Here is a 288358-nt window from a genome sequence, read left to right as displayed (position 1 = left end):
ATAAATGATTGAAAATTATTTTGTTATGTTGGTAACACATTTGAAATCTTTAGTTGGCAACATCGTTGGCATGACACACTTAATTTTTAAAATTGAAACAAACGTCAAAAAAATCTAAATCGACAATGTACTTCGTGACTTAACCTAACCTAAATAGAAATGATGCACGAGAAGACTTGCACTACCAACTGCATCAGTGTTGCCAATCCACTATTTTCCTTCAATCATTTATAGTCACCCGGTACTATCGCGGCCATCCAAAGGTGAACGTTTTTTTTTATAGTTTGATTTTTACTTTAAATCATTGGCGTCCTAAAATGTCAAAGTTTGACACTAGCGATAAAAAAATTATTGAAACTATTTTTTTTAAATGCCACATCTCACTCCGATGCAGACAGCTAGTGCTATTGCAAAGCTAGAAGAAAATTGGTCGTTGGCTGCTGTGGCGAGAGAATTACATTGCAGTCAGACTTGCATCTTCAATATAAAGAGGGGTTGGCAAAAAAACAGGCTTGAGAGGCCAATGCCAATAGGTGTTGGAAAGGTTTCTTTACTAAAGTTTACTTTCACTTTAATAATGTATCAATTACTTCTCAGTCTCATTTTTAGTAAAAATTATTTACTACAACTTTTTATTATTAAAATAGTAACGCCTGCTGCACGAACGCCAATGAATACAGCCTGATTTAATCTAACGAAAAATACGGAAATTTTCGCAAGCTATCGTTCACTTTTGGATGGCCGCGATTGTACATTCATTTTTCAAAAATAGAAAATATTGGCAAGAATCAGAATACTGCAGCGGAAATACTTGCAGAAATTGAAAAAGCGACTTCAGAGTCATTACCGAGAAAATCGAAGGAAGCCAACGAAAATTTGCAAACTTTATTAATGGAAAGAAAAAAAGAAGTGTAACATCAGTGATAACCGAAGAGCTCCTATCGGCGTAATTCAATGTCAGTAAAAAGTACCTATGTATCTTCATCGTCTCTATGTTAAAGGCAACTTTGAAAGTGCACCGAAACTTCTGATGAGACTACAGTTCCATCTACTATTGCAGTTAATCTGTCTTCGCCAATGAAACAAAAAAAAGACCGATAATATTTTCTTTTTTGAAGTGAAACTTTTTATGGGAGGGTCTTGAAATTCTGATCGGCAACCTTTTTGTGTGACGAAAAGTGGTGGGGATAAACACTATTGGGTCGAGTGGGAGCAGTGTCTCTGTCTTTGTCACACTCACGGCATTTATCGATAATGTCGTCTCTTTGATTTGGAGGCTTAAAAATAAACAATGAGTTACGCATTCGATATTGTTTAGTGTTATCCTTGTTTATAATTTATTTTCTTCATTAAAATATACAATTTTGTTGTGAATATGCTATTTAAAAGTGATTGATGAATAATTACAATGTTTCCCTGTAATACAAAAGTTTCACTTCTATCGTGCGTCTTTACGACACATTCTGTTTTTTTAAAAGGAAACAACGCCAATGTTTTGTCTGTTACTGTGAATATTAATGTAAATCTTAAGTAGATAGATCTAAATAAAGTTATTCTGACTTTAGCGCTATAGTGTCTTATTACTTATAAGACACTAGTGTCTTATAATATATGACATTAGTGTTTTATTAATCCCATAAGACGTCTCAAAACAGTAGAATTATGATCTCATAATGTATCGGTTGTGGATAAAAATAGTTATTTAGATTACAAGCTGAGAACATTTATTTTTATGTGCGAGGTGTTTTTAAATGGCCGAGGCGAAGCTTAAGCGTAGCCGAGGTTATTTAAAATTCAGAGCACGTGAAAGAGCTTTCGCAGTGTGTAATGTATTAAACTTTTCATTCTCCCATCGACATTTAATAAAATATTCAGTGATTATAATAAAATTACTATCAGCTAGCTTGTAGTTAACGTTACTTTAGTAACAATACAAAATTATTTTCCACGATTCCACGATTTCTTGATTGCTCTAAAGTGGAAACTTCATATGAAACGTAAATTTGAATTTGGAAGTTGAAACCTATGGAAGAAGATTTGATGTGAAACATAAAAGAGAAATTTTCGAATATGTTTTATTGGTTTAAAATTATTATACGTACATTACAAGAGAAATAACACGTGTATTACCTTCAATAATATTGAAATAAAAATATTATTTAAACCAAAAATTATTTCTTACCTATATCCAAAGCTCTGTCATGGCTTAGTTCCTAGTACAGGGTTATTCTAAATGATTGTAGTCGAAGTAGGCCTGAAAACCGAATGTAAAATTTATGGTTGCCGCTCCGCATAAAAAAAACATCAAAAGGATGTGAATAAGTGAGTATACACGGGAGTTAAATTGGGTGCAAAACAACTCAATATTTCTAAATTCAATCGGTAATTTAACCAAAATAAATAAAATTCTCAACACCGCACTTTTCATCTAAAAAATGACAGTGACAGCGGCAAAACTGACAGTTCACATGAAAGCGGCAAAAATGTAATAACACGGGCATGGCCTACTTCGACTACAGTCATTTAGAATAACCCTGTATAATTCAATGATAAAATATGACGACTCAAAAAAAGCACATTCGTACTTATAATCAACGGAAAAATATACAATATTAACAACCAAAAAAGAGATAAAGGGCAGCTACATTTTTGAAAATGTATAAATTATCACTTGTCAATTTTATTTAAGAAAAGGTTTTTGCTCGAAAATACAAATTATTCATAACAGAATCCTGTTGTCGAAATGGAAACGAAGAAAATGGTGAATGGATTTATCATACACAATACGTCATACGTCATACGTTTTGAAAAGTTTTGTTTTCCATGGCAGCCCCTTATCTCTTTTTTTTGCTGATCAATGATCACATTGTATGTAGGATAAAAGGTAAAAATGTATTGATTGACTGATCAGACGAAATATCGAATTTCTCTCTCAAATGAAATATTCTTTATCATAAGGGAGCCAACATTTCATAAATATTGCCAACATGTTTTTGAAAAGTGTATTTTGTCATAAGTATTTCTAATCTACTCACTGAATTTTTTTTCTTTTTGTAACCACTTTAAAATATCAATCAAAGAACCAAATACGTATGTATGGCCTTCCATATTGTTATACATATGTACAAAATACACAGTGCGGACGCAAATAGACCCGCTCCCATTCTTATCTTATCTAGTTTACTAGTTTTTGACGTAAAACTGACAAAACATCTGCGAAGATACCACTGAGGGCTGTCTGTCAGCTGTGAAATTTTAAATAATAAGGGAAATCATGTGATACATCTTTGCCGATTCACGCTTTAGTTGTACTGTCGCGAGCAAAAAATTCTGGTCGTCAATGTCATTTCAAAATTTGGTTAGATTGTCATAAATTAAAAAAAATTCCCTGCCTAATTATGCCCATGTCAACAAAGTGTCAAAAAAATGAGAAAAAAATGACGATTAATGTCATACAACATGATGATAGGTTACGATATTTACAACCGTTTTACAATGGAGCATTTTCCATTATGCCAAAACATCATTTTGACGACCAGTTTTTTTTGCTCGCGACAGTACGTCAAAAAATAACAAACTCGATACAATTTGAATTAGTTTTTGTCTGATGTCTCTAATTTGCCTGATTGGAAAGTTTCAAGTATGCGAAATTGGGCATATTTCTAAATAAACTCATTAGATTGGTATCAAAATCATGAGCCTTGAGTTTTCACTGTGGCGAACACTTCTCAGAAAAAAAAATATAATAAGAAGTTATACTAGACGAAGGAAAAAAATTATTTCCAAACGTACTGGACTGGAATGAAAATCAATAAGCCTGGAGTCTTTACCAGGGCAAACATATTTTTGTGAAAAGAAAATTTCAAATCGGTGCATTTTTGCAATATAGTGAAATTTTTTTAATAAACAATTGTCAGTGTCAAAATGAAGTAAAAAACCATACTGTACCACCCTAAAATTTGGACATATGGACCAGCTGTATAACAATTTGACACCAAATCATGGTTAAGGTTATGTTCACTTCACTTCCCGTACCTTTCTTCCGTGAATTCATTTTCAAAACAAATTTAATGAGAAATCAGGAGAAACCTTTTCGAATTTGAAATAAACGCTCGCTCGTTAGGGCGCAGGCTCAGTTACATAAAAAAATGTTGACACTCAATGTGACCAATCGTATTATCATGAAAATCACAGTTTGGCTCATACCAACAAGACAACGTTTTGACAATTGTTTATTAAAAAAATTCAACTATAGGTAGTTGTAAACGAATATTTTGTTTCATTTTTCTACGTTTTAGTGATAATCTGATCTCATCTCGCACACGACTATTTGATCCCAACACCGTACTTCCACTTCTTCTGCGGTTTTTCTTTTGGATACTTAAGCGTGATTAAAAAATATGTCTAATTTTGACAGAAACCTATGAAATCTCACACTATACATCTCACTTCTGGCTCCGAACACAGAATCAAATATTGAAAGGTTCAGTTTTAGGAAATATTTTTCATATTAAAAATGTTCCTTCTAAATATTTACATAAACAATTATCTGTATTCGATTCTAGATAATGAAATCTAACGTTCTACAGGAATTTTCCTGAAAACTTGCCACAAATCGTATATAAATCCCTGCAGATACCACGAAGTGTACACAAAGCCTGTTTTATCCGCTGTGGTATGTACGTCATTTATACATTTTTTTGTGCAACCGTACGCGAAACGAGCACTTTGCGACCTAAAACAGGCCACGAAATCCAATTTCGCGGCCGTTGCTTTTAACGACGGCTGTTAAAGTAAATGTCAGTTTAATATTTGATACAAATCAGAGTTGCCATGTAAGACTGGCGTTTAAATTTTTCGGGTATGAAATTAGAAACTGCAGAATTTATAACACGTACGTACGTACTCTGGAGGAATACCTACACGAAACTGAAACATCACTTTCACTACAATTCTCTTCCGACATTTTTACGATTATTTACAAGATTAATGGTTTTATTTATGTCATTTACATAGCGACGTGTAAGCAGAATTTATATGTATTTATTGACAGTGAAGTAAATCTTGCTTGTTGGTTTTATAACATTATAACATTTATTACAAATTTTCGATTGCACAAAAAATGTTATGTACACCTTGGCCGCGAAATCCTTTAACATCCTCGAGATTGTCTTGTCTCGGCCGCAAGTGGCCTCGGCGACAATTTTTCTCTTAGTACGTTAAAGAATGATTTCGCGGCCTTGATATACAATAGTAATTTATTATACGAGTTTTATAAGACACCATTTTGTCGCACGCGTTTTTTAGAGCACGAGGAGCGCAGCGACGAGTGCTATAAAGTAAACAAGTGCGACAAAATGGCTTATAAAACGAGTATAATACAATATTTTTTCTATTTTGCCCCCTACATTTAAAAAAAGTTCAAAACATAATGCTAGGAAAATTATATTTGTCAAATATGAGGGTTGGTAACGCTGGTAAATAGACGAACAATTGTAAGGTTTGAATTTAAAGTGTCGTGAAATGCAGTGATCACATAGCAAGAACACACTATGGGTCACTGCCAACATTAAAAATTTAAGTAAATGTTCTTGAAACGCGTATCGAAAAGAGCTCCCTTTCGAAACCCGTTTGAGTGTTATACTGACTATGTTATAGGTGCAAAATAGAAAAATAACCATTATAGTCTTTATTTAGGGATAATAACAGAAGAATAATTTTTTGACGTTATTTTAAAGTACACAACAAACACAAGTGTATTTTAGAAGTTCGACATCATTAAAAAATCTTTTGGCCATTATTATCACTAAACTAAATCAAAGAACCAGAAAAATAAGTCGATCTAGGGTATTTACTTTGTGATAACTCACTTAAAAATAATTTTAGGCAGACACATTAATTTGTTAATATCTACTACTCCCAAACTGTAAAGATTGATAAAAATTAAAGATCTTGTTTTATTTTATTTTTTTCATAAATTATGATTAATTGGCTAAACTGAACATCGAGAAATAAAATTTAGCAAACAAACAATGTTGCACAATACACTAAACTTATTATTTTGAAAGTTTTCACCAATTGCCTGTCCTGATAATAATAGATTTTTATCAAAAGTCGAATTAATAAATACGCATGCCTGTAGGCAGATAAGATTATTTTCAATTTATTTAATGCAATATGCCTTTGTTGTAATAAGCTTTGTCTAGCGCTGTGAGACTTTTAAAACGACCAAGTCCAACCGAGCTTTGCGTTTCAGTGCGAATCATTCCCAGCCTAGGAAAATAAACGAAACAGAAATGTCTGTAGAAGAAGACGCATCACGAATTGTCCGGGAGGCCAGAAAAACCAGCACCCATCTGAGCCCAGATTACGAGATTAAGCACCGAGAGGAAATTACCATTGGTAAGTAGTTACACACGAATATTATTACATTACATACATCATACATGAAATCTCTACATTCTATCGTAATTTACTAAAATAGAAGTCGCACTTATGTGTCACAGAGATTGTAGGTACTCGGTCCTCCGGTAGCTCAAAAAATATCACGCTTTCTCGTGCGATAAGCTTGCACCAATCACTCGTTAATTTAATTTAGATTTAGAACAAAGTCGATCAGATTTGAGTTCTATAAACAATTAAATAGCGACAATAACCTTGCAGTTAAACAAAACAACGACGAACTAGAGAAATTTGTTGAACGAGAAGAGTTCCTTCTTACCAAATTCGAGTATCCGAGAAACGGAAAGGAGCCCGGATTGGTGCTAATTTTCAATCAAGAGTGGTTCGAAAAAATAAATTATCGACTAGGGAGCAGAAGAGATGTTAATGAACTTATCACGTGTATGAGTCGCATAGGTTTCAATATTCATGAGAATCACATCTTCACAAACTACACGAAGGGCGACATTTTGGACTCAATTAAAAAAAGTAATATATGCATGTTCGAACTTGCACGATAATAAGCACTTTTTGTAGTCGCTCAATCGGATCTTTCGCAAGTAAATAGTCTAATAGTGTTTTTCTTAACCCATGGAGACGAGCTCAACAGGCTGCATGCATCCGATGCAATTGTGGCCACCCACGAACTTTGGGAAGTGTTTGATAAGTGCGAAGATTTAAAGAACAAACCAAAAATGTTCGTCTTTCAGGTGGGACACCACAAACTAGAATTTTGCAAATCTACTTTTATTTCTTTCTAGGCCTGCAAAGGCAAGAACTACTCTACTATTTCCAAACACACCAACAAAACTATACAACTAGTTCCTGATGCAACTTTCAATACGAATCATATTGGACCTGATATGCTGATAGTTTACTCTACTACAGAAGGTAAATTGTACTTTTATTTATTTTGGCATATTTACAAACTGATAGGATTTGTAAAATTTCGCAAAAATCGCTAGACCTTCAGATATAAATAAAACGTGATGCAGCCACTAAAGGTGTAAGAGTGATAGATATCAATATTTACGTCATTTCTATAGATGGTTTGGAATTTCCAGATCATTCGCGTGCAATATTCGTTACTAAGTTGCGTTGCACTATGCACAACCACCATAGATAAGAATTTATTGTGCCATGATAAATTTGGGAGCGTACTTAACTATTGCGATAAATTGGATTTTATTTTAATGAATCCGTTTTCCAGGAAACGTATCGTTCAGACACACAAAAACGGGAAGTTGGTTCATACAGGAGCTGTGCAAGAACTTTTCTGCTTACGGACGAAGAGACGACGTCATTTCTTTGATCACTAGAACGACGAAATGTTTATGCAGAAACTACTACCATAACGATCAAGACGCGATTAAAAAGCAAATGCCCGTTTTCGTGTCAACCTTGAAGAAGAAGTTTTATCTGAACAGGAGCAAGGATAGAAACATTTTGATCAAGCTTATAGAAAATCAGGAAGCTATGCAAGAAAGCATCGATGAGTTACATCAGAAGGTGAATGAATTGTTGCAAGATAAGGAAAAGCGGAATAAGTAACTGTAAAAGGCGAAAATGTGAATGTCAATATGAAATAAATAATTATACATTTTTTTTTTTTTTTTGAGTCCGGCCCTGGCCTGTGTTATGATAAGAAGTGAATATCGAAATTGCACGATTAAACAGAAAATAAGTGAATATCAATCCAAAAAAAGACTGGAGACAATCCAGGAAGGAAGTTGGGTATAAAATACAGAAATTTTGGTGCCTATATAGAGTGACAGATATAAATCAACATTTGTCGAAATATTATTAAGGTTAGCTGATAGTGCAAAGTCCGAGAAGTCGATTCGCTGTGCTGCTATCTCGCGCCACGTAGATAGACAACCCAAAATACTGTATTATCACACATGGACGTTACGGAACAAGAAAGGAAGAAGAAAGGAAATAAAAGAGACAAGCCGGCACACGACTCGCCAACAAACGAAGAACGAGTATTCCAAAGGAGTAAAGTAATAGATCGTACGCCGACTAAAACAGAGATAAACAGACAACAACAGAACACGAAGATGGAAGAAATCAAAACGATGATTCAACAACTGAGTCAAGACTTTAAGGAGGAGATGACCAAATTCAAAAGGGAGATTAAAGAGGACATCCAGGAAATAAAAGATGATATAAATATTTTGAAAACGGAAGCGAGACAAAATAGGAAAAAGGTAGAAGATTTAAATGGGTAGATTTGTAAAGTGGAAAGAGAATGGACCAGAGAAAAAAATGAAATGAATAAAAAATTAGCAGAAACCGAAGATAAAATTGAAAGGATGGAGAAGACTAGGATCCGCAATAACATAATAGTCACTGGAATAGAAATAAACACGAAAGAAAGTAAGCAATTAAAAGAGGCTGTTGCTCGCATACTAAATGAAGAACTAAATGTAAAAGCTGGCGTGAATAAGGCCTACAGAATTGGGGTCAAAAAATATGTAGTAGAACTCACAGACTGGGAAAGTAAAATCCAAATACTAAAAACAAAAAAGGTACTGAAAGGAAAAGACATGTACATTGAATCGGAGCTGACTAGAGAGGAGATGGCAATACAAAAGCAAATCAGGGATATAGCCCGAGAAGAACGGAAAAAGGGCGCTGCAGCCAAAGTGAGATACCAAAAGGCTGAAATAAATGGACAGATTATGGAATGGGACAAAAAGAACCACAAACTCGTTTCAAAAAACTAAGAGAACTCCCAGATGGATTCGATATGATAACGACCCGGCTACGTAAAAGGTATAGAAAAGGAAAAGTAACAAGAAAAACTGAAAACACACATACGGAAGAAAACTTAATAGATACAGGTCAGGAAGACTCTCGGGTGCAGAAGAGTGATTACCTCCTCACCTTAAACCAGCAAATCAATGAAACCGAAACAAAGCTAAAACACAGGAAGCATAAGGTAATTCTAGTAGCGACGTGGAACGTAAGAACCCTGTACCAGGCTGGAAAACTCAGGCAAGCTCTACATGAGATGGAAAACTATGGGGTGGAAATAATGGGAATAAGCGAGCCAAGATGGAAAGGTGTGGGTGAAATTTCAGTGGACAGATACAAGATAATATATTCAGGCCAAGACGAGACAACTGGGGAACATATGAATGGAGTTGCAATAATTCTGAATAACAAAGTTCGAGACTCACTGATATCTTGGGAACCAGTTAATGATAGAATTATCACAGCGAGGATAAATATGAAAAATAACAATTTTACAGTTGTACAGTGTTATGCCCCTACAAATGTTGCCGATATTGAAGATAAAGAGGTCTTTTATAGCACACTGAATCGCACAATGGGATCTATTCCTAAAGAAGATATCGTCCTGCTGATGGATGACTTTAATGCTAAAGTTGGTACAGACAACAATGGACTAGAAGATATAATGGGCAAAAATGGTATAGGAGAAAAAAATGAGAATGGTGAAATGATGGTGGAGCTCTGTGGACTGCATCAGCTCAAGATTGGAGGAACACTATTTAAACATAAAAACTGTCATAAAATAACTTGGGTATCTCCCGATAAGAAAGTCCAAAACCAAATTGATCACATATGCATAAGTGAAGCTTGGTGTAATAACCTACTTGATACACGTAATAAAAGGGGTGCTGATATTGAAACAGATCACTACTTAGTAGTTGCAAAAATTAGAGCTGAGCTACAAGTCATGAAGAAGAAATATAAACCTAGAGTGACGAAGATTTTTGATATACAAAAATTAAAGAAAGAGAAGTTCAAAGAGAGATTTATAGACATGTTGAGGGAGAAAGAGGCATCCATAGACTATGACAACAAAGGAATACAAGATGTTTGGCAGCATTGCAAGGACGCATTCTTGGAAACTAGCAAGCAAGTACTCAGGTATAAATCAAGCAAGAAAAGAAAATGGATGAGCCAAGACACTTGGAATAAAATTAAAGAGAGAAGAGAATTAAAGAAAAGAGGACTATCAGCAAAAACGAGAGAGAACTACGACCAGATACAAAAAGAATATTCAAAAGTGGCAGCTGATATTAAAAAGAAGATAAAAAGAGACAAGAGAGCACACATGGAGAGCATAGCACAAGAAGCACAAAAGGCAGCTGAGAGGGGAGACACAAGAACACTATTTAATAATGTCCGAAGAATAAGTGGAACCAAAAGATCACAAAAATTAATTAAGGATAAAAATGGTAAAGTTTTAACTACAACCGAAGAACAATTACAAAGGTGGACAGAATATTTTAAAGAAACTTTGAACATGGCGAGAACTAATAGAGACGCTCTAACAACAGCGAAACAACCAGAGCTGCAAATAAATACAGAACCACCAACTATTGAGGAATTAAAGGAAGCAATACAAAGCTGTAAGAATGGAAAGGCACCAGGGATTGACCAAATCAGAAGTGAAATGCTTAAAGTCGACACAGACACCACTGCAAAAATGTTGTTACCACTGTTTAGAAGAGTATGGATAGAGGAAGTATTCCCTGACGAATGGAAGACCGGAGTGGTTGTAAAACTACCAAAGAAAGGTGATTTAAAACTCTGCAGCAGTTGGAGAGGTATAACACTACTCAGCATTGTTAGCAAGACCTTCAACAAGATAATATTAAATAGAATAGTAAAATTATTAGATAAAGAATTACGGAAAGAACAGAGTGGTTTCAGGTCGGGAAAAGCATGTAGACATATGATTGTTTCGTTGAGGATAATAGTAGAACAATCGATGGAGTATCAATCTCCCCTATACCTTCTCTTTGTAGACTATGAAAGGGCCTTCGATTCCATAGACCGAAAATGTATGTGGGCAGCACTTACGAATAAAGGCCTTCCCCAGAAGTTTGTCAATCTTATTAAAGAGGGATATAATGGCTACAAATGTAGGATATTGCATGAGGGTACACTATCCGAAGAGTTCGAGACCAGTACAGGGGTCCGCCAGGGCTGCATCCTTTCGCCACTTTTGTTTTTAGTGGTTATTGACGAAGTCCTAAAAACAACAGTCCAAGATAAGAAAAGGGGATTAATGTGGACCTTTGAGGAGAACCTAGAAGATCTCGATTTTGCCGACGACATATGCCTACTCTCCCAGAATGGGAAACAACTACAAGAAAAAATTGATCACCTAAGTAGAACGTCTGAAAAAGCGGGTCTAAAAATTAATAAAATCAAGACGAAGATCATGCGCTTGAACACAAAGGCAGCAACAAGTATAGAAGTAGGCTCTGAAATCATAGAAGAGGTGGAGGATTTCACATATCTTGGAAGTATAATATCAGGGGAGGAAGGAGTCCTGAAGGATGTAACTTCACGTGTTTCAAAAGCACGTAGTGTATTTGTAAGACTAAGCAAAATTTGGCGATCCAGCAGTACTACTACAGAAACAAAGCTCAAAATTTTCTCGTCAATGGTGAAACCTGTTCTATTATATGGATGTGAGTCCTGGACAGTGACAGAAGGCATAAGACATAAACTCCAAGTATTCATAAACAGATGCTTAAGAACTATATTGAAAATTTGGTGGCCCCGCACTATAACCAATGAAGAATTATGGATGAAGACCGGACAAGTAGAAATAGCACACGAAATTAGGAAAAGGAAACTGGGATGGATGGGGCACACGTTAAGAAAAGACGACAAAGAGATATGTAAAAGAGCACTCTACTGGAACCCAATAGGGAGAAGGAAGATCGGACGACCAAAAGAAACTTGGAAGAGATCCACGCTGAGGGAGACCAATAAATCTGTGGCAGAGATGGGGTATATTGCGAGAGACAGAAACGAATGGAGAAAATTTGTTTCTTCCCTATGTCCCAGCCGGGAATAAAGGGCTTAATATCGTGTGTTCCACAAAAAACTCACTCGCAGCAAGCCATGACGAAAGTGAAGTATGTCTTAGTACCAGATGTGAAATGAACTACTAAAGTAAATTTATAGGTTATCTGTCACTCACAATATGATGAAAATTTGTAAGTAACAAATGAACTACTTCCAGTGATCCTAAAATCGACATGACCAGTCTATCTATCTCTATAGTCATGGCTTACTGCGAGTGAGTTTTTATTGGAACACACGATATATATATATATATATATAATATATAATATATAATATATAATATATAATATATAATATATAATAATAATATATATATATATTTTTTTTTAAATTATAAATAATTAATGATGACAATTACAATTGTAATAACATTTTAATTAAATTTTTACGTGCTGCCAACTGAAGTTTTATTAATCATCTCGATCTCGATGATTTTTTTTATTTTCGATCGCAGGGTACTATTGCGGGCAAAAAAAGTGGAACATCAACATCATTGTCTTGACTTTTAATGTAAAATAACCCTTTCCTGATTCTAACCTTATTTTGAATTGATTAACGTTGTCATTAAGTATTGTAGGTTCTAGGGAATGATTGTAAGTAAGCACGTAGTGAATATTTATTTAATGCAAAGTCCCAATCAAAATCTACCTTTATCAAAAGAAGAGGGCATTTGGAAAAGGAACATAGGAGTATAAAATACCTAAATTTTTAAACTGTCAGCTGGAATAGTGTCAAAAAAAAATGACAATAAAGCTTGAACCACAGTATACCTTCTAAGCCTTAGAAGGTATACTGTGCTTGAACTACCTACATCGAATTTTTCAAAACTGACAGAAATTTGATGTCCCACTTTTTTTGCCCGCAATAGTACTATGGCGGACAATAAATTTAGGCCGGCATATTTCTGACATTTCAAAAAAGTCAATGCAAGCGACCATTTATTGTCATTATGACTGATGTGTCAGTTTGTCAAACTGAAGGTTTTCAAGCTGTTTGGCGTTTCCTTCACCTTTTTCATAACTTACAGATCATGACGCATAGCATAACTGATTTGTAGTAGCACTTCTCTCTGGTGCACGCTTCTTTTCCCAATTTAATTTTGATTATCGCTGTCACGATGACAAGAATGACAAAAATCGAAAATGGGGTTAGTTGAACATAATGCCAGCTTCACATTTTGATGTCAACTCAATGACAGGCCGGCCTAAATTTATTGTCCGCCATAGTACAGTTAATTTCAAAATTATAGAGTACACCTAATTTTCTCCAGTGTGAATGGCACTTATATTTTTTGTCACTGATCAATGTCAATTTTGACAAACAAAATGCCTAATCTAACCGAAAACGCGAAAGTGCTCATTCTTCCCAAATTAAAAGAAGAGTGGTCGATCTGGAGGGTAGCCCAGTATTTAACATCGCGAAAAGCACCGTGCAGAGCGTAAAAGAGACAATATTATGGTCCTTGATTATGGTGTTCTAAAATATCAGCGACATTTTATGTTGTCAAACTTACCTATATAAAAAATATGACGCTAAAATTTCAAAAAGGCATTTTTACATGTGGAAAAAACTGTAATAAATCGACTTCTTGATTTTTGAGGTGTACTCTATAATTTTGAAATTAACTGTACCTATGCTACCTACATGATATAAACATTTTCGTTATTATCTATGCTACCCTTACTAATGTGGAAAAAAATAAAATCTCTATTGTAGATTAAAACGATGAGAACCGAATGACCGAACCACCGACTGAATATCTCATAATCGAATGGTCGGGTCGAGTCGTAACGAGTGATCATTCGTTTCACCGTCCAGTTATCGAGATATAGGCCCATACTAATATAAAGAGGTAGCATTTGCTAGCAATTTTTGTAGCTTTTGCTATATAGCACACATACAGGGTGGTCCCGATATAACCTGCCAAAAAGATTCTGGGTCATTAGAAGGATCTAACAAGTCCAAAAAAACCCCTTTCATTAGGTCCAAAATAATGGGGATAAATTAACCCCTATCCACACCCATTCGACGCTGCTGACCACAAAAATACGTACCTCCTCAGGAATTAATTGTTGGTGTTTGTAAGGATGACAGTATCTAAGCAACATAGGTACCTGAATCGTTTATGACAAATCTCAAATCTGACAAACTAAATCAAATTAATGACATTTATTGAAAAAAACGCTGTACACTGTGTGCGTTAATTCACCAGCTTATTTAGGTACAAAAGCTGATTTTGTAGACTGAGATGAATGAGTAATAAATAAAGTGGTGTTCCTCAATGTGTAAATTAATGTAGAGGTGGTGTGTGCAAAATTGTGGAGGAACTGTGTAATAAGAGTATCGTCTTAATTGTGGTTAAATAGTCAAAATAATGTATTGAATAAATTTATTTACACTTTTCATATTCGTACTTTCAACTCTAACTGAGAATATCAACTAACGACTGAAAGGTAAACTAGACTAGAAAAATTATTTTATAATAAATGTTCTGTGTGCCTTCCGTTTCATTTAAGCACATTTGAGTACGCCGGTACCAATTCTCATAAACAGAATTCAGCATTTCTGGGTTTTTACGAATCTGGTTCGCGGCGTCTGTTACGCGTTTCTGGAGTTGGCCTTTCGTATACCAAATCTTTCGTGTGGCCTCAAAAATTAAAATCCAGAGGGGTTAAATGGAGGATCGGGGACGCCATCGTATTGGAATTAGTCAGAACCAACCTCACATAAATGCAAATGTAGCTCCACAAAAGTACAATGGGACGGAAGGACTCCTTCAGGAAAACGCTCGCCGTTTGGTCGCCTTGCCGGTCTTGAATTACCACGTGTTTCGCCATAGAGTAAATGCAAATCGGCGTATTCTTGTTTTGTGAATTTCTTAACTTTTTGAAGTATTTGCAAATTTAAAATTAAACTTGACAAATGTCATAGGTGTTACAGGTACTGTTGCTAAAGAAATTGCAGCCAAGTAACCAGAATTACCTTTTTAAAACCGATTAACTCATTAGCGTACAGCAAATTTTGACCAAATTTTCAATTATTTTTATCTCGAAAAAGAAAAGACTTTTATTAGAAACATTTTTTATGTATGAGTTCTACTCATCGTCGCCTATTACTGGATTTCTTCTGGCAGGTTATATCGGGACCACCCTGTATAAACAAAAGCATAGCATATATGAGCAAAGGCTAGAAAAATTGCTAGCAAAAGCAAATGCTACCTCTTTATTAATATTAGCCATAGTAACGAATGATTTTAACGAATGATAATCGAAGAGCATAATCGAATGATCGATTATTCGGCTATAATCGATATACAGTATGAGTTAATTGTGACTTATTTCTGAAATGGTCTTTGATGCAACCAAAAATACTAAGTTCAGCATTCACTAGATCCGTAATAAAAAAAAAATAAAACATTAATCCAAGATTGCAATGTTCTGAGAATTGTCAACTTTGTCTGGACAGTTTTGTTAAAACTTGGTTATGAACTATTATGACTCAAACGATGAGAAAGTGGACATGGTTCCAATGTATGGGGTACCTATGTCGTGGTCTCTGCGGATCTGTATCTACAGAGATATCCAAATCGCAACCATTTTTAAATTTTTTGTCTATTTATGTTTTTTACAAAATTACCCTTATTGTTGGAAGAGTTGGAACCGAATACACGAACAAGACAACAACGTATGTGGTTCCAGCAAGATAGGGCCCTACCTCATTTTCAAACAATATTTATAACTATATCTGCTCCTTGTCGCGGGTTTAAATAATAATTTTACAAACATTTGTATAGGGTTCACGTTCCAATAACCTTTGGCCACCCTGAAGTCCGGACTTGACGCATTTAGATTTTTTTCTTGTGGTGGAGCTTATTAAAAGAGTCTACCAAACACCTGTACTTACGATTGAAGAACTCAAAGAATTCGTGAAGAGTATATGGCCATAACGCCAGAGACATTAAACCACATTCAAAGGTCTTTTTTAAACGTTTTTTTACGTTAGTTTTTTTTTACTTTGTCATTTTGCTGATTATTTCCATAAGTATAGCAACACAGACAATGGTCCAATGAGAATTTGACTTTTGAACCAATCATTTTTGTTTATTTCGGATAAAAATTCGCTTCCTCTTGTCGGTGATTAAAATTTTTATTTCCTCTTGTCACATTTGACACTTAATTTTATAATTCAATGAAAATGACTTCTTCGTCGATTAATAATAAGATACTGTTGTTGTTTGTTGTTTTTTTTTTATTCTGGAAATAATCTCAACAAATATAACTCGACCTTGTTTTTTCTATCGGATAAATTTTATAATTTATCTAGTCAAACTTTTTGTGTTTGATAAATTTACTCATAGAATTGGACATTTTTCTTCTCTAATTAGAAGAAAAATGTCCAATTCAAATTCGTAAATTTATCACCAAAAAGTTTTCGTGAAATAAAAAAATTTATTCGATTAAAAAACAAGTGTGGAATAAAATGATTTACATCTAGTTACCTTTGCATTACCTTTGTAAAAATACGAAATGCCGCTCTTCAAAAAAAAGAAAGCCTAACCTCAAAATATTCCAAAATTCCAAATGTGATTTATTGCGAAGGGATGATACGAATGCAAAGTAGAGATTGAAATTAAAAAGGAGTTGTAGTGTTGAAAGTGGCCACCAATGTTTGTTAATTCAATTTAGTAAATTGTAACAATTGTCAATTCGATTGATGACACTGGGCGCGTTCAGCAAACGAAACAGTTTCAAAACTGTTTCACAATTGTCTGATGAACGTACCGCTCCATCTTTCGCTCCAAACGTAGCGCTACGGAGCGGACCGTACTTGCAACACCGCTCCATCCAAGCTCCAGTGTTGCCAGATGATATTTTTAAAATACCCCAACTGGAAGCACGAAATCCCCCAAAAATAATGGTATTTTGCAGAAAAACCCCCAAAATTTCAAATAAATAAAACATTTATTTATTATACTCATCAACTTTTGAAAAAACAAAAAAAAATCAAATACATATACTTAACACAGGAAAAAAACGAATATACCCCTTCAGGCACGCACAGAAGTCCCAAAAATGTAAAAGATTGATGGTAGTAACCGGAATGCAGTTTTGGAAATCTACAATAGTCAAATGCAAAATATTTTGATCGTCAATGTCGTTTTTTGACAAACTTTGACGTTAATTGTGACATTGGCGCTGCGATGTCAGGCCCATAATGCTATCGTCCGTTCATTTAAATTTATCCTCAAAGTTGGCGTTGAAGAGTCGATTGTGATCGCATCACTTCACTCGTGTAAAAACGTAAGATTTAAACAGCTGATCCGTGAACCGTAATACGTATAGTGCGTCTTCAACTCTAACTTTGAGGATAAATTTAAATGAACGCAGGATACTAATTGACGTTTAAATTATTTTTAATTTTTTGATGACAATAAGGTTTGATTACACAGTGTAAATTACAAAATTCTGACATAAACGAATACATAATTTTTTAGTGACATTGACGACCAAAACGTTTTGCATTCGACTGTTCACCTGAATTTAGGGAATTCCTGAAAAAAGTTCTAAAATTGTTACATTTTCTGCTCGTAGATACATATGAAAATAAATTTGAAAACATTTTTTTAAAATAGTGTTTTTATCTTGAATATTGATAATATGATCCTCACCCCACAAATACCACCAAAAATTATTGTCCCCCCAAAAAAAACCCCAAACATTTATACCCCCCAAAATTTACCCCATCTCTCTAAAAAACCCCCATTTTTGGGGGGAAAACCCCCAATCTGGCAACACTGCCAAGCTCCATCGCTGCGCTACCAATGGAGCGATGTTTACGTTTGCGCAGTACTCTTCTGAAATACCGTAAACGGTGCCAACACTTCAATATTCATTCAGCTGTTTCGAGATAATTACCGGTATACGCTATTGCAGATTTTTTTTGGTTGTACATAATACAATAAATTATGGAGATTTTCAAACGCTACAAAGTGGGTAATGAAGAAATTTCGGTTCGGCAAGTTCTAATGCATTATTAAAGGCAATATTTTGAACAATGAGGTCAGCTTCCTCATTAAAAATTATGTTTGCAACGATATTACGGCTTTGTGGATCCATTTCACACACTATGCACTATTCAAACACACCACTTTAATAAAGCCTGATCAGAGATAACGTCTCTGCCCTGTACATCGCACAAAAAGTGGGGTTATGTTATCGCAGTATTTGACAGCTCAGAGCTCAGGGTAGCAAAACATAGCGTAACCGTTCAGCAGAATCCAGAATAAATTTGGAGCGGGTAGCATGGAGCGGAAAACAATTACCGCTCAACGCTCCAACCTGCTGAACTTTATTGACTAATACGTTATACTGTGCTAATACGCTTGCCCGATATCGTTTTGCGACGACTGTCGCGCCGCCTCGCGGAGGCAGTGCGCAGCTTTCAGTTCGTGTTTTGAAAATTCCGCCTGTCTTGATATGTAATATCACTCATTAAAACACAGAAATTTTCGCATTCAAGTGTACAATAAATCATGCAAATAATAATAACTTACGGCTTTCAGTCGATTGATAAGAGCTGTTTACGGAAAAAAAATTATCTAAAGGTAAAGGATTCGGAAATTGTTGCTATATTTTATATAGGTACCTACAAATGAGCAAGTTCAACGACAGAATTTCGATTCGGGATGTTTTTAGTGTGATTTTTGAGATTTAGCAATATAAAAACATATTTAAAGAGGAACAAGCGCGATTTTAATAGTATCTGGAACATTCTCATTGCCAAAGAGCAATTTCATGCACAAAATTGCGATTTTTTGTCTATTCTCCTAAAGATCAAGTGTATATTAAGATGCAACGAAATAAAAATGTTTTGATGACAACAATTCCTAACATTCAATGGTTTTACTTTACGTACTTTGTCCAGTAAATTTAACGTACTACATTAATCATGTAAATTATTAATCCAATTGAAATTAACTGCGTTATGCGTCTATTGTTTATTTATTGTATAAAAAGTAACAATTAATTGTTGTTTTTTAATTCTCACGAATAAGAGGTTCTTTGTTGTTGGCAAGTACGCATGCCAAATACATTATTAAAATTTCAGTTACCCATTCTTTTTTTCGGTATTTTTGAAACCCGGAACACAGCAAACACCTCCCCGATTGATCACTCTGGTTTTTTTTTCTAAATAATTTGAATTTCTTACTTTCAAAAAGCCGATTTTACAAATACGTCAAATACGAAACTGTTTGTTTACAAACTGAAAAATGCCGCGCTTCGCCGCTTGGCGAAGTCAATCGATATCGGGCAAGCCTATAGTTCGGCACTTCAAAAAAAAAGTAAAGCGGTACAGGAAAATTTACATGTGCAAAAATTCCAAAGGTAACTAGATGTAAATCATTTTATTCCACACTGTATTATTATCGATTAAATTTCCTACATTGTCATTTTGAAGTTTGTAGCCAAAAACGCAATTTTGATTCAATGTATTATTTAAATTAAACACAGTATCAAGTGGTAAGTGCAATTAGTATTTTGGGTTGCATTTAAGAAAATTTCAGAAATTTCAAATGATTCATACTGTATTTCAATTATATCATTCATAATTGCCCAACACTAGTGTTAACCTAAAAAAACAACTTTTCAATTTCGGCAAAGTTAACACAGACGTTTCCTGTATGTAATTGTAAGCATTAATTATTAATAGAGTGTGAATTTTATGCAAAATGCATATCGCTTATATTATAATTCAGAATAAGTGGCATCGCGGTAGGTGTTGGAAATTCAAATTTACGTTGGCAGCAAGACCCTTGCCAATAATACCCTAGTTTCGATGCTGTTGGTAACCTTCGCTTTTAATTTGGCATTGATATTATCATTGGAATCGTTTTGTGTTTATTTTCTTGTTATAGGTATTTGGAATTTCCTTGTTTTATTTATGAAAAGTGTATTATTTGTCTGGGGGTTATCTCTGCTGTGGGTGAAAACCATGTCAAAATTATGTAACGCATAACCTCAGAATAAAGTAATGACGGTTTCACATGTTTACTAAATTTCTTGACATAACATAGAGCTCGCTTTAGAGAATCAACGCCTACCGCGATGCCACTTATTCTGAATTATACTATACCTATTTTTAATAGTTAAGCAGTTTCCTTTAGTTTTCACACAAATGGCACTAAAAATGATAATTAAGGGCTCCCACGCACTAGCAACTTTTGTTATAGGCAACTAAATAGTTTAGTCACCGAAAAGAACGAGCACCGCTCACTGGCAACTTAATAGTTGCTTATACAGATCAGTTTTAACACAGGGATTTTGTAGAAAAAGCAACTAAATAATCGCCGGGTCCGCCGCGCTACGTTAGAACAAACCTGGTTCATTTACCGCCAACAATTTCCTTGTAAAATAGGACAAGTTTTTAGTTGCTTCGATTTAAAAATCGCCCGTGTGCGAGGTTACATTTAATTATGTGTGTTCAATTTTTGTGATTAAATAGTTGCTTCCCAAAAGTTGCTAGTGCGCAGGGGGTCTTAGTGTTAATTAATTTTTGCATATTTTGCATATTTAATGAAATAAAGCATGTTTTGATTTTTCATGCATACGAGTATTTCGCCTTTTTTCTGCATATTTTAGCATATGATATCAGATTTTTTCCACGGGATCTATTTTAGTAAAAAGCAAACATGCGTTTTTCACCTTGGCGCAAATCTGAGTCATAGGTAAAAACCTGTTTAGGACCCCAATATCTAGCCACCACACGGAAATAACGACACAAACTCTGCAATAAACAATTTATGCATCGGCATTTTTTAACTATCCACTTCCACTTTTTAATTTCTGGAAAAATTTTTCGTAATTCATAAGCAAAATGTTCTTGCACAAAATTTAAGCTTTTATTCGAAAACAATCATCTGAACAAGAAGTGAAAAACAATTTGGTTGCTGTGTGGATCAAAGATATTCCTAAACGAGCTCCCTTGGACGACGAAAGGGTGTTTTGTACAACATATGGAAAAATGGTATGTTACGTTATTGTTTTTAGTGGTTTTTATAAAAATTTGAAATCATAATGAAGTCATTCATTTAATTAGTGTTGATTATTGTTTTGTGTTTGAATATTTTAATCTAAGCTTTTACAAAATATCATGAAAAGTTCTAAATGTAATACTGCTTGACCAGAATAGCTTGGCGGATGAGATGCGCACAAGAGGAAACAAGCGAGTCTCTGTAAGACAAGGATATGGCTATGGCTGTAGGTACGGTACACTCAACGAAGCAAATCTGCTCAAAACAGCCTGGACATGCTGTTCACTTGAAGCTTGAAGTGCTGATTTTCGCCCGTTTGTACACGATCTAAACACTTCCAGACCCAACAAACAAGTACGCTCCGCTAGTGGGAGGGATTTCACTCCACTGTACATACGAGTATTATGAAATTAATTTGATTTAGAATTTTTTTTTTGATGTTTAATTTTTTTATGTCATATGTGGACGAAAATCTCAAATCACGCAGCACGTAACGAAAATTAGAAACCTTGAAAAAAACCAAACTTTCTCAAATATATTTACAAGAATCGTTATTTAAGGAAACCTCTAGAAAAAATGAACAAGAAGAATTCAATACCGTGTGAGCAACAATTACAGATTGAGTTGGGAGTAAATTCTGATGACTTTTGGTGACTTTTATGTCATGTTCCAACGAGAAAACTATTTTATTTTTCACTTTAGTATAATTGCATGATAACTCCTAGGATACGAAATACGTAAACATATCCATAACAACCGGGGAATAATACAGGGTGTAATAAGAATAAGCGGGCGTAATGAATTCATAACGCCCTCATCAATCAAAATTGCTAAGATGCCAATTTTTTATATATTTTTTTAAGAACACGTATAGTGAAAAATAAAATCTTGTATGCACCACGGCGTCACCGAATGATTACGCCCATCGAACGATATCCATCTCTCGGGCTAAAGCCCTCGAGCTGGATACATCGTTCTCCGGGCATTACGCGTTGTAACGCCCTTGGTGCATAAATAGCTATTATTAATAAAAGATTACATAAACCAAGACGTTTAAATTTGAAATGTGTGCAGCTGTCAATAATGTCAATAAAACAAACTAAAATACAGTGTGGAATAAAATGATTTACATCTAGTTACCTTTGCATTACCCTTGTAAAAATACGAAATGCCGCTCTACAAAAAAAAAGAAAGCCTAACCTCAAAATATATATCCGAATTCCAAATGTGATTTATTGCGAAGGGATGATATGAATGCAAAGTTGAGATTGAAATTAAAAAGGAGCTAACAAAAGCAAGTCACAGCTAGTGTTGAAAGTGGCCACCAACACTTGTTAATTCAATTTAGTAAATTGTAACAATTGTCAATTCGATTGAGACATTTATTGACAGAACTAATAGTTCGGTACTTCGAAAAAAAAAGTAGAGAGGTGCAGGAAAATTTACGTGTGCAAAAATTCCAAAGGTAACTAGATGTAAATCATTTTATTCCATACTGTAGATATAATTCACAGTTTTGAAAATTTCATGTAAAATTTGTTATTGCCAACTGAAACAGTTATTGTTGCTCACCCTGTATTTCATTATGTAATGCTCTTGTCAAAGCCAATATTCCGCTACAAAACTTCAAAATCCTAAAACTAGGTCATTCGATATACCTAACTTGCATATTATTTTGGATTAATAGTGCATATTGTTGCATATTTCAAAGGATTCGACTGCATATTTTGATATTTTATACTGTATACAACACGTTCTCTAATTATTAATAACTGATTAATTATTTAATAATAGATTTTTCGATAGGTAGGCAACCGATAAAGCGACTGTGTATAGCAAGTATACATATGCATACGATCAAGCTAAGAAAAACGTTTCGATCAAACAAACCATGAGGTGCACTCTTGATTTGTTTTCTTTTTGATCACTCGGTATATGGACTAATCTTATCCAAATGGTGGGACTCGCAAAGCTAAGGGGACCAAAAAAGATTGAAGATGACTTGCTTAAAGCAAGTTCCTGTGTCTTTCACCATCTACACCTTCTGCTGATGGTATATTTAAAAACGTCACATAATAAAAAATAATAATCCAAGAAAAAATATCTGCACAATTGAATTAGACGTTAGTTACTTGGTTGATCTGAAATTCGGAAATGTTAATTTATAGTCAATTTCGGCTCGGAAATTAGACTGATAAATCAAGGTTATTATGGTGCCCATTGGTTATTTACCAATATTGAAAGGAAAGCAACATTGGATATTAAAATATTTCAATAATTAAAATATTCCCTAGTCCACATTGGTAACGCTTAAGTAACCTCGGTAAATTTCAGATGTTGGATAGAAACACGATATGAAGTTGCTTTCTCCAGTGTCTTCAACCTAAAGAATCAGGCAATATTTTTAGGGATTTACGATTTTATTTGACATGAATGAGATGTCAATGTCATGCTAGAATAAAAAATACAATTTGATCAGAAAAAACAGGGCGGCCATGAAAAGCAAAATTTCTGAAAACATGCAGCTTAACTTAATAAACTGTCACTTGTCAATGGTGACATTTGCCTCATTTTATTTAAAAATAGTAGTGTAGCGACCCAAAGTTGCAGTGCGCCGAGCGGCCACCAGAGTAGCGCCCTCGTCGCCTCCCCAACCTTGATCATTTCCGCGATTTCCCTTCTACCTATCTCACCCATCGTCGGACTCTATAAATTGCAGAACATCACGCAGAAGAGCTAAGAGTGTTAAGACTATTCTTCTGGTCCGATCGGACAGCGCCCTAGGGACGGACGGACGATCACTCTCGGCTCCACCTAGACAGCGCCTTCGGGACATTTAACCGGACCTTGAGTAGCTCCGCTCCGGAAACGGTCCCCAGGTGGACGATTCGGACGAAAGTCCTTCCCTCAATCCATCCTTGTTGTTTGTTTACTTTTTTACTGAATAAAGCCTGTGTTTTCTCCACCGTGTTGCATCGGAATCGAACCCTTCCCAAACTTGGGGTACCGATACACGAAGAAGTGTTATAAGTGACACCAAACGTAAGGCCCGAACCCGGGAGGTGCTGCAGCTGTCGACCCACGACGGTACCGATACCCAAAGGATTGTTACAAGTGGCACCCAACTTGGGCCGGCGACCCAAAGGGATTGTTACAGTAGTTTATTTAACGAGTTCGTGCGTAAATTGGGCCTTTTTTGGCACGAGTGGGCCATTTTAAAACGCGAGTGAAACAAGTGTTTTAAAGGACCACGAGTGCCAAAAAAGGCCCAATTTACACACGAACGAGTTAAATACAATGTTTTTTTGTTCGACGAGCGCCTTAAAGGCTCCAAATCGCTTAAAATCCTTAAAATCAGCTTGACGTTTCGCTTTGACAAGTTGTGACATTTATCAAAATCCGTTCACACGGGAGAAAATTCTCAAATTCCGACAGTGTCGAACAAAAAATGTTTTTACTGAAGAATGCAGTATTTATGAAAATAGAATCTTATTTTCCAAACGAGAAGGACGAAAATGGTAAATAGATTTACCACACACAACTTTGTTTGTTGGAGTTTCGGCAAAATGTCTCATCATCCTGGTTATAATAACTTAAGCTTCGACTCATATTTTCAGAAGTTTTATTTTATCTTTTTTTTTGTTGACCATTTGTCTAACATTTGACGTCTTTTAAACGTCATTTAAATGTTTTTAGTTGCTCCCCCTGGATGAAATAAAAAAGCATAGTCTGTGCCAAGAAACGGCAATTATAGTCGATTGCAAAAAAATCGAGTATCTGGGTACATCAAGTTTTCTACACTTTAATTCATCCTTCTTGTTGTCAATTTTGATGTTACCAAAACAAACAAAATGTCAAAAATTTTCATTTCTTACGTCAGACCAAGTCAGACATAACAAATATACATCCATTTTCACTTTTAGATATACCTACAATACGAAATAACCAACAGTAATAAGACCACCCCAGATCGTTCTTAAATTTTCCAATATCAAACATTGGATCTTGTTGGGTGTTGTAAATAGTTAATTTTAGTTGTGTCATTTTTGTTTGGTTTTGTTCGGTTTAGTTTTAGCTCGTAGTTTAAGTTAGTTTTAAAAATTCAATTCAAAAATAGTTTTCTTTCATTGGTTATTGCACGTTAACCGATTCACAATGTCGTGCAAAATCGGGGTTGACGAAACCTCCCCCGCCGGTGAGGGACATTTTTGGAAGAAAGAGAGACTTCGAATTTGACCGTCTTAGTGAAAACATCTAGTTTCGTAACCATCGTCTCGTGTCGTCAAACCCACTTAATTGAAGTGGCACCGAAGTCCAAAATTATCGTTGAATTCCACCTACATGCCAATCGGTCCATGGTCTCTTCGCGACCCTCATTAAAAGGTAAGTCAATTTTGATTTAACGAATTGTGGATCACGGGGAAAATCGAACAAAGCTCTTCGTTTAGGTAGGCTTAAGTCAACTAAAACTGACTTAAGTGCCCTGGAGACAAACAGATCTCGTAACCTCTTTTGTCACAGTAATACCCAAAACATGTAAAATTGGTTATTTTACAATAATCTGAAAACTTCCATCATAACGATTCAAGAACAGATAACCAATATGCCACCATAAACAGACTTCGAATTTTATTAGTTATTTTCTGTTTATCTATTAATAAACAATATTCAAGAGTCACCGTAGTAACCCTGATTGGAGCCGACACTGTCAAGACGTCTGATAAGATATTTAATAGCTAGATTTTATTGTTTTTTTGCCTAGTTGACCATGAATTTTTTTTATGTCATCTTGTCACAGTGACGTTTCATAAGTTTTTTATCATCATCAATATTGTGAATGTACCATTAACTAAATTATTTGTGCGTATGGCCGTTGGTCTAAATTATGAAGAAATGGTTGAAATTTGATGAATTAAAACTTCTTCGAAAATTCAAAAGTACTAAAATTTTTCCGTATATACAAAAAATTGGTATCTTTACTACCACATTTTTAACTTCATGTGCCATAGCCTCGTATTTCTTTTCTAAAAATGAAAAACAAATTTGTACGACGAATTCGCTTATTCAAATACAACATCGTAACAATTTAAATGCCATATGGAACTATAAAGAAGACTTCAGTAAGATTGTGCCCACACAGTTCAAAATAAATAGTGAAAAAGGAAGCAATCGAGACAAATTTAATTTTATTAATAACGTGGTGAAAAAATGTGCACCTGCTGTTCTTTATATAATCATTAGCGATCCAACTCAAATGGATTATGACACTAAAAGTCCATTAATTACATCCACTGGTTCAGGTTTCTTAATCAAAGAAGATGGTTGGGCTTTGACAAATGCTCATGTAGTACTGGAACAACCTCAGAGCATTATAAACGTCATTACTTATGATGGTTTAGCTTACACAGCAACTGTTGAACATATTGATATTTCCAAGGATTTAGCTCTTATTAAAATTAATACTGACAAAAAATTACCAATTTTAGAATTTGGTTCAAGCAAAGACGCCATAGTGGGGGAATGGGTGGTTGCTTTGGGCAGTCCGCTATCGCTCACTAATTCCGTCTCAGTTGGAATTGTAAAAATAAATTCAATACAATTCGATTTTATTGAAAAAATTATAACATTTGTTTAAAGGTTAGCTCTGTAAACCGATCTGCAGAAGATATTGGATTGAGAAATTATCCAATGACTTATATTCAAACAGATGCTTCGATTACATTTGGAAATTCTGGAGGACCCCTGGTTAATTTAGATGGACATGTGATTGGTATTAACAATTTACGGTTAACTGCTGGCATTTGTTTTGCAATTCCTGTTGGTAAGTGTATTTATAAATTTTTAAAATAAACGCTAAGAAAATATAATTATACCTACATAATATTGCCTTACAAGTATTAACAACTTTTCAAAATTACCTACTTGGCAATTAATTGGCATTAATCAGTCTTTTATAATATAAAAAAAAAATTTAATAAAGTTACTAGAAGTGTGTGAACAACATTATAAAAAGAATATTTGTAAAAAAATATAATTTAATGGTTATGCCAATTGCTAATGCAACGAGCTAATGTCAAATGATTATTGTGTTTTCAGATTATGCCAAGACATTTTTAGATAATATACAATTTAAAACTGACAAAATTAATTCGCAAGAAGAATAGCATGAATTATATAAAATTGTTCATCGAAAATGAAAGAGTAAAATTTTCTTTATAATATCACTTCAACATTAGTGAGCAACAATTAATTTGTTTTTAAAAAAGGAATAGATACACTATTTACTAATGGAACTGCAAGACAAAAATAAATAAGTAATTAAAGTTACATTGAGCTACACTGAATAGGTAAGTAATTAAACCTTCCTTCTTTACTTAGGTACTTACGAAAACAGATAGGTATAAAATTTGAAATAAAAAATAAACTTCAAATTTGTTGAATATTTACACATTCAAGCTTTATACCGGGTGTAGAATTGGTTACGAGACATAGGATTTTACATGTAAAAATAAGGAGATCCAATTATTGGCTCCCCTAATAATTTTATGGCAAAATTGTTTAAATGAAAGTTAGAGAGAATTAAAAGTACTGTGTAATTCCACTCTTTGTTTTTTTCTAACATCTTGTATTACTGAAAGAAAAGCAAGAAAGGAGTTAAGACAAAAATACTAAAAAGCAGTACTAGCAATGAAATTTGACTTCTAAAATTATTTGTCGGGTGGTTTCACTATTATTTAATTATCTTTTGATCTGCCCTTCAAATGAACTCGTACAGGACTACAGGACGAATGATAAGGTATCTTCCATTAAATGTTCAAACTTCTCTCCAATTCTTCGAATTGTTTCTACGGCTGAAATTGGTCGGTCTGGGAAACCTGAAGCAAATGTTGCTTGGAAGTTTCTTAAAGAAGATCCATTTAAAGAAAGAAAGAAAATTTCATGCCTAGTAGTACTTTTTAGTATTTTTGTGTTAGCTTTTTTCTTGCCTTTCTTTCAGTACCACAAGATGTTAGAATAAAACTAAGATTGAAATTAGACAGTAATTTTAATTCTCTCTAACTTTCATTTTAACTATTTTGCCATAAAATTGTTAGGAGAGCCAATAATTGAAACTCTTTATTTTTACATGTAAAATCCTATGTCTCGTAAACCAATCCTACACCCGGTATATATTTATACAGGGTGATTTACGAGGAATAATGAGCCCGACGGAATAGAAAATGCAACCCACAATACATTGCAACAAAAAGCCGGACATCGAAGCGGTAAATGTCCGGGGTTTTCTCCTGATGAATTGCGGGTTGCATTTTCTATTCCGTCGGGCTCATTATTCCTCGTAAATCACTTTGTATCGTGTGTTCCACAAAAAAACTCACTCGCAGCAAGCCATGACAAAAGTGAAGTATGTCTTAGTACCAGATGTAAAATGAACTACTAAAGTAAATTTATAGGTTATCTGTCACTCACAATATGATGAAAATTTGTAAGTAACAAATGAAGTACTTCCAGTGATCCTAAAATCGACATGACCAGTCTATCTATCTCTATAGTCATGGCTTACTGCGAGTGAGTTTTTATTGGAACACACGATATATACAGGGCAAGTCACATAAGGCTTATTTCTGAATTTATTTTGTACGCAACCAAAAATACTAATGACGCTGACTACTTGATACCGTTTATAATGTGATTTAATTTAGTAATCAATGTAGGTAAAGTCCATTCAAAAATCAAAAAACCACCAACGTCGCATTTTCCTCGATAATTACTATCGGCAACGCTGTTTAGTGTAAAATTTGGTGAGAATTGTAATTTTGAGGTTAAGTGTTTATTAAATGTCTTGTTTTTCTGGGCATGTTTAAGGAAGAATAATAAGAATCAATAAATAAATGAAATGTGCTGCTAATAAAACAATATGAACGGAATTCAAAGCAATTGAATTTTATTTTGAATCAAATAAATGTCATAATTTATAGTTACCAACATAGTATGGAAAAATATCTACCTAGGGTTTTTTAAATTTTACCAACCTAAAGCAACAGGTAGTGGTTTTTTATTTTTGAATGGACTTTAGGTATGTAATTTGGCTAAAAATGTCGAAATGACAGTTGATGAATTTAATTTTTGATATCATTAATCAGAACAGGATAACGTCATTTTGACATTTTTAGCCAAACGTTGATTACTAAATTAAATCACATTATAAACGGTATCAAGTGGTCAGCGTCATTAGTATTTTTGGTTGCGTACAAAATAAATTCAAAAATAAGCCTTACATGACCTGCCCTGTATATGACAATTTTTGTTCTCCATAAAAAATCCAAAACATTAAAGTTTACCTAATAATGTAATTATTTTTCTTCTTTTAGGAAAAACAAGATTTACACCAAAAAAATGTTCTCACAAATATTCCAAGAACTTTGTAAAAATATATAATGGTACCTACCTAACACTATTGTACTGTTTTTAATGAAAACAACAAAAATGTACCTATTTTATAACACCAGATTAAAATCCAATCTTCATAAACTCTAGAATTGTTGGTATTTATAATGTTTAAGAATGTCTGTAATCCATTACCCAAAATCCCAAATACTAAATTTTTGAAGTAAAATTTGACATTTTCTCAAAAAAATTATTATGTAAGGTATCAATTTTTTTTATTCATCATTTAGCTGGTACGAAGGCCTATCAGAAAAAGAAGAAAAAAGAGGGGGTTGTCATTTAAAAAAATATATTGATGATGTCATAATTCGGAGATGAAAAGCTGGCAACATAACTAAAGTACTGAAGATATGCACTTTTTAAAACAAAATTGACCTCATTGAGGATTTTCCTCAGAAATTAAGACTTACAGTTTTATCGAATTTATTTCGAACTTTACGAACGCACTATACTGAGTGCCCCAAAATTCGGGGAACAACTCAATGGGGCAATGTCAACTCAACTCTGTCTATACTGTAGGGAAATTCAAATACTACTCGTTACGCCGAATTGGTAGTACAAATGCGCCCCGCTACTACCCTCGTGGTGTCGGTAGTAGTACCTGGCGGCACTACGCTCTCTCACATCCCCCATTGGTCAAACGCTCCCCCCCGACGGACGCCACATCACCGAGGGGACACCAACCGTCGTCAAAACGGCGCCAATCGACGCCTATACAAGATTGACACCTAGCCGGAATCCACAAGAAGTTTTGCTTTCGCGGAGACTCAACTTCTCCAACCTCTCTCCCAGATACACTGCTTACTTTTTGTGACTTGTATTTAGTTCCTTTGTTAAATAAACAACAGCGATCACATTAAAGGATTAAACCCCACAATACCTTTTAATTTGAAAATATGGGGGCTTAAAATATTATATTAAAAAAGATTTTGACTATTTATCTTTTACTAGCCAGTGGCATAATAATTCTGAACGATTGTGATCAGGTTTGCAATTATTTTCTTTATTACTTCCAGCATTTCTAAATAGTAATTTTACTAATTTTATGTCCATTTTACCTCAACATGGCTTTGATTTTTCTCTCTCATTTCCATGAACACAACAAAAATGAAATATGTATTGGGAACTATTGGGATATTATGTACAGTTGCGGCCAAATAAAAGCGACCACTAAATTGACATTTTATGTCATCTTTATAAATTTTGGTAATTCAGGGTCTTAAAATGAAAGTTTCTCTGGTAACCAGATACCCATACCTGTGGGACAACATAACAGTGACGGATGATGTCAATTTGAAAAATAGATTTTTATGTTATCTCCTAGGAGATGATTTTTCAGGTGATTTAATATTTAATTCCGATTTACAATAGAAAAAATTGCTTGCCCAGTTTTATTTGGACGCAACTGTACAGGGTTATTCTAAATAATTGTAGTCGAAGTAGACCATGCCCATGGTATTACATTTTTGCCGCTTTCATGTGAACTGTCAGTTTTGTCGCTGTCACTGTCATTTTTTAGGTGAAAAGTGCGGTGATGAGGTTTTTATTTATTTTTGTTAAATTAACGATTGAATCCAGAAATATTCAGTTGTTTTGCAATCAATTTGGTATAAACTTGGAATGGGCAATTCATACTACACAAACCTTTATGAATAACGACCAAAACCGTGGCCAAGTTCTTCTTAAATTAGATTTCAAAAACGCATTTAACTCAGTCGAATGAGATTGTATTCAAAAAGAAGTCTAATGTCATACCCCACTTCTTTACCCTTATCTTTATCAATGCTACTGCTCGTCAAATGTTAGATGGCCGCTGAGATTCGGATGCGCAACGGTAACGGTAGGAGTTGGGACGTCACTTGTTCGAGCGTCGCAGCAGTGGAAACACTGGTACACTCCAAACCATGGCTTTTAAAAGCACAGTGAAGCGGAGTTAGAACAAGTCGATTTCTGTATCTGAGTGTACTCTTCGGAATTATACCCCACTTTACCGCTTCACCTTGTCGCATCTCGGTTCCACATCTTGCATCGCACTCCCTCTTCTGCGCATCCTTAGCGGCCATCTAAGATTTGACGAGCAGTATAAGAATCCTTCAACTTTATTTTTCGGTGATCATTTAATTTCTTCTTCTGTTAGAGCCCAACAAGGAGATCCTTGTGGTCCTATGATTTTTAGTCTTGCCATTCAACCAATTATTTAACTTTGGATTATGAACTGAATATTTGGTATTTAGATGATGGAACCTTAGCTGATTACCCAGAAGTAGTTTTGTCCGACTTTAAGAAAGTTATCAATTTATCCAGAAAAATTGGTCTTGAATTAAACTTTAACAAATGCGAGATCTTTTGCTGTTCTGGAGACACAGATTTAAAAGTCATAAAGGAATTTCACAATTTAGCACCAGGTATTAAAATTTGTGATCGAGGAAGTTTATCTCTTTTAGGCTCTCCAATCTTTGACCAAGGCTTCAAAAACACTGTCGAAAAAACTATAATTAGAGTTGAAAATCTTTTAAATAAAGCTGAATTTCTTAGCAGACACGTGGCTTATACTTTAATCAAGAACTGTCTTTTCATACCAAAATTTAATTTTTATTAAGAACAACTCCATTTTGGAAATTTTCTAATCATGCTAATTCCATTGATTCTTCTTTAAAGTCTTCTTAGAAAGAATACTTAATTTACGTTTAACTGATTTACAATGGTGTTAGTCCACTTTACCGATTAGATTTGATGGACTGGGAATTCGCCGCATTTCCGATTTTTGCCTCCCTGCTTTCCTATCTTCAGTTCATGGTGTTAAAAAGCTTGTTTCTCAATTACTAAATTCAAAGGATAATGAGCTTATTATTCACTATTATGATGAAGCTTTAGCAGTCTGGGATGTAGAAAATGAGAACGAAAGACCAACAATTCCACAATTTCAGAAGAATTCGGATAATATCAATATCAAACGAATAATTGCCAATGACTTAATCTTTAATTCATCTAGGGGAATCTAGGGACTTGGCTCGTTTTAAGGCTTTTCAATACAGAGAATCAGGATTTTGGTTACATGCAATACCGTCTCCTAATATTGGTACTCTTTTAGATAACACATCCTTCCAAGTTTGATTGGTTTAAGATTGGGTTGTAATCTTTGAACACCTCATATTTGCAAATGCAATGCGAAAGTTGACGAAATTGGCATTCACGGTCTAAGTTGTTCCAAAAGCAGTGGTATATTTTCAAGACACACTGAAATTAATTCTATTATCAACCTATCTTTGACCTGTTAATTCAACTTTAGAACTAAACGGACTATCTCGGGATGAGGGAAAACGCCCTGATGGGATGACTTTAGTACCGTGGATTAAAGGTCAACCTTTGGTTTAGGTCGTTACTGTTGTAGATACACTTGCAGACAGTTACGTATTGCAAACATCTGAAGTCTCAGGTCTTGCTGCTGAAATGGCTTGCAAACGCAAACATAGCAAATATAATTCAATTATTTCGTCAAACTACATATTTAAAGATTTAGCCTTTGAAACCTTAGGCCCTTGCTGTAAAGAAACCATCGATTTCATTAATGTCATCGGAAACCGACTTATCGGGGAATCAGGCGATTTAAAATCAAAGAAATTCCTTTTTTTGAGAGGATTTCCCTTGCCATTCAACGTGGAAACGCTGCAAGCATTCGGGGCACTTTTCCAGATTCCGCATTATTATCGGAAATTTTTGCATTGTAAATAAAAAATGTTACGTAATTAAAAATTATGTTATCAATACAATTTAAAAGTTTTGAATATTAAAAAAAATATATATTTTTTTAATATTGAGTTGTTTTGCACCCAATTTAACTTCCGTGTGTGACCGGTGTGTCCTCACTTATTCACATCATTTTGATGTTTTTTATGTGGAGCGACAACCATAAATTTTACATTCAGCTTTCACGCCTACTTCGACTACAATCATTTAGATTTTAGAATAAACCTGTAAAGGGTGTTTTTTTAAATTTGGCGTCGAAGTAGGCGTTGGAAAGTCGATTGAGAGCGCACCACTCGTGTAAAAGCGTAAGATTTAAACAGCTGATCCGTGATCCGTCACCTGTATAGTGCGTTCACAATCGACAGTTCAACGCCTACTTCGACGCCAAATTTAAAAAAACACCCGTTACTATTGCGGGCAAAAAAAGTGGGACATCAACGTCATTGTCTTGACTTTTAATGTGAAATAACCCTTATCTGATTCTAACCCTACTTTGAATTGATTGACGTTATCATTGTAGGTTGTAGGGAATGATTGTAAGTAGGTACTATTCCGGACACGGAATCTTGGCCAACATTTTTTTGACATTTCTAAGAAAAATGATGTAAAGCAACCATTAGTGTCATTAATAAGTGACAATTATTAAAAATCACTTTGAAGTTTTTCTTGTGACATCAAAAAAGCAGGGAAATGGCATTATCGAGTCAAAAGTTGGGTTATATTTAACATATTTGTCAGTTAAATGTCAGTTGTGGCCAAGATTCCATGTCCGGAATAGTACCTAAGCACGTAGTGAATATTTATTTAATGCAAAGTTCCAATCAAAATCTACCTTTATCAAAAGAAGAGGGCAGTTGGAAAAGGAAAATAGGAGTAGGTATAAAATAAAATTTTAAACTATCAGCTGGAATTTTTCAAAACTGACAGAAATTTGATTTCCCACTTTTTTTGCCCGCAATAGTACCTAAAGTGGGTACAGGTTGCAAAGACACGCTTGTCATTTGCAACAGCACTTTTATGGCATTAGTCATTAGAAATTACTTATTACTTATTACTGTACTTATATGCCATTCATTATAATTACTTATTACTTATTACTGTACTTATATGCCATTCACGATGTTTTGGGATAAGGGGAGGCTATGATTTCATTTTTTAAAGTTGGATACATGTTTGATTTCTGTCATCTCTGCTGTCACTAAAGTGCCTGACATGCCGACCTATCAAAATGAAAGTAACATGTTGCCGAATTTACCGTAATCATAATTAAGCGACATTAAAACGTATTGATGGTGTTTATAATATTAGACTGCAGAACATATTTTCAGTAAGTTACAGTGAAGTCAAGTTCTTTTTATGTATAAATTGAATCGTAGGTGAGTACAAGATAAATATGTAGCACGGATAGTGAAGGAAGAAACAACGACCCAATTGAAATGGCACAGGGGTTTTGTAAGACCTATTATAACTTCGCCATAGAGTTGTGAATGAGTGGCTTGAGTCTATTTTGAAATGTACTCCTGAAATTTGCCAACATTTTTGTAGATATTGTAAAGAACTTATTTTGGAAGATTGGGCAAAATTAATGGGAAATCTTTCATTTGAAAACGTTCTTCCTTTAATAATAATTTCATTAGGAGAATCTGACTCGGAATTTGATTGGGATTTTCATGCAGGTAATGATGATTCAGAATTTTCTAATGAAATTATGGAAGTTGAATAGTTTTGTTCTTTTTTGTCATGGACGATGGGTGTGTAAATATTTTGCAGAAAGATTCGAATAATGTAAGGCTTAATAAGTAGGTACAAGATTTTATTCAATCTAGTTCTAGGAACGTTTTGGTTAACATGAAAAATTCATTGAGAAGTTACTAATTGGTTGGTTAAGATACTGTATAAATGGGTTATCTAAGTGGTGCATAAATTGACAGGAGTCACTTTGTCTTTCGGTCCCGGCCCTTACTATTCTGTTCAAGTCAGTTTCCTGTTTTGTTAAAATGGATTAAAAATGTGTGAGTATTGTTCTATTGTAAACTAGTAAAACTGACAACAATGCACTAGACAATGACGCAGTTTATAACCTCAAACTTAGAAAAACATAACCTAATTCAACAGACAGCTTTACTGCCAACTTAAATGCACTTTTTCCACGAGAGGCTAAATGACCCAGGCCATTCCATACTTGTGCGCAAGTCCTATAATTTTGCTCGTTATTTAAATTTGACGTTGACGGACTTAGAAAAATATCGCAAATTTATTGTTTAAAAATTAGAACAACACTTGCGTATCTAATAAGAAAGAATACAATAAAAGACCTTTTTTATGTAGTAAACTCATTTATACAGGTGTCCCAGAACTCGCGCGTCAGCTGTTAACTGTGAATTTTAATATTTAATCCAACAAGGATTCTACAACAACAAACGTGAAAAATATATTAGTTTTGAAATTAAAACGATTTTAAGATAACCAATCACACACGCCTTCCTGAAGGTAACTCTACTAAATGTATGCGTTTCCGAGGAAACGATTTTAGATGTTGCTGCTAAAAAAACTGTGATGAAATGTTTGGACAACGAGTTTTATAAGGGTTGATTTGGCGCACGAATCCCAGGTCTAGAAAACGACCCGTAGGCGAGTTTTTTGTTATTTTTTTTTTAATTTTTAAATAAAAAAATTAAATTTTCAAATTCTAGTGAATTTTGTATTATGTAATTGGTAATTCAAGGTAACGGATGCAACTACATCTGCAACATATGTTAAAAAGTAGAGTTTGAACATTAATATTGGAAGTTTTTTAGTGTAAATGACAATAATACACTGAAATATTGATAGAAATTTTCTTAGAGATCCATTAAACTACGAGTGTTTTAATAGATTGCCATAAACGACTCCAAATTGAATACAATAATAGACCTATTAAAAGATTCTAAAAACATAATTATATCTTTAGTTTGTGTTCTACTCATCTACTGTTCTTTGCCTTACGCGCAGCACGCGGTACAGTACCATGCGGTACATGTAACAACAAAGCACCCAAGTTACTAACTCATGCGTATTGGTAAGGATCGTCCTGGGTTATTTAGCCTCTCGTCTTTTTCCATGGCCTCCCCTTATGCCAAAACATCGTGAATGGTATATACAGGTGTCCCAGAACTCGCGGATTAAACTTACAGTGCGTTTTCCTTGGTGATAACTGAAAGCAATAGCGTTTTAAAAAAAGGACAGGGTATAACCGATTTTTTGTGATGAATAATTAAAGTTGACCAATCAGAAGGACGCTGTATATTTGAATTTAACCAACGGTTTGAATTGCCTAGCAACATAATTGTAGTAAAAGTGGTATGGAATTTCAAGTAAATGTTTGGGCAACTGTGCAGATTTTGACAACGTCAAGTTATAGGTAATTTGATTCGAAATTGTCAAATTTCGTATTGATATCATGTATACAGCTGCAGAGTATGCCGAAATGCTCATAATTTATGGAGAGTGCCGGCGCAATGCACGTGAGGATGCAAGGGAATATGCAATACGTTTTCCGTTTTCCACGACGTTTGCCACATACAAATTATAACGTATTTCTATGGTTGGTGTACCGCGCTCGATACACTGGGTCCTTGGTGCCTACCTGACAAGAAATTGGTGGTCCCCCGCGAGAAGTTAGAACGCCAGAGCACAGTGCCAGAGACTGAAGATGCTGTTCTTCAGTCCTTTGATGACGACGGTAGAAGTATATTTGAAGAACTATATTTACCGCGAACCTATCAACATTTCAGAAGAACTAAATGACCAAATTCACGAAACACTGGCTACTGTTATTCCTAATATGCTTAGACTGGCAAGGGAAAATTTAATAAAACGAGCTCGCCTATTCCTTCAGATGAAAGGTGGTCATTTTGAATACTTGTTATAAATTATTCTTTTTATTTTGCATGTTTCTTATTTCATTTGTTGCATTCTACATCATTTAGTTATAAAATTTGACCTTAAATTTTTACTAATAATGATGCTTAAATAAATAGGTTAGTTCAATCCAGTTTTGTTTTCTTTCTTTCAGAACTGCCACTATGCTTGATCTGTTGTTCAAAACCTACGTGTAACTCCAGCTTTTTTTGCAATGTCAAGAATGTTCCTAAAAGTCTTTTCTTTCATTTCGACGATGAAAAGTCCCGCTCGTGTAGCTGCGCTAATACGTATGTGTATGCACAGGAGTCAGGATACATTTGTTGTGATTCCGATTCACTTCACAGGCCCTGCATATTTCACTTTTTACTAAGATTCTTAAGGTAGTAATATTACTCACTTGACGCTACGTCGCCATTTTACCTTCCATCAACAAAGGTTCAATTCATCATATCCCTCCCGTCAATTTCCCATACCCCTCAAGGTTACAATTGCTCTGGAAATCTTCACTCATAACAAACCATATTTCATTCATTGCCGGAAGAAGAAACTTCTTGCGTTCTCTGATTTAGATTTTATACATTTGTTCACCTGCCTTTGGCGAAATTTCCCATTTTTGGTTATTTCAAAAGTAGCTGTCACTTTTGACGTCTGTTTCGACAAGCTGACCAGACAAATATTGAAAATAATTTTATTATTCATCGAATTATACGTTGCTTAGCAATTGAGGGAAGGTACTCAATTTTCTCATAAAGGGAAAATTAGATCGAGCTCTATTGGTCAATTTGATTAATTCATAACTAAAAAGCTGTTGCACCCAGAATATTTTTCTAAACGTTTTTTACCTTCATTACCATCAAGGAATATACAGTTTCAATTTGATCCGCGAGTTGTGGGACAGCCTGTATATGGAAAATATTCAATCCAAACTATGATTTTCTGGTCCCTTTGTGCCTTTATTTGGTTCAGAAATATGAAAAAAATGCTGTTGCAAATCACAAGTGTGTCTTTGCAACCTGTACCGAGTTTAGTTTGGGTTGAATATTTTCCATATAAGTACAGTTTTAAAGATAAAGAGCTTATATTAATAACATAATTACATAAACATTTTTGTTTTATAATACAAAAATTTCCGATAATATTGCGGAATCTGGAAAAGTGCCCCGAATGCTTGCAGCGTTTCCACGTTGAATGGCAAGGGAAATCCTCTCGAAAAGGAATTTCTTTGATTTTGAATCGCCTGATTCCGCGATAAGTCGGTTTCCGATGACATTAATGAAATCGATGGCTTCTTTGCACCAAGGGCCTAAGGTTTCAAATGCTAAACCTTTAAACACGTAGTTTGACGAAATGATTGAACTATATTTGCTATGTTTGCGTTTGCAAGCCATTTCAGCGGCAAAACCTGAGACTTCAGATGATTTCAATACGTAACTGTCTGCAAGTGTATCTACAACAGTAACGTCCCAAACCAAAGGTTGACTTTTAATCCACGGTACTAAAGTCATCCCATCTGGGCGTTTTCCGTCATCCCGAGACAGTCCGTTTGGTTCTAAAATTGAATTCACATGAATTGAAGTTAAAGACCGATTGATAATGGAATTAATTTCAGTGTGTCTTGAAAATCTACCACTGCTTTTGAAACAACTTAGACCGTGGGTGCCAATTTCGTCAACTTTCGCATTGCACTTGCAAATATGAGGTGTACAAAGATTACAACCCAATCTTAAACCAATACAAACTTGGAAGGAAGTGTTATCTAAAAGAGTACCAATATTAGGAGAAGGTATTTCATGTAACCAAGATCCTGATTCTCTGCATTGCAAAGCTTTAAAACGAGCCAAGTCTCTAGGTGAATTAAAGATTAAGTCATTGGCAATTATTCCTTTGATATTAATATTATCCCAATTCTTCTGAAATTGTGGAATTGTTGGTATTTCGTTCTCATTTGCTACACCCCAGACTGCTAAAGCTTCATCATAATGGTGAATATTAAGCTCATTATCCTTTGAGTTTAGTAATAAAGAAACAAGCTTTTTAACCCCATTAATTGAAGATAGGAAAGCAGGGAGGCAAATATCGGAAATGCGACGAATTCCCAGAGTTGGAGTTGTTCTTAATAAAAAATTAAATTTTGGTATGAAAAGACAGTTTTTGATTAAAGTATAAGCCACGTGTCTGTTAAGGAGTTCAGCTTTGTTTAAAAGATTTTCAACTGTAATTATAGTTTTTTCGACGGTGTTTTTAAAACCTTGGTCAAAGATTGGAGAGCCTAAAAGAGATAAACTTTCTCGGTCACAGATTTTAATGCCTGGTGCTAAATTTTGAAATTCCTTTATGACTTTTAAATCTGTGTCTCCAGAACAGCAAAAGATCTCGCATTTGTTAAAGTTTAATTCAAGGCCAATTTCCTGAGATAAATTTATAACTTTCTTAAAGTCGGATAAAACTACTTCTGGGTAATCAGCAAAGGTTCCATCATCTAAATACCATATATTCATTTGAGAATCCAAAGATAAAATAATTGGTTGAATGGCAAGACTAAAAATCATGGGACCGCAGGGATCTCCTTGCTGAGCTCCAACAGAAGAAGAAATTAAATGATTACCGAAAAATAAAGTTGAAGGATTTCTATAGCATTGATAAAGATAAGGGTACAGAAGTGGGGTATGACATTGGACTTCTTTCAGAATACAATCCCGTTCGACTGAGTTAAAGGCATTTTTGAAATCTAATTTAAGAAGAACTTTGCCACGGTTTTGATCGTTATTAACAAAGGTTCGTGTGGTATGAATTGCAGCTTCGCATCCTAGTTTAGTTGCAACTCCAAGTTGGTGTGGAGATAAATACGAATTTACAATATTTCGACTTTGAAAACAGGCTAGCTTTGAGGTTAATCTTCGCAAACAGTTTCCGATAGCGATCGGTCTAATTCCTCCATCTTTTTTGTTAAGGGCACATAAAGACGCACCATACAATAAATGGCAGATTTCTGAAGGAAGTTGCCCAGATAATAAAAAATTGCACAGTTTGGTTAAAGCTCTTAGTGCCTTCTGACCTGCTTCACCCGCTGACAAAGATATGATATCTTTCAAGTATTGTGGTCTCATGCCATCTAAACCTGGTGAAGAACCGGCAGGAAATGAATTGATAGCTTCTCGAACGTTTTGCTCATTGACTATTAAACTAATGTCTCCTGGTTTTAAAGTAATTTCAAATGACTAATGCCATAAAAATGCTGTTGCAAATGCAAAATGGTTTTTTGCAACTTGAGTCAACTTTATTCATTTCCTAAATGCATGAGGGTTGACGTTGATTTTTTGACACATTTCACACAATATAGTAATATTCTAATATTGACAAAACTGTCATCAACTGTCAGGTATCAAGTAAAAATTTTCTTCAACACGATGCGAAAGTTGTGTCTCAAGAAACAAAGTGCAGCATCTTGAAATTCTATAAACCGAGGCGGTCTCAAGGTAAATGAAAATCGCCTTGTATAAACACATGAAGCAAGATAAAGTCCATTCACGTTGGATTTTCCTCTCAAGATCAAATAATTACATTTTTTGGCTCTGTAGTTAATTATGTTTTGTAAATAGTGACATGCAGGTAAACATCGTACAGGTTGGATCGAGCATTGCTAAATAGCATTATGTTGGTTAGCTACATGTCACTATTTACAAAACATAATTAGAGAGCCAAAAAATTAAATTATTTGACCTTGAGAGGAAAATCCAACGTGAATGGACTTTAGGAATGATTTGATGATCTGGTAACAAGGTTACCAACGTTTTTAACGCAATTAGTCCTCAATAAAATTAGTACCGGGTGATCAAGAAGGACTGTTTAAGTTGGCAATACAATTAAGAAAATTTTTTAATTGGGTTATTTATAACACTGCAACTGGATCTGTTTTGTTGGTTTATTTGACAAATATCTGATATAGGTATAGCATTAACAACGACAAGCCACCAACAACCGGAAGTTACTCCTGTTATACAATTTAAAATACGATCCAGTGTTACCAACTTAAACAGTCCTTCTTGATCACCCCGTATATTAAATTGAGTTCGCTCCATCTTGGTTCCTAGGGGCGTTTTTCGATTGATAATTCAGATAATTGGCTGCACTTTTATTGTCAAAATTGTCGTTATCTGCGTTTAAATAAAATTGCTAGTTAACAAAATGTTTCTGGAGTGAAAATATAAATATTATGTTAACTATTTAGATTTGCTTGCATTAAATTCACACATTTTGTGAAAACCAGGCTGCCAACTCAAATCTAACTCTCAAACACTAGGAACCAGGATCGAGCCTACTTTCTCTTATATACCACCATACCACTCTAGTCCTCAACAGTCTTGAGAAATAAATTAGTAATTTTGATCTGTAGGTTGAACGTCGTCTAATTCACGATGTCATAACAGAAAAACTAGGAAGCCTGCAAGATTCAGCATCAGATGAAAAATTCGATTCTTAGTGAAGTGATGGAGGAAGATCAATTTTTTGGCCGGCATAGTACTTAACAACGTACTGCCACTGCTAAGTTGTTCCGCTAATTTTGGGGCACCCAGTATACAGGATATTATAAATTATTGTAGTTGGTGTAAAAACTAAATGTGTAGGGACCCCAAGGTTGTAGTGCGCCGAGCGGCCACCAGAGTAGCGCCCTCGTCGCCTCCCCAACATCTGACCGTTTCCGCAACTTCCCTTCTACCCACCTCTCCCATCGTCCGGCCCTATAAATTGCAGCGCATCATGCAGAAGACCCAAGACCCTAGATAAAGAAGAGAATAGATTGGCCACTCTCTCAGTTAAAACTGGTAACAAGTTTCAGCGCCATCTATAGTGGCCGAAAAAAAGTTTTACCGAGAGTCGGTAAAAAGTTGATTGGAGACCTGTAATCGTGCTAAGGCGGCAAAATTGAATCCTGTACTACGCACTGGTTCCAAAAATTTTTTAGGGTGGTAATTCAAAACAAGGTTAAAATGTTACAATATTTATTATAAAACAAGTAAGAATACAAAAATTGATATACGAACAAAGCGAATGCATAAAACAAGGCGTCTCTACATATACAATGGCCGGCAAAGAAAAAGCCATCATTTAAATGTCAGTGTCAAAAAAACATTAAATTACACATTTGGATTTTGACGTAACACAAAAGTGATGTCTAGTTTTTATTGCCAGGCATTGTATGTATGTCAATTAAAAAAAAAAACATGTTAAAAAAACCGACATGTTTCTTTTCATGTTTGTCATAGTTTGAAAATGGCTTTTTAGAAATAGCTTACAATTATTTGACGGTATGTCAGTTTATAAATAAATAATTCAATGACATTATGTGTTTAAAAATTATTTGATAGGTACTGTCAAGTAGACAATTAATTGACAAACATTTTAAAACCAAATTTACATTATGAAATATGTCATTTCCCGTTTTTTCAAATTCACCTACATTTTGAATAATAATAATAATAAATACCCACACATTTATACACAATTTTTAACAAATATAGAGGAGAACGAAACAACAACAATTGACCATTTTTATCTCAACAATTAATGACACAGATTACTTCGGAAAAGGTATTTCAATTTACTTTTTTTGTTATAATTTTCAGATTATAGTGCAAGTATAATAAAAAATAGCGCATAATACAGGTTTTAAGGGTCTTTAAAGCACTTTTGACGTTAAAAGCACTCCGTTACGCGTCGTGTTTTAAAGGCTTCCTTGTAAACAATATTGTAAAACAATACTCGTAAAAAAATAAAATAAATACAAATTTCAATATTTTTTTCAAAGATAATTGGATTCATCTCTTACTTTGAGTGGGAGTGGTAAACAAAGAAGTCCTCACCATCTTGGTCTGTGGTAAGTAAAGAGCGATCAAATTAATTTGTAATCGAGTCATCCATGGATTTGAATCTGTATGTCTTTTAGATTGATATGCCCAGATCTAACCTGTGTTTTAAGCTGTGTTTTTTGTTCAAGAAACGACATACGATTTCCGATTCATGGATAACTCGATTACAAATTAATTTGATCGCTCGATACGTCTTTTCTAGCTCTTCCACAGACCAGGATTCAGGAGAATGCCCAATGATGGTAGGAGGGAAAGCTCGAAGCGCATCTAAATTAAAATAAGTATCAATTAGGTATTTGAACTATCACATAAAAACAGACTTACCTTATATTTTTTCAGGAGTAACATATTCATATTCTTCCTGAGGGTGACTGAAGTAGTCTTCTTGTCTTGGAAAATTCCTTAAAGCCTGAGAAACAAACATGATATAAATAATTAAATATAAATTTTGATTTTTCGGAAACATTGATTGATTATTATCAAAGTTTAAAAATTTAATTTTTACAGCCTACCTGCGATTTGGAGTATTTTCACATCCGGGTACACAACACGGCTACATTTTTTTTACAAATTGTCCAAAAGTACTTAAAAATTGAACACAAAAACACAAAATCTACTTGTATTTTTCCACTATCCACTATTTTGTGTCATGTGTCGCAACACTTTTCTGGGAATTACTAGGAAAGTGAATGCGATTGGGGATTTAACCAGGATGACCAACCATAGGAATTACTAAATTGTGTTGGTAGTAGCAAATTTTTTTATTTTTTTTCTGATCTGAGCGCCATCTGTAGTGGCCGAAAAATATTAAACTTGATTCAAGGTCGTCTAATAGAGTGCCCTACCCCTGCCCAAGACTATTCTTCTGCTCCGAACGGAAAGCGCCCTAGGGGACAACCACCCGGACATTGGAATAGCTCTGCTTGAGAAGCTCCCCGGCGGACCAGCTGGACGGACGATTACTCTTGGCTCCACCTAGACAGCGCCCTCGGGGACATCTAACCGGACCTTGAGCAGCTCCGCTCTGGATACGCTCCCCAGGTGGACGAGTCGGACGAAAGTCCTTACCGCTACCCATCCTTGTTGTTATTTTCTTATTTTACTGAATAAAGCCTATGTTTTCTCCACCGTGTTGCATCGGAACAAATAAAATTCTCATCACCGCACTTTTCACCTAAAAATAACTAATGACAGTGACAGTGACAAAAATTGACAGTTCACATGAAAGCTGTAAAAATTTCATAACATGGGCATCGCCTGCTTCGACTACAATCATTTATAATAACCCTGTACCTCCTTAATGTAAATAATGAATATATCCATATCCATTTTAAATCAAGAGATTTATTACTACTTTCGTACATTCGTGTAGGTATTATTTTTGAATTTTAAAAACCGAAAAAACAGAAAATTTTTATTATTTACATGAAAACGAAAAATAGCAGTTTATTTGACGAGTTTGTGTGTAAATTGGGCCTTTTTTGGCACGCGTGGCCCAATTTACACACGAACGAGTTGAATACAACGTTTTTTTGTTCGACGAGCCCCTTAAAGGCTCCAAATCGCTTAAAACTTTTAAAATTAGCTTGACGTTTCGTTTTGACAAGTTGTGACATTTATCAAAATCCGTTCATATAGGAGAAAATTCTCAAATTCTGACCGTGTCGAACAAAAAAAATATATTTTTTTAATTGGTAACCAATTTTGCTCATTTAAAACACGCCTGAGCGTGTTTAAATCGAACTTTAAAAAATTCTCTTTTCCATGGCAACATCGCGCGTTTTCCATGGAAACATCACCAAACCCGAGAGGACCGGAGAAACGTGAAGTCTAAATGTTAACTCATTTAACATTAAAAAAAATATATCGTAAAGTATTCGTGGGTAACTGGTCTTTAAAACACTTGCTCTATTTCGAACACTCCTGCTGCGCCGTCGTGCTCGAAAAATCGCGCGTGTTTTAATAGTTATTTATGTATTAACGGCATAATCAGGAGATTATGGCACGAGGGAATGTTTAAAGCCCGAGGAACGAGGGCTTTTACATTCCCGAGGGCCATAATCGACTATTATGCCCGTGGTACATACAACGTTTTATTCTATTTTATAATTTCCAAGAGATTCAAACAAATATTTAGTATTCTTTAAAGGAAATCAACTAAAAGTTGTGTCCATGCAAATTTAGTTAGCTATTTTGATGTTGTTAGGGTTACTGTGTATACAGGGTGTTAGGGAATGGTCTCCCAAGAATTTCAGGGTGAGTTTATCAGGGAAAATGTGGTCGAAAACCTTTATACGGTTTTTGGATAAATTAAACTGTTTTCTGAAAATAAAATTGTTCAAGCACGAATTCAAGATTAAAAAACGAGTGGCGTAGCCACGAGTTATTTTAATGAATGAGTGCTTCGAGGTCTTATGAAACGAGTTTTTTATACTCTTTTTTGTAATTTGCCCTTTTTAAGCCGTTTTTAAACGAAAATATTTATTTTCCTCGATTTAGGGATTTTTGTGGCGGTTGGTAATGTCTTAATTTTAAAAGTGAAAATTTGATTAAGTCTTCAAAGTCGCCTTTTGTTTTATCCTAATTCTGTCACAAAACACGAATATGGAAGATAATTTTTCATGTACGCCCGCTAAAATACGTGAAATTTCCAAAAATACGGTCGCGAATTTGTTGCCTGATAAATCCTGATAAATAATTCTTTGCACATTTTGTAATTTAAACTGACATGCATGACGGATCAAGCTTTGCCAACCTAAAAATGTTCGTAAAATGTTCCGTGAAATAATGGCTATAAGGACATCCCAGATGATGACGTCGCGTTCGTTAATATGTCTATTAGAGAATCAAAATGGAGGCAAATTACAAAAAAAAATCTTATATGTTTCGACTTAAAAATGATTGCTTGGTAACGATTCGAAATTTACTACTGTCAAAGTTTACAGTTTAATTTGATCTATCTTTTATCCGTCGCCTGCGAAGACTACAATCGTTTACAATGCCCGAATATTCTATCGAGGAGTATGCAGATATGTATTTTGGGTATGGGAATATAGCGGAAAGGCTACTGCTGCTGTCCGAAGGTATGCTAATGCTTGTATTAGGGCAAACGGAGGACATTTTGAACATTTATTATGATTTTTTTTCAATACAAATACAAATAAATAAAGTTACACCAAAATTAACGAATCTTATTTATTAGTAGTATTAGGTGGTTAGTGCTCGATTTCAAATCCCTTTAAAGGTTGATCGAGATGTGGTATCACAAATAAAGCTGCAGAAATAATTTCAGTTTATTGCAGCAATAAAAAAGGACTTACTTCAAGGTTGCAGTGAATCTAGATAAATACCGGGTGATCAAGAAGGACTGTTTAAGTTGGCAGTACAATTAAAAAAAAAATTTAATTCGTTTACTTATAACACTGCAACCGGATATGTTTTGTTGGTTTATTTGACAAATATCTGATATAGGTATAGCATTAACAACAACAAGCCATCAACAACCGAAAATTACTCCTGTTATACGATTTAAAATACCATTCAGTGTTACCAACTTAAACAGTCCTTCTTGATCACCCCGTATTTCGAATGAATTATTGATTTTGACCTTAAAAAATGCAATCCTGGTAGGGAAGTATTCAAAACCTAAACGTCATTGTGGCAATAGGTACTCGATAAAATCTGACAAAGGCATTGTTGTCTTTTAGTTGCTAAACGGTTGCTAAGCAATTAACTTACATTTCAGAACTTTAACTATTTATTTAATTATTACAACAATAAAATGGTGCAAAAGCTCCCAAACAGTGGGGCACCATTTAAAATTTTTATCTTTGAGAAAAGCATTCGTGTTGGGAAAAAATGGTATTAAAGTTTTCGACCATATTTTCCCTCAGAAACTCACCCTGACATTCTTGGGAGACCATTCCCTAACACCCTGTATAATGTATGATTTTCTTTAATCAAATAATGTTTGATACTGAGATAACCGCTTTTGAATTCAAAACTAACCGCCAATGAAAGCTATAGAATTACCGGCGTTCGGTACCGTCGGCGACCGCTTGGGGGCGTGGGTGAAAGTCGACAGGGGATGAACGGCCATGTTTTTTTTTTGGAGGGCACTTTTTTTCTTGACCGCAGAGTAGTACAGAAGTACCGTGTATTTTTTCTGTGCGCTAATTGTGCGATTTTAGTTGTTTTTTTATTGAACTGTGCTAAATGTTGCTGTCCAACTTCTGTTTTGAACTAGGTATGTGTTTGGGGTACTAAAATTAATTCTGCTTCGCGCGAAATGTAGTTTAACAATAATAAGACACAAATGGGTCGCACGTGGGTTTCCACCATGTTTTACAAAATCCACATTTATCTCGACCATCCCCATGTATTATGTTTTTAACATTATAAGCTTGCGAAGGAGCGTAAGGCAGCCTGGTTCTAGTTTTGCTAAATTTATAAAATTGACGGATCACGTTTTCCTTTTGTTGTCAAAGCAGGTTTTACAATTCACTAATTTTCCTAAAAGAAAATGACTCCAAGTTTTAGCGTGGGTCTGTGGCTTTCACTTTTTATCAGCGCACTCCCTCACTTTGATCCCCTTTCTAATTATTCCGAGTGACGCTTTTGGTGTAACAAGTATTTATTTATTGCTTAACATTTTTAATCAAAATTTGAAAGTTTCCACTTTCCATCCCGGTAGCAACCAATTGGGTTTATATTTCAGGTATCTGCGCGGGCTTTTTCCTTATTCAGGGATCTTCTACATTTAGGTATTTTCATCGTTTAGTCCCGGGGCGCCCTCTATATTATCCAAGGGGGGGGGCCCCCTGTCGATGATCCGGCTCTAATAGGCTAGGGTCGACTGGACTGTGTTTTTTTGTTTTATTGTTATGTATGTGTTATTGATTGTTACCACTTTTCCATCCCAAACTGAAAGTGTTCTTAGATTACTCCGTCAACAAAGTTTTGTCGCGGTTTCGTTTACATTTTCCAGTTGCTGTAAATGTCAATTCTTCCTTATCGCGAGGGTCTCTCTCTGTTGGAGGGGTTTAGTTGCTCCTAACATCCAATCGTTGAACACGACCCCGCGGCCCCTCGTTTAACATGTTGTGCCCCAAGAGAGACCCGAAAACCATAACGCTTGGCGGGGCTTGCTGAATGCTGGTCCGCAACGTCACTCATGGTGTAAGTTGAATCCGAGTTCCTTGGCACAGAACTTCCGGAATGGTAATCTGTTCTCGAAGTTTGTGGTACTTGACAAGCGTCGTTTGTTTTTGCTCTGAAATAGTCATATTCCATTCAACCGATAAACTTAGAGTACCTCAATTTGTTGACTTAACGTAAAGTAGTTAGGATTTTTTTTCCCCTTAGCACTAAATCACGGGTAGGCGGGAAATGATAAAGTCGTAAGGATAGGTACCACAAACCTCCGGACCACCCAAAGCCACTCACTCCTTCTATAGCGTATCTGCCGTATTTTGTAAATTAACTTGGAAAAGAAAAAAAGGAACATGCTGAAGTTCTCGCCTAGTGCCCGCTCTCGCTCGAACGGTCCGAAGTAACTGTTTTGTTTGTAATGTACATGACCCTCCTGTTTTTTTTCTGAATTTGAATTGTGTTGTTTATGAAACCAGTTTTGCTCAATTCTCACTAACTGTCCCGTCCACGTTGTCACTTCGGACTTGTTCGTATTTTCAGGAGAGGTTTTAGCGGAGCCTCATTCGGGGGTCTGGGAGAATGGCCAGAGCTCACCATTTTCCTAGAGTTCTAAATGAGTAGTCTTCTCACAGTTGAGGAGACTTGGGTGCCCTCTCCCGAGACGTTTTATTATTCATGAATCCCGGCGTTAACCAAAATCATAACTTTGAATAAATAGCTGGTTTTATTTATTGTGTTGTTTTATTTGCACTCTTCTGTGTGGTTCACAAACCCTGTTGGAACGAATCTGGTAAGGTTTAATTTGTATAAAAAAAAACACAACGTAGGGAAATTAACGAGGTACGATCACGCGCTCTTGGCCATTTTTGAATTTCGCGGGTGTTATTTTCATTGCGTATGTTGGTAAAAAAAAAAAAAATGAGATGGACGCTTGGTGGGAAATTTGAATTACCCACTTGGTTCATCACAATACCATTGTTTAAATAATGAAACCAACCGTTGCTTGGCAGATTTTTGACAAATCTGGGCCATAAAGGCCAATTTATGCCCTCATTTGGGGGCGTATAAAGACGATTATTGACGAAAATAGAATAAAGACCTTAATATCCACTTATACTTTAATATACTAGATTATTTAAAGAGTTCGTGTGTAAACTGGGCTTCTTTTGGCATGAGTGGGTCAGTTTAAAACACGAGTGAAACGAGCGTTTTAAAGGCCCACGAGTGCCAAAAAAGCCCAATTTAAGGTTGACTCAAGTTGCAAAAAACCACTTTGTATTTGCAACAGCACTTTTATGGCATTAGTGATTTGAAATTACTTTAAAACTGTACCCAAACTATGATTTTCTGCTCCTTTTGTGCCTTTATTTGGTTCAAAAATATGAAAAAAATGCTGTTGCAAATGACAAGTGGTTTCTTGCAACTTGAGTCAACTATACGCAAGACGAGCCCCTTAAAGGCTCCAAATCGCTTAAAATCTATAAAATTAGCTTGACGTTTCATTCTGACAAGTTGTGACATTTATCTAAATTCGCTCACACAGAAGAAATTTCTCAAATTCTGACAGTGTCGAACAGAAAAAAAAATTATCGCTGAAGTTGCAAGCTACATGTATCTAACATTAAGAAAGCGAATAAACTTTGTTGGTATTTTAGGGGATTTCTGTTCTTATGCTCAGCGTAAGAGTAATTAACCAATTCAAAAACGATTACTTAATCAAATTTTAACGTAAACATAACGCAAAATTGTCCACCATCTACGACTAACATTGTAACACATAAAAAATATCTAAACAAAATATACAGGGTATGGAACCGGCTTCGTCCTGCTAAAATGGTAGAAGCCTAACATTTTAAACAGACTTAGGACTCATTGAAAGCTACTTTTCAAATGTTTTAAAATACACTCACCGGCACAAAATTCGATCCGTATGCATTATTTGAATTAACTTTTTTAATTAAGTTTTATTTTATTTACCATATTTTATTTTTGGTTAATTGATGAGTTTAGAAGGATTGTAACTCAATTTTAACGTAATTAAACCAAAACTCACATTTTATTTCCCTAATAACAAAAATAATACAAAAATCTTAAAAATTTAACACGAAATGTAATAAACTAAAAACTCATATTGCCTCCTCTAGCTTAAATTACAGCTTCCATTCGTCTTGGCATTCCTTCAAAAAGGTCCTGAATGACAGCTTGGTCTATTTCTTGCCATTCTTGAATAACTGCTGCACTTAGGTTCTCTCAAGTTTGCAGGAGCAGGAGTTCGGACTTCCGACCATGTCCCAAACATGTTCGATTGGATTAAGATCGGGACTTCTTGCAGGCTAAATCATATGGTGGACTTCAACTGTGTCCAAATACTCATTTACGATTTGAGCAATGTGTGGAGTCATTACCAATAAATGGGGGAAAGGGCACAACATGTGGTTTCAGGATGTCCCTAATGTACCTGTTTGCTGTCATTGCCCCTCCATTTACCATCACTAATTCGGTGCGAGCTTCCATACTAATGCCACCCCATACCATGATTGAACCACTACCAAAACTGATCCCTGGCACAAAATTGCACTGAGCAACCCTTTCGCCAGTCCTACGCCATACTCTTTGACGGTCATCTGGAGATTTGAGGCAAAATCTTGACTCGTCAGTGAAAAGAATTCGACCCCATTCTTCAATTCCCTAGTTTCGATGTTCATGACCATGAGCAATGAGAAGCCTCGCTACTCGGTGTTTCCTGGTCAACAGTAGGCAATGTGCGAGTGTTCTTGCACTTAAATCGTGTTCCTCTAACCTTTTTCTTATGGTTCGTTCACTTACTGCAACAACCCGTACCTCCTGCAGTTCGTTCCGTGCTCTAACTGCAGTAGTTAGTGTCCCTGTTTCTCAGGACTGTTAAAGTAAGAAAGTGATCATCACGGGGAGTTGTAGACCTTTTTCTTCCTGACCCTACTCTTCTGGTACTGGTATAGCCTTTGGTTTTTGGAAATCGTTTAACAGCTCTTTGGATACTACATCATGAAACACCAAGAACGCGAGCCACGTAACACTTCAACCGTCCATCTTGAATTAAAGCAATAGCTCAGGCAGTATCGGATGGAGTTAAACACATATTTTAGTTTTACGAATACTAATTTACATACTTGTTTTCAACACAGTCGCGAACAGTGCTGCACAAAGAGTGGAAAAAAATACGAAAGAACAATATGTAGAAAATCCTCAAAAACTGTTAAAATTCATTCAGACTTGGAATATAAAAATGTTTTGCTTGTCTTCAATGAACAAGTAGCTTAACACTGTTTACACTTGATATATCAAATATACAACGTACATTTGATATGATGTTCTCATAAAAAAAAAGATTTGATAAAAATATTAGATGGATCGAATTTTATGCCGGTGAGCGTATTTTTTTATCCATAAGTTTTCAAAATACAAAGCCAACTTGATTTTTTTAAATGGGAACATGGGTTAAATGGGGCATCCTTAAAAAGCTTATTTTTTTAGAATTAAATGATGTAATAGGTTTGGTGATTTGTTCGACAGAATCTTACAAAAAAGTTAACACATAATTAAAATAATATGAAAACACGTAAATTCAGCAGCATTTAAAATCCGTCTAGCACCTAAAGCCTATTTCACATTTTATATCAGTCAAATTTCAAGTCTGCCCAAAATTCCGTGCTCCCAGTAGTAGGCACTACAACGTGATTTTGTATTGCAATGAAAGTGTTTTATTTTTTCTAATATTGAACATTCAAAGCAGACGTTTTGTCAGATTATAATTATTGAAAAAAATACGATTAAGTAGCGATATCATGTAGGGCACAGGCAGAGTTATAAAGAGAAAATGCCTCACTTTGGAGACAAAACAAAGTGTTCATCCGTGTTTTAAAAACATTTGGGAAGTAAATGGTCCAAATTTGTGGAGGATGCCAGTTTACCGAATGGTTGGGGAGATTTTTGCCGTAAGTTGATAAATCCACTTTTAATTTAAATTGATCTATTTAAAATGTTAGCTTCAATCTCCTACAGATATCTAAAGAAAAAGTACGGAGTAATTTCTGGGTCAGGGGCACAGGCACAGAATGGAAACGATGCACGATCCCTCTACGCGCACGATGGAACAGTGAAGAAATATTTGGGCCGTTGTGCGCTTTTTTTAATTACAAGCCCGCCGGGCTTCAGACTTGACTTGACAGGGTTTGTTCCTGAGCACTATTAATTTCTAATGTATCATGCTTTCACTCTCTGTCCTCCTCTGCAATATTTTCGTTAAAATGGGCAGTATTAATAAAAGGTAGCAAATGCTTTTGTTAGCTATTTTATAAGCAATTGCTTTAAGTGATATTAATAAAAGTGTAGTAAATGCTAGTGAGACCTGGCTAGCAGATGCTTTTGCTCGTTTTAGAAAGCATTTGTTTGACGATATTAGGATTTGCTTCTTTTACTATTAATAAAGTTTAGCATTTGCTTGAAATAGTAAGCAATTGCTAGGATAAATGACATTCTCCTTCGTGTCGTACTAGTAGTTATAAATCGGCTGTTAAAACACCATAAAAGTATGTTCCAAGTGCCAAGAAACCATAAATTTTACAAAGAAAGGAAAGACAATACCATTAAAAGAGAAGATGATGTAAAATTGTTTCATTTCCGAAATGAAAGTGTTCAGTGGATTGCTGCTTTTCTTGAGAATGACGATGCAGAAACGCGTGGTGGTGCTTTATCTTCGGTGATGAAAATAAAAATATTGTTGCGATATGTGGCTGATCCAAGTATAAAAAATTAAATTATTCAAAGAGTAATAAATAGTGTTAAACTATTTTTTGTTCGACACTGTCAGAATTTGAGAAATTTCTCCTGTGTGAGCGGATTCTGATAAATGTCACAACTTGTCAAAACGAAATGTCAAGCCAATTTTAAAGATCTTATGCGATTTGGAGCCTTTAAGGGGCTCGTCGAACAAAAAAAATGTTGTATTCAACTCGTTCTTGTGTAAATTGGGCCTTTTTTGGCACTCGTGGGCCTTTAAAACGCTCGTTTCACTCGCGTTTTAAACTGGCCCACTCATGCCAAAAAAAGCCCAATTTACACACAAACTCGTTAAATAAACTACTATTACAGGATTTCAGATTGAGGTAGCTGAACTTATGGAAGTAAGTCAACCAATTGTATCGAATGTTGTAAAATTTGTCACGGGAAAAATTATAGACAAGGCACCACTTTCGATACATTTTCCTGGCGCCCTGCGTTTAACGGCAAGCAATTACTTGTCAAGTCACTAGCATTAAAGTCCCTAGATATATATCTAGGGACTTTAACTAGCATATGCTTTCGTCAAGAGGAGACCCTGGGGCTCTCGCTGCGGCTGCCCCGTGGTAAATCCGGCTCTGAATTACCCGCCAGTCGATGTTAACAATTAACAAACCACAAAACTAACCTAACAAATTAGCCACATTTCCCCCTCCACTATCTGATCCAAAATTCTTAGTTCGAAGCTTGCTCGAGAGGTAACTCAGTAGGGGTGAAGGGGGAGGTAAAAATCTTACTTTGCCTCAATCAGCTGATTTCAAATGGAACACTACATTAAAGTGAGGCGAAGTGAGGTGAGGTAAGATTATCTAAGATTCACCATAAAAGGAACGCTACTATTAATACCAAAACAAGCAATTGCTAGAAGCAAAAGCTTTTACTTTATAGCAAATGCTAATGCTAACGTTATCTCTGATGCTAAGTAGCAAATGCTTGGAAGCATTTGCTTATTTTTATTAATATCACCCAATCTGTTTACGTTACGCACACCTGCTTGCTGGTTTCAATGCCGGTATTTAATATTAACCATATTTTAAGTAAAATATTCAAAACTAGTTTACTTTGCTTGATTACGGGACCCGATTAGAGATTTGTCAAAAATGACAATAATCGTACATTATAACCTCTTCAAAATACACATAACCTGAATTATTATTTGTGACACTGCATTTACAATAGAAAAAAGTTGTATCCTATTACACCACAAAAGTTACTAAAATCACTAGATTTTGTTGTGTATAATGGATGGAGTTTATATAGTAATTGTAATCTGACAGTGTCAAATTTTTTGACAAATTCAAAACGCCCGCTTTGAATGTTCAATATTAGAAAAAATAGAACACTTTTATGCAATACAAAAAAAAGAAAATTCCCTAACAATAATGTTGAGCCGATGGACAAATAAAATTGGGACAAAAATGACAATCACGTAAGTCAAAAATTACAAATTTGCATCGTTTTAGGCTTTAGGTATCACAAATAATTCAACCAGCGCTTGCGGTTAAATGACAAACTATTCACGCTGCTTTCCATAATTTATTCTTTTTCTATCTATCGGCACCGGCCAATCTGCCAATCAAGCGGATGCGCACGAGGGGGGTGAATCAACATAGGACGTATTGAAACCGCGAGCATCAGCGCCATCTGCTCGCCCTGAGACGACTTATATCCTCAGAAGTCAAATATAATAATAAAAAAACTAGTAACAATAAAATTATAGTACAAAACACAATGTTGTAACTTAATTTTAATGAAAAAGTACATGTTAACTCGTATTTTTTATTTTATTTTATAATTATTTTATGTAGGTTACCGCCATCTATTATCTCTGAACTAAACAAATATAAGAAACCATGTAAATCACAGTCAGCAGTTCAGCACTTCAAAATTCAAGATCAGTTTAATTTAATTAAACCGTGCTCTCGTCGTTTGTCTTTAAAAAAAGTGTTGTATGCCCAATTGTAATAATAAGGATACTTAACGTCGCCACATCCATAATGTCTAACTCATAACGTTCTACAAATACCTAACCTACCGTCTACCGGACTTATAACGTAAATTACTATATTGTTATTAAAACGATTTAACAGACAATAATTGTACCTGTCTTAAGTTGATTAGTGTCGTTTTGAGTTAATATTTTTGTGATAATACATTTTTTTTAACAGTTATTACAGAATGTTTTGTTTTATCTTCGACTTGAATTAATTATTATCATTGACAATTAGTCATTAATAATGTGTTATAAAATTGTATAAAAACAATACAACATAAAGTAACACATTATTAATGATTAATTGTTATTGATAATATTACCTTTGAATTTGAAATGAAAAATTTAAATTTGGTAGTAGGTTTGGACCCGTGGTTTGGTCTGTTGCCTGGCTAAATGTTTTGGCTCAGGGCGGATAGATGGCTCTGAAACTGGTTCTCATCCAAGGTTGGTAGAACTGACTAATTTGTATAATAGGTTGCCTCGTTTCCATTTAAAGCAATAGTCTGAATTTTTTCCCCCCGCAAAAGTTACTCGTGACGTCACAGTGTACTAAACTTTTACTACAGAGTCTGTCGATCATGCATTAGGTGTTCCTTCGCTAGAATAAATCCCAAAAAGCCACCCAATAAACTCCACGGAGCTTATAAACCTTAGGTTCTATTCGAACACCCAAAATTTCTGGGTTGATTTTACGTCACGAGTTACTTTCCCCCCCTCCCCGCAATTTTCAACTAGGCAACCTAGTATACAAATTAGTCAGTTCTACCAACCTTGGTTCTCATCAAGGTTGGTAGAACTGACTAATTTGTATAATAGGTTGCCTCGTTGCCATTTAAAGCAATAGTTTGAATTTTTTCCCCCCGCAAAAGTTACTCGTGACGTCACAGTGTACTAAACTTTTACGACAGAGTCTGTCGATCATGCATTAGGTGTTCCCTCGGTAGAATAAAGCCCAAAAAGCCACACAATAAACTCCACGGAGCTTATATACCTTGGGTTCTATTCGAACACCCAAAATTTGTGGGTTGATTTTACGTCACGAGTTACTTTCCCCCCCGCCCCCCAATTTTCAACGAGGCAACCTATTCCTATTATACAAATTGGTCAGTTCTACCAACCTTGGTTCTCATCAGTTCTCATTCTTATAACGGGTGACTATTAAAATTTTCACTTAGGGTTGGCTATGGATCATTCTTTGTTTTCCGTTGCACCTTAGCCACTGACAAGTTTGACATTTCAATAAAGGTTTTTTCTCTTAATTTGGTTATGTTTCAATTGTACTGACTGACATTTGTCGTTCGTTCTTGCGTGTGTCTAAAGTAACAGAAAAAAATAAAAACTCGTTCAAAGCCAACTCCAAGTGAAAATTTTAATAGTCACCCGTTACAAAGAGTGGCCTATCCGTATTAGTAATCCGTGGCGCACGAGCCCACGCGCTCATGATGATACGCCATATTGTTTAGAAACGTCAATCGTCAAAGCGTCAAAATGTGGCCACTGGTTATCACACGATTTTTTCTTTTTAACTAATGCAAAGGGAAGAGAGCAATATAAAATTGTTATCGTTAGTGGTTATTATTTGTCAGTATAATAAATTCTGATAATCCGAACGTATCACGTGTGCGCATGACCTTAGTGTTGCTTGCAGTGTTAAAATTGACACGGTGATGTGCTTATGTTATAAGACTGCATATACTTGGAATGATATTTATTTATGATAAACTTCAAAGAAATATGTTACAATTAAGGAAAATATTTATACACAAATTTCTGCGACCAGCTTATTTAACTACATGTTCCTGTAACACACAAGCAAGAGTATTGTGTAACAGATTGATTAATCGTAAAGAAAACTCAGATAATTCAGCAAATGGGCTGAAGTACTTATTTTTACTGGCTGCAGGCTATTTAACATATAAGTTGAGTGAAAGGAATTTTTTAATCCCAAGTGTATCTGCTACAAGCAATTTAAAAGGAAGGCGAAAACAATTTAATTTTGTGGCTGAAGTTGTAGAAAGTTCAGCACCTGCCGTTGTTTATATAGAAATTAAAGACACAAGAAGAGTTGATTTTTTTACAGGCAAACCCACAACAATATCAAATGGTTCAGGTTTTATTATAAGAGAAGATGGATTAATATTAACTAATGCTCATGTAGTTGCTAATAAACCACATTCAAAAGTGGAAGTGAGACTTTTTAATGGACTTACTTATAATGGACATGTTGAAGATGTTGATATGAAAAGTGATTTAGCAACTGTTAGGATTTCTGCAAATAAATTGCCAACAATAAAATTAGGTAATTCTTCAGACTTGAAACCTGGTGAATTTGTTGTAGCTATAGGAAGTCCTCTTGCTTTAAGTAATTCTGTAACATTTGGAGTAATCAGTTCAACCAGCCGTGGTTCAGATGAACTTGGGCTGAGAGGTAAAGATATGATTTACCTTCAGACTGATGCTGCTATTACTTTTGGAAATTCTGGAGGACCTTTAGTTAATTTAGATGGAGAAGCAATTGGTATTAATAGCATGAAAGTGACTGCAGGCATTTCATTTGCAATTCCCAGTGATTATGTCAAACAATTTTTACAAAGTGCTGAGGGTGTAAAAAAAACTGGTAAAGCAGGACCCACAAGAAGGTACATGGGTATTACAATGCTGACATTAACACCTCAAATATTGCATGAATTACAACAAAGAAATCAATATGTACCTCCTGACATCAAAAGTGGAGTTTTAGTGTGGAAAGTTATTTTAGGATCACCAGCCCACAGGTATTTTTATAATGTGATAATATGTACGTATCAGATACATGTTGGTGAATAAAGCCTCATATGTTGATGACTGCAAGGGATTCCAAAAGAAAGATTAAATAATTCCTAATATTTTCAGTATTATCTATGTTCTGATTATTCCAATTTGTTATATTATTTTGAATTTGTAAGGTAAAAATTTTTGTCATTATAATTGATACTGAATTCTGGTAGGGTGTAATTTTTAATTTTTGCATTTTACTGCAAATAGTTACTAAAATGCCTCTACCAAGCCATTATTTCAAATGATTTATATTTTAAGAAAGTCATTCATTTGGTGTTCCAAAAATAAATAAACATTCCATAAAAACAAAAATTAAAATTCAATAACTTGAATTAGAATCTTATATAGGAAAAAAATATTTGGGAGAAACATGCCTTATTAATCTCATCTTCCAACCAAATCGATTCAGATGCAGAAATCGTTTTTAATAATAATTTTGAATTTAAAATGTTAAGATAATTTATAATCATACAAAAACGTATTTCCGTTAGTCAAGATTTGTACTGTTTGTCTGGATTTAAAAAACCCTTTTCAGTGGAGGCCTACAACCTGGAGATATTGTCACCCATATTGATGGCAAACAAATCACAGGCGCTAATGACGTTTATGCTGTCCTACTTGAATCTACAACGCGAACAATTACAATGACTGTTAATAGAAACGGAAAAAAATTGGAGTTACATGTGACACCAGAAAATATAGATTAACCTTATCTATAAATAAAAAAAATGATGATATCTACTTTATGCTTACTTTGAAATAATAAATACATAAATAAAATGTTGTGACTATTTATAAACTCATATAAGTTGTAGTTCTATACAAACTGATAATTATTATGAAAGTATGATCCCTAGTTTTACTATTGTTAATTAAAAAAAATATATGAATTAATATCTACAGTTGATTGCAAAAAAGTTGAGTACATCATAAAAATCAAGAGCACTAATTTTCCCATATTTAACACAATAATTTTATGCCATTGATAATCCCTGATTTTATAATAGTTCTCAGGCATAACTGAATTAAATATCAATATCAGATAACAAAGAGCAATACATTAATAAAACAGTATATTTTTAAAAGTGTAATAACATTTTTATGTAATTATTCATTTTAAACAAATGAAGGTGAAAATCAAATATATTATAGATCGCAATTCACTTCCTTTAATTTCTGAAGTTACCTGTAATATTGATCAAGATTTATTTATTCATATTAACAATATTTTAACTTACCAACTGCAGGTAATATATTTTACCTCTACATAATTAAATACGTTCAAAATGCGCTTTCTTTCTAGCATACGCTCCTAGACAGGCTAAAATTCCTATACCACTTACTACAAGACCAATGAGTAAAGCCAAAGTATCGCCAAAATCAAACATTTTAATTCAAGTGTCGAGAACACCAAAACGTATTGTCAAATATTATGATTCTTTACAAAGGAACCGTTCTTTATTTAGGAAAGGAACTTCTGTAAACATTGACTTCGCAACATAACCACATTAACCATCCGTAACCCTAGATAAAGACGATAAAGACCATAACCATTGAAAATTGAATGTAAACGAGTGCCATAGAATACATTCATAAAACAGATGCATGAATGGAAGTCATAAATTAAGGCGAATTTACACATATTTATAAAATTAAATCAAGTAACAATTAAGTAACAGTTGATTTCATGTGTGCTCCATCATATTGTTTTTTTTTCTCTTCAATAAAACAACAACAATAATAAAATATGTTGACAATGTTTTAAGATTTAATTAAATAATTTTTTGATCACCGGCTCAGGCAGAGTTCTGACCTAAAACCTGTTCACTTTGTATTGAACGTCAGTGGTGCAAATGACTGACCTGTTACTATGACAACTCATATGAAAGTTAAAGCCAAGTGTGTGCGATTTGCACCACTGACGGTCAATACAAAGTGAACGGGTATTATGTACTTATTTTAATGTATATTCCGCTCGTGTAAATTTGGCTTTAGGTGTCACAGTCTGTGTGACTGTGTGTCAGCTATAGATATAAATATTAAAAATATTTATAATCGATGACAGTTCATTTTAATGGTCACAGTACCGGGCGCCGCGCCGGGCGGGCGGGCGGTAAGTGTGCGGGCAGTTGGTATCACTTTTAACTGTTTTCAACAATTTGTGGTTAGAAAATTCTTCTGACAGTTGTGATTTGACAGCATACAATTATTAATTATTCCATGCGTTTCGTTTACCACTTAAATTCACTTTGCGAAAGTTGAGGTTAGTGTTAAACCCGTACATTTTTTCAGGCTGTCTGAAGTATATAAAAACACAGAACTTGAAGTTTGTATTTGTCTTTAAAATACAAAATGGAAAACTCGTTTAAACGAGTTATTGAACATATTTTTGATAACTGGACAGGTCTAAAACTTGCGGTAGATTATGGCAGTGCAGGATCAAACAGTAAAGAGGTATGTTTATAGTTAAGGAAACATTGTTTTTAACATTTGTTTAAGGTGGCAACAGGGTTCATGAATTATATGATTGAATATTGTTTAAATGAATCGAATGTTGATGTTGACAGTATACAAGAAGCATTAGATGATGTTATGGATCAAGAGTTTGACACAATTTGTGAAGATGGTTCCACAAAAGGTTGGCATTAAATTGTGCAATGATATTCAATTAATGTTTCTACTTTTAGAGATTGCGATACTTTTGTACAAATTTTTGGAGCTAATAAAACAAGGAAATACTGTTGCTTTTGATGAAGAATATCAAAAATTATCAGTTAGTGGTGCATGTACAAATAAAAATGAAATAGCTGTAAAAGAGAACTTAAATAATGATATATGTGAACACAGTGAGATAGAAGAAAATTGTACGCCGATGGATCAAGACTCAGAATGGATTGAAGTTAAATCAAGGAAAAGGCGTTAAATCTCCATTGAAAATTTGAATAATATTTGTAGTTAAATAAAATATTTTTTATTTACATTTGTTTTAATTAGAATGCATGTAGTTTTGCTAACCATATTATGTATTTACTTTTAAAATTTTGTTTTGTTAATCTAGCTACTAATTAGCACTATTTATAATTTTAATTTGAAACATTAGTTTTTAATTAAAATTATACATAGTGCTAATTAGTATTTTATACATAGTACATACTTAGAAATGTCATTTTTAAGATGGTTAATGAATGTATGTAATTTAATTGTTGAGAAGGCGGCAATCATAATTGGAGTTTGTAACAATTAAGAAAAATAACTGTTGGACGTTTATCAAGATTGATAGTTGAAAAAATATGTGAATTGTAACAACAGTAATGAATGTGTCAATTATTCTTTGATTTTGACTGATGATTAGATATTATAGTAATTAACATCTGATAATGCAATAGTTGGCAAGACTAAATCGAAATATTTTCCTAATCTTGCGTTAATAAATTCTAATATCACTGAAATTTATGGCGAAATAATATATACCTACCTAGAGTCATTACTACCGCTTATTTAATAGTGTAAATTTTATAAAACTGTGGTGTAAGTTGTGTTAATTATCAAAAACCTCAAATAAGATCGTGTAAACATGAACTTGGAACTACTTTTTATATAAAATAACTACATATACAGGATGTCCCAGAACTGGCTCCCCAGAGAAAAAAGGGAGCTTTAGGGCGAATATATTAACGTGTATTTTGAGGAAAAAAAGTCCTATCTCAAATAATAACCGAGAAAAGACATTCTGAAATTGACCAATTAGAGTTGAGCATCATTAAGGTGGAATAATCGCAATTTTGCGTTGCCTAGGTTTCCTTTTTATCCGTAAACCTCTATAATTCTGTCCATTAGATTTGGTCCACTCCACTACACTTATTAGAATGATTGTTTACGTCAGTTTGACATTTGTTATACAATTTCGCTGCGATATTTAATTCAAGTGTATCATTTAACATGTATTCTTCCTCTGAGTACGTAGATATGATTCTTACTTTTGCGCGATGTGGGAACAATGCACGTGAAGCAGTAAGGTTGTACCGTGAACAATTTCCACAAAGACAAAGTCATCCGGATCATAAAACAATCCTGAAATTAATCGCTCGGGGTCGAGAAACAGGTCAGATGCAGCCAGTTCGAAGAAGTTGGGGGGTGCTCCAAGAAATGTAAGGACTGTCGAACACGAGGAAGCCGTATTGAATGTCTTTGAGGAAGACGGCACCCGGAGTATTCGAACAGTTTCTCGTGAAATGGGTTTATCCAAGAGTTCGGTGCAGAGAGTTCCAGCTGATAATAGGAGGCATCCGTACCACTATACAGGAGTACAACGTACAACATCTTCTGCCTATCTTCTGCCAGAGAATTATCCAATTAGGCGAGTTTTATCTATGGTTATAGGGATGGGGCATCGAACACAAACATCGATGTTCAATATCGGTATTGACATCGGTAGCGACCATCGATGGGTAGGAAACATCGAACAAAAAACATCGATATTTTGAAACATCGATGGTATTAAAAATTAGGGCGAAAATAGTCATTTGAACATATTAAATTAATAAGTTGATAAAAAACATGTTTATTCACTGTTTAAAGTAAGTACAAAACTAAAATATCAAAAAATTAAAATTAGGTAGGTGGGTATTCAACTAGAATTACGAAAATTATAGACTTCAAAAACTTGTATCAATAAATTGCAAAAATAATAACATTGACAACAAGAAGTCTTTCATTTCTGTTCTGTTCACTTTCAACTCTTAAGCTTTCAACTCAGACTCAGAATGAAAGGCAAAAGCAAATGCGATAGCAGCGCCAGCGCCGCAGCGGAAAGTGGAAACCGATCAACCGATCCCGATCTGCGAAGTCAGGGCCAAATATACACGTGCACTTCCCAGAAGGGCCGTTCACGTCATCTCTTGGAAACTGTATTCCTGTTTGTTTTTTTTTTTGTCGATGTTCGATGTTTTATTACGAACATCGATAAAATATTGACGTTTGAAAAAGAATACCATCGATGCCAAAATATCGAAAATTGAAATCAAAACATCGATGTTCGGCTAACATCGATGTATATCGCCCATCCCTATCTATGGTTAATAAACCAAAACGATGCTCCACACTTCTTGTCACGGATACCTACTGTTTTCTGATGAGTCGTAAGGTTGTTCCAATTATCACAACTTTCATATCTGGGCAGAGGAAAATCCAAGAGAATTATTTCCCAGAGGTTTTCAACATAGGTTTTCTGTTAATTTGTGGACTGGGCTATTGGGCGATCGTTTGGCAAGTAGGTATAAGCGTGGTGAATCCTTTCATTTGTTAAAATTCCGAATCCCCGGTTCTAGATTGGACCGTTTGAATTCCCCGCAAGATTAACGGGGGCAAGATGTGCTCTGTTCATTGGCACGGAGCTACCTGATTTACTTGAAATTGTACCTCTTGCTTATCGCATAAATGACTGGTTCCAACATTTTAGCAGAAACGTTCGGGAAATTTTGAATAACCAATATCCACAGCGCTGGATCGGTCGAGGAGGACCGCATCATTGGCCTGCCAGATCTCCAGATCTGAATCATTTATCGGCGGCCCATAAATTCAGAGGCTGATCTGAGAGTTCGAATTCAGGAGGTTTTGTTTCAGTTACTGAAGAAATGATAACTAACGCTACTACAAGAAGTTTGTTACGTAGAGCACAATTGTGCATACAAATGAATGGTGGTCATTTCGAACATCTGCTTTAACATTGTTACCTATTTAAATAAATGGGTCATTTTAGAATGGCCATTTTTATTGTTTTATTTCGAATTTTGCAATTGTCAAGTCTTGATGTTGATGACAGATAAACGTCAACGAATTTTTATATCGGAAAATGTCAAAATTCCAGTTGCCCAAACATTTCATTGATTTGTGCGATATCAGAGATTTTTTGTTGTTGTTTAGCAACCGATCGGATTTTTTAGTAACACCTGAGGACGAGCTTCCGGGATTGGTGAAATTAAAAACTTTATAACTCGGTAATTTGAGCTAGCAGAAAATTGATTTTAGTCAATTTGGAGTCTCTTTTGTTGTCGGCACATGCCTGTTTTCTCTGGGGAGCCAGTTCTGGGACACCTGTATATAATAATCTAATTAAAGCATGTATTGTAATGAACCGTATTAAATTTAAATTCCCGCACCAAACAACAATCGACGGGAGACCAAAGAACGGAAGAGATTAAGGGTTGTATAGCGGGGTGGATGGCACTTTTTTTCTTGTACGGCTCAGTAGAAAGTCGCTTGGTCGGAGATCTCCATACGCTTAACTGCCATCTAAGTACCTACACATTCTATATTAGGTAGGTACGGTTCGTATCATTGTTGATTTCAAGAGAATATCTATCTGTCTATACTAGGAGAACTAGGCATTCCAAAACGACGGTGGTAGCCCTCCTTTGTTTGCCAAGACTGAGGACCTGACCATATCACCTTCGGAGGAATTCCAAGGACCAGTTCAAATAGAGGAGCCGGCAGTGAATGAAGATGATGAGGTCTCCATTTTCTTCAGGATTTTAACTAGGTACTTATTTTTGAGTAACAGGAGGAAACTGCAAGGACCCTGGTTACTTTGACGGCTCAAAAAACTTGGCCGACTGGAGGAGTTCTGGAAGAGCACGAGAGCACCCAGAATGGTCACCTCCACACACTTTAGTGGAAGCAGTTAACCCTGACGCTAGCTCGTTTCCCTCCACCCGGGGTGGTAGAACGACCTTCTTTTACAGATGGAGAGTAGTACAACTTTATCTGATTTCCGGAGAAGTTCGAGGCATTCGATCGCTGGATTCATGGCATAATGACTCTAATAAACAGGCGGAGATCATCATGTGTCTTTCGAAGAAAAGGTCGAGGAGTGGGTATTTTTCCATAAAGGATAGTGGAGGATGTCTCATATGGGATTTCATGGCGTACTTCTGCTCAAATTCCCATCAGCAACCGCCAGATTTAATTCAACGTTTGAAATCTTGTTGATCAATTCAAAATTTGTATGCGGGAAAATTGGTTGAAAATTGGTTAAGGCAAATAAAAAAATAAAAACAAAAAATAAAAATAGTCACTTTTTGAACTTCGATATTTTTAAATATTTTAAGAAATTTGAATCAAACTTGGAATATATACTCACTTTCAAAATTATTGCACCACCCATGAGGAAGTAAGATGCAAAGCTGAAATTTTAGTAAAATACTCATATACAGCCAAGTTGTAAATGATGAATTATACAGGGCTAAAAGTTTTCCTCTCTTGTAGTTACCACGACTTTTTAGCGTCATACCCATATGTGCAACAAAATCTCAATTTTGAAAGAAATTATGGTTGTTACTATAATATGTATAAAATAGGAGCAGAATAATTGCCATGAGAGAGTGTGAGATTTCCTTAAGATAAATTGGTAGACATTTGGGTATCCATCATTCCACACCATTAAGAATTTGGCGTGTAAGGTCTGAGGAAGGTCTCTGTCAACATTCTTAAAGAGCTGGACGTCCACGAATTACAAAAAATTGCGATGATCGACGGCTTCAATACATGACTACCAGGGACAGAGTTCAACCAACAGCACCTGTGGGCATGGCGTGGAGAAGAGCATTAGGACGCAGAATCTCAATAAGTAGCATCTATCGTAGAATAATTTCTTCTGGAGTACATGCTTATGGCGCTTATCGGAGAATTCCGTTAATAACTCATTAGAGAGCTGCTAAGCTGCAGTGGTGTCAAGAAAGACGACAGTGGACGAATGGGATCATAAAATTTGTTTCACAGTCTAGGACTGGTTTACAAATCTATGAGGGGCATGATGACCAACTCAATAGACCGGGACCAATGGCTTAACGTGACTTCCGAATCACAAGATAGAATAATAGCCTTTTTTTTAAATTTCGCCCTGGGTCGGAATCGAACCTGCGACCCTCGCGTCTCTGAGCCGAAACGGACTCCTTTAGGCTATATTCTGCCTTATTATCATATTAGGTATTGTGTTTAGCGACGAGTCAAGATTTTGTCTGTGGCGCAATGATGGCAGGATTCGCATACGTCGATATCGTGGTGAAAGACCAAATTTGCCTTAAGAGGCCATAGAGGCCAGACGCAGGGCCTGATAGTTTAAGATGCCGTGTGTTTTGGTTCCCCACCGCATCTAAGTAGTTTTTATCAGGGGTTCACTAAATGCACATCGATACATTGATGAGATTCTGGAACCAATAGTGTTAGATTTCTTAGAAACACTTCCTGGTAGGGGTTCAACAGAATAATGCCCGTCTTATATGACCAAAACATAGACATTATAATGATCTCTGAGACGCACTTCACAAAAAAGCATTACTTGAGGATCCCAAAATACAAAGTATACCATATAAGACACAAAGCCCATGGAGGAACTGCCATCATCCTGCGAGACAGTATTAATTAAACATCATGAAAGGGAAAAATTCACCAAAGATTATCTACAAGCCACCAGTGTAACTATTGAAGAGGAACGCGGACCAATAACTATGTCTGCCATGTACTGTCCACCAAAACACTTCAACAAAAAGGAGCACTTCGAAGGATTCTTCAAAACATTAGACAACAAATTCTTTGCAGGAGAAGACTACAACGCAAAACATCCAACATGGGGCTCAAGGCTGATAACTCCAAAAGGCAAAGAACTCCTCAAAGCAATGAAAGCAAACAATTTGCAACACTTATCTACTGGCGAGCCAACGTACTGGGCAACAGACAGAAACAAAATTCCTGATGTCATAGACTTCTGCATTACAAAAGGAATTGACACTAAGAAATGTAAGGCCGAAACCTGCTTAGACTTGTCATCAGACCACTCAATAGTACCTAATGCTGACTGTTTACTCACAAATCTTGAACAAAGAAAAACAACCCTCCTTGCACAACAGTAAAACAGATTGGGATACATTTAGGGAAAAATTAAACTCTCTCATTTCGCTAAATCAACCACTAAAGACCGAAGTGGACATAGAAACAGCGGTGGAATATTTAACAAAGAGTAATCAAGAGGCTGCTTGGTCTGCTATGCCAACCTACGAAGCACTTGACTTAAAAATGAAATATCAACGACTGTCAAAGACAAAATTGCAGAAAAAAGACACCTACGGAAACAATGGCAGCTAGCCAGAACTGAAGAAAACAAAAGAAAGCTAAATAAAGCCATCAAAGTACTAAAAGACTGGATCCAAGAAGAACAGAACCGAGGCATTCAAGAATACTTGGAAAGTCGTAGGTCAACAGACGCTACAGAGTATTCACTCTGGAAAGCCACAAGAAGGCTAAAGAGACCCCAAAAACACAATCTTCCAATTAAAAATGAGGACAATACCTGGGCCTGAAATGACAATGAAAAAGCTATGGTTTCCCGAAATATCTAGACGCGTTTTTAATCTCGACTACGTCTCGATTAAAAATCCCGCATCTCTTACGGAAAAAAGTCACTTTTCCTATCTCGTTGCACAAATAACTTTTTCTAATGAGGTAGAGAAAACCCTTACCTCTTAAGGATTTATTGAAAATTTTGGATACAAAATTCGAAAAATCGAGTAGCTCATTTTGGTCGTTATGCAATCCACGACCTCCTAGATTAATAAGAGACTTTTGTCTCTTAACGGCCGCGTGAGTTTTTAGTACGAGGCCTTATTTCTGTTTTTGTGAGGGCGACACAATACATTGCATATTTGGTTGCCTACTATTCAATTTAACAATAATCAATTATGTTACAGTGCAATGTGAAACCAAATAAAAAACGCCGTTTTTGCATATTGAAACAATGTATTGTAAAAAAAAACAAATTAATAGGATGATTATTTTAATTTTAATAATTTTCTCTTTTTGGTATTAATATTGATTTTCTTAATTTTTTGTGATTCTAAATTACAATAATTTTTTAATACTGCAGGCACTAATTTGGCTACTATAATGTTACATACCAACTTAAAATGATTACACTCGCATTGAAAAATTGGGTTATTACAAAGGTAGGATACAAATACATTCTTTAAAATGAAGTCGACCTTGTTGGTTGGAAGATTAGGCAGAATTTTTACCATAATTTGAATGGCATATATTATTAAAGCTACAAATTTTTCATTGGGGTAATTTAGTCTTCCACGATCTTGATTGTAAATAAGTTCCAACAAGGCATTTGTTTTTTCAAGAGAGGAGCTTCGTAAGAGGGATAAACATAAATCACAATTCACAGATTCTTGAACTTTCATAATTAGATATCCACATAGAAATGCTGTAGCTGCTGATTCTATATCACGTGAACTGACATCACATCTAAATGTAGTTAAATTTTCTAAATCTTCTACTATTTCGTCATTTAGAATTATGGCAATTTCATGACTATCATTATAGTCAGAATTAACGTCAAGCTTTACATTGCTGGTGTATTCAACTCCATTCATTGCGTTACTATTATTTATAGTTTTTATCAAACCACTTCTTAAAATTTGTCTGAGAGCATATTCAGCTGTTCTGCAATCTGTTAAATCATTACAACCACCACGAAGTCTGACGTTTGCAAATAATGATTCCACCGGATCCGAACTAAAACTTCTTGTCAAAACGTAGAAAAAATCAAGATCGCCAATTAAATATTTAATACATAAACTTGTGCTTCTTGCAGTAAAAATTAATGCTTCAGCTGTTTCTTTGCTTAATCCCTTAATTCCGAGATTTTCTGAACTGGATTGTATATCATTAATATATTGGATAAATTCTCCATTTAACCATGATAGTCGAGTATCGTTAATGTTGTTATAGGGAGCAGTATTAGCATCTCTCTGATGAATATGTTGGGTTTTATTGCTCACGTCGTGCAGCTGGAAAAATGTATACATAGTTTCCATATATTTCACAGTTGCAGTGCAATCCTTAAAATGAGCCAACTCTTCGCCACCATGGTCAGCAAGGTATATTAATGATGCAGTAACCCGTGGTGAAAATATTTGCACTGCTAAATATACTTTCATCTTTTCAAAATTGGATGGATAGAGATGTTTTTTGGTTAAATATCTGACAGGCTTTGTTATTAGACCTTCTTGAATATCTGAGAGTTCTTTTAAATAATTTGCCGAAATTTGTCCATCAGACGAAGCCATGTCATGATCTAAAAACAAATTCCGTGCGTTTTTGACTAGGTGGCAATAGTCAAAACTCAAAAAAAACTTAAGTCCGGGATTGTATGGATGCGGGACTACATTTTCCAATGTGCCATTTCCAAAATGCTTAAACAGTGCAACGTGGGATTTGTGATTATCCCCTACAATTCTAATAACAAAAAACCCGCACTCACTAAGCATCTTCAACACTTCCAACGTTAGTTTATATAAATCCTTTCCAGTCAATTGCCTATGAAAAAAGTAGCTTGCGGTATTATGTATTTTGTTGACAATCCTTATATTACGAAACAAAGAAGCTGATTAGCGATAACTGGCTTAGCTCCAATTTTATCCTGGGACTGATTTATTGTTTCTAAACCGAATATACGGTCCTCTGCTTTCGAATAAGATATGCTTTCTCTGACAGCCATATCGTCAACCACCAAAGAACAAACTTTTTCAGAAGCTCTCAAGGTTTTAATTTCACACATTAGTCTGTGTTTGATTAAGTTATCATTTCCTGTACCAAAGTATTTACTTAATGTTGATTTGCAGGGTAGTTTGAAAAGTAGATTTCTTGGAAACTCGTATCCTTTTGGGGAAGAATATCTCCACGCAATGCACTGGCGAATGGTTAATTCTGACCATCTTGGAACCTTCTTGCTATAATTCTTAATTTGGTCCAAAATAAATATGGCTCGGGGATTCATATTAGCGGCATCAGTTTTAATTGTTTGCATACATTTCCACTCTGAATTATTTTTGTCTTTTTCCACTCTTACTCTTACTTGTTCTTTGAGTCTGTTGTAGCGAATCTGCAACCGCTTTAATTTTTGTGCCAAACACAATTTTGTATAGAACAAGTCTTTTATAGTGTTAGACTTGATTGTCGTTTGAGTACCGATTTCACAAGAACATCCAAAGTTTTCCAAAATATTAGTTGCTATGTTCATATCATCATTTGAAGACTAAAATTGTATTAACATAAAATTTGGTTTTATTATGATGATAAATATACCTTAAATATAGAAGGTATCGCTCCTGTAACTAACATTCGCCGCTTCGTGGTCGAACGAAAATCATTAGGCTTAAAGTGCTCACTACATACGAGTGAATATTCCTTTAAATTGGGAATATCTAAACATATATCAGTGCAACAATGTTAATACCTATACTTGTATATGAGGATAATTACACCTTACCAGTATAATTAATCAATGTTTGTTTCCATTTTAAATTCAAACTCAAATTTGCGGGAAAGCCATGATACGAAATGTTGTTCAAATTATGTGAATTGCAATTATTTACACAACATTTCCTTATTTCAGACATATTTTAGCAGTTTACGAGAAAAATATTTGTCAATGAAACACGCAGAATGAAACAGTGACAATTAAAGTGTTGGTGACATTATTTTGTCATTCGTGTCATCAATCCTTTTTAACACCCGTCTCCTGTGATGTTTAAATTACTACCGCGAATTTTCAAAAATTTACAAAACGGATCAATAGAGGGAGTTAGTATAGAAAAAGCTAGAAAAAACAGACATTTCATGAACTCACGCAGCCGTATAAGAGACAAAAGTCTCTTTCTAATCTAGGAAGCCGTGATGCAATCAATGTAAACACAAATTTTCATATTAGAAAAATTTGCGAGTTCGTTTAGTTGTGAGTGTATTTGCGATTAAAAATGTCCGAAGATGCTGAATTTGTTAGCTCGGACGTAGAAGAATCAGCAGCATTAGCAGTCAATGAGTTATTACCCGTGAAATCGCGGAAAAAATATGATAAAGCTTACCAACAATTTGAGGATTGGTGCCGTGAAAAGCGAGTGCGTGATATTACTGAAGAAGTTCTACTCTTGAGCAAAAATCAAGAAAACTCAAAGGCTCGACATTATGGAGCCTTTTCTCGATGCTGAGGTCTATAATCCAATTAAAGAAAAATATAGAAATCAAGAAATATGCAAGCCTGATAACGTTCATCAAAAGAAAATCAACCGGTCAGGTTTCGAAAAAATCCAACATTTTTACCAAGCAGGAGATAGAAAAATTTAATGATGAAGGTAAAGGTGACTTTTATGTAATTCAAAAAATAACTGTTTTACTCTTTAAAGGTGATGTTGATAATCGGGATCAGTGCCGTCGCGAGGAATTGACTTTTCTTGACGTGAAGAACATTACAGACAAGGGGTCTTATATCATTATCCAGATTCCAGACACTAAAACAAACGTCAGGCGAGAATTTACAATATCACCAGGCAATTTTGAAGGTTTGGATTTATTAGAAATATTCAGGACATACTTTTCTCTCCGACCATCACCGATTGAAATTACCCGATTTTTTCTTGGTTTTCGGAACGGAAAATGCACAAGGCAGGCAGTAGGAATAAATACCATAGGTGGAGTGCCTAAGAAAATAGCAGATTTTTTGAATTTACCGAATTCTTCGAATTATACTGGACACTGCTTCAGAAGGACATCTGCAACATTATTGGCCGATGCAGGAGCTGACATCACAGTTCTCAAAAGACACGGTGGTTGGCGATCAAATACTGTTGCCGAGGGATATATAGAGGATTCTGTACAAAACAAGTTGGAAGTATCTTCAAAAATATTAGGAAAAGAACAGATCATCAATATAACCCAATCCGATAATGTGGCCCCAAAATGTTTGTTAAAAGAATGCAATAATGTTGTAATAAATAATATAATTGCTGGTTTTCATTTGTTTTACTTTTCCTAACTAGGTAGGAAAAGTACTACTTTTCCTAACCGAAATGAATGTGGAAATGTAACAGTTTTCGATACCGAATTAGAAAAAATATATTCAAACCCTTTCCTTCAGTGCTCTCCACCCAAGAGGAAAATGAGATAAAGGATTTCCTAGATGTCCCATTTCAAATGGAATTACCTCACTGTAAATTAAATTCAAAACTAAAGAAATAAAGCAGATAATAATGGAAGACATAAACATCAAAAAGGCACCAGGATTTGATATCATTTCCGGAAAAGAACTGTCTGAAAAATGCTATAAACTAATAACTTTCATATTTAATGCAATACTGAAGATCAAACTACTTCCCCAGCATCTGGAAAGTCACTTAAATCATCATCATCCTTAAACCTGAGAAAAAGCCAGAACATGTATTCTCCTACAGGCCCATAAGCTTATACAGGTGTCTCAAAAATGGCGCCAGTATTACCAATGCTCTCCAAAGTCCTCGAGAAGTTTTACGTTAAGAAACTCAACATTATAACAGCAGAAAGGAAAATAATTCCAAACCACTAGTTTGGCTTCCGCAATGAATGAGAGTGGTAAATGTAATCTTGAGGTATTTGAGTCCATTCTTCTTGCAGAGCCACTCTTAAGCCATTCAACGTCTCCGGTCGGAGTTGGCGACGTCTCACTCTTTTGCTAAGAAAATCCCAGACATGCTCTATTGGATTCAAGTCGGGACTATTGGCTGACCACGTACCAACCTTTGTATTTTCGCTCGCCGCCTTAACTTACAAAAATTTTTGCGCTAGCCGTCACATTAAATCGCTCTGCTACTGAATGCGCCCAGTCGGTTTCGGGAACCTGTTTATTTATTTATTTATTTTATTCATGATATAGTCTACCCGTATACAACTCGAGGATGGAAAATTCTCGATTACTCGACGTGTTGCCGGAAACACCACTCGATCTACGATCTCGTGGTGTTTCCGGGCAACACGTCTCGTATAATCGAGAATTTTCAATGGATGGTATTTAACTGTTTACCAAATTTACCAAATTTATTCATGCAAAAATTTACTTTCGTTACCCAAAAATACTAAATGCTCACCAAAATTAAGACCATACATAATCCTAGAGCGATAACCAGATATTGACATCCTGCTAGTTTCTTATATTATTTGCTACTAAAAATAACTTTTGTTGCCTAAAAATGCTATATGTTCACCAAATTGTATTCCATATTTAATTCTGAAATGATAACCAGATAATTTTAATTTTTGTTAGTGTCTTATATTTATGCAGTAAAAAAAACTCTTTGCCTCACAAAAATACTAAATGTTTACTATATTACCCCTCTCATACAGAGTGTAAGAGCAAGTAAGAACTTGTTGAAAAAAGTTTTGAATAATTCTTAAGATGATACAATAACCTTTCTAACTTTGTCCAATGCAGCAACCGCATTCCTTACCTTATAATTTTCGGATCAAAGCGTTGCTAAGATATGTACAAAAATATGCCTAGGTTGATATCAGTTCGAATTATCCGTATCCAAGGTTACAAAACAATAATCCAGCCCAATTGCCGTCTCTTTTTGAACAAACATTGCAAAAATTAAATATTTTTTTACTCCGCGATAACGTTACTTTTATAAAACAATTTTTTGCATCATTATTTTCTCAGGATGAATAAAATAAACGGCAAACATTCCTAATTTCTATTTGAAGAAAATTTGATGCAAACTCTACACCTTCAGTATCTTTGTAAGGAATTTTGTATTGTATATCAATTGTAATTAGGTCTCCTCTCAATAAGGACACAGAATGCAAAAGAATTTCGCAATCGGGTATCAGCCAACGTTTTTTCGAAAACTGCACAGCTCCACATTAGCGGAAAGTCAAAAATTTTTTTGTCTACAATTATCTTGATGTTTTAAATTTGGAATGCTCTGACCAACTAATAATGATAGCAACCGTCAAACAAACGATGTAACTTCTAATTTTGTAAGGTTTGGTTGCAATTTTGGGAGAATTACTGGTGTTTAATAAAAGAAAGAAGAGAAAACAAAAATAAGTTCCGAAATTGATGAAGATGATCTGCCTTTGGATGTATTAGAAACAGCAGTCTTATCCCGGAAAAGCCTTCTAGACAATATGAATCTGCTTAGAAGGATTTCATGAATTGGTGTGGCTCTAAGAAATTAAAGAGTGTCTGAAAGTGTGATACTGGCCAGTTTGGAATATAAAGCTAAGAAATTGCGAAATAGTGACCTTTTCTTTAATCAAAAATTGCTGAAGGTAAAAGTCTTTTTTGTTCTAAATTGTATAGTCCGGACAAAATAAATGTGAATCCTGACTTTATTAAGTCAAATTATTTAACATGTTCAAATCAAAATGTAAAGAAAACAATAACAAAGATTTATGATGGGAAACAGATGGTTATCCACCACCAAAGTTGCAAGTAGAATTTCGAAAACTCGCTGTATTTATATACCTGCCCCTTTTCGAGAACGACCTACCATAAATCTTTATTATCGTTATCATGTTATTAAATAATTTGACTTAATAAAGTCAGGATTCACATTTATTTAGTCCGGACTATAAATCCAGTGAACAAAAAACAGTCCCTTTGACAACCGATTTACAGCTGGTTGCAAAAAAACGGGAACTGTCAGAATAAAATTGACACATTTTTACAATTTTGCCATAGTGTGAAACCTTCTTACGAGAGATAGGTTAGAATTAACGTCAAAATTCAATGACATTTTTTAAAATTATTTGATAGGTCTTGTCAAGTAGACAATTAATTGACAAACGGACAAAATCAAATTTACATTAGGAACATTGTCGTTCCCCGATTTTTTTGCAACCAACTGTAGGTCATAAAATGTCTACATTTTTTATCAGTTTTCGAAAAAGTGTTTTTTTTGAGCAAGTGCTTAATATAAATGGATAGCGTGAATATTTATATTTGCAGTAAAGGCGCGTAACGTGAGCGTTCCAAATTTGGTGAACATTTAGTAAAATCGGTAAACATTGCATTTAGAGTGCAAGCAACAGTAAAACAATATGAAACATTGCTATTTTGGTGACGCTGTTCTCATTTTCCAAAATATCATTATTTGGTGTCCACTAAGAATTTTTGATGTTAATTTAATTTTTTGGAGGACAGCGCTAGGGGTGTATAATTTAATTTGGTGAACATTATATTAATACCCATTTTCAATCCTCTCGTATAATATATGAAAATTAAATATCCTAGTGGAAACATTTTGTTGGAAATTTTTGGTGGCAATTTTCACTAGTGAAAATTTCCGGCGGCAATTCTCACTAGTGAAAATTTCCGCGGCAATTTTTTTAAAACAAACGTGATTGGTCCGTACTGATCAATTTCGTAAATCTGATTGGTCGAGAGAATTCGAGTTGAATTGTCATCCATAAAAACAAAATTCTCGTCAATAAATGGCGCACAGGGAACCACATGAGGTTCTATACATTCCAGGATGTACCTATGTGCCGTCATTGCGCTGTTATCGACAAACACCCCGTTCTTCCATTCGTTGTCGCCCCAATTCACATACTGGTGTGCAAACTCAAGTCGTGCTCTTCGATGTTCTACCGTTAATCTAAGGCCTGTAGCTGGTGTTTTCGCAGACAAACCTCTTTCCTTCAGTCTCTTTCGGACAGTTGGGACTGAAATCATAACTTCACGAGCATCTACTAATCGTCCAGCAAGTATAGTTGATGGCAATCCCCTATCTCGCAATACAGAAAGACACAGAAAACGGTAATATCGATCAGTTGTTGACCTGCTACGACCAGATCCGGGCCTTCTCGTGAATCCATGTATTCACGGAACCGCGAGAGTGTGTCTTGCACAATACTTCGCGGTATATTGAGGTGTTGTGCAATCTACCGCACTCTTCGGTCATCGTTGTTTCAAGCTACAATTTGGGCAGCAATTTCAGGTAACATGGTACACAAATGAGTCAAATCTGTCATCTGAAATGTAGCTTTGAAAAAAAAAAAAACACAATCCAAACATAAAGCAACTTTTCAGACGACCACTGTGAAATATGGCACATTTCACACGGTTTTTCCTTAGTGAAAATTTAAAATTGCAAACGATTTCAACACGAACACGAACGAACAGCCTAACCGTGTACAATGAAAAATTTGAGAAATCTGATTGGCCGACAGCTGTGTGTTTTTATATTGTACACGGGCCGATGATTAACGATGTCTATCTCCGCGCAACGGCATAATTATTTTGTCCGCAGCTCTGTCGAATGATATTTGAAGTTTGAAGGGATGCCGAATATTAGCGTTTTTTTTGTGGTCGGAAAAATATCGTGTATACCACGTGTTGAAAATTCGATTTCACACTCGTTCTTTCATTTTCAACTCTTGATATACAATATACTATTGTAAATGAATAGTTTTAGATACGCATAAAGTGTGGAAATGACTTAATGCTGGTGTTGCCCTTAAGAGTACAATATAATAATTAGCATTTTCTTTTAAAACCCTACTAAGGCATTAGTTAATTGATTACTTGACTTAAATTTTGGCAAAAAATAAATTAAGTACAGTTAATTTCAAAATTATAGAGTACACCTAATTTTCTACAGTGTGAAATGCACTCACATTATTTGTCCATGATCAATGTCAATTTTGACAATCAAAATGCCTAATTTAACCGCAAACACGAAAATGCTCATTCTTTCCAAATTAGAAGAATGGTGGTCGATCTGGAGGGTAGCCCAGTATTATTAGTTATTACATTCCGAAAAGCACCGTGCAAAGGATAAAACAAACAATATTATGGTGTTTTGAAACATCAGCAACGTTTTATGTTGTTAAACTTACCTAACCTAAGTATATACAAAATATGATGTTCAAATTTTAAAAAGGCATCTTTAGGTATAGTCCTACAGAAACTCTAGTGGAATTCGGCTTTGGTTGTAAATATAACAACAACAACCGAAGAATAAGATTTTATTATCAAGTAATAAATATTGTCATAAATACAACTACCACTACCTGTAACATCCCTGCCTGAAGCTAACATTGCGAACCCCAAACTGACAACCCTCATTACTTCATTAGCATTTATCAGTAGGATTATTGCTGCAGCATAAAATTCTATTTTTCAAGTGACAAGCATAAATTTACAACCAAAGCCGAATTCCACTAGAGTTTTTGTAGGACTATACATGTGGAAAAAACTGTAATGAAATGAAGTGTCCGGAATTTTTGAGCGGCAGTGTATTTATTCATTCTCCTCTTTAGGCGGCCAGCTCGGAGCTCTCGATCGCGTATCCTACATTAATGGAATGCAGCGTCAAGTTGCGTTGCCATTACAACGTCACGTTTCACGAGGCGATTTGTGGCAGGAAAAGTCGGCGCCCAGCGTTCACAGGCTTCGCACAGATTTTAACGCGTGTTGGCAGTATTTAGTATTTACACTTTTTTAACGTTGACAATTTAATTCATACACTAAAAATCCCATAAGCAGCGGTGTTTTTATCATTATGACAGCGAAAAAAGTTTGCCCTAACTTTTCCAGCGACAAAACGGAACCTAACGTTTGAAAGTGTCTGATCCTACATAGTTGGTCTGCATCATCGGTCTCTATCAACCGTGACATGACAACCAAAATTGTAAACAAATTGTTCTCAAACTTGCGTTGTCAGAAGAGTATCTAATCTGTGAAAATGTCGCGATTTGGAGTCTTCATCAGCAATAATGTGCCTCGCAATACTGTGAATTCAACTATGTACGTCAATTTGGCGACAATTTAAGCTGTATTCATTAAATTGTCTTACCGAATTACACTCAAGCTTTTTTTTTTTTTGGGTCGAAGTAAACTTGACATTTATAATTCGAGCTTTGTTGTTTGGCAATTAAACTAAAAAAACTGTCAGAAAAAATTACTCGTCCTACAGAGGCAGTTTTTTTCGTTAAATTGCCAGGCAACAAAATTCTCATTGAAATGTCAAGTTACTTCGACAAAAAAAACCACTCGTGTAATTATAAGTGACAAAATGAAAGTAAGTGACTTAAAAAAACTGAAGTTTGTTGTATTGACTATAGAGACGAAAATTTATTTAGAAAATAGCGGTAGACCAGTCCCGAATTTAAATATTGTTCAGGAACAGAAGCAATACAAAAACAAAGCTACATTTACCCGACGGTTTAATAAGAGTGTTTTTCTACTTTGCGTTCGTACTGATGCTATTACGATACTGTTTTGCGTATCGTAATAGGAAAAGGCGTGATATAATAATAATACTAAAAACAGTGAAATTTAATTTTTTAATGTTGACGGATTCTGTGGTGTCGCGGCAGACCGCAGACGTGACCTTGGGTGGAATCCTTCAACTTTAACTTTTTTATTTTTTTTTCATTGAAAAAGTGGCAAAGTAGAAAAAATACTGTATGACATCTCGTTTATAAGGCATTTTATCGCACTTACTTCTTTAGGGCACCCCTCGCTACGCTCGTCGTGCTCTAAAACCGTGCGTGCGATGAAATGCTTCTTATAAGACTCGTATCATAATATAATATTATAAAATTACGCCGTGGATAGGCTAAGGTAAGCTAAGAGTACGCGCGAGGAAAGAGTACACATTCGCGTTTTCCAGTAAAATATCTGTGGTAGAAAAATTTAAATTTTACTAAACGGTAAGTATATTTATGTCAGAGTCAGTGCTGAAATATCAGTTCGATATTATTATTCTTTCAAAAATTATGAGGGTTACAAAAATTCAGTACCATAGGATGTAAATATTAGGTATAATCTGTTTCAAAATCAAAAATCCACCACCTGTTGAATTATGTTGGTAGAAACAAAGAAATCCCTAGAATAAGTTTCATTTTTTTTTGTTAGCCCAAGTGCCCAACGTCCCGTCAAAATTGACATCGAAGGTGGTAGCTACCATGTCATACCTTTTGAGTGAAATAATAAAATGAGAATAAAAAAAAACACGATGAATTACGACCAAAACGACTGTCAACAGTTTTCTTTCATAACCCCACCTTTTTCGACACTTGCAAACACACTAAGAACAAAAGTTGGCGACGTTGTCAGTTGTATTTTCGAGGTAGAAAGCAATGTTGGTGGATTTTTGATTTTGAAACAGACTATACCGGGTATCCAGCGTCCGTGAAATTATTATCTCCGCTGAGGAGCGTCCGTGAAGTTATTATCTCCGCTAAGGGCGTCCGTGAAGTTATTATCTCCGCTGATGAGCGGCTGTAAAGTAAACCAGCTAAATCATTTGAAATTCCTACCTGGTTTCTTAATATGTCTTAAATAATTTGTTATGAAGGTTTGAAGAAAAAATAGTATATGTTATTCGGAGCAAAAATGGTTTTACTTTATTTTTGCTCCTCATAACATAATACGGTTGCTGCCAATAAAATCTGAGCAGCACATTTTCCTACTGTAAATATGGTTTAGATTGTTGCTCAAGTACGGGTATAGTTACCTGGAAAACTGTCATGTTGATGTAAACGTCAACGAAAAAAAATGCCACATTTATCTCTTGCAGAAAAAGTAAGGGTTGTTACATTGCTGGAAGAAGGTTGGTCAGAAAGGAGGGTAGCAGTCAGGTTCAACATAGCCAGGAGCACTGTGCACAATAAGAAAATGAGGAATGAACGCCAATCGTTTGAAAGGCAAGTCGGTAGTGGTAGGCCTAGAGTCTCTACAGAGATTGACGACGTTAATTTGATGCAAGTTCTACGAGAAAACCCGTTCAATTCTGTTACCGAGGCACACAATAAAATAAATTTCCCAGATTCTCTTCGAACAGCAAGGCGTCCGTCGTGTCAAGGAAGGATCGGAACTGCGAAATCATCCTGCAGTCAAAAAACCTTTTTTGAGTCAACAAAAGAACACAGAGTAGGATAGTAGGATTCGCGTTGGAATATTCCCTAGGACCGTGAGATTTTTGGCAGAATGTTGTTTTCACAAACGAGAAGATTTTTCAATCGTGCTATAACGGTCGTGTTAGAGTTTATAGACCACCAAATTCTAGTTTTGATGAAAGTTATACTCAAAAAGTAGTAGTAAACGGTCGCTTTTCTGTAAATGTCTGGGGCTGGATTAGTGCCCAAGGACCTGAAGTTTTAACGCATATAATAGGCAGAAATAATGCAGAGGTCTATCTTCATACCCTGGAGAATATCATGCTGTCATCAGTGAATGCGGTCTTTCCCGAAAATCATTTTATTTATCAGCACAATTGTCCTATTCATACAGCTAGAATTATCTCATATTGGATGGAGCAGGAAGGAATACGAGTTCTGCCTTGGCCTTCGCGCAGTCCGGACTTGAACCCTATCGAAAATATTTTGGGTTTGATGATAAGGAAACGTCGAAGAGTTATAGGGAAAAAATTCAAGAAGTGTGAAACGAATTAACTCCAAACTATACTGAGGTTTTAGTAGCATCAATGCCGAGAAGATTGAATAATGTAATAGACAAAAATGGGGCTGCTACAAAATATTAGTTTTTATATACAGGGTGCGTCTACTAAAACTTTATATCCGAATATCTTTTTTAATTATCAATTAAGGTAAACAATATTTAGCAATATTATATATCTCAATGACCTCTTGACATGTGCTTAACAAAAGTTAACGAAACCTGCAAGGATACAGAGTTATTTGAAAAATAACCGCAGTAAAAAAATTTTTTTTTAGCTTTTTCTCAGATTACGGAGTTTAACATATTCAGCTGTGGCCTCTGTATCTCCCTGTAGTGTTTTTATTACACTTTTACTGATGACTACGCAATAAATTAGTGTTAAAAAGAACTAATTTTCCAGCTATGTTCAAAACAGAGTTTATGCGTAAAAAGTTGTTACGAATTTGTTTCACAGATTACTCATTTTTCAGCAAATAATTTAGATACGTCAATTTGACGGGGCATTGTTATCTTATTTTATTATTCTTTTATTACTGAACTATTCGGTAAAATACAATAAAAATTCAAATAGGTATGTATGTACAAACTCCGGTGTAGGTACGTGTGCATCCTAGGGATCAGTCTTCTCTGGAAAAATTTACTAAACTATTTTAAAGTAAGTTTTCAATAAAACGAATTTAAATGTTATTAATTTTATTTTTTAAACAATGAATCATGGGGTACCCGGTACCCTCCTAATTTTTTTGTTTTTATTTATAAAAGTGGCTATTATGGAGGTGGGTGCGTCAAGCTTAAAAAGGGGGTGAAGGTGAATAAATAATTTAAGCACATACTAAATAATAACAATTAAAATATCTGCAATAAATTTGTTTGGGGCCTAATGGGGGCTCCAGGAATTGTTCGGAACCAAATGGGGCTCCTGGGTTTGCTCAGCCTAATGGAGGCTTCACTGGTTTGATTGTAGGCGCGCGTGAACTGACACACCGTATCGTTTTGTGTAAAACGTTTATTTACATTTATGTACAATTGTTTGGACCGTACGACCGTACTCGAGATGTTGGATAAATGACTTAGTGACTTCTGACTGTGACTGTTCTACCCTGAGACCATCTCGGTACTGTCGTCTCAAATCTCTGTCATTCACCCACGCAGGGGTGGTTCTCGTTCTGAAAGGAGGGGGGTGGCTCTACGCCCCGACAAAATTCAACAATGTAACACAATTAGCAGCAAAGAAAATTTTAAAAATGTACTCAAAATAATTATAACTAAATAAGATGCTCAAAATTTATTTCGATCATTAACTTCCACACACCTTTCAATTTTGGAATAAAAACTCCGTGAAGTTCTTGTTGCAGGATCATTTCATATGGATGAAATTTCAAAGTCTTTAAAGTTCTAATAGTCGTGCTTTGTGAGACATTCAGTGTAGCCGCTACTACTCTTGTGCTTGTGTGTGGATTTTCAGTTACCTAATCAACAACGGCATTTTGAAAGTTAATATTTTTGGGGAGTGCATCCCTTACTCGTGGCAATTCTTTAACACTGCCAGTATCTTCAAACAGCTTTACAATTCATCTGATATTCATTTCGGAAAATTTATCATTTTGTTGACGGGCCTGAAGAATTCTTGCTGCGGCTCGATAGCACCGGTGACACTCTCCATACGTAAAAATAATATTAATTTCCTCTTGCTATGAGAACAACATCTTGTATAAAAGATTATTTCAAAGATTTCACGAACTTTTTTACTCTTTGACGTTGTCAAATAAGAAATTAATTATGTTTTTTTTTTTTTTGTAAATCAGTAAGCCGTGAAGTACTTTTTTACGTAAATACACACTAGGGCTCTGTAACTAAACAGCGCCGGACAAAATAGCGCTGGACAAAATAACAGCGACAAAATAGCGCCACGACAAAACAGCGTCAGTCAAAATAGCGCAAGTTGAAAACAGCGTTGGTCAATTCAGCGCAGGACAAAACAGCGTTAGTCAAAATGGCGCAAGTTGAAAACAGCTTTATGTGGTACCATTGTGATGATAAAAATCGACTACAGTTAACTTGGGACGCCTCTGAGATTTTTTGAAAATTTAGGCTGAGTGAACGTACCTACCGAGATTTGTCAAAGTTTGTCAACCTCAATATTTAAAATTTTCAAATAAACTTTATTTCTAAAACAAGAATAATATAAACACAACGTAAACCACAACAATTATAATTACAATGAAAGATTAAGTGCGACCGAAACCAAATAATCCTCTACGTTTCTAAAGGCATAGTTTTCAGCCAGAACTTTAAGCCTACTTCTTAGCTGCACGTACTTGCAGTTGGGTTTTTTTGGTTCTCTGATACCAGCGCGGTACCGCGTAATGAAGGTCTCTGTAAAACTTTGTTCTTTCTTTAAATGCATCAGTAACTTGGATACACAGGGGTGATGACAATCTAAACTTTTCTGAAATGAATTGTGCCATGCTTCCACAGAATTATTTGTTTTAGGCAAGTCACTTCGAATTCTGTCATACATATTCCAAATGTTAATTTCAAATCTTGGTCGTACATTGAGAATTCTTCTACCAACATAGTAGTTTTCCCAATAATCTATTAACGGTTTCAGTTCGTCCGGAAAATTTTCAGTAATAATTTCGAAAGCAAATTGTACATCCTTTACAGGAACATAACTTAATGCTAATAACATCTTACATTTTTTTCTTGTGTCCTCATTTTCTCTGTAGCATTCCACTAAATGGGTTTTTTGAATTTTTTTCCAAAGATTTTGGGCCAGATGAAACATGCATCCTGTAATTTGTGCATTTGGAAAAACCTCATTTATGGCGTTGATTGCGGATATTTCAAAATCGCTTACTATGCTTTCAGGTCTTAGCGTTGGCTCAATTTCCATCAACTTCTCAAATACTCTCTTATACGTTGCCTGTTGTTTATTGTTTAATAATACATATATCATAGGTAGAGCTCTGTTGTTGATCAATGCGTGAACAGTATATACTTGAGTGAAGAATTGTGGAGCTACCTTAAATGTCCCATCAACGCACCAGTGTGGAAATTCATTTAGCAGTGCAATATTTCTTGCCGTGCCAAACATGATGATTCGATTGTTGTCATTATTACCAGAATCGTACAGCAAAAAATTTTCCCCTCTGTCGGTTTTTTTGTACTCTTCATTAATGTCAATTTCTGAAATATTCTTATTCCTGGTTGTATTTCTTGGAAGAATTTTATTTCTCTGACGCTGTATAGTACGTCTTGCAGCATCGTAACTTTGAATTTGGACACAAGCTTCTTCGGAAATATTACTGCTGCATGCTTGAATAATAGCCCTTGGCCTTTCTTCGGATGATACAGCTGACTTTCTAATTTTTTCTCTAACAATTTGTGCTTCATTGCTTGCGGGATCCGGACCGTGATTGTGCTCATTTGTTGCCTTCTTGTAATTTTCTCCCGTCACCAACAGCCTCCCCTTGCAACCAGTTTTGGTGCATCGCCACGAAGTGGAATTGAGGCGCGCCTTATCTTTTCTATATCTGTACCCATCACACAGCAAGAGTTTACCGTTTTTCTGCGACTTTATGTATTCCATTGACGTTGACTAATTTATTTTGTCGCTGTTATTTTGTTCAGCGCTGTTTAGTTATGGAGCCGACTAATTTTATTTTAAGTTTATTTATTTTTGCGCTATTATGTCGCACGCTGTTTAGTAGCACGCTTTTTAGTCGCGTCGCTTTTTTGTCGCGCGATATTTTAGTTGTTCGCTATTTTGTCGCACGTCATTTTGTCCAGCGCTATTTTGTCCGGCGCTGTTTAGTTACAGAGCCACACACTAGTGAATGAAGTCTGAAAATTGTCTTTATTTAACATTAATTTATTGGTCAATAATAAGCACTAGGATGATTATTAGGCAGAAAATCTACACAGAAACATTTGATATGCATGTTAAAAGTTATAATGTTAGGAAATGCTGAAAATAAATTTTTTTCATTAATTTTTTTCTTGAATATTCCTCTTCTGTCCAGATCCTTGTTAATTTTTGTAGTGCCTATGTAAAGAGGGCAATGCAGCCTTTATTAAGACTAAATATCGTTGAGCAGTCATTTAAAATAACGAAGATATTCAAATATAAAGTTTAAGCAGATGCACCCTGTATATTTTTTTTTTGTTGCATTCTCTTACAATGTTCTTATCTTTCTACCATAAACATGTTATTTATTAAGTTCACGGAAGGTGTGAATTAACACGTGGTATTTGTGTATGCGTAGGTACCGTCTCTAGGGTAATGTGACTTGAGGTGAAAGCCTGATTTACCAAATTTCATGAAAAAGTCATAGAATGTCAAATCAGTGCTCAGATTGTATTGACCGCAACCGTACATACCGGGACATTTTTTTAATACTGAACATAGCCCATACTTATTCCCTATGTTCAGTTTTAAAAAGCACAGGTCAATGCATGTATGTAATTACGTAACCAAGGTAACGAAAATAAGTACTTGACAGTTTAATAAAATGGTCAAGTTGTTTGACGAAAAAAGTACACATAATGCACTTATTTCATGTTAATAAGATCATTAGAAATGTGCGTAACATTTCTAATACAACACATGATAGACCAATTTCATCAATTGGAACAAATTTTAACATTATTGCAAAATTTCGACCATTTTTGTAGATCGTGTATAATTGGTTGCATAGCAACTCACAATTCATTGATCTGTGTTTTTTAAAATTGAACATAGGGAATTAGTATGGACTATGTTCAGTGTTAAAAAAATGTCCCGGTATACTATTATAGTATTGCCGTTATAACTTTTTATCTGTTCCGCCCACTAAAATTGACCAATCAGAATCAAAGCCAGATTCAATCTGTACAACTTTTCATCACATTTGCCACGTAAAAAAGTTAAGGTTAGAATTTTGCTGTCAAGTCCACAATTATTGTTTTAGGTTCTAAAAAATAAAATGTCATTAAGACAATTCGAATGTCAGAAATTTTTAGTGTGTAAATCAGATCGTCTTAACAACCTATTTGATTGGTAACTAAGAAAATGAAATGGGCGGGGCAGATAAAATGTTACGTTGTCCTCATTTAGTTTCTTACGAATATTAAAATAATAAATCTGGCAATGCGGTGGCAAGAAAATGTCGAACAGACACTAACAGGAAAAAAAATTGCATCCGTTGTATCACTGAGTCAGTTAGTCCAACATGAAAAGAAAAAATCATAGCCAACGCGGTCCCAGAAAGATCGTTAATGCCTAATACTTCTACTTGTTGACAAAGTTGCCTAGCCTACGTCTTCAAGTTAACAATTTTTTTTTTTCAAAATTACACATCCGAGTGCGATCTCGTGTTTCCTCATTTTCTCTGGGCGCGAGTTGTGAAAGGCCCTGTATGTGTTAAATAGATTATTGTTTCATACATCACAAAAGGATACACTTTTATGACTTAAAGGACAACGTAAAAGTTTTATTTTTGGTCTTAAAAGGGCTTCAATAGCCGATCATAAGGTTCCCTTGCGATACTACTATTCTACATAGGGTTAACTCGTTCCTTGACACGTACGAGATACGTATGTGTATACCTATTGGGAAAATTTTGCCTACTGCTATTTCTTCATGTTAGGAGCAATTAATTGTCTATTTCATCGTCATGTAAAATCATGATCTTTCTATAGTGATCGTAAAAAAAGAAATTTATAAACGTTCTTTAACAATTAGATAAATTATGATGGATCATAAACAGAATTAAATAACGACGATAAATACTTGAGATCATTTTTAAATTTTCGAATTTCGCGTTAGAAATTTATGGTCTACATAAAATTTTATAGGATTTAATTGTTGCATTCTCATCTTCGTTCCATCAAATTGCCGTGGAACACATAGAATGTTATTTTATGATGGTTTATAAGGCGAGTACACGGATACGTTTATTGGCCGGCAACCATTAAAAATTGGTTTTATAATGCATTATTGTAAACAATAAAAACAACGTGACTAGTTTAATCACAAATGCAATTTAAGGTTTTTCAGCTTGATGATAAAATTGATAAACATATTAGATAATTCTGTTGTTGTAATTCGGAAGAAGAAGTGGTGTATTTCTAAATTCTTAAATACCAATCACCTTGTCTTCACTTTTCTTTGTTTGTTTTTTTATACAGGTGCCCCAGAACTGCCTCCCCAGACAAAAAATTTTTAAAGAAAAAGTCCTGTATCAAGCGATAATCGAGCAAAGATAACTTAAACTTGATCAATTAGAGTTGAGCACCATCAAGGTAGGATGATTGTAATTTTGCCTTGCCGGATTTCGAAGTTCTCTAATTATTAAAATCTCCATAATTTGTCTATAGATCTAATCAACTCATTGGGTGATATGCATAAAAAGTTAGCATTTATTTAAAGTAAAAGAATTTAGTAAAAGCAAATGCTTTAACGTAAAAGGTATAAGTAGAAGTATTTACTTAATTTCGCATGCCCCAAAAAAGTTAAGGATATTGCTGTTTGTGAACAAGAAAGGAAGAACAGGGATCATAATCGATACACATGTGTAATTGCATTCATTTTCAGTCAAATCAATACAGAATGGAACTAAAAAAAAATCTTTGAAATTAAATAAAATTAAAATTAAATTAAATTAAATAATTTTTGTTTTAATTTCAAATAATCGGTATTTCGTCCTCGTACTCGTATAACTTCTCCAATACGACGAATTAAGTTGTCAATTTCTTCCTGGGGGATCTGTTGCCACAAAATAGGGAACAAGTTACTCAATTCCCGAATATTCTCTGGATAAGGCAAATATTCTGCGAGAGTGTTTCCGAGGTCTCAAGCGGGTTCAATGGGGTTGAAGTCCGGAGATCGTGTACAGGTAGCTGAAAATGTTGAATTTCCTGCAAATCTAAGGTTTCCAAAACCAATCGTATCATCGTATCGAGCGTTATCATTCACATATCGAGAATATCCTTAACATTTTTGGGGCAGTGTATTAAGCAAATGCTATCAAATTTTCCAGCAAATGCTATTTTTATTTTAAAACTTTACTCGTCAGTACATGACAAAAAGTCGACAGTCAGATTCACAGGACAGATTGTCAGATTCATTTAATCGGATAAAAAGATTATATTCGTGAAATACAAAAACGGCATAAACAATAGTAAAACCAAAAATAAAAATGTGTTCATTGGATTCCGACGATTCCATCGATTACGAAATGAACGGCTTATCGGAAGGTAAAAGGTCCCAGGATAAACAAGGAAGATTTTTAAATTTGTTGAAAAAATGGCCGGTGGTATTAAATAAGTCTCAAATTCCTGCAGTGAAAGGAAAAAAAAGAGGAATTTTGCAAATCTTATGCACACATTTTTGACGAAGAAATTACAAACGTCAAAATTTCAAAAAAGATAAACAATATTAAAACCGAGACAGTGCTCTGATGATTCCACCATCTTCGCCAACTTCAACCTGACAATAAAGAAAGTATTTATTAAAGAGTAACTTCTCACACATACCAGAAAACCCGATTCTCCCACAAATCGAAGATACGTTTCCATATTCTGTATAGGAGATACGAGTAGCACTCCATCTTGTGTTTCATTTTTTTCTTTTAACAAGGTTTCCACAAGATATTCAACATTTTATTTCTCAAATCTATACGTTGATTTGTAAATGTTTGCGGTAGCGATTTTTCGTGGTTTATAAATTTCAATTTCTTGGACTGGCGGAACAGATTGAGCCATTTTGACCAAAATTATTCACAATAATTTTTGCCACTGCTGTCAAATATTTGGATCAAGCCGATTGAATAGTAACTTGGAAAAATATAAGTATTTACTTAAAATTTTAAGCAAATATGTACTCATTATTATGCATACCGTTTTAAGTAGTTGCTGGAAAATTAAGCAAAACCTTAACCAAGTAAGTTATAGATATTTATATACCAAGTGAGTGAAACCAATGTTTATTCAAGAGAAGAATTAATTCTTCGAGTGAATAAACATTCGTTTAACTCACGCGGTTTATACAATATTTTATTCAACTTTGCGAAGACAGTTTCAATTCACGAATTATTATGAATTATGCAAAATACTGCAACAAAAATCAAGTCTGTGACAGTGGCAACACCTCCATGACAACCATTTTGCTATAAACAATTATTTTAGTGTCAATAATTTTCGTGAAAAATGGCGGAGTCACAAATATGCGACGAAACAAGATTTTTGTTCCGGAAGATGTAATGAATGAAGCACTAGAAGCAGTAGGCAAAGTAGTGCCAGTAAAATCTAAAATATTGTACGAAAAAGAGTATAATTGGAGAAATAAGAAGAACGCCCGGGGGGTCGACGAGAAGATAATTTTGGCTTATATTTCGGAGCGATCAAAAACTGTAAAATAGTATTAATTGTGGTCATACCGTTCACAGCTGACGAAAATGTTACTGATTAAGGAAAATGTCGATATAAACAGGTTTGTGGATAATGTTTATCTAAAAATTTGTTTCACAGTCTAGGACTGGGGTACAAATCTATGAGGGGCATGATTACCAACTCAATAGACGGTCCAATGGCTTAACGTGACTTCCGAATCACGAGATACAATATAGCCTTTCTTTTTTTAATTTCGCCCTGGGTCGGAATCGAACCCTCGACCCTCGCGTCCCTGAGCCTAAACGGACTCCCTTAGGCTATATTCTACCTATAGAATTTGTGCTAAATTAAGGTTTGTAGATTCCATCAAGTAGAAAAATTTTTGAAGCAGCATTCTGTAGGACACAGAGCAAAGAAGAAGAAGGTTTTCACACGGGAAGAACGAGTTGTACATACATATATCGGGTGTTCATTTAATACTCTGGTAGCATTACCTATGGAAATATTTTGTTTCTGTGAAGGCATGTCGTCGTTTGAATTTCCCGTTAGTAAAATTAGAGTAGAACTGTCAATTTTGACATTTGCGTTCAGACAAGTTTACTGTTTGCTGGTGTTCACGTTAGAGCAGAAAACGTTTTGATTGATTTTCGCACACGAAAGTCAAAAAGACTGTCACACACTTCATTTTTCAAGCAGCCGAACACAGAAAAGTTTAAGGAGTTATGTCAGGTGAACACAAATGACAATAAAGGTTAAACTACAGCCAATTTTTGTGAAATGACAGGAAAAGGGTGGACGAAATTTTTTGGCCGAAATAGTACTGCAGTTTGAAGAGACAGTCTAGTAAGGGATGTTCTCGGATGTGTTTCTAAATGATCTTGATTGATTGATTTTTCAACTACATCTTCCATCACCTTGGGACGACCTGACGATTTCCCCTTTTCAATACTACCAGTAGTAATAAAACAATTAACAATTCGATGTATGTGAGCTGTGAGGGACTTTTCTAAAACATTTTGGTCCAGGTAGTTGGCTAAAAATTCTTCTTTGCTTGAAGGCTGTATGTCCATTTCCCGTCTCTTTTAATACCTACCGTTGCGGTAATAAGACATTATAATGAACTTATTTTGTTCAAGTGTGAAGACCATTTTAGCAATTAGTTCTAAAATATTTGCGAGGTTATAAAATTATGCTGATTTTCAATATAAAAACAGATAAAGACAATGGTCCGTATGATTTCCCTTTCGTTAAAACTTTCATTAACGGGTCTTTATCTAAATAATTGATTTGGCTAAACAACTGTTTAAAGAATTATTTAAATAAAGGGTTATGATTTCCTCTATTTAAGACGTTCGTTAACTAAATACCTTCTTTAAGGAAACAATGTCAAATTAATGAAAATATTATCACGTGCCGTTGTTTAAAGTTTTATTTAAAATAAAATAAAATAAAATAAAAAAAGAACCGGTAACGACAGTCCTCAAACACTTAATTAAAGGGAAATCATAGGTAAAAATTAAAAATCGTCTTTATTAGTATATTACATACCGAGGACGAAAGTGTTCCATTCCTGTCGAGAGAACAATAGTTGCCCTCGAGACACAGGAATGGACTTTCAATCAATCAATCATTTAATAAAACAAGCAATATTATAATAATAAAAAATAAATAAAAACCAACCTCCGTAATATTAACGTTTATTTAGGCAAAATATTAAAACTAAGTAGGCGCGCACGATTGAGATTGTATTAAATTTTAGTTCGCAAAAGTCAAACCAAATTGACATTTGCTCACATTTTTTAACAAACAAAATGTGCGATAGTAAAATAGAGTGTACCCTCACCAGAATTGCGGGAATCTGCACAAAAATGAACAGTCAATCTCTTACCTGAGAAAAGCAAATTACGATACCAGAAAAATGTACAATGAGGGACATGAAATCCTGGGCAGTCTGTTATTGTCATTTCAAAAACTGTCAATGTAAATGCACCTTTACCATCATTATGATTGATATTTTCAAAAAAACTGTCAAATTAACTTAAGCTTGGTTATGAGTAGCTAAGGTATGGTTTAGTGTCCCCAATAGTACAGAGATTTTCGCGATTGGTGCGACAATAGCGCCACCACAGGTCAGTTATGGGTTTCATTGCTAACCGCTTACGACTCATTACTGACTCCTCTTTTCACCATTACTGATCGGTTGATGTGTACACGAGTAATCACTCACCTCGTCACTCACTTTCTAACCTTTAAGAGGTTAGAAAAGCTGTACGTTACTAACCGATTGGGAATAAAAGTTATTTATGTTACGAGTGTTGAAAACGATCCATTGCTTTACGAACGATAATATGGCGCCAGACGCAGTCGAGCGCTGTATGTGAGTGAGTAAAGCAATGGAGTTTTCACAAGAGTACCATACAATATTTTTTGTGCTGCCTTTTGTAATAAAACATATTTTTGAATCATTAACATAATAAATATTACTTAAACAAAATTATGTTGGTATTCAATTCAGCACTAAATATGTCAAATGTCAATCTGTCAGTGCTCGAATTTCAAATCTAAACGCAACTTTATAGCTTGCAAGGTCACCAACCGAAATTTTTATAAATAAACCGCTCAAACCTAAAATTAACACATTTTAGCATTTTTTAAATATTTACAAAGCACTTTCTGTTTTATAACATTAGAGACATAATTGTCTTTCAGTAATACTTGATTTGCCACAATTAGTTTATTTTTTCTTGCCTTAGATTTCTTGTTTGTCCATTGCAGATTGCAGCACTAGAGTTTTCTCATTTCCATTGCCGTACGCTAATCGTCCACTTAAAATGCCAACTACGGCAGCACAAAAAATCCTTAACGACTGTCTCTAAGTGTTAATGAAATTATCTAGCTTTGGAAAATGCTTTTTTTAAGAATAAATAGACCAGGAACCCAAGAAACAACAAAGCAGGGCTTCGACAGCGGAAATGAGGTTAAGTTGCCTTTTTGTTGACATGTTGTGAATATTAATTTGACAATTTACAATTGGTAATGGATGAATTTAAAGGGGGTGGTGAACAGTAGCGGCTCGTGGGTTTTGTTATTGAGGAGGCAGGTTTGACCGAACATGGTAATAATAATACAATAATTTTTTTTTTAAATATATATATATACAGTATGTTCCCGGAGTGGTTTACAAGAGGAAAAAATTTTTTTTCCATTTATATACATACTGTATATTCATTTTAAAATAAAGTTAAATGTACTTACCTACTTACTCATTACATTTTAGTTCTTTACTCCCAAGATGAATAGAACCATTTTACCAATATATAAAAGAAAAAAACCTATTTATCTGCACTACAATATAATGGAGTAAACACTCACCCGGGGTATACACCCCCTAGCTTAATTTCTTAAAGTACCCTCCGAATGTCCTTCATACAACTGGAAATATCGTGTAGGAACTCGGATAAGATGTTGAAAAAAAAATAAAAATGTAGATATAAAAACAAAAACAAAAATACTTCTTAAAAACTATTAAATAGGTAATAAAAATAAATTCTATCAGATGCATAAAAAAACAAAAATTAAACTCTGGTAAAAAAACAAAACAAATTAAATTCAACAACGTGCATAAAATAAATCTTCGATATAAAATAAAATCAAATTCTCAATAACAAAATTGCTAATTAATTTGAAACTTCAGTTACCAACTATTAGAAGAATTCCAAAAGCTTGCAGACATTTAGCTGCAGATAAATTAAGTTCCATTATTAATAATTGTCTTTCGACCAAAAATCCTTTGAGAATCTTTTGCTTTTTTCGTATAGAGCTTTCAATGTAGCAGAGAAATCTGATAAATCGTTGAATAAGCATATAAAAGAAAATCTTTCTAATTTTGAAGTACCTCAAATACGAACTGGTTCTAAGAAACGTACAAATTTATCATTAGCTAAGAAAGTAGAAGCAAAAGTAGCCGATTTTGATATCAGAGGAGCTGTTAAATTATTGTCCTCGGATGACTCATTAGCTTCATTCAACGAAAATGTTGCTGAAGAACTTAAAAAAAAACATCCTTTACCATCTCGCGAACTTTTTTTCCAGACCCTTCCAAACCAGGAGACATTAGTTTAATAGTCAATGAGCAAAACGTTCGAGAAGCTATCAATTCATTTCCTGCCGGTTCTTCACCAGGTTTAGATGGCATGAGACCACAATACTTGAAAGATATCATATCTTTGTCAGCGGGTGAAGCAGGTCAGAGGGCACTAAGAGCTTTAACCAAACTGTGCAATTTTTTATTATCTGGGCAACTTCCTTCAGAAATCTGCCATTTATTGTATGGTGCGTCTTTATGTGCCCTTAACAAGAAAGATGGAGGACTTAGACCGATCGCTATCGGAAACTGTTTGCGAAGATTGACCTCAAAGCTAGCCTGTTTTCAAAGTCGAAATATTGTAAATTCGTATTTATCTCCACACCAACTTGGAGTTGCAACTAAACTAGGATGCGAAGCTGCAATTCATACCACACGAACCTTTGTTAATAACGATCAAAACCGTGGCAAAGTTCTTCTTAAATTAGATTTCAAAAATGCCTTTAACTCAGTCGAACGGGATTGTATTCTGAAAGAAGTCCAATGTCATACCCCACTTCTGTACCCTTATCTTTATCAATGCTATAGAAATCCTTCAACTTTATTTTTCGGTAATCATTTAATTTCTTCTTCTGTTGGAGCCCAGCAAGGAGATCCCTGCGGTCCCATGATTTTTAGTCTTGCCATTCAACCAATTATTTTATCTTTGGATTCTCAAATGAATATATGGTATTTAGATGATGGAACCTTAGCTGATTACCCAGAAGTAGTTTTATCCGACTTTAAGAAAGTTATAAATTTATCTCAGGAAATTGGCCTTGAATTAAACTTTAACAAATGCGAGATCTTTTGCTGTTCTGGAGACACAGATTTAAAAGTCATAAAGGAATTTCAAAATTTAGCACCAGGCATTAAAATCTGTGACCGGGAAAGTTTATCTCTTTTAGGCTCTCCAATCTTTGACCAAGGTTTCAAAAACACCGTCGAAAAAACTATAATTACAGTTGAAAATCTTTTAAACAAAGCTGAACTCCTTAACAGACACGTGGCTTATACTTTAATCAAAAACTGTCTTTTCATACCAAAATTTAATTTTTTATTAAGAACAACTCCATTTTGGAAATTTTCTAATTATGTTAATTCAATTGATTCTTCTTTAAAGTCATGTTTAGAGAGAATACTTAATTTACGTTTAACTGATTTACAATGGCGTCAGTCCACTTTACCGATTAGATTTGGTGGTCTGGGAATTCGTCGCATTTCCGATATTTGCCTCCCTGCTTTCCTATCTTCAATTAATGGGGTTAAAAAGCTTGTTTCTTTATTACTAAACTCAAAGGATAATGAGCTTAATATTCACCATTATGATGAAGCTTTAGCAGTCTGGGGTGTAGCAAATGAGAACGAAATACCAACAATTCCACAATTTCAGAAGAATTGGGATAATATTAATATCAAAGGAATAATTGCCAATGACTTAATCTTTAATTCACCTAGAGACTTGGCTCGTTTTAAAGCTTTGCAATGCAGAGAATCAGGATCTTGGTTACATGCAATACCTTCTCCTAATATTGGTACTCTTTTAGATAACACTTCCTTCCAAGTTTGTATTGGTTTAAGATTGGGTTGTAATCTTTGTACACCTCATATTTGCAAATGCAATGCGAAAGTTGACGAAATTGGCACCCACGGTCTAAGTTGTTTCAAAAGCAGTGGTAGATTTTCAAGACACACTGAAATTAATTGCATTATCAACCGGTCTTTAACTTCAATTCATGTGAATTCAACTTTAGAACCAAACGGACTGTCTCGGGATGACGGAAAACGCCCAGATGGGATAACTTTAGTACCGTGGATTAAAGGTCAACCTTTGGTTTGGGACGTTACTGTTGTAGATACACTTGCAGACAGTTACGTTTTGAAATCATCTGAAGTCTCAGGTTCTGCCGCTGAAATGGCTTGCAAACGCAAACATAGCAAATATAGTTCAATCATTTCGTCAAACTACGTGTTTAAAGGTTTAGCATTTGAAACCTTAGGCCCTTGGTGCAAAGAAGCCATCGATTTCATTAATGTCATCGGAAACCGACTTATCGCGGAATCAGGCGATTCAAAATCAAAGAAATTCCTTTTCGAGAGGATTTCCCTTGCCATTCAACGTGGAAACGCTGCAAGCATTCGGGGCACTTTTCCAGATTCCGCAATATTATCGGAAATTTTTGTATTGTAAAACAAAAATGTTTATGTAATTATGTTATTAATTGATAATATATACCTAAAACAAGATAAAATATGTACATATTAAAAAATGAGTGAAAATATGAAAATGATTTAGGTGGTCTTATATTTAAGTGGAATACGACGGTTTTTTTGTTCGGCGAAAAATTCTATCACGTTATTATAAAAGTCATCACTTCTACTCAAAAATTTTACCAATTCTCTTTCAATTGAAATGACAGATACATCACAGAGACGGTCTTGGCCCATAGAATTTCTAGAGTAAGTTTTGATTCTTTCCAAAGCCGAAAAACTTCTTTCTACCGACGCGGACGTAATAGGAATTGTGACGATTATTAAAAGCAGTTTATATAAATTTTTCAAGGAGTCAGTAAGATTCATTTGATCTATGTATCGCAACATATCTGCAGGGGTCTTACATTGCCCGATAATTTCTGGGTCTTCATACATTATAACAAGTTCATTCTTTAATTGAAGTGGATCGAAATTTGGATAATGTTGCAGTAAGTCTGTTAATAAAGCTGCCGGAAATTGCTCAGAAAAAGTGTTAAATTTGTCTGGGTTCACAAGGTCAAGAAAACTCAATATGTTTAATCAGCAAACCTAACTTTAATTTGACCAATTATAGTTTCTAAAATTTCGATGAATATTTGCCGATAACGTTGACATGTATCAGGTAAATCACGGTCTATTTTTCGTTTTTTGCTAATAACTCCTTCCAAATCTAATTTTCCTGATAAATTCTTAAAAAGATTTTGAAAAATCCTGTCATCATCTCTAAATTCTTGCAATTTGCGTACCACATTGTTTAAGCGCGATTTTGCAAAATTAATATCTGCAGTCCTATTTTGAAGAATTGAAAATACGACGTCTGTTTGTTCGAACAACAATTGAAATGTTTCTAATAAAAAGCAAAATTTTATGTCTAACAAATAGCTTTTTAGACCTATTGCCTCCCGCACGGATTGTTGGTCGTTGTGAAATTCATCATTATCGATTATATAGTCAAAAACTTCAATTAATTTTTGGCGATTTTTATAAATAGTAAATACACCTCTTGACGTGAAATTCCATCGAGTTGGAGCATTAGTGGGAATCCGATTACCACAGATATTGTCCAAAACATTTGTCCGTTTGCTGGATTTTGAAAAAAATGAGGAAAACCCAGATAAGTTTGAAAAAAATATACGTACATCTCTAATTGAATTACACGACTTACTTAAAACTAAATTTAACACATGTGCATAGCAGTGAGTAAAGGTTGCTTGAGGAGCGACGTCTTTAATTTTTCTTTGTAAACCGTTTAATTCACCGGCCATTACAGCTGCTCCATCGTAAGTTTGAGCAACTAATTTTTCTTTCAAATTGAATTTGGCAAAATTATCCGTTAACAATTTAAATAAATCCTCCGAAGTACGCCTAGAACTAACATCATAAAAGCCAAGGAATCTCTCTACGACTTGACTGTTCAAAACATATCGAAATATTACTGACAATTGAGAATGGCACGTAATATCTGTTGTTTCGTCAACTTGCCAAGAAAAGAAAGATGATTCTGAAATTTCTTTATGAATTGCATTTATTAAAACAAAAGCAATTGAATTAATGATATCGTTTTGAATTGAAGTTCCTGAAAAAACACTACTAGAACATTGAAAGTTTTTTAAATTGTCGTCGTATTTGCCAAGCAAAGTTACCAATTCTTTATAATTACCCCTATTACTAGATTCTTCCCGTTCATCGTGACCCCTAAAAGCTTGCTCTTGTGTACAAAGATATATGGTGATATCTATTAATCTACGCATAATGTTTCTATTATCCCGAACTTTATCATTAAATGACTCTATTTCAATTTTGTGTGCAGAATCTAATACTGTCGCTATGTTCTGTTTACCCAGTAATTGAAATTTTACGCGTGACTTGATGTGCTCTTTTGATTTTTGGTGTCGTTCGATACAACGGGCAATATTTTTAAGATCATTAAATCCTAAACGCGACCAAACCGTGTTTTCTGTTTCAGCAGCAAATAGCAAGCAAGGCCAACAAAACAAGAGATTTTTATTCACACTTCCAACGAGCCATCTGCATTTCTGATTCTACGTGGTGTTAAATGACCGTTTCTGTTTTCCACTTACGCATATAAGGCCGGTTAAATTTGGTTGTGGCTGTTTTAGACTTTTTACAAATAATTTGTCGTCATAAGACAATGAATGAAATGGATGACTTAACAAATAATCAATAATATCTTCGCAATTTCTTAAGGTGACTTCCATATCTTCATTCATTTTATTAAACAATATAAAAATAAATAAAATACAGACTTTTGACTAGGGACCAGTAACACCCTCCAAATCTAAAACAAAAACAAAGGAGCACCACCACCTACAACAACTTACACTTATAAACGACCGTTACACCACCACTGCATGGTGAAGGTCAAGAGTCAAGAGTCGTTAGAGCTCGGCTATAGTTGTATAGACCCGACACAGTGCGAGCATCATATGTCCGTACCAAAGTCCGTACGTGACGTTTGCAACGGCGGCAAGCCTCCGAACCAGTGACGTGGAAATAGAATAGACGGAGCATCACCATGTAAAACGTTGATTCTTATATGCAACATTATAAGTAAGGGCAAGTTATGCAGCAATAATAGCAAATCTGTTCTCTATTTGCCTAACATTTATGTGGCAGTTGCGCGGGTTGCGGAGGTATCGTATCTGTTGTTTTTATAAATTGGAAAAAAGAACAATAATCCTTCTATAGATAATATCATTACAAGGATCTGTAATGTTGTTTTTGCTACTTTACCCTCTAACTTATTTTATATTAATCAAACAAATAATTTTTAGTTATACCAAAATTAGACTTCAAAAAACGTTGTATTCAACTCGTTCGTGTGTAAATTGGGCCTTTTTTGGCACTCGTGGGCCTTTAAAACGCTCGTTTCACTCGCATTTTAAACTGGCCGACTCATGCCAAAAAAATCCCAATTTACACACAATTTCGTTAAATTTACTACTATGTATTTAACAAAGGTTGTACTTTTTAAACATCGATAAATTGATTTGGCTTTTGTCCGTTTTTATTTAATGTATCTTTTTATTGTATTTTGTTATCCCCATCATTATAAAACTTTCGCAATAGCAACCAGCAATACAATCGGTGGCCATCTTGGTAAGGGCAAAAATGTACAGGTGGGAATCAAAGCGGTGTATCTTACGTCTATTCTATTTCACGTCACTGCTCCGAACGAAGTTATTTCTCGGGCGCAAAACGATTTATTCTGAGAGAGTCGATGCTAGTTTGGCGCATTTCGTCCGCTTAGCGGCGAACAGTGCTGCGCAAAATTAAACTCTGCCTCCGGCCGACAAAAGCAACAAATAATACTAACCGGAACCGCTAAAATCTTCTTGTAATACATTTTTACGACAACAATTATCATTTATAAGCAAATATCTTCATTAACTATCCCACCTCCACCCGGCGGCACGGCAATTTTGCCGGAGTACATACACTATTACGGATATTACTATCAAGTAATAGTGCAGTGCTTATCAACATAATTACCGGCGTCTCGCCTCCGCATTATGACTTTGTTGTGTATTATGTTCTGTGTCAATGTTAAGGAACTTCCTCACGATGTGACATGAGTATAATAATATACCTTTTTGAATTTCAACTACCAATGTGTTATCTAAATCCAGAATTTTTAAATTTTTAAAAAGAGATTGCGGTACTATTCCCGTTGCTGAAATTACAAGTGGTAAAATCGAAATTTTTTCTAAACACCAAAGATTTCTCATAGCAACGGACAGCTCTAAATATTTATTAATTTTTGTGTTATATGTCTGTGTTATATTATGGGAATTTGAAACAGCTATATCTAAAAGATATGCTTGCTTTTGTTGTTTATTTAAGATAATAATGTCTGGTCTGTTATGCTGAATGTGAATGTCAGTTAAAACTGTGCGATCAAAATATAATTTGTAAGTGTCATTTTCCAAACAACTTTCTGGTTTATAAATGTAATGTGGTTGTGTATCCTTTAATAAATTGAATTTAACAGCTAAATTCATGTGTATAATTTTAGCGAATATATCATAACGTTTCTTATATTCGCTTTGAGCCAAAACGGTGCAAGAAGAAATGATGTGTTCAATGGTTTCCCCTTCAGTTCCGCAAATCCTACATTTATCGATGATCGATTTTAAACCGCATATGTGTTTTTTTATAATTTCTTGTATTGATAACACGATCTTGTATTGCAAATATAAAACCCTCAGTCTCAGGGTGAATATTTTATTTCTTAAGCCATGCATGAGAACCCTGAATATTAATTTCTGGTTGTTCCGGTTCTTTAACATATCTCCCATGTAAAGACTTCTGTTTTATATTTGCTATAGTGTCAGGTATATTTGGCTCAACAATAACTGAAATTATATTATCACTTAAATTTAAAGGTGTGTAACCTTTATCCGCTGAAACCAAAGCATTAAAAAAGTGTTATCACGAGCTCTATTGAGAAAATAATTTTTTAGTGAAGCAATTTGATTGTGTTCTAGAATTTCTAGATTTGAAAAACCCCTACCACCATTTTCGCGTGGTAAATTAAATCTTTCAATAGCAGATTTGGGGTAATGTTTACAAAACTTTGTAAAGAGAACTCTAGTTTGAATGTTTATATTCTGTAAATTAGTTTTGGACCATTTTATAACACCAAAAGAATAGGTCAACAATGGAACAGCATATGTATTAACTGCTTTAATTAAATTATTACCGATTAATTTTGATTTTAAAATAGATTTAATTCTTAATAGCTATTTATGTAACCAGTTAGGAAATGCGTTATTTTGTGTAACGAGTGGAATATTTGCGGGACGAGCGCAGCGAGTTACACAAAATTGCATTTCCTAATGTGTTACATACAAGATTTTTTCTAATTTTGACAAAAAAAAAGTTTCTTCAAACGTTAAACGAAGTAAAAGCATATATTATCAATTAATAACATAATTACATAAACATTTTTGTTTTACAATACAAAAATTTCCGAAGTAATAAATTTCATTAATAATAAATTATTATCGTGTTAAAATATCAAGTAGGTAAGTAGGCACGGTTATTTTGCTTAAAAACAAAAAATATAACAGTGTCAAATTGATGATACAATAAATTTTTCCTAACCAGTTAGGAAAGATTTTACTTTTCGTAACCAGTTACGAAAAGTGTGACGTTTCCAAACGTCAATTAATTTTGAAAAGTGTCACTTTATATGTCAAAATTAGAAAAATAAAATTGTGTTTCTAAATTTTCTTTTATAATTGAATGTTGAATATGATTTGATTGATTAATACCTAAATATTTATAAAATTCTCCTTTATTTAAATTTTTAATGATTTTTCCTTCTTTAGTTATATATTCTAAATTTTTGTAATGACCGAAAGGTATTACAATTGCGGCCACGGAATTTTGGCCGTCACTTGTCATTCCATTGACATGAGATGTAAAGCGGCCCTTACGTATGCCTAACCTCACTTTCTGCTATTTCAAGACTTGTCATTTTGACGCTGACTGACTTGCATGAAAACGCGCTTCCTCATTGCCTGCAACAAGTCAGGCACACACATATTTACATGTATATGCAGGAATAAGGCAAAAAGATTAATTCCCCTCGGATTCAAGACAAGACTTTCTTGGATCTTCTTGAATCTTAGCTCTCTGTAGTCTCGGTAAGATCTGTGCACCCTAACGCAGGTGCGCATGTGCTGCATAACGCCTTTCATTAAATAAGCACAAACATGCCTTCCTGCACATAATGCGATATCTTGTAAAGCTACTTTAAGAAACGATCAAACAATGATATTTTATTAACCTAATGTTGACAAAGAGAAAGAAAGCGTAAATAGGTAGGGATGATAAATATAAAAATAAAATAAAAACATAATAAATAGGTAGGTATTAGAAACATGCAAAGAAACTAGTATTTTGTAACTGCCCGATTTGCGTCTAAAACTTTTCTTAGTCTATTGGGCATGGAAAGGCATAGATTTCTGATGTAGTCCTGAGGTAACGCGTGCCATGCATCAGTGATCGCAGTAAGGAGTTCCTGTCTATTACGATAAATTTGTCTCTGTTTTGGCAAATGCCTTACCAAAAAACCCTACATATTCTCTATCGGGTTCACATCTGGACTACGACTGGGCCAGGCGAGGACGTTTATATTTTGATCCTGGAACCATGTTGCTACCCTATGAGACGTATGCACGGAGCAGTTGTCCTGCTGAAAGATAAAGTTTTGATTGGGATAAACCCTAGTCACTGAAGGGCGCATCACATTTTCCAGGATCCTAATATAAACGACAGAGTTCAACCGCTCTTCTACATGGAGCATTACCCCAGGACTAACAGCAGAAATCCACCCCCGAATCGTTCGGTCGGTTCAACGTAGCGTTCATCATATCGGCTGTTTCGTGGTCTATACACGACCATTGTGTGACGACTGGAAGACCTTTTCGTCTGAGAACATGTTGAGAAAGGCAATTAAAGTAGGTTTATATTGTGTTTTGTTTTAGTCTCTAAGGTTTCTATGTACAACAAAAATAACAATTAATTAAAATAAAACCTTTTCAAGAGTTCACACTCACAACAGGTTATGGGCCCAGTGAGCGCAGTTCGCGACGAGTAATAAGAGTCATAAGTAAATTAACGAACTTAAAAATACGCGTAATTTGTTCTAACAACGTTCGATGGCCGACGACAAGAATAAGGTCCCTCTCTTCGACGGATCGAATTTTTCGAATTGGAAATTCCGCATGGAGACTCTGCTTGATGAACTCGACCTCCTGGACATCCTGGAAACACCGATGAATGCATCAGTGGAAGCCGTTGATGCCTCAGATATCACGGCACAAGATAAAGTAAAAAAGAAGGAGCAACTAAAGAAAAGGGATAAGAAGTGCAAGTCCCAGATTGTCCAACGAGTGGCCGACAGTCACTTGGAATATGTAAAGGACAAGGAAACTGCATTTGAAATTTGGACGGAACTGACAAATACATTTGAACGTCAAGGTTTGGCAGGTCAGTTACTACTACGAAAAGAGCTTCTGTTGATGAAATATAGCCCCGCGAAGGAAACGTTGGAGGCTCATTTTCTCAAATTTGATCGAGTCATGCGTGATCTACGATCGACTGGTGCCAAGATGGAGGAACAAGACATCGTGTGCCATTTGCTCTTAACGATGCCTGGTGAATACGACTCCGTCGTCACGGCCCTGGAGACGCTCAGTTCAGAAAAACTCACCATGAGCTTTGTGAGGACTCGTCTGCGCGACGAGGACATGAAACGGGAAGGCAAGCAGCGGAAAAGCAAGAATGAAACGCAGCCACCTTTGGCTTTTGCCACACCGGAAGGAACGAAACAGAAATGGAAAAATGAACGAAGATGTCACAATTGTGGAAAATATGGTCATTATCGTTCAGAATGTAGACTAAATAAATCAAGAAGTGAACATCAACAAAAACAATTCAAAAGTAGGAATGCTAACGTAGCTACAAACAGTGCGTCAGATGAAGGCGAAAGTGAATTCTCAAATGAACACAGTTTCTCGGCTTACCTGAGTGGAAATGTGAAAAGCACGGTTTGGTGCCTTGACTCGGGAGCGTCCGAACATCTGGTAAAAAATGGCAACCATGTCAGTAATATACAGAAACTGGATCATCCTGTGTGCATTAAAATTGCCAAATCAGGTGTCACACTCAAAGCGGAAACATTTGGAGAATTTCGAGGCAAATCTGTTGTTGGAAATAAAGTCTACAATATTTATATTTCAAAAGTCCTTATCGTTCCAGGATTAGAAATCAATCTGTTATCAGTGCGGAAACTTGAGATGCAAGGACTTGCTGTTGTCTTTAAGCAAGGTTGCGGACGGATTCTCAAGGGAGACAAAATTATTGGTGTCGCACAATGCAAGAACAAACTGTACGAGCTCAAACTTCAGGAAAATGTTGAGGTGGCAAATCTCAGCAAGACTGACGGAAGTGGGAAACTTTGGCACCACAGGCTCGGGCATATAGGAAACAGCAAACTGCAAAAACTGTCACAGATTGTGGACGGGGTGACGATCTCTGCGAAGAATGCTGAAACTTCACCGTGTGACGTATGTGTAGGTGGAAAGCAAACGAAACTCCAGCACAAGGAAAAACGACCACGAACAAATAGACCACTGGAACTTGTACACAGTGATCTACTTGGACCTGTCACTCCAGAATCTCACGACAAAAAGAAATACATCTTAACCTTCATTGATGACTTTACACATTTCACTGTCGCCTATCCCATAAGTTCAAAAACTGAAATCCCTCGTTTTTTTAGAAAATATGAAGCCATGGCCACAGCTCATTTCAACCTTAAAATATCACGCTTCAGGTCTGATAATGGTCGTGAGTACATGACGAACGCACTCATGGAGCACTTCGAAAAACAGGGTATCCAGATGGAATGCACGGTTCCTTACACACCGGAACAAAATGGGGTCGCAGAGAGGCTGAACAGGACTATAGTGGAGAAGGCGAGATGTATGCTGCTGTCCAGCAACTTGCCAAAATCGTTTTGGACGGAAGCAGTCACCACAGCGGCTTTTCTGATAAATCGCTCTCCAACTGTAGCACTCGAGAACTGCACTCCGGCGGAAAAATGGTTTGGCTTTAAACCTAACCTTAAAAAGGTACGAATTTTCGGCTGCTTGGTATACCAACATATTCCAAAACAGTTAAACCCGAGGAAATTTGACACTCGAACACGGAAATGCATTCTCCTAGGCTACGCACCAAACGGCTACAGGCTCTGGCTGTTGGAAGAACGAAAAGTCGTAGTTGGGCATGACGTCATCTTCGATGAGGCTACGTTTCCATCACCCTATGGTAACGCTAATACGGCGGATCGGGAGGAGGATACGGAAGAAGAAGATGCGGAAGAAGAGGACACCGAAGAAAAGAAACTCGAAAATGAAGAACCCGATGAAGATGAAGAGGAAAATTGGAATGATGCGACGGAGACTCCGGGAGCGAAGACTCAAAAATTCACACCGACGCAGACAAGCTTACCAAGACGCTCTAGTCGAACTAAAAGGAAGCCCGAGTACTTCGACGAGTACACTGTCATAGCCTTGAACGCCGAGGCCTATGTGGACGAGGCACCCCTGGACTATGAGGATATCAAGAACCTAGAAGACAGAAAAAAATGGTACCAAGCTGTGTTGGAGGAATTGCGCGCATTGGATATTAACGAAACGTGGACTTACACGAAATTGCCACCTGGAAAAACGGCTATCAACAACAAGTGGGTGTTTCGACTGAAAAAGGACGCCAACGGAGAACCACAACGGTACAAGGCGAGGTTGGTGATAAAAGGTTGTTCACAAAAAAGGGGAATAGACTACGACGAAGTATACGCTCCTGTGGCAAGGTTGACAACCATAAGAACACTTCTCTCAGTAATCCACGAAAACAACCTACATGCGATGCAAATGGACGTGAAGAACGCCTTTCTTCACGGAAAACTGAAAGAAACAATCTACATGAAAGTTCCTGATGGAATCAACGGAAAAGACGGACTCGTGTGCAAGTTAAATCGCTCACTATATGGTCTTAAACAAGCACCTCGTGTTTGGAATGAACGGTTTGATACATTTATTAAAGGGATTCACTTCAAACAATCCCCACATGACCGTTGCCTGTATATAAAGATACAAAACGGCACAAAAATCTACCTCCTGCTGTATGTAGATGACATAATTTTGGCTGGAGACGACAAAACGACGCTAGACCAGGTTACAGCCGCTCTCAAAAGAGAATTCTCCATGTCCGACCTCGGAGAATTGCGGAACTTTCTTGGAATAAGTATCACCCGGAACGACAACGAGATGGGACTCTCTCAATTCGGATATATTAAGAAATTGCTGACTCGATTTGGCATGCAAGATTGCAAGGGTGCAAAAACTCCGATGGATGCAAAAATTCAACCCGAGCAAGTTGAACCTGCAGATTGCATCGTTGATACAAAACCATATCGCGAATTAATAGGGTGTCTGATGTATCTTATGCTTTGTACGAGGCCCGATTTAAGTGCTGCTTTAAATTTTTACAGTCGCTTTCAAGCAAACGCAACCGACAAGCAGTGGGTTGAGGCGAAGCGTATGCTCCGATACCTGAAGGATACTCAACATTTTGGGCTGATTTACCGCAGGCAGACAGCTCCAGTCCTCGCAGCTTACGCAGACTCAGACTGGGCAGGATCCTTAGACAGAAAATCCACTACGGGATTTTTACTGCAAGTCCATGGAAACGTCGTCTGCTGGTCGACGAAGAAACAGAACACGGTGGCTCTCTCATCCACGGAAGCGGAGTATGTCGCCTTGGCATGCGCTGCTGCTGAGCTTGTATGGCTCAGAAATCTCCTCCGGGACATGCACGTCACCTACGAGGATTCCACCATCATGTTCGAAGACAACCAATCCTGCATACACTTGCTGAGCAAGTACGAGCACCGAAGGATGAAACACCTAGACGTCAAGTACCACTTTGTCCGGGATTTGGCAATGAGCAAAATCATCGATGTCAAGTATATACCATCGAATGAGCAGAGGGCGGATATCTTGACAAAAGGATTACCACGAACTTCTTTCGAAAAATTAAGATTGCTTATTGGAGTAAAAGAAACTCAAACTTAGATACATCCATAAGTTTCTTTTTTGAGAGTAAAATTACTTTTGTTTTCGCCACTCAACATTTTTTGTTGCTATTGTCGAAATGACCTATTGTAATTGTTGTAATATTAACGTAGAGATTATTTGCATTATATAGAGCTTTAATTGTGGGGGAGTGTTGAGAAAGGCAATTAAAGTAGGTTTATATTGTGTTTTGTTTTAGTCTCTAAGGTTTCTATGTACAACAAAAATAACAATTAATTAAAATAAAACCTTTTCAAGAGTTCACACTCACAACAGAACACAACCTAGCAGCTGCGTGGTTTCGAAGTTCAGTATTCCTCAGACGACGACGTGAGGTTTTGACGGAGCCCGGGAAATTACTAATATTCACTGCTGCAGTAGCAGTAGTAAAAGGACTGTTTCGTATCACAGTTAAAAGTTGTTCGTCTTGACTACGTATAGAAATTCGACGTCCCCCGGAACCTGGACGTCGTTCCACTGTTTGATCTTGCCTCCATTTTTTAATAATTGCACTTAGGTATCGTGCTTCTTCCTATACCCAAACGTTCCGAAATTTTAGAATGTGATAGACCATCTTGGAACAGGGATATTATTTATCTGCACTTTATTAAAATAAGGTATTGGTGCCATGTTCGCAACTATTTGAATGAAGTATGACAGTGACAAATTTTTAGATGTCAATTCCAAAAGTCAATCATAATGACAATAAAGCATGGACTACATCCATTTTTTTTGAATTGACATGAAAGTGACGGCCAAAATTCCGTGGCCGCGATAGTACTATTAGATCAGTATCATTTGAAGGTTTTCAACAATAATCAAACACGAACAAAAAATTGCTTCAGAAAAATCCTGGTTGTCTTATTTCATTTCCTGTTGACTAAGAATCTCTCCAAGTCCAAATGATACTGACCTAATTGTTGGAGTTTGGCAATTTTACCCTTTGGTGTTACCATGTGTTGTATTATATATATTATTATTATATAGTAGGCACATAATAAAAAACAATTGTACTTTTAACGAGTTGTCACAAATAAAGAATTTCGTGTTCGCTGAACCTGTATTTCTGATTCACTGAAACTCTCACAGGTTACGGGCCCAGTACAAACAGGTTCACGAATAATTGAAATTTGAAGACTGCTATCGCGCAAAATCTAACGCAATTTAGTGGAAATGAGTTTCACAAATTCAACAAGATTTGAAATGTTAAATAAAAGCAATTATGATACATGGAAGATCCAGGTAGAAGCCCTTCTTATCAAGAATGATACTTGGTCATATGTGTCCGGCGAAAAGCCTAAACTCCAAGTTACCGGTGAAGGTGAAGCTCGTGCTGTCACGGAAGAGGAGCAAAAGAAATGGATCGCCGCCGATCGCAAGGCGAAATCAGACTTAATCCTCGCCATGAACGCATCGGAACTTAGGCAGATTCGCAGTTGTGAGACTTCGCGGGAGATATGGATGAAACTAGAATCCATATATGAATCCAAAGGGCCGGCACGCAAGGCAACGTTATTAAAGCAATGATACAACACAAGATGCGCAAAGATGACGACGTTCGTGAACACGTAGCCAGATTTATGGACACAGTCGATAAATTACAAGGAATGAACATCGAGATAAATGGTGATCTGTTGTCCATCATGTTGCTATACAGTTTACCTAGTAGTTTTGAGAATTTTCGATGCGCTATCGAGTCGAGAGATAGCTTACCTAATGTGGAAAATCTAAAGGTGAAGATTGTCGAGGAGAATGACGCACGGAATCAGAAACTTGACGGAAGTTCAACCGGCGGTGTCATGTTCTCTAAACATTTCTCAAGGGATTCGAACACATCAAAAGACAACTACAAGAAACAAGACGAAAAATCTTCGAAGCCCAAAATTACCTACAAATGTAATTACTGTGGTAAACGTGGTCACAAGGCTGCTGATTGCTTCAAAAAGAAGAGAGAAGAAAACCAAAAGGCTGGACTTGTTCATGAAGCTTATTTTTCGGGGAAAACTAACGATAAATGGTGTTTGGACAGCGGATGTACATCACACATTTGCAACGACAAGGAGTTCAGAAAAAGCTCAATGCCAGCTGAAATTGGCAAGTAACACAACAACTCAGGCAATTGCGCAAGGAAGCGTGAACATACTAACCTCCGTCGGAAATCAAGCAAAGAAGATTGAATTGAAAAATACTCTGTATGTTCCTGATTTCAGAACAAATTTGTTGTCAATTGCGAAGATCGTGGACAAGAATCGTGAAGTTCTTTTTACGAAGAATCGGGCATTCATCCAAGATCGTCGTGGACGTGTCAAGATGATAGCAGATCGAGATGGAGACCTATTCTATCTTCGAGAAAATCACCAGAAAGCATGTGCTACATCTGTCACCATGACATGTGACATTTTTAACAATTGGCATCGACGTTTTGGTCATTTAAATTTCAAAGATTTGGAAGTAATGATGAAGGAAAATCTTGTTGCTGGTGCGAAATTAAAAGGCGCTGTGAGTACCAATAACCCATGCAAAATTTGCATCTCTGGCAAGTTTGGTACCGCCCCGTTTCCAAGACGCCCTAATCGATCCTCAAACTTGCTGGATATCGTACATACAGATGTATGCGGGCCTATGAGAATTGAGTCTAAGGGTGGTGCTCGTTATTTTGTTACTTTTACAGACGATTACAGTCGCTGGACTCAGACGTACCTGATTCGGAAGAAATCCGAAGTAGCATCAAAATTCAAAGAGTACAAGAACTTTGTGGAAACACAATTGGAAAGAAAAATCAAAGCAGTTCAATCAGATAGTGGAAAAGAATATTGCAACAAGGAAATGGACAAGTTTTTCCGAGACTCTGGTATTCAACGTCGTTTGACGGTATACAGTCCTCAACAGAACGGTTTGGCAGAACGGAAGAATAGAACGCTGGTAGAGGCTGCCAGATGTATGTTATTAGAATCTGGTCTTCCTGCATCATTTTGGGGAGAAGCCATAATGACAGCAAATCACGTTCGAAACAGATGCATCTCCAAAAGCATTGACGGAGATATTCCCTATAAACGTTGGACTGGGAAGTCTCCAGATGTTAGTCATCTACAAATATTTGGTTGCAAAGCTTACGTTTTGGATAAATCAACTAATCGAGGGAAATTTGACTCGAAAACTGTTGAAGGAATATTTGTTGGTTATTCAGATTATCCAAAAGGGTATCGAGTGTGGATACCGTCAGAGCAAAAAATTCGAATTTCGAGAGATGTCAAATTCTTCGAAGAATTCGAAAGCAATGAGTACGAAGATATAATCTCAAGTGAAACTTTAAATGGAAGGTTTAAGCCATAGAGAAAATAAAAATACTATAGAATGCAAAGCACATTACAAATTTTGTGCAAATGTTTTTGCGCACCTACCACAAGCCACCAGAGGGCGTATAGTCGGAATTTAAATAAAACAAATGTTTTCAATTTTGTCACTTTTGACATTTTATGTTAAAAAGTTTTGAATTCACAAATAAAGATGCGAGTCTGCAGTGTTAAGATCTGTTATCGTTTACATCCAACGCGGCATAGATTTTCAAATCCTTCTAAGTACGCTCAACGTTTCAATGAGATGCTGAAGCAGACGGGCAATACTCATAATGGATCCTCGCACTTTTTGTTGTTTGAACTTTAGTTGTTTGTACTTCAAAAGTACATAAGAAGTTTTTAGCAAATAATAAGTTTCCGAAGGAAGCCATACCCAGTTTACAAATTCCTCATGGTATACAAAATTTTCAAAATTTTAAAAATTCTGTTTCAAAACTAAGGAATTGGGACAAATTGTGTACCTACTTTAATTTTTGATGAAACTCTATAATGCTGCACGTTGGTTACGACATCAACGAATTTCATGGTTTCGAGATGGATAGTCCAGAATTAAAAATTGCCGAACACGTAAGTATCATCAATAAAATAATTAATATCTCCATATTTAGGTTTCCGAAAGAGATAAAGACCATTTTAAGACATCTAAGGTTATTATTGTTAGACTTTCTTTGGCAAATTCGAAATTGGCGCCTTGTTACGAAGCGCAGTTGCCAGCACTGAGCCCTAGGAAGCGGTTCACGTACACACCTCCTATGCGCACGTGTGGACACACACAGTTGACCCCGGGGCGACGATAGAGAAGCACGGGGAATCACCTGTTTGTCATTGTTGAATTGTACAAGAAGGGTGGTTTCATATAAAAATGAAGTTTATAATCAAGCTTTAGCAATGTGTAAAAAAAGTTGAAAATAAAACAAATAAAAGAAACACCTAAAATAATGGGAGTATTTTATTTGTGTTGTAATTAAAACGAATAATAAAATAGAATGGAATTTAGGGAAGGAGGTAAAAATCACAGCAGGCTCTGAAATTTTGCACCTACCACAAGCCGATAGATGGCCTCGGCTATAAAATGTCGCATGGACTTTGCATTCTATAGTATTTTATTTTATCTATGGTTTAAGCTCTCCGATATATTGGGCAATATGGATCCTAGCGGAAGAGTTGATATTGACATTTGTGGGGGGGGAAACAGTCTAGAAGAAACGAAGGCTCCAACTGTCCATATGCAAGAAATTCCATTGATTCAAGAAGATTTCGAAGAAGACGAAATCGCAGGTGAGATAGTCACTCCAGACGAAGAGATCGAGAAAATGGATGACGCAATCAAAACTAAGAGGGGTCCGGGAAGACCTCGCAAGATTTTAACTGGAAAAGTTGGAAGACCGAAGAAACAGTATCACATGATCTACAATCAAAATCTTCCTGTTGTAGTCGACAGATCGAACATTGAACCAACTTCGGATGAAGATCCACGAAACGAAGAGATAGACTTTGTCATGGCAGCATCTGAAATTCCTTTTTCAGAAGCTATCCACGGTGTAGATAAGGACGAATGGAAGGATGCCATCCTATCTGAGATTAAGAGTCTAGTCATCAACGACACATGGGATGTCGTCGACAAGCCAGATCACGCCAAAGTAGTGGGTTGCAGGACAGTTCTCCGCAACAAGTATGCAGCTGATGGAACCTTAGACCGACGTAAGGCGAGAATAGTAGCAAAGGGATTTACTCAGAGACCCGGGATTGACTTCCATGACACGTTTGCACCAGTTGCTCGTTTAAGCTCATTGAGATTGTTGATGGCCCTAGCAGCTAAATACAATTTGAAAATATCGCAGTTAGATGTAACAAGCGCATATTTAAACGGCAAAATAGACACGAAAGTTTTTATGGAAAAACCCGCATTGCTCCAAGAAATGCTCCAACGAATTATCGATGAAGAAGAAGATGATCATACACTTGTGAAAAAAGCTAGAGTTATGTTGAGAGATCTTCAAGGTGAAAATAAAATTTGCAGACTTCGTAAGGCTCTGTACGGGTTGCGACAGGCAGGTCGACAATGGAACTACGAAATAGATAAAACGATGAAAAGAGCAGGACTTGTTCCAACAAATGCAGATCCGTGTGTATACGTTGACAAAAATACGAGAACATTTGTTCTGATCTATGTGGACCATATAATAATTATCTCCGGAAATCAGGAAAGAGAAAGGCAAATCAAAAACGTTCTTTCCAAAACTTTTCGTATCAAAGATTTTGGTCTAGCAAAATACTGTTTGGGCATTCAAATAGAGTAAAATGAAAATGAAATATGCCTGTCTCAAGCAGGATATATCCGGGAAATCTTGAAGAGATATCGTATGGAAGATTGTAAGCCCGTTTTGACACCGCTTGCATCTAAACTTTCTGAACTTAATTCTGAAGATGACAACGAAGACACAAATTTTCCTTTTAGAGAGCTAATAGGAGCGCTTATGTATGTTGCAGTGGGGACCCGTCCAGATGTATCACATGCTGTGAGCGTCCTGAGTCAATTCAGCAATTGTTACCGCAAGAAACATTGCACAGCGGCTAAGAGAGTTCTTAGATATCTGAAAGGAACCATCGACAAGAAACTCATCTACAGGAAGAATCAGGATAATTTAACCTGCGACGTAGACGCAGACTGGGCGAACTGCGAGATTGATAGAAGATCTTACACGGGATCAACTTTCATACTTTCCGACGCTGCTTTCTCCTGGGAATCCAGAAAGCAACGAACCGTCGCATTATCGTCTACCGAAGCCGAATATATGGCACTCAGTGATGCATCCAAGGAAGCAGTTTTTCTAATTGGTTATCTCAAGGAATTGGGATTTCAATCACTAGCCAACGGTGTGGTTTTTAACGATAATCAAAGTGCTGGAAAATTAACCGAAAATTCCGTCTATCATGCAAGATCGAAACATATTGATGTTAGATACCATTTTATTCGCGACGCAGTGAAGAAACATCCCATCAAGATCCTGTACCTACCGACCGAGAAAATGATAGCAGATGTACTAACGAAAGCCTTACCCAAAGAAAATCATGACAGATGTATTCTTGGATTGGGACTTCAATCCGACAACACCTCAGCTGTAACTTGAGGGGGGGGTGTTGGAGTTTGGCAATTTTACCCTTTGGTGTTGCCATGTGTTGTATTATATAGTAGGCACATAATAAAAAACAATTGTACTTTTAACGAGTTGTCACAAATAAAGAATTTCGTGTTCGCTGAACCGGTATTTCTGATTCACTGAAACTCTCACACTAATAGCAATGCCTTTCGGTACTAACTAGTTAATAAATTAATTATGAATAAAGAAAATAATAATAGTAGTTTATTTAACGAGTTCGCGTGTAATTTGGGCTTTGAGTTTTAAAGGTCCACGAGTGCCAAAAAAAGCCCAAATCACACAAGAACGAACTTGTTTGCTTATAGCACTGGTCGCTGCGCTCCTCGTGCTCTAAAAAACGCGTGCGACAAAACGGTGTCTTATACTCGTATAATAAATAACTATTTTTTGTTCGAGGAGTCCATTCATTAAAGGCTCCAAATCGCTTAAAATCTTTAAAATTAGCTTGAGGTTTTGTTCTGACAAGTTGTGACATTTATCAAAATCCGTTCACACAGGAGAAAATTCTCAAATTCTGACATTGTCGAACAAAAAAATACATTATGCTGGTGGATGACAAAAGCGAGAGGAATACGCTAAAGGCCTCATAGTGTAGCCAGATGGGTGTAGTCGTTCGTAGGGAAGTGATTTCAATGTCAGACCAAAACATCTTAAAAAAAAATTCGTAACTTCCAAACGGAATGATAAGTGGGTCACAAGTGTAATAACAATTTAGGACCGTATTTAGTCACCTAGCACACTGTAAGAGTTTGTCCGATTTCGGTTACGCCCTGTATACTGGATTTGTTTAATTTTTGTTGTACTCGTACCAAATGGTATGTGAGTGATACTGCGACTTCTGCACATCCGTAATCTTTATGTTGTTACTGACGTGATCATGCATAAGTTGTCGGTATGCTGCATGCCCTCTGCTTAGTTCAGTAAATCGTTAAATTGTCCTGAATGATGGCGTTGGAGTGGGAAATCTGTTTTCTGACCACAAATCATTGGGCAAAGTGTGAAATCGAGCAGTTGGACGCAATTGTTCGCGACAAATGACGGGAACAGGCGCGAGACCCCTGTAGAGTCCATAAATTCTGCGCTCGGCGTGAACTTGGAGTAATTACCTGAGTTGATGTATGGCGCGGGCCATGGCTGGATCCACATGCCACCCCTAGACGAGAAGTCGCGGTCAAAGCTCCCACGAATATGTATAAGCTACACTCATTGGCTGTAGTAGACTGTAAACAAATGAAATAAGTATATACAAAATATATATAGGGTTGCGATTACCATCTATGGAAACGGCTCCATCCTGCTAAAACGGTTTAAGCTAGAACCCTAAAATTTTAAACAGGCTTAGGACTCATTGAAAGCTACTTATCAATGATTTTTGATTTTTTTTTTATCCATAAGTTTTCAAAATACAAAACCAACTTATTTTTTTAAAATAGAAACATGGGTTAAGTGGGGCACCATTAAAAAGTTAATTTTTTCAGAATTAAATGGTATTATAGGTTTGGTGATTTATTCGACAGAATCTTAAAAAAAATTAAAACTTAATTAAAATAACATTAAACCACGTAAATCAAGTAGCATTTGCAAATCCATCAGAAATTAGAAGAAAACCAAACCTATGACAGTAGAGAATGTCGCAATTCGATAGAAATACCTACCAGTTGGGTAAATAATTTTGATATTTGAAACTTTATCATTCAATTAGGTTCAATTAATTACCTATACAGTAATTATTTTCTAAGTTTTGTGCTCTTAAAATTTGATATCGTTTCACACACTTCGCAACAAATGCTTTCAATGAAACTAAAATGACAAAACTAAACGAAGTATGTAACGAAAATTTAATAAAATGTTTCAATTAATAATGTAAACAATATGTTTCAAATTTATAAACAAAACGTCAATTCCTGACAATAATGAAGTCTTTGAATAAAACCTTCTATTGTATTGTTTAACCAATATTGAGGAATATTTTTTATTTCATTCTCAATACGTAATTGTAATCGAATCTAGGTAAATTGCTCGAATACAATTGCTCGAAGACGAATTGCTCGAAATCAGCTGCTCGAAAGTCGATTGCTCGAATATGACTTTGCTCGAATTGCAAGTTCCTCGAACGGCAGTTTCTCGAAAATGTTTTGCTCGAAGATAATTATCATACACAGGATAATGCGGTGATCATTATTACAAAGGCCACATCAGTATTGCATTTAATAAATTAAAAAAAAACTGTTTTACACAAAAATTTTAACTTCTGATTTTTACACTGATATGAGGATTCATTTCTAAAATTTATAAACGAAATTACCGAAGAAAAATATGAATTATATTTTAAATCAAACGATATTAAAAATCTGAAGATTGCTTTTATTTATGATGTGGGATTTGTAATTGCGGTAAGGGTAAAGATTTACAGCCATTAAAGATCTTCGGGTGCAGGCGTTTGAGATTCCATTATTTTCTCCAAAGCCGCAACAGTTTTTTTTTTTAATAAAACAATAAGTTTATGCAATAATAGTATATTGGGATATAAGGTTAGTAAGTGCATTATAACAGAATCGAGAAAGAGTTTGAAGTTTGACGAAGTCGAGATTTTTCAACTTCCGAGATTCTGTTATGGCACTTATCCTACAACGTTTTTCGCACAATCGCTTATACGAAAAAAAGGGCTTCAAAGTAATTTACATTTTAAATGTTTAAGTGTTGCCAACACAAAAAAAGTCCAAAACATTATTAAAATAAGTGCTTTAACTTTTATTTCACAAAAATCCGCAGAAGTCGGCACAAAATTTTTTGTGTATCACACGTCCAGAAACGGTTTTGCGAGTACTCGCATTTGCAAGCCTCAGTATCCGCCTCGGCCCGCAAATTTACTTGCACTCGCAAACGTGCCGTTTCTGGCCTAGTGATGTAAATAACTATTGTTATATCCTGTTCACGTTGGATTGAATATCAGTGGTGCAAATCGCACACATTTGACATTAACTTTCATATGAGTTGTCATAGTAACAAGTCAGGTAATTTGCACCACTGATGTTCATTCCAACGTGAACAGATATTAATAAAGGTAATCATTTGTGACTTGTGTTTTTTTATTATTCAAGTCCGTAATTCTCGTACTAATTACAGTCCAATTACACATTTTCCACCATATAAATTCGAGCAAAACATTTTCGAGGAATTGATTTCGAGCATTCGATTTCAAACAACTGATGCATTCGAGGAATTTGCCGGGCACGATTGTGATCGACTACCAAAATCATCTTCATTAAATTCCTGTTAGTACAGAGTGGCTACGAAAATTGGAGTCACTTTTCTTCATATTGCCAAGAAATGTCGCTGTTTTCACAAAACATTTGAGGATCAAAAAATATATTTAATGAAATGGCAATATCGAATTCAATATTTCCTGCAATTGTCACTATTTTTAACAATTGTCAATGTCACTGCCAATTTAAAATTATGAATTTCAATATTCAGCAGCGAATACTATCCATTTATTAAACTCCCGCACTGTCAGTGTTCATTTTTTTTTTTTTTGGAGTGTACTGTTACGTTATAAATTACCCTCCCAAAACTGGGCAACCCTGTTACCGGTTACAAATCCAGGATGTTCAGGGGGCTTCGACTGGATTTACAATGCGAACCACGAGTATCGTCGACTGAGGCTGGAAAATGGTGAGAACTGCGCGGAGTACGGGAAATGATACATTGATACTGAACACAATTAAAGTACTTATATCTTCTTCAGGAAGAGCGATTTTTTTTTCTAAGTATTTTTCGAGCTCCACTTTGTCCTTCCCAACCACGCTGTGAATTCGGAATTCGCGAATTTTGAGACATCCTGTATACCACTGCCAATGAGACAGTGACGAAATGAGTAATAAAATGTTGTCAATGAGTCCGTTATTGAATATAAATGAAATGAAATGCAATAAAAAATGAGAGGTGATAGAAAACGTGGAAAGTTAATCTATCCGCTAAACATGAATAATTGTGGAAATCACGGCCTAGAGAAATGAAGGGTCACCACTGCTCCGTCCGGACTTAGCTGGTGGGTAGATCCGGGACCTTCCGGTGAGTCCGGGGACGGGCTGGACTGGCAGGACCTGACGAGATCTTGATCCGCAAGGCTTTCGGTCCGGAGACCTTCCGTAGTGAAGTCCTTGATCCGCTTGGCGATTTGGGGCGATGGTACTTGGACAACGACCCTCGTGAACTTCACTACGACGTCTCGTCAGCCCTGCAAATTCACTGGATCACTGACTCTCCCCAGGCACTAGCAACACTGCGAACAGCCGTGAACTTCCGCGTTTTTCCCTGGTTCCCCCGATTTATAGCCTTCGCCCCCTCTCAGCGCAGATTTTTCGGTGGAAGCCCGTGTACGTTTTTGTCGCGATGGGTCCTAGAAGATTCTGGAGAAATCGCGAAGATTTACAAGCGCGCGGCGATTTAAATCGTAACAGTACCTTTTCAGTTGCCTGTACACAAAATCTAGTTATAAAAACGTCAACAAGAAAAGTTTGGTTATGTTAATGGAGTTAATTCTCTTCTTTCCAAACAATAATTAACAATACCCTGCTTCTCTCTGGCCGTTAACGGTATTCTTTTACATTTCATATCTTCTTCTTATTCAGCTATTTCGTGTAAGTAGTACTTTGAATGAAAGAAAGCGAATTTATTAAACTTAACTTCAAATTTGAAATTTCAAATTTTTGCGCCAACGTTAAAGTAAAAATTACTAAAGTATATGTTTTACTGGTAGGCGGTTGCGCGTGCCATTTACGAAATCCTGCAACGAAATGCGATCTCCATATTGGTTAGAGGCATAAAGTAACCAATAGGGAGGTCGCATTTCGTTGCAGGATTTCGTAAACGGCGCGCGCCACCGCCTACAAGGAAAAAATATACTATACAGGCTGATTCATGTAGCCCGTTCAATAGAAACTTTTTGATTTCCCAAAATAATATTAATATGAAAATTGGTAGTTGACTATAACCGACTACTCCAAGTTCAAATGAAATATTTTCAAAATGGCCGCACTTCCGGAAATACCGGAAATCGATGCCATTTTTGTTTTTTTAAATAGAAAGGCCCCATTTTGACTTCACATTTCGGTTCTACGTTAACTTTTGAGTTTAGTACGTCTTTTTGTCAATAGTTATCTGTCATCGTTTTTGAACTATGTCATCTTTTTTGCAAAAAAGTGAGGTTGCAGGGCTTCATTAAAAAATTTATAATTCGTGAACCATCAGAAATAAATAATTTATTTTTATTTTACTGACTTGCCAAATATTTGGCCACTTTTTTGCGCTATCGACGACATTTTTTTAATGTTTCATACGCCTACTGCAATTTTTTAAAATTGATAATAAAAAATGTCGAAAACTTCATTTTTTTAAATAGCAACTACCATTTCTGGTACTAGATATAAACGTAAAATTAAATTTTAAGGCCACTTTTATTAACATTATGTATGCCTATTTGCAGCCGTTTAGGCGTAATTTCAATTTTTTGAATAAAATATTATTTTTTACGAGATTTTTTATAATCAATTGTTTAATTTGAATTTTTATTCAAAAATAGCATTGCAAAAAATATTAGATAACAACAAAGCAATAAAAAATAAGCAAATTAAAAAAAATATATATATATAATGTAAATGAATTCATTGAAAATATTTTTTTGTTAATTTGCTTATTTTTTATTATTTCGTTGTTATTTACTGTTTATTGCATTTGATTTTTGAATAAAAATTCAAATAAAACAATTGTTTGATAAAAAAAAAACAATATTTTACTATAGTATTTTACTATAGTCCAATTTTTACCCTTTTGCGATGACGTCATTATCTAGTAACTTTACGTATGTTTGAGCTAGGATCAGAAACAAATTTGAATTGATCATAATAGTATATTAAGTATAAAGAACGGTAATGACAATGTACCGATCAAAGACAATTGTTTGGAGGAGGAGCTTGCGACGACTCCAAAATTGTCTTCTGAATATAAAAATGCAAAGAACTATACTCATTCATTAAACAAAAGTCAAGAAATTGAAGATTAAATGTTCAAAATTTAAACATCAAGTGACCAAAATAAACAAGAGAGAAGTTTGTTCTAAATGCTCGAAATGACTAAGTAAGCTCTGAATATTCATTTGTCAAAACAGTTTGATAATAATATTGCTGTGGAAGAAAATTTCCAAAGACGATTTAGCGTTAACGTGTGGTGTGGCATTTTTGGAGATAGAATGGACTAGTGGGTCCCTTTTTTATTGATAGCAGTCTCGATCAAACAAAATATCATATTATTTATTATCAAACGTAATAAGCAACTTTCTGGATGAGATACCAATAGCAATAGAGGACGGCGCCATACTACATAATACACGCATGAAAGTTGTATTTTTAAATCATTTAAATCATTTTGGTGAACGATGAATGGGTCCTCGTGGAGCTATTCGATGGCCCGCTAGATCCCCAGATTTGAATCCATTGGATTTCTTTATATTCATTCGAAACTTTCGAGACAATGTTTATTTGACCCCACCAGGTACCCAAAAAGAGTTAAGAAAAAGGATAGTGCGAGTATATCAGAAAAAAACCCGAAATTTTTTACTGAATGCAAAGGTGGGCATTTCTAGAAAGTATGGACAGTGTCTACAACAACATTGAATAAATTTTGAGCAACTAGAATAGATTTTGTATTGTTTACAAATTTGATTTTCAATTTTTTTCAATTAAAATACATTTTTTGTTTTTTATTTTAATGTACGAATATTCAGAAGAAGATTCTTTATAAGAACGAATAAAAAAATATATAGAGTGTAATTTGAAAAAAAAAGTTGGCTATCGTTTGTCAAAAAATAGATGTCGAAAAAAAATATCTAATAGGATAATAATGAATTATTTTTCAAACTATTTTATTTGATGTGTCATTTATTCAAATCGGATGAAGAATAAGAAAGATACAGCGTTAAAGGTTTTTCGTCAGTCACCCTGTATATGGACGCTTTTTAGCTAAAAATGCACTGAAATATGCACAAATATGCAAAAAATATGCATAAATATACTGTAATATGTTCTATCGCTTTTATAAAAAAAGACAAATTTCACAGAATTAATCTATTTATTCCAAATTTATTAATATACAGTAAGCGGCAAAAGTCTGGAATAAATTTATTAAAAATTAAACAAATTTTATTTCAATAAAATGTTTGAACGGGTCAATTTTAGTTTGTAAAAATGCATATTTTAAAACCAAATAAAATGCCAAGCAGTCATCTATTTTCGAGTGATGACGTCATCGACGTTTTTTTTAAATGGAAACCCCGTATTGTTTTTATTGATTCTGATAGCCCTTTTAATTGTCCAAATGACAGTATAAAAATTTTGTTATCTCACATTAGGAAATTTTTGACAAAAAAAAAGTTGGAAAAAATAAATTTTATAAGGAACAAAAACAAGTCAAAAACTGTGTTACTAAGTACTTAAAATTAAGGAATTAAATTTTCGAATTGCCATCCCCCAGGTTGTCGACAATAAACAAGACTATGAAGAAATTCCTCCTGTTTTAGTTTTATCTATGTAGTTTTTCCCCCGCAACCAATCAAAATTAAAATTTCAATACGTTGTGTTTCTGTTAAATGAGCCATTTGACTGTTTGACTTATCTATTTATTTTTTGACTTGTTTTTGTTCGTTACAAAATTTATTTTTTTTTTCTCAAAAATTTCTTGATGTATGATAACAACATTTTTATAATGTCGTTTAGACAATTAAAAAGGCTATCAGAATCAAGAAATAAAATAGGGGGTTTCTATCAAAAAAAATACCGATGACGTCATCACTCGAAAACAAATGACTTCGAATTTTGTTTGGTATTAAAAATATGTATTTTTATAAACTAAAATTGACCGGTCCAAAGATTTAAAACAAATATATTTAAATTTTAATGAATTTATTTGATACTTTTGACAAAAAAAAAAATCTGGAAAATTGAAGAAATATGCACTAATATGCATTTTTCCTAAAATATGCCCAAGTTGCTTAAAATATGCAAAATAAGCATTTTCAAAATGACGTAATTTCATTCAAAATTTGTTAATACGCCCAGAAAACCCAAAATTTTGTCTGTATACGTCATAGAAACAAATATGCAATTTGCATAGAATCCGAGCTTTACTAATGTCTCGGCAAGTTCGCTAATAACCAACAACCTCAATCAAGAAGACAAGGAAAATGCGGGGTATGGAAATTTTGACAATGCCAATGTCGCGGCAAGTTTGCTAATGCTATTTCATTGCAGCGCCAAGGAAAGCCGACTACAAGAGCTTTATGTGTTTCCAGAAAGTGCCCCCACATCTTGTCTTCAACTTCTGTCTACATAAAAATTATTATAATAATCGATTAATTTTGAATAAACTTTACTTACCGTTCTAGAACACCAAAAATTACTTACCGTCGAGTTTATCGTTAGCAACGAGTAAACAGAGCTTACCGTCTTGGAAACAGACGTGGTAAACAACCAAACAGAGTACAATCGCGCAAAAATAACTATAAATGTGTCAAATTTGTTAACAATTGCTTCGAAAGGTTATGTTTGTAATCAATGTAATAAGTGAAAGAAATTAAAAATTGTCAAATTGACAGGAGCATAAAATAACCTCAAAGTAACCATCAATAAATAAACGTGCCTTTTTTTTGTTTTTTTCTCTTTCTGTTGTTTCAATAAAGAGAAAGCGAGGAAGGAAATCGTGACGTCACCTCAAAAGGGTAAAAATTGGACTATAGTCTCAGAACGGCAGTGCGGCAACTTTGACAGTGCGGGAGTTTAGTAAATGAATTGTGTTTCAAACTGTGTTTATTGGAGCGTGGAGTTCAAGTAACGACATACGATTTTGGATTCATGGATAACTTGATTACAAATTAATTTGATCGCTTTTTATTTTACGTTCACACTTCACACACACACTACACACTGTCCAGATCTCGGTTTAGTAGCGTCACTTATTTGCCGAAATAAGAACACAATGCTTGCGATGATACAAATGGGCCGACTCATTTCCAAAATTTGAATAACACTAAACTGAAAATGTGTTCATAATAATTAATGTGATGAATTCTAATAAAAAAAGGAAAAACGTAATACATAATTGGTTGACTACGTAAGTACGTAAGTAATGTGCTAGATGAATTACAAAATAAATTAATGAGTGGAAGAATTCACTACACTATAGTGAAAACGTCAGCTCATATGGTAAACAATTTTAAGAATGGTAGGTACGTTTTGAAACATGGCTATTGGCTATACCTATTTGAAATTACTGCTCGATACGACAACGAAAAAAATTGGATTCGACGAGTAACAAAAACAAACGAAACATGAAAGTATTAAAAAATATGGGTTCGCTGGAAAACAGACCTGGAAAATTGAAGCAGCCATGGTAATATTCAACAAGGTGACCTTGCACCTCTCTTCAAATTACCTCGACACACGAACCGATGAGTTTTCTCATCCAACCAGACGGAAAAATAAATTCGAAAATGAAAAATCTAGTGGGAGTTCCAATTACTTATTTATGGAAATCCAAGAATTGGTAGGTACTATTGAGAAATTCTCCCAGATGGTGGGAGAATAATAACAAGAAGTATAAAACCAGTGTAAACAACTTGCGTCAAGCGTTGAGGTTAGACGCATTATCACCGTCGTTAGCAGTTTAAGAAGGAATAGAGAATATAATAATAAAGCAGCAGCAGCATGATAATAAATTATACTGCTGGCGCCAGGAAAAGTAAAGTAAAAACCTGAGCCGCCCTGTCAATTCTAAGTCCTGATAGCTGAGAAAGGGAGAGAGGAGGAATAGAAAAAAGCGTTGGTAACGACGATAGAAGGATTCGGACCCAATCCTAGAGTTTTAGCCAAGGCAAGTCGAAATATTGAAGAATCACGTATTAACCAAAGAGAACCCCTAAATAAAGCAGTCACTATTGAGAGTGTTATTATATTAACTATTAGTTCTGTCAATAAATGTCATCAATCGAATTGACAATTGTTACAATTTACTAAATTGAATTAACAAACGTTGGAGGCTACTTTCAACACTAGCTGTGACTTGCTTTTGTTAGCTCCTTTTCAATTTCATTCTCAACTTTGCATTCATATCATCTCTTCGCAATAAATCACATTTGGAATTTGGATAAATATTTTGAGGTTAGGCCTTCTTTTTTTTGTAGAGCGGCATCTCGTATTTTTACAAGGGTAATGCAAAGGTAATTAGATGAAAATCATTTTGTTCCACACTGTACTTTTTTTTTAATAGATACATTTATTAATACATAGAGACTGATTCACATAACTTTCCGACCCTAACGAATGTTAAATGCAGCCAGTAATACGTTATACAGTGATAACTTTATTTACTATGAAATCTGGACACTCCTGGAATTATTTTTGTATAATTCTGAAACAATTTTTGTTAATTAAAATGCGCTCCAATGACGAAAAGATCGACATGATATTGATATACAGGTGTCTCACATTCTGAATTCGGAATTCGCCAATTTTAAAACACCCTGTATGATGAGTCAGTTTCTTAAATAAAAAGAAATATTGTCGGTTACTGCCATTTAAAATTTTTTATAATTGAGACCTTTGTGAGGGGTGTCCAAACCACAGAAAAGTTTAAAATAATTCATGTTTTTGGATCAGTTATTAATGGAAAACGTATTGCCGGCTGTATTTAAATTTCGTTAGGATCGAAAAGTTATGTGAATCAGTCTGTATTAACAATTTTTTGTAGTATTTTTATTAGCTTGCCAACAAAAGAGAAATTTACAATTTGCAATACAATTACTTATTTACACTTGCTTTCAAAATTTTCGCGTACACCTATTTTTCGCTGTATTAAATCAGGGTTGTAATTAATCAACTCTGACATTTAAACTTTTGAAAAGTCAAAATGCCTCGACGGACAGAGCAAGACAAAGTTTTGATGCTTTCCAAATTAGAAGAGGACTGGTCCATAAGAAGGGTTGCTACTCATAATGGGCTAAATAAAAACACTGTTCTACAAGTAATAAGTAAAGAAAAGGTGGGGGAACAAGAAGGGACCGCGAGTAGAAGACCGATCATAATTTTTTTAATTACTGTCAATGTCATCTTTAACCTAATCTCAAAATTACCTGTTCACACTGCTTATATTTTGCAAAATCGTTGTTACTTCATTTTGAATGTGTACGCGAAAGTTTTGAAAGCAAGTATACATAATTTATGGTGACAGGAAAATTGTTGCGATTATCATCTGCGATGTCCGGTGGCGTATTAGACATTAGACATCACTCTTGTATTAGACATTTCTTCATTACGCTGTTGTTATCGATTATATGAACGTTCATTTTCTTATTATGCACCAACTAAGCACCAGAAATAAACGATACAACACTTCGGGCAAATAAAATACTTTGGTGAAATTTAACTGTCAAATATTCATTTGTTTTCAGTCGGTTTACTCGGTTTTGTCAGTTTCGTTGTTAACTTACTAAACAGACCAACAGATGACGCCACGGTCCATGGTCAGAACACTGCGTCCGAAAAAGTGCGTCAAAAAAAGGGTTGCTTCTCGTCCGCATGTGAGTAAAATTACGTTTTTCATTAATGGTGCTTAAAAAATATTTTATTTACGGACGAATGTTTTTTCTCGAGCGGAGCATTTAACATTCATAGTTATCATGTATGGGCAGACGAAAATCCACGTGCAATTCATGTTAATGCATTTCAACATCGGTTTAGTATCAGTCTGTGGGCTGGGATTTTAGGAGATTCATTGGCAAGCGTTTATAAACAAATGATTATCAGATAAAATATCGACTGTAGAGTTTCAGGTTGGTTCGTTTGAATTTCCTCCAAGATTAAATTGCGTAGTCTATGCCGATTTTCTTAACGAGGAATTGCCTGATATTCTAGACGATGTGCCATTGCAATTCTTGGCACATTCCTGGTTCAACACGATGGTGCTTCAGTGCATTATTATAGAAGGCAAGCTCAACAAGTCCTTGATGGAAGATATCCTGATTCTTGGATAGGACGGGGTGAGCCACTAAATTGGCCGGCTAGGTCGCCCGACCTCACACCTTTGGACTATTTTTTGTGGGGTCACATGCAAAACTATGTTTATCGTGAACTGGTGAACTCTTTAGAACAACTGGATGATAGATTGCATGAAGCTTTGGGAACAATTACACCGCAAATGATTCAAGGCGTCCACACAAGTTTAATAAGACGACCATGCCTTTTAATTCAAATTTGTGGAGGTTATTTTGAGCAATTATTATAAGAGTGTCCACAAATTGTTAATTTTTATGGTTTTTGATCGTTTATTAAACGTCTCTTTTTATTCTAAAAAAGCAAAACCAGCGTCTATTGAGGTATTATTCCAGGCAAAAATGAACATCAATATTTTTCCCTAGTTTTAACGACTGTGTTAACGTTTGTCAGCTCAACATTCATCTTAAGATGACGTGCCTCAACGCAGCTATTATTAAAATAATGTCACATTGACATTGATATTAACTAAACTCCGTCCAGCGAGAGATTGGGAGAGTTTAAATTGTAGGCTTGTAACCCAACACCACAAAATGCACTATAGAATACAATGCAAAAAAAATTAATAAAATAAATTATTGTGGTGGTACCTTTGAAATAATTTCGCGGGCATTGTAATCCTACGCCAATTTATGCTGTCACAATAAATTGTCAAATTTCAGCTGTTGTCGTTGCTGCTGTCATTTTGAATCATCAACACCGTTCCCGCGAAAATTGAATGTTATGCAACACAACATACTAAGAGCTCAGATTTGGATATCTTTGAGACTAAACATGTGCACGTTGAACAGCATTTTTACGGCACTTACCAAAAATGAGAATCATGTCTGTTTTTCATCGTTGGAATACATAATAAAATTGTGTAAAATGTACGAATTTTTTTATTATGTCGGACTATAAAATGATTCTTCTTATAACCTTACTTAGAGAACTAAAACGTTAAACATGGTATCTAGCAATCTGAGCTTTTGGTATTTTGTGTTGCATAACATTAAATTTTCGCTGGAACTCTACAGTGAATAACCCTGTACATGGAATTGTAATGTTTGTGTTGAGTATTTGATTTCTGTTACAGTTAGAGAAAATACAAGCTTTATGATTTATAGCAAATGTCGATAAATATACAGGGTGTCTCAGCTAAGACTTTCGAGCCTAATAACTCAGTTATTTTCCAGCGGATTTTTGTGAAATTCAAATTACAGATATTTTTGAGGGTGAAGAATAAAATCCCATTAATGCAATCACCCAAGTCTTAAAAACGTAATGTTTACATGCCTTTTTAAAATGTTGAATCAATTAAGATTTATATAAAAAATTGATCGTCAATAAAAAATGCTGTAGGGAAAAACTCGTCCTTGAAAGACGTCTGGTTTGCAAGAAAAAAGCAAAAAACTGTGTTAAACGTGGCTGCAAATGCAAAAACGTAGACGTGTATGAAACAAACGCGCAATTTTGCAGAATTTTGGTCATCCCTTTTCGCAGAAGTGCAGGTGACATGTTTGACGTTTATCTTGCTAACCTTACAAACACTTACAAAGTTAAAGACAACATTTGCACGTAATTTATTATACTGGATGCTTTAATTCTTCCATAAAGGACTAAAACACGATCGGGATATTTTAGCAAGGTAATTTAGTTCACGTACGCTTTCTGTGTCTTCAAATAAATTAACCTTACATTTTCTAAAGCCTACATTTGGATAGTGTTCCACGAGAAAACAAACAGTGTCATTGAAGTTCTTACGAAACTCTCCATAGGCAAAATTTTTTTCCTTTTTTAACAATATTGAAATTTCTGCCATTGTAGTCTATTTTTAGAGTATTTTCAATAAATTTTCACAATTTCACGTTTCTAATAAAGCGCGTCCAATTTTGACAGACTTTAAAGAGTGTACAAAATGTTGCTTGGCAATTAATCATCAATCGTTTCAAAAGGTAACTGCTCAAATACCTTAAAATTTTACATTAAATGTTTAATGACAAAATCTAATCTTTTCGTTGAATCAGACGAGTGATTTAGTTAATTGTTTATGTAGACCCCTATTTTTTAATATTTAACAATCGAATAATAATCGCGCTTAATTTTTAGTAAAGGAAACATGTGTTAAAATTAAATTTTTTATCTTGAGGTAATTTTATTATTACTAGTTGAACCTTCACCGTCTCTAGAATATCTGTATTTTAAATTTCATAAAAATCCGTTGGCAAATAACCGAGATATTAGGCTCGAAAATCTTAGCTGAGACACCCTGTATAATAACACATTAGTTATTATTGTTCTTAAATATTTATTATCTAATATGGGTATTTAACGATACGGGGATGAAAACACACAAATAGAAATTTGTCCTGTCTGCAAGAAATTGGTTGATTAACAATTCAGTAGTTTATACCTACCAATTAAATGCATTATTTAGATTTAATAATAGTTATTAAGGTATCAAGGGTGTTATAAGGTTGGTAACGCGCGAGGTCGGCAGAGTGAAAGCCGAGGGCCTCAGGCCCGAGGGGAGTACGCCGACCGAGGGCGTATCTTAACACCCGTGGTGCCTTCAAAAGGTAATGTCCGACTAGTTTCGTGTGTTTTTAGATTGACAATGATTTGATTAATTTATATCAATCAATCAAAATTTGGTCGTAACTAAGCAATAACGAACTTATAACGCCCTAGAGCCTGTTATTCGAAGATAATGTTCTAGGGGATTATTTCTCTAATAACAACACTCTAATGTCTCTAATGACAACACAGTCGAACATTAAATATACCGTGTGATCCAAAAGTCTTTCTATCAAGTGGGTCATGCCAGTGGAAACGAATGCCTTTGGGCTGCAGCATATTTGGCGCATATTAAATGAAAATTAAAAATATGTTTTATTAGTCTGTCCGTATCCTTTGATATTTTTAATTGCACATTTTTTTATTTTATGGTGTAATTATAATAATGTCATGGCTCACTTGATAGAAAGACTTTTGGATCGCTCGGTATAACGTTTCATCATGTCATTTTTACATTTTTTTTTATCATTAAACTAGAAGAATTTTCTAGTCACTTACAAAACTGTGATATGTACAAACTTAATCGAAAATTGACAGAAATATTAATTTGGTAAAAATAATTTTTTTAGAAAGATGAATTTTTATAAGAACATTAATTTAAATTACTTAATTAATAAATTAATAAATATATCTAGATCTATTTGAAAAATGTTTAAGGTTAAGGCCCGGTTTATTCACCTTCAAGTAAATTTATCTGGCCAGTAGAATCTGCTATTGGTAGATCCATGATAATTAATTACCGTTCAAATAAAGTTACTTGAAGGTAAATAAACCGGGCCTTAGTCTAATAATTACTAACCGGCTACATGTTATAATTTTAATAAATAGTTTTTTTATTATACCTGAATCATAATCCCTGTTTTTGACACTAAAATGCGTGCGAAAAAGGGTCTTTAAAACACTAAAGCTTTAATGGTTGCTTAGATAACATCAAATTCACCTACATTTTGAACAATGATAAATAGACATTTATACACAATTTATGATAGCAACAAAATAGTAACAATTGACCATTTCTATATCAACGATTAATGACACAGATTATTTCGGAAAAGGTATTTCAGTTTGCTTTTTTTTCTTATAATTTTCAGATTTTAGTGCAGTTATAATAAAAAATAGCGTATGATATACGTTTACAAGGGCCTTTAAAGCACTTGCGACGTTAAAAGCACTCCGCTACGCGTCGTGCTCTTAAACTCGTCGCGCGTGCTTTAAAGGCTTCCTTATAAACTTGTATCATAATATACTATTTTTTTATTGGTAAGCTATTTTGCTCATTTAAAACACGCCTGAGCGTGTATAAATGGAACTTTTAAAAACGCGCGTTCATCATCAACAATCCGAGAGGACCGGAGAAACGTGAAGTCTAAATATTAACTTATTAATTATTGATCTGACAGGAGTACCTTGTAACATCAAATAAAATACTACTAACAAATAAACGTTTCAAAAGCTTTAATCAAATATTCAACAATCTTAATCTTTTAAATGAATGTGAATAATATAGTTGAGATTAAGTGACAGATTGGAAATTAATTTTGGTTTTTTTCATTTTCCATGACAACAAAAGGTATATTCATGTCATATCACTAATGTATTCACGTTCTTATTCCCATTTTTTCTAATATTTATGATTTCAAAGTGTACCAATAAAAAAAATAGCGTAAAGTATTCGTGGATAACTGGTCTTTAAAACACTCGTCGTCGTGCCCGAAAATTCGCGCGTGTTTTAAAGACCTTTTTATCCACTTATACTTTAATATACTATTTTTTCATAAAATAAAATTGTTAATTTTTCTTACTTACTACTATTGTAAAGGGAATTTATTATAATAACTGCCTGTTGTCTGTTCTCCGTTAATTGGTTATTATGTAAATTAGTGCGACTATTATTTTGTATTTATGAGACTGTTCCGAGCCTAAACTAAAAATATTTAAATTCTCATAACCACCTAAATATGTTCACTATTCATGGAAATTGAAACTCGTCTGAAGATTTGTATTGAAAATCATCGATAGAAACTAGTGGAGGTTGGCGTAAAAATACTGCGAGCAATGTATCTTCCTTCGTAGTCACCTAAGAGGATGTCTTTTACTTCTTATATGCGGAGAAGAGCTAAAGGTCACGACCTCTGATATGTGGCACAACACTTTTAGTTCCAGGCACTCCCACTAACATCTCATGTACTTATATATAAAGGATATCTAATATCTAATTTTAATACCGACGCTTTGTGCATTTCTAAGCAAATTACATTTTCATGTAAATTGAGTACATTTACTTTGATTAATTTAATGAAATTTTTTAAAATTGATTTTTTCATAATTACTAGATCTTCGTTTGAGATAAGTAATTTACATGCGTTTTACTCGAAACACAACAACTATGTCATTACTGGTTGTCTATATTAAGTTACGCATATTGTTTTTATGGATGGTCTCGCGAAAAAACTAAAAAAACACTCAAACCGCATAGTTTAACAAGGGATAAGAAATTAGATCATCAATTTTCATTTTTTAAAGTACAGGTATAATGGTAGCAAATAAAAAATACCACAGCGATATGTTGCTAAGTATTCATTACTTTTACGGTTTAGACTGCAAATAATAATCTAAAAATAGAACCAGAATGCAAAGACTTGTTTTATAATTATTGTTTGTAGAAGCGGTTTAGTTCATGTAATATTTTAATTGTTAATTTAAAGTTCTAACAGTCTTACACACCATTACCTAAAATCTGGTTTTAATGTTTGAAGTCATCTTTATACGACACAATAATAAACTTTCTTTTATCTGATTAGTGCTAACAAATAATTAAGAGAGTAGGTAGATAAAATGAGACGAGTAAGCTAAGTGGAAGCAAGTAGTACATTTATAAAAAATATTTTATTTGCTTGTCTCAACAGTATTATATTTAATTAAATTATGAATTTCTTGTCTTTGATTAGAATCTATGGTGCATTCTTGGATCCAGAGACATATCATTTTCATGCCGGTTAAATAAATATCTAGAATACAAATATGTACATATACCTACATATTAAAATATTTTTACATTTTACAGCGGAAATCTTTTTCTTTATCAGAACAATTCTTTGTTTGTTCAGTCAAATCTTCTTTAAAAGTATCTATAGGTACATACTATAAAATAATTGTCTATACACTGAATATGTACATAGAGTTAACAAAATCATATTAATAATAATTAGATATAAATATACCTATATAAATAAAAAATTAAAATTAGTTTATAAACTAACTTCTAAATTCATAATGTTAATTACATATATACTATAATAACACCATAAAAAAGATAAGATTTAAAAGTCAATAAATAACATTTAATAAATTGTCTTAACGGAACATTATTTAATTATTAATCGTAAGATTTCTAATATGTAGACCTGCGCCATATAAATTAAATATAAGGTTACCATCACTAAGTGACCTTTTGATTGGTGAAGACCTACCATCATATTTCATACTCCAAACGGTTGAATTTTTACAGTACTAATGACCATATTCGTATGCTAATATTCATGAATTGTCATAGGTTCGGTCGGGTTATCTCGAAAGCACAGATATTTGAATGGTCTGATTGTACGTTTTAGTGTTGGATATATCATAAAAGAAAACATAAATATCCAGTTAAATTAAATTTAAATGCGGGACTGAAAATCTGATTTACGACTTGAACTTAAACTGGCGTCTTGCTTTTTACTTTTTATATCGGCGTGTGATCTACGGCACTAGAGGAAATAATGATAGAAATTTTAGTAAATGAATAATTATGTTGTTATGTTATTTGCAACTACCATCGTGTCAAAAATAAATTGCTCCCTATATTTCGAACTTTTAGAGAAATGGCGTTTTTCTTGTTGTGTGTAACTAGAAATTTCAAAAGTAATTTTGTATGCCTAAGGTTGGTTACCATGAATTGAGAGATTAAGTCCAACTAAATATGCCGCCAGAAACCAAAATTGATGGTGAAACGAAAAATCATCTATCACTTAGCGAGAAATTAGTAATTTGCAACTGTTACAAGGAATTTGCTGCCTTACATTTTTGAGTTATCTTTTGTTTGCCACCAGAAACTAAAGTTGACTCAAGTTGCAAAAAACCACTTGTCATTTGCAACAGCATTTTTTTCATATTTTTGAACCAAATAAGGGCAGAAAGGGACCAGAAAATCATAGTTTGGGTTGAATATTTTCCATATAAGTACAGTTTTAAAGTAATTTCAAATGACTAATGCCATAAAAATGCTGTTGCAAATGCAAAATGGTTTTTTGCAACTTGAGTCAACTTTACATAAACGCTGTTCAAAAATCAAAAAACCAATGTGGTGCAAATGACTTATCTTTCACTGTGATAAGTAATAGGAAATGTCATGAAAAATGTTTGTTATTTGGACCACAATGGTTTTTTCATCTTTGAACAGCGTTTAATGTCCAACCTAACCAAATTTATGGCAACCTAGTAACGAATATCCCTAAATCCTAGGGAGTAATTTATTTTTGACACGATAGTATGTACTATTGCGAGCACGGAATTTCGGGCAGACTTGAAATTTGACTGATATAAAATGTGAAATAGACGTATCAATAACCTCATTTTAATATCCACTATTGTCACATATCATTTTCACAAATTGCATTCATCAATCCTGAAAAGTTGCAGGTGCTTAGATGTGATTTTCCAAAAACTGAACAGTGTTTTATTAAATTTTGGAAATCAATAGCCAAAATGTAAAATAATTGTGCATAATATTTGTGACAGTTTATTTTGAAGTCCAGTCAAAATTAATTATGACATTTATGACAATAAAGCTTAGACTACATTGGGTTTTTTTAAATGACATTTAAATTGCTGCCCGAAATTCCATGCTCCCAATAGTACCTAACTACCTACGGAGGGTGACCAAGAAAGACTGTTTGAGTTGGTAATTCTGAATTTAATTTTTAAATGGTACAACTGGAGAGTATATAACAAGCGGCTCAGTTCCTTCTCTCTGATATTTTCTTATTGGTCCATCAATAATAAATGACGTTAAAAGAAAGGTAGCGATAGCGTTCCCTTTATTGCTGTCTCTTTCTACGCTTTTTCCTTCGCGCAGCCTACATTAGCAGTCCATATCTATATGTCGTATTTCACGAGTGATAATGAGCCCGACGGAATTGAAAATGCAACCCACAATACATTTGCAAAGCTAATTTTGATATTTGTTTTTTGATTTAAAAAACGTAAAACATAGTTAACTGTGTAGTTTCGTCAATTTTGACATTAACGTCATTCGTTTGGTAAAATGAAATTGTCAAAACGAAGGGTTTTTAGGAAAATATTTATTATCTGCAAACGCACAACGGCAGAAGCAATTTTATTACATTCGCCATACATCAGGATCATGTCTGTTTTCTCATCGTTCGAATACTCATTTGTCTCGTCGTAAATGTCGGTTGCCACAAATAAAATTATTGAAAGTAAAGCCATCATAGATTCATAATTTCATTTTAAAACAATACGATATTTAAAACAGCCACATTAACTTTGAAAATGTATTGTGGGTTACATGTTCAATTCCGTCGGGCTTATTTCACTGGTGAAATACCTTGTATAAAAATTTGATTAGACTCAATGGTAAATATTAATTCCAATCATAGTTTTATTGAATTTTATTTATTTACATATTTAACTTTATTTGGTATACGTAAGGTAGAGGTAATTAATTGTTTCAATCAGTTCTAATGGTAGTGCAACTATGTATAGAATGTTAGATTTTTGGGACAGCTTTTTAAATCAAAATAAACACAAAATAATTATTTAGTAATTTACATCTCAAGCTCTAAAACTGATATGCATGTTTTTTTTACCAAATTTTGAATGTTAAAACTAATGTAAATCAGTGATTTAATTAAAGCACGTAAAATCTTTAAATTTAGTTCTTTCAATTTTTCGCCTCAAAAATATTATTTTATTTTACCGATGACTATTAAATAATTGTTTTCCAAATATGCAAGTATTTCCTTAAAACCATCGTAATATAAAACATAAATATAAAACATAATATAAAATAATAAAAGGGTTTATTTACTTACAGCTATTGTCAGGATCTTCAATTTGATCACTCGGTGCACTGACACGAATAAAACACCTTAAAAACATCCGTTACGTTAAAATGCCTACATATTTCGCTAACTGTTGACAACTTTTGTGTGCTTTATTCGTAATATTTTTGGATTCTGTAAGAAAAGACACATATGTATTATGCACAATTAAAATTAAATTTTAGAAAGAAAATCAACCTTCTAAAAACGAGTTGATTGCCTCATGTATCGTAAGATAAGATTACAATCATTAATTAGCGTCAACATTAGAGAAGATATAACAATTTATGTTATTAATAAAAATCTCTATTAAAAGTTGATGTCACACTGAGAAATAATTTTATGATGCGCATATTATGGTATAGAATTGCATTTACTGAATTAAACAAACCGGTTATCCAATTATAAATACATACTTTAAGACATGTGAAATATAAGTATGAAGGCAGCGTCGTACCTATTTGCCAAAACTATAAAACCGATAGCAAGATCTTAACTGAACCAGATTTATTATTTTTTATACTTTCTTATCTTCATATTACAATCGGAAGAATAAGTAGCTATAAAAAGACCGTAACTTGTATTATAATTTATTTAAAATTTTATACAACAATTTTTAGGCAGGCATGCGTTGGCATTCATTCTCGCACATTCAACTGGCCCAAGTCCCTGATAAACAAACAGGAATTGTTGCAATCATCAAACAACGTTGTATTATTAACAACAGATAAATAATATAAAATACAATCAATTACATTTTATTTTTTTTTAAATGCCCATCTAATATTGGCCTGTCTAAGTCGGTGTGTTTCTATTCTGCTAGAAACATAACAATGTCGTATTTACTAAAGTAAGAAGTGCCAGAAGAAAACTGGCCATTACATAAATAAATTAAAAACAGATCAAAGATAAACCCTAACATTGCACTCCTCGTATAACTATTTACAATAATAATTACAAAAAAATCTCACATAAGCTTATAGGATACATCTATATACTGGCCAACTATATTCACATTTTATTTAAAGAGCAATTAACTAAAATATCACTAGAAAAATTGAAAAACAAAGTTTATTACAATTTACAACAATAAAAAAAAAACAGTGCTATTTACAAAGTTGGTTTTCCAATAACGGAATTTGTTAATGTTGATTTGTCCACGTTCTGTTAACTTTGATACAATATGTATCTACTAATATTTTATGAACAGAATACCTGCTGTGTGTATGCCTTAAATACTAAATTATTAATATACTTTATGGTAACATAACGTTTTCATGTATCAAATGAGAAATGAGTATGAACGGATTTGTTTTTTTTTGAAAATGACTTCAAAGATAATTTTTAGATGGCCGGAGTCTGTAACAGAATTTGGAGTAAACTAATTTTTTTTAGTATACAGAGTGTTATTTAAATTTGTGTTGGGGCCACCCAAAGATTTTCTTCTCTGTTAATGCAAAATACATTATGATGCAGTTAGGCGCACACGATCGACGCTAATAGCTGCCATCATCGGGGCAAGATTAATGGTCTACAGTCGGCTTAATAATTACGTTAACGATACGTTTAGATTGGAAGTTGATAGACGATTAGCGAGCTGCAAATAGGAGCGAATATAAGATGTTTTGTGCGATATACAGATACGAGGATAACCCATCAATCAATTGAAGAGGTCAACCCAATTGTGAGGCAGGTCAACACGTTGATTAAGTCTTGCACATTAATGCCGTATTGTTCCTGGTTGAGTTGAGGCATCCGTCAACGTCATATCCTTTCAATAGCACATTTTCAAAATTCCCACGCCTATAATTAGACCAGTTTTCAAGCCAAATCTGTACGCTTGCATTATTGAGTGAAGTTGTCATTAAATACTCGAATCGAACACAGTGGTAAATATTTAAGAGAATGCACGAGGTATCACACTTTTGTGGTTAAATCTAGCGGCGTGGGCCTAACTAATTTTATTCTTTTTATATCCTTTTCAGAGTCACAATCGCTTTCTTCATCTGCTTCACTGCCAGCCCCTCGTTCCGTTACAACAGAATCTGAACGTTCGCTGTGAGCTGGCGACGACCCTCGTTCACTTAAAGTTTTCATACTAAGATCTATCGGATCTTCTTGAATCGGGGACTCGGCAGAAGGCGATGCTTCTACTTCTGGTGTTGGAGATCGTTGTGACTGCAAAACAGCATCTAGAAACACTCTCTTGCTGAAAGCCTCAACTCCTGGGTTATGATTTCTCATTAATCGATTGTTGTTGTTTGTTGGTTGCAAGAGACCCGGATACAAAGGTGGATAGCCAGGAGGAAACAATAAATTATGTGGAGGTAGGAATGTCGGAGGAAGTAATCCATGAAAAAGGGGCATCCTTCTAGCATCGCTAATTTCTACTGATGAATCTGAATTATGTGATTCTGGTGAACTTACAGAAGGTGAGGCTGAATTTTTGTATTCATCTAATCCAAGAAGCATCAGTTCTTCTTTGGTTTTGTTGATATGGTGGATAAGCGGATGACCAAACGGTTGACTTAAAAGACCTAAACTTAACGCTTGATGTGGAGATGGAGTTTTTTGTGGCACTTTTAGTCCAGATTGAATTGTGCTTCCTGACTGTTGATGCTGTTGTTGTTGTTCTTGAAGCAAGCAGTGTATTTTAAACCAGTTCGATCGTCTTCCATATCTCGAACCGCTTTTTGACATCCCAACCATGAGACATTTTCTAAGTCTACATGCTTTACATGCTGTTCTATTCTTCTTATTGATTACACATTCACCGTTATTTTTGCATTCCGAGATGGAGCTCAGGTTGTTGTAAGATCTTCCGAAGAACGACTGTAACAAATAAAAATACGTTAGACATTGCACTTGCATCCCGATAATCGCTTTTCCCGTGCAATAAATATCGATCCGAGTAATTGTTCTTCCGGCCAAGGAGGTTGCGTCATGTTAGCTACAATGCCACAATAAAAGTGAAATTGTGCATGCAGGTATTGTTGTTGTAGGGCGGCATTGGCGGGTCGGACCGGCCCGTTGGGCATGTGGATTACTAGGTCGGAAGACGAATGACGTAAGGCTTGCTCGGGTTAGCTCGCATGCAACGCACTTAGCACTTTCCCCGCACCTAGCGCTCTACTGCCCAACTGTGTAATCGCCGGTTAATTGTATGCAATTATATTCAAATTGAAACTGTTTGCTGTTATGCAAATGAATAGTACGACACAAACACTTTTCTGCACCCACAATCTGATTCGGACCTTTTAGTCTTTGTAATTTGTAAAAAAATGTTGGATGCTGATTAAATTATTAATAATAAGATAATAGGTTACAATTTTAGTTGAATTTGATTATTTAATAATATATTTTTTTTGAATTAGTGCAATCATTTTCAGTTATAACATTATATTTGTCTTGATATTTCACTATCTTCTGATCTTCCATAATATTAAATTTTATTTAAAATAAGTGAAAAAAAATCGTTAAAAAAATTAATATAATTTTAATTTTAAATAAACATTTTTCAAAAATGAAATTTCAATAATGGAAAACTGCAATAACCTTTTTTGGTTTGGCACCTTTGCAATTTTGAAATATATGTTTATATACAGGGTGATTCATATAGTTTCATAAATATTTTAACCAGTGGCAGATTCCGGTCTCCTGACAATAAAATTTTGAGTTATACATCAAAAATTGGCAAAAATTTCCATATCGGTTTTTTCACTATTAGTAAATGCCATTCTTCGCTAAATTATTCCACTTTACGTCCAATGTATAACAAATGTCATGAATGTCATAAAAGAAGCAAACAATTGTTGCTATAGAGAAAACATCGGTATTATCAAGTTCGCTTTAGTTTAATTTTGACAACAATGCCTGACAGTTTGTTTCAACGTAAAATATTTTCATTTATTTGCAGTTTTTAAAAGGTGGTAGTACACTCTTCGACATGCTTTATCTTCAACAATTTTAATCTTAGAAACTAGACATTTTTGTAAGAGTGTCTACGGGTTGGAATCTACCACAGGTTAAAGTTTATATGATACTGTATGAATCACCCTGTATATATGTATTTAATTTCGTCAGCTTTCTTAGTAATGAAACGAGGAAGAGTAAATTCAAATTACTCCACTAAAAAGAAGATTTTCTTGCGTTTTTATATACAGGGGCATTTCACATGTGATAATGAGTCCGACGGAATCGAAAATGCAACCCATACATTTCCAAAGCTAACGTGGCTATTATAACTATCGTATTGTTTTAAAATGAAATTATGAGAAACCATGATGGCTTTGCTTTCAATAATTTAATTTGTCAGAACTGAGATTTACGAAAAAGTTAAAATGTATTCGAACAATGAGAAAACAGACATGATCTTGATTTAAGGCGAATGTAATCAAAATGCCTCTGCCGTTGTGCTTTTATGCAGACAATAAACATTTTCCCAAAAGCTCTTCGTTTTTTAACAATTTCATTTTACCAAGCGAGTGTGACACTAATGTCAAAATTTACGAAACTGCACAGTTAACTATGTTTTACTGAGTAACTAAATCTGGTAATTTTAGTAACTTTTTTGTAGTGATTTAAACTTCCATTATTAGACAAGGATGCCCACTATTTCCTAGTTGAAATGTGTGTTTAGGATAACGATCGCAAAGTAAGGTAAGGTGATATTAACGCTGCAAGAACTTTTCGACACTTACTGACATTTTTGTTTGTTCTAGCATTTTTCCAAAATAAGTGGCGTCAGATTGATTGACGCTTTGAAAATTCATTTTGTCGTCTATACTGGCTGCCCCAAAATTCGCGGAACAACTCAATGAGGCAATGTCAACTCATGTTAGAAAATAATTAGAAAAATAATTTAAAAATCCTATATCTTCTGGTTTTGAAGATATGGGGCTTAAAAAGTGCAACTTTGATTACAAATTAATTTGATCGCTCTTTACTCTAATATAAATGACCGTCAATTAATTTTAATTTACCTGTTTTCGGCGAAGGGTAAATATTGCAAAAACGATATAAAATTCAAAAAGTATATAGTATCAAAGGGTAATGTTTCTGACCATAACGTCCTGCAGTGTCATAAGAAAATTCTGTTACGAATTAGATAGTTTTATATGAAAAATGATATTTATGCAAATTAATGGGTTTTGGCATGTTCTACAGTGAGAATGAAAAGAAATTAAAATTGAAGAGTAGGTCCAAAATATGTAGCAAAAATGTTAGAAGTTGTTGGTGACACATTGAAAAGAAATTGAAAAGAAATACATACTTCGATGGGAATAAAATGTATCCAAAACTGGTTTCTTGTTTGTAATAAAATTAATGGACGGCAGTGTTAACAAAAATAAAACATTTTAATTTCTTCGTTTTGCTGACTCAAATATCCTTTTTTTAGTTTGCATTTAGGTATCTAATATTAATTTGTTCCCGTAGTATATTCTTTATATAAAAAGAAAATACAACTTCAACATTCCTGTTAAATTTACTGTAACAGTATAATATTTAACGACTTTTACGGACGAGGATCTTTCATTATAACCTTTCAAAACCGTACCTAATAATTATGACAATTCAATTGGAAAAATTAATATTAATGTGTATCATGGCAACTTTATAGTCTTTGCGATTGGCATAATGCGTGAAGTAATGATTCATTACACACGGTCGTAGGTAATAAATAGCTTTACTTAACAGAAAACGTATTTCTAAGGGCGTGTACAGACTACAAGCCCGTATAATAATGCTCGTCGAAAAATTGATGCAACCAAGACGCCGCGAGTCTCCGACGACCGTACAGCGATCTCCTTGCGAGCCTAGTACATACGCCACGAATTGAAGCATTGAAGATTCTTGGGAAAAATGATCAATATTCGTGGGAGGCGTTTTAAAAGACGTCCAATCTAGAACGGCGAATCCCTCTGTGTTAGGGGTCCGTACAGACTACGCGAGCCAAGCCTATAATATAACATTTGAAATGTTTTAAAGAAAGTCAATTTAATGTTAATAAATATCTTATTTCTTGGATCTATTGCATATTGCACTGAAGTTAACGTGTTAGACTGAATTATTTTCGTTGAATTAACAAAAAAATCTCTACAAAGTCTATAAAATGTAGAATACATATAGTCACTTGAAAAAAGTAAAAGAATCACAAAAATAGGGACTTTTTAGAATAATGGTTAATGGTATAATCATTGGGTTTATGTTTTTTTTTTAAATTAAGTGAAACAATAAATAATGAAGTTTTTCCATGTTACGCCACAAATTGAAGATTCTTGGTAAAAATCGTTTACGTTCCCTTTGTGTTCGTCAGAAAACCGACAGCAAGCGGAGCGGCTCGAATCAGTGGCAGGGGACTCGTAGCGTGCTCGTTAGACGTTCACAACCCCGTCCAAATTAGACGAATGTTTACATTACACGTTACCTACATTACGGGCTCGGGTCGCTTAGTCTGTACGCACCCTTAGTCAGAAAAACCGACAGCTAACGGATAGGTCCAAACTGTTCGCAGGGCGCTATACTTGGGCCAACCAACAGATATAGTAATAAAACCGCCCCCTAGTGCCCGCGTATTTTAAATAGCAGCTTCCAATTGGCTTATTCAAAACGTGCGCAGATTTTCGAAAGCCTGATGTACATCCACAAAAATTACTTGGGGGCATCCGGCATCTCATTCGTTTTAACCTCGCTTCGGGAGTTTGACCACGTGTTTATGTTTGTTTGTTTTCCTTGGCATTTTTCGATTTGTATTACAAAATAGTTTTTTTTCAAGACTTATAAGAATGACAAATGGCAAAGAACCTGCTTCATTGTGAAACAGGCTTCGGCGTATATCGTTCTACGCAACTAGGCCACATCGCCTTTTTTTTATTACTATATCTGTTGGTTGGCCCAAGTATAGTAGCACTGTCCAAACTATAGTCTTTGCCAAAACCAAATGACCACCAACACCGCATTCTACCCAAAAAATCAACCGGCAACGTTGTGTACTTAGATTTGGTTGGTCTAGCATTCTAGTAATATCAGAATTGCTATTATACACTTAATGTAATTTTGTTTTCACCAACGTAATTCAACAGGTGGTGGTTATTTGGTTTTGGCACGGCACACAGAGAGGTATTGGACGGTCAAAGTTGATCAAAAGTCAAAAATTTAAAATTTAATTTCATGTAGTTGGACCATGTAACCACAAAAAAAACTCTTTTTAAAGATATTAAATTTGACCCCCCGTCCGTGCCATTTGAAAAAAAAAACCAAGTTAGCCTTGTTTCTTCAAAAAAAATGATGTTAGAAAATTGAAAAAGATCTCAGATGATAGATTTTAAACACCCCTAACAGTGTGCCAAATTTCAAGGAGCTCTGTTAAATCGTTCTGAAAATATTTAGCTGTATCCATAATTTTAGCGACCCTGTATATTTAAAAATAATAGGTGTGTTATGATGATTTTTTCCTTTTCGAGTCACTTCTGTACAGAGGTTAGTACACGAAAAATTACAAGTGGGCCTTGGAAATTAGTTTAAAACACTCCACTTTTACAACATAAGCTATTTATAACTTCCAGTTGCAGTTCCTTTGTGTTAATAGTAGTAAAAAAATAATCAAAACGCTTACTGACTCGAGTCCATCACAGAAAACTCCATGAGTACAGAAAAAATTGACACTGAAACTTCGTATAACCAATAACGTACCAGGTCAGAACATAGCCCTGAGAAACAATAAAGTTCGTCTGGGCGTCCGCCATCGTGCATTTTTTTTTGAAACCGGTAGATGACAACATACTTTATCTATTACCCCACTACATGGTTCAACTTAATGAAATGAATTTTTAAATTTTCGACTTTTGATCAATTTTCAGCGTCCAATATTCCTGTGTGCGGCGTATAAATAAACGCGTTGGTGTTTTTACATTACAGGCTCGGCTCGCGCAATTTGTACGGGCTCTAAAGGGCCGTTACATGAAATGTAACACTTTGGTCTAATTTGGACGGGACTGCGAGCCCCGAACGAGCACGCTACGACCAGGGCCCTGCTGATCCGTTTGCTGTCGATTTTTGTAACGAATACAAAGGGATTCGCCGTTCAAGTGTGGACGTCTTTTAAAAACGCACCAACGAACCTGCCGCGAACGTGGATCATTTTGGTAATTGTTCACTTTAACTACTTCTGGAATTTTCGCGTTTTTTCTGGCTAGACAGCCTCAGGGCGTCCTCCTAGATCGTGTCCCACCATTCAAACCTTGTGCAAATGCCTTTTTTTTCTCTCTTGTTGTGTTTCAAGGTCGCGTCAAGGTCGCGCCAAGTCTTAGTATAACTAAAGGGTAAGGAAAATTTTCATTTGCACAAGGTTTGACTGGTGGGAAACGATGTAGGAAGACGTCCTGAGGCTGTCTAGCCAGAAAAAACGCGAAAATTCCAGAAGTAGTTAAAGTGAACAATTACCATCATTTTTATCAGGAATCTCCAATTCGTAAAGGAACATGGAAAAATTCGTTATTTGTTGTTCCATTTAATTCAAAAAAGTACCATTACCCTAAAAAATGCCTATTTTTGTGTTTCGTTAAATCAATTTTAATGTAAAGTCTACTTTTTTCAAATAGCTACATGTAGGGAGGTAGGTATATTCTAAATTTTATATTATATTTTGTAGAGATTTTTTTTTTGTTAATTTAATGATAACAATTCAGTCTAACATGTTAACTTCGGTGCAATGTATGAAATAATAGTATATTATGATACAAGTTTATAAGGAAGCCTTTAAAGGCCCTTATATATGTGTATCATAGGCTTATTTTTCATTATACCTGCACTACAGTCTGAAAATTATAACAAAATGGTCAATTGTTGTTGTTTCGTTGCCATGTATATCTGTTATAAATAGTGTATAAATGTGCATTTATCATTGTTCAAAATGTAGATGAATTTGTTGTTACCTAAGCAACCTTTAAAGCTTTAGCGTTTTAAAGGCCATTTTAGTGTCAAAAACGGGGATTATGATTCAGGTATAATAAATAGTAGTTTATTTAATGAGTTTGTGCGTAAATTGGGCCTTTTTTTGCAACAGTGGGACATTTTAAAACGCGAGTGAAACGAGCGTTTTAAAGATCCACGAGTGCCAAAAAAGGCCCAATTGACCACACGAACAAGTTTTTTTGTTCGACGAGCCTCTTAGAGGCTCCAAATCGCTTAAAATCTTTAAAATTTAACATCAGATCTCAACTTGATTATGCTTCTCTCGTATGGTCCCCCATGTACAATGTTTACATCTCGGAATTGGAAGGTGTTCAACGGAGATTTTTAAAAAGTGCTGTATTTCTGGCCGAAGAGAGGTTGTCCTCAAGAAATATTGTTGAATAAGGTTGGTTTAACTTCTCTTATTACAAGAAGAACAGAACATTCCGTCTTGTTTCTGTTTAAAGTTTTACCAGGTGTTCAAGAATGTTTTCCCTTCTTCAACAAATTTCTATCATAGTTCCCAGGAGTAACGCTAGAAACTCTAACACTTTTTATTTATCAACCTCTCGGACTAATCTCTTGATGAACTATCCCTTAAATTGTATGCTTGGAAATTACACCTCCATTGAGAACGAGATTGATATATTTGGTTGAACTAATGTTCAACATAAAGACATACATACTACCAAAGTTTGCAAGTTTAGAATCCTTTTCAATCTCAATTTCTATTCTTTAATTTAATTCCTTGTCCTGTTAATGGGTTTTAATCCCGTTGGACATTGTATCAAATAATAATAATAATAATAAAATTAGCTTGACTACATTTACGTTTTCGTCTCGCACCATTACACTACTTAAATAGGAAGATTGAATATTTATAATAAAATCAACAAGTAGGCAATAACAACAAGGGCATAAACTGTAGCATTTCTAAAAAATTATTAATTAGAGATATTTGAAATTTTTCAAAGAAACTCAACTTAATGTTAATAAATAGGTACTTTATTTCTTGTATCTATTGCATACTGCACCGAAGTTAACGTGTTAGATATCATTGAATTAACAAAAAAAATCTCTACATGATAATATTTTAGAATATACATACAGCCATTTTCGTTTGCAAAATTCCTCCGGTAATTTTGTTAGGTATATCGGCGATTCTTCTTCAGAGGTCCTCTTTAAGACTTTTTTATTTTAATAACTCGTGTCCTTAAGGTCCCACAAGACACTACATTGTTTGTAATTTTCTGTTAACTGCAGAAGACATTCTTTAGAAATATTTTTAATGTCTACACCACGAACTGAAGATTCTTGTATGTACGTTCGCGGGAGGATGGTTGGTTTTTTAAAAGACGTCCACATTTGAACGACGAATCCCTTTGTGTTCGTTAGAACACCGATAGCGACCAGAGCGGCTCGAACCATTCGCAGGGCGATCGTAGCGTGCTCGTTCGGGGTTCACAGCCCCGTTCAAATTAGAAGAATGCTTACATTACATGTTACATTACATTACAGGCTCGGCTCGCCTAGTCTGTACGCACCCTTAAGGCGCGTACAGACTACGCGAACCGAGCATGTAATGTAACATGTAATGTAATGCTCGTCGCAAAATTGGTGCCACGAACAGCCGACGAACCGAGCACACAACGAACAGCTATACTCTGTCCACTGATGATAGATTGCGCGCTTTTTTATAGACACAGAGACGAGTGTCTACACTTTATAACATTTGCTATATCATTAATACTCGAAGAATAAATAATTCCAACAACAGTTTATAACAATTATTGAAAATACCTGTACTGAAACTTCATTTAGAGTCACAGCTGTAATTCTGTAAACAACATCATAGGCATAGGATAACTACTGGCTGGATGAAGAGTTTTGTATTTTTCAGTGCGTTATGTTTTTAAGTGATTTTTTTTATAATCGTCTCAGTTCAGTTCGATAGTTCCGAGGTTGCGTGTCATTACAGCTACATTATACAGGGTCGCTAAAAAGTATGGATTCAGCTAAATATTTTCAGAACGGTTTAGCAGAACGCATTGAAATTTGGCACACAGGTAGAAGTGTTTAAATTTTATCATCTGATAGTTTTTTCAATTTTCTAACGTCATTTATTTTGAAGATGCAAAGCTAACTTGGTTTTTTTTAAATGGCACGGGGGATTTAAATGTAATATTTTTGAAAAGAGTATTTTTTGTGAATTCAGTGAAGTAACACATGGCCCCATCGCCGCCATTTTGAAATTTTTTTTTGCTTAAAAATTATGTATTTCGGGTTTAAACTTTTTATCTTTTTTATTAAAATGTATCTGTTTCAGTTAAATGTCTTACTTCTACACTTATTATTTATTTTTATTAATTTTTTGGCCCAAGTGCAGGCGGCAAAGAATTAACAATGGCTAAAAAAACATTCCAAAGGTCAAATTCAAATTTTATTAATTCGATAATTTTTTTATAAAGTTTCGAGTAAATTAAGATATGCATGTGCTACATCACTGGATTCACAAAAAAATATTCTTTTTAACGATGTTAAATTTGACCTCTCGTGCCATGTAAAAAAAATCAAGTTGGCTTTGTATCTTCAAAATAAAAGATGTTATAAAATTGAAAAAAATATCAGCCTATAGAATTTAAACACTTCTAGATGTGTGCCAAATTTCAACGAGCTCTGCTAAACCGCTTTGAAAATATTTAGCTGTATCGATACTTTTTAGCGACCTGTATGTGATAAGAGTGATAACGAAAAACCATTAGCTTTAATTCTGTGTAGTGATGCAATAAGAATTATGTGGAATCTGATGAAAAAAGAGAAAAAGGCTCGACGAACTTTATAAAGATTTAAAGTTCCAACATATTAGCGGACAGCATAAAATATTTAACAGAATGTCTCCCACAGACGGTGAGAATTTACTAACCAAAATAGGACCCGAAAATCTCCAAAAAGAATACGCTTTTTCGATGTGCAATCTCAATTTAAGGCAGGTAAGTATTAACGCAAATATTGTTAGTTCAGAAATTTGTTTAACGAATTAAAAGTAGCTTCAACAATGAAGAAAATGAAGAAATTTTTTTTTCTTTACTATTTTACAGGTAAACTTTTGTAATGACAATTTGTCAGTAGAAAACGTTTTTGCACCACCGGTCATTTTCACGTGTTTACCGATTTCATGAACATATTTACTTATCAAAAGACGGTAAGTAATAAAATAAGAAATTATTGTTTAGATTCGGCATAGCGCGCAGAGCAATGGGCCATAAACTAGTATGAAAAATGTAAAAAATGCCTTCTTTGGAAAAATCAAACAATTTAATAAATTAAAAAGAAAATTTTATCTATTTATTAATAGTTCCGATGATGCAAAAATATTATTAAGCATCACGGGTGCTTGTCCGTCAGAATAACTGAATGCCCCTTTTTGGGGCCGATTTCTAATTTTACCTGAAAAGGTAGGAGCGAAGTTGCTGTTGATTATAACATTTACTCATTAATTTGTTAGGCTGTCTTACAAATATGGTGATCCATACATTTTATTAAATACATACCATAACTTACTACACTCTTTAAATAAATTACAAGGATGGGTTCGTCTGATTTGGACGGCGAAGCTGTGAACCTCGAGAGCGCATGCGCGCCACGAACGGTTCGCAGTGCTCCGCTCAGTGTCGGTTTTCTGACGAACACAAAGCGCCATTCACAAACGCATCTCGACAAAGGGAGCTGACTACAGTCATAAACTCATAAATCTAATCTCCAACAATTTCAGTTACCATTAGTTTTTGTCCCTTATTTAAACGGTCTTGATTGTAGTTTTTTATGCATTTCATTTATGCTGAACAAAATAAATAGGTTATTATTTTTGAAAGCAACTCTACAATAACTAATAAATAAGTTTCACATTTTCTACAATAATGCGAATTGTGTCAATTTGTTGTAAAAATGCATAAGTCGAGATGGAGCATGCCATCAGCTTCGCAAATCAATCCGATGTTTAAGTCAATTATTGTTATATTACTACAGATTAATTCCCACATACCTACATCAAACGTGCGTGTTCAGTGCTTGCTTTCATCCAATCAAAAATGTTATCGCGGATAAATCGTCTTCCTAGTCTGTCTTCTGTCAAAAATGAATAAAATTGCATGTTACGCCTGTCAGATTCCCAAATTGTTTTTAATAATTGTGTTTTTAATAACTGTCAGTATTAAAAATAAATAATTAACGTTAAAGTTTGAATTCTGGAATTAGTGTTGCCAAAAATAACGCGACCTAATTTGTTAAATCTGATAAAAAAAATAGGTCTTGTTATTTTACCTTCGATTATAATTTAATTTTTTTAAACTATAATTCGTTTTTTTTTTATGACACGGAGTCTATTTTCGGTACCAAAACTAAAAAACAACCAACATTCTACCTACTTTCTCCGAAGATGTGCAGTTATGGCTTTGTCTTTTTTTTTTATTTTACGATGGGTGCAATATGTATGATTAAAAAAGAGAAGAAGCGGCGACGTTGGTGGCGAACCGAACTCTATAAAAAACGCGTCGGTACCTAATGAACTTATGCAAGATTTAAAACTTCAACGTGTCAGTGGACATTATAAAAATTTTACAAAAATGTCTCCTACAGACTTTGACAAATTATTGACAATGATAGGACCGAAAATCTCGAAAAAAGATACTACTTGTACGTTCGCGGGAGAATGAAAATTTTATTTTAAAAGCACACTTTAGCTACGAATCCCTTCCTTGTAACCTCCTACCTTTTCAGGTAAAATTAGAAATCGGCCCCAAAACGGGCATCCATTTTATTCTGACCATCGCCGAAATACGGGCACAGCACCCGTGATGGTTATATTTTTTTTTATTGGTAACCTATTTTACTTAATTAAAGCACGCCTCAGTGTGTATAAATCCAACTTTCAAAAACGAGCGTTTTTTAAAGTTTCCATAGCAACATCAACAGCCCGAGAGGACCTGAGAAACGTGCACTCTCCATCCCGCCAGTAGTTTTCCTACGCCTATGATGTTGTTAACAGAATTACAGCTGTGAATCTGAATGAAGTTGAATTATTTATTCTTCGAGTATGTATTAATGATAAACAAATGTTATGTGCGCTATTCGACTTTTTGCAGCATAGACACTAGTCTCTGTGTCTGTGAAAAGCCGTGCGATCTATCAGTAAACGGAGTATAGAAGCTGTTCGTTGCGCGCTCGGTTCGTCGGCTGTTCGTGGCACCAATTTTGCGACGAGCATTACATTACATGTTACATTACATGCTCGGTTCGCGTAGTCTGTACGCGCCCTTAGACGAACGCTTGCATTACATGTTAAGTGCGCCTTACACTATGTGATTTATCACATGATTTTATCATACAGAATTCGTATGATCAGTGTGATTTTGGCCTGTTTAAGTTTACATTATGAGACTTGCTTCCTTGCTTTCTCTGTGATTGAAAATATGCAGCAAACGTTAAAACTTTAGGGTTTGAGGTTAGATTGCTAGTTGTTTGTTGGTGTTAGACTTCGCTTGCGGGCAAAAAAACTTCTTAGAAAAATTATTCCAAACCACTCTTTATTGATTACAATGTCAATCTGCATCATATTGGTCCAAAGAGGACAATTACGAGGTAATAAAGTAGAAAAAGTCAAGAAAAGAAAATTTAAGTTTATTTGAAAATTATCTCTTAATTTTGCTGCGAAGTGTATTTACCTTTCTAGCCATTTTCCGCCACACTTCACACTTAATATATAACCTCAAAACTCATATGTCGGTTAAGCAGATTCACGATATTATCGGCAATCATTCGAAAACTCACATGGAAATAGACATCGTTCTATTCTGACCTATGATTCGATATGATTTTCTTTGTGACTGGCCTTATGACTAACTTTGTGTGTTAAAACACCTAGTGTAAACACCAAAATTCTTGCTTGTGATAAAATCATGTGATAAATCACATGGTGTATCACAAAGTGCCCTTTACATTACAGGCTCGCCTGGCGTAGTGGTGTAGTCTATCGCACCCTTATACCGTGAGTTTTTATTTTACTGAACATAGATATGTAAGTTTGGTTGCCTAATTCAAATGAATTGACTTGTCCATTTTAGAACTGAACATAGCCATTGTATGTCCACCGAAATAAAAAACGCAGTGTATAGTTATATTGCAGGTTCGGCTCACATAGTCTCTACCGGCAATTATGGCAGTCTAAAATATTGTATACAAGAATCAACGATTCAGTTATCGAAAGGTATTAGATATTATTTTTTATTGATTTAATTTGTAATTGCAGCAATTTTTGAGAGATTATAAAACATAGCTTTCATTTTCAGATAACAACCAAATATATTTCAAATGAATTTCAAGATTGCCATAGAAGAGTCACAATAATAAAATTAGAACATATTACGCTGAAATGTTTAAAATGTCACTCATGGTCATAAATATGTTTTTTATTAATCTAAAAATTGCTTTATTACAAAAAATGTATACAGCTACATTGCAGAGTTAAACAAATTTATATCGATCGAAAATAGTTACGTTAATAGTTTATTTTAAAAATTAATTAGTATTAAAAGTTACTACATATTTACTTTTCTATGCGATTTCTTTTTCAGTGTCGATCTGATATTTAATATTTTTACGCACTAAAAGGCGTATTTATAAATTATTTCTTCAAGGTTTGGGAATAGTGGAAGCTGTAGCTGTTTTTGTTTTTTAAATAATTTGTAAATCTACGAAGCAGTTGGTGTAAAACCATCAGTTACATGCTCTAGTTCTTTTACACCATTCAGCAGTGTGCCGGACGCACGCACGTCCTGCCATCGCACGTGACGTATGTCCTCGGATTACGTCATTCCCTCGATTTCAGACCCATTGTACCATGAAAACTCGGCCAGATTATTCGGTTGGTAATTCTCTATTGTCACTAAAATGGCTAGTCTTCATTGCAATTCTATTTATGTATATGCAAGTTGCGTGCTTTGTTATGTAATATTTGTGATATAGGAAAAGTAATCGAAATTTTATAGTAGTCATTAATGGATTACCGTAGTTACTTTAATATGGTTGATATGTCTCGCAATAACAAAAACAGGTTAATGATAGTGATTTGATTTACTGTTAGGTTCAATGACGTATTTCAGCAAAGGTATTATAAAGAGTACAATGCAACTGCAGGTTGTTGAAGCACAATATTTTTTGAAATTTTGTTAGAAATTTTAATTGAGAAACGATTAGAAAATTGGAACGTTATACCTAAAAACTGACATGAAAGGTCAGTTTATATTTGCGCAATGTATTTTATTGTTCCAAAAAGGATTATATATATTTCCTAAGTTTGTCATATTGCTATATTGTAGGTACATGTATGTGATTGAATATTAAATTAGAAAAATACAGTTAAAACTTAAATATATTTTTTGTCTGGGGCAGTAATTGCTCAAATTGCAAACAATTTTAATTAAAAGTGTATTATTACATCTATTATTAAAATTCTGTATTATATTTATATATGTTTAATAATTATAATTTTGCTCAGGTAAGTGTCGTACTCTTTAGTTAATATTCATAGAGCTACTTTAAAATTTACGTCACTTTACGTGACAAAAAACGAAAGTTATATTTATATCATTGTACTTTGTGTGCTACATGAGTACCACTATATGCATACATAAAAGTTCAGACGGGCGTCAAATGGCGCTACGGTAAGTATCATATAAGATGTGATTATGAATCAGTAATTATATTTTTCTCTCTACGAAAATTATTTGAAACAAAACTTGATTTAATGTAATTTAAGTTATCAGTAGGGTTCTAAAAAAGAAAATTGTTACTTTTCCTCTACTTTTCTACCGATTAGGCTTGAATCTATGAATTGTTGAAACGAATATTACTAAAATTATTATTTCAATAGATTTCTGAGCTACGACTTTGTAAGTACATAGTTGGATCAGACAATGCAAAATTGCAAGCAAACAAACAAACAAATGAAATAATTTGCTCTAAATTCGTAGTCGAATTTATTGATCAATATTTCTTAGGTTCGCTACGACAATGGATGTGATAGAAACAAAAACAATAAATTAAGATTTAATGTGTAACTCATGTTATAAAAAGAAAGGGACATAAACTGTGGTGATGCGCGTATTTGTTGAAAAAAAATTACATTTGTCCATAGTAGTACACAAAGTAGGTACATTTATTATCTTATTTTTTAACCAAATTTCTATATTTTACACGACATACTAACCTTACATCCTTCACACGTGAAAGCTCCAAAATGAAATCCCGCTGCTGGTTCACCGCATACTTTGCACGTTTGGTTCATCTGAAATCAAATAAAATTAGAGTAAAATAGATATATGTAAAAAAATAAATAAACACAATATGTATTTTGAATAAATTGTATTAACAATTATTATGGCGTTATAATAGCAGTATTATATTTTTTTACAAATCAGAAGAGTAGCTTAAAAACTCAGTTGCTTGGGCATACATATTTGTATAACCTTAAAATTGAGATTAAAGGTCAAACAATTAACGCTAAGTAATACATGTCATATTTGAATTATGTCCGTTAATTACTTTGTCGTACTGCAATTTGACCAATAAGAATTTTTGGGTCGTATACATATTTTAGATGACGATCTTTATGATATATTGAGGTCGCAAAGAGGTCACGACACGGATAACAGTGAGGATTAGTTTCGTTTCATAAAGGATGTAGTCCTAGTCGTGAGTTTCATCAAAGTTTGTTTCAATAACAGATTCATTAAAGACAAAACTTTTCATTTAAATGCATCATGCTGCGTTGATAACTTAATGAGTGTAAATGAACAGATGAACAAAATGTTCAAAGTTAATATGTGAGGAATAAATTGTTTAACGAAACGTTGTCTTTACCTTATCGTAATTGCATATGTTTCAAAGAACATCGTTCTTATAAGATCTAGGTATCGAACAATGAGATAATAAAATATAATTGTATTAAAATTTCCGACTATTGTACGATTGTTCAGTGGTGCCGCACAAAACAAAACTAATAAATTACTAATGATCCGGACCTCAATAAAACGGAGTTTGACCGTGATAAGTGTAACACAGAAAGTCTCTGTTGTGTAAATCCTGACACGGTAAAAAGACTGCGAAATCAAAAGTGCTGGTTTTTCTAGCGGAACTGCAAAAATTTACCTCATAAGAGTTTGTACAGGCAAGAAAGAGTCACCCGTGTTCATTTTTCAATAAAATTCTTAAATTCTTCTCAAAGGTAAATCCGTTATGGTGATTTATTTCACCATACAATTTGTGACAACAACCGCCTATGTCATCATATAAATTATAAGGTTGTCGTTGAGTTATGCTTAACAATGGCAATTGGTTAAAATGTTCGTCATAAATATTGCACCGAATCTCCTCTGCGCCAGAAAAAAGGTAGTTTTTACCTCATAATGAATATTTTTTAATATATTAAAAACAAAAAAAATTTTGCTCTTTATTTGACATAAAATAACATAACACAGTTATGTAAATTGTAGACATAATATGATTGTTTTAAAACAATACGAAAATAAATCAACAGGAACAGCGTAAATGTCGGTAATAATTTTTACCTTGTTTTTATTTATTAATTAAAATATAATCTCGAGTTCTGATGCGCTTCTTCCTTGCAATTAGGCTCAGGGTTATTGCGATTATAAACAGAAAATCGGTTAACATTATATACCTATTGCAAAATATCACTACAATCGCGTGTTATTAAACCTACATTGTAATGATGTGTTATGTCAGTTTGCCTAAAAAAGTCTGTAGCCAAGGGAAAATTTTTCATTCTTATTGTGAACGCTCAAAATAGTCAATGGTTTGAAGTGATAAGTACCTGTCGAGCGATCCATGAAGTCAATGTCGTAAAAAACGTCACACAAATAATAGTTGGTTGCACTTGTGCAATTACTATAAATAAACGACTTTTCAGTTTTGCAATCTTATGGATAGCTATTTAGACGATATATAAAACAAACTCAAGGAAAGTGAAAACAATTGTTTACTTAAAATAGTTTGGTTCTCATGACCTACCCATTTGCCGCGGTTAAAGTTTCATGCATGGTCTACCCAAATGCTATTATTTTCGCGTGTAATTAGGATATGTGAAACATGTCGTAGCCTTGTCTCTTCTTTGTAGTCAATTACTAGCAAAGTAACTATTTTACAAGTTTCATAAAGATTGCTACCATCCTGTATAATATATATTTAAAAGATTGATTTTGCCAACAACTCAACTGAACTTCTGAAATTATTTGTTAATTAAGTCTCTTAATTAGATCTTAGAGTATTATGGCCTTATCTGTTTGTTGATGACCTATATATTTGAGATTGCTTTATGAATATTCTTCTCATTAAGCGGGGTTACCGGGAAGTTACTTCATTTTCATAATTCACAACGAGGCCATCTTGTGTTGATCTCTTTATGTGCTTAAAGACATTTATAAGAGAGAAGAACGATTTCGAGATTATAAATTATAGTGAGGTGCTTCATTATGAAATCAAATATGTTGTTAAATTTTAATTAACTCTCCGTTTTTATCTGACCCAATACAACCATCTGAAATGGAATCAAGTGAAATGTATTTGTTTGCCGGAATTTACTTATAATTAATTATACAATATAAACATTATTTCCAGGAGATACTTCAAAAGTTTTGTGTACAAGTCTGCAATTTTTCAATGGTGATAAAAAATACAAAACTAGAATTATCCGTTTTGTTTGTAACCTTATTATTTACGTTAATATAAAACTTGTATGGTGGCACATGAGTACAGAATACATGAGGAAGCTCAATTAAAGGAATGATCTATAATAGTTCGTTTAGTTATATAATTTTTTCTTAATTGTACTGAAACTCAATAAAAACAATAAGGGTCCTATTTTTGTAAAAATTCCTTTAATAAGGTATAAAGCCTGTTTTTAAAAATTTGGCGTCAAAGTGGACTTTGAAGAGTCGATTGTGAATGAATCACTCGCCTTAAAAACACTGATTTTTCAAATTGCAGAGTTAAAACACGAACAACGCAAAAAGTGAGGTTAAACGACCGACTGATTTTTGAAACTGCATATTAAAACACGCTAAAGTGAGGTTAGATTTAAAGAGCTGATCGGTGGTGCGTTTACAATCGACTCTTCAACGCCAACTTCGACGTCAAATTAAAAAGAAAACACCAGTTATTAAATCTAACGATAAATAAATGCATTAACAAGATGATGCAACTACGCTTATTTTATTAGAATAATTTTATCATCAAAAAATCTTCTGTAAGCTATTGCTGGAGAATATATTATACACGTATGGTATTGATATATTAACTCTGAGTTATAAGTGATCACATTTTATTATGTTGAATACTTAATACACTTAAATATGTTGTAAATGATAATGAGTCATTTAAAAAATCAAATAAAACATTTTGAATATAGAAGTACAAAGAACCGACTTTGCGAATACTCTGAAAACCAATATTTATCTTTTAGAAGACATTTCATTGAATTTGATTTTATATTTTTATTGTCGGACCTAATTGGATAACTTTGTATCAATAAAATAATGTGTGGTCTGCATATCAAATGTTGATATTTAAAAAAATGTCAACAAATAATTACATTCAGAAGATGACACTCCTGAAAAATATTGATCAATAAAAGTTCTTCATTACGCAGTCAATTCTGTAATTTTTTAATAACACCACAACCAAGTTAACATTTGATCTAGTCTTGTCAGTCTAAAATTTACAACATTTTTATATCTAAAGTATCCATTAAATATTATTTTGTATAAATATTTGCGTCACTATTACAGGTTATATTCTTGTAGGTACATTGTATGTACATGGCATCTGTGTACTTATTAGATTTATTAAAGAAGGACTATAATACCGTAAATAACGTGTTTTAGCGTCGGAAGAATCTAAATTTTATTTATTTATAAATTTAAAAATTGTAAAAATACGCCAATATTTAATTAACTTTATGGTTGTAACTTTTCGTTCTTTCCGTCCTAAAACCTGGTCCTTTGGATTGCGTGATTAATAATTATAATAATAATGTTAGGTCACACGATGTTCTTTATTAAACCATATTTATATAAATCGATTTAAAAGCATCCCACAGAATTCGCAATTATAAATTCAAGCACAAAATTATCGCCAGGCATACCATCCATTTAATATTCAGTCGGGAGTGTATTATGCGTTTTCAAACATATGTTACGGTCATGTCAAGAATCTAGATCTATTATTTGAAGTTCCCATTGTAAGTACATCAACACTGCCAAAGCGGATAAACGCTTTTCATCAAACTAGTAATTTAATGTGATCTATGGAGAGTTATATTGACAGACGTGATCTTTCAAAAATTATATCATGATATTGTCGCTGCACAGTAATAAATAAGTACATAATTAAAATTACCTTACAAATTTGTATTCTTTTTATCAAACTGAAAGCTAATTTTTCCTACTTTTGCTATCTTCATACAAATTCTATATGAAATAAGTTGATGGTTGCTTGCTGCAAAACCTATAAGAATAATGGCATGGGGAACATGAGTTTCATTATTTTTCACAATTGTTTATAATATGATAATTTTGGTAGAATTAGCTAGAAAGTTGCCAAATACAATATTTATAATTGACGGTTACAAGTGTTACAAGTACGTACAAAATTGTACGAAAAAGTGCGAATATGTATTTCCAAAATAGCAGATTCGATTGGTACCAAAATTGATAAACTTTGACTCTGATTGTGACGAATACTTTACAAACAAAAACATTCAAATTGGTGCAATTTTGCAAGGGTTGTAAAAAAATACACACGCGAAGCCGCCATGCTAGGAATCACATTTCTTTACGTTTTGAGGATGGAAAAATTAGAATTTGACATCTGGAAACTATTTCGATTTTGAATGCATCACTGACCTTCCATTCCTTGTATGGAAGTAAAATATTTCTGAAGAATAATTTTTTGAGTTCATTTAAAAGTAAAGAAATATTTCTTGCAAAACATTTTTGTCGTTTGTTTTAAACTTGCATATACGAGTATAAGGCGTTGTATTTTGTATATAAACTCCCCAAAAGGAAGTTAGATTCTTCTTGTCAATAAGTGTATTTATTCATTCATTCACTTTTAACGTGATGAACTTGGAAATGGATATTGTTTTTTTTTAGTAGGTACTTATTGAAATGTTGAAACGGTACTTTACAATTGAGTTTTTAAAAATAAGCAGGTATAGTTTTCCCATTTATAATTTGGTTTTATGGCAGTGCAATTGTAATTATCAGGGGCTGGGGTTGTGGTTTTGGCAATAGTGAAGATATTGTAACCTGGTCAGACAACAGACGTTCTTTTACAGTCCTAGGATTTATGGCGGTAGTTGCCTATTGTCAGGGTATTTAACTCCCTGACAACAGGGCTGGTAGTAAAACCAAATTAAAAATGGGAACACTATACAACAGGTTATCCGAGAATGGATATATTGTTGCATATCGTAATTTTATCCTGATTCTTCCTGCGCAATGTTATAAAAATACATTTCATGAAGTACAGCTGCGTATATAACTTTTTTATATGCACTTATGGTTGAACAAATATTTAATATATACAAACATCACTAATTAATCTTAAACACCTTGAAAAATTAGAATTGTGTTTTTAATATACTCGTATGTATGTATTAATATGGCAGATGCACTAGATGGAACAGTGCTAGGTGCTGTACTGAACTCTCCGTTTCAGCTTTACTAATAGAATGCTCATAGACTCTTCCGTGATATTAGCGAGGCAAACAACAATGGCTTTTTGAATTTAATTTCGAATATAAATAAGTATGTACAACTAATTTTCAAAGCGGTTTTCAAAAAAAGTCGGTAAATTAACAAAAAACTATTAAAGCATTCGGTGACAAACTTCATTGTGCTCATAAATACTTGCATTTATTTTTTTTACGGTGTAAAGATAAATGTATGTAAAAGTAATTCGCATTTTTTTAATGTTGTATAGGGTTTCATATAATAAAAAAAAGTTTCCTTTTTTGATGATCTGAACTTTTGCATTTTATAATTACATATCTTTGGAAGTCCAGAGATTACCTGGCGGACTAATATACCGTAACAAACTTTTAATATCAAAAATGTTACTTTAAGCGAACATTATAAAAAAGCTCATACAAGATCACGATGTTTCCACCTACTACATAATGAGAAGATTAAAACGCACCGGAGTGAAGATCGCGGGTTCGATCAAACGAAGAGGTGTTGAATTGAGGCTTCACGACGAGAAGGAGGAACCGTTTAGTAATGTTCTCCGACCCGCGTCCAGCCCATCAATCATTGCACACCTGATATTCTGATCCAGATCTCTTTGTACTCGCCGACAGTGTCCAATATTGGTGTGAACTAACATGGTACTACTTCCTAGTTGTCATAACAATGTAAGCTTTATAATTTCTTTATTGCAAAAAATTGTCTTAATTTTACTCATCCATCAAATAGCGAATTTAACGCTGGGCCGCTGTCTGACCAATGGAACAACATCCTAAACAGTTTTACTTTACTGAATCTAAATAATGCCGAATATGTAATGTCAAAAGCGTTTTTGCCTCTGCATCTGAAACATTGAATAGGGTTTAGATGTAACACGAGTATACAAAAATGCTTTTAAAAAAATAACACCAGCAAATTACCTACGGGAGCGATCAATCAAAGTGTTTTTGTTTGTGGATTGTCAGACTATAGTAACGGCTTTCGGCTTTATCTTGACTATAAAAAGATAACTTATATTCAACTTGAAATTAGTAACCAAATTGAAGCTAATGAAATTGGAATAATTCTGAAATTTGAAATTACAATTGTTAAAAAAATCACTTGGTACATGCAACTTATGGTTTATGTTACTAGTCATTAGATGTGACGTATGCATATATTAAATAGAATATATCGGGCGTTCAAATGAAATCCTGGACTGGGAAGGCGTTGGAAACCGTCGATTGCTTTGCTGTGTAAATTAACAGTTGTAATTAGAGCATGTTGACAGCTCACCTAAAATTTATATATATAAAAAATCTTTCTGTTTTGTTCTTCTTTCTTTGCAAATGCATTAAAAATAGGATAACTAACGATTCCTATTCTCGAAGCAAATATCTTGCTAAAAACAGACATGTCAATTATGTGACGATTAAACATAAACAAATGTCATTCGTGTCAAACGGCGGGAAATCAAACTTTACACTGTTCCAAATGGTTTACTTTTTTCAACGCTTACTCAGCCCAGGTTTTCATTTGAACGCATGATATAAATAAGGAATAATTATGAGCAAACTATTTTTATTTCTTTTTCACCTGATTTGTTTAAAAGTTCGAAATAATTAGATATACATATTTATTATATTTTTTAATTCTATAGAAAATATTCAAGCGCATCTGCACAAGCTCGTGATTATGATTATGAGATGAATGTGGATCAACTAGAATCTTTTTGTTGTCACAATTGTCATTTAAATTAATATTAATACTGCTCTAAATGTTATTTTATAGGCTACATTTTTAAAAATTATTTATACTATATTTTTAATAAGCAATTTGAAGAACAGTTGAAAATCTTATGTAGTTTATGTAGAGTTCAAAAAATTTCTTATGAATAATTAACTGAATTTGATAACAACTTTATTTATTTTAAATTAAAATAAATATGTTATTTTTTAGTCACACATAACATGTTCTTTATGTGTAGAAATTATTACTAAAATATTCAGTGCAATTGACATATGTATAACATTTTGTTTCAACAGTATTTAAACAAAATTATCGGTATGGTATGTTAAAATTTTTAATACGATTGACCCTAAGTGTACTATCCAGATCATAAAGATTTAATGTCTAATAGTTAGAGCATTTTTCGAGTTACCAAAACTTTAAGAGATAAGCTATGAGTTTTAAAGGGTAATAAAAATGTAGTTCAAAATTTTATAACACTCTTTTAACATATCTCACTGATTTATTGCTTCATTTTGAAATAATTCATGTATTTAATGGCGTTTTTATGGAAATTTTTGTTCGAATTTTATTTGTATTGTTGGAGGTAAATTTTATTTCTTATGTCTTAGCAATCTAGGTAAATCGAATAATGAGGAAGATTATGCAGGTAATGATCTTTCAGACAATAACCATAATGACTACAGTTTGATGTCTTGCAATCATGTTCCATATTTGCAACAAGAAGGCCATCACCCACACAGTTAGATTCATTATGTTTTATAATTGGTAGTTTTCATTTTAATTCTTTTATAAGACGTGTTCTGTTGATAACATAAACTGGCTCTCTATTCGGGACTTATTTTGTTTTTAACGTAATTTTTCCAATCCTACTGATCCTCCAATTACATTTTTTTTTCCAGATTTTTACATAATCTGATTTGTTTTAATCACTTCAAAACATATTCATTTTTAGTATTATGGGTTGAGGGAATGTTTTGAAAGTTGTGTAGTAATTTTTAGCATGATCAGTTTTAACTTTATGATTGTGCATGCAATATTTTAATAATAATTGCCAGTTTTACTGTACCTTTCATACCAAATGTTATTAATTTTATTTTTAAAGCCACTTTAGTACGTAAATACGTACTTATTTATCTTGGGATCATAAAAATCATTTACTGTTTATATTATTCTTTGCAAACAATTGAAAATGCAAGATCTAAATATTTCATTGCTGAACAATTTATTGATTTGTCCGGAACCACATCACACAAGATCATTTTGCATGAACCATAGCACCGATTTTTTTTGTTCGGATTTAACAATTGGAATATTTAATCAGTATTATGTTTTTTTAATATGAGTTATAATTTCATAAAGTTAAACATTAAGGAAAAATAAAAGAATTTATGCTTAAATCAATTTAAAATTAAATTCGTGTTAATTGTTTCTTAATTACTATCAATTAATTGATGTTCATCAATGACAGATATTTTACTCGTCTCTGTCATTTTTTCTCTAAGAGTACTTTCTCCTATTACAACCATTATAGAGAAACTATACCAAAAACAAACAAACAGGCATATAGTTCTTCAGACAATAAGAGGATGTCAGGACATTTAAATCAAAATGGTTATTCCGCCATTTTAATTAGCTACAAAATATAATAACCGTTTTCATTAAATTTTAAAATCTATTAATTTTTATGTAAGTTGATGGAAGCAAGCAAATTAAAATATTTCAAATTAAACAAAGATTAAAAAAATGAATATAGAGTTTGAAACAGGGAATTTACCACGAGTGAATTGAAAACCGAGACTAAAACAGTTTCTTCGATTTAATGATTCACTAAACAACTTTTCTGTATTATTCATAAAATAATGCTTTAATCAAGAATTACAAAAATACATGATGACATCATTGTGAGGATCATTTAGAGTAAAACTGGGCGTTACTTTCAAAGAATAGGTGTATGTCACTCTACAACCGCAAGAAACTTCGATACAGGATCTGAACTGTGGGAATCTCTAATTTTTACTTTCTCGATTATGTACTTATTTATTCAAGATAGCCTTAGGTTGTGTTCCGATAAACTTAATGAAAACATGACTAATTTCTCAATGTGCTAATGTTTTGGACAAACGAAATTATATTTTCATAACACACTTTTCTTAGTATGTCACATGTCATAATGGTGAAATTTTGATAGACACAAACAAAAAATATATGTACAATTTATTCCAACACAAACAGTAGTGTCAAATTTTTATTTTAATAAAATAAACACTTATTATTGGAAATTCTTATTATAAGGTTTGCTCTAAGGAGGGAAGATATGTAGGTGTTCTGTTCGAGTAAAAAATACTTAAATCACCTATTACTTGTTACTTGCTCTGGATAAAATAACTTTTCCCTTTAATATAACACATTATTAATTCTATTAGCACCTAATACATATTCATATTCGAAAAAAAAGTAGCAATAATTAAATTTAAAAGAAATTCTAAAATTTTTGATTTAAATTTAAGTAGTAGGTCCGCTTCATTGAACAATGATCAAGAAATAATAAATAAGTCTTTGCCAGTTATTTATAGTAGGTACTCCCACCACAGTGTATGGTAGCAAATTTGAGTATTAAATTAAATACATATTTATTATTAGTTTTTTATATATTGGTGCATTAAATGTTAAAAACATTTAAACATTTATTCTCGATATAAAAATATAAAAAAAGATCCAATAAATCCGCTAAAATAATTTAATTGGAATAGAATTTATGTTACGATTTTTATCACAGAATTGGTGTTGCAGGTTGAAACTACATCATAATAATTCACAATATGCGTACAGGTTATGTATTCGCTCGTTGAACATTGTAGGTATGGGACAAACATTCCGTACCGACATATCCATATTTATTGCATATTAACTTGCGTCGAGCTGAACAATTACTCAAAGATTATTATAGTTTGATATATATGCCGTTAAGAAAAACGGACGTATTTTCGATGACGTAATTTTTTTCATATTTTGAGCTTGATTTGAGAATGTCTGATTTACTCTGAATAAAATGATAATGAGTAGGTACTCTTTCTGATTAATAGTCTGGTCTATCTCGCCCACACAATCTCATGTTCTCTTTCAAATACTAATCAGTTTTATACCTCATTGAAAATGTTGAAGACCGAAAAGAACACGTCGGGAAGCATTCGCTGAAAGAGGGAAAAATACGCGATGCAACACTTGAACGATAGATGGCAGCAGCAATATGATTCATGAATTTACGATAAGGTAGAAGTGAATTTCCAAATTAAACTTAGATTGGAAATGGTTAAGTCGTATTCTATTAATTTCAAGCTCCAGAGATAACATATTATAACAACATCAAATCAAAAACCAATTGTTTTATAACAGCACTATAGGTATGCCGTTTAATTGATTTCCTTTATAATTTACATATCCTTTAGATTAATTAAGTATAATTAGTAATTACAAGTAATTAGTATCAAATATCAGTAGTAAATAATAAATATTGATGATTGCATTAAGGTATTGCAATCCACACTTATGTGTAGGTACATAACAGGTCTGTATTGTTACTATTTAAATACTTTTTGAACGAGTAGTTTTAAAGAGGAAAACGCAGTACTACTTTGTTTTAATACATAATTAGATTTTTTTTATTAATGATGCTATTTACTGGTTCATTTACTAATAATAACGATTTTAAACAAACCGTTAATAAGAGAGTTGTTTTTAAAGTGAAGTAAAAAAAATTAAATTAAGTGTTGTATTCCAAAATAATTTTCAAATACAATTACTTATTTAATGATCGGCACATAAGCGCTTTACATTTTATTAGATATTGTCTAATCTTTAACAATCACTAACAAAATTTCAACAGCATCAATGAAACAATTTTGTGTAAATTAAATAAACAGTTGTATTATGCCGGTACCGATTAGCACATTAACCTATTATTCATAAGACGTTTAAATCCGACGGAGAAGAATCACGTTGCCGTTTAATATATAAAAAAAAATATAGATCAGAATTTTAGGAAACGACACGACCTCTAGAAGTCAATTGAAATCGGAAGTATACATTTTGAGTTATAATGGATATGTTCTCCATAAATGGTTCGGTACTTTTCAGAAATTATTGTTGTAGGAGCTAAAAGTTGATGGGTCTTACCACTTTGACTAAGTATAGGCAAGCATTTATTACACTTTCTTAACCACATTTTACTGGAAGTCGAGCAATAAGCCGGATTAGTAGAGATTTACAGTTTCGTAGTAGTAGAGGTAGAAAATATATGGTCCATAGAATTGTTTCCAGTCAAGCACATTTAAACAAAATTGGAAAATTGTTATCGACACAGATGTATCTATGTACTTTATAATAATTACATTATTTCAGTTTCTGTGTCTTGTGTTTATTAATAGCTTATATTTAAGATGCAGTACTGTTTAATTTTTAAATAAAATGTCCTTTATATAATCGCCAACCACTATATTGGTTTACGTTGTTTCCGGCGGAAGGTTTGCCGTCTGATCGATCACAACAGTCTCCTTGAGGTTAGCGCTTAATTGCGCATTGAAATCTCCGCCAACTAAAGTAAATTATCATAACATACCTTAGCTCCAAATTTTAGTAATTACAATAAAGTCCTTGCAGAGGTCCTGTGACACAAGAAACACTAGCTTACAGACATCACTTCACACATGTCTTGAGCTAATAAGTGATCTAGTTTAATAAACGAAAATTTAACACTTGTTAATAATAAAAACAACCACACTTTCACTGGTGTTAATTTTGAAATCTCACAATTTAGGTGATGTTACTATAATCACTTAACACCCGGTGAATCGAGTCCATTTATTGAGCAAGGTCTAATGAGAAGAAGTGGAGTAATGGCTTGAAGTGACGGCGATTGTTGTCGCAAATGTCGTGAGGGGTGTCCTCCGTTGTCCCCTACGGGTAAGTTGATGCACCACAACGAAGATCAAACGAAGAATGACTATGGAAACTCCTCCAACTTGAGATACCGCTGCCGGGAGGGGATTCTCTACCTGTTGAAGATAGTCGTCCGTACGAGTGGGGGCCATGGAGGGGTAAAATATTGATGTTTGAATTAGTGTCGTACAGACAAGCATCTTCTTTTTTATATATAAGTTTCAAGTCATTGGTGTGATTTCAATGGTGGGGAAAGATACGAACCTTACGGTCTATTTTTATGCTCTTCGGTTTCAGTCTAACGTCGAATTCATGACGTTTGGCGTTGTCAGCTGGAAATCTAAATATTAAACGGTAAATGTATTCATGCACTTAAAATATTGGAAATAATTAAATTAATTAGGTACTTAACTTACGTTGAGTAGGTACAGCTTTAAAGACTGTGATTATGATATTTTAATTTGCTAATTGCGAATACAATAAACAGATAAGTTTGTAAATTATAAATTAATTTTTAGAAACAGATGAATACGATAATAACTAAAACACATAAATAATATGAACCAGTATGGAAAGCTGAAAGCATGTTAGTAGAATAGGTATAAGTTTAAAGCATCACTTAGCACTTCAATTATAATTAACAGTAAATTTGTATTTTATTTTTAAATTATTGAGAAGAGGTTAAAAATATTATAGGATAATAAGTGTAAGTAGTAAACTGACGATTAATGAAACACTCTAATTTTGTCATATTTACAGTTCACGTAATGTACTTGCAAAAACAAATAGGTAGTTCGTAAGAATGAATATTTTAATAAAGCAAAAACATCTTAGAGTAGGTCAAGATATCGAGAGAACTGTAATCATTTAAACAGGACAAATTAATACATAAATAACAATTTTACTTTAATTTAACGCTAAAATGTTTTAAAAATTGTTTAATATACCTTCATATTTTAAAGTTTCAGCCGGTGCTATATAATTTTTTAATGAAAGTTGCTACATAAAAGTAAAATAAGATGTTAAATGTAAATGGAGATTTTAACGCTAGAGCAGACAAGAATTGCAATTGTTTCTATAAGGTTATGGTAATGGTGTCTGTTATTCATAGACATTTTCACAGAAATTTAGTTTAATAAAACACTATTGTTACGATCATCGTGCATTGTTTTCACTTTTAATTAAATTCCCACATTAAAACGAACCTGACATTGAACCAAATAAAATTACGTTATGACGCGTGCGGTTAACTGTGTGGATCAACCACGACCATGAAGAAATAAAAACCATTGTTACTCATGAACAACGAATTACATGCCTAATTATGTAGAGCATGAATATTAAATAATTGGGTGATTACTCATTGACAAGGGGAAATTAAAATTTAGCCGGTTGCAAATCGCTAAATGTTGCTCAAGACTTTTTACACCAAATTTATGCTATACTTTAAATAGCGGATATGAGCGTTAGGATAAAACTAATGGTTTTTACGGATATTTTATTTACGCAACAATAATTGCAAGGTTTTTGTTACGAGTAAAATAGAATTTTATTTTGAAATCTCGTACTCGATATCATAAAATGTAGAATCTACTGTAACAAAAAATTTAGTGTTGCTCTTAGTCTTCATTTTGGGTCTTACACAACAGAAAAAATTATTTATAAGGATGAAAGATACCTAACGAGTAATGACAGAGAAAATCCTCATAAGTAGTACCTACTTTAAATTTTCTTGATCATAAAATAGTTCAACATTTCAACGGCTTTTATTTGCCGAACAATTTTTGTACAGAATGTCATTCTTTAAAGATTAAGAGAATTTATAAATTCTACAGAAGTAGGTATAAAGAGTATCTACAGAATGATATATTCTGCTTTGATTAATAAATACATTCGATTGTCAAGTTGATAAGTCATATATCTTTCATCATAATGAGTATAAATAATTACGTAGAAATTATTGTATATATTAAACCGAAAAGAAAACAAGAAATTTCTACAATTATTAAATTAATTTGATTTATTGAAAACGAAAACAGTAAATTATATTTGCGTAGGAGTGTAAGAAAGTTTACAGTTTTAAAATACATAATATGCAATTAAACCTTTGGAGCTCGAATGCGCATAAAATTAAGTTTAAAAAATATTAACTGATGTCCGACTGGAATTTTCGGAAGTCTAAAATCTATCTAATCTCTTTAAATTACGTTTGTGCCATTCATCAAAAAACCATTACTATATTTTATTTAGGTGCACATGGTAATGGTCAGAGGGGTCCAGATTACATTAAATATGTTGATGAACTTAATACGCAATAATCCTGTGATACATGTTTATAGTGGCTGTTACTAACTCTATAATGTGCACGCGTATGGCTGTAAACGAGCGTTTAGTCAAATGTATTGCAATTTCAGTTTACTTGGTTGTTTATAACTTCTGACTGTAACCACTATGCAGAGAAATATAATATGAAAGTTATAGATATGAATTGCTATAGTTCATTGTACCTAATTAAATTAATTGTTTTTAAGTTGAATTGTGTACATTCAGAAATGAACTAGAAAGAATTCACTCAATTGGAGTGCTTTGTAATTATGATAAAGTCAGTACGTAATACATATTGAATCTTTGTTACTTTTAGTTAATTTTTGTACAAATAGTGTATGTTAAGTTTAGATTACATCACAAATAATTGAAAATTTTGAATAGTCGAACCTGACTATCAGAATTATATAAAAATTTTTTGTTACATTGTATTTTATTATATAGATCATAGGATTTTGAAGTACATTTCTATTTATCAGTTAAAATTGTATTATGAAACGTTACAGTTAAGAAGTTCTACGTCAATTTACCTATTGACTTGATATACCTATGTATGAAGTCAATCATAACTCTGAGCGTAACTTTAAAGTAATTCACTTACAGTGGAAAGTAAATTTAAAGTATCGATCCAAAATGCTAGCAAGTAGTGTGAATACAAGTTTTAGTTGAACAGTAGGTATTTATTGCCAGATTAAAATAGTTGAAATTAGTTACAAAATATATAAAACGTGATACCTACTACCCTCATGATTTGAAAATACACTATCCCACCTCCACCCGGCGGCACGGCAATTTTGCCGGAGTACATACACTATTACGGATATTACTATCAAGTAATAGTGCAGTGCTTATCAACATAATTACTGGCGTCTTGCCTCCGCATTTTGACTTTGTTGTGTATTATGTTCTGTGTCAATGTTAAGGAACTTCCTCACGATGTGACATGAGTATAATAATATACCTTTTTGAATTTCAACTACCAATGTGTTATCTAAATCCAGAATTTTTAAATTTTTAAAAAGAGATTGCGGTACTATTCCCGTTGCTGAAATTACAAGTGGTAAAATCGAAATTTTTTCTAAACACCAAAGATTTCTCATAGCAACGGACAGCTCTAAATATTTATTAATTTTTGTGTTATATGTCTGTGTTATATTATGTGAATTTGGAACAGCTATATCTAAAAGATATGCTTGCTTTTGTTGTTTATTTAAAATTATAATGTCTGGTCTGTTATGTTTAATATGAATGTCAGTTAAAATTGTTCTATCAAAATATAACTTGTAACTGTCATTTTCCAAACAACTTTCTGGTGCATAACTATAATGTGGTTGTGTATTCTTTAATAAATTGAATTTAACAGCTAAATTCATGTGTATAATTTTAGCGAATATATCGTGTCGTTTTTTATATTCGCTTTGAGCCAAAACGGTGCAAGAAGAAATGATGTGTTCAATTGTTTCCCCTTCAGTTCCGCAAATCCTACATTTATCAATTATCGATTGTAAACCGCATATGTGTTTTTTATAATTTCTTGTATTTATAACACGATCTTGTATTGCAAATATAAAACCCTCCGTCTCAGGGTGAATATTTGATTTCTTAAGCCATGCATGAGATGCCCGAATATTAACTTCTGGTTGTTCCAGTTCTTTAAAGTATCTCCCATGTAAAGACTTCTGTTTTATATTTGCTATTGTGTCAGGTATATTTGGCTTAACAATGTCTGAAATTATATTATCACTTAAATTTAAAGGTGTGTAGCCTTTATCGGCTGAAACCAAAGCATTGAAAAAGGTGTTATCACGAGCTCTATTGAGGAAATAATTTTTTAGTGAAGCAATTTGATTTTTTAGCAGTATTTCTAGATTTGAAAAACCCCTACCTGCATCAGAATCGCCGTTTTAAGCACGCCTGAGCGTGCGAAAACAGGCGATTCAAGCACGCCGAGCTTTAAAGGTTGCTTAGGTAACAACAAATTCACCTACATTTTGAACAATGATAAATAAACATTTATAGAAAATTTATGATAGCAACGAAACAACAACAATTGATCATTTCTATATCAACGATTAATGACACAGATTACTTCGAAAAAGGTATTTCAATTTACTTTTTTTATTATAATTTTCAGATTGTAGTCCAGGTATAATAAAAAATAGCGTATGATACACGTTTATAAGGGCCTTTAAAGCACTTGCGACGTTAAAAGCACTCCGCTACGCGTCGTGCTCTTAAACTCGTCGCGCGTGCTTTAAAGGCTTCCTTATAAACTTGTATCATAATATACTATTAAGACTCCTTTAATGCGTTAATGCACTGCAGATTAAAAACACAAACAACGCAAAAAGTGAGGTTAAATTTAAACTGTTGATCTGAAATTTGTAATCCGTGGTGCGCTCACAATCGACTCTTCAACGTCAACTTTGAGGGGACATTTAGATGAACACCCTTTATTCTGATTTCACGGAAAAGATAGTAAAGACAAATTAGAGCAGCACTGAAGCAAATGAAGGATGGGAGAGCACCAGGAGGCGATAATATATCAACAGAATTATTTAAAGCAGAGGGCGAACAAACAGTAGAAATCTTACAATAGAGCCTCTTCAATATGATATGGGAAAAGGAACAAATACCGAACGAATGGAAGGAGGGAGAATAATAAAAATACCAATAAAAGGTGATTACACCAAGTGCAACAACTGGAGAGCAATAACATTAATACCCACAGTATCAGTAAAGGTAATAGCAAGGATATTATTAGAAAGAATCAAACCCGAGATAGAGAAAAAGCTGAGGAAAAATCGAGCAGGATTCCAAGCAAAATGCTCCACGACAGACCACATTTATGCACCTTGAGAATAATTCTGGAACAGGCCAAAGAATGGCGAAGCGATGTAAACATTGGATTCATCGATTTCGAAAAGGCCTTCGACAGTGTCAATAGAGAACAAATGTGGAGAATTCTGAGATTATATTGAAAATCGAGCAAGATGATACGCATGATAAAACTATTTTACGATTACAAAGCGAGAGTAGAGCACGGAAAAAGTACACAGACCAATAAACATAGAAAGCGGAGTAAAACAAGGTTGAGTCATGTCACCCACGCTGTTCCTTATCATCATAGGTTGGATAATGAAAAAGATAACAGACAACAGAACCGGAATATCATGGAAATTGCAGAACAAATTGGAAGATATCGGATTTGCCGACTGTGTATTTACTAACCGAAAAGAGAAACCATATGCAGGGGAAATTACAGAAACTGGAGGCAGAGGCCCGAAAAACAGGGTTAAAAATAAACGTCAAGAAAATCACTACATCGGGAAATAGAAACGAACAAATAAGGCAAATCAAGATAGGGAAGGTCGACATCGAAGAGGTGCAAAGAGTGAACTATTTAGGAGTAGTAATAGAAACGAATGGGGGAAGCCAAGTCAGATGTACTAACAAGGATAAGCAAATCACAACTGGCGGTGAACCAAATGGGAGGCATATGGAAAACAAATGTAGTCTCAACAAACACGAAGGTCAAAATGTCGAACTGCACAAATAAAAGCGTATTGCTAAGCGGTGCTAAAAACTAGAAAGTTGACAAAGAGACAATGCCGAAATTGCAAACATTTATAAACAAGTCACTAAGGAAGATACTAAAGATACATTGGCCAGACAAAATAAACAGCATCGAATTGTGGAACAAAACCAAGCAAGAGCTAGTAGAAACCACACTAAAACGAAGGAAATGGAATTGGATTGGACATACATTAAGAAAGGCAAATGACAACATTGTAAGACAAGCACTAGAACATCAACCGGTAGAAAAAAGGAAAAAGTGCACACCCCTCAACGCTAGAAGAAGCTAGAAGAAGGGAACACGAGGCAATAGGCTTGAGTTCGACGGACCTAAAGACGATAGCGAAGAATAAAGAAGAATGGAAAGATGCAATAATCAACAAATGCTTATTTGCCCTACGGGCTTTTTGAGTCCGAGTTACAATATAAACATACTTAAATATAAATTTTTGCGCGATTGTACTCTATTTGCTTGTTTACCACGTCTGTTTCCAAGACGGTAAGCTCTGTTTACTCGTTGCTAACGATAAACTCGACGGTAAGTAATTTTTGGTGTTCTAGAACGGTAAGTAAAGTTTATTCAAAATTAATCGATTATTATAATAATTTTTATGTAGACAGAAGTTGAAGACAAGATGTGGGGGCACTTTCTGGAAACACATAAAGCTCTTGTAGTCGGCTTTCCTTGGCGCTGCAATGAAATAGCATTAGCAAACTTGCCGCGACATTAGCATTGTCAAAATTTTCATACCCCGCATTTTCCTTGTCTTCTTGATTAGGTACACATTGAGGTTGTTGGTTTCGAAAATTCTTCATTTATGTAGACGGAAGTTGAAGACAAAATGTTAGCACTTTCTGGAAACTCATACGGCTCTTGTGGTCGGCATTCCTTGCCGCTGCAATGAAATAATATTAGCGAACTTGCCGCGACATTAGTATTATCAAAATTTTCATACCCCAAATTTTCCTTGTCTCCATAATTACACATTGAGGTCGTTAGTTTCAAAAATTCTTTATTTGTGACGCACCCCACATTCAAAGTTTCTTCTACAACATCCACTTCGTTTTCGGAATCACTAATATCACTCATTTTACTGCTTGTTTTTCAACACAACTGGCGATATTTGCGCACAAAAACACGTATCACATTGGGCCTATTCTAGATGTGAATGTTTTGTAATAAATATCCAATCGCGCAAAAAATCTCATAAGCATCATGAACGTTAATGACAATGTACCGATCTCAGACAATTTTTGAGTCGTTGCAAGCTCCTCCTCCAAACAATTGTCTTCGATCGGTACATTGTCATTACCGTTCTTAATACTTAATATACTCTAACAGTTCCAAAAATTTCCAAAACAAAAACCTTAATTCTTATTACTACCTCTCTCCTTTTCTATCCTTTCCCTGCTCCTCCATAGGTATAGTAATCAAAATCTGCAAAAGATAGAGGGATAGAGGATGCGTTGGGCTAGCCACTCAACTACACTAAATCATTGGCAATTGCATTATGGTATTGTAATATGTGTAGGTATCTAACACCTTTAAATTGTTGCTTCTTAAATAAAAGTAAAATACATTAAAAATAACACACATTTTAATACATAATTAGAAAATATTTTTCTTAATGATGTTACTGAGTTAGTAACATCCGATATAAATTTGGATTCGGATTGTCCTCTTCTAAAATTTAAAAAAAGTTGTTTTCCCCGTAGCGGTTTTGACTGTGTCTGTAGATTGTGTTTCGTTTCCTATTTCCTATTTTAAAGAAAAAAATTCTCTAGCGATAATAGAGAAAAGACATCTTAAACTTGACCAGTCAGAATTGAGCACCATCAAAGCAATTTTGCTTTCCCAAGGTTTCGAAGTCAAAATTTTAAGTAAACTTTTCGCTGATTGTTGCGGTATCAATAATTATTTTTGCTGTCCGATTTTTTAGTAATACTTGAGGACGACCTTTCGGGATTGGTGAAATTGAAAAGTTTATAATTCGATTATGTGAACTACGGGAAAATTAATTTTAGTCATTTTGGAGTCTCTTTTGCTGTCGGCCTATGCCTGTTTTCTATGGAGAGGCATTTCTGGGAGAGGCTGTATATTTAAAACACAATGTAATGTTTTGATTTCATGAAAAACTATATTTTTCTTGTTCGTACTGAAAATTAAACACTACCCAAGTACTCGTATTTTATACTACTAGTTTGTCTTGATTATTTTATACAAATTTCTCAGAAAATATGTTTAGATATTATATGGAATATTAAAAATATGTTACAACTGACTTAAGTTTACACACTCAAAATCCAGAAATCAGATTTTTAATTTTGTGAAGTAATATATTTTTAAAGTTTCGTAAGTAATTGAATGTGTGGTGATAGGGTTTAAAAACGCGTTCCAGATACGGTCAGATTTGGATTGCCTATATATCCTCAAGACACAAAGAAAAGTGATTTTTCATATGAAGGCTGTACGTGTTTATCTGTCTGTTTTTTTTTTGTTCAGAATAATTTTTGCAAAAATTAACTGATTTGAATTTTTCTATTTCCAAAATATTTGTTTCTGGATGAACTCCAGACCCATCGATTTGAATATTTCTTTAGACAAAATAATTCATTTAGTGGAGACTGTAAGCCTATTGATTTTGGTGTTAATCGGGTCGATTGTTTTGAAATAATGCACAATTTCGAAGAAATTTGGACATACGAATATGACAATATCGTTCAAATATCTAGTAATGTATAACGGTAAACTCTACTAAAAATCTTTATATTAAAAATGATTTTGGTACAAACAATCTAGGTGTAAATTAGAAGCGATTTACTTTTATATTTTTGTGGCGCCCTTCTGTTAAATTTAAAAAAGCACCTCATCCAAAAACATGTATAAGTTATTGGACTGTAGGTTAAAGCGGAAATAAGTAAAAATCCTGTATAGCCCGTCATTTAGACTAAAACAATTTCTAGTTGGAATTTCATGAATTTATGACGTGGTAACAGCATTTTCATATAAGTACAAATTCAGCTATAATTTTGAAGATAATTTAAAAATCACATATGACCAATAATAGGGAAATTTCATGATTGTTTCGGTTAGAAGCAGAAAAGTATTGACTAAGAATACTTATAAGTAATGCAAATAAAAATTTAATTGGGTTAGTATTTACGACACATACTCTTGTGATCTGATATTATCAATATATCTACTTATTTTAATACCACCTTACTAATTATTATGCCTTTCAACATAGCAAGCACCTTTTCCGTATGTAAATATGTGAATGAATCACTTAAGAAGCTAACAATACAGACGGTTTCAAGAATTAACTGTTTATATTTATTATATTATAATTTGATTGTAATTTTGTAAAATTAGTGCAAAAACAAGAATAATCGAATGCACATGAATTCATTGGTAAAAATTCCCCAGCGATAGTGGCACCAGAAATGTAGATCCGTGAATGCGCAGTATGCGCATAAATTAACCTGACCATAATGTAAATTTATATTAATAGTAGGTATGACGAGACGACCAATGAAAAAGAGCGTCCTGTGGCGTCGGGCGTGAACGTAACACGTGCGGCGTAGATACATGTACATATACATTTTTACAACTTACGTAAGCTCGTTTAATTTTAATTACCATGCTGTTACTCGTGATGGCACCATTTTCCGTGGTATTGTGTGCAAACAGAGTTTATGACCAATTAAATTGTTTTCCAATCAAAAAATCTACCGCACCTGATGATGTGAAAACGGAACGATGGTGTGCAATTAAATTTTTATTAAACTAAGTACTCGTCGACTCGTCGAAATTGAGGTGTGTTTTTGTTTCAAAACTTTCTTCGTTAACGATATTTGCTTCTGTCAAAATACTAAAGGACACGTAATTTTGACACATTTTATTCACCTTATTTTAAGTATCTACACCTAGTCTTTTACTTTTTTGTGAAATGCAACTATCTGATTTGAACATGTATCGAATATTTATGTGTATTCTGTACTTAAGGCAAAGGTCAAAGATCTCTATGAGAAAATTTTCAATATAAATTAACATACCCTTAGGATATTAATATTGAAAATCGCACTAACTTTCTAGGTAACTGAACTTCAATGAAGATATTTTTACCTCTTTCTTTAAAGCACAACACATTATCACTTACGAGACAAGTGTTTTAGGTCTTCTACAAAATAAAAATTGCATTCAAAATAACCAAAATTTCCCAGAAATCATTATTATTATGTATGTTGTAAAAGTACAATTTGTATCATAATTTATGAGCAAAGCTTTTAATAGCAAATTATCAGCACATAGGTTGTTGTTAATGTAGACACATCAAATAATAACAAAACGATTTATTTCACTTTAACACTTTAAACTGATCAAAATGAAAGTAAAAACGAAAAACAATTTTATATATTTGTTCAAATAACTACATATTTAAAATGAGCCCGTGAACATTACAAAATTGTAGAATTTTATTTTTATTAAAGTTTGTAAAAATGTAAAAGTATAATTCATAATCAGATTCAATTTTGGGTTTGAATGGTTCGTCTGAAATCTGAATACGAGTATAGTCTACGTTATAATACAAGTGTCTCTAAATCAGGGATGAGCAACCCGCGGCCCGCCACACTTTCTCATGCGGCTCTTTAAAGATTTTACATTTTGACTTTTGAAACTTTTGTTAACCATTGCATAATTCACCAACAGAATCTTTGCGCAAAAATTTTAAATATGCCTAATGTTACTACGCCTGTAATAAAACTTATGAATTTTCTCAAATCTCGAGCGTTAAATCACCGCCAATTTAATGAGTTTTTAAAAGATTGGGGAAGTGAATATGGTGATGTAATTTACAACACAGAAGTGCGTTGGTTGAGTAGAGGTGCTATGTTAAAAAGAGTATATAACTTAAAAAATGATATTCAATTGTTTGTGGAAATGAAAGAATATCGATTTCCCCATTTCAAAGATAAAGAATGGATGTGTGATTTTGCCTTTCTCGTCGATATAACTCAGCATTTGAATGACTTAAACATGGAACTTCAAGGAGACCAGTTCATTCATAACATGTTTGATAAAATTAATGCTTTTGAAAGCAAATTAAAATTTGGAACAAACATCTGTTGTCAAACAACATGTCACATTTTGCACACCTAAAAAAAGAAAACCTTTCCGAAACCTGAAAAAACCGTTCGTAGTTTTAACATTTTTTCTTCCCCATTTAACATAGACGTGGAAACAGTTCCGGATGAGTTACAAATGGAATTAATAGATTTACAAAACGACACGGATTTAAGAAATAAATTTCAAAATGTTGACACATAATTTCTACCAAAAATACATAAGTTTAGAAAAATCCCCACGATTAGGCAAAGCAAATAATGACACTTCTTGGAAGTAGTACCTATGTTTGCGAATAATTGTTTTCCGCAATGAAAATAATTAAAAGCGATCATCGATGATGTACGGTTATAAAGCTGCGTGCGAGTTGCTGTGTCGTCTATATCTGCAAATATAGACCAATTGATGACCAAGAAGCAATGCCAAATTTCTCATTGAGTATTTTATTTCGGTAATTTTTATACTAGATTTATTTTGTTAATAAAGATATAATTTGAGTTCATCATGTTTCTGAAATTTGACGCTGGCCCGTTGTAAAAAAAGGTTGCTCATCCCTGCTCTAAATGATGTCGGGTCAAGCCAGCTTTGGAAAAATTTTTTATTTTGCCACCTTTTAGAAACAGATGCCCAACTTTAGTTGATTATTATTATTATTAACGGTCACTTCTGACATTGACGTTTTGTTCGTGCTCATAGTAATTCCTGAATATAGGTACACTGTGTGGCGATATGATGGGGGGATGTGTGTTCCCCTGTTGATGGTGTCGATATTAAATACATAATTATATCGGGTGTTTTTTTTTAATTTCACGTCCAAGTTGGCATTGAAGAGTCGATTGTGAACGCACTACGGATTACGGATGACGGATCAGCTGTTTAAATCTTACGTTTTTACACGAGTGGTGCGTTCAAAATCGACTCCTCAATGCCAAGTTTGAGGTAAAATTAAAAAAAAACCGATATTAATGTAAACGGAAGCAAAACACACGTGAAACTTGTTTTTGGTTAAAAGCCAACAACCTAACCTGAAAATATGACAACCAGTGTTTGCTGAATGTATTCTACAAATAAAGCGGCACATTCAAAATTTGATAAGTTTTCATAGCAAGCTGCACCAGACAATTATTTATAGATACCCTGTACTTTATACAGCGATGTGCATCTATGTTAATTTAGAAAAAAGCTACCAAAACAGAATTTCGGTTTTGCTACTACATAGTTTCCTGATTAAAAAAAAAAACAATTAATTTTATTTCAGCTGTTTACCTTATTCAGAAATTTCTATTAATCGCTGCTAATAGTTTTTTAATTAATTTGTTTGAAATTAGCATTGCTGTTGGATTGTGCGTAGATAAAATTCGAATTTGGTGGAGAAAACAAAGTTATTTATAGTATAAATTATTATTATATAGCATAGCTAAACGCGCCTAGCAGGTCCATGGCTTGTTTGGTTATATTTTTCCAACTGTCTCTATTCTTCGTTTTTGCCCTCCACTCGGTAATCCCAATCTCCCTCAAGTCTTCCTCTACCTCTGCTTTCCATCTAGTCCACGGTCTACATTTTCTCCTTCTCCCGCCTATTCCACACGTCATCAACATTTTGGGGACTCTTCCCTCATTGGTCCTCTCCACATGTCCTAGCTATCTAACTCGTTGTGTTCTTACGACCCCTGTTATATTTGTTGCCTGTTATCTCCTCGTTTGTTCTCCTTCTCCATACTTCGCCCATCTTTCCTTTCCCACACCTCCTCAAGTTTTGTTTTTTCAGTCTTATTCAGGGTCCACGTTTCGCATGCGTATACGACTACTGGTAGTATCACCGTCGCGTAGATCCTGATCTTCGCATTTCTGGAGATGTTTTTGCTCTTAATCGTTCTCTATGGTGCACCTATGCATCTATTTCCTGTCATTATCCTAGTTTGGATCTCTTCTGCGATGTTCGATTTTCTTGTTTCTAAATAGTTGAATCTGTCTACTTCCTCGATATTTGTAGATGTGTGAAATTATTGAGGTTATGAATATTAATTTATATAGTTTAACTAAAAAGAGAAAGATTTTACTTTCATTGACCTATAAGTTTGATTAGCTTATCTTGAGTGCTCCTTGTTTTCATTCGTGAATTAATTCTACTAGGAGTACAATTACGAAGATTATGGTGGTTAGGAAGTTAAATTTTGTGGAAATTATCAGGGGGGTAATCAAAAATTAAGAAAATAATGGCTGCAGTGTTTTGGCCGTTCTGCGTTGTTGGACTAGTACTAGATGATCTGAAAAAGGGGAAAGCAGACGCAGACATGAATCAGGCCGTGTTAGAAGCAATTTTTTCAACTTTTGTGGTTTTCTATTTGAATCCACTTCAAATTCACTAAAAATTCCTGATTGTGTCCGACACATTGCTTCATTACGATGCGATGTCACTGCTGTGCAGTACCGAAAAATCTGTGCCAAGTATATGCGGTGTAATGAGCTCAACTTGCTTATTTCTGTTACGACGATTTTACTCTAAGCAATATATCGTATCACCTTACGTCTTTTATTTTTACGACGCAATTGTAAATGTTAGAAGTTAATTTTTAATTTAATTTTTACTTTAATTTGTTTATAATCTAAGGCAGTGGTTTTTAATCTGCGCGACATGGGTCAGCGGGGGCCATAATGCCCTCAAGGAAGGTCCACGAAGGCTTGAAGAAATATTACAAGCATTTTCAATTAAAATGAAAAAAAAAATTCATAGGGTTTTATTAAATCTTGAGTTTAGTCTAGGGACCCCCTCAGCACAAAATGGCAGTGTCATGTGGCATTTTTATACAATTTTTTAACCTAAAATATTGATGTCGCCCAAATTTGTATCCTTTATCGCAAACTCTACATTGTGTATAGCAGTAGGGGCCGAGGGTGGTATCAAGCGATGGGTTAGGAATAACAGAAACGACGACGACGGTTTTGAATATTTGAGGCATTGGTTGATTTTTGTCGTGACACTCGCTTCTTGAATTCTTTATGTTCCCAATGGAAGAAAAATAAATTCCCTGTCTGGTCATTTTTTAACAAAAATGATTATATTTTGCTTTAAATAAATTGTCGGCCGAAAAAAATTTGTGTATTACACGGTTTGAAAATGTTTTGCAAGTGCAAGCACAATTTGTGCGATTTGGCATTTTCTAGCCTTGTGATACAAATAACTATTTTTGAATGATATTTTCCTTCTTATTTGTATTTGCGACACAATTTTCCATTTGTCAATTCTGGTAAGAATAAAAAATTTGATATTGTTGGGCAATCATAATAACCTAAAATAATAATCATCGTTGAATGATCTTTCCAACGCTCTTAACAAATTATAAGGAAATGTCGCACATAATTGACTTTTCTTTCTATTGAAAGTTTATAGTTATTCAAACATGATCATAGCTAAAGTAATTTAAACAATATATTTCTGACTGCAGCAAGAGGTACCCACTAATCGAACCGTCATATATTCGCATTATCATCACATAGTAGAAATTACATAAGGTAACAAGTCGTGTTTTTAGGATACTCAGTTTAACTAGGAAATTATTAAGCTCGTTTCAGGTGTTAGTCCTTTTTGTCTGTAAAAGATTATGAAACAAAATAATGTTCCAGAAATACCTGCACGCATTTATTAATGAAAAATTTCTGGGATCGTGTGAGCGCAAACTTATTATGATTTAATAACGAATGCAAGTAAAAATTGAAAGGGGATAGAGTACAAGCGCGTGGGCAGATACATAAAACTAAGCTGTAATTATACGTATAAGTGTTTTAATTGTGGACGAATAGAGGTACGTGTCGTTCTATCTGGACAAACGGAGACTTCTTATGAAAGGCGTCTTCAGATTGATCGAGGAGTGCAAGATATTTACCTGGTCCGGTGTTCCTCTGGCTATGGTAATGTGAGAGAGGGCAAGAGGTCAGCTTGAGTCAAGAGCCGCGTACACGCTAGGTGAAAAGTCTACATATAGTACGGTCAGGCATATGCCACAATGTTTTAGTCTACTTAAACTCTATCGGATTTCATCAAGGAAGTAACTGTGAAGATTTTTTCATCAATTCAAGTGCAAATATTTTAATTGCACACTATGTAAAATCCTTCCAACACAGATCGATCTTAATGCAACTTTACTTCAAATCACTTTTATTTTACTAATGTCTAATTACCTTATATTTATTTTATGTTATTTGCTACCAAATTCTTATTCATAATTAGTGAAGTGTTTGACAAGTTCAAAACATGAACTTACAAGGTCATTCCATCTTTTACATGTTGTTAACTTTTAATAAGAAATCATTGAAAACTACAAAATTACACACTCAATTTTTGTTAATCACATAATCAGTTCATGAATGTATCTAAGTTAACATATAAAAATTTTACTTCTGGTAAAACGTATCATTTTCATTCAAGGAACCACTTACATCAGAACGTATGGAGTAAGAACTTTTTGCTATTACATACTACATTCTTAAGATATACCTAAAATTTACAAACATACCATTATTTTATAGACCATCCATAATAAAAATGTTGTTTCTGTAAGCACATAGGTAAAATGAAAAGTAGCATAACTTTAATGTTGTTCAGATTGAAAATAGGATTTTTCAAAAAAGAACATAACATTTCTTTTTTTCCCTTGCACTTCTAATGTATAATTAAAGATTATTTTCTTCATAGTTATAAGTACAGGGTTATTATTATAAATGATTACAGTCGAAACAGCCCATGCCCATTTTATGAAATTTTTGCCTCTTTCATGTGAACTGTCAATTTTTGTCGCCGTCACTGTCATTTTTTAGTTGAAAAGTCCGATGATGAGAGTTTTATTTTTTTTTTTTAAATTAACGAATCTAAATACATAGGTATAACGAGTTGTTTTGCAACCAATTCTAAAAATATTGAGTTGTTTTGCACCCAATTTAACTTCTGTCATCATTTTGATGTTTTATATATGGAGCGGCAACCATAAATTTTACATAACCCTGTATGTACTATTGCGGGCAAAAAAAGTGAGACATCAACGTCATTGTCTTGACTTTTAATGTGAAATAACCCTTACCCTACTTTGAATTGATTGACGTTGTCATTAAGTATTGTAGGTTGTAGGGAATGATTGTAAGTCAGCACGTAGTGAATATTTATTTAATGCAAAGTTCCAATCAAAATCTACCTTTATCAAAAGAAGACGGAATTTGGAAAAGAAAAATAGGAGTATAAAATAAATTTTTAAACTGTCAGCTGGAATAGTGTCAAAAAAAAAGACAATAAAGCTTGAACCACATCGAATTTTTCAAAACTGACAGAAATTTGATGTCAAACTTTTTTTGCCCGCAATAGTACGACTACTTAAAAAAATCTGTTTTACATTATCGAAATCTATTTCCCTCCACCACCTGGCGCCGACGGCACTGCAATTTTGCCGGAGTACATACACTGTTACGGATATTACTATCAAGTAATAGTGCAGTGCTAATCAACATAATTACCGCCGTCTCGTCTCCGTATTTTGACTTTGTTGTGTTTTTATATTATGTTCTGTGTCAATGTTAAGGAACTTCCTCACGATATGACATGAGTATAATAATATACCTTTTTAAATTTCAACTGCCAATGTGTTCCCTAAATCCAGAATTTTTAAATTTTTAAAAAGAGATTGCGGTACTATTCCCATTGCTCAAATTATAAGTGGTAAAATCGTTTTTTTTTTCTAAACACCAAAGATTTCTCATAGCAACGGAGAGCTCTAAATATTTATTAATTTTTGTGTTAGGTATATATCTGTGTTATATTGTGTGAATTTTGAACAGCTATATCTAAAAGATGTGCTTGCTTTTGTTGTGTATTTAAAATAATAATGTCTGGTCTGTTATGCTGAATGTGAATGTCAGTTAAAACTGTGCGATCAAAATATAATTTGTAATTGTCATTTTCTAAACAACTTGCTGGTTTATAAATGTAATGTGGTTGTGTATCCTTTAATAAATTGAATTTAACAGCTAAATTCATGTGTATAATTTTAGCGAATATATCATGAGGTTTCTTATATTCGCTTGGAGCCAAAACGGTGCAAGAATAAATGATGTGTTCAATTGTTTCCCCTTCAGTTCCGCAAATCCTACATTTATCAATGATCGATTGCAAACCTCATATTATTAGTTTTTATTAGATTTTTATTCATTTTATTGATCAGCTTGCAAAAAATTAAAAATAACATTTCTATAATTTTTCAATAGACCCGCAAAAGACTTCAAACTTTTCCAGTAAATGTTACTCCTACATAACAGAGAAGAAAATGAAACTATGCACGTTGGCCACGAAAAGCAAAATCTCATCATTTGTGTATAATTATGAAATTAAAATTCTTTTTGAACTCACTATCTAGCTTCAAAATGACATTTCGCAACCGCAACAGTTAATTACGAACGTAGATTTCGGGGCTAGTGTTTCAAAAGCATCCAAAAAGCATTCGCCTTTTTGAGAATTCTGAAAATAATTTGACTTGACAATAATAAAATCTGTTTTACAAAACGCCATTTCTCCAATTAGGATGTTGCAAATTTGAAAGAGTGAAAATAAATCGCTATTAATTCGATTGACACTTTGGCAAGCGCATGGACAAGCGTAATCTATTCACAAAGGGTATCGAAGGGTTTCAAAAAATGAATGTTGTACAAACTTCGATGCGCGAAGTCATATTCGGCACATTCACGGAAATGGAGCACTCGTTCCTTGGTCGCTCGTGCGCGAAAAATATCTTCTCACACCCGAAAATTGAATTTGTCATGTATACATAGTTTTCAGTGGTCTGTAGGAAAGTGATCAATGATCATCTATTTTAACATAACTCCTCTGGGGAAAACCTAAATATGGTTTACAAAGAAACTCTTCCTTACATGCCTTATTTTTAATCTTTGTAATTAATTAATTCAAAGTGGTAACCCTGGATCTGACCAGATAAACTTCAATCCGTGCTGAATATTTAATTAAGAAAATATAATATACCTACATAATTTTTTAAATCTTTATCGTTTAATGAAATCCATGGCCCGAAGACAACTATGTAGTTTCAAATACGTAACTTAAATTGTAACAATTGTTTCTTTTTAGATATGATGTGTAAGCTTCTTTGATGAGTGGGGATAATACGAGTAATATTGTTTAATATTATGTGACGTAAATTTAGAAACCAAAGGTTAGTAGGTATACAGGGTGTAACAGAAAAAGTGCATTTATTTTAATTGGTAATTGTATTCATCAATTACAACAACTTTGTCCCCCCTTTATTTTGACGTGCTCTTCCCGTTGAATGCAATTTTATAAATCTGAAAACTTTTTTTTTAAACAGGAATCGTAAAAACTGAATCTTTTTATTCCCTGCGTATTGCATTTGATGAATAAAATGATTTCACTTTTGTGTGTTTTTTCTATTACTGCTGTTTATTTTGTTTCTTTATTCAATGTATTTAGATTAAAATCGTTCCATAGCCGGGTAAGCAAATCTTTAGTAACTTTAGATTAATTTTTATATTGTTTTCGAAAAAAAAAAATAGAAAAGTTATAGTTGATGAGTCCTATTACCGTAAAAATAAATGTACTTTTATCTGTTACACCCTGTATAGTATTAGTATTATTGTGTCATAGCTGAGATAAATTATTCGTTCCTTCAAAAAAATAAAATTAATGTTTTTGTGTACACAATTCGTACTATTTTTCTTGGATTAGTTTGTTTTAAATTAGTTAGTGGCAGGTACATCATTGCTGAATGTTATTGTAGACATTCTCAAGTTGTGTGTTATTTATTTACTGTTATTTCAAATGAACCTGCTGCAAAATGGTAGCTGACATAAAGGATGTCAATATTAATAATCAATTTAAATATAGTGACAAACCATCACATCGACCTAATTTATCAGACTTGAATAGATAACTGCATCATTAAGGTGATATGAGCGTATTGAATAAGTTATTGCTTCATCGAAAATATAAATACGAACATTATGACAAAGTTACACCTGATTGCTGTAATGAAAATGTTGCAGACAGACAGTACTTTCACACCTTCAATGGCTCCTCTCAATAAATAAATGTAATATTTTTATATTCCAATGTCACGAGTATGACAGCACACAATCAATATTTGTTCAGAATAAAAATGTTTGCTTTTAAATTTTATTAGGACATCTATTTCTTAACTACTGGTTTAACGAGTTGTTTGCAACGTATGAAATGTTCATCTTCTCTATTGTCAAGATTAGCGCATAAACAATCCCTCTATCTGGGAGTGGAAACTCGTAAAATAGATTTTCTATGGGCTACAGCCACTATTATGCTTTGCACATTGTTCTTAATGGTGACCTGCGGCTAGTTTCGGAGATTTTAATGTTGCATCGAACAATGAAATGACTACCGATCATTACAGTTACGTGCCAATAACTATTCGTAAACGATTAGACTTAACCTGCAAATAATTATTTTTATTATAGTTAATTTTTCTTCTATTGAGCAAAAATGTAAATGTTCTCTTATTGATTGTAGATCACAGAGCACACACAAATTTCAGATGTACATGGGTTACTAAAATGATAATTGAAGTAGCACAACTTGTAAATAAGTCGATTCAAACTGCATGGTAATTTAATTAAACACAAATGATATTTTGCATAATAATGCCTTTCATAAACTGTGTCATCAATAAATACTCTGGACAGTTCTATTATATGCAAATAGATAAATGTTGTTCAAATTGTAACATACGAGGGTACAACAACCATACGTTATCATAACATGGAACTGTAGCATTTTATTGTATTACGTCTTTATAATAGACCAATGCAACAATACCTCTACATACTAAAATGCAAAAATAAAGCATCGATTATAATTTATAATGTTTAATGTTGTTATGTATATGTGTTATGAGTGTTATGACCAAGTTATCAATGTTCTGTAGAAAATATTTTATGCAAAAACTAAGGTTTTGAATTAAAAAATGTAATTTATTTTTTACTGTAACTAAAACTCTCACAACAAATTTTACAAAAAACTATGAAAGGTCGACGAATTAAAAATTTGAGGGCAAATTAATATCAATTATAACACAATAGTTTATATCATAATGAGGTACATACGTAGCAATAACTTTTTTGTTTTGGTTTAGGTTGGTTTTGCTCTGATAGTCTTACGTCGTAGTTGGAAATAACCCTTTGCACATTGTAATACCTATAAGAGGTAAATGATTAATAAAAATTTGTGTTTTACAAGACATTTTGTGTTTATAATAACACAGTATTTTGTTCGATTTTTGTTACCCACCTCGATCACCGCAAATTTTCTTAAAATCTTCACACCTCAAATGAACTATAAATGTCTTAAATAAATTTACAGCCCTGCCAAGTTTCGCCGAGATGTCTTCTCAGCAGCCGGTATAATTAAGTAGCAGGAAGGTTCGAGCTGGAAATGTTTACAAGGTAGCCAGCCCTGCAGTGATTGATATATTGTTTGCAGTTGGCATCGGACCATCACCTTTAATTGTCGGCGTCTGCAGCTTTGTTCATAACGTTCGAATAGTCGACCTGTGGACATTGAATACGGTGCATGTAAGGTTGCTTGGGTCTATGACGTAATATATGGACCATTGTGTTAAGGATAAAAATGTAATGCACAGTAATAACACGTGTGATTGAAGTCCAGTGCCTGACAAGAAAGCTACTTATTCAGCGGTCTCCTGAAGAACACTTTACTGCCGCAGCTGACAGGAACCTCTTCAATGCGAATAGTAATACGGATAAGATGCGAGCTGTGTGTTCTTTTCCTCGCTAGGTTTTAACTGTGTTCTGCCATATTGTATTCACTTTAATGATTTTTAACTATAAATCTTCGGGCAATCTTGCATTTAACTCTTTCTGCTAATAAGTGGCGACCTAAATTCAAACTCGGATACGTAGATAAATAACTAGCTAACTGATGTTTAACTAATTAATCTTTTTTACGAGATAATGCAATACTAAAAATACACCGTTTACCGGTACATTTAGAAAAATATTATTCTTAAGTCTCAGAGTTTCAGCTAAACTCAAACTAAAACATAGATCCTTTTTAGTAAAACGTCATGTGAGTTTCACCTTCATCAAGGGTTTTCTGAAGTTTTTTTCAACCATATTATATAAAACAAGGTAGTTCACGTTAATAACACGAAAGTACGGTATGACGAAGTTACGAGTATTTTTTGTTTGTTCAAACGTTGTTTGTTTAATATTATTGTGTTTTATTTTATTATAAATTAAATACATATCTTCAAACCTATTATGTTATATATGTTATATATACATACATACAATTAAATAAATAATTCTATTTATTTTTTTTTTTTTTTATTTTTTCATTCGCTTTAATTAATATTACATGTGTTACCTTTAATAGTTAGACTAATGTTAAAATTTTGTTATAAACGAAAAGTAGGTATGTGGACCATGACATCAAGAAATTGCAAAGGTAAAGAAATCTATGTGGAATAACACTGCAAATTATCTAACAATATGTGAAGATTTGGATGCCGTTAGATGAAGATTACCGTGTGAGAGAGCTCGTTTTGTAGGTATAATTACATTTCTTTGATTCCGACGTTCGTGATACCATCCATAAGCCATCATGGAGTTGCGTGGTTTACGTAATTTGATTGAATAAAAATTTTATTTACACTATTCTGTATCTCTACTTGCTTACTTCCCGCTTCGGAAGTTTCTTATTAGTTAAATTTTAGTTAATGTAAAAATTTTATTACTATAACGTGGCAATGGATTATAAAAATATTAAAATATTTTGTGAAAATATTTCATGAACGTGATTTATTATAATTAAATCACTCAACATATCCGGAGAAATGTTAATATAAATTAGTACCTCAACGTGTAAAACGATATAGGTACATACTCTATTCTTTATCTTGATGAGTGGTCTTTGGGAAATTTTCAGCCGTCAAGTTGAATTTAGGGATTTTTGAAATTTCCCATGGAAAAGTGTGTTGGTAGTTGGTAGACCGGCCCACACTTTCCGGTCAAATTTGGTCCGATTTATGGTTTAAGAATCCGGTTAATTTCTCAAACCCAAACTTCTTTGCAACATTGCCCGGCATGGGCATAATGTTAGGATTGACCGACGACGGACGTCGATAGTTTTCGGAGCGGTTTAAGAATCGGTGTGTCTATATTTACATTTTGCGACATAAGATTGCGAGATTTAGACACGAATGCTTAACGATGATTCTGAATCTGAATGATAGCGATCGCAGTTAAAACACAGGATTTTACACCGCACAAAAATTTGGTGTGGAAAGTAAAACTTACAAACCTACCCATGGCTATCGACCACTCACCAAGATAAAGAATATCTAGTGTATATTATGTAGTCCGCAGTTTTCTGAATTTGAGACTGGATGCAATATTTTCTGATTTATTAAGAATTTGTTTACCTAATACAATATGAGGGAACATTATTCATCAATAATAATTTTAGCAACTTTTTACAATTTTTTTTTTAAATTGTGTTTCAGATGGATTAATTTATTGTAGCTCGCCTTTATACTGTTTAAATACTAAAGTTGTTAGTTGCAAACAAAAAAGTTAATTCAGTTTACGATTGATCTATGATGTTGTTGAAGCAACTAAAAATAAATTGAGGTGAAGGTGAGGTAATTACATTAAATTGTTTATGATGAAAGTAAGTGGTATATCGAATGAACTAATATAAGTTATATGCGTCGCCTGGATGTATACACGCTAAGATCGTTTTTAGCGTCTTCATCAAATGAGAAGTGAGAATAAGGTTCTTTATGATTCACGGTCATTAAATTTCAGCATTGAATTTTGTCAGCGAGTTTTTATATAGATGAATAGTTGTCATAAAATGCTCTTCATTTTTTGATAGTGATTCATTTGACTAAGCTAAATTGTTTTGGTTTTTGTTATCAATTTTTATCCCAAAAAAAAAAAATATATTACTTATTAAGGAAAAAACTAATTATACAGAGTGTCCCAAAAATGGCGTACTAACGGTGCACTAGGGTGTAGAAGAGATTATCGTAAACGTTCAGAAAAATGTTAAACAAATTCTATTGTACTTATTTGCTGATTTGGCGGTCTTTGAAAGTGGCACTTAACAGGTCAATTATTTCGAAATAGGTATATGTATTAAATTGTCATGAAAACTACCTCTAATCGTACATATTATCACAAAGTACAAGATCACTCATTACCAATATCTAATCCTGCATAATAGAGAATTTAGAAGCTTTGGAAATCGAAAAAATTATTTTTTCTTCAAACGTCCGTAAAATATGACATTGCACTGCTGCATTGATAATGCGAAAGTGTCAGTTCATTGTCATGGCATCTAACGAGCTGACCAGCGTCCGTGAAGTTATTATCTCCGCTGAGGAGCGTCCGTGAAGTTATTATCTCCGCTGAGGGCGTCCGTGAAGTTATTATCTCCGCTGATGAGCAGCTGTAAAGTAAACTAGCTAAATCATTTGAAATTCCTACCTGGTTTCTTAACATGTCTTAAATAATTTGTTTGGTTGGATGGTTGAAAAAAGTATAATTCCACAACATGAATGTTTTGAGAGCTTCAAATTTGTGTTTCAGGAAAACACGTGGCTCAGGCATCGTTACTGGAAGTTCTAGTAAGGAAAAACATTTTTCTAGGGTCCATAGGTTCATTAAACCGAGTTTTACATAACATTGGCTTTACATTTAAAGCAACTGATTCTCACAAAAGGTTAATGGAATTAGGACATGTTGCTATTTCAAGAGTACAATTTTTAAGATCTTACATGCAAAATTTGAATGCACAAAATCCTCTACAGTGTGTATACCTTGATGAGACATGGATATTTGAAAATGGATCTGTACACAGGTCTTGGCAGGATGATAGCTACAAAAGCATTAAAAAATGGAACTCTGAAGGGAAAAGGTAAGTTAAAGTATTATTTCAGATAGCATTATATTTGTTTTCTTGTATTACAGATCTATAGTGTTGCATGCAGGCAATAAGAATGGTTTTATTGAAGGAACAGCTTTGGCTTTTTCGGTGTAAAGCTGCAGGAGTACCTAACGATAAAGACATGACAAACATTGTAAGTTCACAGATGAATTTAGTAATTCTCCATGTGCGAATAGAGTAAGATGTCAGTTGTACGTTTATTACATTAGCGCTGTCAAATTTTTAATCGCATTTGTGATGGTTTTGTTTAATTTTGTTTGAAATTTCCACCGTATTTTACATATATAAATAGATTTGAATCCAAAGTACTTGTTTATTTCGTATTTTAACTACCACAAGCCCGTTGAACCTGATTCCTCCAAATACCATCATCCATAATAATACAATTTCAAATCAAATTTTGAACATCATAGACATTTTCACTTCTGTCGTGCAGTCTTAAGCACACACTTTAAATATAAATGTCTTGTCTTTGTAAATATATAATTATTTTGACATATTAAGCCGGACGCCGCGCCGGTTGTCATTCGCGTTGACTTACGCAGACAAACGTAGTAATATCGTGACGTCATGGATGTGTAATGACGCACACGCATTGCTTCGTGATTCTGACTATAGTAAAGTTGCCTGTTGAATTAGGTTATGTTTTTCTAAGTTTGAAGTTATTAATAGTGTCAATGTCTAGTGGGCGGGAAATTTAGCAACATGTTACGAGTATGTTCATTTTGATAGATCCGCATGTCAGGCACTTTAGTGACGGAAATCAAACAGTGTGCCTAACGTTAAAAAATAAATCATGGCCTCCCATTATGCCAAAACAATGAACACTTCTATTAAAAAATAAAGCGTACACGTATTGAGGGCTACTGTAAATGGGGATAAAATTAATTAATCGTTTCCAACAAATCGTATTACTGATATTTTGTATGTATGTATGTCAAATCTGCGAAAATTGCTTTTTATAAATTTTTAAATTGTTAGATTGTTCAGAGTTGCCTTTTTATATAAATTGATGAATAAAAGTTTGAATTGTGTTTGTAGTAATTGGTAGATAATAAATAAGGCAAAATATTTACATACATTAAAATCTTCGAAAAATACATGGAAAAAATCCAGCTATACTTCGTCCAGCGAGAGATTGGAAGATTATAAATTGTATTAAATTAACTCAACACTACAAAATGCACTAGAATACATTAATTAGAGCATAATTTCAGGGCAAAAATGTTACGGCTTAAAGGATATATTTCAAATTTTACGTATGCTAGGTACTACTTTCTCTACGTAGAATTAAATGATTTTTATGTCAACTAATCTCTCGCTGGACAAACTATACCAGTTACAGGTTTCTAAGTAACAACAATTAAAAGATAGGTTTACAATATGACAATCTCGCCAAAATTGTGCTCACTACTTGTAGGCTTTTTTTTAATATAACTACGTTTTATAATTCCAGATGTTGTTATATATTTTTAGAACAATTTGTTCATATACGCGTATAATACTTCTCCAAAAATTCTTTTTAAGCAAACCATAATAGGCAGAATATAGCCTAAGGGAGTCCGTTTCGGCTCAGGGACGCGAGGGTCGCGGGTTCGATTCCGACCCAGGGCGAAATTAAAAAAAAAATTAAAAAAAAAAGGCTATATTCTGTCTCGTGATTCGGAAGTCACGTTAAGCCATTGGTCCCGGTCTACTGAGTTGGTCATCATGCCCCTCGTAGATTTGTAAAACCAGTCCTAGACTGTGTAACAAATTTTTTTTTTTTTATTTATAATAATAATAAATTACTGTTACATTGGGTATTCCTTCAAATCTTGCTTCAAGCAACTATCATGCCTTCTAATCGTGGAAAAACGCTTTCCTAGGAAATTGTTATACCTGCTAGTTATTGTTGATACTTTGTGATAGCATGTGTAGTTTGAATAAACATTTTTTGAAGCTTCTAAAAATTATGTCTTGGAGAAATTGAATTAATATTAAATCACTGCTCCTTTTGTTTATATTTTTAGCTTGAATTTTTTTAAATCTTTAGTATACGAATGTTATTCATGCTGATTTTATAATGATGATCATAATAATGACGCATTTAAGAAGGTATAAATATATAATTACTTATCTACGTATGTCATGAATCTGAATTTAAAAATATATAATTATGTGTTAACGCGTTTTTTAAAGTTTCAAAATATCTAAATAGTATGTTAATAAAATAGTGTAATTTATTTATATTGGTAAAAGTAAAAGTCAAATTATCTATAATTATTCTGTATTTTAATTTGTACAAATCAAATAACCTCTGAATTTTTACGGTACTACGAAAATAATTTGTTATGTTTATATCGGTTAGATATATGTATTCGACGTTAATGTGCTGATATCATCCTGAATGTATAAATAGGTTTTTGAAAAATATTTTTGTGATTGTAATCGAAACAAATTACTGCCAAATTCATTGAATAGACCTTGACAATGTTTTTGATAATATTTTTTGTTTTTACTCTCATTGAATGGGTACCGATATTAAAATGTGATCGTATTCAACAATGCTATGTAACCTTAGAGAGCTGAAAATAAAATAGCATCATGAAAGGGTGATACATGTTGTATTATGTATTTTGATTACAAACAGTAAATTTTTGATTCAAATTAGTTGGCAGTAAATTATTGTTAGAATTTTTTTCTTTAGTTAATTCTTAACACTGAAACTGAATTTTATATTACTTATACAAAACTTTTCTGCAAAAATGTATATGTACTTTAATTGCTGTGAGATCGCTATAAGGTTTTATCATCTGGAATAGTCCAATAGGCACGGCCGGAAAAGCTGCTATAAAATTAAAATAGTGTCACTATTATTAAATACCTTTATGGGAATTTAATACTTAATAACCCGTTGTGTTCAAGAATTTATTAAAATTATTAGGTAATAAAAGAATCCTGCTGTAAAAATATCTTTAATTTATATGTTTTTCATAAACTGATATTCATGTAATACAGTTAAGGGTATTTGACGTTTCAAACCCATTATTTTAATAAAGTAATTTGCTAACCGAAAATGTAAATACATATTAATCAAAATATTATATTTTTTGATGGGATTTTTTCCTCTGTCCAAGGGTGAAAGCATTTTTTAAATCGATTAAGACGAAAAAGAATTTAGCTAAATTGAAAATAATAAATTCTCGAAGTTAGCCAAACGGTATTCAAATTCACTGAGAACATTACGAATAACCTGTAATAGTTATTTACATTAGAGTACGGGATGTGAATTTTCCGGCACGACAACTGGTTTCGGGCACGATGGCGCAGCCGAGTGCCTGATTAGTTGGAGGGCCGGAAAATACGTCCCGTACGACATTTGTATTAGACTTTTCGGCTGACCAAAATATTAAATCTTTTGAAAATCAAGACTAATTTTATTGTAGAATTTGACATCGTCAATAAAGAATCGAATGCTGTGGAATCAATTCCTTGACGACCGTGACCGCTCATTTGTTTTTTTCCTAACAAATTATTTGCCGGCTAAATTTTCACGGTCGTGCTTCAAAATTTGATTTTGGTGTATTAATCGAGTGAAAAAAATGTCTAGTATATAATATAGAGTGAGTTAAATGTGACACCAGAGGCAGTACAACTAGTGGCAGGACTAAATTCTGAATTATTACCACAAAAATCGAAACAACGTTACATAGGACAATTTTTTCTCACGAAAGTATGTAATAACTATTCTTTAATTCACAAATTTTTAATAAACCATATTTTATTACAGACAGTTTTATTAATAGGTGTTTGTGGTGCCTGTCCCCGAAAGGAGTTATATACTCTGAAAATGGAAAATGTCAAGAGAAGATATTACATTGATAACTGACACAAAAACCAATATTTGTAGATCGTTTGCCATTACCAATCCAAACTGGGTTGAAACTGTGAAGAAATATATGGAAGTCAGGTTAAATTGATATTAATACAATTAAAACAATTTCAAATAAAATTGACAAATATTTGAACCTTGATTGCCCTATGGACACAAGATTGAAGTTCCTAAAATGATTCGTGATGACTGATGGCCTTCCTTCAACATCAAAAACAAAATGTACTGTGTTGCAGCTACAGCTCAAACAATGGTGAGTTGTGTCACAAACTTCGATACAGTGCTTTAATCTACTTGAATTTTTAGCAGTTGCTTCCAATGTAACCATCCAACATTGAGAATTCCATCATCAGTACCGTAAGAGAAGCACCAGTACAACATATTGACATTCAACCCAGAAGTAATAAAGCTGACAGTTACCAAATTGTTTCTGCATTGTTCTCTAAAGTGGAGAATTGTAACAATAATGTTTACAACTGTAATTTTACAAAATAAATTATGTTAATGTTGCAAACTATTAAAATGTCTTGTACTTCACCACTACTTCCTGGTGAAAACGAATCATCTTTCTTCAGGTGAATACAAGATTTTGGGGTTAGAATTTTTATTTTCCAGTTGCACTTTAGCACTAACAGCTAGTACTGGATAAAGTAGGCACACAAAACCATATATCAACTTCTGTGGTTTAGTTTTATCTGGTTTTATTGTGCAATTTTGCAGATATTTATGATATACCTGACAATTGTCAAACTTTTTGACATATACAGCTGCCAACCCAATAGGTTGTATTTTCCCTGTTACGATTATTTTCTTTTTAGATCGATATAAATTAAACAAACACATTTATCGGAAAAATTATACAGGGAAATGTGTTTTTTTATACCAAGTTAAAGTAACGTATGGACACTTTAATTTTAAATTAACTGTGAAAAGAATAAATCAACGGTGTCCGCACATTTTTCCCGTACTCCACTAGATTTTTCCCACATTCCACTAGAAATTTTTGACATTGTACGGGAAATCGCACCTCCCTTGACCTCAAGTGTAAGGTAACGCTATATTTCCCAGATTGGGAGGCCGAAAACTAATTTACCAAATTCCCTGTTTAATTCTCATCTATAAGTCGTTGATGTCATCGAAATTTACTGATACCACTTTTGTTTTAATCGACCAATTTATAAATTCCTTTCACTATTAGATGAAGGAAATAAAGTTAAAATATATATATAATATTTCAACCCTTTTGCCATAACAGTTTTTATCTTTGGTATATTCGGCTGTTTGAAAAACTGAAGGTGGCTTTAAAAGCAGATGTTCTGTTGGCGTCATAGCCATATACTTAAAATGTACCCACATCTGACACGCGTTTTGTGTTCGAAATGCCGCCAAGGACTAAACACACAGGTAGTGATCGCGTTTCTTTGGTTAAGCCTAAGTGATAATGAAAAGAATAAAATAACATTACTAGCGGTGATCTAAAAGGGCTACAACAAACTGCAACTTATTAGATAGCTTTAGTCAGATCTTGCTATGATTTACTTTTATGGAGTTTGTGAAAAAAGTTAAAACGCACTATTTATTTAAATATAAATACAGAGTTGCCATTACAGTGTTTGCGCAATGGGATTTTCCCTTACATTATAAAAATAAACGTTATGTTCCTCCAATAAAATTTGTAGAAAATCAAAATAACCTAGGAAACACTAGTGTAACGCACGGTATGACTTTATACCGTAAGGGAAAATGCCTTGGCGCAAACTCACTAATATGTATGGAACCGGCTCCGTCCTGCTAAAATGGTTTAAGCTAGAACCCTGAAGTTTTAAACAGACTTAGGACTCATTAAAAGCTACTTATCAATTATTTTTTTATACATAAGTTTTCAAAATACACAGCCAACTTGATTTTTTTAAATGCAAACATGGGTTAAATGGGGCATCCTTAAAAAGTTATTTTTTTTTTTTTAATTAAATGATATAATAGGTTTGGTGATAGTACTACCTAACTTTTTTTTTCAAATGTAATGGTATGCCAAGTGACATCTCATTTGAAAGGTCACTTGGCATACCCTTACATTTGAAAAAAAAAAAGTTACGAGTGGTTGCGCACTTTCTGGGAGCAGATATGCAAAACCATATGCGCTAAAATGTGGACAAGGAAAAACAAAAATTCATTTGTTTCGGGATTTTTTTACAAAAATCGTCTATGTCCAAGTTGTGCATTTTATTCCAGTTAAAGTTCTTACACTGTATACATACAGTGTTGTGATAAAGTAAGGAACAAAATTTATAATTGCGTTATTTAATGTTTTCAAGCAAAACGCTCGGACAGGTCAATTTTATTTTTTATTTTTCACTTTAGTATAATTGCATGATAACTCCTAGGATACGAAATACGTAAACATGTCCATAACAACCGGGGAATAAAACAGGGCGTTATAAGAATAAGCGGGCGTAATGAATTCATAACGCCCTCATCAATTCATAATTGCAAAGATGCCAATTTTTTTTTTTTTAAGAACACGTATAGTGAAAAATAAAATCTTGTATGCACCACGGCGTCACCGAATGATTACGCCCATCGAACGATATCCATCTGGATTCATCGTTCTCCGGGCGTAATCATCGTTGTAACGCCCTTGGTGCATAAATAGCTATTAACTAGCTTTTACCCGCGGCTTCGCCCGCAAATTTCAGAATGTTTTAAAATTATGTTTCTACTTTCATGTATGTATTGTGATAAACGCAGTAATTTCAATATGAAATTTGTCTTTTTACGAAGAATAATTAAAACTTTACTGTAGACTACTTTTTTCTTCGACTATATAAACAAAAAGATCAATACGATAAGATCACTTACCAATTCATGAAAATACGCCAACATAACACTTTTATTTTCAGTTGTAACCTTATTTAGATCCTCCTATTGTTTGATTGCCTCGTTTGATTTCAGATACCTGCCTTTTGATTTTTCCGGTATTAAGCTATTTGAAGCTTGTTTTGCTTCATTTAAGACATCTTCCGGTAAAACACAATCATTCACACATTTTGCGAAATTGCTCCTTTTATAAACAACCAAATGTAAGTATGACATCTGAACATATCATGCAAACGCGATTTCCAACTCGAAAAAAAATTTTTTGTGCTTAACAGGCTTAAAAATGATAATAGGGGTTGCTTTTTGTGGGTGTCAAGCGGCGAAGGTGACGATATACTCAGAGGATGAAATAGGGGTGAAGCGGCGAAGGTGAGGGTATTTCCAACTCTTAACAGGGTTGAAAATGGTAGTAGGGGTTGGTTTTTGTAAAATTAAAGAAGACAGTAATTTTCTTCTTGTTTTGAAGATCAAGTGTACAAATTTCATCGAGATCGGAGTAAAACTGGAGATTTGCATACAAAATATACAAACAAACAGACATTCAGTTTTATATACTGGGTGCCCCAAAATTCGCGGAACAACTCAATGAGGTAATGTCAATTCATGTTAGAAAATAACGAGAAAAATAATTAAAAAATTCTATACCTCTTAGATTTGAAGAGATGGGAGCCCAAAAGGTGCAGCTTTGATCTCATTTATTTTAAATAATAAAAAATATTTTGACTATTTGTCTTTTACTATACAGTGGGCTAATAATTTTGAACGATTGTGATCAGGTTTGCAGTTATTTTCTCCATTATTTCCAGCATTTCCAAGTAGTAATTTTATGTTCGTTTTACCTCAAATAGCATACGGCAACACGGCTTTGATTTTTCCCTCTCATTTCCATGGATACAACAAAAATGAAATATTCGCAGACTATTGGGGTGCATAGAATGTTTTTAAATGTTGCCACATTTAGTGTAACGAATAGGTCCATATCTTCTACAAAAAAGAAGATTGATTTTTTTAAACATTTTTACCTGATCTCTTAATGACTACTTAACAACGTAATACTACGTTGTTCCGCGAATTTTGGGGCACCCAGTATACATACCTATAGATTAGCCACCTTATGAAATAAAAATTTTGCCTTCGACGCCATGTATTTTTGCACAATGAACCTCAATTTTTTTGCTGTTTTTTTAATAGATAGTCCAACTACTTAAATGATGGTGTAAAAAAATTGGTACCTTAGATAACAAAATAACATACTTAAAAAATTAAACTTGTTTTTTCAAATAATCGTTATCACGTCTGTATCAATTTTGATGGATGAAACAAAAAGTAATTCTCGTAAATTTGACTTTTTAAAAACAGTACTTGAGTATTTTAGTCAGCGTGTGAAAGAGGCATTTAGCAAATTTTTTTAAAAGCGAAAACATCCTGATAGACCGCCTATTGCAAGATTCACAGTAAGTTTGGTTGGCAAATTTACTGAAACGGATCCGTCCATGATTTGCCTCGGCAAGGTCGACCTCGAAAAGATGAAGACACCAAATTAGATGTGTTACTTGAAGCTGAAGAAAATCCTAACAATTCTACAATGCAGCTAGCCCTAAATAATAACGTGGACCACTCTTTTATCGAGAAGTTGTTCAAGAAAGAGAAATATCATCCTTACAAAGTTCAATTAATTGATTCACGAATTAAACAAGGATGATTCAGATCGCCGCGCCGCTTGCAGTTTTGTGAAGAACTAATGTTACGCTGCGATGAAGATCCAAACTTTTTAAATAATATCCTATTTTCTGACGACCTCATGTTTTGCCTGATTGGGACAGTACATCGTCACAATTGCAGGTATTGGTCAAGAGAAAATCCTCACTGGACTCAAGACTCACAGTCAACGCCAAAGGAAATTAAATATTTGAACTGGAATAATCGGACGGTGTTTAATAGAGCTTTACTTTTTTGAAGGAAACCTTACAGCAGCATCTTATTTGAATTTTTTGCCGTTTGATTTAGTACCAGCTCTGACAGCAATGTTTCCAAATGATCACGAAGCAGATGTACCCCATCAGGATATTTCATTTCAACAAAATGGGGCGCCTCCTCACTTTGGAATCAACGTCCGTCAATATCTTGAGACCACATTTCCTGGAATGTAGATAGGACTTCGAGGAGCTTTTGAGTGACTACCGCGTTCCCCAGACTTGACTCCCTTCGATTTTTTGTGGGGTTATTTAAAATATAAGGTTTATTTTAATAGGCCAAATAATTTAGACGAGCTACGGCAAAGAATTCACACTGAAGTGGAGCACATTGCTACTGAACTCCTTGAACGAAGTGTACAAAGTGTTTACACTCGTATCCGGTCAGTGCCAAATGGTTGATGGAGAGCAATTTGAACACTTGCGCTAAATTTTGTTTGTTTTTGAGGTTTAATTAAGATTTTCTTCCATTAAAGTTAAATTTTTATTTCTTAGGGTAAGTGTTTTATTTTCTCAAAAAAATTGTTATCTAAGGTATCTTCATTTAAGTAGTTAAATCATCTATAAAAGCAGCAAAAAATTGGGCTTGTCATTGAAAAAACTAATGATGACGTCATTGTGCAAAAATACATGCGTCATAAGTAAAATTTTTATGTCATAAGGTGGCTAATTAAAAAATAAAATTGACCTGTCCGAGCGTTTTGCTTGAAAACATATAACGCAATTATAAATTTTGTTACTTACTTTATCAACACCTGTATGTTAACACAAGTCGATGAAATAGTTTTATATTACTTAAGTAACAGTTAGAATCGGTTAAGAAAGTTGTTTAAAATATTTTACATATTGATATTACCTTCTAAAAAATTATAAATTTGAATTTGCCAATCAGGATTGTGAATTTGTGAATTTTTTGAGAGCATTTTAAGGCATGACCAAAATATTTTTTACCAGGTGATTTCGTGGTTGTAAAATTGTTTGATAGATTATGAACAAGATCCACCAAGTTTTATTCCTTGTAGAACATCTAATACCAGCCTACGTTAACAAATTTGATTAAAATAACCACTGGATTTCTGGTAGGATGTTAACTGTAACCTATTCCAGACACAATAGAATCACTTACCTATAATCGCGTTTTTATTTATTTTAATCTAACAATTTAAAATTGATTAAAACATCTTTATTCTGAGAAAGGAGCAGGTAAAACAACAATTAACAAGTATATCAGCAATGACGTTACCTAAAAACAATAACAAATCTCTTTAATAATTTATGTCATGTGCAAAGTTGTATATCAAGCATAAACTGTATTTTTATCTGCAATATATATATATGTATAGTAAAGTTAGAAATATTAAATACGACCCCTATCAGGGTCACCGTTTATGCAGTAGTTATGGATTCTGTGAAAATCACTTGCTAAGACGAGTTTGCGTGTCAATATTTGATAAATTCAAGGTTCGTAAGTCCTTGTTCTGCCCACAGTGCTCTATTTGAACTAAATAAGAGACTTACTAAAGTTAAAGTCAATACATAAAACGATATGTTGATTTTAAAAAAGAAAAAATAAGAACCAGTTTGTTTAACGAACTTTTAACACAGAGATACCAGATATGGAGACACCAAAATCGTCATAAGAATATTAAGAAGATTCTCCTTAACTCAAAGTTTGAGGTTATGAACGTATTTTAAAAATAAATTAAACTAATTAAACTTAATAAATTTGATGTTAACAAGATGTCATAGATTTAACTGTGTGTGTCAGGCCGTGGAACAGTTGAGATGCATGCAGAATATTGAATGTTCCGGTATGTTCACGGTTGTCGGGATAGTTTCAAACATGTCGGTCAGGTAAAGGTACAACCTCTACATCCGCGAGGTCTGCTTGATGTGAGATTTAATTAGCAAGTCACTGAGAACGTTTCATCTTAGTTATTATGTTAAGTTCTGACAGATGTTCACGATTCCAGAACCGCCTTTTCCAGGGCTGCACGTCGTAATATTCTATGTTTAGAACTTCATCAAAATCAAACGAAGATAATATGAGTCAACGGATGATTTCTCAAGAGTCATCACATAGCTGGTACTTACACCTGATGAAATGAGATTAGTAAATATGTGTGATAATAAATAAAATTTGAAATAATTAAATGCTATGTAAGACGTTTAATTTAAATTTTTGCAATTTGATCTACAATTATTAGTGACTTTGGTAAATATATCAGTAAAAGTTGAACACACATCCTTTAAATACAGACCGTGAGATTGTTAAATATTGGACCGTAACTAACTCTTTACGTTTTGTGTTTGCGAATATTGCACATACACACGTTTAAATGTACCAAAAATTGTTTTTTAATGCGGAAGTAAGTATTTATATGTAGTAGAGCGAAAAGTTTATCTCCGGAGTCTTTAACGTTATAAATTAAAAATTTTAAATGTGAATCAGCATGTAGGGGGATATGACACTACGTCACTGTTCTATATTTATTACAAATGTCGGTTCGTGGTAGAATTTTGTCGTTTAAAATTTGTTACTATCTAGAATTAACAAACAGAAATTACATTTATTAAACTTAAAAATTACAGATAAAAATGATACACCAAACTAATAAGTAGAAAATAATTTTATAAACAGTTCTAATTTTATCTAAATTGCTAACATTACATTTGTTGTTTGGAAGACATGCCATATAAATATTAAACCTGGCTATCAAATCCTATTAGAAATAACAGAGTTTTAAAAATATAAGTTATTGTCTAAGTGTCCTGTATTTATGGAACAAGTCCTCTTGGTATTTAAGGTATGCGATAAAATTTAATTAAATTAATATGGGTCTTAGTCCGGTATGGTCGAGAAACCAGTTGGATAGACCGCTGTGCGTGCTAAAGAATATCCGATATTACCTCGAGATAAAGCTTGCATATTTACAATTTAGGCAGCGTCCGCGCGTTATGACCGATATAAGTCACAGTAGTAGTTTCCAATCGTCGTACGGACAGTATCAGACGAGCGGTTTCCTTCGTTATACTTAAACGAGGAAACTTGTGTGACTCCAACACCTTTCAGTAACTAAGAACCGGTGTCAATAACCACTGCTATGTTATGAATGCAAATTTGATTGTGTTCAGGGTGAAAGGTCAGATATAGCACAGACTCTTTAGGCTATTTGTCACTTTTGTTGACCAATAGAACGTCTATTAAAGATGGACCGCGACCTCGATGACATTTTCTGGAGACATTGTCACAAAACTGTCACTATTTAATTTTAATAGCGGGAAGTTTACAAGCTATATAAAGATAAATAACGGAATGCGATGATGTATATTACCTTGAATGCGAGACAAATAGAAGGTAATTCTACAGAGATATTTAATGATCTATATAAATTTTATGGTGCACAAGATATTTTTCAATGTATGGAAGGCTAATAAGTGCGGTTTTATGATACAGAATTTACTGTATTTACCCTTGACACTGAATAAAATTACTAAATATGTGCTCAATAAACATTGAACTTACATAATAGCACTTCTCGTTTATTTTTAACATTGTTTATTGATAAAAATTATGTATGCATGATGAAAACATTATGGCAAAACTTAACGAAATTTATTATATTTTTTTCTTTTGTGGGTATTTTTTTTTTCGAAAAATACAATAGTATTCTTATTGATTTTAAAATAAAATTATAAACAGATGCGGTAACATGATTTAAATACCAACAATCTAGCAAATAAAAATCATTAATCATTGTAAGTTAAGCTGTAATTAATAAAAATAAAAATACCAACTCATCAGACAAATTAGTGTACAGCTTGAGGAAAGTGATTGATGCACCTTATCGGATCAGAAAAGCATTCTGATTTATCAGCGCATTTATTAAATCAGCTTAATTAGGTGCCTTGTAATGTGAATTAATTAGTGTCCATTGCGTGTAGCACAAGAAGCCTGCTGTAGGTATGGACACTAACTACTTGTACTCTTACACCTTACAGACCAACGCCGTTCGAATCGATGACTAGTAATGTATTGTCGATAAATAAAATTTAGTGCTGCGGAATTGATTTCATTTAATTGCTTGTACAACGAATAAGCACCACTAGACGTAAATTTAGATTAAAGTTGAACACACAACTTCATTTTTCCTTTGCCATTTTCAAATGTTATTTAAATAACAATCAATTACCAAATGATTGACTTTTGAACGATTATATTTTTTGTCAGAATGAAATATGCGAATCATATAATGAAAATAAAATCAAAAATATAAATAGTCTTTTCAATGATACGCACTGAACACTGTTTCGACTGTCGGTCTCGTGACAGCTTTTCTTATCAACTTTGTAGGCAACAACCTTTCACATAAAAAAATTCTGTGTAACTACAATTGAAATGTTTTCAACGAAAGTTTGTTGCCCAAAAATGTGTTGGACAGTTTTTCGAGTCAAATTTGTGCAAGGTACAAAAGCAGAAAATTGCCTGGAAAAAATATTTGAGGAGACAATTTTGTCACTGAATTAAAAAACACAAAATATTAGTTTTATTTTACAATTTTTATTTGGTCACCCGTTGAAAAAAATAGTGTTGCTATAGTAAATAATGAATTGATGTATTTATTCTTGTAACGCTTTTATCGATGTTAAACTGATAAAAATGCCATTTTTCTTGCCTACTTATTGTAGCGCACTAGAGCTCTTGTGTAATTGGAGTCGAAAATTATTTATATAATTAGTGCTATTATATGATTGTGTTCTTTGAATTATGTAGTCGGTTCTTTAATTTTTTTAGGTTTTACTTTTAGGCTCGCAAGTTGTCCGATTGACTCTATTGTTCTCTTTCAAAAGTTAGTTTAATTTAAAAATTATTGTAGATGTACAGCTACTTTGTAGTTTATGTGTAAAGTAAAAAGAAAAGGAAGAAATAATGCATTCTTACAAATAAATCTACAGCTATCCATGTTTTTCCTAGCAAACAACATTATTTACTTCCACTTTAGTAGTGAAAAGAAGCTAATTGAAATTTTTTGATTGCAAACATGTATTTTAGTAGGTACAAATTATAATAAACATTTTTGGTTTTCTTGTGAAGCATAAATAAACATGTGTCCAGCACAACATAAACACAACTTATCTTAAACATTTGTAGTTTATTTATAAATAACATATAGGGCCGATTTCACCAACGCCAGTTAACATTAACTGTAGGTTAAAATGCTTCGTTACTTTAGTTACCTATTGTTGTAACAATGTTTACGTCTATTTTAATCTCTAGTTAAATTTAACTCACGTTGGTGAAACCGGCCCGTAATCAATAATTTTATAGGGCAATTGAAAATTGTATGTAAAGATGATTTTAGATTTATTTAAGTCTTTAAAAAAATAAAGAAAAATATTTTCTTTTTTTTGTCAAAAACGCAATCAAAAAATATGTAAGCATAAAATTATTAAAAATGTAAGCTAAAATTTTAACGAATGGCGATAGATCGTTTAATGGAATAATAAATTAATTTTATTCATTTAACAAACAGTCTGTATTTAACAATTTCTTCATGTAGGTATGTCTACCTTTACCTGAAGTAGCTGAAGGCGCGGCTAAGTTGATGTTGAGCGTGTCGCACGGCAATTAGATCACATCTTCGTGCTTGTAATATGAATAAAGGCATCGCCCACGAGCGCTTGTTTATACTATCAAATCTTGCAGGTAGGTAAAGAGATCAACCGGTATCCTATTGTTTAACTTACTTGTCATCGTAGATTTAATATGAATAATTAAATTATTAAATTGAGTTTATTTGAATTTTAAAAATTGAAGTTCTTACGAGGTAAAAAGACTAACATGTTAAAATATAAAAATGACAACTATGTATAAGTACTTTTTTTTATAAATATATTACAGAACTTTTTTGTATGATAATTCTATGCAGTATATTCGATGTGATGACTCCAATATTTATGTTCTTGTTTATTACGCTATTTATTAAAACTAAGTGTTTTTTTGTAAAAAATATTCAATTAATATTGTTTTTTCACTACTAGTCTTAGAAGGCGTCATTATTGAGTCTCGAATCGTCACCTAGCAACGAAAGATTTTCTTTGATTTTATTGGTTAACGTAGACAGACGATTTTCAATTTTCATAGCAACCGTTGAAAAATGAAAACTCGGATCGTCGCATCGGACAATAGTATGTTATACGCCAAGGTAGAGAAGACATTTTTTTAAGCCGAGGAATAAAGAAGCGAGGCTTAAAATTGTCTTCTCTAGCGCGGTGTATATATTATTTTTTTCACTACTAGATCCGTTAAAACCCTTTCTAATAATAATTATTAATTAAATTTGTTTGTCCGATGCGACGATCCGAGTTCTCATTTTTCAACGGTTGCTATGAAAATTGAAAAATCCTCTGTCTACGTTAACCAATAAAATCAAAGAAAATCTTTCGTTGCTAGGTGACGGCTGTTCATTATTGACCTTGGTTAATAATGAAAATTATTATTAACCTTGGGAGAGAAAATCAACTTCTGGGGTCGGTTCGAGAGTCAATAATGACGCCTTCTGAGACTAGTAGTGAAAAAAATTATTTATTATAAATGTAACAATATTTTTTTTCTTCCCTGCGAATATGAGAACCGCGTATTTTTCAGTGTAATAAACCATTTATTTAATTTTTCCCTTTAGAGATTAATTTGGGCAACATGTTTCAATAATTTTATAATAAATTTTAAATTGGTGTAATCATTTATTAAAATTTAACATAAAATAACATTTTTAATTTACAATGCGAAAATTTCCGATAATAATGCGGAATCTGGAAAAGTGCCCCGAATGCTTGCAGCGTTTCCACGTTGAATGGCAAGGGAAATCCTCTCAAAAAGGAATTTCTTAGATTTTGAATCCCCTGATTCCGCGATAAGTCGGTCTCCGATGACATTAATGAAATCTATTGTTTCTTTGCATCAAGGGCCTAAGGTTTCAAAGGCTAAACCTTTAAATATGTAGTTTGCCGAAATAATTGAACTATATTTGTTATGTTTGCGTTTGCAAGCCATTTCAGCGGCAAAACCTGAGACTTCAGATGTTTTCAATACGTAACTGTCTGCAAGTGTATCTACGACAGTAACGTCCCAAACCAAAGGTTGACCTTTAATCCACGGTACTAAAGTCATCCCATCAGGGCGTTTTCCGTCATCACGAGATAGTCCGTTTGGTTCTAAAGTTGAATTAACATGAATAGAAGTCAAAGACCGGTTGATAATAGAATTAATTTCAGTGTGTCTTGAAAATCTACCACTGCTTTTGGAACAACTTAGACCGTGAATACCAATTTCATCAACTTTCGCATTGCATTTGCAAATATGAGGTGTACAAAGATTACAACCCAATCTTAAACCAATACAAACTTGGAAGGAGGTGTTATCTAAAAGAGTACCAATATTAGGAGAAGGTATTGCATGTAACCAAGATCCTGATTCTCTGCATTGCAAAGCCTTAAAACGAGCCAAGTCCCTAGATGAATTAAAGATTAAATCATTGTCAATTATTCTTTTGATATTGATATCCCAATTCTTCTGAAATTGTGGAATTGTTGGTCTTTTTTATGTTTAGGTAATTATTTTATTATGTTCCTGTCATCATGCTGTTAGTGTTGTGACGATCTTTTTATGATGCTATTTTAAGATACCAACTGATGTCAATCTAGAGCATTCAGGCTATACAGATACTTTTCTATTCTCTTGATGTCATTAAATTTTAACAGAACCCTATAATTGGAATTCTTCTGTTGGGTTCTTTGAATAATAATAATAATAATACCTACGTCAATGTCATTTCAAAATTTGGTTAGATTGTCAAAAATTTAAAAAATTTCCCTGCCTGATTTTGCCCATGTCAACAAAGTGTCAAAAAAATGAGAACAAAATGACAATTAATGTCATACAACATGATGATAGGTTATGACATTTACGACTGTTTTACAATGGAGCATTTTCGATTGCGTTGACGACCAAAATTTATTGCTCGCGACTGTACATACTTTATAATTTTTAATATCATTCAGAAAAATTTTTAGATTCTAAATTTTATCACACGAAAATCAAATTTTCAGGATATGAATCTATGCAGAGGGATATTCGGCAAGAAAATCTCATAAATACATTAACCATCAGTGAATGACAAAGACTATTTGAAAGTTTATGTTCATGCGTTGAGAAGAATAAATTTACTAAAGGAAGGTTTTTGCTTTCAAAATTTTTATTTTCAAGAAAGACAGCTTAGAATGTTCTGGATACTGTACATTGTGGTCCTATCTACCACTCCGAAGTATTAATAAATCGTATTTACTAAGGCTACGGATAAGTAATTTTATTCTTATATTAGGTATTACTCGATAAATTTTATGCACAGTGGACCACATCCCTTTCATCAGCTGGAGCGCATTATGGTACATAGTGACGCCCTTTGTTTAAATTCTGCGCTTTTCAGAGACAGTTACAAATTGCCGGCTAGCAATGCGTCAATAAAAGAATTTAATAATCGAACAGCTGTTTGATTTCTGTATCTTCATTGCTTGTAATACGAATGGAAATGCAGTAAATTTTTTTATAAAAGGCAGATTATAGCCTAAGGGAGTCCGTTTCGGCTCAGAGACGCGAGGGTCGAGGGTTCGATTCCTACCCAGGGCGAAATTAAAAAAAAAGACTATATTCTATCTCGTGATTCGGAAGTCACGTTAAGCCATTGATCCCGGTGTATTGAGTTGGTCATCATGCCCCTCATAGATTTGTAAACCAGTCCTAGACTGTGAAACAAATTTCACAAACTCTACTCTATGTTGATAATGTACAGGTCAATTTTATTCTTATAACAGAAATATTTTACAGCTTTTTAAAATTTTTATTTTAGTGGCAACCCCTATTTTTTTGCAGATTTGGATACACTATTAAATTCTTATGCCTACATTCCGTGTATGATCTCTGAACTGACAGTTTCTGATATACAGTGAAATTCCAATTTTACACCGTGCACAAGTTTTGGTAAAAAATATATTCTTTAATAAGAAGATGATACTACTATGACTGAATTTCGTTATTCCAATGTCAGCAAGGTAATTTTGGTGTTAACGAAAAAAAACAGCAAATTAAAAGAACGTTCAAATGCACAATTTGGAAACTAAAACATCTCCTTCTACCAAAAATAAACAGTCAAAGTAAATGTTCACACCGACTACCATTTTCTTCTTGGCAGAAGCTTAATTTTGTTTAGAATTCGGAACAAGGATTTCGGACTGATTAACCTCATTTCTTTCCGAATCTTTTTATTTGGTTGTTCAATTGCAAATGGCAGATTGAAGTAAACCTTGTTTTTGATATCACTCCATAAAAATCTTGGGGAGTTCAAATTCACTCCCGCCCATAAGTAAATTCCCTCCCGCCATTAATTAGGTAATTAACGCAAGTGTAAGATAATACCTCCATAATATGTCTATAGTATGTGTAGCAAGTATGTATACTTATAAATAAAATAATAACAAATCATGCAATACCCAAAAAGAATGCAAAACTCCTTATCTCAACCTTTTAACAACTCAACAAATGTTGAAAAATTTATTATCGATCAATGATACATAATTTGGGAGGCGGAAGTCGATACTCGTCAGGGGTGAACACATCTGTGGTCGACAGTGAGTTTGACCACCACCTTGTACAGGTAGTTGGATTAATTTGGGTGTGATATTGTATTTGACCATTAATGTGATGGGGTGAGATCAAGAGACCACGCAAGCCGCTTGATAAATCCTATTCAGGATTCTAAAATATGCACCGATTTTGGTTTGTTAGTTTAAAAAAAGTGCGTCTTAGACGTTCTTTTATTTTTGTGTTTTTGCTTGTTGATTGCAAAATACAAAATAATTTCGTTGATATCGAAATATCGAAATTCAACTACTACGAATATGTGTTACTTTCTTAGTAAAGTCTTATTTATAAAAATCTATATCTAGGAACCATCAGTCCAAAGGTCATACATAAATCAGAATTTGATTGTCTACCCAACGCGACAAAAAATTGGGCGTTGCAATTAAAAAATGACGACGTCGTTTCATGAAACGAGAAGGGGTGGAATTAACCGAAAAATGTTTATTTTCAAAATTATTAAATTGGCCTCTCATGGGACAGAAAATATTTCAATTGTTCCAAACTTTAGACACGCACTATACTGTGTGCCAACTACTTATGGAATAAATTCAGTAATTTTAAAACTAATGAAGTAATGACATTTGTCGAAAACGCTGAAACAGGTCTATGACGTCACACTCTTTTTTAATGCAATGCAGTAATTTTTGTTTTAGTTTTGGATAGTACTCTTAACAGCCTTCGTAACAAATCCTACATGATATCTTTTTATACATAATTGAATCTCTGATTGCAGAAAGGATACACGTCATGTTTTCTAGCATTTTGTGATTATTACTTGAAAAATCACTAAGTCTTAAGCGAGTAAAGCAAATACATATTTTGAAATACTGCTGAAAAGGATAGTGTGTCAATATGTATTTGATTTTTGATTATCATACGCAAGTCCCAAAAAAGCAATTTTTTTGCGTGTCTCTCAAAATTTCTGTTCACTGACTTGTACCCTTTCTGCAATCAGCGATTCAATTACATATAAATATATTTGAAAAAAATATGCATACGACATCACAAGTAGGTGCAGTAATTTAAAACCAACCAAAAAGTTGACCTGTTTTAGCGTTTTACAAAAATATCATCTATTTTGAAATTACTGAATTTATTCTATAAGGCGTTGCCACAATCTATATTAATGACACTAATAAAAATATATATAATGAAGCAGCGATGGAAAAGATTGAAGCATTTGAGATGTGTCTTTACAGGAAAATGCTAAGGGTATCATCGACTGAGCATATACGAGTAACTCATGCTGAGATCCTTGGACGATCGTCAAAAGAAAAAGAAATCCTCAATACAATTAAAACAAGAAAACTTCAATATCTGGGCCACATCATGTGAAATGAAAACTGATACAATCTTTGACAGTGCATATTACAGGGAAAAGCAAAGGAAAGAGAGACACTGGAAATAACTTGGTTTTTCATGACAATCAAAAACTCTTCCGAGCGGAAACAAAGTTAGATTAGTCAATAAGTCACCAACGTTTGGAACAGATAAGCACATGAAAAAGAAGAAGAAGAAAATGTACGAGTAGAATCTGATAGAAAAGTTTAAAATATTTTATTTGTTTGGTATTCATGTTGTAATGGAAAACGTGAATTCGATAAGTTGATATGTGATTCACTTAATTTTTTTATTCTATTTTAGTCAAAAATCGTCTTTATACGCCCCCAAATGAGGGCATAAATTGGCCTTTATGGCACAGATCTGTCAAAAATCTGCCAAGCAACGGTTGGTTTAATTATTCAAACAATGGTATCAAACATTATATACACAGTAACCCTAACAACATCAAAATAGCTAACTAAATTTGCATGGACACAACTTTTAGTTTACTAAATATTTGTTTGAATCTTTTAGAAATTATAAAATAGAATAAAACGTTGTATGTACCACGGACATAATTGTCGATTAGGGCCCTCGGGAATTTAAAATCCCGCGTTCCTCGGGCTTTAAACATTCCCTCGTGCCATAATCTCCTGATTATGCCCTTAATACATAAATAACTATTAAACATTAGGTCAAATGAACTTTCGGCTTCTGTACTGTTAATACAGAATAATCATAATATGTAACTACCAGTATAATTGTCTTTTTTTATTATTATTAAACTAAAAATAAAAACGCATTTATATTTTTTTTTTTATAAAAATAGAAACCTGATTTTATTGATTTAAATAACATTACATATTTCTTTTCAGTTTGGTTTAACCAGTTTTTATAAGAATAATGTAGACACAAAAAATCTGAATGAAAGAAGAACTAATGTATGAATTTACATATTATAAGAGCATTTGCTTTTTATTTTCGAGCTTGTAAAAAATCTGCACAAACAAGGATGTTTTAAGATATGACTAAAAAGTATTTAGAATTTATGATGGCAATTAAATGTATACTAAACAACATATACACGATTACCGTGTTGTAAATAAATAAAAATGTTAAATGCGTCCTTGTTTTAATTTTAATCAGAGTTTTATTTCAGGCAAGTAAATTATACATATAATATATCTAATGTATATACGTATTATGTATAAATGTATACAAAATAAATGGTTCATTTAATTAGTTTATAAGATAGTAAAACAGTGTAGGCACATTTAATAGCATTTCGGAATGGAAGATATGTCAGATTCGATCTAAAGCAATTAAGAATCGTTTAGTTGCAGAGACAACTAGTCGACCACACAATCCTGATATCTGTAATCAGAAGAGGTGCTAGTACTGCATCGTCGAGCATCATCAGGGCAGGTGACGTTGCAAAGGTGTGCCGTATTGGGTGGCCCGCATGACTCGGGTTGCCGCATCATGTCACACTAAAATGAAACACATATAGAGTTAGTTCTTCGTAACACTGGTATCCTCCAGTCCTCACAGTTGATTTGTTTTATGTAATTTAGATATAATTGTTACATTTTTAACATCTAAATTTTGAAATGTCCGTTGTTTTGAACAGTGAAATAGTTTCCTCCCAAAGAATGGCGGCACTTTGATGTACACAAAAGGGAGACCGTTTTTAGTTCTTTTTAATAAAAAGAGCAATCACAATATTTACACTTTATTGCTACATTTATAGAGGCAAAGTAACGGCACACTTTTGTCGGCACCTCTATTGTCAGAATTCAATTTGCATTTTATTTTAGTGAAAATATGGGTCAGTTGACTCTAAAATGTGAATTAGTTCAGTGCATGTTTCAGAAAACAGTAAACAGTCGTAAATACTAAAGAAGGTAGAAAAGGATACCTCTTCGAAGTGGACCGATATAGTATCGTGGAAGTTGCCCATGCCATAAACAAGAACCACGGCCATAGCACTAAAAACTCCATGGAATTTAGTGTTGTCGCGTAGACGACGATCCTGTCTCAGATGTAGCCCTGTAAATTATTATGAAACGCGATTATAAACAACCAAAAAACATTGTCACATGTTTAAGTTTTGGAGATAGAATTGTTGGAATTTATTAATATTGGTACGAGCAGATGCGGGTTTATAGACGCTGCTGCTTGTCTACATGAAATTTTTGATACAATCTTAATTTATTATTTTAGAGTATCGCCGTAAATAGATTCACTTATGGGAGGAAAATATTTTTTTAATAATCGCTGGGTAATAAAAGCTCATATTTTTTTTGGGGCGAAACTTGTAAGCAAAAATTTCAACTTAATGGCATGTAACCGTGCCAAATGCATTCATTTTGATTCAATGCAGTAAAAAGTGAACATCAGAACATATTCTTGCAATTTAATAAATGTTACTATAGGTATTCAACAATCAACAAGATGTGTAGTAGTTTATACTCGGGAATAATAATACAAGATAAATGAGTTTTGAAAAAATTCTTTAAATTCTAATAGACAAAAAAAAATTAAAACTCAACTTATTATGTACCTATTTTAATGTTTATAATGGTAGAAGTATCATTGTTATTTTTGCTTTAAATGTTGTTGAATATTGAGATTCAAACAAAAACGAAAACATTATAGGTTAGCAATACATTAATTTAATATTAAGTAACACGTTAGTTATGAAAACATGGCGTATAATAAATCATTTTTATGGGGTTAAACGTGGACTATAGTAACAAATTTTAACAATAAAATTTTGGCTAATTCGTCATAATTTAACACGTCATTTGAACGCACTTAGTTAGTATGATGGATAAGTGTGTGCAATCTTTAATCTTATTCGATTAATAGGGAGGTACCGTTCCCATAGACTAGGTGTTTTGTATCGACCCGTATCAGCGGGATGCCGGCCGTTACCCGAAGATAGAGTTAAGCTGAAAAGCATCGTCGCCTTACACATTTGATGGGTCACATTTGCTCTTTGATCGTATCTTGTTGTTATTTATATTAAAGTTCGCGCTCTGAAAGCTTACAGCTGAAATTAATGATACTCGTACCGGATTCTAAAATGATAATATGTGTAACTATGTGAAGGTATTTTTATATGGAAATCTAATAGAGGTAATTAAAATTTGTTACACAAGAACACAATAAAAAGCGCAGTCGTTTTATTAACATTTTTAAAAATAATACATATGTATAATCGCTTTTGTTAAGAAAATGCGTTTTCTTTTCAATTGAAATCATTGATAAATAATCTGTTGTATCATTTTACATACATAATCCTTCCTCGTCTACCATTTCTATTACATATTTATATAAAAAAACAATTTTTATATAAATTTAAACATTATGTACTTGCAAATTAGGATGTTACAAGTTACTGTTGGATATGCAACAGAAATAAATAAAATAACATCATTTTGCTTGTTGTAAATTCTACATAATATGAATGCTAAAAACAATTATTTGTATTAAAATTAAATGCCATTAGAGAAATTTCCCAATTGTTCTAATTTAATTTTCAAATTACCTTTCTTACAAGTGGTTAAATTATGTAAATTTAAAAAATAGCAATTTTTCAACTCACGCTCATGAAAATAATTCACTTTTGGATAGGTAGTCCGTTTTTAAACTAAGAGGAGTAAATGAAAAAGTCCCATTTACGCTATAAAAAGTTACTAGAAAAATCACTAGATAATTTCTGGCGGTCAATTACTAGAACTTTATTGTTAACAAAAATTGCATTTATTAATTATAATAAATGTTTTCAGTTCATTAATTATTATAAAGGTAAAGGTAAATACAAAATAAAATATTAGTGAATATTACATTATTTCAATTAACATATTTAAATGAAACAAATTTTCTACATTCACAAAATAATAAAGGGTTAAGGTTATACGTCAAAAGTAAAAAATATATGCTGCGTTCAGCAATGTGCTCTGGATTCAGATTTGGATATTTTAGAGCTGCCTACAACCGCCTGAATTTGAACCAATCATAGGCCGTAGTTTTAGCGCGACAAATTTAAAACGCTCCTAGTAATAGTAATAAAATAATTATCTAGTGACTTTTATTTTGATGGAATTGGGTTGGTATTGATTCAAATTGTCTCCCAAATGTTGTTAAAATAAATCTACCCCCTTGATAGTTTATTTTGATCAAAAACATGGATTCAGGTTCAAATGACATCACATTTAATACTGAAATCTACTATCAATACCAACCCCACATTCAATTATCACTAGAAACGATGCTATAAAATTGATCTTTGTGAAACTGTTTTCGGTGTCACAAAATGCTCATTGTGACACCGAAGTAGAAAAACAATATTTTAGAGAAAAATGGAACCCACTCCCTGGTTGTAGTTGTAGCAGTAAAATGCTACTTTAACCTGTTAGGCCTAGTGATAAAAGTTTAACTTGAAAACCGAAGTTTGCTAATTTACAAATCATAAAAGACTGTAATTAACCTATTTCATTTCAATATACATATTTAAGAACCATAAGACATAAATTGTAGATTTTAAAAATATTATTAATTTTTGTAAATATTTACGACAGTTGGTATCGGTTGTACCGTACCTAAGCCTCAAGTGGGTAGTGTCATATTTAAATTGGTTCATTGTTAACAGGGATTAGAGATTCGAGGGAAAAAGCAGGAGCAGTCAGTTAAAGTCGGGAACAATATTACAAAAGGAATTCGGCGAAGTGTGACCACAAATTGTAGTTAACAGGCGTAGAAAATGTGTACATCTTAAAAGTTTCCAGAAAGATTTTCGGTTCGAACAATTTTCTAATCACTGCACATTTTATGTTAGATGTCCAAGTTGTTAATTAAATTACCAATCATATAAGTTTTTCAAGAACCAGCGGTTTATTTTGTCGCAATTACGAACAAATTGCCATCGCACGAAATACGTTTACAGTTTGTTTTTATTGCAAAATGAAATGCATAAAGCAACATTAACTGCAATAAAATACGCAAACACTATACATATAATTGTGCGCTACCGTATAGTCCAAACGTTTTAGCACCTGACACTTATTTGTTTGTCGAGAACATAAAAGCAGTTTGACTTTTTGTAAACACAACCCATTAAACTTTTTTAAAATTAGTCTAGTAGGTGTGTGCACATTGTACTCGGAGAAGTAATTAGATAACTGTACTTGGAATTATTTACATGTTTATTCAGTCTTCGTGCGATGTCGAAAATTATTTATCATAATAATTACAATTATTTGAACATTAGACAAGATAACTAGTCCTGATAATATTTAAATATTAAAACTCAGCACCTCTAAACTTGAAATTTTACAACTGAATTTATAATTTAAAAAGACTCTTATTTACATTACTCCGGATGCATATATCATATATGTACTAAACAATTGTCTTTACATTGAGTATCTGCAAAGTATTACAATTTCCGTGAAAACAAAAAATTCTCTGAAGGAACTAGTTTCATGCCGGGAATAAAGGATTTGTCAAATTATCTGTGGGAGATTGACCGCTGTTACTTACAAACCACTTTAGAACGATTTATGGCTTCGATTTGAAGTAGATTTAGGAAAACCCTATTTCTTGGCGAAAGGATTATTATAGAGCCTCCAGCCAGAATGGTTGCTACTGTACAAAAGTGTTGTAAATCAAATGTCAGAAACATGATGTGCGGTTATGGGCTTTTATGACACTCCTTGGTCGGAGGATAAGCTGTCTAATTTACAGCTTTTTTGAAATAATTCTTAACAGCGACTTGGCAAATTTTACACTAATGATGGGAATTCTTAAACGGAGAAGGATCACCAACCAACGAATTTATAAATTTGAAAGAATAAATACAAAATGATAAATATTTAAGTTTTAGAAAAATTTCAGCAACAAAAGGACCATTTTTGAATTTGTTTTTATTTATGCAGGGTGGTCCCTACATAATGTGCCAAAAAAATCCAGTAATAGGTGACGATGTCTATAGTATTACCGTTATAACTTTTTATCTGCTCCGCCCCCGTAAATTGACCAATGAGAATCAAAGCTGGATTCAATCTGTATAATTTTTCATCACATTTGCCACGTAAAAACGTTAAGGTTAGAATTTTGCTGTCAAGTCCACAATTATTGTTTTAGGTTTTAAAAAATACAATTTCATTAAGACAATTCGAATGTCAACAATTTTTTTCTGTGTAAATCAGGTCGTCTTAACAACCTATTTGATTGGTAACTAAGAAAATGTAAAGGGCGGATCCAATAAAATGTTACGTTGCTCTTAGTATTGAACTTATATACATAAAATGTTTCCATTAAAAGTCTTTTCGTTTTCGAGATAAAAATAAATGAACATTTCGTCAAATTTACTGTACGCTAGTGAGATCGTGATTAAAAAGGTAATTATGGTTGTTTCGGCAAGAATAACTGCAATTTCTTTAGCAACGGTACCTGTAACAACTATGACATTTATCAAATTTAATTTGTTACAATTGTTACAAATCGAGCAAAAAATTATGAAGTTCACAAAACAAGAGTATACAGATATGCAACGAAGCACGTGGTAATGCAAGAGCTGCTAGCCCACTATACGGCGAGCGTTTTTTGTCATTGATTTGATTTAATTTGTCAGATTTATCACAAACGATTTAGCCATGGTTGCTTAGATATAGCCATCCTAACAAACACTGTAACAATTAATTCCTGACTAAGTATTTTAGTTGTCAGAGGCGTCGAATGTGTGTGGAGAGGGGTTAATTTATCTCTATCATTTTGGACCTAATGAAACGAACTTTGCCGGGCTTGTTGGATCCTCCTGATGACTTAATAGCTATTTGTGCAACGAGATAGGAAAAGCATTTTTTTTTCCATTCTAGAAGTCATATTTTTTATCGAGGCGAAGCCGACATCAAGAAAGAATATAACAATTATTGTGAGTAATATTTTAACAAAAAAAAATGGATCAAGTCTAGGAATTTTTTAAATAATTTGCAATAGATGAATTATGTATCGCTAAATTATTGCAGAAACAGTTGGTGTAAATGTCATTACATTTTTTGTGAGATATCACGATCAAGTCACAACATGAGAAAATAGTAAGAAATGTTGGGACCATTACCGAGCGGTTAAAGGTGATTGTATTTTTGACAGTGACAGAGCGTGGACAGTTAGGTGACAACAAAGACGGCATTAAGAAGAGGCACCCGCCAGGACAGATTAGGTAACTTTGCTACTGTAGTAGTTTGCCCTCCTGCTGAGTACTTCGGATTAGAAGAGATGTCGTCATAATGAGGGTATTTTCCCTGGAATTGCAACAACGAAATTGTATCTAATGTAGAATTTGCAAAATAATGCTTAAAATTATTATTTATTCTCGTTTTTTGTTATTCAACAAACGTAGATGTAATGTTCGCAATTCGTTACTCATATCGCTTCTTTTTTGAAAGAATATGACAATAAATAATAATCATTACACCGCGTTATCTAGTTATCGGCAATATGACTGATGATAATACCACAAAACTATACGGTAGTTATGAATATAAATACGTAGGTATAGTCCAATTTTTACCCTTTTGAGGTGACGTCACGATTTCCTTCCTCGCTTTCTCTTTATTGAAACGACAGAAACAGAAAAAAACAAAAAAAAAAGGCACGTTTATTTATTGATGGTTACTTTGAGGTTATTTTATGCTCCTGTCAATTTGACAATTGTTAATTTCGGTAATTGTTCACTTTAACTACTTCTGGAATTTTCGCGTTTTTTCTGGCTAGACAGCCTCAGGACGTCCCCCTACATCGTTTCCCACCAGTCAAACCTTGTGCAAATGAAAATTTTCCTTACCCTTTAGTTATACTAAGACTTGGCGCGACCTTGACGCGACCTTGAAACACAAGAGGGAAAAAAAGCATTTGCACAAGGTTTGAATGGTGGGACACGATCTAGGAAGACGCCCTGAGGCTGTCTAGCCAGAAAAAACGCGAAAATTCCAGAAGTAGTTAAAGTGAACAATTACCTTAATTTCTTTCACTTATTACATTGATTACAAACATAACCTTTCGAAGCAATTGTCAACACATTTGACACATTTATAGTTATTTATGATCAATTCAAATTTGTTTCTGATCCTAGCTCAAACATACGTAAAGTTACTAGATAATGACGTCATCGCAAAAGGGTAAAAATTGGACTATACATAGTGATTTATGTACATATTATATGAATCCAGATATATCATGATATTTTTGTGCCAATAAGTTGCCAACTAATTTCATCCAAAGTTTATCGTTTTTGTCTTGTCCAGTAATGTTGAAATTCATCTGCGTTGTGCATACTTACATACATACGTAATAATAGTTTGGTTTGTAAGTTTCATTGAAGCTTTCGTTGTGGTCGTGTTAAGAACAGGGCATAGTGGATACGTGGTTAATGAACGCTTGTGTACGAATAACAAAACAAACGACACGGGAACTTATCGCACATCAAATCCTTTATGGAGAGGATGGCCGCAACACGAATTACACAATGGTCCGGTAATGACCAAGATGAAGGAAACATTATGAGGTTTTGTAACGCGTTAGATGTAGCGATAACTGAAATGTGCAACTACAAAACGCACTGCCTCTATTGCGATTATTGGTTATCTGATTTGACACTCAATGGAACAACGACATATGTTGCACGATGTCAATAGAATTCGCACCATTGTTGTTAGGGTACATAGTGAATATTATTAATTAATGTAAAATGTGGATAATGATCTATCTATCAACTGAGACATATGTTACACACAATTTTCAATTTTAATAAGGTAAATGCAATTATATTCTAAATTAGTCGTCTAATTTGCGCTCTGTTTAATTATTGTTAAATATAACTGTGGAATTTAAAACAAAAGAAAAGGTGTTTATAGAAATGTTTCAAAATCATAATTTACTGTTTTTACTGGAAAGGTACTTAGACACTTATTATGATTGCAATCTCATTTTAACTTAGTTTGATTTGTTTTCTATACCTATGTAGATTATAAGTGAATAGAGTTTGGTTATAATAAAATTAGCTAGAGCTGAATTTTGTATAAAATACCTAGGTACAGATAAATGTTGCCAATTTAAGAATATTACATTTTTTTTTGGAAATGAGGTAGAGATGATAAATTCCAAAAATGTTATCACTACAAAAAAATATATTTCCTTGTTGAAGTGAACATTCATATAATTATTCCGAAAGAATTAATTCGGGCGACTAATAATTAATTTTGCACATTTATTGCACATGAATTTTCAACTTTTGTTTTCATTCTGGTTTTGTTTTTAAATTTACATATTTTCCTTCTGACTGGGCCCATAATTACTACTCTTCATTAAATATTGAATTGGAGGTGCACTGTACAAAACGAAGACAAATTTCTTTTAGGGCAAATCATCAAGCAAACCGCCAGAAGAATAAGAAGCAGGCGTCTTTAAGAGCCATTATGTACCTATATTGCGAGCGAAATTTTTGAATACATATTTCCTTCATACCTACATAAAGAGTTTATTACTCAAACCGTAAACCGACCTTCTTAGAAATTTGTGTAATCTGGAGAGCAACACAAAAATGCATTGTTATAAGTCGCGGAAGTCACTTCTTGTGACTAATTCGGAAGGACAATGGTTAACCCGAAGTGAAATTTCGATAGCCCTATATACATACTCGTATTTGTGAATCTCAGGAAATGCTCGCTCTTGTCCGCTCACTTAGTCTGGACCCAGCTTAATGCGGTTTGTGGTGCTTCATTTGATTTTGTTTGTGTATTTTTGCTTTGTTAGAATCAGTTTTCTTTGACTAAGGCTAAGACAATCTTGACTGCTATGATATGAATCCAGTTTACCACGAGACACAACACACAACCCAGCGTTTGAAAAAACGAAAGAACCAATTAATAATCAATTGTTGACTAGAATAGTCAAAGCCGCTATTTAGTGATGTTTGTTCTCAAAAAATATTTTAACTAAAGCTTAGATGTTTTCTAAATCGATTTGAAAAAAAAAAGAAAAATAGTAAAGTGCAAACAATGGATTGGGTTGGCCTTTAAACTGGCCCACTCATGCCAAAAAACGCCCAATTTACACACGAACTCGTTAAATAAACTACTATAATTGAAAGGTTTTTCTACAAACATGAAGCAGCATGTAGATGAAACGATTTATTTAAGATTTAATATAAAACCATTTTGGCCAAACCATTTTTTATTCTTTGCTTGTTATTGGGACACTGAGACCAATCAACTGTCGCGGTTTTATAGCGGTTAGTAAGTTGTCCCATGATTGGTCTGCCTCCAACCGCCCCCAGTCACCCATAATCAAATATTTTAAATAAAATCACAAATGACACATTATGAAAGAGAATATCATTTTTAGTACATCTGCATAAAAAGTGTACAGAGAAAATTCTTGAGATTAAAGACGTTGAATTGTCTTATCCAGTAGAAACATCACGGTGGCTAATAAAAAAAGTACTCAAATTAAAAATTTTATTCCCCACGAGAGCGGTTTTTAAAAAATATTCCTGTCACACAATACAAAACGTAGAAAAATTTTATTGAGATCAACCAATATATGTATTAAAGACATTTTCTTAGACTTCCTAAATTTAATTTAATTTTCTGTAAAAACAAAAGCAGTTTTTTTTAAATTCTACTTTTAGGCCTGGTTTATTCATCTTCAAGTAAATTTATCTGGCCAGTAGTTGCTATGATTTAGGCCCGGTTTATTCACCTTCAAGTAACTTTATTTGAACGGTATTTTACCGTGGATCCACCAATAGCATAGCATAGCATAGCATAGCCTTAGAATCTGCTATTGGTAGATTCATGGTAATTAGTAATTACCGTTCAAATAAAGTTACTTGAAGGTGAATAAACCGGGCCTAAATGTAATAAGCGTAGTGATCAAGAAGAAAACAAATCAAGAGTGCTACCTCATATTTTGTTTTATCAAAACGTCTATCTTAGCTTAATATTTACTATACACAGTCGTTTTATTGGTTGCCTACCTCTCGGAAAATGTATTATTAATTAATTAATTAATTATTAATAGTTAATGATTTATCTGCAATTGTAAAACTCATTTTACCGCTTATTCTGGAATAATTGTTGCTGACAATTACAGGAAACGTCCATACTCTTTGCCGAAATCAAAAACGATTTTTCGAGGTTAACATCGACATCGTTGCTTTAAAACTAACGTTTGTTTGACATTTCACCAAAAAATGTGCTTACCAGTGGCGTCGCGTTTAACAGTAAAGCTGCTATATTACCCATTCTTATGAATGTAAAATGTTGCTCTTGTTTGTTTTATAAATTTTCTCTATTATCAGATAATAATAACAAAATACACAACTATAATAATTTCAACCTCTAAAATTCATGAGGTACGATTTATTATAAAGTACCCTTTGAAACCACAAATTGTCTACGCCCATGCATTGAACGCTTATTTGCCTGAAATTCCGGTACGACATGACCGATAATAATTTGCAACACCTACTCTGGTTTATTTTCTTTTTGATCACTTTGTATAGAGAAATTGTGGGCTTTTAAAATATGCCCCAGCAGTCTAAGCTTACTTGAGATTAAGATATAACTCCTTGAATGGCCAAATGACTGTTACTTTTAATTAAAAAAACCCAATTTGCTTTTTTGGAAATTTTACCCTTGTGTAATTATTTAATTTTTTTAATTATGTAAAAATATATTACACTTACAGGTTGCAACATAATCGAAAACTAACAATAAGTGGAAGAGCAGAACAGCTCGAACTGTGTATTCCTCTATCGCTTTTATTTGTTTGACAATTTTAACTTAGGAATGATTTTAATTTTCACGATCTGTTTTGAACATGTGAACACCAATAATAGTTAAAAAGAACGATCATCGGAGTTTACGACTATATTCTATTTTTTATAATTCCATGACAGTGTGGGATTCAATTTTGTTCATCTGGGCAACCGGAAGTGCCACCAAACTTCAGATTGTTACATCTTTGTTATTTTTGTATTAAACACGCAATTGTGAGATACATTTTCAGGATATTGAGACTGAAATCGAAGTAAGTGTAACAGAATATTAAAACCCTAGGATCTTCAGACTAATTGTGAAAGTCACTATTTTTTGCGCTACAGGTACATCCGCATGAGGGCAAAAATATCATGTACAGTTCAAGTACAAACGTTGAGTACGCCACTGGTATTACGTTAGGAAGAATAGTAAGATTAAAAAGTTATCGAGTGCAACGCAAAAAATGTGCAAAATGTTTTGTTATCGCCGGTGCCAGTTCCGCGTTTTCATTCATAGTATTCTTACACGTTTTTGCTTAAAGTGCTTTTCGGCTATTTCATTCATAGTAAGGTTTTGTGAGTGTGATTTTAAAGCGTTTTTGCGGCTATTCATGGTCCGATTTATTACAGCTTTCAGACGCGTAGGAATTAAGTTAAATTTAAAATGTTTAACCACATTTTCGGTTTATTCTGTTTTTGAAGATACTATCTATGATTTACATATTATGATGCATTTCAATTTCACCCTGTATATTAAACATATTTCAACTATTGTCATTAATTTTTGGATTCAATAATAGTAAAACATTCAATAATTACTTAATTCGTGAATCCACACTACCCGAAACTGTTTTGTGATGCTGACCTCTTTATTTTAAGATTGTCAACTTCGTTTGAACATTTAAGCCCATATTTACAGAAATTTTTGTAAGTGCAAAAAGCAAACAAAATGTTGTGAAGAATAACGTTTAAAAACACAAGCCTAAAAAAATCTTTGTGACATAAACTGAAGCTATTAAAAGGATATTACATAAATTTTCGCATATCACGCTCTTTTATCTCTTAAAACGGGCCATACTTCGTCATGCTCTACCCTGAACTGTTACACTTCTCAAGCTTTATCCACGCATGTATTTACATAATGATGCATGACTCGACTTTTATTTTACCGCCGATTTCAACAGCGTTTAATGGTTTTCTCCAACAGCGAATAACTAATTGATTAACTTGTTGATCTCTTTTTCGGGTGCTCCAGAGAAATTTGCGTATGAATTTTAATGACATTTGGTGGGTCTCAAAAGCACTTGCAATTTTGTTGCTTAAACGGTTCAGATTGTTAGCTGTTATAAATTAACTTCAGACACCGCAAAAGCCGGATCGATCAAAGTCATTATTGCTACTGCATGTATACACACAGCAATTATGTTAAACATTTAGTTCTGCAAAAATAATTTTAAGTTGTTAAATGATGGGTTGGACATTGTGGCTGCCGAGTCACCGACACTCAATTATCGTCATGTGAGACTTAAGGTAATTTTGAAATTCTTAGTTTCGGTTAAGGTTGCGAAATTAGTTAAAGAAATAGGGCCGTATCACGACACCCTTACTAAATTTAATCATGACTCTAATTTTGCTTTGACAATTTTACGAGTTGAATTTGGGCATTTTTATTCTGGTTAGGCTCGAGAGCTTTAGCTCGAGGGTTTAACCTTTGAATAAAAATGCCCAAATATCAACGAGTTTGAGTTTTGAGAATTTTGCAAAATGTTATAGAGAGAATCGCCCTCAAATGTCACATGATTTAAATTGACAAATCACAACTCCGAATTGTTTGAATAGCAACCAATCACAATTTAATTAAGCGGAAATTTTCCCTAGGGAAAATTTCCGATATAATTGACCTAGGGAAAAAATTTTTCGGGCGATTCTTTTCCGAATATACCTCGGGACAGATATATATCGCCAGTCCAACACTCGTGTTTGTCGCTCAAAATTACCCTCGGGCTGGCGCCCTCGTGTAATTTTCTTGCTACAAACACTCGTGTGTGAGGACTGCTCGAAAAAATTTCCGGCAATATATCTGTCCCTTGGTATATTATATATGAACATTTTTATAAATTGCCGAGTTCTCCCACTGGTTAAAATTAACTCACGTATTTCAGGTACACCCTGTATACTTCAATTAATTTAGTCCGGAATAGTAAAAATATTTGGAAAGGAAATTATAGATGAATATAAATATGTAATAACTATCTTCCATTGCAATCGATTTTTTCTTACTAGTCAGACCAGACTAGTGTGATATTATAAAAGGTTTACATAATCTTTAAAATAAAAAAAAAAACTTGTTCTAAATTCTGATTTCCTGTTTTTCAAACCATTTAATCAGATGTACAACGCGTTGTACTCGTAAACGAGATTCAAATTGATTAAATTTAATTTCAGTTAAGGATTAGTGGCCAATCAGGAAAGCTTAAAATTTACTAAAATTGGTGAAGAAAACAAGTATGTATGGACGCCATACAAATTTAAAGTAATAATGAACTATGCCCTCGATATTAGTAAAATAATTATCAAAAACTTATTATCAATTAAAATCTGGGATAAAATAAATATATCTTGATTAGATATTTTAACAAGAGTTAAAGTTGTATGGAGTATTATCTTTGATTTCGACTGAACACCTTCACATATATTCAGTAAATAAGTAAAATAAATAACCGAATAATATTCTCAAATAGTAATAGATACTGTAAGAAGCGGCTTTCTAAGAGAGTCGGTTTAAACTATTCAATTAAGTCAATGAACCAGTAGATACAATAACGAATGGGCACATTTTAGAATAACTATGAGACATTTGTCACCTTCGGTTTGACACCTCGGAGTATTCCCCGTGCATGATACAGTCACAGAATCAATTGGAATCTATTCTCAACCAATCACCAGTAATATCTTTTATATTGTGTAAAAACGAACTCTCTGACATCTGATTGATGTTTGTGAATATATTACTGTCAAAAACCATACTGAATTGATAGTTCATCCTGGAGGTTAAATATTTACCATTATAGGGAGGAATGATATGATATTGAATGAATTTATTAATTCGTTTAAAGTTTTTAATCCAAAATATGTGGTAGATTCCCTGTGCATATAAAAATGTTCTTTTTCTGATAACATCTACTCTAAATTTAAATCGGTGACTGGCAAATATTTGACTTGAGGAGTTTTTAAAAGAATTGTGTTTCAGACTTGTAACCCTACATGTTACAATATGAAAGAAAGAAAAAAATAAAAATAATAAGATTTGTGTGACTAAATGGAATGCATCGGAACAACGACGAACTAATTTATGGCGGCTTATATGAATATACCTGGAGACCTAAATATCAGAGATCTAGACTAACAATGACTCAGTTAGAAATTGTAATAAATTCCAAAACCACAAGTAAGGGTCGAAAGAATCTCGAACCTTTTTTTGGTATAAATAAGGACTACAACGCAACTTTAAGTTTGATCTAGAGTCATTGATGTCACAAGTTATTGATGACAAGCATGGGTCAGGTGGCCCAAGTTTTTCTCACACCCACTCAGCATGAAACCCGTCCTAAAAGAATAAAAGATATCTAGCTAAAAACGTTCCATACATTTAATATCACATTCGGTTTATTTATAAAAATCGCAAAAATATGTAAATTTCAAATGTACGCTTCAGATTCTGTTCTTGCATTTGAAATAATATAATAATTGTTTAATTTCAATAATAACGTAATATCTAAGGTCAGTCAGTCTATACTCGTATAATAATTTTCTAATATTTGATAATACAATCTATCATCTTTTCAAAGTTTCTCTACATACATATATTTAATTATATTTAATTATTTAAAGCCCTTTTGAAATAAACTCAATGGAATTGATGAACGTAAAAGAAGTTGATGAACAATGTAGACAAAGGTATTATATTGACGCTCAGTTTTAAACAAAAAAAGACATAACATGTCATGTATCATAAATATCTACATTAATGATACATACTTTGGGTCTATATGAAAGCTATTACGACACGCATTTTGCGTGCTATAATAGAAATTTGCGTACCGACACAGACTAACGCAATTTACTTTTTCAAGGTTGGCATAACGAAAATGAAATGTCAAAATAAACATAAAAACAAAACGAATTTTAATTTAAGTTGTTGTTTCCGTGAAATATACAATTGTTGCAAACATTAAACGTGTCTTGGCCAGTTAGACTAATTCCTGGTAAGTTGCTGTCCACAACATTTTGGTCAAAATTGCTTTCACCGCGAACTATTGTGCTTTTATTCGTGTCGTCGAATGGCGCCATTTGAATCTTCCAAATAATAACATTTGTTGCCAACCACGACAAAATTCCTCAAATTTGAAAAATTGTTAATTTTCGCTTAAAAATGATTTGAAAGGTACAAACTAGAAAAAATAGTATATGATATCACATTTATAAGGCATTTTGTAACACTTACTCCTTTATGATTCTATTATTCATGTTTTCTGCTTTTGCAATATACAGACTTATGATAAATGATTGTAGTCCAAGTAGGCGTAAAAAATGAATGTAAAATTCATTGTTGCCGCTCCATATAAAAAACATCAAAATGATGTGAATGAGTGAGTATAGGTAGGTACACATCGTTCATACACAGGAGTTATATTGGGTGCAAAACAACTCAATATTTTTAGAATTGGTTGTAAAACAACTTAATATTTTTGGGTTCAATCGTTTGTTTAAAAAAAAATAAATAAAATTCTCATCACCGCACTTTTCACCTAAAAATGACCGTGACAGCGAGAAAAATTGACACTTTACATGAAAACGGCAAAAATTTCATAACATGGGCATGGCCTGCTTCGACTACAATCATGTATAATAATTAATAACCCTGTATAACATTTCGTGGATTTTCATTTTCTTATCTTTTACAGTGTTCTCTGGATTGAGAGTTCTTTTTAATATCTACAGAAAAAATTGAGTTTACAAGAGGAATTTTTTTTTCCTCTTGTAAACTCAACCCGGAGAAGTACTGTATATGTTAAAAGCTTAAAGTTTTAATAATAACTTAGGTACCTACATAATTTAACTTACGTGCTTGACTCGTATAAAACCATTCCAGGAGTCAGGGTCGTTACATAGATTATAAATATAGACTAACAATATCGGTGAAATCATACACACAATACAGATAAGTTTTAGGGTTTACATAGACCTCATTGTCATCACGTATTCTCTGCTCTAGTTATATGTTGGTTGATGTATCAACTTTTCACCGCATTAGTATCTGTACATCGACACTCACTGAACTAAACTTGTATAACTATAAATCGTTTCGCAATAAATTAGGAATTGTCTTATACCACAAATGTAAATTTAAATTATCAAATTTGTGGTCAAATCCCTAGACTCGTCTTATCCAAAGGTTACCTTCTACACCGGAATAATTATACAAAAAATTCCTGTATGTATTAGTCTTGTTCATTTTTATGAGTAGCTTCAGAAAATAGATGGTAATTTAATAGTCACAGTAAAATTCACTGTGGGTACCTTCAGTGACATCTACCAGTTTTTATCCAATATGTATAGCCAATGACTCAGATTAAATCCGGTTTCCCAAATTAAAATTGAAACCATAAAATCGATAAAAACATTATAACGCCATTACTAAGCAGTTAAATAAAACAACTACCAATATGGTTTTTTATTTATAATATATACTTATATTTGTCTGAATAATTAATTACTATAATTCGAGTAAGTTATAACATAACAGAAATATCGATGAAGTGAAAAGTTAGTTTATAAAATACGAAAAAAATTAATAATAGCATATTATATAATAAGTGCGGAAAAGTACCAGTTTCTCACGAGTGTGGAGAAGAGTGAAACAGACACGTGTTACACACTATACGTTTTCTATGTTCATTTACAAATCACTGATAAAGGTGGATTGTCTTTTTATATCACCATAACCAGCAAATATGATAGGTTAGTTATCAATTTTGTTGTTATGTAAATAATGAGAAAATTGCATCTTTCCACAGGATAAAATATAAACTAGGCAAAAATAAATAGCAAAATTTTAAGTTTTTGAATTTTTTATAAATACTGTTTAAAATTTGTAATGAAATGAGTTATAAATATACAGCCTGTGCATTCTCAAACTCGGACATAGGCAATTAACATTGTATTGAACGTTTTTGCTGATTTCTGCTCGCCAATTGAACTTACAGCTAAGGTAATGGTATCAATAATGGCTTCAAATGATACTAATAATAACGAGATGCCGGTAATTATATTGATTAGCACTGCACCATTACTTGATAGTAATATCCGTAATAGTGTATGTACTCCAGCAAAATTACCGTGCCGCCGGGTGGTTGAGAGTTAGTATTGAAGGTGCTATGTTTACTTTAAAATACTAATTCTAAACTTAATATGACATGCTATGATTTTCAAGCATTTGTCAAAAATTTAGTAATTTGTTGGGTTAAGTCAGCGGGTTTCGGTAAATTATTGTCAAAATTATTTAAGGAAAAATGAATAGTTACTCCAATGAAGAATGAATTTTTATTGTAAAAACCTTTTACTGTGATGTTAGTTTGCGGATAGTTAGCCTTTTTTTTCCCGTTAAGTTTTTAATACCAGACCTATACCTTCTGTTAGTACTATGCCGCCCAAAAAATTTTGGCCGTCATTGTCTGTCAATTCAAAAAAAAATTGTAATCCGTACTTTATTGTCAACATGACTACCGTCTTGATTATGAACTTCAATGAATTTCAAAACTCAAAATTATTTTCTCATTTCTACTATTGGGGACAAATTACTTTGGTCGTCAAAGTCAGTTGACTGACAAAAAGTTGTAAAGCAAGCATTAGGACGGTTAACCTTATTTTTTACTACTGTCAACCACTGTCACTGTCAAACTCATCATTGCAAAATGTTAAATACCGAAAAATGGACAACTGAAGGAGATATTTGTAGGAGGAAAAATTGAAAAGGTTTCCACAAGGCCATTTGGCCCATGGACAATCCCCCAGAAACAAAGGAGATGATTCTAAATTTTTGAATGATGGAAGGTGCCATATTTTTGACAAGAGAAAAGTCAATAATTTGAAATTGTCATCACTATTGACTTGCCGTTAATGCTTGGTTTACATTAATTTGTTTTGAAGTGACAGAAAAATGACGACCAAAGTATTTTGTCCCCAATAGTACTACACAGAACGTTTACTTCACGTTATCTATGTACGATTGCTCTAATTTTGTTTATTCATGTCGGATTTTTGGAATATCTGAGCTTCAAACAGTTTAAATTGATTGTCAAAATGACAAGAATCGAAAGTGGGGTTACGATTCCTAAAGGTTTATTTACACTTTACTTGAATGTCAAGAAAGTGACGGCCAAAATTTTTTGGCCGCCATAGTACTATTCACATATTTGTACAAAAATGTGCAAATATTTCTGTAGAATCAGAAGGTAGGGGTGGTAAGTAATAATATTTTTATTGCTAAATTCAAGAACGTATTTTGGCGATGGTAAATTTGGACCCAACATACAGTTTAAGACAAATTTCTCTTGAAGTAAGTTTATGTAAATCGCGGATACTGAATATCCTCAGGAAGTACAAATATCATCCCTACAAGGCACAGCGTCATCAACATATTTTTGCTGTTGACGAAAAACGTAGGAGTGCATTCTGTTATCAAATACAGGAGCGTGTTAACAAGGATTGTCGCTTTCTGTCGGCAATTTGCTTCACAGGTGAATGTAGTTTTACACTAAATAACAAACCAAATGTTCAAAACACGCGATATTGAGCTCAGGAAAACCCTCGAGTTAATATTCTTACTAGAACTCAGTATCCTTAAAAAAATCATACTTGGGCTGGCATTTTTAATAACAATATTATTGGTCCATTTGAAATAGAGGGAAATTTAAATTCATCAAATTATTTAGATTTATTATTATTAGTAACTAGGGTAGGACCTGCATTGGAAGAATTTGCAACGGAAAATCAGGAAATCTGGTTCCAACAAGATGGCTGTCCTGCACATTTCAGCTTAGAAGTTAGAATTTTTTTAAACATTCATTTCCAAATTGTTGGACTGGTAGAGGTGGTGCTATAAATTGGCCAGCAAGATCTCCTCATTTAGCACCCTGCGACTTTTGAGGCCACTTTAAAAGTAAAATTTACGAAAGACACCACCCAGATATTAATTCTTTGAGAGAAGCAATAACTGCAGAGAGCGCGTTAATTACAGAGAGGCAGTTGGCCAGAAATGCTTTTCACAACAGATTGGGGTATTGTTTATTTCATAACTGGGAGTTATTTGAATGTTTATTGTAATTTTATCTTTCTTTAGTATTGTAATTTTTTCAAAGAATTTACAAAACAGACTACTTAAACTGTTAATAACTTCAATATTATTATACACTATCCCACCTCCACCCGGCGGCACGGCAATTTTGCCGGAGTACATACACTATTACGGATATTACTATCAAGTAATAGTGCAGTGCTTATCAACATAATTACCGGCGTCTAGCCTCCGCATTTTGACTTTGTTGTGTATTATGTTCTGTGTCAATGTTATGGAACTTCCTCACGATGTGACATGAGTATAATAATATACCTTTTTGAATTTCAACTACCAATGTGTTATCTAAATCCAGAATTTTTAAATTTTTAAAAAGAGATTGCGGTACTATTCCCGTTGCTGAAATTACAAGTGGTAAAATCGAAATTTTTTCTAAACACCAAAGATTTCTCATAGCGACGGACAGCTCTAAATATTTATTAATTTTTGTGTTATATGTCTGTGTTATATTATGTGAATTTGGAACAGCTATATCTAAAAGATATGCTTGCTTTTGTTGTTTATTTAAAATTATAATGTCTGGTCTGTTATGCTTAATATGAATGTCAGTTAAAATTGTTCTATCAAAATATAACTTGTAACTGTCATTTTCCAAACAACTTTCTGGTGTATAACTATAATGTACTTGTGTATTTTTTAATAAATTGAATTTACAGCTAAATTCATGTGTATAATTTTAGCGAATATATCGTGACGTTTTTTATATTCGCTTTGAGCCAAAACGGTGCAAGAAGAAATGATGTGTTCAATTGTTTCCCCTTCAGTTCCGCAAATCCTACATTTATCAATTATCGATTGTAAACCGCATATGTGTTTTTTATAATTTCTTGTATTTATAACACGATCTTGTATTGCAAATATAAAACCTTCCGTCTCAGTGTGAATGTTTGATTTCTTAAGCCATGCATGAGAGGCCTGAATATTAACTTCTGGTTGTTCCAGTTCTTTAAAGTATCTCCCATGTAAAGACTTCTGTTTTAAATTTGCTATTGTGTCAGGTATATTTGGCTTAACAATGTCTGAAATTATATTATCACTTAAATTTAAAGGTGTGTAGCCTTTATCGGCTGAAACCAAAGCATTGAAAAAGGTGTTATCACGAGCTCTATTGAGGAAATAATTTTTTAGTGAAGCAATTTGATTTTTTAGCAGTATTTCTAGATTTGAAAAACCCCTACCACCGTTTTCGCGTGGTAAATTAAATCTTTCAATAGCAGATTTAGGATGGTGTTTACTAAATTTGGTAAAAAGAACTCTAGTTTTAATGTTTATGTTCTGTAAATTAGTTTTGGACCATTTTATAACACCGAAAGAATAGGTCAGTAATGGAACAGCATATGTATTAACTGCTTTAATTAAATTATTACCGTTTAATTTTGATTTTAAAATAGATTTAATTCTTAAATAAAATTGCTTTTCTAAATTTTCTTTTATAATTGAGTGTTGAATATGATTTGATTGATTAATACCTAAATATTTATAAAATTCTCCTTTATTTAAATTTTTAATGATTTCTCCTTCTTGAGTTATATATTCTAAATGTTCGTAATGACCGCGACATATTGATTGCATATTAATTCTTTAATATTATTGATGTATAGAAATAATCACATAATTAGTGCGATTCTGTTTCAAAATTTAGCAATATTGTTATTGAACAATATTGATTTTGCATAGATTCAACCAATCAACAGCTTCATATCATAGCAACTACAACATTGTTATGTAGCAATATTGGTAAATTTTAAAACAGAATCGCACCAAATAACTACCTATAAACTGAATGCATAATGTTAATTGCCTATGTTCGACTTTGTGAGTGGACACCCGGTATATATACACATTAAGGCCCGGTTTATTCACCTTCAAGTAAATTTATCTGGCCAGTAGTTGCTATAATTTAGAATCTCCTATTGGTAGATCCATGGTAATTACCGTTCAATTACTTGAAGGTGAATAAACCGGGCCTTAATGTAATGTTTCAAGTAGGTACCTGTAACATTTTAAATTTACTTAGGGCCAGTTTACAGAAGCGAAATTAAGTTCATCGTAATCAAATGCGAGATTAACTGAACACGTGATCAGATTGAACCAATCGAAGTTTCGGATTCATTGGTTAATCGCGCATTAAAATTTAATTCGAATGAAATATTTAATTCTCTTTCAATAAACTGGCCTGTAGTGTTTAAAAATACGTGGGAGGATTGGGGCAATTATTTTGCTTTCGAAGAAAAATTGTGGAATTCTCTATTCATTTTTGCCTAGTTTATATACATTTTTTTAAGTTATTTTGAGAATTCCTATTATATATTATAATTATTAGTGAAACGAATTATATTTGAGAGATATTGGACACAAATATGTACCAGATTTAAAAACACCATTAATTATGAATGTGGAAATATAAATAATAAATTCTTTTTTTCACTACTAGTCTCAGAAGGCGTCATTATTGACTCTCGAACCGACCCCAGAAGTAGAATTTCTCTCCCAAAATTAAGGCAGAATATAGCCTAAGGGAGTTCGTTTCGGCTCAGGGACGGGAGGGTCGCGGGTTCGATTCCGACCCAGGGCGAAATTTAAAATAATTAAAAAAAAAAAGGCCATATTCTGTCTCGTGATTCGGAAGTCACGTTAAGCCATTGGTCCCGGTCTATTGAGTTGGTCATCATGCCCCTCATAGATTTGTAAACCAGTCCTAGACTGTGTAACAATTTTTTTTTCATTATTAACCAAGGTCAATAATGAACAGCCGTCACCTAGCAACGAAAGATTTTCTTTGATTTTATTGGTTAACGTAGACAGACGATTTTCAATTTTCATAGCAACCGTTGAAAAATGAGAACTCGGATCGTCGCATCGGACAAACAAATTTAATTAATAATTATTATTAGAAAGGGTTTTAACGGATCTAGTAGTGAAAAAAAATAATATATACACCACGCTAGAGAAGACAATTTTAAGCCTCGCTTCTTTATTCCCTACCTCGGCTTATAAAAAATGTCTTCTCTACCTTGGTGTATAATATACTATTAGGTTTAATTTCATTCTGATATTATAAGCTTTGTTATTACAGACTATTTTTACTAAATGAATATACCTAAAATGAATCCATACCTAATTCTTAGATATCTTGTTGAAGCGCAGAACAATGTTGTCCTCTACAATAAATATAAAATAATAGGGTGAACACTGTAGACTGAAATTTTCCACCTTAGTCAGCTTACTTTGAATTATGATTTTGAAAAAATAGAAGAATCTCTATTCATTTAATTTTGTTACACCAGGATATTTTTTACACAACTCGATAATATATTATATTTTTAAAAGATAATTGTCCTTAGTCTTTAAATATTCTACCAAGATCAGCAAAAACACACAAGGAAAAGTCAATTTGTTGATATTGTTTAATTAAGCTATTCTCAAAGAAGAATATGATTTTTTGTTGTTGCCATCGTTCTGTTATAAAAATTCTTCGATAGTTTCCCCGTTTCAAACATTAGGTAACTATTTCATATATCTAATCATTTTTATGTCAACAAATTTTGTTTATGTTTATTTATTCGCTCAAAGCAAATATAAGAAACGTCATGATATATTCGCTAAAATTATACTCATGAATTTATCAGTTAAATTCAACTTATTAAAGGATACACAACCACATTATATTTATAAACCAGAAAGTTGTTTGGAAAATGACAATTACAAATTATATTTTGATCGTACAGTTTTAACTGACATTCATATTCAGCATAACAGACCAGACATTATTATTTTAAATAAACAACAAAAGCAAGCATATCTTTTAGATATAGCTGTTCCAAATTCACACAATATAACACAGACATATAACACAAAAATTAATAAATATTTAGAACTCTCCGTTGCTATGAGAAATCTTTGGTGTTTAGAAAAAATTTCGATTTTACCACTTATAATTTCAGCAACGGGAATAGTACCGCAATCTCTTTTTAAAAATTTAAAAATTTTGGACTTAGAGAACACATTGGTAGTTGAAATTCAAAAAGGTATATTATTATACTCATATCATATCGTGAGGAAATTCATTAACATTGACACAGAACATAAAACACAAAAAAGTCAAAATGTGGAGGCGAGACGCTGGTAATTATGTTGATAAGCACTGCACTATTACTTGATAGTATTATCCGTAATAGTGTATGTACTCCGGCAAAATTGCCGTGCCGCCTGGTGGTGGAGGGTTTATAAATTAATTAATACCCACACATTTTTAGAAAAATTATACTACTGTAGATTTTCTGTTAGTTTTAGGTTCCATTAATTAAGCTATGTAAGTTCAATACTGTTTTTACTAGTTAAAAAAATATTACTCTGTTTTTTGAATTATATAACTGTTATGGACATTCTGATTCAGCAAGCAAAAGATGAGGATTTGAACATATAATAGTGCGTGCTTGGAAGGGGTCTACGACCTGACACTGTAAGCAGCTGACACCCACAGCTTGTACATACTCTTAGTTATTTATATCCGATAAAATACCATTTTATTGAGAATAATTGCAATTAAGCAAGTTTAACGCACAAACATTACAAGAATTCGTTTTGCGAGTCATTAAGTTTCTGCTCGTTATTAATTTTAGAAAGTATTTCTAGATTTTATTTGTAATTGTAATAATGATAAAAATATCTTAATGTGTGTTCTCCAATTTGTTTCAAAATGGTCAATAATGAAATAGATAACTATTAAAATGCAAATTAATTCTAATATGTTTTTTACGGGCTCGTTTCATCCAAACAAATTTATTCGCCGTCTTAAAGATTGATAACTGTATGTTCGAAAGTAAAAGTGGGTTGATTTTTAGTCAAGTTTTTTAAATTGATTAATAGTTATAATTCTATTGTGAATAATAATATCATTAGTAATGTAAAGAATCCAGTCATCTTTTATGTATAAAATTTTGCGTGTTTGCAGCGAATTTGAGTTACTTTGTGTAATGTAAGTCAAGTAGTGTTTAAGCATAAGTCTTGCACAGAACATACTCGTAAATGTAAGTGGCATAATTAACTCATACTGTGACACGCCGCACAATAGACTTAATCATAAACAACCACCCTAGATCTAGATAATAACACTAATTTACATAAAGACATTTATCATAGGTACAAGTAAGTTCGAATGAGAACTTTATCTATGCTCTCAAGCAAAATATTCCTTAATTTTTTAGGTTTAGCTTTTATATGTAGTTTAATGTTTCATCAAAGTCATGAAATCATCTGTTTTCTTACATTAAGGCCCGGTTGTATAAAGCTTAGTTAACATCGTGTCAGCTAACAACGCGTCAAGTCGGAAATCCGCCCATTTGATTGGCTGATTCAAATAAAATGTTAAATATCATCCAATCAGATCGCTTGACATTATGTTAACTTTAACAACGATTTGACATCGCTTTATGCAACCGGGCCTATGTGTTTCCAAACTATACTGGTGGCCCAAAACTCGCGGAACAGTTTAGCAGTACGTTGTTAAATAGTCATTAAAATATCAGGTAAAAATGTTAAAAAAATCAATCTTCTTTTTTTGTAGAAGATATGGACCTATTTGTTACACTAAGGGCCAGTTTATAGAAAGAGAATTAAATATTTAATTCGAATTAAATTTTAATGCACGATTAACCCACGAATCCGAAACTTTTTTGTTTTGAAGAAAGAGCATATTAAAAAATCTAAGTATTCTACATATCAGATATTAGGTTCAGAAAACATATTAATTTTGTACTCAGAAAGTCAGCAACGAAATAGAGTGAAAATAATTGATTTCTTGGTAATTTACTCCCAGCCAGCTGAATGTTGGTGTATATTTTCATTTAGCAGTTATGCATGAAAACGGTTGCTAATACGAGAAAAAAGTATAAAATTGTTTTTGTAGAAATTTTTCTGGCCTAAATATTTGTTCATAACTTTTCCAATTATATTACTATTAGATAAAGAGATATTTACTAAAATCACATTTTTGGCATTTCCTATGCGCTATATTTTTTCCCACAGCATAGATTGATGGATACTTTTTATACAGGGTGTTATGAAAGTTCACGTAATAAATTTAATCACCAAATAGAACGCTTTAAAATAAACATTTTTTACAAATTGATCTTTTTTTAATCCATTTTTTTTACATTTTTCTAACCCCTAATTTGACACTTCGCTCATGGGATAAATCATCAATTGAAACGAAAGAGTGAGGGAAAATGTTTTTGTGCCGTAGAAAATTTACAGTTTTTTGAAGAAAGAACGATCGCTGTTCTAATACTAACAGTTTTTACTGTTTTTCATTCGAGTAATTCATTTTTCATGCTTCGTTATCAACGAATGTGTAAACACATGAGCGGGTATGAATTTTAGGGTTCAAATTATATTTAATTTTAAGAAGAATTCGCGGAAAAAATGATTAAAAAAAATGTTTATCTATTTTGGGTTATTAATAGGCTCATTAGATATTATATGGAAAACAGTTTAATAATGAATCATACCGGGCGAACAAGAAGGACTGTTTAAGTTGGCAATACAATTAAGAACATTTTTTTATTCGGCGATTTATAACACTGCAACCGAATATGTTTTGTGGGTTTATTTGACAGATATCTGACGTAGCATTAATAACGACAAAATTTGGAGGTTATGAGAGAAAAAATTAACGGCAAAAAGAAATCAAAATCGGAATTCGGAATAATAATCTAAAAATTAACTAAAGGAAATTCTCGAAGTGCTCCCCATTTTGCTCTAAACATAAATTAACTCTTCTCTCGAACGATTCACCAGCAAGTTTAATTTAATTTGAAATGTCAAATTTGACTTGTCATTGATGCGGCTGTCAGTGTGAAGCCGTCAACAACCGGAAGTTACTCCAGTTGTACCATTTAAAAATAAAATTCAGCATTACCAACTTAAACAGTCCTTCTTGATCACCCCGTATTATTAAACTGTTTTTGGTAACTTTCAGCTTTTGTTATATTGGCAACATCAGCTGTTTAAATATAACCTTTCCTTTTTGTAAAAAATGTCTGTTACTAACCAATGCGAAGCTCCCTAGTCTAATATGAAAACTTGAGCAGTCGAAATTTCAGGAATTACTAAAGCAAAGTAGATAAAATAGTCTATTACACTCGTTTAATAAGACGTATTATTACATTCGTTCCATTAAAGCACATGTGATAATAAAGCGATTAATGACACAGATTTTTTAGAAAAAGTATTTCAATTTACTTTTTTTATTATAATTTTCAGATTGTAGTGAGGTATAGGGGCCTTTAAAGTACTTGCGACGTTAAAGCACTCCCCTACGCGTCGTGCTCTTAAGCTCGTCGCGCGTGCTTCCTTATAAACTTGTATCATAATGTGTATACTATTACATACCTTCTTCCACCAGTTATTTTTTAATTTCTATAAGATTTGAAAATTGTAAGTGATCAGAGGTAAAAACGTATTCATTTTGATATTGACAACATAAAATAGCTGTGTATAAAATAAATTGAGCCTGAATTGTCTACAGTGAGTTTTTAAATACATATTTTTATGTCTAATAATAATTATTATTATTGCTAAACATTTGTTCATCATATCAATATTTATTACAGAAGAGTACTTAACTTATTTTTCAAATGATTATTAATATATTTGACTTGCTCTGTTTAATAAGAAAAGATTTATATTAATAATATTTATTTATAACACTATTGCACTTCTATATTTCTACTGCATGGATTTCATTTTTTATTTAGTTAAAAAGAATGTTAAATTCCATTTTTCTACAGACCTTTACACTGCATTAAAGGTAATAATAAAAATAGAAAAGTATTTATTTTCAACTAACATTTGATGTTCGTGAACTCATTAATATTTATATTAGTAATAAATTACAATTAAAGTTCATCCTAGGAAAGTTGCCAATGGCTGCAGCAGTTACATAAAGTGCAATATCAGTACATTAATAATACTATAAAGAAGGGAGTACATTGGCATATACAAACAGTTTTAACCAATCATTGGAACATGTGCTAGGCTCCTCGCATCTCTCCATGTCATCTTCAGACAAACCCAATCAGCTTGATTAATGGTCCTTTACAATTGTACACTACAATTCTACACATTAATGATCATTGGCGTACCTAGGGTGCGACTGTTTAAGTATGTCTTTTTCTTATAAGCGTCTTAAAAATAATCATGATTTGCATACAACGCGAGCACATTTATGATATTGGCATACAATACAATATAATATAGAAATAACAACCACATTTGCTGTCCACATTGATTTGACTGCATTGTTTACTTTGTCATTACACATCCATAACAGCTTTGTGATGCTACTTGGTTTTATGTACTACTTTGCAATTTAAATTTAATATAGTCAATAACGAAAAATTGAGTTTACCGACTATTTTACTTTTGGTATGATGGACTTTGGTTTCAAATTCACAAATTTGAAGAGCACTAGTAACACTACATCTAAAAATAAAAGTCACCTGCCAATGTGTGATATGTGGGAAATCACACTGAACCAAACTGCAAATTTTTCAATTGCACGAATCCATTTATATTTTGTTTTTAGACTTTGCTATTCTTCGTAGACTGTTGTGAATAGTTATTCTTCCCAGTAATAATCAGTGATACTTAACCCACCCTTGTCTCGATACGCTTTCAGGTCAACCGACGTTATATTCTGTTACATAATCCGGGTCACCAAATAATTAATCACTAGGTTAAAGCTACTCGGTGTGGTTTCGCCGTGTGACAAATAGTGTGTCGCAAATGTGTCAACCCTGTTATTCAACTTTACAATACCCTGAATATATTTCAGGCCTTTTTTACCTTTCGAAATTTTTAAAAAGCATTGTAAATTGTCTCAGCAATTCGACACAACGCATGCCATTATATTGACACTACTCAAGTACCCGTACACACTTCTTGTGACCTGGTATTTGCATGCTACTTCATTGTTTTCAAAAGATCAGGTAACCCGAACAGTTCTTCAAATAATAAACTGACTTATATCATTTATTACAATGTCTCCTTCTATTCCTTTAATGTAATAACCTTTACACTATGAACTTCGTCCAAGTTTTTTATTAAGTGATTTAATAATGATGGTTGCTACGGACAAAAGATTATTTCAAAAAACATGGACTCGTTATTTAGATGTTCACGTTCCGACCGTTTAACATGATTTGCTTCTCAAAGCTAAATTAAATTTGTGCTAAAAATTATTTTCTAACAAAATGTCGTTTTCATTTGAAGTACATAGTTAAAAACTAATAATGAAAATTTTGTGATACTGATTATGGTTACTGCTTCAGTGCAGAAAAAGAAATAATATTCCAGTTTACGTAAACGAAATTTGCTACAAATGTCGAAGGAAAAATATTTGATATTATGAAAGACCAACTTTCTTTCGTCGTCGCAGGTAAACTGTTAAACAGTTGTATATACTTAGTCAGGCGCAGAGTCCCTTTATTCGATGTGTGAATCTTGGGACGGTTGCATCTTGTTAAATAGGATGATATGCAGTAGAATGATTAATTATGTTGTGGTTAGGTTAACAGATAGTGCGTAATGGACACAGTTTTGTTAAGTAGCATATGTGACTTGTTGCAGTGGAGGCTCTTTACCAACACCAGCTTTTGTTACCGGAAGTATTAAAAATTGAAAGACTGAATTCTGAAAAGGTTATTAATGATGTAGATCGGCTTAACTGTATATATTTTAAATTAAATAGGTACTGTAAACTTGGGGGTTACACACAATGAGTAGATGATTTGAAATAGGACATTCAAACTGATGATATTTTTTAACGAAAATTCTATACTTATCTATTTTTTCTTTCAACATTCATTGAGGCAACATACCCACTAAAAATAGAGTAAGTACTTATATTTGGTAATTGTTCACTTTAACTACTTCTGGAATTTTCGCGTTTTTTCTGGCTAGACAGCCTCAGGACGTCCTCCTACATCGTTTCCCACCAGTCAAACCTTGTGCAAATGAAAATTTTCCTTACCCTTTAGTTATACTAAGACTTGGCGCGACCTTGAAACACAACAAGAGAGAAAAAAAAAGGCATTTGCACAAGGTTTGAATGGTGGGACACGATCTAGGAGGACGCCCTGAGGCTGTCTAGCCAGAAAAAACGCGAAAATTCCAGAAGTAGTTAAAGTGAACAATTACCTTATATTTTACTATAACTATTATACTTAAGCACAAAATGTTCGTCCTTCAATTTGGGCAGGGTTGATAATAATTGCACTTCTTCTGAATGGGATGAAATATATTTTACTAATTTTTGCTTATAATTTTGGTTACAATCCAGTTTTTCTATTGTCAAACTAAAAAATCATAGTGATTCCTTTATAATCCATTAGGGACACAATGGGGAACAATTAAAACAATTTTTTATATCCACGTTGGTTCTGTCGATTTAATTTTGATGCAAAACATGTAGTTTGTTTTAAATTGATGGAAAAATGTGAATAAAAATGTTACTTTTTAACCTGGTAACCATTTTGTTTGTATTAATCGCTACATATCATTTAGTTTTTACAATTGCAACATGAACAAACACAAACAAATGCGAAATGTCAAATTAAAGATAAGAATTGTGAAATAAAAATTAGGATGAAGTCAACGGAAATCAATTAAGAATACCTAAATAAATACAGGGCAAAATTAACAATAAGAATAAACAAACATGTAAGATTATAACGTTTCTCTGATAAAATATTAAAAGTAGAACTTAGTTGCTAGGTAAAGCTGTATTTTATAAAAAACTATTTTTGAAAATACACCTTTATAATGAAAATGTACAAAATTAAATGGTAAAACCAACAAATAGCAATTAATTTTTTAAGTAATAGGCTGTACTACTATTTACAGTATTCTATTATATTAGTACATATTATATATTATATTAGTATACCATATTTTTTAATCAATCTCAAAGATATGAAACTAAGAACAACAGAATGTGAAGAGTGAAGTTTTATTATTAAGTTTATAAAGGGTGCCTTTTTAAATTTGGCGTCGAAGTGTCGATTATGAATGAACCACTCGTCTTAAAAACACGGATTTTTTAAATTGTAGATTAAAAACAGTAACAACGCAAAAAGTAAAGTTAGATTTAAGCAGCTGATCAACCACTTGTCTTAAAAAAGACTGGTTTTCGAATTGCATATTAAAAACATGCAAAAAGTGAGGTTAGATTTAAACAGCTGAATCCGGTGGTGCGTTCACAGTAGACTCTTCAACGCCAACTTTGACGCCAAATTTTAAAGAAACTCTCGTTATGCAAATATGTATTGAAAAACATTGGTTGTATTATTTGAATTATTTATACATGGCAGCCGTTATAAATTTCTTTAAATAGCTTTTCTAAAGAATACGCACTAAACAATTGTGGTTTGACGTAATGGTAGTACTAAATAGGATTTGTTTTTTCATTACTAGAAAAATATTTGTATTATATCAATAATTGATTAGCACATGTTTGTATTGAATTAATTAATTTGTTTAAGTATCATGTCTCGTTAGTTATTCAATTTGTTCAGTCTAGTGTATAATACGAGTATACCTATACGAAAATTCGTTAATTATTATGTTTAAAGAATTTGATGAAAATGGCATTAACAGACATATTTTTTGTGAGTATATAAATGTCACATTTGAAAAATATATTGTCATGAATAAAATTAACTGTTTCTAACGATAATAAAAAGTACAAAACCAACTTTGTCCGGCGGTATGAAAACATCCCTTCTCATAATCAAAGAAGATATACCTCTCGGTGTTTGGGTGACTTTTTGTGCGTCGTTGATCACATTTAATGAAATTTATCATGTGTTGCTCATTGTCCTGCACAAAATGAATGTGGATGTGTCCCGTTGGATCTTACCAGCATAAAATGTAAGCGAGTTCCGGTTATATTGAGCGTCTGTTCGCCTAGATCTAGTTCAGTGGTATGGGGAAGACTAGGTATGATATATTGGTATAAAGGTAACAAAGGCATGTGGCCTTGTTTTGTATTTGTGCTCTCAAATTGTGTAGTGTTTGCAAGCATAAATGCACAAAAGAGGAGTGCGGATTGACTTCGCATATCTACTTACCCAGATTTATGTTGTGTTAATACTATTGTGGAATATCGAGAGCCCTTTGTGTTTATATTGGCTAGTGACATTATTAATACTCCAATCTAGTTATTTATGAGCCGTTTTGATGGGCGATTTCAACGGGCGGAGCATCGAACTGGAAATCAATAGATACACAGAGTGCATCTGCTTCCAGTTTCTTTTAGACACACTGAATCGCCTAGACAAGGATATTTTCTGATTATATACGCTTAATCATTTTCTATTTTGAAACACAGAATTGGCAGTCGGAGAAAGTGAACAAAATGAGGCACATACTTGCCATTAAAATGCGGTATTAATGAAAATTAGCTTAAAATTTGTTATAACAAAAATATCAAATTCATTGTTTCTGAAAATGGTCAGTCGGCACCTTTTTAACAATTTAAAAAATATTAAGGCAATTGTATGTTTTGACCACAATAAAGCATGACTGACAGAAGTTGATAGCTTATTCAACTCGTTAAATGATCTTTATAAAGTAATCTTCGTAGTGTTAGACCTCGGGCTAGTCATTCAATGGAACTGTTACGAGTTTCTGTCAAAATCGACCACGGTTGCAGCTTATGTAACAAGCATATAATACGGACGATCAAGATAAACAGTTACCTGGTGATAATGACAATCATTAATTTAAATATGTACCCTAAATTAATTATATTAAGCAAGGTTAAAGACCTTCAAGTTAATTTAAGAAAAAAATTGTGTCCACACTATTATAATCTATCTATACAAAAAAATAGTTGATAACATAATTGTTGTATTATTTTATATCATGAATTTTAGAAGACGTTTATGATCTTCTTAATAAGTTTACAAACAAATTTACCTTTTGCGTGCACATTATATTTAATAGATTAACATCGAGCGTTCAAAAAAAAAAATTGTATTTGAGCAGACAGTTTGTTTTCTCTCTATACATATTAAAATCGCAGTTCGTGTTTTTAGTTGGTATCCTCTGTCATTTCCTTCAAATATGTAGCCTTTTTGATCGTTTTATCGCAAATGAGATCATTAATTTAATGTAAAAACCATAGTGTAATAAATAATACTAAGAAAACCACGAAAAGTCTCATTGGTTAGTTATAAAAAGAACAGCTATTTGCAAAAGAAATAATTTACAACCGACTGCTTGTTCGCTAAACGAATGACATCTACGGTTTGACAGCTGATAAAGTTACGCCACATTAGCAGAAACAAAATTGTCCACAAATTTTTTGAAATGCTCTTTATACGAGTACTATAGATTATTGTATTACCTAATCTTAAACATCGTCTTTGTGTATTACATATTTATTAATTTTTGCAAGTCTGTAGTATCAGTTATCTTTGAATTTCCATAAGTGAAAACACATGAGAGATACTGATGAGTATCTCATCTCTTTTTCATAATTAGGGTAAGTTTAATATATTAAATGTCTACATAATTAAGTATTTACGTGGAAGTAAATAAATATAAAAATTAAACATAATTTAATTGATTAATGATTTTATTTTATAGCTAAACTAAAATTTTAAAACAACCCAACCCTAAAGAAAGTTAACATTTTTCGTTTTATTTTGCCGATGAGTTAATTATGCATATAAATAAGATTGTTCGCACATATTCTTCTATTCACGACCGCATTTCATACAAATGTATCTCACGGTGCTTAGTCTGCATGCTTTTAATATTCAATCGTGACTTCAATTAAAATGTTTTTAGTAGTGTCTGAAAAGATCCTTCTGTTAATTTATATCATTCATCAATCTTAATGAAACTTCAAAAAATTTAGAGCAAAAAATACGTTAATCTGATAGCAGGAATACTCGAATTTAATATGTTTAATAACATAAAAAAATAACATAATTAACAGTTAGCTTAATCTCCAAATAAACCGCAGAATTTAATAATTAATATACAGGGTTATTCTAAATGATTGTAGTCGAAGTAGGCCATGCCCATGTTATTACATTTTTGCCGCTTTCATGTGAACTGTCAGTTTTGTCGCTGTCATTGTCATTTTTATTTATTTTTGTTAAATTAACGATTGAATTCAGAAATATTGAGTTGTTTTGCAATCAATTTTAAAAATATTGGGTTGTTTTGTACCCAATTTAACTCCCGTGTGTCTCACTTATTCACATCATTTTGATGTTTTTTTATGTGGAGCGGCAACCATAAATTTTACATTCAGTTTTCACGCCTACTTCGACTACAATCATTTAGAATAACCCTGTATAATGTGTACAGAAAATTCTAACAAACTAGTAATTTATATTAAAGTAGCAATTACAAATAAAGTATACAATAATGTAATACGGTCAAAGTAATTAATTTATTCTAGTACTTTACCTACTACTTATCATATTGATAATCATTTGACGCTCACTGGCAAAAATGATCAAATAATTATTCACTTTAGCCGTTGAAGTACATGGTAATTTAATTAGTGAATAAAAGAAACATTTTTGAAAAACAAAAATCATAACGTGAAATATTGAAAAACCAAAGAGAGAGTTAAAAATTTTTTTGTGGATAATTTTTAATTATCACTAAGAACCCAGTCACCAATCGTTGAAGCATGGGAATATAAATAATTATTATTATTGTACTTGACGGAATGAAAGCAGTTTAGAATATTTTTGATTACTGAGCATTGATTAATTTAATTATAATGAAATATCCTTAAAAAATAAATTGAAAGGCTGAAGATGGCTATCTATTTTATAAAAGAGCATACAATAAACAATACATCACGATATTTTGCAAACAAAGTGAGTTCTAAATATAATTAACCTTGGCTTTCCATAAAATGAGCTAACACAAAGTATCATCCGTTTCTAAAGAATCAGATCTGTTAGATTTTTATCTAACCTTGTAACATTTGTGTTGGAGTATACACTAATCGATAGATTTTGCATTTTATAAAGAACAGGTATTTAACACATACAGTATGATCTTCTATTGGTATAGATGAACCGATTAATTAGTTAAAGCTTTTTATTAAAGTAAAAATTATCAAAACAAATGTATTAAAACTATTCGTGGATCAATCACTTGTTTTTTTGAAACGTCCAGATATTTTCTTCGAAATTTGAGTTCTGTAGTTTCTTGTAACTAAATGATTAGAAAGTCTCCACTTCTTGGTAGACGTGAAACTGCAATAATTGATTAACACAGTTCGATAAAAAATGCTGATCTTTAATTTTCCTACAATTAAACGTTCGGTAATTCATTTTTATGCACGATATACATTGGACACCATAAGAAGAAATTTGGGGTGACCATATAAAACAACGTTTCTGAAAACGTGCGGCGTAGGTTTAATCATACCAACATCTGTGATGAAGAGAGGTTTTGCCGAAAGTTAATAAATATTACAAATACTGAATAAATATAGTGAAAGTACCATCAAAATAATAAATGCTCAATACTTATAATTATTTTCATATGAGTAGCGCTGTCAGATGACTTTTCAGGTATGAGGCCGAAATTTGAAGCACGAGGCGTTAGCCAAGTGATGAAAACAGGCCACAAATATTGAATAATGTTTTTCGTGTTCGTTTGCGCAAAGTCTTAAAAAACATTAATTTTGAGGTTATTTTTGACAGATTTCAATTTAGGTATATAATCTGGAAAGTTTATATATTTAGTTATACATCCCGGTTATCTATCTCAGGAAACGAACATGAAAAATCATACACCACGTTACTGATATGTAATAATTGTAGTACGCAAGTAAAAATTTGTACGTACTAACAAACTGTAACCTTATGACTTAAATAACGCAATAAGCAGTCTTATTTTCCAAGAGTAGATGTACACAAAGAGATCTTTATAATAGGTATATGTTTCTGCATACAAGAAATTAACATTTAATTTTGTTATACCTTCTCCAACGGTCATGATGTAATTACCTTAACAAACACGATGATTTCATTAGTATGTCCTCTGAAAACTTGATTTGGTGTAGTATTTATTAACTTAGTTTTATGGTAAATAGTGGCCATGAAATATCATTATATTACAACGGTCCTTATTGTAAATCAATAGTTATCAAAAGCGTTTCAAAGTCACTGAGCTCATCTCTTGTTAAATACTTAAAGTTATATTTTCTATTTGTATTTAATTTGAAATACATATGTGAACGTTTACTTAACGATTTACTAGAAACTACCACAATTTGCTCCTTTTCTATTAAGGAGATCAGCTACGAGTAAATAGAAAACTGAGTCATCTCTTTTTTTACATAAGTTCAGATAAACTCCCGAAAACTTGAGGAAGTGATTTTACACGCACTTCTGTGCTTCGTTTTCGGCACCCGAAGAAATGCCAATCGCGCTCTTCGGTTATATCAATATCTTTCGCGTCATGAACGGTGACGGCTGATGGAGTGAGCGGCGCTTGGAGTGCACAATAAACTTAGTGCCGAATTTAGACGGGATAATGGCTATTATAAAGCATATTTCTACTTCAAAATCAAATAATTTGTGTTCACTAAATTATTTATCGTATCAAGCATTAAATGGAAGGTTCGCACAATACAACAAATTTAGTTACTTGATTTAAGCCCGGTTTCTGGAAACAATTTTATCGGGGCAGTTAGTTAACTCTCTGATAAATACAAAAATCGGTTACTTTCTAGCGTTTCTAAAGCAACGCTTGATTTAACCGGTCAGTTAGTTATTGGGCCGTTCCAGAAACCTGGCATTAGTAACTTGTTTTAGCTAATATACTTGTGTAAATTTTAGTACGGTGAGCTTTGTACCATAACCCATGACAATAATAATAATCATAATTATATGATTTCTTTAATTCGGTATGGGCCTATTTACTACAGGGTCATTATAAATTATTGTCCCATCGCAGTTGGCGTTGAAAACCCACACAAATTTTGGATGTGCCGCTAGCCTCGCAACGTTAGACAAGCTACAGACAGATTTCCACGACCGCCAGTAGCGCCACCTATCGGCGATACTAGTCTCACTCATGTTATGAGGCTTGCGGCACATTCAACTACGTCACCAATGCTTACTGTGATGGGACAATCATTTGTAAGCAAACAAGTAATAAATATGTCACTTCTAAATAAATTTAAAATATTATTTCTCATTTTCGCAGAAAAAAAATGCATTTCTCATTTGTCATCCTCTGGAGTAGACTGGAGTTTTTTTATTCCATATAAAGGTTTTTTTTTCATTTGACGTCGAAGTTGGCGTTGGAGAGTCGATTGAGAACGCACCACTCGTGTAAAAGCGTAAGATTTAATAAACATCGACATATAGATATGGACTGCTAATGTTGGCTGCGCGAGCGAAAAAGCGTAGATAGAGAGAGCAATAAAGGGAGCGCTGTCGCTACCCCTCTTTTGACGTCATTTATTATCGAAGGGCCAATAAGAAAATATCATCGGAAAGGAACTGAGCCCTCCTGTTATTTCCCTGTCTTTCTATAGGTACAATCTGGATGCACAGTCGTACATTAGCAGTTCATATCTATATGTCGATGGATTTAAACAGCTAATCCGTGATCCGTTGTTCGTATAGTGCACTCACAATTCACTCTTCAACGCCAACTTCGACGCCAAATTTTAAAAAACACCCGTTATGGTCTGTCTCAATTCTAAATTTCGACCACCTGTTGAATTCTGTTGGCAATATAAACATGATTAAATGAAAATGCTCTAGTAAAATGTTTCGAAGAGTTAAAAAGGTTAGCACTGTTCTTTTCCTTTATTCTAAAATATCTCATAGAATTAAATTCTTAAAATGAGCCCTACATACTTCCTGGCCGATAGCCACACTGTATTTAAATTTGTTAAGAAAATTACGGATAGCCTAGGTAGAATTTACGTATTTTCGGGTCTAATTCTCGCCTATAAGTCGTCGATGGCATCGAAATTAACTTCTATCCTTTTTTGTTTTGGCCGACAGATTTTAAAAAATGCCTCCGCTCTCAGATAAAGGATAAAAAGATAAAGATGACAACCGAGATGACAACTTAGAAAATTGACCAGTCGGGAATTTTACAAATGATTTAATTACAACAATTAAAAAAAATTACCTACTTGGTAGCTAGGAACATGAAAATATAACAAAGGTAACAAGTCAACACAGTCAATAACATTTGACAAAATTTTAAACAACAAACACAAATCAAAATATGTGCGGCTTATACAGGTGGTCCCGATAGAACCTACCAAAAAAATTCTGGGCCATTAGAAGGATCCAACAAGTCCAAAAAACCCCTTTTCATTAGGTCCAAAATAATGGGGATAAATTAACCCCTATCCACACCCATTCGACGCTGCTGACCACAAAAATACGTACAGTCGATGGACAAATAAAACTGGGACAAAAATGACAATCACATAAGTCAAAATTTACAAATTTGCATCGTTTAATTACGGCTTTATCACAAATAGGTTAACTTTGGTATGACATATTATATAGACACTGACAAATATATTGACAATTCAATGGTCTGATTTACATAGATTAAATTTTAAGTGTCCCAGTTTTATTTGTCTACCGACCGTACCTACTCAGGAATTAATTGTTGGTGTTTGTAAGGATGACAGTATCTAAGCAACATAGGTACCTGAATCGTTTATGACAAATCTCAAATCTGACAAACTAAATCAAATAAATGACATTTATTGAAAACGCTGTACACTGTGTGCGTTAATTCACCAGCTTATTTAGGTACAAAAGCTGATTTTGTAGACTGAGATGAATGAGTAATAAATAAAGTGGTGTTCCTCAATGTGTAAATAAATGTAGAGGTAGTGTGTGCAAAATTGTGGAAGAACTGTGTAATAAGAGTATCGTCTTAATTGTGGTTAAATAGCCAAAATAATGTATTGAATAATAGCTATTTATGCACCAAGGGCGTTACAACAATGATTACGCCCGGAGAACGATAAATCCAGCTCGAGGGCTTTAGCCCGAGAGATGGATATCGTTCGATGGGCGTAATCATTCGGTGACGCCGTGGTGCATACAAGATTTTATTTTACAGTGTACGTGTTCTTTAAAAAAAAATGGCATCTTTGCAATTATGAATTGATGAGGGCGTTATGAATTCATTACGCCCGCTTATTCTTATTACGCCCTGTTTTATTCCCCGGTTGTTATGGACATGTTTACGTATTTCGTATCCTAGGAGTTATCATGCAATTATACTAAAGTGAAAAATAAATTTATTTACACTTTACATATTCATACTTTCAACTCTAACTGAGAATATCTACTAATTTTTGTATTTATTTCAACTTCGTATACCAAATCTTTCGTGTGGCCCCAAAAATTAAAATCCAGAGGGGTTAAATGGAGGATCGGGGACGCCATCGTATTGGACTCAGTCAGAACCAACCTCACATAAGTGCAGATGTAGCTCCACAAAAGTACAACGGGACGGAAGGACTCCTTCAGGAAAACGCTCGTCCTATGGTCGCCTTGCCAGTCTTGAATTACCACGTGTTTCGCCGTAGAGTAAATTCAAATCGGCGTATTCTTGTTTTGTGAATTTCATAACTTTTTGAAGGATTTGCAAATTTAAAATTAAACTTGACAAATGTCATAGGTGTTACAGGTACCGTTGCTAAAGAAATTGCAGCCAAGTAACCAGAATTACCATTTTAAAACCGATTAACTCATTAGCGTACAGCAAATTTTGACCAAATTTTCAATTATTTTTATCTCGAAAAAGAAAAGACTTTTATTAGAAACATTTTTTGTGTATGAGTTCTACTCATCGTCACCTATTACTGGATTTCTTCTGGCAGGTTATATCGGGACCACCCTGTATAAAGAGGCGAAAACGCCATGTAGCTTAAAATATGTAAATATCTATCGTTATCATAAAAAATGTTAAATTTAAAACAAATTCTCTTGACAAATTTTCTTTGAACTTTTTCTAATCTGTTGATATGAGTGATATAATAAGGAGACCAAACGCAACTGCCATATTCCAGGACAGAACGTACAAATGAAGAGTATAACACCATCATAGCTTGCAAGTTTGAAAATTCGGAAGCTTGACGTAGGACGAATCCAAGCATTCGATTAGTTTTGTAAATAATTCCGTCGATATGGTTAAATAAGTTAACTGACGGTCAAGAATCACACCTAAATCGCAAATACGATCAACATTACAGTGTTTTTCTTTTGGTTTTCCTCTTTTGTCAATTGTATTTCACTATTTCTCAAAACTATTTCATATTTACTTCACTTTGACATTTAATAGAGATAGGAAATAGTTTTGAGAAATAGTGAAATACAATTGACAAAAGAGGAAAACCAAAAGAAAAACAGTGTAAGAAGTAGTTCTTCATTAACTGAATAATATCGAATAGAAGAAACAAGTTTACGTGAAAATGTTATAACTCTACATTTCGAAACATTCAGTTGTAATCCGTTGTTTTTACACCAGAATACAAGATCATTTAGATCGTTTTGCAGTAAAACAGTGTCATCATTATTCATCATCACTCTGTAAAGTTTAAAATCATCTGCAAACAAGAGTATAAGACGTCTGTGATGTCATTAACATAATTATAGTAAGAATAATATCGGGCCTAGATGTGATCCTTGCGGAACCACAGTTAGAACATTTATACAGCGAGAATGCATATTGAGAATACAAACAAATTGTTTTCAATCCGTCAAATAGGAGAAAATCCAAGAGAGTAGTGGATGACCTGTCCCCAATCCACCCAGCTTATGACTTAAATATTCTATGTTAGTTAATTCGGTCAAAGGCCTTTGACATGTCAGTGTAAATACAGTCAATCTCCCTTCTATCTTTCAAATTGTTAACAATAAATTCAGTGAAGACAAGAAGATTAGTAATAGTTGACTTACCCATATGAAAGCCATGCTGCACATTAGAGATAATATTTTTAGCAAATGATAGAACGTACATGTTGTGTCTAGTATTTTACAAATTGGAGGTGTACTAGAGACCGACCTGTAGTTCTCGACATTTTGTCTATTATCTTTCTTAAATATAGGTGTTATAAAAGATACTCTCCAGATACTAGGATAATCATTAATTGAAATAGAAATAGTTAGTTTAGTAATAGTTACTATGATTAAATTATGAACATAAGATTTTAACAAAATTGCAGGTATGGCATCCGCACCAGGCTTTACGGAATTTTTTAAATCATTAACTTTATTTAGGGCCGGTTGCACCAACGCCAGTTAAAGTTAACTGTGGGTTAAATTGCTTCGTTACTTTAGTTACCTCTTGTTATAACAATGTTTTCGTATATTTTAATCTGTAGTTAAATTTAACTCACGTTGATGCAACCGGCCCTTTCAGTTTTAATATCAATAGTATTGACCAGGACGGTTTAAACTGAGCAAGTCTTGATAAACTAGATGAAGATTTGTTATAAACTTTTTCAAAAAATAAAAAGTTTAAACTCGAAATACCTAATTTTTATGCTAAAAAAAATTGTTCAAAATGGCAAAAAATATTCTTTTCAAAAATATTAAATTTAACTCCCCGTGCCATTTAAAAAAAATCAAGTTAGACTTGTATCTTCAAAATAAATGATGTTAGAAAATTGTAAAATAACTCAGATGATAGAATTTAAACACTTCTAACTGTGTGCCAAATTTCAGCTCTGCTAAACCCGTTCTGAAAATATTTAGCTGTACTCATAGTTTTTAGCGACCCTCTATAATATCTTCCGGTGGTATACAATTTTCTTAGAAATTTAGCTTCATCCCATTATGCCCCAAAAGAGATTATAGTGGTTATAAAACAAAAATATTCATTATATGCCCAAAGAGGGTGGTTTCCGAGATGTATGTATGTACATACCTACCGCTGGACCGATGAAGATTTCTGGAATATATCATATAGGTTGGTTTACAGGAATGGATGGGAAGCAAAAACCGCATTAAGAAAAAAATTAAAGAAATTTACATCATTGTTGTCCAAAAAAGTAAATTACGAACTACTGAAGCAGCGAGACCTTTTCCAATTTTAAATAATTAAAGATGTATTACTGAAGCAAGAATCTTTACGAGGTGAGTACTTCATGGACATTAAACAACCTGAAGTTGATATAAAGGCTTCAGATGTCGTCCAGATATATATTGGGTGATTCAAAATGATTGTGGCCAAGTATGGCAACTATGTACGAAAATTTATGTGGCAACTGTGTGGATGAGGTAGAGTTGTCATTTGTATGACATTTCATAAGCGTGCATTTGATTTTTTTGATATCATTACACATTGATTTGACAGTTTTCAAAATTGCGCGACTATGAACTGTCAAAGAAATATCAACTCTACCCTACCCACACAGTTGCCACATAAATTTTCGTACATAGTTGCCATACTTGGCCACAATCATTTTGAATCACCCAATATTTGCCTCTTTGAACTTTGCCTCTGGATCCTAAAAATGAGGGATTTAAACCAATTTCATGTTCAAAATCAAGTTGTCAACACCAGAAATAAGAAAAAACACTTTATTAGAGATTATGCTAATTATTGTTCTGCAGGTGCAAGTGAAACAATACAATGCATTATTGGGTGCAATGTGAGAAGAAATCGTCGGCCGAACACCTGGCCATTCTCCACGGCATTCTTGCGGGATACCTTCCCCACATGCAGACTTTGTGAGACATCAACTGCACCGTGTAGGCTGTGGCGGAAACTTCATGTCAAAACCGTGGTCCAGGTCGCAATTCGGTAGCACAACTGGCGAACCGATCACGGCAGCTGGCCAACAAAATGACTGCTGAGAGAAGAAATATTTCACAGAATCAATGTGTGAAGGCGCTGCTCTGCCTTCAGGCGTCCCTCTTACCCACAAAATCCTTTCTGGTTTCCGGAGGGAAAGGAGAGACTGCGAGCACTTTCTCTAGCACTTCTGCAGTTGATGAAACTGGGATTTTCTGATGAGAACGGTACGGGCAGTCGGAGCATCTGATTGAGGCTCTAAGTTTGACCTAGTTTAGAGAGTTCTGGACGGAACTCTCGCAGAGTGGAAGACCCTACCCTACATCACGGAGGTTGAGGTGAGAAAAATCTTTAGGGAAAAACGGAACTTCACGTCGTCGTGGGTTGTTATAGCGACTTTCTGATGGAAATCATTCCCCTCTAGCCACGGAGTCGTGGTTGGAAAGCTAACGGAATTTACAAGCAGGCTGGGCATAGGTTGTGGGAATATGTCACTACGTTTTGGTAAATGCAGCGGTGAACAAGGAAAATCTTCTGCCACACGGGACCAATCGCAATTAAGATTCTCTCGTTGAGCACACCTGTAAATATTTTATACGAAGTGTTGAAGCATGTAATCGGGCAATAATTACATAGATTGGACAAATCTTCGGTTTTCGGGACGAGAAGAGTTCTGCCTTCCACCAACCACAGAGAGACGGAAACAGAGCCGCTCACCAGAAGGCCCTTGAGTGTGTAGAAATACTCATTTTACATCTTTTGGGAATCCTGAAAGACCACCAACAGATATATCAAGTAGTTGATGCGCTTCTGAGGGATACAAGATTTGACATCCGGGAAGGTACAGCGTCATGGTTGACCAGTCTTTTTCCTTTTCGCAGGAGCATGTTTCAAGGAGATTCTTTGAGTCCCCTGCTGTTCAGCATGTAACTCCTGCCTCTTTCCGTTGAACTCAGAAACATATGGCACATTAAGATGGCCCATCTGTTTCACATGGATGACCTGAAACAGTAGTTTTGTAACGAGATAGGAACTCAGGGCTGCTCCGAGCACGGTCCCGGAGCGCACTAAGACGGCCGACATGGCATTCAGTTTGGAGAAATTAACACCTCCATAAAAAAGGGTCTCTGCGGTGTCGTACCAAGCAGAACTACGATTGTTGTACTGGCCCGGTCCTGTCTTACTGTCTTAAATGGAACGTCGAAGAGTTAAATAATCTTGACATCAACACGAGAAATTGATGATTCTGAACCGGAATCTTCACCCTAAAGCTTGATTTATAAACTCTTCCGCAGCCGCAGCAGTTGCTGTTGACGCAACGGCAAGAAGATAAAAGATGCGCATTGGGTACTGTCATTTATAAAGTTCGGTATCAGCAACGGGTGCAGTTGGGCAGCCGCAGCTGTGCCGTTGGATATAACCAATTTTTATCTTCTGCGGCAACTGCTGCGGATTCAGTAACGCTCGACCAATTAGGTGTAAGCAATTGAGCCGGTAAAGGAGGTGTTGGTTGTTGACAGCATAAACAAGTGCATAACATGTGCATAACGTCTATCTCCGATTTTTATTTCCCTCGTGACCTCGTGTGTTCGTGTTAACATTTTCTTTACTTTTCTGTGCTGTCTTGAGCGCTTTTTGCTAAATATGAGTAGTAGTAACTGTAAGTAAAAAACAATATACCCATATATTGAAGTATAATGCATTCATTTTTGTAATGACGAACTAACTGGAACTTTTTTTTTGTTAAATTTTTTTACAAAATATATGAAAATTCGACAGTTGGCAATGATTTAAAATGTCACTGCCAAAACGAATGAATTTCCAAAACGGAGTAAAGCATCAATAAGCAAGCAGACGAAGCAGCACATTTTAAAGGCTTTCAACAAAATTAAGAAAGAAATTACTCATGGAGACAATGGAAACGTAAATACGTAAAGTACAAATTTTGTAGAAGCAGTGGCGAATGTTTTTTCGGTAAATCCTAATCTAAAATAAAACTCTTCCTAAGTGCTGCACAGGCTTCAGTCCCAGAAGTATGTATAGAATTTTAAATGAAGGACAAGAATAAGGCTTATGGGAAACTTTAGCATCCATGGCATATCCACAAATATTGTTAATTTGGTTGAAGATTCGGATTCGGACTTGGAAAACAACCGACGATGACGAGGATGAGTAGCAAAATGCAAAATTATTTCATTGTTACGTTCAACTGCCTTTTCGTATTTGTGTAGTGCAACTTTTCTTTTTTCTTCAAAATAATTAAACACATTTAGTTTCACTATACTTTGAATTGGACCAGTTTTGACAGAACAAATGACGTGACCCATAACCTAACTTTTTAAAAGCCCAAATTCGCGGTAAAAAGATGTGTTCACAAGACAAAAGTTACTAAATTTAGTAACTTTAGTTCGTCAGTACAAAAGTGAATTGATTATATCGAGTATTCAAATGAAATCCTGGGCTGAGTAGGCGTTGGAAAAATTAAAGCGTTTAGAACAGTGTAAAGTTAGAATTTCCCGCTGTTTGACACGAATGACATTTGTTTATGTTTAATCGGGACAGAATTAAACATGTTTGTTTTCAGCAAAGGGTGCCCTTAGATATTTGCTTCGAAAATAGGAATCGTTACGTTATTCTGTTTTAATGTAAAACGTTGCAAAGAAAGAAAAAATGTAAGATATTTTTGGCTCTAAATTTTAGGTTAGCTGTCAACATGCTCCAATTAATCTACGCTTTAAAAAAGCACAACAATTGACGGTTTCCAACGCCTGCCCAGCCCAGGATTTCATTTGAACGCGCGATATATTCTAATTAGGGACTTTGTTTTCAAGGTTTTGATTTGGGTTTACTGATTGAACTTGTTTCATCTCATGCTCATTTGTATGACATGAAAAACAAAAATTACAAAAACAACAAAATGAAAGACAATACTTGGGAAGAATTAGCAATTGTTTTGAAAACCACGCCAGATGATTGCAAGCGATTGTGGAAAAACCTTCGTGATCGCTTCACAAAAGAAAAAAGATCAAGATCAGGTGAAGCAGCAAAAGAGTCAGAGTGGCAATATTTCAAACAAATGCTGTTCTATGACAAACATTGCACTCCCAGGAGAACAATCACAGCTACGCCTTGTTACAGTAGTGGCTTACACCAAACAAATGAAGGCGGCGACAACGAAAGTTCGCAGTCATCTAGCTCCTACAAAAGCTGGACTTCTACAGATGGAGCCCTGACTCCAGAACCTGGGACAACACAGGAGAACGAAGATAGCCAGCAGTTTTCTGGGTCGCAACCACTACACAGTTCAGCAATGTCTCCATCAGTCCAAGTGGTGAGTGGTGAAAGACCGAAGCGACTAAAACCTGCTGTGCAGACAGCCCTGTTAACAACTCCAGGAAAGAAAAGGCAGAAAGTAGAAAACAAAGAAAAAGGTGGGATGGTCCAGATAGCCAAACAAATAAGTGACCAATTGTCAGCACCAACCAACGTAAATGAAGCATTTGGCAGATACGTCGCTTCTAGACTTAATGAAATGAGTGCCAAAGAAGCAAAAAGCATGCGAAAAGCAATCAATAATATAATTGATTCGTAAAAATATTTTTTGTAATTTGCCTCCATTTTGATTCTCTAATAGACATATTAACGAACGCGACGTCATCATCTGGGATGTCCTTATAGGCTTGCCCGATATCGATTGACGCGCCGCCAAGTGGCGGAGCGCGGCGTTTTTCGGTTTGTAAACAAACAGTTTCGTATTTGACGACGTGTAAAATCGGCTTTTTGGAAGTAAGAAATTCAAATTATTTAGAAAAAAAAACAGAGTAATCAATCGGGGAGGTGTTTGCTGTGTTCTGGGTTTCAAAAATACCGAAAAAAAGAATCGGTAACTGAAATTTTAATAATGTATTTGGCATGCGTACTTGCCAACAACAAAGAACCTCTTATTCGTGAGAATTAAAAAACAACAATTAATTGTTACTTTTTATACAATAAATAAATAAATAATAGACGCATAACGCAGTTAATTTCAATTGGATTAATAACACTACCCGACATGATTTTTCTAACTGACCCAACTATGAGAATTTCTTATACCTTTCATTTATTAGAACTATACGACACCTGATTTCCATATTCCATCACGTCACGTTTGCGAACTAGACACCTATGAACATTTTTTATGTACTCGTGTATAATAATATATTCATTGTAAATTCATTTCTCTTACAAGCATGAAGAGTACACTAGAAGGTGCAAAATTAAGTAGGCTTAAGTTGTGTTTGGGATATGTACCAGGGAATATGGTATCCCGCTATGATGGGTGATTTTTGTTGGGTTCTTCAAAAGGAAGATGATAACCCGCATAAAAGAAAAAAATAAATTTGTTTTGTATTGGATTGTACTGGTACTTAATCGTCCTTAGTCTGTTAACAATTTGCAATAGAATTATCATTGGTTTTTAAGTATTTTTACTGTTTTAATAGAAATAACATTAATGCATATGGGTTTTCACATGTTATTTCTAACTCGGAATCTAGACGTGCTAGAATAAATCTGTTGACGTTTATAGAATCAACAGACCCTAATTACCCCAGATTAGGTGTTTTCACTGCAGTTATAAAAAAAAAATTCAAAAATGTTGGGTAGTGTAATTTACATGACTTACTCGTACGTTAAGTTTGCTGGACAAAGTACATAAAGTAAAACCATTGAATGTTAGGAATTATTGTCATCAAAACATTTTTATTTCGTTGCACCTTAATATGCACTTGATCTTTAGGAGAATAGACAAAAAGTCGCAATTTTGTGCATGAAATTGCTCTTTGGCAATGAGAATGTTCCAGATACTATTAAAATCGCGCTAATTCCTCTTTAAATATGTTTTTATATCGCTAAATCTCAAAAGTCACACTAAAAACGTTCCAAATCGAAGTTCTGTCGTTGAACTTGCTCATTTGTATTTAAAATATAGCAACAATTTCCGAATCGAAAATTTTACCTTTAGACAATTTTTTTTCCGTAAACAGCTCGTATCAATCGACTGAAAGCCGCAAGTTATTATTTGCATGATTTATTGTACACTTGAATGCGAAAATTTCAAAAATTCCTGTGTTTTAATGAGTGATATTACATATGAAGAGAGGGGGATTTTGAAAACACTAACTGAAAGCTGCGCAATGCCTCCGCGAGGCGGCGCGGCAGTCGTCAGAAAACGATATCGGGCAAGCGTATAGCCATTATTTCACAGAACATTTTACGAAAATTTTTAGGTTGGCAAAGCTTGATCCGTCATGCGTGTCAGTTTAAATTACAAAATGTAGGTACGGTCGGTGGACAAATAAAACTGGGACACTTAAAATTTAATCTATGTAAATCAGACCATTGAATTGTCAATATATTTGTCAGTCTCTATCTAATATGTCATACCAAAGTTAACCTATTTGTGATAAAGCCGTAATTAAACGATGCAAATTTGTACATTTTGACTTACGTGATTGTCATTTTTGTCCCAGTTTTATTTGTCCATCGACTGTACAAAGAATTATTTATCAGGATTTATCGGGCAACAAATTCGCGACCGTATTTTTGGCAATTTCACGTATTTCATCGGGCGTACATGAAATATTATCTTCCATATTCGTGTTTTGTGACAGAATTTGGATAAAACAAAAGACGACTTTGAAGACTTGATCAAATTTTCACTTTTAAAATTAAGACATACCAACCGCCACAAAAATCCCTAAATCGAGGAAAGTAAACATTTTTGTTTAAAAACTGCTTAAAATGGGTAAATTACAAAAAATAGTATAAAAAACTCGTTTCATAAGACCTTGAAGCACTTATTCTTTAAAATAACTCGTGGCTACGCCACTCGTTTTTTAATCTTGAATTCGTGCTTCAAGACTGGTCTTATGAAACTTGTCTTTTAATATACTATTTCTACATTTTATTTTTTTTACATTCATAAAACATTTATCAATAGTGCCCCTGCATTATTCTTTCTTCCTGCCATGGAACTTGACCAACTGGTGATAGAAAGTAGTTTGCAAAAGTATCTCTAATTCCATATACGATTCTAGTAGCACGATTGGATGATAATCTACCAACAGACTGGAGGGGTTCTGCTTCAGTTCTCCATAAACCATTCTCTTCATCATTAGTGTCTGTGTATCCTGGAGGGCAATAAATAGTATTGTTTATTGATTCAATACCACCAAGTTCCTTTTTGCAAAAATTATGCAAAACTACTGTGGCTTTCACAATATTGTCAATATTGTCGATTTTGCAGCATACATTTTGTTTCAGTAGGTATACGCCACCTGGCAACTAATATCCCAAACGTGTTCTCTATTGTACGGCGAGCCCTTGAAAGCCTATAATTAAATATTCTTTGTTTCAACGAAAGATTTTTCCCAGGGTATGGTCTCATTATATCATTCTTGAGGGGAAATGCCTCATCTGCTACTAACACATATGGCATATTAACGTTGGTGTTTGGAAGATGTCCTGAGGAAGGTACATTCATAGTTCCCTTCTCCAATCTTGATCCAAAAATGCTGTTACGGAAAATGCCCCCATCACTTTGGGACCCATAGGCCCCAATATCAACCATAGTAAACATGTAATTTGGTCACATGTAGCCAACAAAACTATGCTGAAAGTTTTTTTGTAATTGAAATATATGGAACCACTGTTTGGAGGTGCCTGTATACTTATGTGTTTGCCATCCAACGCCCCAATACAATTAGGAAAGTTCCAAATATTAGAAAATCCATCACTTATATTTATCCAATCCTCTTCAGTTGCTGGAGTTTTTAAATACATTGGGGCAAGCACCTCACAAATAACTTCAACAGTTTCATTAATTATTTGATGAACTGTCGCAAGTCCAATCTGGAAAGCCCAAGCAAGATTTTGCATGTTCCCACCTTGAGATAAGTACCTAAAATATAAAAAAAATATATTCCTCGATTCACAGTAAAAATCACACAACATACTGCAAAGTATTTAATAGCTAGTCGTTGTTATGCACAGATGCCATCTGATCTTTTTCCTCGTGATATTTTTTGTGACACTAAGCTCAACAGGTGTTCAAAAACTGGCACTGTCATACGGGTGTATTTAAAAAATTGTTCCGGATCTGCAGCTTTCATTTTCAGAAAATAATTGTAACTGCCTTGAGTTCTCCTTTGTCTATTAATTGGCCTTGTTTTATATCTTCTCCTTCGACGATTCGTTTTTAGTGTTACATAAGAACACAGTAACAACCCAAATGTTCCCAAAAGCACTTTTTCGTCAATCATTGTAAAAGAAACGAATACTTGTATTAACGTGATAACGTGTAACAACAACAAAGAAATATAGGTTATGTTACATTATGTGTTGACAGGTGGCATCAGGTGACATACCTATCAGTATGGTACCAACTGCAACGGCATGGAGTTTATAAATTGGTATCCTTGCCACCACTGCTGCGGCTGCGGGCACCTCAACTGCAACAGCAACTGCTGCGGCTGCGGAAGAGTTTATAAATCCCACTTATATCCCCCGTCCAGCGGGTATATCTCCCCAGAAAACAGGGGGGAAGGGAACTAACGACCTTGAAGAATCTACACGATCGCGTCACCCTGGGTGTGACTACTTGAGTCCTGCGAGATCGAGATTCTCTGATTCATTTGTTTGCGATCCATGAGTGGGAAGCGGTCGGAGCCTTCTTTTTCAGGGCTGCACGTAGAACTGCCGAAGGTATCGGATTACAACATCTTTTCCCGAGCTGAGAGCGCGAGCACGAGTCTTTGACTCCCGTGCTGCTCCGGAGAATCAACATCGATATCAGAAAGGTTGAGCAGCAACGTCTACTTCTACAGCACATGAGTAAAGCCATGCATTCATTCTGTGTTATTCAAGCACGTCAGGGAACACGGCCTGTCGATCGACCTGACGTGTGCCTTCCTGAAATCGGCATGTTTAACACTAAGACGGAAGGGTTCACCGTGGCATGGCAGAATGGTGTTGTCAACTCGCTCGCTTATCGGCTAGCTGTGATCAAGCAACCAATACCAATACTTGTATCAGGCGCATAGGACCTATCCTGAGACTTTGATGCCTATTCCGGACCTATTCCTTTATAGACCGGAATAACGCGGCTCTGCGGGTAATTTATTACCACCTGAGACATGCCTACGATTTGGACTCGATACCATCGCTTTCCGTGGAGATTGAGTCTGCCATGGAGAGTGTGGAGTGTCGAATTTACTGGAACTACGCATCCAGGCACTTTAGTGGATTCTTTCATATTTTTATTCTTATCATAACAATTTCCAGTTATATTGATAAAGTTCTCAAAAGTTATTTTTCCTTCTTTTAACACGTAGTACCTCAGGTTAAAGTCACTGTATTGGTCAAAGTAAAAATAAGAGTAAAACAGAGCAAGAACAAAAAAAAAACAATATATGGAAGAAAAGAGTCAAGATCAATATGGAAAGTCCACAGAAAGAAAGTACAAGAGTATCAGAGAAGAAGGAACCGAGAAACAAAAATCCTAGAAAAGAAAAATAAGGAAAAAGATATAGAAGCATTGCAACAAGCTAGAAGAGACAAAAAAAATTATAAATATAAAAGGAAAATTAAAAATATCCGAGACAGCAGCAAGGGAAAACAAACTAAAAACACAGTACGCCATAATATGCGCCTGTAAAGAAGCAACTACATAAGAAATGGAGAAGTGAGAGACAAACAAGGAAACAAATTTAAACCAGTTAAAGAAATATCAAATAGATGAAAAGAATTCTTTGAAGAGATTTATACACAACAGGAAAGGGGGTCGAAGACGACAATGACATTTTTGAATGAGATTTTAACGAAGATACTGAAAAAATTAGTAAAGACGAAATTAGAGCGGCACTGAAGCAAATGAAGGATGGGAGGGCATCATCATCACCAAGACGAGCTAATGTACCAGCAGAATTACTAAAAGCGGACACCGAACAAACAGTAGAACTCTTACAGCGACTATTCAATATGATGTGGGAAAAGGAAGAAATACCGAACGAATGGAAGGAGGGAGAAATAATAAAAATACCTAAAAAAAGGTGTTCTCACCAAGTGCGACAACTGGAGAGCAATAACATTACTACCCACAGTCTAAGAATTAATAACAAGGATAGAGATAGAGAGAATCAAATCAGAGATAAGTAAAAAGGTGAGGAAAATTCAAGCAGGATTCCAAGCAAGATGCACCACAATAGACTACATATGCACCTTGAGAATAATTCTGGAACAGGCCAAAGAATGGCAATGGATTCATTGACTTCGGAAAGGCCTTAGACAACGTTAATAGAGAGCAAATGTGGCGAATTTGAAGATTATATGGAATACCAATCAAAATGATATGCATGGTAAAACTATACAACGATTACGAAGTGAGAATAGAGCATGGCCAAAATTACAAGTTACAAAATGTAGCTTGATACTTGGGAAATGGATGCGCAGTAAAATTGTGGGAAGTAGTGGGGAGAGACCCACTGTAAACTGTCTATCTGCGCATCTCAAGCTACGTTGTGCTACCTGTACACAGACCCGATAAACATAGGAAGTGGAGTAAACCAAGGTTGCGTCATGTCACCCACGCTGTTGCTTATCATAATAGATTCGATAATGAAAAAGGTAACAGACGAAAGAACTGGATTAACATGGGAATTGCAGAACAAATTGAAAGATAACGAGTTTGTTGACGATGTGTGCTTACAAACCGAAAAAGAAAATCATAATATGCAGAGGAAATACAAAAACTGGCGGCAGAATCACAAAAAAATAGGGTTGAGAATCGACGTCAAGAAAATTAAGATATTCAGAAATAGCAACGAACAAATAAGTCAAATCAAGATAAAGTCTATTCAAAAAACATCTGGACTGTCAAAATGAAAATTGGAGTTGTTAGGTTGGTTAAATCACTAGTAATTTTCATATTGCCCGGTCGGTATCTATGATTTTTTGATTTTTCAATCTAATCATTTGTTTAAATTGACATTGTCAAATAAATTGCAAAATTATTTAAGTATATTTTGTAAAAAGGTCAAAATGGAAAATTCAAAATGAACTATGGTGGCGCGAGAGAAGAGAGTCATACAAATTGTTATATTATAAAGGCATACCTTCAACAAAAAAACGTTTCTGATTTTAATCCAACTGTGGAGAAACAGTATCTTGCATTGTGAAAATGAAAACCTAATTAAGCTGATTGGTTAACTATATGGGTATTAGAGATGTTTCACCCAATGCTGTCAGAAAAAGTTCTGTCAGATTTTATTAAATTTTTATAGTTTGAAACGGCCTTTTAGAATTTAGGTTAAAAAATTGCACTTATGTGTCAGAAATACAGGGTTATTCTAAATGATTGTAGTCGAAGTAGGCCATGCCCATGTTATTACGTTTTTGCCGCTTTCATGTGAGTTGTGTCGCTGTCACTGTCATTTTTTAGGTGAAAAGTGCGGGGATGAGGATTTTATTTATTTTTGTTAAATTAACGATTGAATCAAGAAATATTGAGTTGTTCTACAATCAATTTTAAAAATATTGAGTTGTTTTGCACCCAATTTAAGACATAATTTTGATGATTTTTTTACGTGGAGCGGCAACCATAAATTTTACATTCAGTTTTCACGCCTACTTCGACTACAATCATTTAGAATAACCCTGTACTACTGTCACACAGACACAAATTGACATAAATTGACAAATTAAATTTCCAATTCACATTAGGTCAAATTTCATTTCCCGTTTTTTTTTGAAGCCAACTGTATGGGAAGCGATTTTCAATTTTGGTTATTGTTTAGTTTTTACCTGTTTTCAGTTTGTCTGTTTTTCTTTGTGTTTTTTATAAACTTGATTAAATTGCTCCGGTTCTTTTAGTTGCTGCATTTTGATTCAAGTGTTCAAAACATTTTTAGTTCAATGATTAAAAAGGAAAACATAACCTAAATATATTTTGTAACTAGATTTTGACGTGGGTACACTCTAATTTTTTATACCCAAGTACAGTCAAAACAAGCATTTTATTTAAAATTTAATTTTGACAGTTCAGGAGTCGAAGAGATCTAAAGAGTGAATTATTTAGGATCAGTACTGGAAAGGAATGGGAGAAGCAAGACAGATATGTTAACAAGGATAAGTAAGACACAACAGGCGTTCAATCCAACTGGGAGGCATATGAAGAACAAAATATGTAATCTCAGCAGACACAAAGTCAAAATGTTTAACTGTACAATTTACAGCATATTGCTGAAACCTGGAAAGTAGAAGTAGAATATTCTAAAAGTACAGTGGCCAGACGAAATAAGTAACACCGAATTGTGGAATAAAACGAAGCAAGAACCAATAGAAACCACAGTAAAAAAAAAGCAAATGGAATTGGATTGGACATACATTAAGGAAGAGAAATGAAAACATTGTAAAACAAGTACTAGAATGTCAACCAGTAGGAAAAAGCAAACCCCTCAACAGCTGGACAAGAAGCGTCACAAGAGAACACAAGGCAATTGGCTTGAGCTGGACGAACATAAAGACGATAGCGAAGAATAGAGAAGAATGGAAAGACTAACTAATATAGGGATACAAGGTGCGTTGGGCTAGCCACCTAATCACACTAAATCATTGACCAAGAAACGCGAAAGCGCCCAATACTCCATAAGGAGTGAAAGGAAATAGAGAAAAAAAAGTAAATTGGTACTAGAATTTTTTGCTTGCGTTTCGTCATACGGGATCATTATAAATGATTGTCCCATCGCAGTTGCCGTTGAAAACCCACACAAATTTTGGATGTGCCGCCAGCCTCGCAACGTTAGACAAACTAAAGTAAGTATATTTTTTCCTGGTAGGAGGTTGCGCGCGCCATTTACGAAATCCTGCAACGAAATTCGACCTACCTATTGGTTAGTGGATAGAAAAAATATACTATAGGAGCATGGATTTATTAGTACTGGATACGGCCTACAGCCATTATAGTTGAACAAGACGTACCATCTATTTCTGTCGCTCTCAACGCATTATCTGGGTATTAGCACTATCCTTTAGCGAGTCCCCCGACTCTGATTGGTTTAAATTCTCAATCTATCAATTATTTATTACTCTCCTGTCATTCGTGTCATCTTTTTTCTAATCTGTTTCTCCGAAGTTTGCATAGTTCGAGAGTATTTGAACCGTTAACTCTATCAAGTATTATTGTTTTAGAACTTGAACATATTAAGAATGACTAATTCGTCTAAAGCCAGGTATTTTTCACTCTAATGTGAAACACTGACAATGCTGTTGGTAAAGATTTCACAAAAGGAAATCCAGGTTTGGACTACAAAGGTGAAGAGAGTTGTCTGCCTTCAACAACTACCTATATTTTTGTGAACCACTTAACTTTAATTTGTACGTAAATTCAAACTCACAAGTATCCATGAAACTTACAAAAAAACACCAAAATAAATATTAGTCGTAACAGATTCTTATATTTATTCGTTATTAAATAATACAACCTTGTTAAGTTTACTTCTTATCTTGTTTTTGTTTAGAGCTTTCGCAGTTTTCTTACATTCGTAGTGTATTTCCCTTTGCTCGTCAACATGTTGGATCATATTTACATGTCGTTTTGCTTTTCGAGGGCTACTAAAATGCTCTACTGTTACATCTGCATTATATCTCGAATCTACTGATTGAATAGCCGTAGTTTTATTTTCTAACAATTTTTAAAAATAGGTAAGTAAGTTATGAAAGAGAAATTAAATATTTAAGTTTTATACGCTCTACCTTTGTTGCCACTACAATGTTCTTCTGCGATATTGAGATTAAAGGGGGCATTAGGTGTGGTAGGAAAATTCAGGTATTGTGAAGATACCTATACAAACCCTTTTTAAAATTTTGCATGGTTTTTTACATTCATCCTATTCAGAATTCCGAAAATGTTTTGAACAAATAACCGCATGTTTTGCAACTTTGATTGTCTCTTCCACACTTATATCCATTTGTTTCTTAAGAAGGTTTCTTTTGGAAAACTGAAATCATTTTTTCACCCAGGTCTTCGGTATTTGTAAAGAATCGTCTATTTTAGGTACATACCAGTGAAAAGATAAGTCTTGTCTTGAAGAACTATAAGGAGTAGAACAAATTCTGCAGGTTTTCATTATTGCAATTATTCTATTTTACGAATTCAGGAAGTTTTATGACAGTTCAGACCACAGGTTCAGACTTTTGAATTAATTTCAAACTTCAAAATTGACATTTGCGAAACATCATAACGACATACGTATTGTAATAACAGAGAGAAACATATTTTAATACAGGTTAGAATGAAATGGGGGAAGGTACCGAAGTCTGTGATATGTTTTTTCAAAGTCGACCTACGTTTATAGGGTACTGCCGTATCCAGTACTAATAAATCCATGTATAGGAGACAGATTTCCACTACCGCCGGTAACGCCACCTATCACTCATGTTATGAGGCTTGTGGCACATTGAATTACGCCAACAATAATATTTTATATTCCCTTAAAATAAGAATTATTTTGTGAAAATTACAATCTTAGTTATTTCTCAGTGGTCGGTAATTTATTGTCGATGAAGCTTGTATGTGTGAATCACAAATATGGGCCGTATGCATAATAATCACTACAAAACAACTACATAATTAAATAAAAATTATCCAACAATTTGATTAACCGTTACACTGATCTACGTTTTTATATCTAGACAATGCAACTTACTGTTTATTTTTTGTTAGAAAATAATTATCCTTTGCTTTAAAAAGCTTTTCTGGATAACAATCGACTAGCAACATCTTGCTCTGAAAATAGTTCTTGTCTCTTGCGTATACATAGATGTTAATTACTACCCCAAATTAAAACATATGTTCTCTGTTATTCCTCTCCAAAATAATAAAGAATAAAGACAACAGATATATGTAATTAAAATAGATTTCGAAAATCCTTTCGTATTCACAAAGTTTTCTATACTACGTTTTCTGCCTCTAAGATTAAGGTGTTTTAATGTAGTTAATGAATTCTGATTGATGATCTTTTTGTTTAAGGATAGATACATCTTTACTATCGAACTGAATAATAATGTAGTTAATTGGAGTGTAAATGTGAAATGAACTGTCTAATTTATTTATAGTGTTTCAATTCTATATTTAACTACAAGTGGTTTGTTGAAGTAACAGGTATGAGGTTAATTTTTCATTGTCCATCTTAACAGTAATAGATCTTTATCAAGTGAGATAATTAAACAGACCGACGTTAATGAATTGATTTTTTGATAAATGTCTTGTTGTAAAAGTTAATAATAGATGCTACCGTACTATGAACAAGAGATCTAAATTAGGCATACAGATGAAATAACTAGTTCATGTTGACATTAAAAAGTTTTGTAATATCTCCAATTATAAATTTTTGTTAGAAATAATGTAAATGTTTTAATCAATCCATATTATGTTAGCTTACCAATATTATTAACATTTCAAAATATTACAAATATATTATACTGAGTATACAGGTGTGTCTAAAAAACTAAATAGCAGAGCTTGTTAAATAAAACGTTTTCTCGATTTGATCTTTTTACGAAAAAGCGTTACAAATTGATTTAAAATTTGGAATAAATCATCCATCAACATGTAAATCCCCTATTGGTAAGGGCCAACATTTTCTGTTATCATATAAATGGAGCCTTGTCAAAAAAAGTTAGATTACAATTACAATTCAATATCCTAAACTGTCGAAAAAGTTGTGAAAAGAATATTTGTACCACGCCGGAATAATAGTACGTCGAGCGGCCGCCAGAATAGCGCCCTTGTCGGCTCAACCAGCAACTGCCTATCCCCACTTTTGATTTTTGTCAGTTTCATTTAAAAAATAAATAGCGAGATCTTCTCGTAGCTATGATTAAATTTCTTTATAAAAAAAAACCAAAACGTAAAAACTTTAACGCACAAATAATTCAAAAATTAACAGAAATTATCAAAGGAATTGTTCAAAATGTTTTTCTTCGACTATTTTGTAAATGTGAATGTCGCACTGCAATGGAATTTGGTCAGATGCTGGTTGAGCCGACAGGGACGCTATTCTGGCGGCCGCTCGACGTGCTATTATTCCGGCGCGCTTTAAAATATTTTTTCACAACTTTTTCGACAGTTTAGGATATTGAATTGTAATCTATCCGATAGTTTAAAAAATCTTCCAACTTTGTTCCAAAAATGGTTTGAATATTTTCATCAGAACAAAAGTTAACAGGGGGTATAAATTTTACCATGCAATTCCCTATGGCAACAGTTAAAAAAAATGCACTGTATAAGAAATCTCATAAGGCGCTGTGATTTTGTCACTTTGACAACGGATAAAAGTTAGCCCTAACTCAACAAAAAAGCACAAATAAAGTTAACTTTATTGGTGATGTTCGTCTTTGTGAGTTGTTTTCCCGTTGGCTTCAATAAATGTCTCGAAACAAGTCAATATTAACCGTTTGGTCCCAACTTTGAGAAGACGACGTGTCGACGTGGCATTTTCTTTTTGAATTCTAAAATTTTGTACCAAAACTCATTTTTATAGATATGCGCAGAGTGTACGTCGAAAAACGTTTGCGCAAGTCGTTCTCCGTTGTGTCTTCTGTGAGCGTGACGTTTCTGTCAAAATGGCGCCTCCGAGAGTTGCCAACTGCGACTGGATTTAGTGTTATCTAAAATTCCCTATCGATAACCTAGCAACTGAAAAGTTACTTAGGAGTGGTCACAATCAAAATGAATAGATTATAAGTATCTGCATTAACCGCAGGTCCTCGAGAATACTTGATTACCGGACTTGACTACCCAGATTGTTGATTATTAATAAATAAATAAATAAATAAATAAATAAATAAATACTTTATTCCTGTTCCTATACAACAGTATTTACAGTCGTCAGAAAAGAAAATGATATAAATAAATGACACTAATACTACCAGAGACATTAAATGTATTATGTTGTTGATTATATGTACTAACAATTACACACAGTTATAACGTCGGAAAAGTTGTAATTCAGGTATTCCTCCACCGAGTAAAATGATTTCGCAAGTAAGTATTTTTCAATTTTCATCTTAAACAGGTCTGGAGACATCTTTCTGAATACATGAGGTAACACATTATAAAATTTTATTGAATAAAGTTCAGACCGTGTCTCGATCTGTTCAATCTGAAAACGTCGAAACTGTAGTCGCTTTTCCTTGTGGAATAGTTATGAAAGGATTTTAACTTTTTATATTGATCAGGATTGTTTTTGACATATTGCAGACATCTTAATATGTATAAACAAGGGAGGGTAAGAATTTTTAATTTATTAAAATATAGGCGACAATCTGTGCGATATCCTATATTTGCCATTATTCTTATTGCTCTACGTTGGAGCTTAAACAAACGTATTGAAGCGGGAGAATGGCCCCACAAGGTGATGCAGTATTGTAACTGAGACTGTATTAAAGCAAAATATGCACTTCTTAGCGTCTTTTGTGAAACACAATTTGACAGATTCCTCAAAAGAAAAATATTTTTACAAATTTTGCTTGCCAGGAAATCAATATGTTCATGCCAAAGTAAATGTGAGTCTACGAAAATACCAAGAAATTTGGCGCTTTCAGTTTCGTCATTTGAGATTTTTGTTTTTTTCAAGGTAAAACTTACGTTAACTGTTTTTTCGTTATTCAAATGCAATTTATGTGACAATAACCAGTCTCGTACTTTGGAAAGAATGCTATTTATTTCTGAATTTAGTCTGACAGCTGATGCCTCTGACAGACCGAGAGTAGTATCATCTGCATAAAGAACTGTATCAGCCTGTGGAATATAAGATGGTAAGTCGTTAATATATATCAAAAATAGAACGGGACCGAGGATGAATCCTTGCGGAACACCGTGAATTGTTCTAGATTTTTCTGAAAAAACACCATTTACTTTTACTTTTTGAGTTCTGTTACTAAGGTACGAAGTTATCATGGAAATGCTACTAGAAGAGAACTTATAGTATCCAAGTTTTTTAATTAAAATATCGTGGGACACCGTGTCAAACGCTTTACTTAAGTCCAAAAATATTGCTTTATAATGGTTGTTCTTTTCAAAAGATCTGACAATATTATCAATAAAAGAAAGCACTGCACTGGATGTAGAAAGACCTCTTCTAAAACCAAATTGAGCATTGGAAAATAAATTGTTTTTATTGAAAAAATTTACGATTTGCAGAAGTAAGAGTTTTTCGAAAATTTTTGAAAACACTGGCAGCAAGGAAATAGGACGATAGTTTTTGCAATCATTTCTATCACCTTTTTTAAAAATCGGTATTACAATAGATCTTTTCAAACAGTTTGGGAAAATATCTGTCCGGATGCAATAATTCATTAATTTAGTGAAGGGGGAAATATTACTTCCTTAATTTGTTTTAATAATTCGTGATTCATTCCATATATATCTTTGGTAGTAGAAGATTTCAAGTTGTCAATACAAGTTCTCACCTCGTTAAAGGTAACTTCCCTAAAATTGAATAGTTTGTCGACAGCCTTCAAATCATTATTCATAATCTTTATCGGATCTAGTGAGCAGGTTGGTAATGACTGGATCAAGTTTTCAGCGATGTTTGCAAAATAATAATTTAATTGATTTGGGGATAAAGAAGGAGTATCATTAGAAGAACTAGGTCTGTATTGATTAATTACCTGCCACATAGCACGAGAGTTCTTATGATTTTTTTGTATGTACAGCTCGTTTGCTTTTATTTTGGCATTTTTTACGGCACTACTGTATTTATTCCTGTAAGTACAAAACATTCTTTTAAGTTGAGGTGTTTTATGTAAGTTATAAGCATCTTTTAAGAAGTGAACGGTTTCTTTCATGCCTTGTAATTCAGGAGTAAACCAGTTTACAGAAAATGTTGGTCTATTGCTACAGTGCACATGCTGTCGTTCCGGAAAAGCTGTATGGTAGTTAAAAACCATATTATTCAAAAACATTGTGAACTTGTCATCAGGATCAATGTCTGAGTCAATAAAGTCCCAATTGGTGTTCGAGATCAAGTGATAGAATAAGAATCTACCATAATTTGTAATCGGACGTATAGTTTTCAAAGTTGGATTACTATCTGGTATGTTAATTGACCAATTCAACAAGATCCCTATATGATCCGATATAGCAAGGTCTAGTGGTTGAACGGCTAAAGAGTAATCAGACTGGATGTTAGTAAAAACATTATCTAATGTTGTTTCGACTCTAGTGGGGAAAGTAACAAGTGAACGCAATCCATAACTATTCAACAAGTCATTTAGAAGACACATGTTATTATCAGCATTGCCGTTGTTAAAATGAACATTGAAATCACCACCAACAACAATGTTGTAATTGTTATTTTGTAACTTATCTAAAAAATTGTTTACAATTTGCAAAAATGTACTAAAATCCCCTGAAGGTGAACGATATATCATAATAACAACTAGATTGAGTGTAGGGAAGTAAATTCCAGATAACTCACAATCTTTTTCTAGAGACAGGTTAGCAATCCAGGTCAGGGATCTGCAATCCACATTGTTCTTCACCATCTGAAGTACAGTGGCGAGCACGGAATTTCGCACACATTGGACATTTCACTGACTTAATTTTATTAAAATGAGATACCTACTGGCGGCAGTTTCGTGACAGTTTAGGTGAAACATCAGTCATGATCACATATATCATGCGTATCCCACCTCATTATTGATTATAATGACAATAAAGCTTAGACTAGATAGTTTTTTTTTAATGACGTACAAATTGGCGTGCGAAATTCCGTGCTCCCCACTGTACACCACCATGGATATGATTGATTCTTGTAAAAGAGGAGATAGTATTGAAACCAGGTAGACGAGTAGTGTTCATCTGATCAACAGTCAACCAATGTTCGCAAAGACATATGCAGTCCACGTTTTTATGTTTGAGAGAAGCTTCTAATAAGTTCATTTTATTTCTGAGACACTGTATGTTGTAGAAAATGATTTTAAAATTTCGATCATTTTTTATTATGTTGCCAGACGATCCGAGTTCCTCTTCGGGAAAAAATATCTATTAATTGATATGCCTTGGGGCCAAATTTGCGGGTCCATAACTTTTTCCAATTCGGAAGAGGATAGTGAGATCCTGAATGATGAGTATACTTCTGGTCTTTTAGACTTCAATTTTTCGCAGGAAGAAATAGATATTACAAAAGGTCGTAGATATTCTTGTAATTTCTCAGCTTCAGTGTCAGGTAACAATCTGGAGATATGTAAATGGACGTTTTTCGGAATACTCGATTTACATTCAAATATCAAAACAATGTTACCTCTTTGTATTAATATTATTATTTATCGAATAATTTCGTTATCCTTCTATATTTTGAATGTCCTTGTATTCTCAGTGACCCACTTTATTAATCCCATTCAGGTTTCATTTTTTGTCGCATTCCACTCTTTAATTTGTAATTTTGATATATTCAATTTCTAATCTAAATATGTACATTTTTGTACTTATTGTTAGATATAGCGAAGCGATCTTGTGTAGATCTTTTTGTCTGTTTCGTTGCCTTGTATTTCTACGTTGTGTGGCTGTAATTGGTCCATGTGTGTTGCAACGTTGGCTTATTTTGTTGTCCATTGTTTCTGTGAATAATTCATGTATTACCTTGAAATTAATTATTACCACTACTAACTTACCACTACTTATTTTTTTCTGTATTTAGTGAAATTTTTGCTTAAGTGCTAACTTTATCAGTAAGTTTTTATGTTAAACATTATTTAGCTAACAAAATAAAGGGTGAGTTTTCACATGCAAAGATCCGATGTGCTTGTGGCGCCTTTATTCTTTGCTCGTCTAAACTTGGTTAAGATTTTAAAAGTTTTGCAGAAATGGGCGGCTGGAGGTGAAATTAATTGGCGATTAATTTCGGGAGGTGGAAAAATGAGACCATTAAAAGTGAGTGAAAATTTAAAACTGATCAAAATTTGAATCGTAATTTTTCGTTGGGGCATTTGTTAGTTATTATGACATAACGAATTGATATTGATATCTAAATCGATGTGTTTTTCTATGACCCAGTTTACTTAAAAAAAACAAGACTTAAAAATATTAATTGTCGTTAATATAAATATAAAGGAATATGTTAGTAGTTATCATCGTGCTATATTCCTATATTTAAGAGATACTATAGATAGTATAGATACTGAATGAAAGTTTTTTTTTTATATGAAACCGTTGAATTCTACCCAAAATATTTTTTTGTTTATTTTATGTTATAAGACTTGTTTTGATGTTAAAATATCAGTTTCTCCACGACTATTAAAGAACGAATGCATTCTTGTCGGGTATTCATGAAAGAATGATATCAATTCCCCAACCAGTGATAGAAAATACTAAAACCCACGGTTGTCGGCTAATCCATCCCTCGTATTTACATTCTATCACCGACAGATCCGCTAAACGAGGCACAATTTTAATTGTCAAATATTAAAAGTCAAATTAAATTCAATTTTCAAAGATTGTGTTTTCTTGGTATAGTCATGGAGAAAGTATAGTCTTCAACTCGCGTATAATGGCTATTATTCAATCGAACGTTTCCACCACTCGCCTACGGCTCGTGTTGGAATTTTCGTCCTCTTCAATAATAGCCATCATTATACGCTCGTTGAAGAGTGTACTATTATGCAACAAGTGTATAAAGTATTAGAATTATTTGAGACCAACTGTACAATCAGTTGTACAGTTTATAAATTTGTCATATAAAAATGTTGTATTGTAACGGGTGACTATTAAAATTTTCACTTAGGGTTAGCTATAGATCATTCTTTGTTTTCCGTTGCACCTTAGACACTGACAAGTTTGACATTTCAATAAATGTTTTTTCTCTTAATTTGGTTATGTTTCAATTGTACTGACTGACATTTGTCGTTCGTTCTTGCGTGTGTCTAAAGTAATAGAAAAAATAAAAACTCGTTCAAAGCCAACTCCAAGTGAAAATTTTAATAGTCACTCGTTATAATACTAATGTTTGTTTTATAATTTTTCAAATTATTCTTTGTATTTATATATTTATTGTACGTATTTCGATTTTGTTCTCTTCACCTGAAAGTAAAATTGACCTTTTATATGGCCTTGTCTTAATTGCTACAATCAATGTAGATCATCTTACAAAGTGGAACAATCGCGGATAGCGTGCTACCCGTATACTGATTGTGAGTCCTCCTGCATCATTATACTATTAAGGAATTTTACTCTCACTGCTCACAGTTCCATTGTTCACCGTAATATTAATTATCATTTTATATTAGTTAACTAACTTATTGAGAAATATTAATTACAATGTAATACTTAGTAATATACTATCGACAGAAGATTGTCAAATTGTGTAATTAAGCCATGACACCTTCAGATTGAACAATTAATAAAAAAAAAACAATTTTCGGATAATATTAATTAATAATATTAAGAGTTTAGACAGTACTTTTTCACCCTGTAAGCTTTTTACATTCAATATGGGAATCTAGAAGATTCAAGGTAAGTAGATTTACAGGACAGCACATTGAGCAACGTATACCGCCAAATTTAAATTTTGATATGAGATGTGTACTATGAGTTCCAAATAAAAAAAATAGATTGTAAGAGCTTTGTATCGAATAATTGACGAGTACTGTTTTCAACGAAAGCTTGTTGTTTAGAAATTTGAAAAGATAAACTGTCATGACAAAATTGCGATACAGAAAGAAGGTCTCATTTGTAATCATTAATGATAAGATCCTTTTGCATTTTTTGGTGAGGTTATTATTTTCCAATAATAATAAATAATTAAATTTAGCGTAAATTCCAGTTCAAGATAAAAATTTCGTATTGCTTATTGAAATGGTGTTGAGCACCTTGGTTAAAAGTTCTTAGAAGAATATCAAAATTTGCGGGGATATGTTAGCTGCAAAAGAGCTGCAAAAATTGACAGTAGAGATTTTTGGCAAAAGTTTTCAAATATTATTATCAATATTGGTCTCAGTCACAACTCTATTTTTCCAAAATATTTGGTATTGAATATGTATATTATTAACATGTACTAACGTCAAATAGGTAGGTCGAGTTAGAAATTTTGTAAAGAAACCATGTCGTCATCGACGCAGGAACCAATTTGTGTAAATTTCAGAATGCGCATGTGCAGCTGTCGATCATTATCAGATTTCTCCATTGGCGTCGTATTATCTGTAACTTTTCCGATTTCCGGTGTCTTTTGTGCTATCTGAGTGATTGGAGTTTGTTTTTACAACTACTCTCTTTGTGGAAATTGAACGCTGTAAGTATTGTTATCTTTACGTATTGTATGATTAGCATAGATTAGCGCAAAAAATGTTCAAAATACTTCCTGGCAATGATACGTTGAACAAAATGTTAATTAATTAATCAACATTAAACTAAATTTTTATTTTTTTATTTTTTCACCTTTTGATAAAAATAAAGGTGGGCATGTGTTACCTACATCAGTAAATTCACAAAAAAATATCCTTTTCAAAAACAAAAACAAAATTTTGATTCGCCGGCGCCGGCGCCGTGCCATTTAAAATAATAATTTAAGTTATTCCTGTATCTTCAAAATAAATGACATTACAAAACTTAAAAAAACTCAAATTATAGAATTTAAACACTTAACTCTTAGTGTGTAAAATTTCAATGGGCTCTGTTAAACTGTTATGAAAATATTTAGCCGTATTCACACTTCTTAGTGACCCTGTATAGTAACGAAAGAGGACACAACTTTTCATGATGTTGCCAAATTGACGCATGTCTACATTTTCAGAAATGTTGTAGTTTGTAGTATAGACACTGACTATACCCAATACTCGAAAGATTAAAACACTAGATTCATCAATAATGAGTTAATGACATTTGTACTCAAGTTTGTGTGTAAATAATATTTAGTTAAACCTAAAATTCCAAGTTATTTCCAAGTAGTTCCAACCACAAATACAAAATTGTACAGTTGGTTGCAAAAAAAAAATCGGAAATGAAAATTTTCCTAATGTAAATTTGGTTTTGTCCATTTATTAATTCATTGTCTACTTGACAATACCCATCAAATAATTTTTTAGAAATGTCATTGATTTTTGACCATAATTTTAACGTAAGAAGGTTTCACACTATGAAAAAATTGTAAAAATGTGTCTATTTTATTCTGACAGTTCCAGTTTCTTGCAACCAGCTGTACTTATGTACAATTTTACTAACACTAACGAATAAACAGATATTATCTATAATTAAAACGATCATACATATAGTGAAATTTTTTTAATAAACAATTGTCAGTGTCAAAATTAAGTAAAAAACCACTCTGTACCACCCTAAAATGTGCGCATATGGACCAGCTGTATAACAATTTGACACCAAATCATAGTTACGGTTATGTTCACTTCACTTCCCGTACCTTTCTTCGGCGAATTCATTTTCAAAACAAATTGAATAAGAAATCAGCAGAAATCTTTTTCGAATTTGAAATAAACTCTCGCTCGTCAGGGCGCAGGGTCAGTTACATTAAAAAAATGTTGACACTCAGTGTGACTAACCGTATTATCATGAAATTCACTGTTTGGCTCATACCAACATGACAACGTTTTGACAATTGTTTATTAAAAAATTTCAATTATAAACTCCATCCATTTTCAATATACATTACTGTTAGGGAATTTTCCTTTTTTGTATTGCAATGAAAGTGTTTTATTTTTTCTAATATTGAACATTCAAAGCGGGCGTTTTGAATTTGTCAAAAAAGTTGAAACTGTCAGATTATAATTACTAAAAAAAATACGATTAAGTAACGATATCATGGAGGCCACAGGCAGTGTTATAGAGAGAAAATGCCTCACTTTAGGGATAAAACAAAGTGTTCACTGGTGTTTTAAAAACATTTGGGAAGTAAATGGTCCAAATCTGGGGAGGATGCGAGTTTACCGAATGGTTGGGGGAAATTTTTGCCGGAAGTTGATAAATCCACTTTTAATTTAAATTGATCTATTTAAAATGTTAACTTCAATCTCCTACAGGTATGTGAAGGAAAAGTACGGAATAATTTCTGGATCGGGGGCACAGGCACAGAATGGAAACGACGCACGATAGAACAGTGAAGAAATATTTGCGCCGTTGTGCGCTTTTTTAATTACAAGACCGCCGGCCTTCAGGCTTGACTTGAGAGGGTTTGCTCCTGAGCACTATTCATTTTGAATGTATCATGCTTCCTCTCTGTGTCCTGCTCTGAAATCTTTTCGTTAAAATCTGTTTATATTTATTAAGGTACACCTACTTGCTGGTTTCAATGCCGGTATTTAATATTAACCTGTGGATACCATATTTTAAGTAAAATATTCAAAACTAGTTTACTTTGCTTGATTGCGGGACTCGACTAGAGATTTGTCAAAAATGACAATAATCGTACATTATAACCTCTTCAAAATACACATAACCTGAATTATTATCTGTGACATTGCATTTACAGTAGAAAAAAGTTGTATCCTATTACACCACAAAAGTTACTAAAATCACTAGATTTAGTTGTGTATGTTGAAAATGGATGGAGTTTAGGTAATGTTTCAACCATAGGTTTCAACTTTGGTACCAACTTTAACTTTTCCTAAAACAAGTAAACCACGTAAATGACGAGGGTCTCAACAAAATGCTCTCAACAAAATTCCAAAACTTTTATACAAATTTTATATATTGTATAATAGGTATGTCAAAAAAAGTTGTATTTGCAATTTTAGCAAATCAATTGCTATTTCAGAAATATAATAATGAAAGCATTTTTTTATATTCTACTCACGTATATTCTTAATGACATTTATACTAATAATAATTAATACAGCTAACAAATGCATTTACAGCTAATCCGACAAACAATTATTTCTGTAAAAATGTTTTCAAAGTGAAAATTAGCAATGCTAGTACGCATCATTACAACTTGATGCTCGTATTTTCACGCTATATTTTACATAACATAAAGTTGTTAGTGAGATTATCTGTTATAAAATCACGTTTTTAGATGCTCTTTCAAATTCAAATCACGATAGTCAGTCTCAATGGCGGCCAGGTGGTGCGTGTAGGAGAGTGCCGATGAAAGGTCAAATCAATTCAGCTATGTTGTACTAATTGTATCTAGATATAATTAGAAGTTTACGATAATTAGTTAATTTTTTATTATTTAATAAATTCGGTATTAATTTATAGTGCAGAATAAATCAAGAAGGTTTAACATTGATAGGACAAAATATTTGCACATATTTATATATTTTTAAATAATTAACTTATTTTAGTTGCTAGCCTTGCACTTGCATCATTAAATGCTGGTTATATAATGTAAATAGACGTTATTTCTTCAATCTTACGACCTTAAAAAGACTGCCTTCTTTAAATTGTTTTAAAATCTTAAGTCGTGTTCTTGGTATTCTTGTATTTATAAATCTGACTTTAAATATTTAAAAATTGCCAACAAAAAAACTGAAAACTAAAAGAAGAAACACTTATTAATCGAGTGTGGACGCAAATACTTTACGAAATGTAATAGGAAGGAATCAAGGATATCAAAACTTCAACAATTCACACCTCTCACGTACCCGCCTTAGGCTAGGATTAATTGATTCTGACATGGTTTTGATGTGCTTTACTTTGATAGTCGTGACACGTGTTTGACTTTTAAATATATTCTAAGCAAATTAGGTTTGACATCGCGTGAGTTTATAAAGAAACACCTTTTCGACATATTATAATTTTGAATTTTAATGCACGTTTTACCATATTTAAATAATGAACCAGCATTGGCCGTACTTATTCTTACTTTAGTTACTCAACCACATTCACCTAACATAAATAACATTTTAAAGCTGCCGGAATCTCTAATGAGTCATAAAACTTTTTTGTTTATAACAGCATTAATTATTATTTAATGTGACCAAAATAAAGAAATTTAGAAATTCTGTTAAATTAGTTGTGAACTTGATGCGACTGATACTAATTTATCCTAATTTATGCGGTCCTCCCCAAAGTGAATTATCTTTTTTTTTTGTATATAACTTTTAATTAGATTTTGTAATAATGCAGTTTTTTCTCAATTACTTTTGATGTGGGTACGCACACAATCACACATCTAGAAATAAAAAAAAAAATTCTGTTCTCGGTATTGTGTTCTCCTCGACGGGTATCAGAACTTGACCAATACTAGTTTTGTATTATTAATCTGATAGTAAAAGGATTTAATCCACGCAAAAATATGTGGAAAATATTGTAGATGATATCATTAAGAGTAGAAGTGAGTCTTTTTGTGCTAAGCCCAGAGATTGAAGATCGAGACGAAGTCGAGGTCGCAACTGGGCGAATGACATTATATTACAAAAAAATCGGAGATGAACTCCTTTATTTTGTTTTGCTGCAGTTATAGCATAATGACAATTTTCAAACTTACAATTTTCAAATTTTCCTCAATAATATTAGTAAAGTCTAAAGTTTACTTGCTATTGGTGCTAACATTTACATAGAAACGTAAAATTATTTTTCTACTCCTATTGGATAATACTGTAATTATTAAAGTATTTTTCATTGGATAACAGGATTCATTACCCACGACCAGTTAAATATTAATTTCAAAACTCACTGCAAATATCGTAGCAAATAGTTTATGAAGTCCAATCGCAAATTTTAATGCAATGGTATCAAGTATACTAAGTAATAATTTTAAAACGTCAGTTTGTTTAATAATGAAACTTATTTATCAATTTCTCTTCATAGTCATAGAAGATATACCTATAGTGTTCTATTCGCGGGTAACGGCTATTACTCGGATGAAAAACATCCTCACGAATAATAGCCATCATTATCCACTAATTGAATAATATACTATAATCTGTTTCAAAATCAAAAATCCACCAACAGTGCATTCTACCTCGAAAATACAACCGACAACGTCGCCGACTTTTGTTTTTGGTGTCTGCAAATGTCAGAAAAAAGTGGGGTTATGAAAGAAAACTGTTGGACAGTCGTTTTGGTCGTAGTTCGTCGTGTTTTTTTATTCTCATTTTATTATTTCACTCAAAAAGTATGATATGGTAGCTAAAACCTTTTTGTACATAATAATTATTTTGTGTTTCGTAAATAAACTCAACAGTTCAATGTCAAATTTTGGCGGAAGACATAATTCAACAGGTGGTGGATTTTTGATTTTGAAACAGATTATAAAGTCTGTCTCAATTCTAAATTTCCACCAACACTGCATTCTACGTTGGAAATACAACCGGCAACACTGTTTGGTGAAAAATGCGTCAGATTGTATTTGTTAGGTTATTTGTCAGTTTCCATTTTTACAACTCAAAATTTTAGAATAAAGGAATAGAACGAAAACCTTTTTTAAAATGCAGCAAGTAAGTAGGTAGAAAATCAAATTCTAAAAGCAAAATAAATTTATGAACAAATTTTAATGTTTTCGAATCATGTTTATAAAATAATTATATTGCCAACTTTGGTTATAGGAATCCACAATTTAGAAATATTTTTATTTTGCCAACATAATTCAACAGGTAGTGGAAATTTAGAATTGAGACAAACTATAAGTATTTTTACCTTTGTCAACTTTATTTAACAATAATTACTAGTCAAAATAAAATGTGAAATGTAATGAGATATTCAAATACATAAAATGATTATTATTATATTATTTGCGAAACTTTAACCTAAGCTTATTATGACCTATATAATTCTGTTTAATTAGTCCTATTTTGGACTCAACACTTTGGCGGCTATCTTATAAATCAATTTATAAAATATACCGGCACTCTAAAATTATGCTAAAATTATTCGAGAAAACTTATTTAAATTAAAAGAACTAATTGATGCTAATTTTTTGATCATAATTACAGTAATAATTAATAACTAAAATTTATTATTATGTAATGACAAGCGAGATATACTATTCTCAGTTATAAAACTAACGTAAGATTTTACCCGCGATAGTAATTATTCAAGGCATAATGTTACGTATTAAAAGTGCGGATGTTTCCCAGAGCCGAATGAACCATTATCGTAACCGTGAAAGTGCATCATAACCTTGGTCTAGTTACCTCTTCCACCTGTAATAGCTAGCATTAATACAGTTCAAGGTGACTTTTTTGCCATAACATTAATTTCTACTTAAAATTCTGAAAAAAGTCTTTTGTAGTGTTGAAGTGTAGTTGATGAACTATTACCAAACGTCAGGCTGGCAGTTAATTTTGACATGAATAACAGTGAATAAACGTACCCATAATAAAATTTTCACTAATTACTCTGTCAGTAACATACCCACATTAAAGATTTAAATTTGTTTGTTGCAAAATATAGGAGACGTACTAAGTAAATCATTAATATGGATGATTGCACACAACTTACGTCATTTTAAAGATCGCGTACCTACTAAAAATTGTAGGTGTTTGAATTAAATTACAAAAACATAAACATTAAAATAAGAATGATTTACTGACATGATTTCATAGTTTTTCGAAGGTCACGACGATTTACGTTCCACTAAATTACTCACTTTAAGGAAACTATAACAGGATGTGGTGATCATCGTCATGTTTTTGCTTAGCTACCTCTGTTATGAAACGAAATGAAGTAAACAGAATTGTTGCAATTTGTATTTTATGTTTTATGTAATAATCACTGTATTCTTCGGAAAAATATTCTAAAATAATAATCGATTTACGTAATAATCTTTAAGTAAATGAACAATAGTCGTTGATTAGGTGAAGCTGACAGAAATAAAAATGTAGAAAATGATATACGTACATTATATTTATAATACATTTTTACGTAAAACAAGAATAATGAAGTAGTAAAGTAATGAAACAGTAAATGGCATCTCGATTAAGGGTCAGTTAAATAATAAATATTTTTCTAGTAAACTAATAATATATACCTGATTATTTATCAAGGTTGTTAAAGTAATCTATTTCCGTCGATCTGATGTACGAGTACACAAGTTTTTTAGGTGATTATTGATTATGAATAAAACATAAATGATGAAACATGAATGTATCTTATTCTATTCTATTCTATTAAAAAAATCTAATTAAAATAAAAAAATATGTTTGGGAAATAACTCAGAAAATTGTTCTCTGCTATCCAAAGATTAAATAAGTCAAAATAAATAACGACAGAAACTGTGACCTGGTATGTGCAAAGCTGCAAGCTGCAGAGAGGACGATTATTTAATAAATTACCGTGTGTTTCACGTAAGAATAGAACCTGACGAACTCAAAATGCAACCTAATATTAAATTTTCATGAGTAACTAGGTGTAATAAATCATATTTTGACAAAAATTAGTTTGGACATCTCTGAAGTTTTTTTTAGATTTCTCCTTGTTCACACATTTGCAGAAAAATTCCCCAGTGATTATGTTCGTAAAGGGCCCCACAGACTGCGTTTTTGTTCGACGGTTTTGTTCGACGAACAAGTCTGTTCGAACAAAAACGATGCAAATCTGAAGTGTGTGTCTGGAAAACCGTCGTTTTTGCTCGCGAACAAAAATGAGGAAAATGATCAGGTTTACCCTGATTATGTCCGTCGAACTTGTTCGACAGACTTGTCAGTTCGAGCAAATCTGAAGTGTGTGCGGTGAACAGTTTTAAAAAACGTTGGTTTTTGCAGTGGTGTAGTACCAAATAATAAAACCAGATTTTGGCGATTTGTATTTCGCGGCAAATTATTGTTTGAAAATGACGGATTTTCACCAGATTAACAGAAAGTTCTTACTGGAATTTATAGAACTCTTCGCAGTCTTCCGTATTTATGGAAAATGTATGCTTTTATAGCTAATGCGGCCGCCACTGCATACAAATATAACTTGATATTTATTTACTCATTAAAACATTTAAATAAAGCTGAAGTGTGTGTGCAACTCGTGTTCGTCGTTTTTGTTCGAACAGACTTGTTCGTCGTACAAAACCGTCGAACAAAAACGCAGTATGTGGGGCCCTTTAGGGATGTCCAAAACTACAATTTATAATTTTTAATTAACCTAGTTACAGTACGAAATGATAACTTTTAATGGTAACGGACTTGAATTAAATGTGACTGTGAAGTAAATGCAGTCGTGAAGTTGTAGAAGAAATTGACATTTTATTTTAGCGGATTTTATAATCATCGTTTTAAAAATTATTTTAAAGAAATTAACAAAATGTAATAAAAAATAAGACGCCAAAGGGCCAAAATCGCCGTTCATGCCCGAAATGCAAACATTATTTTTTGTAAAATCATTTAACTCCACCTTAAAGCTTATGTTGACGGTTGCCAATGTGATGCAACAAATAAAATAGCTATTAAAATTAATTGTTGTTCTTTTAAGCCTTTGGGCGCAAAAGGTATTATTTACGCCCGCCAATTACTGTATAAATGACTTCATTTTGATACGATTTTACAAAAAATAATTTTACCAAAAGTAATCGAAAACGCATTCGAACAATGTGTCGATTGCAAAATTATAAAATCGGAGAAATATTATTTGTTTCTCGTTTTCACAAAAATATACGGAATTTTCTTAATAAAAAGGCCTCATCAATTTTAACATATTCGCTTAACAATACTAATGTCACAAATAAATAATTAAATTTGTGTAATGGTGATTAATGTAATGATTTTATTATAAGCAGTTTAAACATTCTTTAAAATAATTATGCGAAGTAATTATTATATCGTGTGAGCAGATAACTATATTCCGATCGCCTTTTTAAATTAATAGCCGGTACTTTAACGTCGGCAGATCAATCTGATTAAGATATTATGCTTACAGCATATTTTATCTTATAAAATAGATAGTTTTATTACGTTGGGAATGCAGCAGTCGTGAGTAATGTGAAATGTACAACAAATTTTAACGAATAATATTGACGCTTAGAAGTGTAGCAGAAAGGTTCTCTTAAGATAAATGTTCTGAAATCAATTATATCGGGTGTGTCAAAAAGGACGGACAGGCGTTTTAGTAGCACAGCATAGCATAACATAGACCCCGACTCTGAGAAAGTGAAAATGAAAATGACAGCAATGCAATAGGTAACTAAAAATACCGTATTTAGTTGTCATGGTTATGGTCAATGGTCAAAACACCTAATAATTTTCACACTAGGATGTCTTCCGTTAGGAAAACGCATAATGTATTGTCATTTTTAAATGCATATTGTTGTTCTGCCAATCAATTTAAACTGTTTAAAGATCAGATATTCCAAAAATCCGACATGAATGAACAAAATTAGAGCAGTCGTACATAGTTAACCTGAGGTAAACGTTCTGTGGAGTAGAAAATGACAAAATAATTTCGAGTTTTGAAATTTACCACCCAAAATATACCAGTCATAATCAAGACGGTAATCATAATGACCATAAAGTATGGATTACATTTTTTTTTGATGGTACAGAAAATGACGGCTAAAATTTTTTGTCCGGCATGGTGCAGCTAAATATACAGGGTATAAATACGCGTGTTAATTTTAACCAGTGAAAGAACTCACCAGTTTATGAAACTTTTCTCCATGACGTTTTGCAAAATTCCCAAAAGATTTCCAAAATGTTTTGCCCCTCAATTTTTACCAAATGAATCGTTCTGTATAATTAACTAGTCTCCATTTTTTCGTAACCATGAGAATTTTAATTTTACTTATTTACTGTTTTCTATAACAATGTAACTTTTTTACAAAGCTCCGTTTCTATTATTACAACAGAAAATGTTCGCCCTTACCTATAGGCGGGTATACAGTGCATTTTTTTTAACTGTTGCCATAGGGAATTGCATGGTAAAACTTATACCCCCTGTTAACTTTTGTTCTGATGAAAATATTCAAACCATTTTTGGACAAGATTTGAAGATTTTTTAAACTATCGGACAGAATACAATTCAATATCCTAAACTGTCGAAAAAGTTGTGAAAAAAATATTTTCTAGCGCGCCGGAATGATGGTACGTCGAGCGGCCACCAGAATAGCGTCCCTGTCAGCTCAACCAGCCAGCACCTGACCATCTCCACTTTTGACTTTTGTCACTTTCATTTATAGCTATTTACGTTACAAGACCGGTAGTAACGTTTTTATGGACGAGCTAGTGAATTACAGGTCGAGCCCGATAGGGCGAGACTTGTAAACTAGCGAGGCCATAATGCGTCTACCGGTCGTGTGACGTACAAGATTTTTTAGTATACTGAGACAATTATTTAAAAGAAAATAAATTTAAATAAAAAAATTTGGCTCTGAAAAAGATTGCTATGCCTTGTTACTATGATAACAAACGATTCATCACAATTCAGTCTGTCGAAGTTTATCGTGTGATTTCTTTCATTTGCGCTAACTTCCTTTAATAAAATAAATTCTCACAACCGAACCGAAGCAGAAGTCAAGTTTTCTTCCCAGACCACCTTTTGGAGAAGGTAGATAGTCCGCGATCAAACTTATTGCTCCAAAAATCATCGGGAAGATATTTCACAGAGTACAAGTTGTTCTACAATTGGAGAATACGAAATAAAGTTGTTTGGATTGATCAAAGGGTAATGCTTGGCTTTAGAAAACCATCTCAATGATGTAAGTAATTGTACATTTAATTTTTATATAAATAAAAACCAATAAATCTGACAAATTAATTGACATTTGCTACCGGCCGCGGTGGAAAGTAAAACGGACTAGACCATAAACATGTGTCTACCGGACTCGTCGTCAAGCAGGTAGACACCTACTACCAGCACAGTATACTAAAAAAAAATAAATAGCGAGATCTCCTCGAGGCTATGATTAAAATAAATAAAAAAATAAAATATAAAATCTAATTTTTGTTCCCATATCGTCTACTACGTTTTTGTCAAATTATTTACGTTCATTAATTTCAATTTTGAAGACTAAAATTAGTAAAATAAAACTGCTTGTCGTTGTTCAAACAATATGCATTACGTGGTCTTATTAATGATCTATTACAAAAATAAAAATTAGCACCAAACCTGCAGAGGATATTATTTTTACCATCCAATTATGTAATTCCCTATGGCAACAGTAAAAAAACGCATAAGGGGTCAACCAAAAACTGTGGAGAAATTAAGGGCAAGAATAACTGAAGCTTGTAATTCCATTACAGTGCGACATTTACAAAACACGCGAAGAAATTTTCAAGATCGCTTGGGACATTGTCCAGCAGTCGAAGGAAAACACTTTGAACAATTCCTTTGACAATTTCTGTTAATTTCTTGAGTTACTTGTGCGTTAACGTTTTTACATTTTGTTTTTTTTTTTAACAAATAAATGTTTAGATGTTCTGCCATCCAAAAGCTAATTTAATCATAGCCTCGAGGTGATCTCGCTATTTTTTAAATGAAAGTGACAAAAGTCAAAAGTGGAGATGGTCAGGTGCTGGTTGAGCCGACAGGGACGCTATTCTGGCGACCGCTCGACGTACTATCATTCCGGCGCGCTAGAAAATATTTTTTTCACAACTTTTTCGACAGTTTAGGATATTGAATTGTTTTCTATCCGATAGTTTAAAAAATCTTCAAACTTTGTTCCAAAAATGGTTTGAATATTTTCATCAGAACAAAAGTTAACAGGGGATATAAGTTTTACCATGCAATTCCCTATGGCAACACATTCGGACCATTGCGGGGACTGCCTTCAGGGCACTGGGTTTTGTTTTGCGTGCTGGCAGGGAATTCTCTGATGTCACGACCCTGAAGCTTCTGTACATCACCTATGTGAGATCCCGGCTCGAGTATGCTTCCCTTGTGTGGTCACCGATATATGATGTTCACTCTTCTCTTCTGGAGCGAGTGCAACGCAGACTCCTGAAGAATGTAGTCTTCATGTTGAATGGTGCATATCCGCCTCGTGGGTGTCCACAAGGTCTTCTGCTCGGTGGGGTTGGTCTGCAGTCTCTGCTTGATAGACGCATGGAGCATTCGGTGATCTTTTTGTTCAAATTGTTCAGAGGGCTGCAGGAATGTCCTCACGTTCTGGAGAGGATCAGCTTGAGGGTTAGCCGGTCGGGATCTAGGGTAAGGAGTGTTTTCTACATTGGTCAGCGGCACACGGACATCGGGCTCAAGTCACCCGTCACTCGAATGCTGCGAAATTACCAGAGTGTCGAGGCCCACATCGATATTTTTTGTTGCAGCATTTCGCAAATCAAAAAATTCTTCTCCATCTCCTCGTGAATTAGGGCGATCCTACTCAGATGAGTGCTCGGTAGTTGTAGCCTGGGTGTTGGGATGCTCTCTGTGTAATGGTTGTTGTGTTGTAATTGTGTTTTGTGTATCATTTTCTTTTTGGCAGGGCTTCTAATTGGGCGTCAAGCCTGTTAGCCGGCAACAATAATAATAATAATAATAATAATAATAATAATAATAATAATAATAATAAAAAATGCACTGTATACTTTGATGGCTAATTTATTCCAAATTTTAAAACAATTTGTAATGTTTTTCGTAAAAATGTTATAGAGAAAAGTTTCTAAATTGGCGAGTTCTTCCACTGGTTAAACTTAACACACGTATTTCAGATACACCTGTACATATAATAATGTTTATTTGCACAACTGTTCTAAAAGAACCAATTACAGAGCAAAATGACAAAAATTACATTAGTAACAACTATAATAATACATGAAATTAAATTAATGCTAAATGATACTCATCCTAACTTTTATTTACAAAATTGACCGTAAGAGATTTTCGAAAATAACACCCAAAAACGTAATAAATGTCAAAATCATTACAAACTGCATTATACAGACTCGACATAGATTGAATTGAATATGTTAAAGTTTGTCCAGCGAGAGATTGGTTGACAAAAAAATCACTAAATTCGACGCAATGAATTACTACCTAGCGTAAATTATTTATTTATTTACCTTCAAGCAGTAACATTTTTTGTTCTGGAATTATGGTCTAATTAGTGTTGGGTTACAAGTCTATAATTTAAAATTTCCCAAGCTCTGGTTGGACGGAATATACAATATTCATTTGCGGTAAAAATCATTTTGAAAACAATTTGAAAACTATCACAATGTCATTGATAAAGGTGTTTTTTTTTCGTAGCTATGACATGTTAGCAATGTTGCCTCGTTAGAAAACTACTCCGCCGCACCAAATTTCATCATATTTAACACTGACGAAGAAACGGATTTCAAACGTATTCGTCAAAGGAATTTTTGGATATCTGTTGAGGGCAGCTTTGAAAGTTGACACATGCAAACAAAAAAAAATTCTTCATGGTCCATGATTACCCTAAATTGTGTACTTTCTTTGGCGTCCGACCTTTTTGACACACCAAATATGCCACGGTACAATCTGGCCAAAAGGGCATAATTTGGCTAGCTCGTTTGGTGATGGTTAGGGCGCCATCCGCGGTAGAGCTGGGTTCGATGAGGTACCTCCGCAGGTAGGGACTCAAACTAGGCCAGATGATGTTAAATTACTATAAAGTTAAAAAAAATTAAACAACGTAGTTGGAGAGGGGGGTCCTCGAACTTGGATTTATTAGTGAATTAGTTGTTACTAAGCGTTAAATTACTGATATGCACAATTAATGATTATAGATCAAACGCGGAGGTTGATAGCTATCAAGGCTCTTACAGAATTATTAGTATAACGAAATGATTAGTCAGTAAAATATGAAAGGCGACAGAAAGGTTGCTCTGAAGGAGCGGTTGGAAAAAGGGTAGTGACAAAGTTGAAATTATGGGAACTGTTTGATCATTTGCTTGCCGTTCCTCCTAGTGCAGGTGAACTTAGCTCCTCGGTTATAGCGATTGCTGCAGGTCGTGGCGAGATTCGTAAGTCGTCAAGATGATCGAGATTATTGAGTTGAGGTTGTAGGGATGAGGTTGTTGGGATAGTTGAGCTTGTTGAGATAGTTGGAATTTGTTGGACTGAGATATTCTACAAAATAAAAAATCTGCTGTAAAGAGGCGATATCTAACATGATCCGCATATACCTCTTGGCAGAGAAAATACCCAACGGGTAGTTATCGAGGATAATGGGAAACCAGAATATTCGCTCTGTTGTGCCCAAGACTGCTGGTGATGGTCAATGCCTAAAAGCGTATCGTGAGGGCGCGGTGATTTTATGCGAGAGACACATACACTTCTAATGCCTATATCCGTAAGATCCTCCAAATGGAGCTGCAGGGTACAAGGCGCGGTAATTCTAAACAGACGGTATACCTTGACCCTTGAAGACTATGGTACTTTGGAAATCCCAATTTAATGGTAAAGTTTGCCCAAAATAACCAATTCAGATACGGCACAGGTTAGCGTCTCTGTTTTCTGACAGGCAAGATTTTTTTAGAATAACAAATTAAAAAAAAGAAAGGTCCGTTGCTAACCATGGACTTCTTGATGTTGCAAAAACCAAACGATAGAAAAAAAAATGGTGACAGATATATCAGATGTAAATTTTTATACAGTGAATTTTTTTTATGAATGAACCATAGGGATTTACATGATATAAACTGTACTTCGCGTTAATGGTTTATCCACTGCTAATTTCAAAATTATTTTTCTCAAACTTTCAGCATACTTAATTTTTTACAAGTTCTAATAGTTTTTTAAAATGTAATAAATAAAATCATTTAATAATAATTTTAACCCATTTTAAGTTTCATTAAAATTAGTATAGTTTGTCCAGCGGGAGATTGGTTGACATAAAAATCACTAAATTCTACGTAGAGAAAGTACAGAGTGTCTATAAAAGAACATATATGAAGAGTCCTGTGGAACTCGAATATATTTGATTTTTGCCGCTTTGTCGCATATTGTGGTACCAAATAGAAAAACAGAGGTTATGTAACTTCATTAATGACAGGTTCTTTGATTTTTACAATAAAAGCAATTAAACTTCTTGGTGAGGCAGCAATCCATACTCCAACCTTTATAGGATTCAATTGGGTTTTTTTCTAACAATTTTCTGAAGAGTGGAAAGTGGTCTAAAGTGATAACTTCCTGAGGGATTTTTTTTGAGTTTTGTTCCATTCGTTGGCGTAAGTCTTCAACAATTTCGTCATTCACTGGCGGTCTTCCTACAGTTTTACCTTTTTCAATACTTCTAGTTGCCACAAATCTATCCACAATCCACAAGCAAATTAAATTTGCTTCCACATGTTATCATTTGGAAATTTTGCAAGCGTATTTAGAATAAACCCACTCTCCATTCTGCAGGGTACCATTTCGGTAATACGACATCACAATGAAGGTGTTTTGCTCTAGCGATAAAACCATTGTGGTTTACTGAAAAGATTGCTTATTTATTACTTACTGTGAACGTACGAAAATAAATGTCGTACCTTCCTAATTCGTAACTTGTTTTTGGTATTCACAGTTCACGGAAAAACGTTTTAGTTTTGATAAAGACAAAATCACAAGCAAAACGACTAAGACGCCGAACTCACAATTGACGCTAACATTTAATTAATAATTTGACATTTGTCATTTGACATCTAATTTGCCGGCTTCAATGGCTTGACATAGTTCGGCCAAAAACAATATAGAGCCGCACAATTCCACAGGACTCTTGATATATGTTCTTTTATAGACACTTTGTAGTACTTAGCAAACGTAAAATTTGAAATATACCCCTCAAGGAGCAACATTTTTGCCCTGAAATTATCATCTAATTAATGTATTCTAGTGTATTTTATAGTGTTGAGTTACAAGTCTACAATTTAAAATTTCCCAGTCTCTCGCTGGACGAAGTATAGGCTGTATCCGCTGATATTGAAATTAATTACGAAGCTTTAAAACTGAAAAGCAAAGAATTTAAACCCTAATATTAAAAGATTTTCCAATTCGAAAGATAAAAAAGGACCCAGGAAAACAACTTTATTTAATGAAATATTTACAATCTAAATTATAAATTTTAAACTAAAAGAGGTGGATAAATATTTTGCTATTTTTGTCAAAAGCCGCTAAACAGTAACCTTATCGGTCTCGAAAATGGTCGAATAATATGGACTCCCAAAATTCCTGCCTATTAATTCACCTTTCGCGGCCTTTGTAGCAGAGTTCCTGATTAATTGGAGCTTTTGATATACAGAGCTTCCAATCCATTAGGTTGTATTTTACCTATTATGATTATTGGGCATTAGTCAATAAAAATTAAAAAATTGGGTGCCAAAAAAAGTCCAATTTACACACGAGCGAGTTGAATACAACGTTTTTTTGTTCGACGAGCCCCTTAAAGGCTCCAAATCGCTTAAAATCTTTAAAATTAACTTGACGTTTCCTTGTGACAAATTGTGACATTTATCAAAATCCGTTCACACAGGAGAAATTTCTCAAATTCTGTGTCAAACAAAAAAAAATTTTATTGGAAAAATAATACTTACATGTAAATGTGTTTATTTACACTAAATTAAAGTATGAACACTTTAATTTTAAAATAACTGCAAAAAGAGAAAATTAACCATGCGGTAAATCGCAGCTACACTGCTGTGCAGAAAAATCTCGTACACTTCAAAAATCAAACAATCAAGTTTTCCAGTATTTTGTGCTTTGTAAATATTGATTTTGCAACAGTTGTTTGACACTGACAAATAAAACGTCAAAACCAATCTAGACCAACTTAACACAGTGAAAAATAGGTGTACGCGATTTTTCTGTACAGCAGTGTACCTTAACCTAACTCAGCTAATAAACGTCAAATAACTGTCACCATGAATCAAATTTTAACGCAAAAATGGTTTTTACTTCAGAACATAAGAGATTTCTGATTCCTCTTTCGTAATGGTGTTTTCAATAACGGAGAATGGGCATACAGCGTTGTTGCCTGTTTGGTCGAGTTTCGGCAAAATTTTCCAAATTTAAATTGAAACAGGTATATGCAACCGAAAATACTTCCATACATTCCAGAGATCTGTCGACATACAGTTAATTTCAAAATTATCGAGTACACCTCAAAAATCAAGAAGTCTATTTATTACAGTTTTTTCAACATGTGAAGATG

General features: G+C 33.6%; 8 protein-coding genes and 5 long non-coding RNA genes across 15 annotated transcripts; 7 read left to right on the top strand and 6 right to left on the bottom strand.

Annotated features, from left to right (window-relative positions):
- The first annotated feature begins 4551 nt into the window (after positions 1 to 4551).
- Positions 4552 to 8044, top strand: LOC138141590 (caspase-6-like). 2 transcript variants are annotated; one of them, XM_069062334.1, is made up of 6 exons: positions 4552 to 4675; positions 6257 to 6402; positions 6664 to 6930; positions 6979 to 7151; positions 7203 to 7332; positions 7652 to 8044. In XM_069062334.1, the coding sequence occupies exons 2-6, from the start codon at positions 6297 to 6299 to the stop codon at positions 7990 to 7992; spliced, it is 1017 nt and encodes a 338-aa protein (XP_068918435.1). In that variant the 5' UTR covers positions 4552 to 4675; positions 6257 to 6296; the 3' UTR covers positions 7993 to 8044. The 2 variants fall into 2 exon arrangements, with proteins under 2 accessions (XP_068918435.1, XP_068918434.1); XM_069062333.1 differs by lacking the exon at positions 4552 to 4675 and having other exon boundaries at positions 6160 to 6402.
- Positions 8045 to 8714: 670 nt separating this feature from the next.
- LOC138122098 (uncharacterized) lies at positions 8715 to 9170 on the top strand. Its single transcript, XM_069036228.1, has one exon. The coding sequence runs from the start codon at positions 8715 to 8717 to the stop codon at positions 9168 to 9170; it is 456 nt and encodes a 151-aa protein (XP_068892329.1).
- Positions 9171 to 26087: 16917 nt separating this feature from the next.
- Positions 26088 to 29868, top strand: LOC138138716 (serine protease HTRA2, mitochondrial-like). The gene is made up of 4 exons (XM_069058720.1): positions 26088 to 26909; positions 26969 to 27152; positions 27428 to 27678; positions 29701 to 29868. The coding sequence occupies exons 1-3, from the start codon at positions 26217 to 26219 to the stop codon at positions 27493 to 27495; spliced, it is 945 nt and encodes a 314-aa protein (XP_068914821.1). The 5' UTR covers positions 26088 to 26216; the 3' UTR covers positions 27496 to 27678; positions 29701 to 29868.
- Positions 29869 to 42409: 12541 nt separating this feature from the next.
- On the bottom strand, positions 42410 to 44430 carry LOC138141233 (uncharacterized). Its single transcript, XR_011163044.1, has 3 exons — positions 43806 to 44430; positions 43618 to 43702; positions 42410 to 43560 (listed from the first exon to the last, which is right to left on the bottom strand). It is a non-coding gene; the product is annotated as an uncharacterized lncRNA (long non-coding RNA).
- Positions 44431 to 56667: 12237 nt separating this feature from the next.
- LOC138127030 (serine protease HTRA2, mitochondrial-like) lies at positions 56668 to 58855 on the top strand. The gene is made up of 2 exons (XM_069042885.1): positions 56668 to 58032; positions 58611 to 58855. Exons 1-2 carry the CDS (start codon positions 56960 to 56962, stop codon positions 58780 to 58782), a joined length of 1245 nt encoding a protein of 414 aa, XP_068898986.1. The 5' UTR covers positions 56668 to 56959; the 3' UTR covers positions 58783 to 58855.
- A 278-nt stretch (positions 58856 to 59133) lies between these two features.
- LOC138127050 (uncharacterized) lies at positions 59134 to 60006 on the bottom strand. Its single transcript, XR_011158078.1, has 2 exons — positions 59314 to 60006; positions 59134 to 59261 (listed from the first exon to the last, which is right to left on the bottom strand). It is a non-coding gene; the product is annotated as an uncharacterized lncRNA (long non-coding RNA).
- A 214-nt stretch (positions 60007 to 60220) lies between these two features.
- Positions 60221 to 61051, top strand: LOC138127040 (pre-rRNA-processing protein TSR2 homolog). Of its 2 annotated transcripts, XM_069042904.1 has the most exons (4): positions 60221 to 60239; positions 60368 to 60529; positions 60575 to 60713; positions 60763 to 61051. In XM_069042904.1, exons 2-4 carry the CDS (start codon positions 60428 to 60430, stop codon positions 60996 to 60998), a joined length of 477 nt encoding a protein of 158 aa, XP_068899005.1. In that variant the 5' UTR covers positions 60221 to 60239; positions 60368 to 60427; the 3' UTR covers positions 60999 to 61051. The 2 variants fall into 2 exon arrangements, with proteins under 2 accessions (XP_068899005.1, XP_068898997.1); XM_069042896.1 differs by lacking the exon at positions 60221 to 60239 and having other exon boundaries at positions 60246 to 60529.
- A 3121-nt stretch (positions 61052 to 64172) lies between these two features.
- On the top strand, positions 64173 to 65092 carry LOC138139338 (uncharacterized). Its single transcript, XR_011162274.1, has 3 exons — positions 64173 to 64392; positions 64450 to 64584; positions 64635 to 65092. It is a non-coding gene; the product is annotated as an uncharacterized lncRNA (long non-coding RNA).
- A 4402-nt stretch (positions 65093 to 69494) lies between these two features.
- LOC138137455 (uncharacterized) lies at positions 69495 to 70809 on the bottom strand. Its single transcript, XM_069056869.1, has 3 exons — positions 70401 to 70809; positions 70217 to 70335; positions 69495 to 70166 (listed from the first exon to the last, which is right to left on the bottom strand). Exons 1-3 carry the CDS (start codon positions 70528 to 70530, stop codon positions 69495 to 69497), a joined length of 921 nt encoding a protein of 306 aa, XP_068912970.1. The 5' UTR covers positions 70531 to 70809.
- Positions 70810 to 79508: 8699 nt separating this feature from the next.
- Positions 79509 to 83943, bottom strand: LOC138122095 (uncharacterized). Its single transcript, XM_069036227.1, has 2 exons — positions 82906 to 83943; positions 79509 to 79661 (listed from the first exon to the last, which is right to left on the bottom strand). Exons 1-2 carry the CDS (start codon positions 83941 to 83943, stop codon positions 79509 to 79511), a joined length of 1191 nt encoding a protein of 396 aa, XP_068892328.1.
- A 264-nt stretch (positions 83944 to 84207) lies between these two features.
- On the bottom strand, positions 84208 to 191176 carry LOC138141598 (uncharacterized). The gene is made up of 3 exons (XR_011163202.1): positions 190937 to 191176; positions 189760 to 190874; positions 84208 to 84321 (listed from the first exon to the last, which is right to left on the bottom strand). It is a non-coding gene; the product is annotated as an uncharacterized lncRNA (long non-coding RNA).
- On the bottom strand, positions 133626 to 162583 carry LOC138128524 (knirps-related protein-like). The gene is made up of 3 exons (XM_069044727.1): positions 162167 to 162583; positions 150264 to 150341; positions 133626 to 135880 (listed from the first exon to the last, which is right to left on the bottom strand). The coding sequence occupies exons 2-3, from the start codon at positions 150339 to 150341 to the stop codon at positions 134966 to 134968; spliced, it is 993 nt and encodes a 330-aa protein (XP_068900828.1). The 5' UTR covers positions 162167 to 162583; the 3' UTR covers positions 133626 to 134965.
- A 90262-nt stretch (positions 191177 to 281438) lies between the features above and the next one.
- LOC138141620 (uncharacterized) lies at positions 281439 to 281959 on the top strand. Its single transcript, XR_011163214.1, has 2 exons — positions 281439 to 281808; positions 281867 to 281959. It is a non-coding gene; the product is annotated as an uncharacterized lncRNA (long non-coding RNA).
- The last annotated feature ends 6399 nt before the right edge of the window (positions 281960 to 288358 follow it).

This window comes from Tenebrio molitor, chromosome 1 (genome assembly GCF_963966145.1).
Source record: "Tenebrio molitor chromosome 1, icTenMoli1.1, whole genome shotgun sequence".
Lineage (NCBI taxonomy): Eukaryota > Metazoa > Arthropoda > Insecta > Coleoptera > Tenebrionidae > Tenebrio > Tenebrio molitor.
This window is presented reverse-complemented; position numbering and strand designations above follow the sequence as displayed.

What these genes read in the sequence shown, in the direction of transcription:
- LOC138127040 (XM_069042904.1), top strand. Translation starts at nt 60,428, where the DNA reads ATGGAAAACTCGTTTAAACGAGTTATTGAACATATTTTTGATAACTGG. An exon ending in CAGGATCAAACAGTAAAGAG is followed by an intron (nt 60,530 to 60,574) that starts GTATGTTTATAG and finishes CATTTGTTTAAG; the next exon opens with GTGGCAACAGGGTTCATGAA. An exon ending in TGAAGATGGTTCCACAAAAG is followed by an intron (nt 60,714 to 60,762) that starts GTTGGCATTAAA and finishes TTCTACTTTTAG; the next exon opens with AGATTGCGATACTTTTGTAC.
- LOC138122098 (XM_069036228.1), top strand. Translation starts at nt 8,715, where the DNA reads ATGAATAAAAAATTAGCAGAAACCGAAGATAAAATTGAAAGGATGGAG.
- LOC138128524 (XM_069044727.1), bottom strand. Translation starts at nt 150,341, where the DNA reads ATGAACCAAACGTGCAAAGTATGCGGTGAACCAGCAGCGGGATTTCAT. An exon ending in TCACGTGTGAAGGATGTAAG is followed by an intron (nt 135,881 to 150,263) that starts GTTAGTATGTCG and finishes TATTTGTTACAG; the next exon opens with TCGTTCTTCGGAAGATCTTA.
- LOC138127030 (XM_069042885.1), top strand. Translation starts at nt 56,960, where the DNA reads ATGATATTTATTTATGATAAACTTCAAAGAAATATGTTACAATTAAGG. An exon ending in TTAGGATCACCAGCCCACAG is followed by an intron (nt 58,033 to 58,610) that starts GTATTTTTATAA and finishes AACCCTTTTCAG; the next exon opens with TGGAGGCCTACAACCTGGAG.
- LOC138137455 (XM_069056869.1), bottom strand. Translation starts at nt 70,530, where the DNA reads ATGTCTGAAATAAGGAAATGTTGTGTAAATAATTGCAATTCACATAAT. An exon ending in AACATTGATTAATTATACTG is followed by an intron (nt 70,336 to 70,400) that starts GTAAGGTGTAAT and finishes ATATATGTTTAG; the next exon opens with ATATTCCCAATTTAAAGGAA. An exon ending in CGATACCTTCTATATTTAAG is followed by an intron (nt 70,167 to 70,216) that starts GTATATTTATCA and finishes ATACAATTTTAG; the next exon opens with TCTTCAAATGATGATATGAA.
- LOC138138716 (XM_069058720.1), top strand. Translation starts at nt 26,217, where the DNA reads ATGAAGAAATGGTTGAAATTTGATGAATTAAAACTTCTTCGAAAATTC. An exon ending in ATTCCGTCTCAGTTGGAATT is followed by an intron (nt 26,910 to 26,968) that starts GTAAAAATAAAT and finishes ATTTGTTTAAAG; the next exon opens with GTTAGCTCTGTAAACCGATC. An exon ending in TTGTTTTGCAATTCCTGTTG is followed by an intron (nt 27,153 to 27,427) that starts GTAAGTGTATTT and finishes TTGTGTTTTCAG; the next exon opens with ATTATGCCAAGACATTTTTA.
- LOC138141590 (XM_069062334.1), top strand. Translation starts at nt 6,297, where the DNA reads ATGTCTGTAGAAGAAGACGCATCACGAATTGTCCGGGAGGCCAGAAAA. An exon ending in CCGAGAGGAAATTACCATTG is followed by an intron (nt 6,403 to 6,663) that starts GTAAGTAGTTAC and finishes ATAACCTTGCAG; the next exon opens with TTAAACAAAACAACGACGAA. An exon ending in AGTTTACTCTACTACAGAAG is followed by an intron (nt 7,333 to 7,651) that starts GTAAATTGTACT and finishes TCCGTTTTCCAG; the next exon opens with GAAACGTATCGTTCAGACAC.
- LOC138122095 (XM_069036227.1), bottom strand. Translation starts at nt 83,943, where the DNA reads ATGGAATACATAAAGTCGCAGAAAAACGGTAAACTCTTGCTGTGTGAT. An exon ending in TTGGTAGAAGAATTCTCAAT is followed by an intron (nt 79,662 to 82,905) that starts GTACGACCAAGA and finishes GTTTTCTCGTAG; the next exon opens with AACTTGCATCAAATTAACGT.